At 40.2% G+C, this 288,358-nt stretch overlaps 5 protein-coding genes, 1 long non-coding RNA gene and 2 pseudogenes across 19 annotated transcripts; 4 read left to right on the top strand and 4 right to left on the bottom strand.

The window, feature by feature from the left end:
* Positions 1 to 4,542: 4,542 nt before the first annotated feature.
* Positions 4,543 to 58,823, top strand: RIMKLB (ribosomal modification protein rimK like family member B). 10 transcript variants are annotated; one of them, XR_014295358.1, is made up of 10 exons: positions 14,200 to 14,437; positions 25,721 to 25,956; positions 42,361 to 42,591; positions 44,286 to 44,372; positions 45,525 to 45,728; positions 48,536 to 48,681; positions 52,870 to 53,083; positions 55,265 to 55,341; positions 55,777 to 55,939; positions 58,681 to 58,823. XR_014295358.1 is itself a non-coding variant. In XM_082636543.1 (6 exons), the coding sequence occupies exons 2-6, from the start codon at positions 25,782 to 25,784 to the stop codon at positions 48,997 to 48,999; spliced, it is 1,161 nt and encodes a 386-aa protein (XP_082492669.1). In that variant the 5' UTR covers positions 4,543 to 4,564; positions 25,721 to 25,781; the 3' UTR covers positions 49,000 to 52,857. The 10 variants fall into 10 exon arrangements, 4 of the variants coding, with proteins under 4 accessions (XP_082492669.1, XP_082492670.1, XP_082492668.1 ...); XR_014295360.1 differs by adding an exon at positions 57,319 to 57,494 and having other exon boundaries at positions 55,265 to 55,939; positions 58,345 to 58,823; XR_014295356.1 differs by having other exon boundaries at positions 52,879 to 53,083; positions 55,265 to 55,939.
* A 35,085-nt stretch (positions 58,824 to 93,908) lies between these two features.
* On the top strand, positions 93,909 to 136,400 carry A2ML1 (alpha-2-macroglobulin like 1; the record flags this gene model as incomplete). The annotated part of the gene is made up of 36 exons (XM_082635620.1): positions 93,909 to 93,973; positions 94,463 to 94,646; positions 94,957 to 95,119; positions 95,844 to 95,896; positions 103,319 to 103,339; positions 104,060 to 104,219; positions 104,852 to 104,936; positions 105,429 to 105,555; positions 106,040 to 106,154; positions 106,489 to 106,598; positions 107,599 to 107,766; positions 109,292 to 109,519; positions 111,907 to 111,967; positions 112,215 to 112,360; positions 112,821 to 112,970; positions 113,580 to 113,774; positions 115,047 to 115,144; positions 115,784 to 115,888; positions 116,504 to 116,732; positions 116,900 to 117,026; positions 118,172 to 118,293; positions 118,860 to 118,911; positions 119,274 to 119,357; positions 120,987 to 121,163; positions 121,326 to 121,407; positions 121,767 to 121,923; positions 124,758 to 124,832; positions 125,014 to 125,176; positions 126,762 to 126,976; positions 129,578 to 129,793; positions 130,176 to 130,303; positions 130,493 to 130,583; positions 130,887 to 130,955; positions 135,050 to 135,152; positions 135,581 to 135,622; positions 136,136 to 136,400. 35 exons carry the CDS (start codon positions 93,909 to 93,911, stop codon positions 135,619 to 135,621), a joined length of 4,365 nt encoding a protein of 1,454 aa, XP_082491746.1. The 3' UTR covers position 135,622; positions 136,136 to 136,400.
* A 19,279-nt stretch (positions 136,401 to 155,679) lies between these two features.
* On the top strand, positions 155,680 to 177,579 carry PHC1 (polyhomeotic homolog 1). 3 transcript variants are annotated; one of them, XM_082636235.1, is made up of 15 exons: positions 155,680 to 156,039; positions 158,837 to 158,994; positions 160,100 to 160,210; positions 161,014 to 161,094; positions 161,569 to 161,718; positions 162,447 to 162,602; positions 168,507 to 168,996; positions 170,389 to 171,149; positions 171,719 to 171,866; positions 172,110 to 172,321; positions 172,918 to 173,032; positions 173,872 to 173,980; positions 174,188 to 174,338; positions 174,800 to 175,031; positions 176,139 to 177,579. In XM_082636235.1, the coding sequence occupies exons 2-15, from the start codon at positions 158,881 to 158,883 to the stop codon at positions 176,291 to 176,293; spliced, it is 2,985 nt and encodes a 994-aa protein (XP_082492361.1). In that variant the 5' UTR covers positions 155,680 to 156,039; positions 158,837 to 158,880; the 3' UTR covers positions 176,294 to 177,579. The 3 variants fall into 3 exon arrangements, with proteins under 3 accessions (XP_082492361.1, XP_082492359.1, XP_082492360.1); XM_082636233.1 differs by having other exon boundaries at positions 155,942 to 156,039; positions 162,471 to 162,602; XM_082636234.1 differs by lacking the exon at positions 162,447 to 162,602 and having other exon boundaries at positions 155,942 to 156,039.
* Positions 177,580 to 178,579: 1,000 nt separating this feature from the next.
* M6PR (mannose-6-phosphate receptor, cation dependent) lies at positions 178,580 to 188,541 on the bottom strand. Its single transcript, XM_082636236.1, has 7 exons — positions 188,310 to 188,541; positions 182,871 to 183,047; positions 181,870 to 182,036; positions 180,724 to 180,833; positions 180,318 to 180,448; positions 179,330 to 179,456; positions 178,580 to 178,858 (listed from the first exon to the last, which is right to left on the bottom strand). The coding sequence occupies exons 2-7, from the start codon at positions 183,044 to 183,046 to the stop codon at positions 178,736 to 178,738; spliced, it is 834 nt and encodes a 277-aa protein (XP_082492362.1). The 5' UTR covers position 183,047; positions 188,310 to 188,541; the 3' UTR covers positions 178,580 to 178,735.
* On the bottom strand, positions 183,768 to 188,293 carry LOC309812444 (small ribosomal subunit protein eS6-like; annotated as a pseudogene). Its single transcript has one exon. The product of its transcript is annotated as a small ribosomal subunit protein eS6-like (transcript).
* A 2,821-nt stretch (positions 188,542 to 191,362) lies between the features above and the next one.
* On the top strand, positions 191,363 to 229,918 carry LOC309811676. Its single transcript, XR_014295225.1, has 3 exons — positions 191,363 to 191,420; positions 193,632 to 193,792; positions 229,855 to 229,918. It is a non-coding gene; the product is annotated as an uncharacterized lncRNA (long non-coding RNA).
* A 3,256-nt stretch (positions 229,919 to 233,174) lies between these two features.
* LOC309811672 (alpha-2-macroglobulin-like) lies at positions 233,175 to 274,554 on the bottom strand. The gene is made up of 36 exons (XM_082634671.1): positions 274,397 to 274,554; positions 271,994 to 272,177; positions 269,241 to 269,400; positions 269,027 to 269,079; positions 267,107 to 267,127; positions 266,674 to 266,842; positions 266,145 to 266,229; positions 264,691 to 264,811; positions 263,584 to 263,698; positions 263,328 to 263,437; positions 260,908 to 261,069; positions 259,285 to 259,512; positions 258,979 to 259,042; positions 257,712 to 257,854; positions 256,282 to 256,431; positions 254,210 to 254,377; positions 253,172 to 253,280; positions 251,472 to 251,592; positions 248,167 to 248,395; positions 247,309 to 247,435; positions 246,835 to 246,956; positions 246,385 to 246,436; positions 244,354 to 244,437; positions 243,906 to 244,082; positions 243,496 to 243,583; positions 242,366 to 242,522; positions 241,503 to 241,577; positions 240,876 to 241,056; positions 239,382 to 239,605; positions 237,544 to 237,762; positions 237,257 to 237,384; positions 236,281 to 236,371; positions 235,107 to 235,175; positions 234,132 to 234,234; positions 233,651 to 233,692; positions 233,175 to 233,310 (listed from the first exon to the last, which is right to left on the bottom strand). Exons 1-36 carry the CDS (start codon positions 274,480 to 274,482, stop codon positions 233,294 to 233,296), a joined length of 4,434 nt encoding a protein of 1,477 aa, XP_082490797.1. The 5' UTR covers positions 274,483 to 274,554; the 3' UTR covers positions 233,175 to 233,293.
* LOC309811675 (non-histone chromosomal protein HMG-14-like) lies at positions 269,467 to 271,986 on the bottom strand (annotated as a pseudogene). Its single transcript has one exon. The product of its transcript is annotated as a non-histone chromosomal protein HMG-14-like (transcript).
* Positions 274,555 to 288,358: the final 13,804 nt, after the last annotated feature.

Raw genomic sequence — 288,358 nt, 5'->3', positions numbered from 1 at the left:
AAGTACTCTGTGCTCTGCCTATCCATTCCTCCTTCCCCTCTAATCCCTGACAACAACTGACCTTTTTACTGCCCCGTAGTTTTATCTTTTTCCAAAATACATATGGTCGGAATCATACAGTATGTGATTTTTTTCAGATTGGCTTCTTTCACTTAGCAATAATGCATTTAAGTTTCCTCCATGCCTTTTCATGGCTTGGTAGTTAGCTCATTTCTTTTTAGGGCTGAAAAACAGTTAAGTTATGTACACCTACTGAAAAACATCTTGATTGTTTCTGTTGGGGCTATTACAAAGCTGTGATAAGCCTCCGTGTGCAGTTTTTGGTATTTCCTTTTGGTAAATACCAAGGAGCATGATTGATAGATCATATGGTAAGGGTATGTTTAGTTTTATAGGAAACCCTAAACTGTCTTCCAAAGCGGTCATACCATTTTGGACTCTCAGCAATGAATGAGACTTCCTCACTGTTGTTTCATGTTATCAGGATTCTGGATTTTAGCCATTTTAATAGGCTTGTAGTGATATCTCCTTTTTTTTTTTTTTTTTTTTTGGTACGCGGGCCTCTCACTGTTGTGGCCTCTCCCGCTGTGGAGCACAGGCTCCAGACACGCAGGCTCAGCGGCCATGGCTCACGGGCACAGCCGCTCCGCGGCATGTGGGATCTTCCCGGACCGGGGCACAAACCCGTGTCCCCTGCATCGGCAGGTGGACTCTCAACCACTGTGCCACCAGGGAAGCCCTACCCCATTGTTTTTAATTCTTATTTCTCTAATGACATAAGATGTGGAGCGTTTTTTCATATGTTTATTTGGCACCTTATATTTTTGTTGGTGAGGTGTATGTTTCAGGTCTTTTGCCCATTTTAAAGTCAGGTTGTTTATGTTCTTATTGTTGAGTTTTAAGAGTTGCTTGTATATTTTGGATAACTGGTCTTTATCAGATATGTATTTTGCAAATGTTTTCTTCCAGTCTGTGGCTTGTGTTCTTATTCTCTTGACACGGTGTTTTGCTGAGCAGAAGTTTGGAATTTTAATGAAGTTCAGCTTATTAATGACGTAGTGACTTTGTATTTAAAAAGTTGTCACCATACCCAAGGTCATCTATGTTATCTTTCAGAAATTTTATATCTTTTCATTTTACATTAGGTCTATGACACATTTTGAGCTAATTTTTTTGAGAAGGGCATAAGGTCTGTGTCTAGGTTCTTTTTTTAATTTTTGCGTGTGGATGTCCAGTTTCTTGCATGTTTCTTGTTTAGTACATGCATGCAGTGACAAATCTGCCTCTACACACTGCTTTTGCTGCTCCCCACAAATTTTGATAAATTGTACTTTCATTTCCCGCTGACTTTTAAAAAGTTAATGTGATGCAGTGTGACATGCACATATAAATACATAAAATAGCGGAGTTCAACACATTAAAGATAAATTGAGGCATGTTAAATATTCTGAGTTTGAGCAAAAATTGATGTGAGGGCTTCCCTGGTGGTGCAGTGGTTGAGAACCCACCTGCCAATGCAGGGGACACGGGTTCGAGCCCTGGTCTGGGAAGATCCCACATGCCGCGGAGCAACTAGCCCCGTGAGCCACAATTACTAAGCCTGCACGTCTGGACCCTGTGCTCCGCAACAAGAGAGGCCGCGATAGTGAGAGGCCTGCGCACCGCGATGAGGAGTGGACCCCACCTGCCGCAACTAGAGAAAGCCCTTGCACAGAAACGAAGATCCAACACAGCCGTAAATAAATAAATAAAAATTTAAAAAGATAAATTGATGTGAACCTGGTAGCGCCAAACTGGAAGTGGTTAGGTGTATTCCACCAACAGGATCTTGGAGTGAGACTTGTAGAGAAAAGGCAGAAGCAAAGCAAGAGAATTATGGCTTGGCTATAGCTTAAGGCCTCTTGGGCTACCCTTAGGTTTCAATATTGCAACCCTGAGGTATTTTCAGGCTTAGATTTTGGTTTGCTTATATAGGCCACCTTGGAATTAGAGCCACCTCAGTCTAATGGCCCCCTGCTTAATGAACTTAATGATTTCTCTCTTTTGACCATCATCTTGTACGTGATTCACCAAAAATTTGGTATTAGCGGCACTCTGTCACCATCAGAGTTGAGTTGCTCTTGTCTCCTTGTGAAACTGATTATGATGTCAGGTTCATAGAAGAATTTGTTTTGGGGGAATTCCCTGGCAGGGTAGTGGTTAGGACTCCAAGCTCTCACCGCCGAGGGCCTGGGTTCAATCCCCGGTGGGGGAACTAAGATCCCACAAGCCATACAGCATAGCCCCCCAAAATTTGTTTTTGTTTTTGTTATTCATCTCTTTTCTGTTCTGCAAGCACAGCGAGACCATCTGATGTACTGCTGATGGCTGTGAATATGCATTTAAGGCCTTTGGACAACACAGTGCACCAAGGAAACAACCATGATTAGGAGGGTAATACCAAGAGTGAAGTATATTCCTTAATCAGGACCTCCCAGTTGTTCTCAAATAAATCAGAGAATGTACCTGAAGGGTTATCAACCCCTGGCTATTAATAAATAGCCAAGTGGCTATTTATTAATCTCTTGTATTTGGTAAAATACCAGTTGCGTTGATCCAGCTGCAACAGGAGACATTCTGCTATGGCACACATTTCTCCTTGTTCAGCTGATAAGTAACGTTAAGCAATTCTATTATCTAAAACCATCCTAGCAAGAAAGTCTAGGGACTCTTGTTGTGCAACTATGGCCTTAGTGATAGATTCAGAGGTGATTGCCAGAGTTAAAGGCCTTCCAGGAAGTGACCTCCTTATTCACCTGGAAAGGCTGCAGGAATCCTGCAAACAGGGTAGCAGGCCAGTTTTTCCCAAGGGGCTTTATTGACTCCACAAAGTCAACCTTAGTTTTACTCTGGGCATTAAATTGCTTTTAGAGCTGCACTTCTGTTCTTGTAAGGACTCAAGTTATAAGGCAAGTACAAAGTACAGTTGTTTTTAATTCCACAAAGAATAGTGTTGCAACCTGAAGGAGATCAAGAGGCTGACCCACCCACCCAAATACATTATCTTCAATGAGTTTCTTCATATTAGGGAGATTTCCAACTAAGAGGGAAAGATTCCCATGTTCTAGATTTAGAGCCCTGTGTCTTTGGAATATTTTCGTAAATGCTTCCACAATGACCTCAGAATGTTTTTCTTTCCCTCTGGATACATAGTTTCATTTTAGCTTAGGAGAGAACGCCTAAAAAAAGGTTTTGAAATCAGCTTCCAATGAGGCCAACTTCTGACCACAGGCCTATTTTTAAAAATATATATCCTCCCTCCCCCACACCCCCCCAATATCTTGTCGGGTTTCAGCTGGGACAAACAGTAAATGCCTGGTAGTTTTGACCAATCCCATGGATGCAAGAGGTGTCTCCAAAGAGGGTGCAAAAGATACTACCTTCCCAAAATCCGGAGCCACTTCCAAAAATAGCCCAAAGAGAGAGCTAGCAACAATCAGTAGAATCCTAGCCACAAATTGAATACAGCCCACGTTTCTGTCCGGCTGTATTTTTGTGCCCCCAACCTGAGGACTGAGGTTCCCGCATATGCACATAAGAACCAACAACCTGAGTGCCCCAGGCAGGCAGAGAGCCAAGCCATGTCCTCAAGACACAAGTTGAGACAAGAAGGCAATCGCTGCCTCTAGGAGAGAAGCGAAGGATAACAAGTGGGTACCCCCAAATCAACTTCAAACCCTGAACTTGGTAAGGAAGGGACAACTGAAACTTTACCTTCCTCTCTTGACCAGGTGCCACAGACAGAGATCTGGGAGCATTGACTTTTTAAGAACTCTTACCCTTGGTGCACTTCTGCCAGTTTCCCTGAGATCCGGTCTGCAGGGTGTCCCAGTGGGTCTTTTTTTAAAAATATATTTATTTATTTTTGGCTACATTGGGTCTTCGTTGCTGTGCGCGGGCTTTCTCTAGTTGCGGCGAGCAGGGGCTGCTCTTTGTTGCGGTGCGCAGTATTCTCATTGCAGTGGCTTCTCTTGTTGTGGAGCATGGGCTCTAGGTGCACGGGCTTCAGTAGTTGTGGCACACAGGCTTAGTTGCTCCGTGGCATGTGGGATCTTCCCAGACCAGAGCTCGAACCCATGTCCCCTGCATTGGCAGGCAGATTCTTAACCACTGCGCCACCAGGGAAATCCACCCAGCAGCTCGTATTCTGGTAACTAGAAACTGTAGAGGAGGAAAAGTAATTTTCTTTCTACTTTTTATAGTGAGAGAAGTGCCCTTGTGCTCTAGGGCACCTCTTGACTGGATCTAGGTTAAAAGTTCCCCACTGTGTCCACTGTAATTCAAGATTGTCTGTGGTGAGATTAATAGACTTGTTCAGTCTTAAAATTTTACTCACCTGAAGCCTCACACTGGACCTAGTCCAGTTTAGGTCAGACCCAGTCCAATCCCCGACCCAGTCCGGTTTTTAAGTTGGACTCTGGCTGGTTTCCGGACCCAGTCTGGAAAAACTCAGATAAAGTCTGACAGCTCATAACACGAGGATCCAAGAGGGACTTGGACACAGAGAAGCAGACACAGAGAAGCAGTGAGTTAAAGGGGCTACATGGATACGTCCACCTGGTTCCTCATTTCTCCTGGGAGGGGTCCCTGGGGGGCTCCTTTGGGTCCTTCTTCTGACAACAGAACAGTTGAAAAGAGGCATATTAAAACTTTAAGTAAGAGTTTATGTGAACTAAAATCAGTTCTAACTGGGCAGCTTTCCACCGATGGGAGCTGGGGAGAGACTTTCATAGGGAAAAGGGAGAAACAAGGAAATTATTGATGGGTGGATTAAAATTATGGATGTAGCTTAAAGCCTATTTAGTGGCCATTCAGTCTAATGGCCCCCTGGTTTAATTAACTGAACAACATTTATTAAGATTTAGGGAGGGTTCCATGAAAGAATTGTGAGGAAATCAGTGATTATCAAACTTCAGTGCATCAAAATAAACCAATGTATATCATCACAATGAAGATTCTTCAGCTTCTTAGGGATTTCAGTTTGGTATGATTGTGGGGTAGGGATAAGAATCTGCAAACACCTCCAGGTGTTCTTACTAAAGGTAGGCCTTCTTACTTCTTACCAGTATTTCTCAAACTTGAGCGTGAGTCAGAATCCTCTGAGAATATAATTGCCAGATAAAATGTGGGATGGTCAAATAAATTTGAATTTCACATTTTTAGTATAAGCATATCTCAAAAATTGGGGATTCCCTGGTGGCGCAGTGGTTGGGAGTCCGCCTGCCGATGCAGGGGACACAGGTTCGTGCCCCGGTCCGGGAGGATCCCACGTGCCGCGGAGTGGCTGGGCCCGTGAGCCGTGGCCGCTGAGCCTGTGCGTCCGGAGCAACGGGAGAGGCCACGACAGTGAGAGGCCCGCGTACCGCAAAAAAAAAAAAAAAAAAATTGAGACATCATCTGTTGTTTTAACTAAAATTCAAATGTGCTTTCTTTCCAAGTGTCACTAAATCCTTCAAAATAGCAGTTTAAATTTTCCTTGTGGCAGATATTTGTGATTGTTGTCTGTTTTGTCTTTTTTCAGAAATTTCAAATGATGCAGTTTCATCAGGAGATTATTCTCTTTATCTCTGATTCACCTATTGACCTTTTTATAAGAATCTTCTGTCCTACTTCTACAGTCACCTTGGTAATGTAGTGGGTAACAAAAAGCTCAATAAACTGTTATACCAAATCTTTCATACTTTTATCTTTTTTCTTAGTTTCTCCGTTTACTTTCACACCTCCGTTTTGTCTCTCCACTGCTTTCCCGTCCTAAATCTGTTTCTCTGCTTTTGTTCAAGTCGTCTTCGTTGAAATGTCTCCCGGGACTTTCTCTTTCCTTTCCTTTTCTTTCTTTCTGTTTTCTTTCTCCTGTTTTTCCTTCTCCTGAAGCCTTCCATGACAAAATTAAAATCTGTAGAAACAAGTTAGCGCACTAGGGACCAGGCCACGGTATCGTGTTCCAGAAGGAGGTTCTGTTCTGACAGTCCTTTTGCAAGACCAAATTCCCAGTCAGGGGAAAAGAGAGCTTCAAGAAACAATTGCTTTGCCCGAGGATCTGTTGGGAGAGTGATGGATGGCACTGCACTGAGAACTGCCGGAAAAGGAGGGGAGACCTTGCCAGGCAGCGTGAGGGGAGGAGGCAGCTGGGAGAAAGAGCCAGTCAGGAAGAGCTAGGAAAGGGGCGGAGAATGGGCTGCCTGTATATGCTGCCTGCAAGACCTTTCTGCAGATGTTGTGTCTTTGTGAGCTGACTGCAGAGGCCATGTGCATGCAGACTGTATGTGAATGTATTCGTTGCTTATTTCAGATCGTGGGTCTATGAACCGCTGACTGCAAGAAACAGGAATGTATTGTTGAAAGGATTTTGCAGTCAGAGTGCTTGTTTGTGGTTGTGTGGTATGTGTGACTGACTTTTTGCCAAATGCGCTGTTCTGATGCCAACTCTGAGAGTTTAGTGGAAGTCTGGCCGACTAAGCTAAGACACCACAAAGTCAGAAGGAAATATGGGGGCAACTTGAGATGGAAATAGAGAAGCTGTTGCAACGAGAGAAAAAAAAAAGACTTGGAGAAAGGGGAAATGAATGAGAAAACAGAAAATAAGCAATAAAAATTCCTTCCTTAGAAAAGGAAGAAATTTGAAAGGAAGAAAAAGAAAAGCAACATTCTTCCAGATGCAGGCACTATACATACATATATATATCCCTACATCTTCTGGTGCCTTGGTGAAATATTTCTTAGCTTTTCTCCCTTATTTCTTTCTAGACGCAGTTCATCGTGGCATATTTATTACACGTATATTTTGGTTACACCAGGGGATATTTTAAAACTTAACAGTTATCCAGAAAGGAACATTAGTAGCTCTTAAATGAGAAAGGATTTTTGGTTGCTATTGTTAGACAGGAGCGCTATTGGACATAATGGAAAGACATTCAGTTTTGATCAGAGATTAATTGAATTTTAATTCTTTAAAATGTTTAAGTGATTAAAACAGTACGTGAAGTGCATGACATTTCAAAAGCAGGGGTGTTGAAATACAGTTTCCACATTCCAAAGGTGGTTATTGTTGCTACTATGATTATTAACAATTTAACAGGCACTACCTACACCTGCAATGAGATATTTAAATTAGTCACGAGAACTTCTAGATCTCGACTGACCAATAAACACAGAGGCAGCATAACTTTGAACTTGGATGTGGACTGGGGAGGGAAGTCCTAGTTGGGACCATCCCAGTTTCGCTTTGTTGCAAACACACTACATATTTTAGAGGGTTTCAAACTGCAACCATTATGGTGTCTTCCTCAGCTCTTTGCTTGCTTCATTTTTAAAACCTTGGAAGTTATTATAATTGTATTTCCAGTATACTAATTTTGCTCCATGCGCTAATATGTTTTTTGGTTCATTCAGCCATCTTTTCCTCCCTTTCCACTATTGTTTTCATCTGCCCCTCTCCTTTTATTTTCTTCTTTCATCATGTTTTCCTGGTTTTGATTAAAATTCACTTCACTTCTCTCCTCACCACTCTCTCCTTTATGGAAATTATTCCTTTTCAGGCCTTGTCTTTTTCCTCATTCCCTTCTCTGGTGTCTTTGTCTCCAGCAGAGGGGTCTGATGTTGATATGAGGTAGGGAATGAGGCCTGGGAGAAAGCAGCCTGGGAAGAGGGAAGAGGGCGGAGGAAGCGGTGCTTCAGCTGTTTCTGCCATTAGCCTATAAAAGGCTGCCTGAAGTCTGCCTCTGTAAATTCCTCCCCTCCCATCCCCACAGTCCCCCCTGCAAAGGGTCTCTCCACTTCCCCACCTTAAATCCCACCTCCCCTACCCCCCACCCCACTACTTGGGTGACATCACTCTCTACCAGCTGTGACTGCCAGGGACACTGACCTACTTTTGCCCTCTCGGTCAGGCACTAAACCCTGGTTTGTCTTTTAAACCCTGACTTTCTGCTAAACCCTTTTTGCCCCAACATATCAGTGGGTCCCTTTTTGAGCCGCCAAACATTTCAGTTCCCCACAAAAATAGTAGTTTTTATTTTTAGTAACGGAAGTTGGAGAAAACGCTTAATGATAAAAAGCTTCTACGACTTTAGCAAATCCATCTATGACTTAAGTGGATTTGTACTTTGTTGATTAAAATGGAATCTATATGTATTTGGAGAATAACATTAGTAATAATTTTTTGGTTGACTCTTTATATGTATGGTTGAGGAATGGACTATGAGATCCTTTGTGACAAATTCCAAATATATATATATTCCATATATATATATATATATATATATATATAACCATTATTTATCAAATGTTTGTATATGATGTTAGAGACATAAGCCAAAATAGCAGGCATCAATATCCAAATAAAACTTTACATACTAAGTAGTGGGAAGAAACTGCCAACAAAATCAATTGTGTAGCCTTTGAGGGATTATAAAGAGTTGGTTAAGAGTATGTACTTTGATGCTTGGATCCAAATCACGGTTTTGGCACTTGCTAGCTGTGTGAGGTTGAAAAAGTTACTCAACGTCTCTGTTCCTCAGTTTGCTCATTTGTAAAAAGGAGATAACTCAAGCGCAGTAGGGTTATTAGGAGGATTAAACATGTTCTAAGACATATTAGGTTTATTATGAGACTGGGGACAGATATAGAACTATATGTGTTTCAAATATTTCTGTGGCAATTTCCTCATTCACCATTTATTTACTAAGCAAGCCAGTGTTAATAGGTCCTCTATCTTGGTCTCCATTGTCTGCCCTAGTTGTCCAGAAAAGTTTTGGGAAAGTAGCCAGAAGGTTTGGAACTTGTATATTTCGAGAGATTTGCCTAGTCATTCCACTGTGTCACTCATTTTTTTCTTTCTCTTCACTGTCTCCTCATGCTCCTAGGATGAATCCCAAACTGAAAGGCACTGAGAGAGAGAGAGACCAAAAAATCAAGGAAACAGTTAGTTTGGGGGAGTCAGGTGGAGTCGATGGACGAAGGGTTAAATAGAAGAGCAAGGAAGATTAAACAAATCTAGCTTGATGATCAAAATGGCTTTGTAACCCAAGAGAGCAAAAATGATTTAAAAACAAAATGTAGAAATAGGGTAGATAAGGATTTGGACACAACAGATATAAATTGTTCTGTTTCTTTGCATCAAGGATAACTGCATGAACTTAGATTAATGAACAGAACTCCCTAGTCTAACTTTTTCGATGTGCAGAAGATAGCAAACTGGACCAGGACAATCATGGTTGTGGCAGATCATTAGGATGATCCCAGAACGCATTCATTCATTCATCCATTCAATCTGTAAATGTTTGTTAATCATTCAAGGTGCTGCTGGTGACAGAGGTGTGTGGCAGATCCTACAGCCCATGCGTGGTTCGATACCATCATTTCTATGGTTGAAATGTCAACAAATTCAATCCGGTGTCTCCCTGCACCTAGTGGAGGGTTCTTGTTTTCTTTTTTTCCCCTATTATTTGAGGCTTCCTCTGTTCTTTAAAAGAGAGCATGCTGCTGCCTTTCCACCTTTGCTTAGTCCATCCTCTCTTCTTCTATTCTTCCCAGACTGAGATACTTTTATGATACTCCAGTGGATAGGGAATCAGGAGACTCGGAATTGCCACCAATGATTTTATCTCATTGCCTTGATTTTCCCTTCTGTCAGAAGAGACTAACAATATTTACTCAACATTTCAAGGTTGCTTGAGGCTTACATCGAGTTTATAAATGCTGAGTGCTTTAAATTGAGAACATTTTACAAATGGTTATCTCTTTAAGACACGATTCTCAAGCTGTCATGTATCTAAGATTCAACTTGGTAAGCTTGTTAAATTTGCAGACTATTGGCTGATTCCATACGTTTTTTGTTTGGCTCAAAAAAATGCAGATACCCGGGCTCATTCAGAAGGTCGGGGTGAAGGCCAAGGAATCTGCATTTTAAACATCCTGGTTTATTCCTGTGTAATACAGAAAAAGAAATAGTAGCCAGATGCAATTAAAGGAAGGGGAAAAACCTACATCACCTCTTTTTCTAGGGGGAAAAACCTACATCACCTCTCTTTCTAAGTCATTTTTTTCCTTTACACTTTTTCTTTCTCTGATGCAGCCAATCTGAACGGTCTTTCCTCCCTTTCCCCATCCCACCCTCCTTTGTGTCTGGCATCTGTATTTTCTTAGCATAGTTAGAGAGGTGCTCAGCTTACTGTGCACAAATGGAGTGGAGGGAAAGGAGGAGGGATGTGGGTGGAGAAAGGCTAGATCAGGGTTTAGCTATTCTAACTGAAGACTGTTGCCGCCAGGCTGGTTCTAGCCGGCTGGTTCTAGCCGGCTGGCTCTGGGAGAGGAAGCACAGGGAGAGCTATATCCCCTGCAGCTGCTGCTACTGTTCTTATTTGCTAGTGTACGTTCTGATATAGGACACCCACTACCTTTTCTCCACCCACATGAATCACATTAGATACCCAGTGATGTACACTATTTTAGGTACTGAGAATAATTCTGGATTCATTCCTGTTTACAGTTTTCCTCTTCACTACTTTAGGCCTTAGTTTTGATCAAACCCCAGCTTGTTTGTTTGTTTTTAACCCCAGGAGAGAAAGATTTGCACCAGATGGTGTCTATGGGGTACTTAAAGTTTTTGCTTGACCCGCAGTCTAGATAATAGGTGAGTTATGCTTTCTGGCTGATATAGATATACACCAATGCAACTCAAGTTGAATCAGAGAACCTGGGCAACTTTGTTGGGGGAGATTTTGTTTTCATCAAATCCTCTGTTTTATGTGCCTCTCCCACTATCTTCATATTGTCCACCAAGAACATTTCAATAAGGCGATACATGGATAATTCCAGCACCTCTTGTCTAATCCTCAGTCCCTTCAGCTTGGGTGAACATCAGTCTTGTGTAATAATAGCTAATATTTATTGCACGCTTCATATGTAGTGCATTATATTTAAGTTACCTCATTAATCCTTATAGTTCATTGAAATAGTTAATCTTCATTTTGTTGATGAGAAAACTGAGGCTCATAGAGGCAACAATCCCATGACACCAGCAAATAAAGCTGGGATTTCAAATCAGATAAATCAGATTTATCTGACTCCAGAGATGTGAGGTTACTTATAATATGTCTTCTCAAGGGATTCAACCCACCCCCTCCTGAAGAGTATCAATTTATGGGTTAAAAATGAGTGGCGCATGATTAAACCAAGATAAGTTACATGGCCACCAAAAGGAGACGTGAGTCCATACCTGACCAGACATAACTACCATGAAAACACAAAGATTATGGTTGAATCTAAGAAACTGAGCCTTTCCGGAAATGCTAAAAACAATTTCTGCTCCCTCATTACTTCACACAAAAATAGGAAGTATCAATTTAATCATTATTCATGTAAAGATTATCTTATAGAGTGACATATCATTGGTTTTGTTTTTAAAAATATACTTATGGGTTTTATTTCCCTGACTAGATTAAGTGAAAAGCAAAGTTGTTGTGTGTGTTATGAATTTCTTAGGATGTGTCTGGCACATAGTGACAGTATATTGAATGACAGCATTTGTTTTCTTTTTTCTTTTTTTTTTTTGCGGTACGCGGGCCTCTCACTGTTGTGGCCTCTCCCGTTGCGGAGCACAGGCTCCGGACGCGCAGGCTCAGCGGCCATGGCTCACGGGCCCAGCTGCTCCATGGCATGTGGGATCATCCCGGACCGGGGCATGAACCTGCGTCCCCTGCATCGGCAACATTGGCAGGTGGACTCTCAACCACTGTGCCACCAGGGAAGCCCAATAACAGCATTTTTTAAAGAGACAAGTGGCCTGTTAGTTAATAGTCTCATACCCCCTATCCACAGTTTCACCTATACAACCTGGTTTTCTTGGGCAGTGCATGGTTACTGTGAATGGGGATCCTCTGCTGGGCATGCCCGCGACCTTTTCTCTGTGCCAATTTCCCTATGTATTTGGTGTCAGATTCTCATTGTGTTCCTATCTCTGTGATCAAGCTTTCTTTGATCACAAAATGATTCTCTTCTTTTCCTCTTTAGATTGAAGGGAAGTACTTCATGTTCCAGGAGATAATATCAGAGTGGAGTAAATAGCAACATTTTAGTTCTGTAGACTTTTCCCCCCTTTCTTCTGAAGGTAGTATATCATATAACACTTTTGTACCTCTAAATGTATCTTTCGTGAAAATAGTTCACCATCCTAGGTTACCCTGTGTCAAAACGTGCAGTAAACACTTAGTTAACACCCTAACTACATTTCTCAGTCACGGTACTCTCAAGTCCCCCTGAGGTAAATCAGCAAAACAAAAAACAAAAAAACAAAGCAGACCCTAAAGATTGGGAAAGGAATGCTGAAAAGAATTTGTTGGCTGAGGGGACTGAGAAGGGGTTGTGATCTGCAAGAAGGCAAACGTGTTAGGACATACTCTCTCACATGTGGGCTATCTGGTGTAATAAATGACTAAGGTTATTTGGAAATGAATCTTCCATATAAAGTATGGCTTATCACAGGATATTGAATACAGTTCCTTGTGCAATACAGTAGGACCTTGTTGTTTGGATATTCTATTATATACAATGCACCTGCTAATCTCAAACTCCCACTCCATCCCTCCCCCAACCCCCCTCCCTGAACTCTGTTCTCTGTCTGTGAGTCTGTTTCTTTTCTGTAGATAAGTTAGTTCATTTGTGTCGTATTTTAGATTCCACATACGACATCACTTGGTATTTGTCTTTCTCTGTCTGGCTTAACTTTACTTAGTATGGATAATCTCTAGGGCCATCCATGTTGCTACAAAAGCATCATTTCATTCTTCTTTATGGCTGAGTAATATTCCATTGTATATACATACCACATCTTTACCCGTTCATTTGTGGATGGATATTTAGGTTGTTTCCGACCTATTCATATTCTTACCCTCCTTTATGGAGTTTTTCGACCTTCCTCACTAGAGGGAAATTACCAGCAACATCTTAAAAAATCTACCCCTTCTCAGCCATACTGCAAAGAAACACACTAAAGTGTAAATGAAAAAAAGTGTAAAACATTCATTTTACACAGTTTGGAAATTTACAAAATGCTTGTAAGTCTATTATCACATTTCATTCACACAGCAACCTTGGAATATACTCTTTTCATAACAAAGGATCAGAGGAAGTTAAATAACTAGGTTAATTAACAAGTAACAAGGTTTACACTGGTTTCTAAGCGGCAGAGCTGGCTATACCACGGTGCCCCGCCTGTATCTTAAAACCTGCCTAAAGCCTGGCGAATACATGATGTTTAAAAATTGGCCTCACTATATACAGAGGCATTGTCCTTACTCTGTACAGGGACAAGGACTTTATGGGTGTTTACGGTCTTTGTCCCCCAAACCTTTGCCTCCGGAGGGAAGACCGCGGTTTGAGGGGACTCGAGGGGGAGGCGGTCCTCAGGGCGGTGCGGGAGGTGGGCGGGGACGGGCGGGAGGGGTGGAGGCGCGGACACGCACTCCGCACACTGCGGCTGGGAGACTCGGTGGGCTCGCATCAGGGTTCAGAGTGTGGGTGAATGGGGCTGGAGGAGGGACGGTGAGGGCGGGGAGGGTGTACAAAGGAAGGGATTCACCACGCGGTTTCGAGTTGGGAACAAACCTCGCCCCTCCACCCGTTTCCCTTTCTCAGTGAGGACGGTTTGGCGGCGGGTGGGGAAAGCGCGTCCTCGAAGCGCTCTCGCGCTCCCCTTTTCCTCCCGGCGCGCACGCGCGCCCCATCGCCTCTCCTCGACCCCAGAGGCCGCGAGGGTTGCGTGTGAAGACGGGACGCCTGGGGGTCGGGTCCTGACGCAGGTGTCAGATCCGCTTGGCCAGGCTTGGCCGGCTGGCTGGCCCTGCCCCTCGCTCGGCCGGCGGCTCGCCGCGCCGCCGCGCCGCCGCGCCTGGAGGGCGGGGCCGGGGCCGGGGCCGGGGCGCTCACGGGTTCTCGGCGCGCACGGGTCCTGGGCACGCGGGCGGACGGCGCGCTTCGCCTAGGTCTGGGGGAGTGCGGGGCGGTCTCCGCCGGCGTCGCGCGCGCTGTGTGAGAGCGGGGTCGCGCGCGCGCACGCCAGGCGAGTGAGGGAGTGTGAGGGAGTGTGAGGGAGTGAGGGGCAGTCGGGTGTGCGTGTGGGGGTGTGTGTGTGGGGGGGGTGAGTGTGAGTGTGTGTGTGGGGTGAGGGAGAGCCAGACCGACCGCGCGGCTGTGAGAAAGGGGGCGAGTGGGCGAGGGCGCCGGGCCAGGCTGTGGGAGCCGTGGCGGCGGCGGCGGAGAAAGGAGGCGGCTCCCGGCCTCCCGACCCCCTCCCCCTCCTCTCCTCGGACTTACTGCCCGCCCGGCCGCCCGCCCGCGCAGCCCTCGGAGGCCCCAGCCGGGCGCCGCCGGCCGAGAGCCAGGGAGGAGTCGCCCCAGCCAGGTGAGCGGGACCCTTCGCGTTCCCTCCCCGGGGGTCGTGGCGAGAGGCGGAGGCGCGCCCGACCCCCGCCGCCCGCGGCGGCCGAGTTGGGCAGAACGGGCTCCTGACGAGAGGGGCCGGGCCCGGGAGAGGACGGGGCCGTGCGCGGCTGGGGCCCAGGGCTTGGGGAGGCCGGTGGTCGCCTCAGAGCCGGGGGCGGCGGGGCGCTCGGCGGACCCCGGCCTGGGCGTCTGCGCCGGGAGGGGCTGAGGATGCCGGTGGGTGCGGGAGGCTGGAGGGAGGCGGCGGCCTCGGGCGGGGAGCAGTGTGGTCTCTCCTCGGCGAGGGGGTGTGGTGACCCTGGGGATGCGCGTCGGAGCCACACACGCGTGGCGCTAACCTGTGCTCGGCAGCGTGATGATCTCTGCCTCCATTGCTGCCATCAGACAGATTCCTGTGGTGTGTGACCGAGGCGGGAGGGGCTGGTACTGGTCCCTCAATTATTCTGTTTTAATTCCACGCTTTCCTCCTTACGTGTACATTTTTAGAAGAGTGACAGCCATTCCTCTTTTTCTTTTGAAAGCCCTCTGAATAAGATGGGTGACAGTAATTGCTTGTCTCGTTTGATTTTTTTTAACAGCATTTGACCGTGATGCAGATCCCCCCCCCACCGCCATAAATCCAAAGTAGTTAGGGGATAATTACTTCAGATTTGCCTTACTAATTTTTCCTTATCGCTGATAGCAGATTTGTCATCCCCTGTATTTTCTCCCATTTGTGTTTACGGATAGAGATGGGGCGTTAATTCTCTTCTGTGAGTGGGATTATTATAGTAACCGTGTTGAATGTAACCTCGATGTAAATTCTTTGCTTGTGCCGTTTTCTCATTAATTACAGGAATTGTTCCCACATCTTTGTGGAGTTGGGTTAAATTTAAAGTCTGTATGGAAACTGCATGGGCAGCCTAATATGGAAGGTTTTCCTTTTGTGGGCTTGATATTTTGATTATTTATGGATGATTTAATTTTTAACTGTAACCATTAAAATGTAAATGTTATTTATTTTAGATCTCATTTCAGAGCATCGGATAGTTCTAAGGTCTTTTTAAAAAGAAAAAAAAGGATTTCTTAAACAATTGACTGTCCAAATACTTTAACATATTCACTTGAAATAAAACACTCTCTGAAATTTTCGTCATGGAGAGTCACCATAACTTCTGGAATGAAAAGCTCTAATAGAGTCATAATATAGTTCGATTTCTTTTATAATGGTTACTGGATTTAGTTAGTGTGTCAAAGGGGAGGAGGCCTATTTTGTTTTGACGTAATCTTTTGTTTATTCCAGTCTACCTTGGTTAGGTATTCGTTTCCTTCGTTCACGTCATAGACTTAGTTGTTAGTTTGGCAACATGGCTGTTGATGTTTTTTCTCTTTCTCTGTCTCCCTTGTTTTCTCTCTTGTCTTCTCTTACCCCCGCCAGGTGCTGGAGTCTGCTTGTCAGGCAGGGAGGCAGTCTGTGGGATTCTGAAAACAGAGCCAAGAAGGGGAACCGCAAATTGAGTCACATTCAGCCCTCTCCTCAGTGAAGAGCCACTTTTCTCTTCCTGCCTTTCCCCCTGTAGGGGGTAAGGAGCTGTATATCTAACCTTCAGACTTTTGGCTATGAGCTACAATTCCACTTATCTTAGTTTCTAGTTGGATAGCTTTAAATTTTTTTTTTCATGTTTCCTATTGAAGATGATAGCATCTGGGGGTGCAGGGGAGAGTGACAAGAAGAAATTATCCTTTTTTTTTCTTTTCCCTTCTCATTCAGTCCCCTCTTCCTCACCAGAGGGAAATACCAGCAATATCTTGTATATCTTCTACCACTTCTTAGCCATACTGTAAAGAAAGTTCTAAAATGAACATTCTTTTTTTTCTCTAAACACCAACCAAACTTCATGCGTTACTTTGTTGGGGCACAGGATGAAACATACCTTTTACATTATCTCCCAATTCTTTCTTTCCCCAGTTGGTATTCCCATGGGGTTTGCTACTGGGGTAAGTCACTAGATGGATCAGTCTCTCAAATCCTCTCCCCTCCCAATGAGCTAAAAGACTGAGCACCGTGAACCCTGGAACAGATTAGGGGAATGGGACACAGTAGAGTGAGTTGTTCCACACGTTGGGACATAGCTTTTATCGTCTTCTTCTGGGGAGCAGGCATAGAGACCTAAACACAGAAAATGGGTGGAGGAAGAACTCCTGTACCCACAAACAGGCCATGAAGAGTGAGAAAACCAAACATAAAGTAAGGAGGGTGAGTTCTTGTATGTTGCTTGCTGACAACTGTTTTTTGGGGGTGGATTTGTAGGAGATTTCATGGCTGATTAGTTTACAAAGAATATTCTCTGCAAGTGGGATTAAGCCATAAGCATTTGAGAAAAGAGCCTTTAGAATTGTTCTCGTTACGCTATTGAGGGGTAGGTAGATAGTGATAAGAACAATGAAGAAAGTAGTATGTTTAGATGTTAGCTGTACTGGCATGTGCAGTTGTTTCAAGAGAGGTTGAATCGGGAGGTTAGGTACAGGTGTTGGGTAAATTGTCCTGCATTACTTGGGAATTTTCCTGCTTGTCATATTAAGTGTTGTGAAGAAATAATGTAGTACCTCCAAAAATATCTGTACATAATATATTTTACATTTATGTGCCATATGTATCTGTGTAAATGTTTGGTTTGCAGAAAAGGACTGATTTTCTGGCTTCATGGTAACTGATGCCATGGTGTCATTTTCCGTGTTTTCTTTTCCAATGTTTTTTCCCTTTCAAAATTGGCTTGGAGGACAAAAGTCACAGGGCTAGCCAGATCTACTCCCTGAGAGCCTGGTCTGCACGGAACCCATCTGCTTATGTCTTTTTCCCTCTCCTTACTGCCCCAACCCCAGGCCTCACTTTAATTGTTAACAAAGGTTGTATAGTGATGATAGAAAGTAGCAGTAGCTTTGGGTTGTTTGTTTTTTATGCGAAACTGAAAAAATAAAATTTTAAATTTTAAACAGCTACGTTTAGATATTATGTTGTACAATTTGCCTGGTGTTTGATTTTGAAAATAGCTCTGGTTTTTTGATACCCCTTTGTAATTCAGCATAACACAGTCCTTTAAAGTAACTCCTAACCCTTAACCATGTCCTTTTGAGGTTCTATGCTGCCCACTGGGGATAATAGTAAAGAATACAACAGATGGGGATTCTGTCCTCATAGAGTTTACTGTCTAATTTCATTGGTCCTCTTGTTTCAAGAGAGGTTGAATGGAGGGCGGGGGCAGGGGGCAGATTAGGTACAGATGTTGGGTAAATTGTCTTTCATTACTTGGAAACTTTACTGTTTGGTCCTTTCCCCTGTCAATCACTTCTCCCGGCAATGTCTGGAGGAGTCTACTGGATTGTGAATTGATGAATTAGCAGAACAAATTTGTGTACATGTTGATATGCCAAGTTTTTTTTTTTTTTTTTTTACTACCTTTCTTTCAAAAGTGGCAACACACCACCAAGTTGTGATCAAAAAAATAATCCAAACCTACCTCTTAAATGTGTTTGCTCTGTTCAGTTCCTTAACGGTCCCCTTTTTGTTTCCCTCTCTCCATCTCTCTCTCTTTTAACCACTTCTAATACTAGCTCTTAGCTTCATGTTCTTAGAAATATAGAAATAAGGTCTCCGGGCTTCCCTGGTGGCGCAGTGGTTGAGAGTCCGCCTGCTGATGCAGGGGACACGGGTTCGTGCCCCGGTCCGGGAGGATCCCACGTGCCGCGGAGCGGCTGGGCCCGTGGGCCATGGCCGCTGAGCCTGCGCGTCTGGAGCCTGTGCTCCGCAACGGGAGAAGCCGCAACAGTGAGAGGCCCGCATACCGCAAAAAAAAAAAAAGAAAAAGAAATAAGGTCTCCAAGATAGAGCATGGATTTGCTATAAAAGATCAGACCGGTTCTGTCTTACTGCTCTGCTGTCCCGTATTTGGCAGTATTTCAGACTTTGATGCTTTATCAGAAAACTACATCTTGAAAATTCATGCAGGTTTGCCCAAATACAGCAAGCTTGGAATTCTTCCCTGACGCTTTGGAGTTCTCAGTTGTTAGCTTATTCCTTTGACATGTGATGTAGTTAGCCATATCTGCAAAGCCTTCTTGAATATGTTAACAGCTTCCCAACCCTTTTTACAGCATAGTGTCCGGAAAGAAAATTTCGAAGGAAGGCCTGACATTTAACATGTTAAATGTGATGAACTTTGAGCTGTACTGTGCATTGCATCTCAGGAACATTTTTTAAATTTTGTGCCACGTTCCAGAGATACTTTGATGTAACATTTCTCTGTTAAGTGAAATCATTAGAAATGTTATTTGGATTCCAGAGAAAACTTAGGTTTTGTTTATACCACAGACTATTTTAGGAATTTTAGTAACAAAGCTACAGGTTATTTAAGTAAAGGTAACATATTTTTTTGACCCTTTAGTTGGGAATGTGTAAACATTTGCATGTTAATTTGCTCGTGACAGTTTTTTTCCTTTTCCAGTTTTCTTTTTATTGTAAAATACACACAAAATTTCCATCTTAACAGATTAGTGGTATTAAGTACATTCATATTGTGCAGCCATCACCATATGCATCTTCAGACTCTTTCATCCTGCATAACCGAAACCCTATACCCATAAAACAATAACTCCCTAATCTTTAAATGCCCCAGCCATTAATGACCATCATTCTACTTTCTGTGAATTTGAGTACTTTAGGTTGTGGGGCATAATGTCGTCAAGGTTCATTCACGTTGTAAGCATCTATCAGCATCTAATGCCTTTTTAAGTCATTAGATGCTGATACATGCATTTTGCTTATTATTCATCTGTCAAATGTACACGTGGGTTGCGTCCACCTTTTAGTTATTGTGAATAATGCTGCTCTGAACATGTGTGTACAGATACCTCTTTGTGACTCAGCTTTCAGTTCTTTTGGGTATATACCTAAAAGTGGAATTGCTGGATTGTATGGTGATTCCATTTTTAATTTTTTGAGGAACTGCCATACTGTTTTCGGCAGCAGCTGCACCATTTAACATTCCCACCGGCAGTTGGCAGGGCTTCCAGTTTCTCCACGTACTCCCCAAAACTTGTTATTTTCTGTTTTTTTTTTCTTTCTTTTTTTTATTGTAACCATCCTGTGAGGTAGTTTTGTGTTTTTATTTACATTTCTTAGTGCTTAGTGATGTTGAGCATTTTTTCTTATTCATGACATTTTAACATCAGATCATTTTTAGTTCTGTTGGGGCTGGGGGTTTGTCTCTTTTGTTTACCAGGGTATCTTTAGGGAGAGTGCGTAGTAGGCACTCAAATATTAATTGAATGTATTATGCAGTTGAATGCTTAGTTTTGTGTACTTAGTAGTTTATCTTTTTTGGTTATAATAAAGAATCCCCAAATATCATTGAGTTGGAAGTTTATTTCTCATGAAAAAGAGATAGTAAGCAGTCTAAGGCCACAGCACCGCGCAGTTGTCAGGGATTCGAGTTCTTCTAACACTTAGCTGCGCTTTTCTTAGGGTTGACTCTTGTCCTCTGTCCAGATGGTTGTTGGAGGTGTAGCCATGACACCCACATTCCAGGTAGCAGAATGGAGGAAGGGCCAAGGAAGAGTACATCTCTTTAGCATGCTTCCTGGAAGTTGGAGTGCAGTACTTTGGCTCAGCACTCTGCGACCATATCTAGTTGCAAGAAAGCCTACGGAATACAAATGCAGTCTCTTAGTCATACGGCATTGTGCTCAGGTAAATATCAGATCTGTTATTACAGAGGAGTAAGTGGAAAGTGGATATTGGTAGGCAGGTGGCAGTCTCTGCCATAGAGTGTGTGGAATTTGAAGTGACTCTGGGCTCTTCTACCAGTTTCTAATTTAGACAAATGACCTCTCTGCTAGTGCAGCCTCACCTGCCCAATGAGGGCAATAATGTGTCACAGGGATGATTGTGAGGATTCAGTGAGAAGATACAAGTAAACTGTCTAACACAGTATTTGGTACATATAATTACTCAAAAGTGAATTTATCCAAATTCCCTTCGATATCTTTAGATATAGTAGAAAAGAGTACAAGGGACCATATTGAGTATGTATAGGAAAATGGTTATCCTCTCATTTTTCATGCAAAATCTTGTATATAGTTTTTTTAAGAAAAGGTATTATGATAGTGCTGTAAGGAGAGAGTATGAGTGAATGTGTCACGTAAAGTTTGGAAAATTAGATATTTGCTCTGTTTTTGAGGTATACTCTTTCAAGAATAAGTAGGGGACTGTCATCCATTTCTGTCACTGTAAAGTCAACTTTGATTGATTCCTAACCTGCTTCTGCTTTCACAGCCATACAGTCTAACTTCAAGTTAATGTGCTAAGGAAAATGGCACCCAGACAGTGATATTTTTAAAGTGGCATCTTAGCTAAAGGATGAGATTGTGGAGGAACTATCGAAGTTTCTAAGGGACATTCTTTTAGTGGATGATGGGGTAACAGGTTTAGCACTATTACTCGGTTGTCTCTGAGATTTTCATTTTATCATTCATTTTCTGTACCCCTTTAATAAGTATACCCCCCCCACACACAATGGGGTGTTCCTACCTTTCTCCCATCTTTCTTCTTAATGCTTTTGCCCCTCTGCCTCTTACTCCCATTCATTCTCATTTCGAGCAGAAATTCAGATCCACCTCCTAAAGAGACACTGGATAAGACAAGGAAAGGAAAGAGGGTAAAATTTCAAATGTATCCCAGATTGTGTTTTGTTGTGTTTTGGATTTTTTGGGGAGGCGGAGAAGCATTAGAACTTACTGAGATGGAGAGAAAAGCCTTGATAAACAGATCCTTGGTTTAAAACCTTAAGCATAACAAAGTAGGTGTTAAAAGGTACAATTAAAGTCAACATAGGCACGTAGTATGATTTGGAGGGAGACTGTTGGGATTTAGAAAATCTCTGGAAATACAAGCTATGCCGCTTAGTATTACTTAGTTAAAAAAATTTATTTTAGGTGCATTTCTTAACTCTCTTAACCTTCATTTCTTAATCTGTAAAATGGTTACTATTAATACCCGAGGTTTAATTTGAAATAGTGTTCATTCAACTTTTAGTTTTAAAATAGCCCAGTATTTGGAGTTTGATAAGACATGTCATTCAACATCTTTAAACATTATGCTTCTGTTATGGCATTTATTATGTGTGTGTGTGTATATATTTATTTATCATATGTATGTATATTATCACACACACAGAGTTGACCCTTGAACAACGTGGGTTGGAACTGTGCAAGTCCACTGGTTTGTGGAATCTTTTTCAATAAATATGTACTGCAGTACTTTACTTGCTTAACCGAGGCAATAGTGGGTGGCATTTAGTTAAGGCATATTGAATATGCCCGTTTAGGCATATTGAAACAAGATCTGAAATTCAGTTGAACTCTTGGTTGGAAAAATATATTTAGTAGGTCAGTGATAGTAGTTGAAACTGGACTGAGAATGACTTTTCTAGAGAAAGGAAAGAAGGGTTTAAGAACGAATCCCTGGGCATTATGTACAGGGGGAAAGCTGTCAGGAGAAAACAGTTACAGGAAATAATAGTGAAAGAGTGCCTATTCGCACATTTGTTATTTTTCTGTACAAACCTAATCCACATCCAGGACAGAACGATGTCATTGAAAGTACAGCTGTAGTTATTGCCAAGTTGAGTAAATTCTAGTTTTTATATTTAAGTATGTATATATTCTTTCCTCCAACATATTTTCTTTTTCAGTCTTTTGATTCTAAGTTCATTTGGTATATCTTATCTGGAATAAAGAATTTTTCTAGTAGTAAGAGATGCCCTTAATATCATCAGATGGTAGATTGTGATTTTGTTTTTTCTTTACCAGAATAATTACCACTGGGAAGGGGGCCTCACAAGAAATCACCTTGTTTATGATTCTCATTTAATTAGCCTTGCCTGGAGTATTTGAAGATGACAGTCATAAAAATTGGTGTGCTTATCCAGAAGTTTTCACAGGAAAACTATCTCTAATATAAAATTAAATTTTATAGATTTCTCTTTATTTCAAAAAGGCTAGTTTAGGGCTTCCCTGGTGGCGCAGTGGTTGAGAGTCCGCCTGCCGATGCAGGGGACACTGGTTCGTGCCCCGGTCCGGGAGGATCCCACATGCCGCGGAGCGGCTGGGCCCATGAGCCATGGCCCCTGAGACTGCGCGCCCGGAGCCTGTGCTCCGCAACGGGAAAGGCCGCAACAGTGAGAGGCCTGCATATCGCAAAAAAAAAAAAAAAAAAGGCTAGTTTAGCATTTATTTATTATCGGATGTTTATATATTATTTGGTTCTTTTGGAGAAATAAGAAAATAGAGAATTAGTAGATCTGATTTTTTTTTTATATTCTAAGAGGAAAAATCAACAGTGTATATGTGGACGTTTGCAAATGCCCTATTGATCTTACACTGTTGGAGAATAAACTTTTTTCCTACAGATATGTTATTGGGTAGCCAAACCTACTACTTTAAATGTCAGGGGGAAAAAGGGGAACCATTTTACCTTACAGGGGACTCTTTCCTGTCATTGATTGATTGATTGCTGTGTGGCTTGCGGGATCTTAGTTCCATGACCAGGGATCAAACGCATGCCTCCTGCAGTGGAAGCACAGAGTCCCAACCACTGGACCACCAGGGAAGTCCCTCCTGTCTTTTAAAACTGTGGATATGATATGAACTTCAGTACTAACCTTTCATTGGCATACTTTGTGCTCCTAGGCGGTGTAGGTTTACTGTTATGCTTCTGACTTTTTATCAGCTTTTTTGTTTTGTCTTTTTCCTTGATGTTAACAGATGGGGGAAAAAAAAGAGAAAAGTAGATGTTTTAAAATCATAGTCAGGGAGGAGATACCAACCTGTTCGTCTCTGCCTGGCCTATAGGAATGCATTGGTGACCTTGCAGGCTAGGAGGGCTGTTGGAGATGCAGAGCCTCTGCTTTGCGGCTGGCGTCTTTACCTGTTTCCTGGGTACTGTTAAATGTGAATCCCAACGGAACAGTCTGAAAAAGGAGCAGCCACTACAGCAGCATCCCTGGGCACCAAGGACGGTCAGCCGCTTATCCTCCCGTGGAAACTGGGGGGACCACTGGGCAGAGAAGAGGTCGTGCCCTTTCACTCCCTGGCAATAAACTGGTCTCTGGAGATGACTAAAATTATAGTAGATAAAAAATCTAGACAGGTCTTACTTGAAGATACCAACACCAGTCAGCTGAGGGTTGTTAAGCACACTTTGCCTTTTAGAAACTGGTGATGTCATTCACTTGTACAGGAAGACTGAGTTGGAATACAGTGTCGCATACCTCTACAAATCTTTACAGGAAAACCAGGGCATAACACAAAAATCTCTTGAAGGTGATCAAATGCATTCTACGTGATCAAACTGAAGATACCTCAGTTCAGGACAAGGTGACAGCCCCCATGGGGGTACCACTTCTTCTGCAGGGTGAGAGCATTCCTCCAGTTACAGATTAGGGGGTGTGGGCATCCCCCCTGTAAGAATGTGGTCCAGTTGCGGCCAATGATGCTCTCTCTACCTTTGCTTCATGTCTTCCAGACAGAGAGGGGAATCATTTTCTTTCTTAGAAACCTAGGTTCATGAGGATTTCGAGCCCTTTCATTAAAAAGAAAATGAAAGGCGATGGGGAGCCTAATATGAGCTTGTTGTTAGTTGTTGGTTGCACACCAGTGTAGAAACACCCAAACTTTACATGAGGATATCAGGGCTGTGGCCATGAAGCCAGCCAGACAAGATGGATATGCCCATTGGCATCATCTCTTAGGAGTTGCTGCATGACTGTGAGATTGCAGCCCTGGAGTGTTTTTATTGTCTGGTTATAGAATCACTGAAAACACCATGTTGTGTTACGGTTGTGGCCTGGGCATTTTCCTGAAAGCTGACATGCCATAACTGCTTCCCAGTTGCCAGTGGCTATAACATCCCATCCTGATTTCTACTGGGTCCACAACTGCCCTAGTAATGCAGTGCAATTTCATGCAATGAAGTCGATCATAGAACAGACAGTGGTCAAGAACTAAGGGTCAGGGGAGGCACAGACGTGGCTTCGGAATATTGGAGGTCAATGACAGGTTGTTTCAAAACCTACCCATTGTAAACATTTTAAGGGCATTTTTATAGTTCCCCTCTCAAGGGAAACTGGACATCTCTACAATAGATGCTCTGGTGTGACTTGTGGAGCTTTTCCTTCTGAGTGAGACCCTTTCCATTCACCTGGAAGGCCACATCCCATGTTCCTCGTGTGTAAATTGAGCCCCAGTCCCCTGATGCCTTTGAGACGGTGGGTCCCCAGGCAGGTGGGTGAGTGTGGTAGGCAGGACAGGTCGAGGTCTTGAGGGAGGGGGTGGTGTGTGTGTGTGCGTGTGTATGTGTATGTGTGTGGTAGTGCCTCTGTCCCATGATGTTCTGCTCTTACTGTGTGCATCTGTGGAGCAGCCCCTTCTGGCTGAGACTGTGGAAAGCACGTGAACGGTGCGTAAGGGACCAGTCTGGCTGCTGTGATGCTGGAAGCCATCCACCTGTATGGCCATTGCTTCCTCTATTCCTTGCCCTTGTCCTGTCCTTCTGTGTTAGGTTTCCCATGTCATCTGGGATAATACTAGAAATCACCTATTATGCTTGTTAGTAAAACTTGTAACTTTTTTCTTCTTTTCATGAAAATGATTTTCAGTTGTCTTGCTCATGATATAAACTCTGAGAAGCAGCACTGTCTTTTTTTGTTGGTGGCATTCTAATAAACAAGCTATGTTTGTTTAAGAAAAATTCTGTTTAAAAATAGAATAAAAACAGTGAGTAAGAGCATGCTGTCTCCTGACTGAAAAACAAATTTTAGTGAATGAACTTTGGCATTTATTTAAATAACTTTGGCAGTTATTTAAATTATTTTCCCCACATTCTCAAATTACTTATTTTGACTAAAGTTGCTATGTGAATGACATCATTGTTGATACTCATCTAGTAATATGTGCTACCATCTGATTTTTAAACATACCTATAAATATGTTTATAAGAAACTTATACATATATGAAATAAAGGAAGATAATTGAACAATAGCTATAGATACATGAATATACATAATTTGTTCAAGTTTGTAGTGACGGAAAAGATGGGGTATAGTTCCTGTTTTTCATGGCTAGTATATAATCATGGTGTGATTTGTGTGAAAGCAAAAAATTGAGTAGGTTTCTCGATTTACTTTGTGTGTATATCTTCTTTTCCAGCTAGAAGGAGTCTATATTCAGGAGGAAGTAATCCCAGAAAAGGAAGAACAGGCAGAGCAAGATGTGTAGCTCTGTGGCCGCCAAGTTGTGGTTTTTGACAGATCGTCGAATCAGGGAAGACTATCCCCAAAAAGAGATCTTACGAGCATTAAAGGCCAAATGTTGTGAGGAGGAACTGGACTTTAGGGCTGTGGTGATGGATGAGGTGGTGCTAACAGTCGAGCAAGGAAACCTGGGTAAGTCTACATTTAAGTAATTTCTTTGCATTTTTACTTAGAATTTGGTGACTCTGCATGTTTTAGGAATAATTAGGGCAAAGGATTTGTTAATAGCCTTATTATTACTAAGTGTCATCTAATCTAAAAATCTAGTATATTTTATGGAAGAAATGGCAACACCGGTATTTGTTAAATCCCTTATTGTATTATTTAGGAAATAGTTGGGAGGGAAATTAAAGATAACCTACTAGTTTTCTTCCATTATTGTTTTCTATTTTTAAAATGCCTTCTTTATAAGGTGCCTCTAAGGGAATTTGTACCCCATCAGGGTCCTTCTAGCTAATTGATAAAAATCCATGTGTAATTCTCATTTTCTTTTTTCTTTATAAGATACTTTATATGTATGGTGTTAAATACAGCTTTTCTTTCTGGATAAAAGTGTCCAAATGATTTGACTTAATTTGTGATAAGTATTTTTAATATTTTCAGTAGTTCATATTGTTTTCAGATTACTAGGGGAAGAGATTTTGGAAATGTGTAGAAATTCTTTAGGACTGACTTGCAGGAATCTTTAAGCTTTGTAAAAGGATTTGTTACAGCTAAATTGATCCTTTCTATTAGGGAGAGGTGGTTATTGTGAGAATTAATAATGCAGAGTACAGATCTGCTTTTAAGGTAATTTCACCCATGGGCTTATTTCAGTTTTTCTGTCTCTGTCTCTTTTGACCTAATTCATCCTTAAGAGCCATTTATGCCACAAAATTCTGTTGCTTTTTTTCCCCCAAGCCACAGCTATTCTGACTTCTACTTTTTACTGTCCTGGGTCAGGATCTTAAGGCCCCAAATTTTAATGCTGCAGCAGCCCTCTATGTCTTTTTCAAAAGTCTTTCCTTTCTAGCCCTTTCTCATTCATTAGACACTACTTTTATCATCTTAACATGATAAAACCTTCAGAAACTCTCTACTTCCCTATAACATTAAATCTAATCTTATTTTAAAGACTTTCACTGATGCATGTGCCATAAATCCAGGAGTTTCTACGTTTGGTTTTTTTGTTTACATTTTGCATACTTTGAATTATTTAAACCTCATACCATCTTGTAAGGAAGGTAATATTATCATTTTACAGGTGAGGAAACAGACTCTTGAACAATTAAGTGGGTAAATTAGAATAAAATCCCTCTTCTCACATATTGTTAACTCTGCTGTAAATGCTGCAGATAGACCATTTGTCCAACCTTGTCTCTTATTAGTCTGTATTGTTTGCCTTGGATCAGTATGTTCAGTATGAGAGCTCAATGTCATTTATGCTCATTGCTGTTTCTTTGTCTTTGCTCATATATTTCAGTACACCTTAATATTTCTGGACCACAGTTAACTGTGGTAACTGTGGATAAGGGGACTGCTGCATTCTCCTATAATATTTTTTATTTCTGTAGAATCGGTAGTAATGTTCCCCCTTTCATTTCTGAGTTTAGTAACTTGAGTCTTCCCTCTTTTTCTTAGTCCATCTAGGTAAAGTTTTGCCGATTTTATTGATGTCTCCTGTATTAGTATCTTTTGTGTTTAGTTGCCATTTTTGTAGAAACCTTTACATTTCCTTTTATTTCCTTTTGTGTATATTTCATTTGCTTTTTGCGTTTACCATGGGGATTACATTTAACATCCTTATGTTGTACTACTCTAATTTGAATTTATACCACCCGAACTTCAGTAACATGCAAAAACTCTGCTCCTTTACCACTCTGTCTCCAGCCCTTTCATTTGTTGATGTCACAAGATTACACCTTTATTCATTTAGTGGCCAAAAACATAAACTGATAATCCTTTTAAATGCACGAGTCTCTTAAGTTATGTAGAAAACAAGAGTTGGAGTTACAAACGAAAGCTATGGCAATACTAGCTTTTATACTAATGGTTGTTTATTTTGTCTTGAATTCTATTAGTCTCTAAATTGTGAAGTACAGTTGCAAACTACTGTTGCAGTAATGTTAGCTTTTCTAATTGCCCATTTATTTACCTTTATTGAGATATTTATTTTTCCATACGACTTTGAGTTACTGGCAGATGTCCTTTCATTTCACCTTACAGGTTCACCAACTCCCTCAACTTTTGCTTTTCTGTGAATGTCTTAAATTCTCCCTCTTTTTTTTTTAACATCTTTATTGGAGTATAATTGCTTTACAACGGTGTGTTAGTTTCTGCAAAGTGAATCAGTTATACACATACATATGTTCCCATATCTCTTCCCTCTTGTGTCTCCCTCCCTCCCACCCTCCCTATCCCACCCCTCTAGGTGGTCACACAGCACTGAGCTGATCTCCCTGTGCTATGCGGCTGCTTCCCACCAGCTATCTATTTTACGTTTGGTAGTGTATATATGTCCATGCCACTCCCTCACTTTGTCCCAGCTTACCCTTCCCCTCCCCATATCCTCAAGTCCATTCTCTAGTAGGTCTGTGTCTTTATTCCCGTCTTGCCCCTAGGTTCTTCCTGACCATTGTTTTTTCTTAGATTCCATACATATGTGTTAGCATACGGTATTTGTTTTTCTCTTTCTGACTTACTTCACTCAGTATGACAGACTCTAGGTCCATCCACCTCACTACAAATAACTCAATTTCATTTCTTTTTATGGCTGAGTAATATTCCATTGTGTATATGTGCCACATCTTTATCCATTCATCTGTTGATGGACACTTAGGTTGCTTCCATGTCCTGGCTATTGTAAATAAAGCTGCAATGAACATTTTGCTACATGTCTCTTTTTGAATTATGGTTTTCTCGGGGTATGTGGCCAGTAGTGGGATTGCTGGGTCGTATGGTAGTTCTATTTTTAGTTTTTTAAGGAACCTCCATACTGTTCTCCATAGTGGCTGTATCAATTTACATTCCCACCAACAGTGCAAGAGGGTTCCCTTTTCTCCACACTCTCTCCAGCATTTATTGTTTGTAGATTTTTTGCAGTACGCGGGCCTCTCACTGTTGTGGCCTCTCCCGTTGCAGAGCACAGGCTCCGGATGCGCAGGCTCAGCGGCCGTGGCTCGTGGGCCCAGCCACTCCGCGGCATGTGGGATCTTCCCGGACCGGGGCACGAACCCATGTCCCCTGCATCGGCAGGCGGACTCTCAACCACTGCGCCACCAGGGAAGCCCCTGTTTGTAGATTTTTTGATGATGGCCATTCTGACCGGTGTGAGATGGTATCTCATTGTAGTTTTGGTTTGCATTTCTGTAATGATTAATGATGTTGAGCATTCTTTCACGTGCTTGTTGGCAGTCTGTATATCTTCTTTGGAGAAATGTCTATTTAGGTCTTCTGCCCATTTTTGGATTGGGTTGTTTGTTTTTTTGTTATTGAGCTGCATGAGCTGCTTATAAATTTTGGAGATTAATCCTTTGTCAGTTGCTTCATTTGCAAATATTTTCTCCCATTCTGAGGGTTGTCTTTTGGTCTTGTTTATGGTTTCCTTTGCTGTGCAAAAGCTTTGAAGTTTCATTAGGTCCCATGTGTTTATTTTTGTCTTTATTTCCATTTCTCTAGGAGGTGGGTCAAAAAGGATCTTGCTGTGATGTATGCCATAGAGTGTTCTTCCTATGTTTTCCTCTAAGAGTTTGATAGTTTCTGGCCTTACATTTAGGTCTTTAATCCATTTTGAGTCTATTTTTGTGTATGGTGTTAGGGAGTGATCTAATCTCATACTTTTACATGTAGCTGTCCAGTTTTCCCAGCACCACTTATTGAAGAGACTGTTCTTTCTCCACTGTATATTCTTGCCTCCTTTATCAAAGATAAGGTGACCATATGTGCCTGGGTTTATCTCTGGGCTTTCTATCCTGTTCCATTGATCTATATTTCTGTTTTTGTGCCAGTACCATACTGTCTTAATTACTGTAGCTTTGTAGTATATAGTCTGAAGTCAGGGAGCCTGATTCCTCCAGGTCCATTTTTCTTTCTCAAGATTCCTTTGGCTATTCGGGGTCTTTTGTGTTTCCATACAAATTGTGAAATTTTTTGTTCTAGTTCTGTGAAAAATGCCAGTGGTAGTTTCTACCTCTTTTTTGAATTAGAGTTTTGCTGGATGTAGGAGTTTTGGTTGGCAGTTTTTCTTTTAGCACTTTGAATGTATTAGACCCCTGTCTTCTGGCCTCCAAAGTTTCTGATGAGAAATCTGCTGATAATTTTATTGAGGATCCATAGAATGTGATGATTTGCTTCTGTCTTGCTTTTTTCAAAATTCTCTCTTTGTCCTGGGTTTTGAAAGTTTAAGTATAGTGTATCAACATGTGTCTGTTTGAGTTCATAAGGTGGAGACTGTTGAGCTTCTTAGATGTTTATATTCATGTCTTTCATCACATTTGGGAAGTTTTCAGCCACTATTTCATCAAATATTATCTCTGCACAATGCCCCCCCCCCAGCCTCCCCGCCCCAGTCTTCCTGGGACTCCCACAATGTATAAGTTCACTGATTCTTCTGTCTGCTCAGATCTGCTCTGAATCCCTCTAAGTGAATTCTCATTTCTTTTATTGTACCTTTCAGCTCCAGAATTACTTATTGGTTTCTTTTTTATGTTTTCTGTCTACTGGTATTAACATTTTGTTCACACATTGTTTCTTTGACTTTTTTCTCATCTTTCTTTAGTTCTTTGAGCATCTTTAAGGTAGTTTCTTTTAATGTCTTTGTCTAATCTCTCTGCCATTAATTAGGACTTCAGGAATGGTATCTGTTGATGTATTTCATTCCTTTTAGTGGCCATACTTTCTTGGTTTTCTGTATGCCTTGTGGGTTTTTGTTGAATTCTGCACATTTGAATCTAATGTGGAAACTCTGGAAATCAGTGTCCCCCTTCCCCAGGGTTTGCTGTTTTTTGTTTACTGTTTTTGTTGTTTTGATTGTCATAGACTGTCTCTGTACCTCAGATCAGCCTAAGGTGCAATCTTAATGTCTTCTAAGGTCTTTTCTGAACCTTTGCCTGGGCACTTGCAGTCACTTTTTAAATTTTCCCCATATATGCAGTAGAATGTCCTAGTGTTTAGTGTATGGCTTCTGAGAGGGGAAAAATGACAAGGGAGAAAGGGGCAAAGAGGATATTTGAAGAAATAAATAAGTCCCCTGGAAGTGACTTCATCTGGAAGGGGAGGGGCTTGTAAAAGTGGGAGGAGTGGCACAACAAAAATGGCTACTGGCCTCTTTGTCTGCACCTCTGATCAGAAGCTGCATCCAGCCATCAGAGCAGAGATGCCGGATATTTGGAGGGCAGCATCCTTATAGACTACCCTGACTCCTGCAAGGCATGTCAGCTGCTCCAGAACCAAGTGCAGTATTGCTAAAGAATGGGGGATGGGTAGTTGCCACTTTTCTAGAGCTGAAATTGATGAAAATTAACTGCACTTACCATGCCAGTCTTTTCCTTCATTATCCTTCAACAGATTGACCATGCATTTGTTGTTTAGGTGGCAAGACAGAGTCCTGATGCTCCCTACTCCTCCATCTTCCCGGAATCCTCTCTGTACTCTTATTTATTTATTTATTTATTTATTTATTTATTTATTTATTTATTTATTTATTTATTTTTTAATTAATTAATTTATTTTTGGCTGTGCCGGGTCTTCGTTTCTGTGCGAGGGCTTTCTCTAGTTGTGGCAAGCGGGGGCCACTCTTCATCGCGGTGCGCGGGCCTCTCACTGTTGCGGCCTCTCTTGTTGCGGAGCACAGGCTCCAGACGCGCAGGCTCAGTAGTTGTGGCTCACGGGCCCAGTTGCTCTGCGGCATGTGGGATCCTCCCAGACCAGGGCTCGAACCCGTATCCCCTGCATTAGCAGGCAGATTCTCAACCACTGCACCACCAGGGAAGCCCTCTTTTTTTTTTTTATTTTTTGCGGTACGGGGGCCTCTCACTGTTGTGGCCTCTCCCATTGCGGAGCACAGGCTCCGGACGCGCAGGCTCAGCGGCCATGGCTCACAGGCACAGACGCTCTGCGGCATGTGGGATCTTCCCGGACCGGGGCATGAACCGTGTCCCCTGCATCGGGAGGCGGACTCTCTACCACTGTGCCACCAGGGAAGCCCCTGTACTCATTTTTAATTGGTGTGTGTCTCTTTTTGTTTTGTAGTCTTATATTATATTCTGGGGAAAAGTCTCTTACTGGATACATGTACTGTGAATATCTTCTCTCACTCTGTGGCTTGCCTTTTTCACTCTGTTAATGGCATCTTCTGGTCAGTGAAAGTTTTTAAATTTAATTAAATATGGTTTATTTTTTCTTATTTTTTGATTATTGCTTCTTGTGTCCCAGTTAAGAAAATGTATGTGCCCGAGTCCTTATTTTGAGATACATGCTGAAAACCTACTTCATCAAATACAACATTGTTAAGTGAAATTATTGTTAGGAAAAGGGCGTATACTATTTTCTAAGGGGAGGATGGGTATGTGACTGTAACTTTTGCTGGTTTAAAAAATAGTTAATAGAAGGATAAATCATAATTTTCCAAGTGTGGTTACCTTTAGGGAAAAGAAAGGGTTCAAGAGGACAGGGATGAGCTAGACTACTCTGACTCTAACAAGGTTGGCCATGTATTGATAATTGAAAGTAGGTGATAGTACATTGGATTCATTATAGTATTTTTATTTTCTGTTTAGGAGTTTTCTTAATAAAATTAAAATAAATGGAGAGAACATTTCAACTGATGAAAATTTTTGACTCAAGGATAGAAGGAGAAAGTTTGGAATTTAATCATTTTTGGTATGGCACTTTGATGAGATTATAGGTTGTTTCTTGCTCAAGTTAACTAGAGATATTTTAATTGCTTACAAATCAAATAACCTTCCCCATTACAGAAATTAATTCCAGAGAGCATATTGCCAAAAATAGATGCTCAGAGACTTGGTTACTTGGCATAGATAGGGCAGAAATCAATTAATACTACGTTCCTTATTTCAGAGTGGGAATCTCATAACCCATGGTACACAGTGGTGAAACTGGTAATTAAGTAATTACTTTTATTCACTTGGAATCATGGTCTTTTTGAAGATAAAGCCTTGGAATCTGTTAGGTACTGCCACAGGAAACTTTTTTTAAAGAGTATGAGGGATTTGGAAACATGAGATTGAATAGCCTTCTGAAGGCATTGGGGAACTTAAATTAAAGGAATGATGAGGAGCTCAGATCTCTAAATTCTTCCTTCCAGGCAAATAACAAAATTCAGGGGCTTTCCAGTATTTAGGATTATAGGTCTAACCTAACCATTAGAGCATATTCTTGTTGAAAGGAGTCTTCCAGCTGTCATGCTGCTAGGGCTTTGGAGGGAATTCATGTGATATAATGAAAAGAGCTTCTGCTTTAGAACTAGTTAGATCTAGCTATCCTGGCTGATTTAGTTTTTAAACTAAACTGTTTTGCAGTTGGTCAGACTGGTTGTCTTGATACTGCTAAATTAAGTCTGCTGGTAAATTCTCTCCTTGACAAGTAGAGAAATTTCTAGATATCATGTAGTTAGGTCACCTGCTCTTAATTGCCAAAAGGAGGTTAGAACAGACTGATATAAGTATTTGTCTTTAACCTGGAGCCACTGTTAAAAAGTTTACTCTTTTTCAAAGAGGGACTTGACATTTAAAGGACATCACAAAGATACTTTGCTTACACTCTCCCCTTTTTTACATTAGTCTGTTGCTGGGAGACTGCTGTAAATTTTTATGGCTGGCTTCATTAATAGCGACCTAAATGATACATTTCCCCACTTTTCTTCTATATAGTTTTCTTTTAAACTATTTCAGTATAGATTGCTATCTTATGGGGGAATAAAATGTAATTTTGGTTAGATATAACATTTCATATTTGGATAATAGAAAAAATTCATAAAGTTTTCATGTTAAGTTAGAAAAATAGAAATATGTTTTCTTGCTTCTAATACTGAGACCTTATGCATCAGATATCAAATAAATCAAGTTTGCTTGGGAGTTGAGGAAAAAAAAGGAGATGAAGAATCAACAGCTACCACATGTGCCGTCAGCCTACCCCAATTGACTATTGTAAACTAAGAGTAATTGATAGCCACTAACAATTATTAACTACGTACTATGTGCCAATCTTTATCAAATACTTAACATGCACTTTCCCCCATCATCCTCCTCAAAACTGTTTAAGTGGGGCTAGGACTTTATCCCAAGGCTCAGAGTATCTTAAAATAGATCCTCAATGTTTTTGAATGAATAAAAGAAGGAGTGGTTAAGTGGATGAGTCCTTTAAGGGTATTTTATCTTTTTATCACTTTCATGAAGTATTTTCTTCTGAGCCATTTTTTTCTATCTATAGAAAAGGTAAAGAGAATGTACTCAAACATGCAGAGCTTGAATGCCAGCATTTATAAAATTAAGATTAATTAGAGTTATTTAGCTAGTGGCATCACATTTCTCTACATTTCATATGTCCTACCTGCTTTTTGGGGTAGGGTCGGTTGTCTTGACCCCCAGATTCTGTATTTTTTAAAGGTACTTAGAGCAGAAGCTAGCCAGTCATTACCTTCAGTAAAAGATGTTTTTAAAACAGACGTCATAATCTGACTTTCCTCATCTCTTTCTCCTTTTCTCTCTCTTTTTTTCAAACACATGATGGTCAGCTGCAAAGCGGCAGTGCTCAGTGATAATGAGGCACACTGTTATAGTAGACTTCCTTTTGTTTCTTTCAGTACCACTGATGGACCTGGGAAAGGAATTTTATTGGTTCCTTATCATTCCCCAAAGAGCATACCATTGAAGAGAAAAATTTTCTTGCTACCTGGGATTAATAGTGAGATAAGGCTTGGAAACAAATTGGACAGGATAAGGATTGCTGAGGATGTTAAACAGGGGTAGTTTGATAGGAAACATAAAATGTATCTTCGTAGGAAGCACGTAAGCAGAAAGAAAAGGCATGTATATTCTCAAAAGAATGGATTGTTTTATTCTTGTTTTTGATATTTGATAATTTAGATGTATGAGTACTAACCCAGCCTTAATAAAGACTTTTTAGTGTTGTATATAACTCTTGAGAATTATCTGACCCTTAGTACTGTAAATTTCCATTACCAGTTGTCCTGTTCTCTTCAAAATTTGGGTAATTACTTTTCATCCTACATTTTTGGGACCTGGTGGAAACTAGCCAGTGATTTTTTTAAGGTGATAATTTTTTAAATATTCATTTATTTATCCCCCCCGCCTGCATCGGGTCTTAGTTGTGGCACATGGGATCTTCGTTGAGGCATGCGGGATCTTGCCTTATGGCACGCAGGCTCTTCTTCGCAGTGTGTGGGCTTCTCTCTAGTTGTGACATGTGCGCTCCGGAGCGCATGGGCTCTGTAGTTTGCGGCACTTGGACTTTCTTGTTGAAATGCGAGAGCTCAATAGTTGGGGCGCGCAGGCTTAGTTGCTGCGCGGCATGTGGGATCTTAGTTTCCCCACCATGGATCGAACCTGCGTCCCGTGCATTGCAAGGCCGAGTCTTTACCACTGGACCGCCAGGGAAGTCCCAAGCCAGGTTTTTTTTTTTTTTTTGCGGTACGCGGGCCTCTCACTGCTGTGGCCTCTCCCGTTGCGGAGCACAGGCTCCGGACGCGCAGGCTCAGCGGCCGTGGCTCACGGGCCCAGCCTCTCCGCGGCGTGTGGGATCTTCCCGGACCGGGGCACGAACCCATGTCCCCTGCATCGGCAGGCGGACTCTCAACCACTGCGCCACCAGGGAAGCCCCAAGCCAGTGATTTTTTTTAAGAAAAGCTTAGGAGGACAATTCTCATGAGAGGATAGTTTTGCATTTATAGTAGGCACCAGTTCTGTGTGACCTAAGCCCTCTTGCTGCAATCTTTTTTTAATGTCCTAAAGTAGATTAATTGATAAATAGATTTATAGTGAGTTGAGTATTTTAAAACGTTCAGAATTATCTCACCTTTTTTGTTAATGTAGCTCCTTTTATTTTACATGTGGTGGTGAATTTAATAGCTTTGTCAGTTAAGTAATGGATTAGCATTCTGGATTATTGACCTAAACAACTAAAGTTTGTTATGTGAATTTAGCTGGAAGTAGGGAGCTCAGAAGTTATAAATCTCTTACCCTGACTCCTTGCTTTTTCTAAGTAGAACTCAGCCTGAGAAAGAACAGGTTAGATTTCTTGTCCTAAATTTGGTTTTGACTGCCTTTAGCAAGTCACTGTAGCTTTCAGCTAGTCTTCCCTCCTCCGCCTTCCAAGATGAACTAATAGAAAGTTTTTACTTCAGTAGTAGCACTTGAAACATAAATGGCAAGGGAGATGGGTCACTGGCAGAATAGTAAATGGGCTTTTGGTGAGAGAACGGATGAGAAAGCATTAAAAAAAAAAAAAAGTGAAAAGCTGAGCAGCAAAACCCAGAGATTTTGAAACTGGAATGCCCAGCGTCAGTTCTCTTTAGAGAATACTTAAGAATTTGATATGTCTTGGGTTCTCCCCTCCAAATCGGGTTTTCATTAAGAATTTTAAACGAAGAGAAAAGTTGAAAGACTAGAATTATGAACAGGTATATTCTTGCTACCTGGATTGAGTGTTCAGTAGTAACCCCCTGTCACAGTTCTTTAATATCTCTTTCTCCTAGTACGTATAAACATTATGTACATTACACACAGCTTTTTGAGAGCGTCATTATCTTTTGAATACAAGTAGCTATCTTAATGTTCACCCCTGAATATTTCAGTAACTGAGGCCAAAAACTAAGGATATTGTTCCCTATCAGCCAACACAATTAGCACGCCTAAGAAAAGTAAACTCTTTAATATCATCTCATATATACTCTAGAATCAGATTGTCGCAGTTGATTCCAAAATACCTTTTTCAGTTATTTTCAAATCAGGCTCTATAAGGTTCATGCATTGTATTTGGATATAATGTCTACTTAGTCTTTCTAACTCTAGACATTCTTCCCATCTTTATTTCTAAAGTGACATCAACTTTTTGAAGTGATCAGAACAATGTCTCATATCCTGGATTTGTGTGATAGTTTTCTTGTGATGTCTGCTTCCTGAAGCTTCCTGTGAGTTGGCATGATTAGATAGAGTTCATGTGTTTTGTGCACACAGTTACCTTTTAGTTGACCATGGATACTTCATAGTGCGTCCTTCCAGGAGGCCCAAAATGATAGTCTGTGCCACTGTCCAGGATAAGTTTGATCACTGGGACAGGTAGAGTCTGCATGGTCTGTTAGAAAAATCTATTTTTATCTTTTGCCTAGCAATTCTTTGATATTTTGGCACTATACAGATATCCCATCCACTTTTCCTTATAATGATATTTTGATATTTCATTGGGATTTGCAAAATGGTGATTTTTCTAATTTTGCTATGCCTTCCATATTAATTGGCATTCTTCTCTAAAGAAGAGCTTTTCCTACTGGTGATAAATAGCTCCTTCTGAAATGGGGGCATAAATGTAATTTTTCCTCATTATTTACCAGTTTTTATTTCTTTATTTTTTAATAAATTTATTTATTTTTGGCTGCATTGGGTCTTTGTTGCTGCGTGTGGGCTTTCTCTAGTTGCGGAGAGCGTGGGCTTCTTACTGCGGTAGCTTTTCTTGTTGCAGAGCACGGGCTCTAGGCGCGCAGGCTTCAGTAGTTGTGGCACGTGGGCTCAGTAGTGGTGGCACGCAGATCTTAGTTTCCTGACCAGGGTTCGAACCCACGTCCCCTGCATTGGCAGGCGGATTCTTAACCATTGCGCCACCAGGGAAGTCCCTACCAGTTTTTAGAATACAGATTTATGTAATAGTTCCTCAAGTGATAGCAAATGAGCCCCCCTTCTCCATTATCATTATAGATTAATGAGCTTTTTTTTGCATTGTTAGTAGTTCTTTTTTTCTTTGAAATTTGGCTAAATTGAAAGCTCTTTCAGGCTGTCTCCTGTGTTCTAGTAACTCATCTGTCTTAATTTTTGAGTGCGTCCTTGATTTTTGGCACAGAGACTGTGTCACTTTTTAATTGTGTACAAATAGCTCCTTCACTGGAAACTTCCAGTTTAAATTCTTAAAATTTGTTAGCTTTAAAGTGATTCCAGAGGTCCTGGTAAGTCCTCTGGAATACTAAAGGATGGAAGAAAAAGAAATGCCAGTCAGCAGATAAGCCTAGCCTTATTTCCTGAGGATGAAAACACCTAGTACTTATCATGTAGCCAAACTAGTTTCAAAACGCACGGGTGTAGAGCAGGCTACATGAGAGATTTCCCACTTAATTACTGGCAAGGAGATTATTAATATCCCAAAGGAATCTTTCAACTTGGGAGAACAATCCGCCCTCAGCACCTTCTCACTCTGCCTTGACAACAGTAGCAGCCTTTTAATACATAATACATTTTTTTTTTTTTTTTTTTTTTGCGGTACGTGGGCCTCTCACTGTTGTGGCCTCTCCCGTTGCGGAGCACAGGCTCCGGACGCGCAGGCTCAGCGGCCATGGCTCACGGGCCCAGCCGCTCCGTGGCACGTGGGATCTTCCCAGACCGGGGCACGAACCCGTGTCCCCTGCATCGGCAGGCGGACTCTCAACCACTGCACCACCAGGGAAGCCCCCATAATACATTTTTATCTAAAAAATGTAGGAATAAAAATTGTTACCAACCCCATTGCTATTCTAAGGTTAACTCATTATTTATTGGCTTTAAATTTTTTTTTTTTAAGATTTTGGGTGTAGGAGTTTATTAATTAGTTTATTTAATTTTGCTGTGTTGGGTCTTCGTTTCTGTGCGAGGTCTTTCTCTAGTTGTGGCAAGCGGGGGCCACTCTTCATCGCGTTGTGCAGGCCTCTCACTATCGCGGCCTCTCTTGTTGCGGAGCACAGGCTCCAGACGCACAGGCTCAGCGGCCATGGCTCACGGGCCTAGTTGCTCTGCGGCATGTGGGATCCTCCCAGACCAGGGCTCGAACCCGTGTCCCCTGCATTAGCAGGCAGATTCTCAACCACCGCGCCACCAGGGAAGCCTGGCTTTTAATGTTTAATCATACACAATTCAAAACTTACCCAAAATATTTATATTGAAATCTCTATCCCAGTATGAAACAAAACTAGATGAATAGTTTCATAAGTTGCTGTTTAAGATGATGAGCAAAAAAGACAGTATACGCTTGAGGAAGTGGAATTGAAAGCAAAGCTGACTGGTAGCACATTCGGTTGGAATAGCTGTTTTCACAATGAGTAGAGTGGAATTGTGCATGTGTATAATGAATAACAGGGATCTAAGGAAAAGAGTCATTCTCCCTATATTTCAGTTTTATAAGCTCCGCATCAAAGATGAGTGGTATTTACTAAGAGTACTCAAGAGGTCAGTAATACTTTGCCTTTTTTTTTTGACTCACATTCATCTGTACCTGCCCTTCTTTCTGGGCAGCCTCGGATCACCTTCTGCTTGTCTAGGATAATAAAGTGTCTGTTTCTGTTGCAGGAGGCATTGAATTTCTTTCCATCCTCAATAATGCCCATATAGTGTACTATGCAGATCTGACTGTGCTTTGGATAAAGTACTCCCATATTCCCAATTTCCGTTGGCAGCAGACCGAGAGTGGAACACATTGCCTTCTCTATCCCCTTTCTTAAAAGGAGCAAAAAGTGTGTCCATTTTAGGGAAATGAGAAGATAATGTCATAATGGATGAATTTTCTCTTGACAGTTGACAGTGTCTCTTTTCCTGATCACTCAAGTTCTCCCAAACTCAGTCTTTGTTTTACCTCTGTTTCATTTAATGAATTTGATTATTCTCTCCAGGTAACACTGACTTTTCTTATTTTTCATATTACGACTTAAGACTAGATTTTCCTGTTTTTTTTTTTACTCCTTTTTCCTCAGGTTTTTGTTTCCTTCTCGTGTCCCTTAACTGAGATTCATCAAATCCAGTCCTAGGAATTTCCATTTTTTCTTTTTCTTTTTTCAGCCTATACATCCCCATTTCTTTAGGTATTAAGTCTTGGGCTGATTCCTTCTGTAAGCACACACACACCCCACACTACCAGATATGAATTATTTTACACACCTGTAATACACATGTGTATTGTATATACACATCTGTATAGTTCCCATCCGTACTTCAACTATTACAGAATAGTTCTACTTTGATGTTATCACCAGAATCTTTCATATCTACATCCAGAAGCAGCATCTTTTGCTGTAAACTGGGTTCCCTTTTTACCTTTCCCATTCTCCATGTCCCCTTTTAACTCCCAATTTGGTCACTAGGCTTTTTTCTGATTTCAAGTAAAATGCTGTTTAGATTTTCCTGTTGAGGCAAGTCAGCACAAAAGCCCAGGAAATGAGAAAATGTAGGATTGCAGAAATCTGCTGCTACTGATCTCAGGATGCCTGTAGCAGCATGGTCAGTGAACGACTGCAAGGACAATGCCTGAAGCCTTTGGCAAAAAACCTCACATCTGCTGATGATCACAGCGCTACCTGTAGCTGCCCCTGGAGAATAATGACTTCTACTTCTCTTTTTTTTTGCGGGCCCGTAAGCCATGGCCGCTGGGCCTGCGCGTCCGGAGCCTGTGCTCCACAACGGGAGAAGCCGCAGCAGTGAGAGGCCCGCGTACCACAAAAAAAAAAAAAAAAAAAAAAAAAAAAAAGAGGTCCCAAATAATAAAGGAACAAGGTGCTTGTTGCTCCTTACAACCTGCTTTCATGAAAAAACTGCATATACTTATTTAAGTAACATTCAAATACAAAAATATAACACATTTACCTCCCATCCAACATCCTACATACTTAGTGTTAATAGTATATATTAACTATTAGTTAATAGTTAACTAATAGTATGTTAATAGTATTTTCCCCACCATTATCTAATTATAGAAAAATATATAGATAATTTTTAGACAAATGAGATACTTTGTTTACATCATTTTATGTCACTTTCTCTCATCACTTAAAATTATACCAGACATCTAAGTCAGTGCACATATAACTGTATTGGGCTCAATAGAATTATATTTAAAGATACACCATATGATCAATCCCTTACTCATGGACATTCATTCATTGAATAAACATTAAGTAATTACTATGTGTCACATTCTTTTCTAAAAGTTGGAAATAGATTGGTAAATAAGGCAGGTAAGGTCCTTGACTAGTCACTGTACTCTATATACATTTACATACCCAGGACTTTTAGAGTGAGTGAGTGAGCGTGTGTGTGTGTGTGTGCGTGTGTACGTGTACACCGTATTCTTTATACATTCATCTGTCAATGGACACTTAGTTTGCTTCCACCCTGTAACTATTATAAATAAAGCTGCTATGAACATGGGGGTACGGGTAAATCCTCAAGATAGTGATTTCATTTCCTTGAGGTAATATACAGAAGCAGAATTGCTGGATCCACAATTCTGAGCCAAAGAGATTTTATCTGTTCTGATTAAGGGAACTGAGGTTATGTGCTTGATATTACCTGTTGATACTTCACACCTTCCCCATCTTTTACTCCCTCCCTGTATGGCAGGGACTAGAAGCACTTCCTACTCTCCCTTGCCAGCAGGATTCCATTTTGAGAATCCACCAACGAGAGACAATTACACAAAATTTTAAAGGTCAAAGAGAAGTAGAAGGGGCTTCCCTGGTGGCCCAGTGGTTAAGAATCCGCCTGCCAATGCAGGAGACACGGGTTCGTGCCCTGGTCCGGGAAGATCCCACATGCCGCCTAGCAGCTAAGCCCGTGAGCCACAACTACTGAGCCTGCGCTCTAGAGCCTTCGAGCCACAGCTACTGAAGCCCACGAGCTGAGAGCCCACGCTCCGCAACAGAAGAAGACACCTTAGTGAGAAGCCTGTGCACCGCAATGAAGAGTGGCCCCCGCTTGCCACAACGAGAGAAAGTCCGCGCGCAGCAACGAAGACCCAACGCAGCCAAAAATAAATAAATAAATAAATTTACTTTAAAAAATAAAGCAGAAACTAATTTAAAAAAAGAAGAAAAAAAAGCATATATCCTCACTTAAAAGAGATAGAGAATTGCATGGAGCAAAATGTTTTAAAGTTCCTCATTCTGCCTTTCTCTTCCTGCCTTACCACCCACACATACTCAGAGAAAGCCGTTTTTATATATTTTCTGTACATATGTAAACACAAAAGTTATTTGCTCTTTAAAAAACTTAACCTTATGCATCTGGACATTCTTTCCATCTTCAGAGATTTATGACATTCTTTTTAATGGATGTGTAATACTTCATTGTATTGACATGTACTGTAATTTATTTACCCAGGTATACATTCTTATTGCATCCTCTTTGTTCTTTCAAAAGAAAATTATTTAAGGAGGAATGTCTCTCTGTCCCAGTGAAATGTTAGCAAAATAGTACATTTAGTTTTGAGACCTAAGCTTTGGTATATATCTATTTCTCTATTTTATTGTATATTCCCCTTTAATGGTTGTGGTTTCATTCCTGTATATTTCAGGTCTTCGTATCAATGGAGAGCTAATTACTGCCTACCCTCAGGTGGTGGTAGTGAGAGTACCAACCCCTTGGGTGCAAAGTGATAGTGACATCACTGTATTGCGTCATCTAGAGAAGATGGGATGCAGGTTGATGAACCGACCTCAAGCCATCCTGAACTGTGTTAATAAGTTCTGGACGTTTCAAGAGTTGGCAGGTCATGGTGTTCCTCTGCCAGATACTTTCTCTTATGGTGAGTTAACTAATAAGAATTTATAGCCTAAATTTTAGAGCACCAGTAAGTTTTGAAAGCCCTACTAAACTAATAGGGTTATGTGATATAAGGAAATTTGTGAACAAGGAAGAACTCTTAGAAGCAATTTTCAGTTTTAACAAACTGGGCAGGAGAATTATGAATCTGTGTATGGTATGGGTAGAATGGGCTGACCAAAGTTTCTGTAATGGGCCAAATAGTAAACATTTGGGGCTTGCCAGGCTATAAGTTCTCTCTTGTGACCCTCAGTAAAGCTGTTGTACTGAGAAACGTGCTGTGGACAAAGCTTAAACAATGAGTGTGGCTGTTTTCTAGTAAAACTTAATTACAAAAAAGGGCTGTATGCCACATCAGTCCTTAGCGTGGCAACCCCTGAGGTAAAAGCATCTATCATCTCTATAATTTCTGATTATCTTCATTACCATTTTCATGATAATGGTTCATCAATATTTTCATATTTTTAAAGAAAGTTACACTATACTAGGTGTGCTTTAAACCAGTGCTTCTAAAATCATCTGTGGTAGAGGACTATTTCTTTTTTAAGACCCATTTGCTGTGGATAAGTACACATGAAGTACCGTAAGAATAGCAGAGCAATGCCAACTTGCCTTCTTGTGCTTACTCTTTTCGTATGTATCTGGACACGTATCAGTAGCACAGAAGTCACAAACAGGCGGGGGTTACTGGACCACACGTGGAGTAGGACTGCTGTACACAGTATCATGCTAGTACATTCCCTGCCTTTCCAGTTTGTCTAGTTTGGAAAGAATCAGACAGCGTACCTTTTCATAAAAATATTTCTTAAAATGTCCAGCAGAATGCTTGGAGAGTTAACGAGGCTTTAAAAAGAAACTCCTGTCCTGTTACCGTTTGAGAGTTCTTTTGAGATACTATATAGTTTATTTCATCGTTCTGCAATTCTGATTTTAAGAGAATGGAAAGGAGAAAAGTATATTAACCAAATTAAGGAATATTACTTGTCCTCTCACGTTTAAGGTTTAAAATTTGGAGACTAGGTCATCTTAATATCTCTAACCTGCAAAGTTATGATATCACAGTTGTTTAATGAACCTTTTCTTGGTCTGATTATTCTGTCATGCTGATGTTTTACAACTACAATCCATTTTTGCTGTAGCTTTGCTTCTGTATCGTTTGTTCCTAGGAATATAAACAGAAAGAACAAGACGTAACCCATGGGTACTGAATGGCAGCTCAGTGTAGAAAGAACTCTGATTTATAATAGAGATAAGAAATATTAATTTGTGTATTTGACGAGAGAGAGAACCGTGCCTGCGCATGCAGCATCTTTTCAACTTTGGATAAGTCTCCCCAACTGCCTCACTCTTCTGTTTCTTAATCCAAGTAGAATTCCATATACTAAAGTAGATCTTGGCTTCTATTATTTGTGTGGTAGAGAAATAAGGGCTAAAACTATGAAAAATGTTATAGAGTCAGGGAACTTTGTTTTAATTTCTTTGAGTTGTATATTAGAATATTTATAGTTTAAGATAGTTTTTATCCATTTTAAAAGGAGTGGTTGTTTAACTGAAGACAAAATTTAGCCATCAGGTTCTTACCTTATACCTCCCTTGTCTTGCTGACTTTAGTATAGATAAAATTGATCACAAAACACCTCTGTTGCTGTTCTTAAATTTCTTTTTTGCTCAAACCAGGTGGTCATGAAAATTTTGCTAAAATGATTGATGAAGCAGAAGTACTGGAGTTCCCAATGGTAGTGAAGAATACACGGGGTCATAGAGGTGTGTATGAGTTATGGCTACCACACATAATATTGAAATTACTTTTGAGAATTAATAAGTGATTATACAAAACAGATTTTTTAAGGCTTAAATTAGATCTGCCTTGTATTTGCTCATGGTTATTGACTAGACAGTAGTCTTGTCAATTGAAGTTTATAGCTTTTGAAACAGAGCTTCTGAAGAATTACTCTAGGGAAATTGCTAGGTGCATGGTACCTCAGACTTACAGAAGGCGCTTTTGTGAGTTGTTCTGCTAGGCTGGAACAACAACAACTCACATTTCTGTTCGTTTAGTGGTTATCCTAGAGATTTTAAGATGCATACTTTAATGTAGGCTGAGTCTTAATATCTTTATCTTCCTTTTCAACAATGCAGGGATTCTAGATCACCAACTCCATCATCCCCATCCCAATCTATATAGTTTGAAGACAGTGTATAAAATATCTTAATAACTTCAGATTAAGTAACTGTTTCTTAAGGCATAAAATGATTCATAGATCCAAGTACTTCACAAGGTTTAGTGCTTTGACAGAGATAGCTGGGTCAGGGTTCAGCTGGGACTTTTGACTGCACTGTTTCTACTTGGCTTCTCCAGTATGGCAGCCAAGAAGTCTCAGGGCTCCTGCAGTGAATGCTCCAGTGAACAAAGAATCTGTGTGACCTTTTACAATTTAGCGTCAGAAGTCAGATAGAATTGCCTATTCTGTATTTTTCTGAAACAATTACGTCCCCTCCTAGATTCAAGGGATAGGATATAGATTCCTCCTCCTCTTGATGGGAAGAATGTCAAAGGATTTATAACCATGTTTTAAAAGCAGACACTTCTGTTGGCATAGAAGTAGTAACATACTGCTATTTTACTATATGCAAACATGGCATCTTAATATTGTGTAATATATAAAACATACGTTTTAACTCAGAAAAATGTTTTGTTGATAAGTGGGGCTAGTATTATTGGCTAACCTGGAGGAATACAAATCTTAAGAACCCAAATATTTACTTTGTCTTTATATACATTTTACCATAATGCTGTTACTTTGGTTAAAAAGCAGTTGGTTCTGAAAAAGTAGACTGGGACACAAGAAAATGCAGGTAATGATACCAACTGCTCATAGTTTGTTGACTTACATTTTTTATTCTTTTCGATCACAGGCAAAGCAGTTTTCTTGGCTCGTGATAAGCACCATTTGGCTGATCTAAGCCATCTTATTCGCCATGAAGCTCCATACCTGTTTCAGAAGTATGTTAAAGAGTCTCATGGAAGGGATGTACGTGTCATTGTCGTGGGAGGCCGTGTGGTTGGCACCATGTTACGCTGTTCAACGGATGGGAGGATGCAAAGCAACTGCTCACTAGGTAAAAGCAATGCAAGTGTCTTTCTAGGATATAAAGTAATATTATTAAAGCTTATTCAGTGAGTATTTGTATATAACTTAGATCTTTTTATTTAATATGTTGAAAAACGTATCTTTCACATGTAAATATGATTCATAGATTTACCACTAATATAATAAATGTATAGAATTGTTTTTCTAGTAATGAAGTTGGATTTTTCTGAATCATAAATTTGCTTTCACCCAGGCTCAATTTGTACCCCAATTCGCACATGTGTGAAATGTCTAACAAATTCCCTCTTTGGTCATATTATTTCATTTAAGCTGTGTCCTAACCCATTTTACCCATTAGTCCAAAGAATGTTGCTGATTTTGATTTGCTTAAGTGTGTATCTTCTGAGATTTCTTACTGTTGAAGCGCCTCAGAACGTAGTCTGGGTTTTTTCTTCTTCTCTGTTTATTTTATGTTCCTAGTAATCTTACCTAGCTCATGGCTTTAGATGCTATCTATGTTATTATTTTCAAATTTATCTCTCCAGTTTAGGCTTTCTTCCTGAACTCCAGGCCCATGTAAATCACTGCCTCTCAATATCTCCATGTAGATGTCTGTTAGACGTTTTAGTCTTAACATGTCCAAAACTGAACTCCTCATCCTAACTCCTCCTCCCAATATGTCCCATCCACAGTTTTCTCCTTATTGTTTTTTGGCAACTGTATCTTTCTAGTTTAGACCAAAATTCTTGGAGTCATTCTTGATCTCCTCTCTAGTCTAACACCTCAGATCCAAACTCCTTGAAATCTCTACTCTCAAAATGCATCACCTCTTGTTCCCTCTCTTTTCCCATGAGAGGATTAGAACAGTTTTACTTCCCTTCCTACTCCTCCCTCTTGATTCATTCATTCACTGAACAAATATTTTTGAGTACCTCCTAAGTATCAAGTACTGTTATAGCAGTATTTTGTATATAGCAGTGAACAAAACAGACAAAAATTTCTGCTTCCCTGGGCTTTGTATTCCAGTGTTTTACTGATGAAACCATTTAATAGTTTTAGTTCAAGTCTATAATAGAATTTCTTTTATTGTGTGTCTCTTCTGTTTCAAGAATCCTTATGTAGCACTTACTTTATCCATTCCCAGGCAGTCTTTATCTGTTTAGAGTTAATTACACCTGTATTGCAAGAATTACACTACTCGTCACTGTTTACTCCCCATCTGCATCTTCCCATATCTTGAGTTTTCTGTCCTTAGTCATTTACTGCTATGTTAGTATCTTTTCTTGATTATTTTCCCTGGATGGTGTACGTGAGTGATAGATACCTCATAGCTTGCTTGCTTTCTCAAACGAGAATGATATATTGGCTGAGATAGGATTCTTAAATTGTGTGAGTCTTGCTTCTGTTCTACTGCTTTACAGTTTACACTTTTGCAATTGAATGTCCAAATCTACTCTGAGTTTGGGAGGGGGATAGGTAATTTATATTCTTTGTAAGTTTGTTTTTTGTTTTGTTCTCTTATTTTTGGTTGTTTTGTTTTATTTGAAATGCTAAACAGTTTTGTCAGGATATTTTCAGATATGTGTCTCTTCTCAGTCAGTCCAACCTGGATTTTAGTAAGCTGTTTCTGTCAGATTCAGTTTTTCCAAGCTTCAGGAAAATTTCTTCTCTCCTTCTGGGGGTTAGGGTTTTTCTGATTCAGTTATCCAAATTTTTTATCCTTCTTTTGTGACTTCACCTCAGGTTTTTTGTATGTGCTTCAAAATATTTCTTACAGTAGATTTTCCAAGTTATAAGTTAGACCCACAAAAGCAACTCTCCTTCAGTTCCTCTGTTGAAAGTTTTAAGTTGGGTAATCATGTTTTTGTTTTAGTTCAGAGAGTCTTTTTGTGCTAAACTTGAATTTGTGCTCTTATTTCTTTCATTCAAGTCATAGACAGCTTGTTATTTGTTCTTGTTATTGTCACATCACATCAGAGGTCTGCTCTGGTTATTTGGAGCATTCCAGATGGCCTCAGTACTATGGATGCTGAGAAGCAGTGTCATTTAATTCATTGGCTAGTGTGCCAGTCCCCTCCTTCCTGCACTCCCCTCCCCTACTCTTCCAGCCACAGTGGTAAGGGGGACTCTGGTCATATGTGCATTTACCTTTGGTCTCTTTGGGTCAGGCATACTTACATAGTACTGATGTCAGCTTTCCTCCTGTTGAGCTCCTTAAGCCAAGATTTTGTCAAAATTCTTTTGCTTTCTAGTCCTTATCTAGTCCTTTCTAGTCTTGAAGCGTGTCTCCAACTAGTTCTAATTCTTTTCTCTCAGATACCAGCGAAGACTTCACGCACACTCCTCCAGCTACCTGAAACCCCAGAATGCTTTTGGCTTAGGAACAGCAAAGAGATTAGAATTGGGACTGTGGAGGAAGAGGAGCATGTTCCTAGATTCTGTCCTCTCTCCCTCTTATGCATCTCTATTTTTACAAATCAAAATCTGAAACTGATAAAAACCAATAACAACATTAAGTGGTTTAACTGTATTTATGCAAAAGTTCCATGTTATTGCAAGTAAGATAGGCTTCAGTGAAAGTTGAATGTCTTCAGAAAAAAATAGCATATGGAAAAAGTACTAAGTCATGAATTTGTTGAGAGACTGTGTTGGAAGGGGATTCCCTAATGAAAGAATCTTAGACTTCAGTGTCCCAGTTTTACACCAGAATAACACTTTTGCTATTCTACTGATTCAGAAGAGAGGTTTAGCCTTAGAGGCTAACTTTAAGGTCAGCTTTAGTTTTACTCCAAAATTTTATCATTTTGGTAACTTATCTTATTTCTCTTTTGCCAGGTGGTGTCGGGATGATGTGCTCATTGAGTGAACAAGGGAAACAGCTAGCTATCCAGGTGTCTAATATCCTGGGAATGGATGTGTGTGGCATTGACCTGTTGACGAAAGACGATGGCTCCTTCTGTGTCTGCGAGGCCAATGCAAATGTAGGTTTCATAGCCTTTGATAAGGCTTGTAATCTAGATGTAGCTGGTATCATAGCGGACTATGCCGCCTCCCTTCTGCCCTCTGGCCGGCTCACCCGGCGTATGTCCCTGCTCTCCGTGGTGTCCACGGCCAGTGAGACTAGTGAGCCGGAGCTGGGTCCCCCAGCCAACACTGCTGTCGACAACATGAGCGCAAGTTCCAGCTCTGTTGACAGCGACCCTGAAACCACGGAGCGAGAGCTGCTCACCAAGCTCCCGGGGGGCCTATTCAACATGAACCAACTGCTAGCCAATGAAATCAAACTCCTGGTGGAGTGATTCCACCAGTAAATAATTAACCAACAAAACCCTTGTAAAACTTTCTTTTTCTTCTTTCCTTTTTTTTCTTTCTTTTTTCTTTTTCTTTTTTTTTTTTTAAACCAACTTGCAATGCTGTTCATGGAAAATGCTCAGAAAGATGAGAGAAAATTGAGTAGGATTAGTTAGGAGGGAAGAATGGGGGAGATAGACGAGACCTTTGCTACTAAGATGTTACTGACTTTGATTTACAAATCCTACAGATAGAGAGGCAGAAGAGGTGAGATACAGAAAAATGTCAGGCTCTCATAGTTTTACATTACTCAGAAATGTGTAGGCTCTCAGGCCATGAAGAACATAATATTTTCATGGTCTCTTGCTTTTGTTTTTGTACAGTTGGTACAAATTTCAGAGTAGTGTACTTAACATTGTGTTGTAATCCGTGAGGAAGACATCTACCTAAATTATAATTTTTTTATACAAATCTGAAAATTCAGCCTATACACTATTATCTAGGCGCTTTATGTTCATAGTTATGAAATCTTGAGGAGCTCTGTTATTGACTTTTCCCCCTTAGTTTGGGTGGGAGGGCAACGTGAATGTGACCCAATAAAGATTTTTTTTTAATGATAAAGTTGGCATGTTTGCATGATAAAAGGGAAATGAACAGTATTGCAATGTCTGGCACACAAAATAACATTTACTCCATTGTAGATAAAATTGCACTAGTTAAAAATATGTGCATTGACTTGTATTTGTTAGTGTTTTAGCCTTTTTTGAAAGATATATGCTCTGTTAATGTTGCTTTTTTTTTTTTTAAATACATGCTAGTCTTAACATTCCCTGATCTATGCCTGCATCTTTAACAATGGCCAAAGTGAAGAAAATGCTACCTTTTTTGTTAACAAGACACTGACTTGAAACATGTGCATTTAAAGCCTTTTATTTTTTTCCTTTTTTCTTTTGGTGGTTGGGCATTTAAAGAATAAGGACAAGGAAAAATATTTTTGGGGGGCAAATCAAGGGTCTATAAGTTCCTAAGTATAAAGTTGAAGTGATTTCTAATACCAGCGTTATATATCTGCATTTTTCACATTTTAGGAGGATGTGTGTGTGCGCGTGCGTGTGTGTGCACGCATGTGCACGCTTGCATGTTTATGTGCTTTGCTTTTTGTTTACACCAACCAATCAAAAAGGAAAGATTCTAGAAAATGGAGCATGATGGGAAACAGTTTTTTACTTTAAAAAAAAAACAACTGAGTTGTTTTCATAACTATAATCTACTGGTAGAGGTACTCACCTAAAGACATGAGGAGAATAGCTGCTGCTTAGGCTTTTGTGTATATGTATGTTGTTTGCTTTTTTTCTTTGGTTCTAGACTGTTCAGTGTATGATTTATTCCAGGCTACATGCTTTTCCTCTGCTTCTTGCTGTGCATTTTCTCCTATTACACATAGGTTTTGGGTTGGGGTGGACTGACCGTTTTTGTTTGGGGACTTATTTAGCAGTATTGAGTCTCTTATAGCCCTACTCTGAAGCCTTCAATATTCTACTCTTTATATTACTTTATTTCTGAATTTATAAAAGCCCCCAAACTGCATATAATATGAGCCTTTAAACATGGGTAAAACTATCCCAGTGAATGGTTTGGAAGGTGTGTTAAGAAATGGAGATGCACCCGAGCTCAACGTAATTTTTTTAAGCGGCAAGTTCCATCTCCCTACAATCCTCTGAAGCTTTTTACTCGAGTCCTTTCTTGCTTCTCCGGTGCTTTTTTCCTTCAGATGGACATTAAACATAATTTCTTGGACACTACTAGAGAGACTTCGAGGCAATAAGATCAGTATTAACCAGCTCTAACAGAGGTTTGATCATGCTTACTTGTACAGTTTTTCCCCCATTTTAAAAAAGGAATGTAATAAAACTTGTTTTTTTCCATAGAATTAAATAATATTAAAATGGAGTGAAAGGTTGATTGTTGACAAATAGAATAGTACCTCTGATCTGTGCAGTGTCTCATTTCACCTTAGAAAAAGATACATAAGAAGACTTCCTAATTTATTTTAGGATATTCTCATCTCATCTAAAAGAATTTGACTTGTACAGGGTTATTGTGCGACATATTGTGGAATATATAAGTACCTCTGGCTCACATGGTACTTCTTTTACTAAATGACCACACTTTGGAAGATGCACACTATTCGGGATAGAGAAATAAACAAGGGAGAAGGAATCGCTTAATTAAATCATCATTCATATGTGTGTAGAGACCATCTGGTTGCCACATAGATTATGATACACATATTTTGAATAGTTACATATCACATGTATATAGATTAGTGAATTCTAAAACAAATAGAACACCCTGTCTATTTGATGAAAACTCAAGGTTTCTGTTGGGTGGGATAAGGCACCAGGAAAAATGCAGATAGCCTTTTTAAAAAATTATCAAATTAACCAAGTACATTAGAAGAAATATCTGAGATGATTTCACTGTTAGTTTTACTCACTGCCCATCTTTTGTGCATTCACACTATGTTAAAACATAGCCTTACCAACCTATTTCTGGATCGTACACTGAATGGACAGGAATGGACATCTTAGAGTTTAAAAACATGAATATCCTCTTGAATTCTTTCAAAAAGTAAGGTAAAGAATATGAGCAAACCATACTGGAAGAACCCAAATAAAACAGCCCAGATATTTAAGTGAAAGTTAAATATATTTTCATATTGTTGAGTAACTTCCTTAAAATCTTTATTGCTATTATGAGAGGTAAAAATGTGTATTTATCAAATATGTATAGTTGTTATTTTATCATGCAAAAATCTGAATTATTGTAAAACTATTGTACATTGTTAAAATTGTAATTCTGAATTGTATTTAAAAGTAATTCTTTCTGATACTGTTTTTATGTCACCCATGATGAAAAGTGGACTATGTGTATACATAAACACACAAATATGAACTATTCCATTTAAAATTTTTAATAGTTATTTTCTTTTCATTGGTCATTTCTGTTGGCTTTAACTCCACTGAACTTTGAAATATTTCTGTATATGCTATCAAATAAGAAAATACCCTGGAACATTAGAAAAATCCATCAAGAGACTTGCTTTCATCAAGCGCTTTATCAGACTTTTGAAAAGGTATCAAAGGCATTGAAAGAAGTAATTGACTTTCAAGATCATCTCTTCTTTTTCTCAAGAAGAAAACAAAGGAAAAAGAAATTCTCTTCATTCAGTGAGTCCCCAGTTTGGGGTCTGGGGCGCTTAGAGACATTGTGAAATCAAATCTTGTGTTACATTTTTCTCCTGGCTCACTCTTTTTGAGAAGGTTTATGGGCTATATGGCTGGTGAGACACGATCCCCTCCTAAGAAAATGTAGGTGCTCAGACAGGTAACCTCTGCTGCTACTGTTTTTATTTGTTTGTTTGTTTGTTTAATTTCTTTTATAATTTGTTTTTGTCGTACTAGGATATTTTTAAATGTAATATATTGCAGGATTTATAACCAGGTTCACTGCTTTCTTTCTTTTTTTTTTCTTAAACAAAACAAAACAAAATTTAATTTAAGATACATTTAGGCGCCTTTGAAGCTTGGATTTTGGAATGTTTCAGTAGTGGACAGAAATCTGCTGTTGGAATCTTCTAGTCTTCCAGGTTTAATTTGAAATGTTTTTAGTTTTGTTTTGGATTTTTGTGTGGTATTTTATTTCCTTTATACCAGTGCCTTTTTGCCATGCTGTTTTGGGGTGGCTGCCTAACTCTAGTGAAAATTCTTTCTATATTAACGAAAATGTGGTGTTTTAAATTCCTTAATGTTTTGCATTTTTAAAATTGTTTTTAAAGAAATATTCTAACTGCTTGCACTATTACTGTTCTTTGTCAGCCTTTTCAGGAGACAAAAAAAACAAAAACAAACAAACAAACAAATACCCAGAGAAAAAACTTTCCTTCTTCCCCCTTCCTGATGATGAGTGAGAAGTATTGAGAACTTTCGGGGTCAGTGCCCTTCTAAACTCCCCTTCCCCCAATAATGCAGCTGTAGAATGAATGGTAAATGCAGCGGTTTGGATTCAGGCACAGCCCCAGCCTGCTGGCAGGTAATTTGATTCTTTCTCCTTTTTTTCATCACAAGGCTAACTTTACTTTCTTTTTAAAATTTCCTTTCTTTTATGTACTTTGAAGGCACCAATGGGTTTGTAATATAACTTGGATTTCAAAAAAACAATATAAACATATCTAGCAAATAATTTGGTTATAGAAAAAGTTCTGGGGGTAAAGTTTGAATTGGTTGGGATGAACCCAGGACTTTCTTTGGGGATTTGTTTTAGCCATTTAGATATCTCCATTCCTTGCATATATGTCTATAATTATTTCAGAGTGTGACTTTTTTAGCTTTGTTTTTGTTTTGGGTTTGTATGTTTCTTCCATTGTGCTACTCTGGCTTAAGCTTTTTCAGGGGTTGGTGTTCCGAATACACAGTGAGCTCACAGTATAAAGACATCAATTAGGAGTTGACAGGTATGGAAAACTAGAGTTTTGAAAGGTAAAATTAGGTTCTAGGTTATATATATGGTAAAAACTCAACATAGCCTTCAGTTGACCTTAGTGCTTCTCCTTCTGTGACTTCATTATAAAAGTGAAAGATAATGAGACAAAAGGTAATAGCATTTCAGGAGCAGCGTGATTTCAGAATTAATGATTTTAGCATTTCTGATACCCTAATTCTAACAAAGAGATAGATGTCAGCCATTCGAGATTATCATTAAATAATGGTTTAAATATTCAAAAGTTACAGGTTTGAACAGATTGGAGGGCATTTCTGAAGCACAAGATCTTGAAGCAGATTAATCAAGCCCATAAAACAAAGTTAATCACAGGAACAGGAATATAACTTATCCATTTTAATAGCCTTCCTGTTAATATTACTGTCCCTTCCTGTCTACCCCAGTCCCCCTACCCTTTTCCTCCTCTTTCCTGTCCTTCCCAAAGTTTTAGCTCTAATATGAGTTATTATCATTATGGGAGATAATCCTCTTTCTGATAGGTAGAATTTCAGTGTCAGTAGTCAGGACCTTTTCAAGATATATTTCTATTTGGATGTCCTATCCAAGGAGGCTGTAAGTCTAGTAACTCACTAGTTAGGGAATAGGAAATCCTGGCTCGTAATGCTGTTTCTACAGCTGAAGGCATAAAATAAGTCATACACTTGTTTTGTGCTTCAGTTCACTCATATGAGGTAGGGACAGTGATTCCCCTAAGCATCTTAAGATGCTTAAGATAAAAATATTTATGTCTTGAACTGAAATTTACCAACAAAGGAATCCTGGCTTCACTCCTGCAGTAATTTATGACGTATGGAAGGATCTTGTTCTCTTGCTGATGAGAATGGCTAGCATTAGCATGTGTGCACTCTGTGATTGCACGGGATGTGGAGGATTTGTGAACCTCCATTCCGCTGCCCCCCCCGCCCCCCAAGATCACTGCCATGTTAAAAATGATCTTGCTTTCAGATTTCACCATATTCAAACTATATTAGATGGTCCTTATATAGCATATATACCTGGCTGCTACTGTGGGGTTTGGGAACATGAGGGGTGGGGTGAATTGTTGTTGTTTTAGGTTTCAGTCAGACAGCCATCCCTGTGCCCCAGTTCCCAGAAGCACAGCAGGCCTCTAGGAGCATCCGTGGGAACGGCGCAGTCCTGACATCACCAACTCTCCTGCTCAGGCTCATCCCATATACAGAGGTCAAAGGGTGGGGCTTGAGATGGGGGAAGGAATGAGAAAGTAGAAACAATGTCACGGCAGTGCCACTGTTGACTAGCCTTTGGTGCTTATGTCAGTGTTTGTTTTATTTTTTAAGTTCACAAAGTAAGTTTTTATTTTGGGGTAAAGGTAGTGGGAGGGTGGAACAAAAGCCATTATTACTAGTTCATCATTATCACTAGCTCATTCTTGCATATTGTTCTTTAGTAGCGAATAAAGAATAAATTTGAAAGCTAGACCTCAATAATAAAGAGACTGGGAATAGAAATGAATCGCAGGATATTAAAAAACAAAACATTTATGTGGTATTAATTTCCAGTCTACAACCACTATTAATTATCTTTGTCACTCTCCCTTTTTTGCCCTAATTCTTTTATGTATGTATACAGTTTGAGGAAATGTGCATTTGTGGTCAGTCCTTTTAAAAGGACCTAATGAAATTACTACTCTTTTGCAAAAAATATACCCATTGCTTATATGGGCATACAAATGCTACCCTATTTTAAATGTAGGTGGCGTATGTGTTCGTGTTTTAATGTATTCAGAGCCATTGGGCAATAAGCAGTCCAGAACATGAAAACTCAAGCAGGTAAAGCACCTAACACCCTTAGTTTCTAGAATTACTTTTAAAAACTCCTTTATTGCTGCATCTTCCACAAGTCTTTTGGTAGTCTCTGAACTTAAAATTTGGAGGAGTTGACTACCTAGTTAAAATTTTAAGTTATGCGTTTATTATTTGTAGGGACAGGTGAAGAAGGAAAGTAACAGAAAAGGAATGGCTCCTTGAGATGGCAACTGCTGAGTTTCTAAATCTTTCTAGCTCCCCCCTCCTCCAGCTTAGCATGAACATTGATCATACGTGTTTTGATCTTCTGTGATTGGGATATTTGTTGTTTTAACTTGGAGGGGAGGTTTCGGGGAAACAGGAACTTCATACACGTGTGAAAATATGAAATGTTAAGGAATTTTTCTGTTTAATATGAATAGTAAGCAAGAACTTTTTCTATATACTCTTCTGCTGCAGCAGAGAAATAAACTGGTAGGTGGCAGCAGAAGAAAGAATTCTTCAGATTGATGGCTACTGACAAACTCTGCATAGGAGAAGAGATAGAGCATGACATACCACGACAAGCAAAGGGGGCAAAAATGGAAACAGGACTACGATCCCTGATCTTGACTCTTAAATGGTAAGTTAATTTCAAGAATGTGTTTTCAATATACCAGTGTCCCATAAGTCACTGTGGTGTGTAATCATGAATGCCTGTAAATTCTTGACATAGGGTGAATTTGTCCTAACTGGGGTACTATCATTCTTTAATTTGGAAAAAAATTAGCAATATGTAAAATTAGGGATTTCCAGTATATGGATACATGTGAAACCTTTTTTTCTCCCCAGCTTTATTGAGGTATAACAGATAAAATTGTAAGATGATGATTTGATATACATTGTGAAAGGATTCCCCCCCATCGAGTTATTATCATATCCAATATGTAGACCTTAATGATGGCAAAAATTATGCTATCTCACAGTAAATGTGATTTTTAAAAAAAATCTGCAAGATAAATGAAATATGCATTGTTAATCATTTTGTAAAATTGAAAGTGTCCCCTTTTTAGTGTGAGCACTGGGGGGATAACTACAGAAGTATGTAACTTGACAATATTTTGTGGTAAAAATGACCTTGTCTTCTGGCTATCTCATTCCTTTCTGGTCCCATTTCCTTGTCACTGTACCTGCCCATCAGTTCCGTTCTGCATATTCACCTTTCTGTCTTGCTTATCTGTCTCTGCCCTTCTTCTCCTACTCTTTCTTCAGTTGTGCTTCTGCTTTCCTGGTTTGGTATCTCTCTCTTTAGTCATTCAGTCCCTCGGGATTTTATTTTTCCAATGTTGTCATTTTTTGTCTCTGCCTACCTGTTTCTCTGTGTGTGTGTGTCCCCATTTTCATTTGTGTTCTCTCTGGTAAATAGGTCTATTTCCTTTCCATCAACAGCTGCCTTCAGACATGTGCATCAGTACCAGTATTGTGATTTTCTACATTTTAGAATTTGATGAGGCTGAATAAAATAAATGAAGTGATATTTTGAAGTCCCTAGATTTAAAGACTGTAATTTTCCATTCTTTTAATAAGTTGCAGACCTGTTTATTCACTCAACTACTTGTTTTACTATAGTATCTGTAGTAACAGATTAAACTACTGGCCTACAGAGGCCTACCATAGAAGTTTAGAATTTTTAAGTGGAAAGCTTAGAGGTCATATACTGTAATCTTGGATTTACTGGTAAAGAAACTAACGTTCAGAGAAGTTAGTAACTTAACCAGGATTACAGAGCCAGGACTACATCTGAAGTGTCCTAACTGCCAATACGGTGCTCTTTGCATTATGTGGCGTGCATTCTTCAAAATCTGCTGTAGTCCTGAATAAGTGAAGGGCTCTGCAATGAGACCGCTGAGAGTTAGAAAGAAAGTTGTCACTGTTTGGGCTTGTGGTTAGGATACTAAGGCAATCTGTGGGCAGCCATTTTAGGTGGTTTGTATGTAGAATTAATGAGTACATCATTTACAGGGTTTGAGAATAAAAAAGTGTCCCTTGTTAAGAGAAGATGCAAAGAGGTTCTTTGCAATTTCTGGTCAAGAGAGAAGAGAAGTGGATCTCTTAGATCTATTATACCACTAATCCTCTACCTCTCCTCTGGCCTACCTTTATTTCTGTTCTGGATAATGAATCAATCTGCAACAAAGGTAAAACATTATACTCTGATTTTTTTTTTTTCTGACAGATTTTTAGGTTAGCAACGGGAAGTAGATAGTTAAATGGCCTTACTGTGTATACTTGGAATAAAGGATTTATAGTAACATGAAGCTAGAGTAACTGATATTATTGTTTAAATACATGGTGAATTCTTTTGTTTTTTAAATAGTATAAAAAGAAGTCACCTTCTATTTAAAAATTGTTTAATGCTAAATACAGTTTTACATATATTAGTATGGAACACAAGAAAATACATGCTTCAGTTAATATGGTTAGAATTTCTAAACTTAAAAAGAGTTTTGTCACAAATTTTGGTTATTATATGGAGATGTCAGTGCTTTAGAACTGAAAGAAGCTTGAATCTTAATCTGAACCAAAATTTATTGCTCATTATATAATTTATTGAAAATGTAGTCTTGAGCACTAGAGTAAGAGCATTTAAGTTTAATTTTGTTTGTTCAGGAATTTTGCTACAATAACTTTCTGTGATGTTTTAGAAAAAATGTTCTTACCTCAATTTTTTCCTCTTGGTGCTAAAATAAAACACAATTGTCTATATTATAGGGTTGTCAAGGAGTAATTGCTGACACATCTTTTATATGATTGTATTTTTTAATGTGAAATTCAGTGTCTAAAATTGGGTTGATTTTTGTAAAATATAAATTATCTCTATAGTACAGTTTAAATCAATCACTAGGAAAATATGCTTACCTGGATGTCTAACTGAAATAAGTCTCACAAAACTCCAGTGATAAAGACCAAAGTTTTGGCTTTTGTGTTGGCAGCATCTTGAAAAAGTAGATAAAATAATGGACCTATAAATTGAATTATTGATTCTAGAGAGAAGAAATTTCAGGAAATAAGAATAGTTTCTCCTGAAGAAGACTCAAGTAAATCTGGGAAGTAAGCTTGCTCTTTTAAACCTGTTACAGGTTTAAGCTTTTAATTTTTAATGAATGATGATATACCTTAGTATACCTTTGTCAGCTGAGATCACCAAGATGAAATGTGGTAATTACAAAAAGGGTTATGATTCTTTTTAGCAATCTAGACAATTTGTATTTTTTTACTGTCACATTAGTTAATTTTCTTATTTTCCTTTTCTTTTTTCTCATCCTAATTATAAAGACTGTTTAAAACTGTGATTTAAGTGAGCTCTGTGTGTTTCCCCCCTAGGTTCTTTTGATCTCGCAGAATGGATGAAGACTGTATGTTTTTTCAAATGGAGGATAGAAGTACACAGAACAAGGAAGCAATAGCTCTAACCTGTTTAATTCAATGTGCTTTCTAAAATAAAAACACCGGAACTGGAAATGAAATGGCATGGAGTATGGTTTGTTCTTTTGTCAGTTATTTCTGCTCACTCCATTTTGTATGGGTTCACTTCAGTCTGCATATCTAGACCTGATGTCTAGCTCCACATGTGTCATTCTCTTTTTTTTCTTCACTTTTTGCAAGATTAAACTCCTTGGTTCTTGACAGACTGATCTCTCTATAAAATATTCTGATGTGATTACTCCTTTTGGCACAAAGATAGGCACTAAAATGTGTATTATGTGGATTTTCTCCTGTCCCTTTCATCTCAGTTTGTCTGACCATGTTGAATAATTATTGCTATGTTTTTATCTCTGAAGAAATGCGGCCTTTTTTCTGTTTCACTCTGACAAGACTCTAGCACACACTTGTCATAGCATTGCTCACTACATTTTAATCTTGTGACTGGAGACCATGTCTGACCTACTTTATTTGAACTGTAGGGGATCTAATAATATACATGTGTATACAGAGGCAGCCCTAGTACTTTTGACAAAATAGCCTTTGTAAGCTTTGACAAAATGGGCTTTGTAAGCAGATACTGATAACAAATTCTGATTTCATTACTTACTGTTTAAATGGTCTTTGGACAAGTCACCTGCAAGCCATAAAGGAGTGTTTGTAAAAAAATGGGAAGAATCGTACCTACTTTGCTAGTCTAATGTGTAAGTATTAGCTAAGCTATAATACGTGTATAATCCTTAGCACATAGTTGAGCATTTAATAAATACTGTCTTTTAATTCTGTAAACTTTGGTTATTGAAATCCTATTCAAGAGCTACCAAATCTTTTTTCATCTCAGAATGGAAGTCTGTAAGGTTTTCTTTCTTGATTTTCTTTTTTAAAAAAATTAATTTGTTCATTTATTTTTGGTACATTGGTTCTTTGTTGCTGTGCGGGCTTTCTCTAGTTGTGGTGAGCGGGGGCTACTCTTCATTGCGGTGCGCAGGCTTCTCATTGTGGTGACTTCTTCTTGTGGAGCACAGCCTCTAGGTGCACAGGCTTCAGTAGTTGTGGCACTCAGGCTCAGTAGTTGTGGCTTGCGGGCTCTAGAGAGCAGGCTCAGTAGTTGTGGTGCACAGGCTTAGTTGCTCTGAGGCATGTGGGATCTTCCCGGACCAGGGATCAAACCCAGGTCCCCTGCATTGGCAGGTGGATTCTTAACCACTGCACCACCAGGGAAGTCCATGATTTCCTTTCAGTTTTCTTATTTAAGCTCCTTTTAAACTCTTTTGGTTGGATCATTTGTGTGTGTGTGTGTGTGTGTGTGTGTGAGTGTGTGTGTGAGTGTGAGATTTCTCCTAATATAGATGGATTATTCCTCATTCCCACATTTCATTGGCTGAGGAATTTTATATTTCTTTAAAAAACCTTTTATCTCATTTTTTTCCAGGTTTTTCCCCCCGTCAGCTCATAACATAAATATTCTTTTCTTGCTCCTAAACCGAGAGAATTAAGTAAGGAAAATGCATACCATGTACCATAAGGAATAGTTTAGGATAGTATGACTTGTTTTCCCAAAAATGATTTGAGGAGACTTAATATAAATGTATTAAAACAAACAGAAGATTGGGATGAAGCCAAAATAGAGAAAAAAATAAGGTGAAAAGAAGGGTTAAAATGCATATGCATGCCATCAGGTCCTGTACATTTGCTCTGATAGAGGTGGACAGAATTGACAAAGAGTTGAATAAAATTAGAAAATTCATGGTAACCTTAAGATAGAAGCAGATATATTGTACAGGAAAAGCAATGTTTCCTGATCATGAGATGTCCCACAGTGCAGATCAATATGACACTAAAATTTAGTCCACTAAAGTCAGTCCAGTAAGAAGTCTTTTTGATGGTCTGAGCTGATCCCATGATTAAATTTTCTCGAAGTGTTCTTAGAACCACCTATATCATGATCACATGGATTATTTGTTAGGCTCCAGGGTCCTAAACCTGAATTTTTGGGTTGCCAGGAGTCTGCTTTTTGACAAACTGCTCAAGTGACTTATTCGTAGTAATGTTTGAGAATCACTGCCCTAAATCTTGTCAGTGATGGTGCCTTTAAGAAACACTGCTCTTTGGAACAGGGATTTTACTCTCTTAAAGGACAAATTCTAAGTATTTTAGGCTTTGCCGTCCACATACAGTCTCTTGCTTAAAAAAAAATAACCCTTTAAAAATGTAAAAACCATTCTTAGCTCAGTTTGTACAAAACAGGCTGATCCTTACTCTAGAGGAATGGGTGGGTGGATTGAATATACCTTAGGCAATGATCCATGAATTTTACTTCTCTAAATTGAGGCTTTGTTAGCAGAGTTTGAGGTTATTTGCTGTGATAGGAAAACAGATGTGTTGAAATTCTTTGTAATGAACCAAGAATGGTGCTTTGGTAGTTATGGAAGGTGGAAAAGTTGATATTCTCGTTAAAGTTAGCATAAGTAGAAATATCAGGACAGAAGGGTGTACGTTTCTAAAAATATTAAGACACCGAATCCTTCAAAGTTTTTCAGACTTGAAAGCTCAGTAAATAAGGATTTCAGTACTACAAACAGATGGGCTTAGTGGGTTGTTTACTTTTTTAGTTCTGTACTCAGCTACAGGAAGAATCCTTTAAAGGTGAGGGCTTCGTGAAGCAGGCTTCTAGAGGTTGCCTGAGTACTCAGCTATTCCATGATCTCTAAAATGGTACATGGTATAAATTTGAGAGACAGTATGGATTAAGCCATTGAAATCTATGTTACTGAACGTTGTGTAGAAAGAGATATGGATGGTTTTGGATAATCTCTCCCTCTTGTTTAATGATCGTTGTAATTTTAAAGGTTTATTGTTAGAGCTGGAGGCTGTTTGCTTCAGGTTTTCTTTTTTCCCAGCTTAATTGAGATATAATTGGCAAATCACATTGTATTAAAGTGTATAACAATGATTTGATGTGTGTAAGTATTGCAAGATATTTACCACAAGTTTAACATCCATCATCTCACATAGTTACAATTTTTTTTCTTGTAATAAGAACTTTTAACATCTACTATTAGTAAATTTCAAATATACAATACAGTATTGTTAAGTATAGTCACCATGTTGTACGTTACGTCCCCAGGACTTTTGCATCTTACAACTGGAGGTTTATACCTTTTGACCACTTTCACCCATTTCCCCCCATCCCCCAACCCCCAGTCTCTGGCAACCACAAATCTGATCTCTTCCTATGAGGTGTTTTTTTTTTTTTCTTTGAGATAGTCATTTTGTTTCCTTCAGGTGTATACCCAGAAGTGGAATTGCTGGATCATATGGCAGTTCTATTTTTTAACTTTCTGAGGAAACTCCATACCATTTTCCATAGTGGTTGCACCAGTTTACATTCCCACCAGCAGGCACAAAGCTTCCCTTTTCTCCACATCCTCACTAGCATTCATCTACCTTTTTTTTTTTTTTTTTTTAGAAGGTAGCCATTCTAACAAGTGTGAGATGACCTTCACTGGAGTTTTGATTTGCATTTGCCTGATGATTAGTGATGTGTTGAACACCTTTTCACGTATCTGTTGGCCGCTTGTATGTCTTTGGAAGAATGTCTAATCAATTCCTCTGATCATTTGTGTTGTTTTTGCTATTGAGTTGTATTTATATTTTTTCAGTATTAACCCCTTGTCAGATATTTGATTTGCACATATTCTGTTCAGTATGTTGCCTTTTCATTTTGTTGATGGCTTCCTTTGCTGTGCAGAACGTTTTTAGTTGGATGTAGTCCCACTTGTTTATTTTTGCTTTTGGTGTCTAATCCGAAAAATTATTGCCAAGACCAATGGCAAGGAGCTTACTACCTATTAGTTAACGCCTAGAAAACTCTTCTAGGAGTTTTATGTTTTCAACTCTTAAGTCTTTAATCCATTTTGAGTTAATATTTCTATATGGTATATGTGTATAGTTTAAGGTAGGGGTTCAGTTTCAGTCTTTTTGCATGTGGCTGTCTAGTTTTCCCAACACCATTTATTGAAGAGACTGTCCTTTTCTCATTGTCTGTTCTTGTATCCTGCATTGTAAATTAATTGACTGTATATGTACGGATTTATTTCTAGGCTCTCTATTCTGTTCCATTGGTTTATGTGTCTGTTCTTATGCCAACACCATACGGTTGTTTACTAAACTTTTGTGACATGGTTAGAAATCAGGAAGTGTGCCTCCGGCTTTATTTTTTTCACATCAGGTTTTCTTGAAGAGATCTGAGTGGCACACCTGTGGCAACCACATTCCACCTCTAATATATGCTGCACAGATCTCTTCGCACATACGTTTGGGGAACAGCTTCTCCACAGTTCCATGAGCCTCTGACAAAAATGGCTGCATTGCATCATTTTCTACCAATGGTACCTAGAATACCATAAGGTCCACCAGATTATATGGCCCAACTTGGCAGGGCTTCTTGCATCACAGCCTGAATCTTCTACAAAGCCCTTTCTTGCTCCAGACCCTACTCAAACTAAGTTGCTTTTCATACCATCCAGTATATAGGCTGGGATAGTGTTTCTAGGCAAAATGTGTTGCCTCCATAATCTAGAGAGATCCACCGGGCATTGTGTGTGTTTCCATGTAGCAGGTGATGTAAATGTAACAAGTTGTGTTTTACTTTGTAGGGGATGTTCCAGATGCCTCTTGGTACAGGTCATCTAAAAACTTTATAGGAATGGCAGATCTCCAAATCTCTGTAGAGTTTATTTCCCACCCTCTGGAACACGTATCTCAGCAAGGCCTCTGGTATGCTAAGCTTCCTTTTGCTCATTTGTCCGATAAGCATGATGTCATTGATGTAATGCATTTATGTGATGTTCTGTGGAATGTCCAGATGGCCTATAATTTAGATTATATCATATGCTTGGAGCAAAACTGAATGAATATTATCCATTCCATGTGGATGCAAACTATTTCTAGTCTTCTTTCCTGATGGAGGTAGTGGGGGAAATTCACTTACCATACCAGTGGTTGTATATTATGTCCCTGAGCCCTAGTATCCCTGCTGTGTGCAGTCATTGGCTAGGAGTAAACCAGGAAGAGAGTGGCCTTGGAGCAGGATACGGAGGTGGATTCAAAACAATGTCAGCTGGAGGCTGGCAAGCCAACAACATTTTTCACAGCGAGTTATAGGAGAGGTCTGATTGGCAAACGTATGACTGCCACAGTGCTCTTGGTAGATAAATAGTTCTCAAGAAGAGAATAAACTGAAGAGGAAAATCTACGTAAACCTCTCCCACTCCTCCTGACTTTATTCTCTAGAGGGAATCACTGTTAATATTTTCTTGCATATCCTCCCAGAATTTCTGAATTTATTTTATAAGCATGTCTCTTTTTCTTAGCCCAATAGAATTATGATATAACCGTGTTCCATAACTTTACAATATATTATATTGTATAATGTTATATATTATATTGAATATCTTGCCATACAAGATACAAGTAGTAAACTACTACCTCAGTTTTTTTAAACAGCTACATAAAATGCTATTATTTGCTCCTACCATAATTTAATTCCTTGGCTTAGTTACCTGAAATATCCCAGTATTCTTCCAATAGATTTTTGCTCTTTGTTTAAATTGTTACATGCAACCAGAGAGTTCTAATACAGGAAAGGAGACTGAGAACATGAAAATAAACTTTGACAGATTTTTCTTAGGATAACACTGAAAACAAATTGAACACAAATTGAGTGTTGCTAGAACACCTAATCTTTGGGGGGGAAATATATGTATACTAATGGTAAAAAATAGTACCTGGGAAAACTACAGCGAAGTTTTCCATGGTTATATTCAAAGTGAATCCCACGATTTGGTCATGTGCTTAATTACCAAAGGATGGGAAGAAAAGACGTGAGTTGATTTTTAAAAAGTAATGGCTTGGTTCCAGAAACCAGGCAGAGTCTTGGATTGGCCTGAGTGACACTAGATCTAATGGAGGACAGCTGGCCCATAATAGGGATGTGGCAGGATTAAAGAATTGCCAAGTCTAATTAACATCCAGGGACTATAAAGTGCCAACAAGAATAGTGAAGTCATTTGTACCAGTTCAATAAAATCAATTGAGTATTTAAACACCCACTCGGAATATTTTCAAAATCCATATTTGGCATAATTAGGGTATCATAATAAAAGCAGAAAAAAAGGCTGCCAACCAATTCAATAATTTGAAAATAGTTTTATGACTTTATTTCAGTATATATTCCACTCCATCTCCAGGAAAACCCATTTTGAGTGAAAACACATGCCAACATTAGAAACATTTAATATATTTGCTGACATATGTAATAAACATTTTATAAGTTCAATTTATGTGTAAGATGAATTAACATAATTCCAGACCACTTTATGTAGGGCATCTCTGCCAAAGAGCCTGAAATATACTGGGTCTAGTATACATTGGACCAGACCTGACTTTGGATAACATGAATATATTATACTTGGAGTAGATCTATACAGATTGCCCAGTTCAAGGAATTTGCAATGAAGTAAACTAATGAGACCAGTCAAGCCTATGATTTGTCCAATAGTCTAATAACCCTAGCCTAATCACTTGACAAGTATTGTCAAAGTCAAGTTAGAACTGAGTCTAAATTTCAGCTTTGCCACATGCTAGTTCTGTGATTGTGTGGAAGTTAAGTTCTCTTTGCACCAATTTTTCTATGGCAAAAATGATCAATGATAGGTTTTAATTTGATTTAAAAGTAAACCTAATAGCATTTGGAACATAGTTGATGTTAAATAAATAGCTCACCTAGAATTTCTCCCCTTTGCACTGAAGGATAATGAAAGAACTATAAACGATAATCTGTCTTCCACTAGCCTGTAATTCAGCTGGTAGATGGAGAGAAGAAAAAATACTTGTGAACAATTAAAAACAAATTTGCATAATATCAACAGTAAAACAGTAATCCATAGAATGGGGGGAAATATTTACAAACATGTCTGATAAGGAATTAATATCTAGAATTGAGAATTTCTAAATTGCAACAACAGAAAAATAATTTTAAAATGGGCAAAGGGCTTGAAAAGACATTCTCTGAAGAACATGAAGTGGCCAGTAAACACATGGAAAGATGCTAACTAACATCACTAATCATGAGGGAAGTGCAAAACAAAACTACACTGAGATACCACTTCAAATCCATTAGGATGGCTAATACATTTTGGCGAGCTAGATCAGCCCCTCCTAATACATGATAGAGCGACTTTCCCACAAAAATAAGAGGGAGGGTAGGGCAGTTTTCTTCCCTAAAAAGATAGAAGAGACAATGAATAGAATGAAAGTGGGGAGTATTAATATAGAGACTATTACCTTGTTTTACTGGAGACAGTATTTGAAAGATTAAGACATAGCTTTAGAGGATTTAAGTGGCCTTCCAATGGTTACATAGTAACAAAGCCAAAATGTTAAAAAAAAAGGTACCCTTAGGTTAACTCTTAGTCTCTGTTCTCAGAGTGGGGATTTCAAGCACTTTGGTCTGTTTTATGATGATCTGGTAAAGGGAAATTAATTGCAATAGGTCTGGATGCTCAGGAAGTGAGAAGAATGATACATCTTCCATTAAGCCCCCAAGATTCCTATCCTCTGGTATACATGCTCTATCTCCCTTTAAATGGGACCTCTGAGTATGATGAACTATCATCTTGTGATTAGGTTATGTTATATGACAAAGGTACAGGGATTTTGCAACTCTTAAAACCTCTAATCAGTTGGCTTTAAATTAATCAAATGGGAGATTGTCCTTGGTGGGCTCAACCCAATCAGTTGGGCTGGTTAAAAGAAGCTCTAGAGGACAGAGAGGAGAAATTGGATTTGGAACAGCAGAGACACCCCTGGTGGCCTTGAAACAAACTGCCATGTGGAGGGGAGAAGAGAGGGCGAGGAAGAGAGTCACAAGGAACTGAATTCTACCAAGAATTTGCAAGAGGAGCCTGAGACTCAGATGAGATTGCGGCCTCCTGACACCCTGAGAAGACCTGTGCCCAGACTCCCTACCCGTGACAATTGTGAGATAATAAATGTGAGTTCTTTTAAATCCCTAAATTTGTGGTAGTGAGTTATACAGCAATAGAAACCTAATACAAGTATCTTTATAGTAAAAATATGTATGTAAAATAAATATATACTTACTATAAATATATATTTACATGTAATATATTTTCAATATAAATAATGTTTTAATCTAATGTATAAATATATTTTATTCTATATAAATATTTATAGTATATAGGTGCTGTGGCAGATTTGTGCTGCCTTTCTGATGGTGGGATAACATGTACTGGGCATAGCTTATAGCTTCACAGGCACAGGGGTCTAGTACATTGAATGATTTAGGGCAGTAGCATTGTGTAATGGAAAGAGCAGTGGATTGAGAGACAGGAAATAGTATTCCGTGCTGCCTCAGCCATTGACTAATTGAGTAACCCTAGATAAATCACTTACTTTTGAGAAGCTTCAGTTTCCTCATCTGGAAAGGGAAGGAATTAGACTGGGTTAATTCTGATGTCCCTTCTGGCTCTAAGCTATATTAAATGTGTCAGTTATATTGTACGTAGGATGTAGTTAAACCTGGAAGGGAGGATAAGCTTTCCAAAGTGGTGACACAAAAATATTCAGGAACAAAAATGTCCTGTGTGTGTACAAAGACCAGGATCGAAAAGGGAAGCAGCAGGGACAAATTTATGAGAATGATGAGGGATGAGGACAGGGAGATTTGGGGGTGGGGGGAGGGATGGAAAGAGAGAATCTATAGGAGGTGAGTGTGAAAATAAGGGAAGAAATGAGTTTCTCCATGCAGCTGAGATGTGAGTTGTGAGAAATTGGAACTTGACAATTTATGGCCACTCAAAGGATGACAGGCAATAAATATTGTGTACCTTCTGTAATTCTCTGGCCTAAATGGGAACACCAAGATAATTACTACCTTGGAAAGCAAAAAGCATGTTTTAGAACTGCTGTGGGTACTATGTGCTGCTCTATCTTGAGCAGATGGAGACCTCAGCCCACAAACTGCTGCCAGCTTCAAATGAGGTGGCCCACCGCGTAGAACTCCACCCTTCTCAAGGCCGGGAGAATTGGTATTGGCAGATATCACAGAATGGAAGAATGGAGGAACCGCCAAGCAGTCTTCCTAGTAAGGTATATTTGAAGGAAAGATCAGATCTGACGTTATGGAAGAGGATTGAGTCTAGGACACATGTTTTTCTTCTTAGACAAAGAGACCTGTAAGTCTTTCTGCTTCAAAGACAGAACACAAGATGTGGTTGAATCACACAAAGAATTAGGAGGTCCTCTGGGCTTTATTCATGTTTTCTCCTGCTTTTACTTATACTGTATAACTAATCTCTTCAGGATATTGAAGGAAGAAGTTTCTTTTTAAGTCAACAATTATATAGGTGGATAAATACTTTTAGAAAAAATTTTTGTTACACTTTTTTTGTTGTTTTCATTTAAGAATGGTGGTATTGAGGGAGTTTCCTGGCAGTCCAATGGTTAGGACTCAGTGCTTTCACATCCGAGGGCCCGGGTTCAATCCTTGGTCAGGGAACTAAGATCCCACAAGCCCTGCGATGCAGCCAAAAAATTAAAAAAAAAAAAAAAAAAAAAGGTTATATTGAAACAGTTCTGGAGATGGATGGTGGTGATGGTTTTACAGCAACGTGAATGCACTTAATACCACTGAACCGTACCCTTTAAAATGGTCAGAAGGGTAAATTTTACGTTACGTACAATTTACCACTATTTTTTAAAAATTGAAAAGTTTGCAACACAGTTCTACCGTTAGTTTCTAAGGTCCCATTTCACATCTTCATCAGCATTAAAAATCTTGACAAATCGGTTTTTAAAGAAGAATGGTGGTCTTAAATAACAAGTCTTCAGATAATTCTAGTAGGAATAATATTTTCCAAGTACACATCCAAGCTCCTCCTGAAGTTCTGCTATTAGACATTTTTGCCCTTTGAAGTCATGTTTTTGAGGTATTTCAGGCTGAGCTTAATATCAGGTCCTGCTTCCCACAGTTTGCGTCACTGTATCCCCATCTCAGCCCAATCTCTAGGTTAAATTCTGCTCTTCAGTAAAACACATTAAATATCTCTCATCCAACAATAACACTTCGCATCAAATGATCTTTGTTACTGGCAAGACTCTGATATTATACTCCATTTTTGATAATTGGATTTCTTTTTTGTCTCCTGTGGCTGAGTGCCTGTTTTGTAACTTTCCTAATACCCTAAATGCTCTATGATTGGGCTCAGAGTTTCATCCAACAAATATCTAAGGGATCTACTATGTGCCACACACTATTTTAGATGTTTGGGTTAAATCCTTGCCATCACTTGCTTTATGGTACAGTAGGGGAAACAGATAGTAAACAGTAAATGTTCTTAGCTGGAAGTGTGCCTGGAATGTTTGAGGAACAGCAATGAGGTCAGTATGGATGGAGCACAGAGAGCAATAGTAGAAGAAAGGTATTTAAGGACCAGATTAAACGGGCCTTAAGATAACTGCAGAGACGTTGTTTTATTTTGAGAGAAATTGAGAAGCACTGGACAGTTTTGAACAAAGAAGTAATATGATCTAACTTACATTTTTAAAGGATCATTTTAACTCCATTGTTGATAAAAGACTCTGGACAGGTAGAAACAGGAAGACAACTGCAGTAATACTGGCAAGAGGACTTCAGCTTCTGGCCAAGATGAAGTACCAGAGACTGAATTTACCCTGCCATCTGAAACAACTAAAAAATAGGACATAGTCTATATAACAGTGGTTTTCAAGCACTGGACATCAGTTAGCCCATGGTAATGATCCCTTAGAGATGGAAAACAACTCGGGTGAGCCCTGTGATTGCTCCATCTTACTACATGGGGAGTTTTCAGGTCACAGTGCAGGGGAAGGCAATCTTAAAGGAGCTTAGTGGTCCCACTGAGTTGAAGAAATGGAGTTGAGGGTTAGAGGGCCAGCCTGCTGGAATTCTCAGGGCAGAGTACCAGAGAGGAAAGATGATCACAGAGAGAATACAGAGATTTGCAGAGGGTCTTGCTGAGTTTTTCAGATGAGTCTTACCAGCATATGCATGTGAAGAAACTACCCAAGGGCATCAAAAGAACCACCTGAAATTAGTAGGAATGGTCCCTGGGGCTAACAAAAGGACTGGAATAGTTTGTATTCCCACCAGCCACAGTGGAAAACCCAAATATATCATGGGACAAAAAGTAGAGAACTCAGAAGGGTATTGCATCAGGAGTGGGAAAAAATTGCCACAGACTAAAAGCCATTCAGGAACTTCCCCGATGGTCCAGTGGGTAAGACTCCACGCTCCCAGTGCAAGGGGGCCTGGGTTCGATCCTTGGTTGGGGAACTAGATCCTGCATGCATGCCGCAACTAAGAAGTCTGCATGCTACAGCTAAAAGATCCCGCATGCCACAACGAAGATCCTGTGTGCCGCAGCTAAGACTCGATGCAGCCAAATACGTACATACATACATAAATAAACAAATAAATAAAAGCCATTCAATCACACAACAAAGCTTAAAACCAAGCCTTAACAACAAGGACCTACTGTATAGCAAAGGGAACTCTACTCAATATTCTGTGATAACCTATATGAGAAAAGAATCTAAAAAAGAATGAATATATGTATATGTATAATTGAATCACTTTGCTGTACACCTGAAACTAACACAACATTGTAAATCAACTATACTCCAATAAAATTCAAATATTAAAAAGACAAAAAAAGAAGCAAGCCTTGATCACAGCTGGGGCAAACAACAGATTAACCAAAAAGCTTAAAGGGGAAAAAGCTGAAGGGGCTTCCCTGGTGGCGCAGTGGTTGAGAGTCCGCCTGCCGATGCAGGGGACACGGGTTCATACCCCGGTCCGGGAAGATCCCACATGCCGCGGAGCGGCTGGGCCCGTGAGCCATGGCCAATGAGCCTGCGCGTCCGGAGCCTGTGCTCCGCAACGGGAGAGGCCACAACAGTGAGAGGGCTGCGTACCGGAAAAAAGAAAGGAAAAACTGAAGAATGAATTGACCATAGGGGCTTTGAAAGCTTCAACATATTCCTAGAATCTAGGAGGCCATGTGCATGAGTCAGGCTGTGCACATGCTCAGGAAGGACTGTAAGGAAAAAAAAGAAAAGAAAAGAAAAAGGGAATTCCCTGGTGGTCCAGTGATTAGGATTTGGCACTTTCACTATTGTGGTCCTGGATTCAATCCCTGGTCAAGGAACTAAGATTCTGCAAGCCACACCCCACGACAAAAAAAAAAAAAAAAAAAAAAAGGAAAGAACTGAGAAGGCCCTAAGCTCTCGCCTGTGACTGACCTTGAGACTCTGCGCAAGCAGGAAGTGAAGACTAAGATACTGTTGCAAACTGCCTGGCTAAATCTGAAGATATGCTCCAATATAACCACAGAGCTCCTCAGCAAGACTGAGAGATTTATTGGTTTAAGGACATTTTTTGCCTTAAAGAAATCTCTCTCCAGTTATTAGTTGACCACTAAGCTAACTGAGTACGGACTTTGGTGGCGGCACACAAAAAAGAATATAGACTTTACAGAATCAGTACAGAAGAGTCACTAAACCATCAACAATTACAAGAAGAAGAAACAACAATGAACTGGGAAGAGGAGAGACTCTGACTGCCAGAGTTGCTACATTATATTACTTGAACTGCCCAGTTTCTGACAAAATGTTAGGACACATTAAATCAGCTATTTAAAATATTTCAAAGAAGTAAATGAAAACTTTGTCTGAAGAACTAAAGTTTGAGAACAATATCTCATCAAATAGAGAATACCAATAAAGAAATAAAAATTATAAAAGGAGCCAAACAGGAACTCTGGAGTTGAAAAATATAACACCTGAAGGGAAACAAGCACTAAAGGAAATCTGAGCAGGAATAAGAATCAGCAAACTTGAAGATAGGTCAATTGAGATTATACAGCATAAAGGTAGGAGGGAGTGGAGCTATGTAAGAGCAAAGTTTTTGTGAACTGTTGCAATTTATATTAATCCAAGTTAGATTGCTACCAATTAAGGTGTTAATAGTAATCCACAGAGCAACCACTAAAGACATAATTTAAATATATGCTGGGACATAGAGAGTAGCGTTGACATATACACTACCAAATGTAAAATAGATAGCTAGTGGGAAGCAGCTGCATAGCACAGGGAGATCAGCTCGGTGCCTTGTGATGACTTAGAGGGGTGGGATAGGGAGGGTGGGAGGGAGACACAAGAGGGAGGGGATATGGGGATATATGTATATGTACAGCTGATTCACTTTGTTATACAGCAGAAACTAACACAACATTGTAAAGCAATTATACTCCAATAAAGAAAAAAAACATGTAGTAAAGAAACAAGGAAATTTAGTGATATCTACAACAAAAAGGAATGCAGTAATGGAGGAATTGAGGAACAAAAAGACGTATAATAAGCAAATGGCAAAATGGCAGACATAAATCCTAACATGCTTTTTCTTTTCCTTTTAGCTTGTTTATTTTTAAATTTTTTCTTTTTTTTGAATTTTATTTATTTTTTTATACAGCAGGTTCTTATTAGTTATCCATTTTATACATATTAGTGTATATATGTCAATACCAATCTCCCAATTCATCACACAACACCCCTCCACCCCCACCCCCGCCGCTTTCCCCCCTTGGTGTCCATACATTTGTTCTCTACGTCTGTGTCTCAATTTCTGCCCTGCAAACTGGTTCATCTGTACTATTTTTCTAGGTTCCACATATATGTGTTAATATGATACTTGCTTTCCGCTTTCTGACTTACTTCACTCTATATGACAGTCTCTAGATTCATCCACGTCTCTACAAATGACCCGATTTCGTTCCTTTTTATGGCTGAGTAATATTCCATTGTATGTATGTACCACATCTTCTTTATCCATTTGTCTGTCAATGGGCATTTAGGTTGCTTCCGTGACATGGCTATTGTAAATAGTGCTGCAGTGAACATTGGGGTGCATGTGTCTTTTTGAATTATGATTTTCTCTGGGTATATGCCCAGTAGTGGGATTGCTGGGTCATATGGTAATTCTATTTTTAGTTTTTTAAGGAACCTCCATACTGTTCTCCATAGTGGCTGTATCAATTTACATTCCCACCAACAGTGCAAGAGGGTTCCCTTTTCTCCACACCCTCTCCAGCATTTGTTGTTTGTAGATTTTCTGATGATGCCCATTCTAAATGGTGTGAGGTGATACCTCATTGTAGTTTTGATTTGCATTTCTCTAATAATTAGTGATGTTGAGCATCTTTTCATGTGCCTCTTGGCCATCTGTATGTCTTCTTTGGAGAAATGTCTATTTAGGTCTTCTGCCCATTTTTGGATTGGGTTGTTTGTTTTTTTAATATTGAGCTGCATGAGATGTTTATATATTTTGGAGATTAATCCTTTGTCCATTGATTCTTTTGCAAATATTTTCTCCCATTCTGAGGGTTGTCTTTTCATCTTGTTTGTAGTTTCCTTTGCTTTGCAAAAGATTTTAAGTTTCATTAGGTCCCATTTGTTTATTTTTCTTTTTATTTCCGTTACTCTAGAAGGTGGATCCAAAAAGATCTTGCTGTGATTTATGTCAAAGAGATTTCTTCCTATGTTTTCCTCTAAGAGTTTTATACTGTCCAGTCTTACATTTAGGTCTCTAATCCATTTTGAGTTTATTTTTGTGTATGGTGTTAGGGAGTGTTCTAATTTCATTTTTACCTGTAGCTGTCCAGTTTTCCCAACACCACTTATTGAGAGACGGTCTTTTCCCCATTGTATATCCTTGCCTCCTTTGTCATAGATTAGTTGACCATAGATGCATGGGTTTATCTCTGGGCTTTCTATGCTGTTCCATTGATCTGTGTTTCTGTTTTTGTGCCAGAACCATATTGTCTTGATTACTGTAGGTTTGTAGTATAGTCTGAGATGAGGGAGTCTGATTCCTCCAGCTCCGTTTTTTTCCCTCAAGACTGCTTTTGCTATTTGGGGTTTTTGTGTCTCCATACAAATTTTAAGATTTTTTTGTTCTAGTTCTGTAAAAAATGCCATTGGTAATTTGATAGGGATTGCATTGAATCTGTAGATTGCTTTGGGTAGTATAGTCATTTTTACAATATTGGTTCTTCCAATCTAGGAACATGGTATATCTCTCCATCTGTTTGTATCATCTTTAATTTCTTTCATCAGTGTCTTTGAGTTTCCAGCATACAGGTCTTTTTTCTCCCTATGTAGTTTTATTCCTAGGTATTTTATTCTTTTAGTTGCAATGGTAAATGGGAGTGTTTCCTTAATTTCTCTTTCAGATTTTTCATCATTAATGTAAGGAATGCAAGAGATTTCTGTGCATTAATTTTGTATCCTGCCACTTTACCAAATTCATTGATTGGCTCTAGTAGTTTTCTGGTGGCATCTTTAGGATTCTCTATGTATAGTATCATGTCACCTGCAAACAGTGACAGTTTTACTTCTTTTTTTCCAATTTGTATTTCTTTTATTTCTTTTTCTTCTCTGATTGCCATTGCTAGGACTTCCTAAACTATGTTGAATAATAGTGGTGAGAGTGGACATCCTTGTCTTGTTCCTGATCTTAGAGGAAATGCTTTCAGGTTTTCACCATTGAGAATGATGCTTGCTATGGGTTTGTCATATATGGCCTTTATTGTGTTAAGATAGGTTCCCTCTTTGCTCACTTTCTGGTGAGTTTTTATCATAAATGGGTGTTGAATTTTGTCAAAAGCTTTTTCTGCCTCTATTGAGTCGATCATGGTGTATGATCCTTTTAATCTGTTGTTGGATGCTGTTTGCTGGTATTTTGTTGAGGATTTTTGCATCTATATTCATCAATGATATTGGTCCGTAATTTTCTTTTTTTGTAGTATCTTTGTCTGTTTTTGGTATCAGGGTGATGGTGGCCTCATAGAATGAGTTTGGGAGTGTTCCTGCCTCTGCAATTTTTGGAAGAGTTTGAGAAGGATGGGTGTAAGCTCTTCTCTAAATGTTTGATAGAATTCACCTGTGAAGCCATCTGGTCTTGGACTTTTGTTTGTTGGAAGATTTTTAATCACAGTTTCAATTTCATTACTTGTGATTGGTCTGTTTATATTTTCTATTTCTTCCTGGTTCAGTCTTGGAAGGTTATACCTTTCTAAGAATTTGTCCATTTCTTCCAGGTTGTCCATTTTATTGGCATAGAGTTGCTTGTAGTAGTCTCTTAGGATGCTTTGTATTTCTGCGGTGTCTGTTGTAACTTCTCCTTTTTCATTTCTAATTTTATTGATTTGAGTCCTCTCCCTCTTTTTCTTGATGAGTCTGGCTAAAGGTTTATCAATTTTGTTTATCTTCTCAAAGAACCAGCTTTTACTTTTATTGATCTTTGCTATTGTTTTCCTTGTCTCTATTTCATTTATTTCTGCTCTGATCTTTATGATTTCTTTCCTTCTGCTAACTTTGGGTTTTGTTTATTCTTCTTTCTCTAGTTCCTTCAGGTGTAAGGTTAGATTGTTTCTTTGAGATTTTTCTTGTTTCTTGAGGTAGGCTTGTATTGCTATAAACTTCCCTCTTAGAACTGCTTTTGCTGCATCCCATAGGTTTTGGATTGTCGTGTTTTCATTGTCATTTGTCTCTAGGTATTTTCTGATTTCCTCTTCGATTTCTTCAGTGATCTCTTGGTTATTTAGTAACGTATTGTTTAGCCTCCATGTGTTTGTGTTTTTTATGTTTTTTTCCCTGTAATTGATTTCTAATCTCATAGCGTTGTGGTCAGAAAAGATGCTTGATATGATTTCAATTTTCTTAAATTCACTGAGGCTTGATTTGTGACCCAAGATGTAATCTGTTCTGGAGAATGTTCCATGTACACTTGAGAAGAAAGTGTAATCTGCTATTTTGGGATGGAATGTCCTACAAATATCAATTAAATCTATCTGGCCTATTGTGTCATTTAAAGCTTATGTTTTCTTATTAATTTTCTGTCTGGATGATCTGTCCATTGGTGTAAGTGAGGTGTTAAAGTCCCCCACTATTATTGTGCTACTGTCGATTTCCTCTTTTATAGCTGTTAGCAGTTGTCTTATGTATTGAGGTGCTCCTGTGTTGGGTACATATATATTTATACTTGTTATATCTTCTTCTTGGATTTATCCCTTGAGCATTATGTAGTGTCCTTCCTTGTCTCTTGTAACGTTCTTTATTTTAAAGTCTATTTTATCTGATATGAGTATTGCTACACCAGCTTTCTTTTCATTTCCATTTGCATGGAATATCTTTTTCCATCCCCTCACTTTCAGTGTGTATGTGTCCCTAGGTCTGAAGTGGGTCTCTTGTAGACAGCATATATATGGGCCTTGTTTTCGTATCCATTCAGCGAGCCTGTATCTTTTGGTTGGAGCATTTAATCCATTCATGTTTAAGGTAATTATTGATATGCATGTTCCTATTACCATGTTCTTAATTGTTTTAGGTTTGTTTTTGTTGGTCCTTTTCTTCTCTTGTGTTTCCCACTTAGAGAAGTTCCTTTAGCATTGTTGTAGAGATCGTTTAGTGGTGCTGAATTCAATTAGCTTTTGCTTGTCTGTAAAGCTTTTGATTTCTCCATCATATCTGAATGAGATCCTTGCCCAGTAGAGTAATCTTGGTTGTAGGTTCTTCCCTTTCATCACTTTAAATATACTGTGCCACTCCCTTCTGGCTTGTAGAGTTTCTGCTGAGGAATCAGCTGTTAACCTTATGGGAGTTCCCTTGTATGTTATTCATCATTTTTCCCTTGCTGCTTTCAATAATTTTTCTTTGTCTTTAATTTTTGCCAATTTGATTACTATGTATCTTGGTGTGTTTCTCCTTGGGTTTATCCTGTATGAGACTCTCTGTGCTTCCTAGAGTTGGGTGGCTATTTCCTTTCCCATGTTAGGGAAGTTTTTGACTATAATCTCTTCAAATATTTTCTCGTGTCCTTTCTCTCTCTCTTCTTCTGGGACCCCTATAATGTGAATGTTGTTGTGTTTAATGTTGTCGCAGAGGTCTCTTAGGCTGTCTTCATTTCTCTTCATTCTTTTTTCTTTATTCTGTTACGCAGTAGTGAATTCCACCATTCTATCTTCCAAGTCAGTTATCCCTTCTTCTGCCTCAGTTATTCTGCTATTGATTCCTTCTAGTGTATTTTTCATTTCAGTTATTGTATTGTTTATCTCTGTTTGTTTGTTTTTTAATTCTTCTAGACCTTTGTTAAACATTTCTTGCATCTTCTTAATCTTTGCCTCCATTCTTTTTCCGAGGTCCTGGATCATCTTCACTATCATTATTCTGAATTCTTTTTCTGGAAGGTTGCCTATCTCCACTTCATTTAGTTGTTTTTATTGGGTTTTACCTTGTTCCTTCATCTGGTACATAGCCCTCTGCCTTTTCATTTTGTCTGTCTTTCTGTGAATGTGGTTTTTGTTCCACAGGTTGCAGGATTGTAGTTCTTCTTGCTTTTGCTGTCTGCCCTCTGGTGGATGAGGCTATCTAAGAGGCTTGTGGAAGTTTCCTGATGGGAGGAACTGGTGGTGGGTAGAGCTGGGTGTTGCTCTGGTGGGCAGAGCTCAGTAAAACTTTAATCCCCTTGTCTGCTGATGGGTGGGGCTGGGTTCCCTCCCTGTTGGATGTTTGGTCTGAGGCGACCCAACACTGGAGCCTATCTGGGCTCTTTGGTGGGGCTAATGGTGGACTCTGGGAGGACTCACGCCAAGGAGCACTTCCCAAAACTTCTGCTGCCAGTGTCCTTGTCCTTACAGTGAGACACAGCCACCCCCCACCTCTGCAGGAGACCCTCCAACACCAGCAGGTAGGTCTGGTTCAGTCTCCTATGTGGTCACTGCTCCTTCCCCTGGGTCCCGATGCACACACTACTCTGTATGTGCCCTCCAAGAGTGGAGTCTCTGTTTCCCCCAGTCCCGTCGAAGTCCTGCAATCAAATCCCGCTAGCCTTCAAAGTCTGATTCTCTAGGAATTCCTCCTCCCGTTGCCCCACCCCCAGGTTGGGAAGCCTGACGTGGGGCTCAGAACCTTCACTCCAGTGGGTGGACTTCTGTGGTGTAAGTGTTCTCCACTTTGTGAGTCACCCACCCAGCAGTTATGGGATTTGATTTTATCGTGATTGTGCCCTTCCTACCATCTCATTGTGGCTTCTCCTTTGTCTTTGGATGTGGGGTATCTCTTTTGGTGAGTTCCAGTGTCTTCCTGTCGATGATTGTTCAGCAGTTAGTTGTGATTCTGGTATTCTCACAACAGGGAGTGACCTAACTTATCCTTTAATACATTAAATGTAAGTAGATTAAATTATCAAAAGGCTGAAATTGGCATACAGCTATATAAAAGGAAAAAAGTGATCCAATGATACGTTGTCATTTTTGATTCAAAGATGCAAGTAGGCTCGAAGTGAAAGGACAGAAAAAGATATGCCATGAAACAGTAACCAAAAGAGAGCTAGAGTAACTATACTAATATTAGACAATACAGACTTTCAGAGAAAAATTGTTACTAGAGACCAAAAAAAGGACATAATGACAAAAGGTCAATCTATGAAGAAGAAATAACAATTATAAATATATGCACCTAATAACAGGTCTGAAAAACAAGCAAAAAATGCACATAATTGAAGGAAGAAATAGACAATTCAACAATAATAGCTGTAGAATTTTATATTCCACTTTCAATAATAGATAGAACAACCACAAGGAAAATCAACAAGGAAATAGACTTGAACAACAGTACATCTAGCAGACATCCATGGAACACTTCAACACCCAACAGCAGCAAAATACATTTTCTCTAGTGCATGTAAAACACTTTTCAGGATAGAACATATGCTTTACAACTTCAGAATCTCTATTTAGGTCCTTTAAAAACTTTCTATCTCTTTATTGATATTCTCTATTTGATGAGACATCATTCCCATACATTCTTCAGCTCTTTAGACATGATTTCTGTTAGCTCTTTGATCATATTTAAAATAATTGACCCAAAGTCTATCTAGTAAGTACAACATCTGGGCTTCCTCAGGGACTCCTTTCTTTCTTTCCTTTCTTTCTTTCTTTCTTTCTTTCTTTCTTTCTTTCTTTCTTTCTTTCTTTCTTTCTTTCTCTTTCTTTCTGGCTGTGTTGGGTCTTCGTTGCTGCATGCAGGCTTTCTCTAGTTGCAGTGAGCCAGGGGCTACTCTTTGTTGCAGTGAGTGGGCTTCTCATTTCTCATTGCGGTGGTGGCTTCTCTTGTTGTGGAGCATGGGCTCTAGCCACACGGGCTTCAGTAGTTGTGGCACACGGGCTTAGTAGTTGTGGCTCGCGGGCTCTAGAGTGCAGGCTCAGTAGTTTTGGCACACGGGCTTAGTTGCTCTGTGGCATGTGGGATCTTCCCGGACAAGAGCTCGAACCCATGTCCCCTGCACTGGCAGGCAGATTCTTAACCACTGCACCACTAGGGAAATCCCAGAGACTATTTCTATTGATTGTTTTTTTTCCCCTGTGTATAGGTGATACTTTCTTGTTTCTCATAATTTTTTTTTATTAAACATCTCAAGTAATAATATGTGGCAGCTCGGGAAAGCAGATTCTCCTGCCTCCTCAGGGTTTATCATTTTGCAGCTTTTTAGACTAGTTATTTGTTTGTTCAGTGACTTTTTCAAATAATTCCAAAGAATTTATCAGTGTCAGAGTTTTTCAAAGTCCCTATGGATATCTCACACCTCAGCTTTTCTTGTTAAGCTTTCTGGTTAGTCTACTGTGTGTGTCAACATCTCAGGCAGCTGTGATGTTGAAACATTCCGGAAAAGCTCTTCCCTCCCTCCCTAAGGTGGTTAGTATCAGGCAAGTTTGTGTGAAGTTGAATAAAGAGCCTTTCCAGTGGTCTTCCAGGGAACCCCTAGCAGATAGATCAAATAATGACATTTCTTTGGGAATGAGATCCTTTCTGCTCCCTGCCAGTATTAGAAGTGCAGGCTGTTATTTTAAGGCTGCCATGGAACTGGGGGGATGGGACTAAGGTAAGTTAAAATGCCACAAACCTCATTGCTGTTACCAGGGTTCAGCTCTTTTTCTTAACTAAATGTTCCTTGGATCACTGAAAGCCTTAGGTTAATTTTGAATTCTAGAGCTGATTCTGACCATTCTTGCCAGGCTTTTTTGGTTGCTTTTATGGAGGGACAAACTTTTGGAGGTTCTTACTGTATGGTTTTTGCTGAAATCACCTTAATTAGGCCTTTTTGCTCTCATTATTTTTTTCATTCTTTCCTATTTATTAAATGCCTACCACAGCCAGACACTGTTCTAAGAGGCCTGAGGATACAGTGTGTTCTTCCCTGGGGCTCACATGTTATATAACCACAGTAATAAAATAGTGGCTGGTGGTATAATGTAATTTTATCCAGTATCTTGCTGTGAAGAATTTGTGTCCTGTTGGTTAAGTAGTCAACAAAAACGTATTGAATGCTTACTATGTGCCCAGCATTGCTGACTTTCCAGGAAAACTTTTGTTCCACTCTCACGTCAATCCCTTATGGTCTACTTCTCCAGAAGGAAGGTTATACTTCACAGGAAGCACTTACATCTGTTCTGCTACCTCTCCCCCTCCTCCCCACTCCCCCAAATAGTCCAGTCAGATTCAAAAAGAGTGGCTTAGTATGGATAAGACAGTGCCTCAGTCAAAATAATATGGTTAGGCCTGAGGAGGAAGGTCCTGACTTTCAGAAAAGAAGATTTTCTTTTATTGAGGCGGGGGGGTGGGGGGTGGGGGGTAAAGGATTTAAAGTTAAAAAGTAAGAGCGATAAAGGCATAATGAAAACCTGTATGAAAGAGGTTCCCTGAAACTTCTCAATTACACACTGTACTCCTTTGAACTTTTCCTTATAACTCTAACCCAGCCTACAGGTCTGTCTTCTAAATGAGTAATACCTGTAGCATGCTTTAGGTACTAAATCATATGCTATTCAAGGCATTTCTTTAGTATTTTTCTTATTTGTTATTAGACTTTTTGTGTGTATCTTATGTTATGAAATATTTTCTTTGAAGTCAAAGAAAAGGTCTTCAAATATTTCCCCTATTATGTCTGACATGCTGAAGGTGTTTTATATATATAAATCAAATACACACACACACACACACACATACCATTTATAACTGGCTCGTGATTTTGGAGACATGTCCAAAATCTGCAGGGTCAGCTGGCAGACTGGACACTAGCTACAAACACAGTCACACTCTGAGGTACTGATTGGGGTTAGGGCTTCAACATATAAATTTTGAGGGGACACAATCCATTCTATAACATTGATCAATAGATATTTGTTGGAAAAAAGTCCTTTTCCCAAGTATAATCTGAGCACGTGATCTCTCTGTTTCTCCTTTGCCTCTTTTATTAGGAACTTTCAGTTTTCTTTCATTTCTTGCTTAGGAAACTAAATGCTGGCTCAGGTACTGTCGAAGCTTGGGTGGGGTTGGGTGGCAACTGCATTTGCCCTGATGCATTCATATTTGAACATTGACATATTGCATAGTTCACTTGAATGGGTTTGGAAAAGAAAGAATTGAGCCTATAATTAGTAGGGAAGGGTGGAGGAGACCCAGAGGTAAGCAAGGAGTGGCCCCAGCTTCGGGTGGTTTTCCCCTTCCATTTCCTCAATAGTATGACTTGCTTTGGTTACTTCCTGCTCTCCAGAGGTGTAGTCTCAGATCAGCAGACCTACAGTGGGACAGAAACAGGCTTTCTCTGCTGGCTTCCTCTGGAATGAGGAGAGCAAAAAGCTGGCTTGCTGAGAATATCATAGTACTAATGTGTATCCTAGGAGACTACCAAGTAAAGAGAGCTACTCACATTTTGGACAGCAAAGTATTCAAAGAAAATGTTAGCAGATGGAAGACCAAAGAATATGTGTGAAAAAGTGGAAATAATCTGGAAATGAGAAAATAACATCCTGGAGCAGAAGGGTGTGGGACAAAATATAAAATATATAGAAAAGGATCAGGAAAGCTTGGATGAAATAAAGAAAAAAATTCCAAACACACCAGAACAAATTTTTTCCTTAGTTGTACTGAGTACTTATTACCACTATTTTTTTTTGTTTTTTTTTTTTTTTTGAGGATGAATAGGAAATTTTTATGAGTACCCCTTAGTTATGCCTAAGATAATACATAGAATACTATAATAAGCTATTAGGATAAGATAATAAGATAATCTATAATTATATGATATACTATTGATATAATTCTTACTCCAGAAATACTTTTATTGTTTACAGTAAAAGGTCCGTGGACAAGAACTCTTTCAGATAATATATTATGACATCTATTTAGGCTAGCAATCTCAAGTCAGGATTCTAATACCCAAACAAAACCAAGTGAGCTAACTCTTTTTAAAATACCCTTTAACACAGCTACTTTTTCTGTTTGTACCACATGATAGGCCAACCACAAGACTTTATGCAGCCTAACTTTTGGAGATTTTTACACCCTAGACATTTTCCCCCGCCAAATTCCAGGCATATTATCAGGCTGTTAACTACATTTACATAGATTTTAAAATGGATCAGAAAAGAAAAAAATAATTGGTGGGCCAATTTGACTGACAAGAGTGGTAAAAGAAAATAAACAACTTCCAATGGAAGATCAGTTAGGCTTCTACAGAGGAGCTGGTATTACTGGAGCTGGGCGATTCTCCTTACACAGAAAGCAGAGACAGAGTGATGGACAAAGGAGAGACAGAACTTGCCAAAATCAAGCTTCAATCATGTTCCTATCACATGCCAGTGTTACCGGCAAACCACATTCATGGGGACTTCAGGGAGTGTTTATGCTCTGGAGTTTATTCAAATTCAGCTGCAGTTTGATTGAAATTGAGAGCAGAAATGGAGAGGTTTCCTGATTTTAACTCAAAGTAGTGTATTTGGGCTATATTAGTATTAATATAATACTTAACTAGTGAAGCATGTTTGAAGTTTCTTTTTCTCCCCAACCTTACTGATATATAATGGATAAATAACAGTGTGTATGATGAAGGCATATAATGTGACGATTTGATAAATGTATATGTTGGTAAATGGTTACCACAATAAGGTGAGTTACCACATCCATCACCTCACATAATTATCATTTTGTGTGTATAAGGTGAGAATATTTAAGATCTGTTCTCTTTGCAAATTTCAAATAGACAATACTGTATTGCTAACTATAGTCATCATGCTGTACATTACATCCCCAGAACTTATTCATCTTATAACTGAAAATTCGTACCCTTTGGCCAACATCTCCCCATTTCTCCCACTCCCCAGCTCCTGGCAACCACCATTTCACTCTGTGTCTATGAGTTTGAGTTTTTCAGATTCCACACATAATTGAGATAACACAGTATTTGTCTCTCTCCGTGTGTCATTTCACTTAGTGTAATGCCCTCAAGGTACATCCATGACATCTCAAATGGCAGGTTTTCCTTTTTATGGCTGAAAGTATTCCATTGTGTGTATATATATATATATATATATATATATATATATATATATATATACCACATTTTCTACATCCATTCATCCACTGATGGGCACTTAGGTTGTTTCCATGTCTTGGCTGTTGTGAGTAATGCTGTGCTGAACATAGGGGTCCAGATGAACCTTAGCGATAGTGATTTCATTTCCATTTGATATATGTGATATATAAGTGGGATTGATGGATCATATTGTAGTTCTACTTTTAATTTTTTGAGGAACCTCCATACTGTTTTCTATAGTGGCTGCACCAATTTACATTCCCATCAACAGTGAACAAGGGTTCCCATTTTTCCACATTTTTGCCAACACTTGTTAATGTCTTTTTGGTAATAGCCATCCTAACAGGTGTGAGACAATATCTCATTGCAGTTTTGATTTGCATTTCGCTGAAGATTTGTGATGTTGAACACCTTTTCATGTACCTGTTGGCCATTTCTATGTCTTTGGGAAAATGTCTATTCAGGTCCTTTGCCCATTTTTTTTTTTTTTTTTGGCCGCACTGCACAGCTTGTGAGATCTTAGTTCCCTGACCAGGGATCAAACCTGTACCCCCTGCAGTGGAAGCGTGGAGTCCTAACCACTGGACCACCAAGGAATTCTCTCTTTTGCCCATTTTTTAAATTGAATTGGTTTTGCTATTTTGCTAGTTGTATAAGTTCCTATATATAGTGGATATTCACTCCTATCAGTGTGCAGATATTTTCTCCCATTCCATAGGTTGCCTTTTTATTTTGTTGATTATTTCTTTTGCTGCGAAGAAACTATTTCATTTGATGTATTATTTATTTTTGCTTTTCTTACTTATGCTTTGGGTGTCATATCCAAAAAATTATTGCTAAGACCAAAGTCAACGAGCTTTCCCCCTATGTTTTCTTATAGGAATTTATGGCTTCAGATCTTACATTTAAGTCTTTAATTAATTTTAATTTTTGTGAGTGTCATAAGATAGTATTCCAATTTCATTCTTTTGCATGTGAATATCCAGTTTTCCCAACACCATTTGAAAAGACTATACCTTTCCCAATGAGTATTCTTGGACCCCTTGCCAAATATTATTTGACTGTATATGCATGGGCTTATTTCTGGGCTCTCAATTCAGTTTCATTGGTCTATGTTTCTGTTTTTATGTTAGTACTATACTGTTTTGTTTACTATAGCTTTGTAATGTAGTTTAAAAATCAGAAAGTGTGATGCCTCCAGCTTCGTTCTTCTTTCTCAAGATTGCTTTGGCTGTTTGGGGTCTTCTGTGGTTTCATATGAACTTTAGGAGTGTTTGTTCTATTGCTATAAAAGTGCCATTGGAACTTTGCTAAAGATCACATCGAATCTACAGATTGCTTTGGATAGTGTGGGCATTTTGACAATATTAATAATTCTGATCCATGTATATGAGCTATCTTTCCATTTATTTGTGTCTTCTTCAATTTCTTTCATTAATGTCTTATAGTTTTCAGTGTACAGAACTTTCACCTCCTTAGTTAAATTTATTGCTATGTATTTTATTGTTTTAGATGCTGTTGTAAATGGGATTGTTTCATTTTTTTTTAGATAATTTGTTTTTTGAAATTTCTAAAGTCACGACTGGCCCTATCAGCAGTTAAAAAAGCTATCTGATACTACCCTTCATGGTCACCTCAGGGAGGGGTAGATAGAAAAGGAAAAGGTTGGTTTAGGATAGAAGCATATACTTAAAAGGAAGTAGTTATTAATAATAGAAAAAAGATGAAATACAGTTCAGGATATCTCAGAATTCTGATTTCATGTTTCTCTAAATTGGTATTCATTTTCATATAAACTTTCTGTAGACTATGATTGTATTTGTAATAAAACTGATTATTTACTTAAGAATTTATTTAATGTAGAATAAAATGTAAATTGGATGTACTGGTTTTCCCTTCTGTCCACATCAGTCAGAGCCTGCAAGAATCAACCACAAAATGTTCCATACCTAACAAAAAGCTTTGGCATGTGCATGTATGTGTGTGCCTATTGTGTGTATTTGTCCTAGGATCCCACAAGCCACGCAGTGGCATGGCCCAGGGAAAAAAAACAAAAAACAAAAACCAGCAACAAATACAAAATTGCAACTGAGAAAAGTGTTACAAAAAACTTGTAAGAGATTTTATTAAAGGAATTTGCACAAGTAAATGGGTGTCAGAGGAGGTCTTTGTGAGCAGAACTTCCCTCAGACCCTGGGAAGTGGGCTCCTGCCCAAGTTCTATGCCTCAGTAGACCCAAACTTTGGAATGCTTTCCTCAAAAATTTACAAGTCCCATTCTGATGCCTGGGACAAGCTGAGGCTCTAGGAATGAGGGGAACATGGACAGATTATTTTAGACTGTAGATAGGAGTTCCCTAGTGCATTCCTAACAAGGATCTGATGGGATATTTATGGACGATCCAATCATGATCTCATCAATGCCCACCAGTATTGACTGATTAACTGAAGGTTCCTAGGTGCCAGGTACTATATTAAATGTGGGAGATACAATAATTAGCAAAACAAAGTCCCTGCCCTCACAGCTTATATAGTCTGACTGTGCACACTGGAGAGGTTTCCAAATGAATTTAGATGTGACTCTTACATTCTGGGCCTTCAAATGCTAACTACTCCAGGGTGTAGCTTTAAGTTAATGTTCACTGTTTTCCTTATGCATCATTGCTTATATGGATATATCTTAAAGAAAATAGTAGACAATAAAGCACAGAGGCAGCCCTTCATATTTTTCTGAGCAATTCTCCTTTCCCATCAAGGGAGAGTTCATTTGGATTCATTTCACAAAGACCTCACTAATGTTGGCATCTTATTTCTTCTATCCCATATGGTTACTATTTTTATTTTATTCCAGGTAGCAGAGTACCAAACTAAAGAAGTCCTAGGAGGACCAAACTAAAGAAGTCCTGGGAGGACCAAACTACAAGAGACAGAGGATGAAGAGAGAAGGAAGACAGTTTCATGGCCTCTTTCTTTTTTAAAAAAATTTTTATTTTTAAATTTTTTATTGAGGTATAGTTGATTTACAATGTTGAGTTAATTTATGCTGTACAGCAAAGTGATTCAGATATATATCTATATATATCTATATATAGATATATATCTTCTTTTTTAAAAATATTCTTTTCCATTATGGTTTATCTATCATAGGATATTGAATATGGTTCTCTGTGCTATACAGTAAGACCTTGTTGTTTATCCATTCTATATATAATAGCTTACATCTGCTAATCTCAGCCTCCCACTCCATCTCTCCATCCCTCCCCCAATCCCCTCCCCCTGGAGTCTCTTGGCCTCTTTCTATTGGGCTTTGGTGGGAGCAGTGCAGAAGAGAGGTTGACATTCTGTGCCTTTATTATCAGAACTTTGCTCTAAACTCCAGGAAGCCTTTCTGACTAAACTGCTCTTAGAGCCAACATTACAGCGCAGTTCTCAAAGTGTGGTCCCTGGACCAGCAGCATCAGCATCACCTGAGAACTTGTTCAAAATGCAAATTCTCAAGCCCAGCTACAGACCGATGAATCAAAAACTCTGGGACTGGGGCCCAGCAAGATGTATTTCAACAAACATTTTTTTGTGTCCCCCTTATTAATAAATCAATTAAAACAAAAGATGGGTTCTTCTCCCTATAGTATATGAAGTATGTGAAGTTACCTATAAGAAAGAATAATTACTTAATAATGCCACAAATCATAAAGTCATACCAAACAAGAGCCCCAAAGAGGGAAGGACCATTGAAAGGGTTTGGGAGAGCAGGAACCAAGTGAATTATTTTGAAGGTAATGAAGAGATGGATAGGATGAGGCATAATTTTTGCCCTTTACTCCTCATTTATGTGTTTATACTGAGTACCCCGGCTAGGAGAAGGAAGACGGATAAGCTTTAATTCTCACTCTAAAGAGTTTGACAGTATGGGTGGGGAAAAGAGGCATGTAAGTAAGTGACAAGACAAGGTAGATAGTGCTGTGGTCAATTCACTAGGTACTGAAGTTTGGGGCAGAGAAGAAAGGAATTAGTTCTATCTGGAACAGTGGAGTATATGAGGTGGATTAGAAATGCCTTCATAGAGGTATTAGTTGAATCTGCAAGGACAATGAGAAATTCTCCCAGTAGAGAAGAAAAGGCAATTCAGGCAAAGGGAATGGTATGGTCAAAAGCATAGGTATGAAGAAGCAGTCTTTCAGGTTTTTTCCATCTGCTTTGCTGTGTCACTCTGTGCCTTCTGCTGATCATGTGGAACCCTCAATGCCCCAAACAGAAGTAAATATCTTTCTACAAATCTTTTTCTTTTTAATGAAAGTTGCAAGTTTTTTAATTTAAGAAATACTAGAACTAATTTAATTTGTCCTATTTTTTCCGACCTCCAGGTCTTTATTGATTATCAATTATTATATATTTTTTAATTGCATTAAAATACATAATATAAAATATACCCTTGGGCTTCCCTGGTGGCGCAGTGGTTGAGAGTCTTCGCCTGCCAATGCAGGGGACACAGGTTCGTGCCCTGGTCCGGGAGGATCCCACATGCCGTGGAGCGGCTGGGCCCGTGAGCCATGGCCGCTGAGCCTGCGCGTCCGGAGCCTGTGCTCCGCAATGGGAGAGGCCACAACAGTGAGAGCCCCGTGTACTGCAAAAAAAAAAAAAAAAATGTACCCTCTTCACCATTTCTAAGTGTACACAGTTTGGTGTATTCACATTGTTATGTCACAAGTCCACAGAGCTTGCCTTATTTTACTCTTCAAAATGTTAATTGCTTGAAAGTTGCTAACCCTATGAAAGGGTGCTCCATCATAATTTTTAATAACACTAAAGCAAAATTTGCAAAAAGCTTACTATGTGCCAGACACTGTGCTAGGCACTTTCCATTCATCAGGTCATTTGATTTTTATACCAACTCTATAATATAGGTGCTATTATTGTTCTCATTTTATAGATGAGGAAACAAAAGCATAGAGAGGTTAACAACTTGTCATGGGTCACACAACTAATAAATGGCATCCTCTGTACAGATTCTTTGCACAATTATCTTTCTTCTGCAAGCTTGGTGTCTTATGGTTGCTGGAGCAGTAAATAGGTGTTTTAAATCTCCCTTAGCAGTGAAGTTAACTTCCTAGGTATCCAAGTTAAATACATGTAATGTAAATAAGCACCCCTCCCTAGCTTAGGTATTACTATTTTTTCATTGCATAGCTAATATATTATTGGACGTGCATAGCTGGAACCACACCTGTCTCCATTCTCACTTCTCTTTTAGATCCACATGGTTGGAAAATGTTCAGCAGAATCCCAAAGTTAAAAAATCTTATAAACTAAAATCAAAGGGCCAGGGTAAAAGAAGATTCTTGGCTGAAGAGAATGAAGGTGTATTTCTGTGATTTTAGAAAAGCTGTGAGAAGTAGACGTGTAGTGGTGGGCCCTGAACATGTTACAAAGGGAAGAGGGGAAAAATTTTAAATCAGAAAATTCAAAGTAGGAGGAGAGACGGAAAAGGTGCCAAAGGAAGTATGCTAAGCAGGTTCTACAAACTTTCTTTCTTCATTTTTCAGTTCCTTTGTTTTGACATGTGAAACATTACATCTACATTGCAGCTCAGAATGAATTATATTTTTGCCTTAGGCAGTCATTTATCTTTTAGAGTGATTAAAATTGATCTAAATGCCTTTTATATTTTATTTGATATAATTTCCAGAGATCTTCATTTATTTGTGCAGTTTCTGTATGGTGTCTTATTCCAGGGGTCGGCATTTACTTTTTTCTGTAGATAATCAGATAGTAAATAATGCAGGCTTTGCATACCACATAGTTTCTAATAATTCCGCAAATCTACTATAGCACAAAATAGACACTGATAATATGTAAACAAATGAATATTACTGTGCTCCAATAAAACTTTATTTACAAAACCCGTGAAAGGCTGGATATGACCAACAGGCCATAGTTTGTCAACCCCTGTTTTATCTTCTGACTTAATTAAGAACTCCCTTTAATATTGCTTGTAGCATAGATCTGCTGGCAATAAATTCTCTCAGCTTTTGTTTGTCTGAAAAACACTTTATCCCCTTCGTTATTGAAAGATACTTTTGCTGGGTACAGAATGCTGATTTCCATTTATTTTCCCCTCCTTTTAGTACTTTAAAGATGTCAATCCACTGTCTTCTGGATAATATTGTTTTTCATGAGGAGTTTGCTGTAATTCTTTTTTTTCTTGTGTGTGTGTGTGTAATGTGTCTTTTTTTTCTCTGGCCACCTCCAAGACTCCCTATTTATCTCTGGTTTAGAGAAGTTTGAACATGATGGATTAGGTGTGTTTTATTTTAGCATTTATCCTGCTTGGACTTCTCTATGATTCCTGGATCTATTGTTTGATGTTTTTCATTACTTTTGGAAAACTCTCATGTGTTATCTCTTCAAACATTTCTTCTGCTTGTTGTTTCTCTCTTCTTCTAGGATTCCAATAACTTGTACATTAAACAATTTGATATTGTCCCACAGCTCTTGGATACTCTGTTCTATTTGTTTCTCCTCTTTTCTCTTGATGTTTCAGTTTGGGTAATTCCTAATGACCTATCTTCAAGGTAGATATTGGTTTATTATTTCCTCAGCTGTGTCAGGTTTACTAATGAGCCTTTAGGAGGAGCTGCTCATCTCTGATACCATAGTTTTTATTTTCAGCATTTTTTTTTGCGGTACGTGGGCCTCTCACTGTTGTGGCCTCTCCCGTTGCAGAGCACAGGTTCCGGACGCGCAGGCCCAGCAGCCATGGCTCATGGGCCCAGCCGCTCCGCGGCATGTGGGATCTTCCCAGACTGGGGCACGAACCCGTGTCTCCTGCATCGGCAGGCGGACTCTCAACCACTGCGCCACCAGGGAAGCCCTATTTTCAGCATTTTTATCTGACTTTATCACGTATGTCTTTATTCTCAAATTCCCTATCTGTTCATGGATGTTGTCCACTTTTTTCATTAGATCTTTTATAAGATTGCTCCCAGCCATTTTAAAGTCCTTCTTTGATACTATTAACATGTAGATCATCTGTGAACCTGGTTCTGTTAATTGCTTTGTATTTTGAAGACAGGTGGTTGTCTTCTTTGTTATTTTTCTTTTGGTAGATTATATAATTTTTGATTGAATGCCAGACATCTTGTGTAGAATAGGAGTAAACACTATTTGTGCCTCTTCTCAGGCAGTTTAGCATGGTGGATAGAGTCAATCTAGTTAAAAGGTGAGGTGGAGTTAGGTTTTGCTTTGCCAAGATTACTTCCAGTGCACCATAAGCTTCAAATTCCTCTTAAGGTATCTTAGGCGTAGGGTGGGGTCTGGAATGCTGGAAAGATCTCTCAGTGTTTGTTCTCCACCCTCAACTCTCAACCTTCTTTATACACCTTGTAGGAGTATACAGAGGTAGTTTCTCTCCAAGTTCTTGCTCCTCTGCCAGTGGCAGACTGCTACTACTAGTTACTTGGTGTTTGCTAGGGTAGTGGTGAGGGGTAGGGTGGTTCTCTGTGGTCCTCTTCATTTTCAGGCTTAGGTAGTTTTTATATACCTGGACATTGGAGAATGAGATTTCTCAGGATTCCTGCCTCTACTCCCTGCCTACCTCTGCTGTGTATCTGTGGCGGGTCTTGTGTGGGAAAGATTTTCCTGCCCCTCCTTCAGTTTTAGGAGACCTCTGAAAGTACTGGCCTAGAACTCTTGGCTGAGGACTGTTTCTTTTCCCTCCCCCAGGGTAGATTTTTTTCCCCTATATCCTTTTCTTGGCAACAGTGGGTTTTTACCTGTGCAACAATGGGGGCAACAGTATTTGCTGCTCCTCCCCAGAGGCTTAAGACTTTTGAGAGAAGAGTATGGGCATCTGGGCCCTTTCCTGCAGTGATAGATAATATTGTCCACTCTACCTGTACTACTAAGAGAGGCTTAATTTAGTCTGTCATCCTCTCCTAGTCTTTCTTGTGAGCACCTGGTCAAGGTCTTGGAAAAGAACCTGTGAGTAACAACAAACTTCCCTTGCTTCTGTTGCACACAGAGGTTTTTTTGGTAGTTACTCAAGCCCACATAGGCCTTTAGTAGTTCATTAAAACTTTAGCTGTATTTTTCTCACTTGCTTCTATGATGGCCCCAATACTTCCCATGTTCTGGCACAGATGAGACAGTCCACACATCCAGTCTCTGCTCTGGAGGAACTGTGTCTCCTTAGATTTCAGGGTACTTAGTTGAGCTGCAGCCTTGACTCAGCTCTCAGATTCAACTTTTTGGTTCAAGAAAAGTTGTGATTTTGCAGTTTGTCTGGCTTTTCCTCACTGCCAGGGAGAGAGCAATGTTCTCTCCAGTTTTTTTACATCTATAAAGGAAGTAGAAATTCTGAAAAATTGTTTTGTATCATATTTTCTCCCCCACCACTTCAGTTAGTATTACAAACAATTCCTTTTGTCCTGAAAACATTATTTTAAATGGCTGAATAGAATTGCTTTGTATTAATATGGCAATTTATTCAACCAACCTCATATTATTGGGCATTGTAATAGACTTAAAGTTTTATTTTCCCAGCATCTTTACCCCAACTCACTTTTTTCTTCCTTTTTTTATAAACTGTGATTTTCTTCCTCCCTCCCTTCCTTTCTCCCTCCCTCCCTGCCTCTCTCCCTCCTTCCTTCCTTCCTTCCTTCCTTCTGGCTGTACCTGGTCTTAGTTGTGGCACACAGGATCTTTTAGTTGCAGCATTCGAACTCTTAGTTGTGGCATGCATGTGGGATCTAGTTCCCCGACCAGGGATTGAACCCAGGCCCCCTGCAATGGGAGCGTGGAGTCTTACCCACTGGACCACCAGGGAAGTCCACAACCCACTTCTTTCTTTAGAGAATTTCTCCTCCCCAATTCCATGTAGCTCTATGGGGCTGTCAATCACAGTAGCCTATCACTCAGGCCTCAGAATGTCCCAGGAACTCCCAGTCATAGTAGCCTGGCTACAATGATTGATTCAGAAGTGAGCATGTGAAAGGAGGAACAAAATCTTCAGAAATTTCTATAACTTAGATGAAAATTTTTATCTACCGGGATCCTAGAGCTGGAGATTCTGGATTGAGGACTCACAGCTGCCATCTTTCCCACCACTTGAAGGAAATCCTATGTGCGGCAGGAGATGAGCAAATAAGACAGAAAGATTGGGGGGTGGGAGATGAGTCCTGGCAGGATCAAGTCTCTAATTCCAGGTCATAAAGTTTTCAGAGTTTCTCTGGTTCAGTTCTTTCTTTATGTCTGATCCTCCCCAGTTATTCAAAACTCTTTTTTGTTTAAGTTGGCTTGATTTGGGTTGGTCATTGGTCCTAGAAAGTATCCTCACTAATTTATATTTTAGGTGGCTTTCAGGTCTTGCCATTATAAAGAACACTGGGAAGAAACTCAGAGTGGACACATTTTCTGCATACGTGCCTGCCCTCATTCCCCATAAAAATACGTTCCCAGAATAGGAGTCAGAGAATATGCAAATCTGAAAGGCTCTTGATGTGTATTGTGAAATTGCCCTTTAAGATTGTCCACTTTGTATTTCTTCTATGAGTTTATATGTTCCTATTTCCATACAGTCACAATAATACTTATTATTAATTTTAAAAATTCCCAATTAGAGAAATGTATACGACTTTTGTATTCATACTGCTCCCATTCCTGTGCTCCCAAATATGTCTTTTTTCTTTTTTTTTAAGTGAGTGAGTTTTTTCTTTTTAATTTATTTTTGGCTGTGTTGGGTCTTCGTTTCTGTGCGAGGGCTTTCTCTAGTTGCGGCGGGCGGGGGCCACTGTTCATCGCGGTGCGCGGGCCTCTCACTGTCGCGGCCTCTCTCGTTGCGGAACACAGGCTCCAGACGCGCAGGCTCAGTAGTTGTGGCTCACGGGCCCAGTTGCTCCGCGGCATGTGGGATCCTCCCAGACCAGGGCTTGAACCCGTGTCCCCCGCATTGGCAGGCAGACTCCTAATCACTGCACAACCAGGGAAGTCCCCCAAATAAGTCTTAATAGAATAATAAAAAGAGAAAAAAAGATCCAATGGGGATGGGAATTTGGAATAAAGCCAGAAAAAAAGGAAGGATCGGGCCTCCCTGGTGGCGCAGTGGTTGAGAGTCCGCCTGCCGATGCAGGGGATACGGGTTCGTGCCCCGGTCTGGGAGGATCCCATGTGCCGCGGAGCGGCTGGGCCCGTGAGCCATGGCCGCTGGGCCTGCGCGTCCGGAGCCTGTGCTCCGCAACGGGAGAGGCCACAACAGTGAGAGGCCCGCATACCGCAAAAAAAAAAAAAAAAAAAAAAAAAAGGAAGGATCTAAAACTTGTTCTTAGAGCTTTACCGCTATGAATACTCAGCACGTTTTTTTTCCCCCCAAACAGGTTTTATAGACTGGCTGAGCCAGTGTGAATGTTTCAGGGAGAAATAAATTTGAGGAAGTGAATAGAAGCCCTACCTTGGTATACCACCTCTGCCTGAGGCCCCAAAAGGTGATTGGCTGCGGCATCAGCCATAGCTCCATATATATGCTACAGTGGGTGAGCAGACCTCTGGTTCCTGGGCCTGAGGAATCTGTCCCACCCACAGAGATGTGGGCTCAACTCCTTTTAGGAATATTGGCCTTATTGCCAGCCATGGCAGAAAAACAACCCCTGTAAGTGACTGGTGTCAGCGTTGATTTAGGGCAGGCGGCTTCTTCGTCTATCCTTCTCAAATATAATTATGGGGAACAGGAGATAACCTCTGGTTTATTTTAATTTCCTTCTCATCTTTTCCCTTCTTTGGTTTCACTTTTCCTTTACCCAGAGAGAAAAGGTAAGATGACAGGAAGAAACTTAACAAAAAAAAAAAGATATTAAAATATAGTAGCCTCCCAGTACCCTGTTCTCTGTAAGAGAACTAATTTCCTCCGTGGTACCCTAGGTCCAGGTTCTCAATGATGGTCTACTGGTGGGAGGTTTAAGGCTGTACACTGAGTTATTTGTTACTTTTCTGCTTCTCCCTTATAGAAAATAAGGTTCATAAAGACAGGGGCTTGGTCTGTTTAATTCATTGCTATAGGCTGAGTGCTCAGGAGAGGGATTAATTTTGTATTAAATAGATGAATCATTACTGCCCTGAAATCCTTTTGCTTCTTCAATAGAAACTACCTGGTGACGTTACCAGCTTTGCTTAAGTTCCCTTCTACTCAGAAGGTTTGTTTGGATCTGAGCCCTGGGTACGATGATGTAAAATTTACTATTACTTTGGAGACCAAGGGCAAGACCCACACCTTGCTAGCACATTCTGGATCGAAGACGAAGCTCTTACATTGCAAGTCCTTTTCGGTAAGTACAGGCTTAGCCCAACTGTAGTCCTCAACTTTCCTATTCTCCTCCCTGGGTATTCACCATAATTCCTCTTTAAGTATGTTTTCTGTAATTTTACTTTTGCCATGGCCTTTAAACCTATCTCTCCTAAACTTTAATTCCTGGACATAACTTCTGATATTATTCTCTGGCCACTTTTAAATGGCTCTACCCTTGCTACCCCCATCTAACTCATTTCTTTCCTTTGATTCTCCTTCTTGGGTTGAGACGGGTTGATTCTGTTCCCCCAATCTCCTACACCTCCCCTGAGCTCCCTTGTCTTGGCCAGGTACCAATTCCTTCGGGTGGTACAGAAGAAGTAGCCACGGTCCGGGTGAGAGGAACTGGAAATAAAATCAACATTGAGGAAAAGAAAAAGGTTCTAATTCAGAGGCAGCAGAATGGCATCTTTATACAAACTGACAAACCTGTCTATAACCCAGGGCATGAAGGTAAGAGGCACACAGGTGGGATGAGACAAGAGCCTGGGAACAGCTGCACCCATCGGTAGAGGGGCTTTGCAGGTTGGTGGCAGGCCGATGGACCAAGGAAGAGAGGGGGGTCTGGAGGGATGAAGGGTTATGGGTGTTGAATACATGCAGTACTACAAACGCAAAAGACTGGTTGGTGGAGTTGCTACTGTGTGTGTGTATCTAAAACAAAATACAGGGAATTCCCCTGGTGGTCCAGTGATTAGGACTCGGTGCTTTCACTGCCTTGGGCCTGGGTTTGATCCCTGGTCGGGGAACTAAGATTCCACAAGCCGAGTGGTGCAGCCAAAAACACAAATAAGTCAATAAATAAAATAAAACAAAATACACATTTCTCTTGGAATGGAATTTGGCAGGTGTAACTAGATCCCTGGTTCTCACAGCAAGCTGCTTGTGTGCAAATCAGAAAACATCATCAAGGGCATTTGGCTGGAGCCCTGCGATTCGTATTTGTTCCTTCTGCCTTAGAAGGGGATTCCATTCTGAGGTTTCAAAGTCAGGAGCCATGAAGAAAAACTGTTGGGGGCGTGAGCTCTCTCTCAGACTAGGTTTTATTACAAAAGTAAAACCTGATGGGATTTTGCTGACTAAGAAGTATGTGTGCGGAAGCAGAAAGGGTGGAAGAAAGAAACATTCTGAGAGGGGAAAAAAATCCCCTTTGCTAATAATGCCTGTTTCCTTCTAGTGCATTTTCGCATCGTCACCCTCACCAGCAACTTTGTTCCAGTGAATGACCAGGTGAGAATTTAGTTGGGAAGAGGGACAGGGAAAGGGAAAGGGGTAGGGCTGACTGAGAGAGAACAGGGAAGAGGAGAAGAGATTCTTTCCAGGGGGGGAGGCCTTCTAGGTGCAGAACGCTTGTGGGAACTGGAGTTCTAGACTCCGAGCACACATCCAAATCGTCCCCGCCCTTGTCTGCCTGAAAACATGCAGAGGCATCTAGCTGCCATGTTTGATAGCTGAGAACATCAATTAGGTTAACATTCCTGAGAGATGGTTCCAGTTGCTGCTGTTTTTTGAGTTTCTTGCAAACTTCAAGACTTTCCCTCCAGGAGTGACACCTAGTGGCTCTGCAGTTCAAATACTAAGAAATAATTCAGGAGTGTATTTAACAGAAGGAAGAAATAAGAATATCCACCCCCACCATCTTTTCTTTTTTTGCTATGAGGCAAGGTAATTTATAGAGCAGACAATTCTTTTAAGGTAAAGTTCTGTTGCCAAAGGTAAAAACGTGGTAACATTTGGTGAATACTTAAATTTTCCTTGAACTACTTGGTCGCTAGAATCATTAGCCTTATGATAGGTTTGCTCTCAATTTTTTTTTTCTTTTGTCATTTCTAAGTGCTTTTGAAAGACCTCTCAGACACTCCTGGCTGTCTTCTTTTTCCTTCAGTTACAGCCCATGTATTCAAATGAAAATTTTAAAGATAATTTTGGAGAAAGCATTACTTATATTTCCATCTCCATGTTTTCAGAACTGCTGTTTCCTTTCCCAGTTCACAGGGAAGCTATAAGCTTATTATTAATTGGTAACCTCCTGCAACCACTACTTTCTTTCCTGATTTAGAATTCTTTTCAGTTTCTTCTTCCTATCAGCTGTATTCTTTATCAGTTGGGTGTAATATTAAGTACTTACTTCTTAAACAGAGTGTTGATTTCAGAGCTGAAAAGAGGGTATGCAAGGGTTAAAGTGTAGCCACAGCCAGTTATTTTAGACTCTACTGCCCCCTGGAGGTTGATCTCATTAGCTACCCCTCTTACATTATCTTTCCTCTGCTCAAATTGAGCCGAATTGCTGAGAGGTGCTCTGATTTCCATAGCTATGCTCTATTTCTGTTGTCAAATTACTCCTTCCTCCTCATACCATTTCTTTAGTCAGCCCCCGCTCCAAGTTCCAACTTGAAATACTGAAAATTTGAAACACTGAATTTGAAACTCCAAATGAATCACTGAAAGTAACTAAACATTTTTTTACTAGGTAACAGAGTGGCAAAAATTGTGAGTTTACAAAGCTCAAGATTTTATCCTCAAGCAACTGAAGGATACATGACACTAACTGATTCTATCTAGCTTGGTTGCTGTACCCATTTATTCAGAAGCCTCAGGCAGCTTCCAGTGCAAATGCTATCTTCCTAGTTGAACACTTGTTTCCTTCCAGAGACTGCTTCTGCCTGACTGGTGTCCAAATCTGCTTCTTGACTCCCTATGTGAGAAAAGTACTTTGCTATCTGAGGAACTGGGTTTTTTTGTTTGTTGTGGTTTTTTTGTAGAATTTATAGCAATCCACAGTAATCTCAGTGATACTTGCCTCCTTAATGTGTAAAGAGCCCGGTTTGTACATGTCCTATTCTTCCTTTCAGGAAGGAGGGCAGAATATTCTCCCCACCCCTTAACTGCCACCCCAAATGTGCCACTTTGGCATGTGGATTATTTTGAGCTGAAGGCAATCAAGGTCCCAAAGAGTCAGGAGAAACTTTTACTTCTTTCTTAAATGCCTAAAAGAATGTAGATGGGGGTGGGGGGGGGTGTATGGGTGGGATTGGGCCAGAAAGAGAGCTATTACCTGAGATAACTTTTTTTTACTTTCCAGTTTTATTGAGATATAATTGGCATACAGTACTGTGTAAGTTTAAGGTGTACGATATAATGATTTGACTTACATCATGAAACAATTATTACAATAAGGTTAGTGAACATCTATCATCTCATATAGATACAAAATTAAGGAAGTAGAAAAAAATTTTCCTTGCGATGAGAACTCTTAGGATTTAATCTCTTAGCAATTTCCATATATAACATGCAGCAGTGTGAATTATATTTATCAGGTTATATATTACATCCCTAGTACTTATGTTTCGTGTAACTGGAAGTTTGTACCTTTTTTTTTTTTTTTTGTGGTACATGGGCCTCTCACTGTTCTGGCCTCTGCTGTTACGGAGCACAGGCTCCGGACGCTCAGGCTCAGCGGCCATGGCTCACGGGCCCAGCCGCTCCGCGGCATGTGGGATCTTCCCGGACCGGCGCACGAACCCGTGTCCCCTGCATTGGCAGGCGGACTCCCAACCACTGCGCCACCAGGGAAGCCCGGGAGTTTGTACCTTTTGACCATCTTCATCCAATTCCCCATTCCCCCATCCCCTGACTTGGTAGCAAAAAAATCTGATCTTTTTCTTTGCCATGCCTCATGGCTTGCAGTATCTCAGTTCCCTGACCAAGGATTGAACCTGGGCCTTCGGCAGTGAAAGCGCCGAGTCCTAATCATGTACCGCAGGGAATTCCCAAATCTGATCTTTTTCTATGAGTTTGTTTGTTTTTTAAGTATAATTGACCTACAACACTATGTTAGTACCTGTTACATCACATAATGATTTGATATTGCTAAACATTTCAAACTGATCTCCATAAGTCCAGTTGTCATCTGTCACCCTACAAAAATATTACATAGATTTGGGCTATACTCCCCACACTGTACATTTCATACCCATGACTCATTTATTTTGCAGCTGGAAATTTGCACCTCTTAATCACCCTCAACTATTTCTTTCCTTTCTGCACCCCACACCCATCTGACAACCACCAGTTTGTTCTCTGTATCTATGACTCTGTTTCTGTTTTGTTATGCTTGTTCATTTGTTTTGTTTTTTAGATTTCACATATATGTGAAATCATACAGTATTTGTCTTTCTCTGTCTGGCTTATTTCACTTAGCATAATGCCCTCTAGGTCCATCCATGTTGTTGCAAATGGCAAGATTTCATTCTTTTTTATGGCTGAGTAATATTCCATTATATATATATATATATATATATATATATATATATATATATATATATATATATACATACATATATATATTACATCTTCTTTTTAAAATTTTTTGGTTGCATTGGGTCTTCATTGCTGCATGGGCTTTCTCTAGTTGTGGCGAACGGGCTACTCTTTGTTGCGCTGCACGGGCTTCTCATTGCGGTGGCTTCTCTTGTTGTGGAGCATGGGCTCTAGGCATGCAGGCTTCAGTAGTTGCAGTGCGTGGACTCAGTAGTTGTGGCTCGCAGGCTCTAGAGCACAGGCTCAGTAGTTGTGGCACATGGGCTTAGTTGCTCTGTGACATGTTGAATCTTCCTGGACCAGGGCTTGAATCCGTGTCCCCTGCATTGGCAGGTGGATTCTTAACCACTGTGCCACCAGGGAAGTCCTGCCCATTTTTTTTTTATTGGGTTGCTTTTTTTGATGTTGAGTTGTATGAAATCTTTGTATATTTTGGATATTATCCCTTAATCAGATATATCATTTGTAAATATCTTCTCCCATTCAGTAGGCTGCCTTTTCATTTTGTTGATAGTTTCCTTCACTGTGAAAAAGCTTTTTAGTTTGATGTAGTGCCATTAAAAAATTTTTGCTTTTTCTTCCCTTACCTGAGGAGACATATCCAAAAAATAATTACTAAGACCAATGTCAAAGAGTTTACTGCCTATGTTTTCTTCTAGAATATTTATGGTTTCAGGTTTAACATTTAAGTCTTTAATCCATTTTGAATTTATTTTTGTGTATGGTGTGAGAGAGTAGACCACTTTGATTCTTTTGCATGTAGCTGTCCAGCTTTCCCAGTGCTATTTATTGAAGAGGATGTCTTTTCCCCATTATATATTCTTACCTCCTTTGTTGTAGATTAATTGCCCATATATGTGTGAGCTCATTTCTGGGCTTTCTATTCTATTCCATTGATCTATGTATCTGGTTTTGTGCCAGTATGATACCATTTTGATTACTATAGGTTTGTAGTATAGTTTGAAATCAGGGAGCATGATGACTGCAGCTTTGTTCTTCTTTCTCAAGATTGTTTTGGCTATTTGGCATCTATTGTGTTTCCATACAAATTTTAGAATTATTTATTCTGGTTCTGTGAAAAATGCCATTGGTATTTTGATAGGGATTGCATTGAGTCTGTAGATTGCCTTGGGTAGTATAGTCATTTTAACAATATTAATTCTTCCAATCCATGAACATGTTATATATTTCCATTGTTTGTATCATCTTCAATTTCTTTCATCAGTGTCTTATAGTTTTCTGAGTAGGTCTTTTACTTCCTCAGATTTATTCCTAGGTATTTTATTCTTTTTGATGTGATTGTAATTGGGATCATTTTCTTAATTTCTCTTTCTGATAATGTGTAGAAATGAAACAGATTTCTGTATATTAATTTTGTATCTGTAACCTTACCAAATTTATTGGTGAGTTTTAGTTATTTTTTGGTGGCATCTTTAGGATTTTCTATGTATAGTATCATGCTGTCTATAAACAATGACAGTTTTACTTCTTTGGGAATCAATGTCTTGCTCCTGATCTTAGAGGAAGTGCTTTCAGCTTTTCACTATGGAGTATGATGTCAGCTGCGGGCTTGTCATACATGGCCTTTATTATGTTGAGGTATGTTCCCTCTATACCCACTTTGTTGAGAGTTTTTTTTTCAATTATAAATGGATGTTTAATCTTGTCAAAAGCTTTTTATGTATCTATTGAGATGGTCACATGATTTTTATTCTTCAATTTGTTTGGTGTTTCACATTGATTGATTTGTGGGTATTGAACCATCCTTCCATCCTTAGGATAAATTCCACTTGATCATGTTGTATGATCCATTTAATGTACTGTTGGATTTGGTTTGCTAACATTTTATTGAAGATTTTTACATCCATGTTCATCAGTGATATTGGCCTTTAATTTTCTTTTTTTGTGATATCTTTGTCTGGTTTTGGTATCAGGGTGATGCTGACCTCATAGAATAATTTGTAAAGCATTCCTTCCTCTGAAATTTTTTGGAATAGTTTGAGAACTTTTCTCTAAATATTTGATAGAAGTCATCTATGAAGCCATCTGGTCCTGGACTTCTGTGTGTTGGGAGTTTTTAAAAAATTACTGATTCAATTTTATTAATGATAATTGGTCTGTTCATATTTTCTATTTCTTCCAGTTTAGTCTTGGGAGATTGTACATTTCTAGAAATTTGTCCATTTTTTCTAGGTTGTCCTAGAAGGGTGATGGGTGATTATTCATGGTAATCTCTTACAAGCCTTTGTATTTCTGAGGTGTTGATTGTCACTTCTCCTTTTTCATTTTTGGTTTTATTAATTTGAGCCCTCTCTTTTTTTTCTTGATGAGTCTGGCTAAAGGCTTATGAGTTTGTTTATCTTTTCTGAGGAATCAGCTCTTAGTTTCATTGATCTTTTCTTTTTTTTTTTTTTTGCCTCTATTTCATTTATTTCTGCTCTGATCTTTATAATTTCCTTCCACCAACTTTGGGTTCTGTTTGTTCTTCTTTTCTAGTTCCTTTAGATGTAAGGTTAGGTTGTGGGGTTTTTTTGAGCTTTTTCTTATTTCCTGAGGTAGGCTTGTATTTACTATAAACTTCCCTCTTAGAATTGCTTTTGCTGCATTCCATAGATTTTGTATCATTGTGTTTTTGTTTCTGTTGTCTCCAAGTATTTTATTTTTTGATTTTTTTTCAGTGATCCATTGGTTGTCTAATAACATGTTGGTTAGCCTCCATGGGTTTATGTTTTTTGCTGTTTTTATCTTGTAGTTGATTTTTAGTCTCATAGTGTCATGGTTGAAAAAGATACTTGTTATGACTTCAGTTTTCTTAAATTTATTGAGATTCTTTTTGTGTCCTATCATGTGTCTATCATGCTATAATGTTCAATGTACACTTGAAAAGAATGTGCATTTGGCTGCTTTTGGATAGAATGTTCTATATTATATTATATATATAAATATATCTATGTATATGTTCATATTTATGTGAACATATATATGTTCATTTGGTCTAATAAGTCATTTAAAGCCAGTGTTTCCCTACTGAGTTTCTTTCTGGATGACCTGTCCATTGATGTACATGGGGTGTTAAAGTCCCCTACTATTATTGTGTTACTGTCAATTCCTTCCTTTATGTCTGTTAATATTTGCTTTATTTATTTAGGTGCCTGCATCTTTTAAAAGTGTATCTTAAATAATCATCATATTATTATAACACCTTAGAAAATTAACAATAATTATTTAATATCATTTAATGTTCGGTTCTAATTTTTCCAAAAACTGAGGTTTTTTTTCCAAATATGATCTGATCAAATTCATGCATTACATTTGATTGTTACATTTTAAAAATTTCTCTTAATCTAAACAAATCCCCCTTATTTTCTTATTAGATTGACTATTTTTTGTGAGAGAGAGATCAGGCTAGATGACTTATAGAATGTCCACATTCTGGAATACGATATTGACTTTTGAGGAAGCCTAGTTGTCTTATGGAATATTTGATATTCTTGATTTGCCTGATTATTTCCTTACTTTGTAATATAACTTGTTCCTTTATCTTCTGGAAGTAGCTCTGAAGTCTTAATTAGGTTTAAGCTAAACTTTCGGTAAAAATACTTGGTGAAAGAAAAATAGGTAATGCTGTGAACCTCAAATACATCTCTGGAGGCACATAATGTCAGGTTGTCCCGTTATTAGTGATGGTGAGTTTGATTACTTAGTTAAGGTGATGACAGCCTAATTTCTCCAATGATAAGGTGTGTCCTTTTTTTGAAATTAGCAAGTAATTTTGGGGTGACACTTTGACAACTAACACAATGACTCATTCTCCAATTAAACTTAGTGGTTTTAATATCCATTTGCTTGAGGAAATGGTACATGATCCTTTGATGGAGCTCTTTTAAACATTTTTTTTAAAGAAATTATTTTGCAATGCTTGAAAGGTTCCTGCCCACTGGCATTCAGAAAGTGGTGGAGGAGGCCAGGAGAGCATCAGCTACCAAGAAGAGGTTTAAACATGGTGGAGCCTCCAGATACTAATATTTTCTCTTAGGGCATGTTGTGGAAGAGCTCAGTCACAGAGCACTGACCGATGCTGAGGGTCTGAAGTTCCATTTCTTCAAATTTTTTGGAGACTGGAAATCCCTTTAGGAAAGCTCTTCTTTCTCCTCCCCCAGCCAATAAGCCTTTGCCTCACTGTTACTCTTACCAGGGCACAAAAGAGACATTTAGAAAGGAAGGAGTGGGCAACAGAGAAAGAGAGAGGCCTTTGTGAACTTTTTGCTTTCAGCAAGCCTATCCTTATCGGTAGTTCTTCTTTAACCCATATTATCTGGTTTTCCTTTTCAGTACTCCATTGTGGAACTGCAAGTAAGTAGAAGTTTCTTTTTCTTTTCTGTCATTTGTGGAGAAGGTGGTTGGTGCTAAAGCTTGAAGTCAGCAACGACTCTGAGATCTTGGCCCAGAGCCTGAGACTCTGCACCAGCACAAAGTACCTGCAATCCCACCTAAGCTGTGCCTGTTCTCTAGCCTCTGCCTACCCTGCCCCTCTCAGTGTTAAACCTCTGTAAATAAGGACACCAACCTCTATAGTGATGAACCTTCCTACTCTGACGCCTGTACCTTCTCTGCACTGTATCAATCCAACGAGGGTTTGTTCTGTACTCTTAGTCTTTGGGTTGGCTACTATCACAGACACTCAACCATTGAACATGACAAGAATACCTGTGAGAAGTATTAAGAAGGCGAAATTCCTCACAGCTTCCCCTCCATTTTTCTGTCAAATTACCTATCATTCAGGTATCTTACAATCAGTCCCCTCAGCATTGCCCCACTAAAGGGACCAAGAATAATCACTCTTTGTAAAGGGCACCCTAAAGCCCACTTTCTGAAACATGATAACATTTTAAAGGACTCAGTCTGATTGTTTGAATCCACAAGGGCCCTTTTCTTCCTGGACACAGACCATGGGGGTCACGAGCAATGAGTGGGATTCTTTAGGTTCTTTTTGCTTCTTTACCTGCTTTCTGCAGTGCAGGGTGGGAATCAAAGAGGCAGGCACGTCATGGGATTTCTTTTTAATGGACACAGGATCCAAACAACAATAGGATTGCACAGTGGCTGAATGTGGTGCCCGAGGAAGGCATTGTAGACCTGTCCTTCCAACTGGCACCAGAGGCGACGCTGGGCACCTACGTTTTGGCTGTGGCAGACGGCAAGACCTTTGGCACCTTCAGTGTGGAAGAATATGGTAGGTGGGAGAATTAGTAGGTCAAAGTGTTGGACATAATCTTGTGTCAAAATCAGCAAAGGTCAAGTAAAATCTACTGTGGAACTAGGTCCAAGATGGTGGAAGATTTGACTTCCAGTGGAACTTGAGCCTCATTATATGCTCATTGTAATACATTAGCATAAGCTAAGTGGCACACCCACCAGAGCCATGACAGTTCCCAGGCCGACCATCAAAGATCAAAAAGTGGACAGTGGCCCAATTACTGGAAATCTCTGCCCCGTCCCCAAAATAGTTGGAATAATCCTCCCACTCATTAGCCTTTGAAATTACCCAGCCCATAAAAACTAACTGCCCCATGTTCTTGGGCCTCTCGCCTTCTGAAATGGCCCACACTCTATCTGTGGAGTGTGTTTCTCTCTAAATAAATCCACTTCTTACCTAAAAACAAAAAAAACCCAGAGGTATTATTTATTCCTTTTAGTGCTAAACCGGCTAATAACTTCAGGAGCATTTTACCTTAATAATGCGCTGTTAATTTAATTAGCTAATTAATTATCACTGCTTTATACCCCTCTACTTTAAACTACCTCTTTTTAACCACTACCTGTATGGTAAAACCTTCTTCGTCTTCGTTTTCCATCTCTCTCCAGTGCTGCCTAAGTTTAAGTTGGAAGTGGTGGAACCCAAACAGTTATCAACGGTACAAGACTCTTTCTTAGTGAAAATTTGCTGTAGGTAAGAATAAAGCTCTGGATCCAGTGAGGATTAAAGCTATATTGAGAGATGTTGTCAGGGAGTGTTATGGAAAGAGGGATTGTGGAGGTAGTAGCTAAACCTTGGGATGCTTTATGTAGTCCAGAGTCACGAGGTCTGCAAGAACACATGTTCTAATTGTGCTTCTGTCCTTACTTTCCACTGCTCTCTCAGCCAGCATTATTGATTTAGTGTCTCCTGTGTACAGAGCACAATATTGAATCCCATGGGGAAATAGGAGTAAGGAAAAAGAAAGACACTGTTGTTGTCCTTTGGATGGTATTTATGTGAAATGGCAATACTCTAAGGCTTTGAGCAAAGCAGGGATGTGAATGAGAGCTGGAGAAGGCTAGGACTGTCAGAGTACTTCCAGAGGTGGGAATGTGAGAGAGAAGGAAAAGTGGTGTTTTGGGGAGGAGGGTTGGATCGTAAGTAGAATTGCCCAACTCTGACTCTCATGCTTTTCTGGGTTAGGTACACTTATGGAAAGCCCGTGCTAGGGACAGTGCATGTATCAGTGTGTCAAAAGGTATATACTTACCGGCTTCCAGAGCCAGAAGGGGAACACCTATCTGACAGATGCAAGAATATCTCTGGAAAGGTGAGTAAATGGGATGTAGAAAAGGAACCTTAATTCCTATGTCCTAAAGAGTAAATAAGTAAGCACCAATACAGAAAAGTGGTTAAAAACAAACAAACAAAAACCCAAAGTAGAAAGCATTTCACGTGGTTATTATCCCAGTTCCAAAGAACAAGGCAGTCTTTTTTATCCCCACAAAAGATAAAGCCTTTTAGAATCTGCCTTGGAATCAAGAAATTAACCTAAACCCTTGGGAAATAAAATTTTCCTGTTCTGAAGTGGGTTCTTTTCTCCTCATATCTTGGAATTTCCAAGTTGCTTTATGATTATATATGTGTGGGTGTATACTTCATGTTATGTGATGGGGTTTCTATCTTAAAAATGGAGAAGTGAAAGTATAGAGATGAGAAATTATTTTCTTCTACAGGACATCATGACATGGAAGTAAAGATTAGGTTATTCATCCTCTCTCTCCCTCTCTCTCTCTCTCTGATTGTGTCACTAGACTGACAAAGCAGGATGCATCTCATCTTCTGTGGCCATGTCTATCTTCAACCTCACTGGGCGTTCTTACAGTGACGAAATCAATATCGTGGCTACTATGGTGGAGGAAGGGACAGGTAAGTGAGATGCTCCTTGGTTCATTAAGAAAAGAGAAAGGAAAAGAGCTGTCCCAGAGACAGACCTACTCAGAGGACTCAAGACCCACCCTCATCGCTGTTTGGAAGGAACTCTGTTCCTAGTTCACAGTCAAAGGGAAATGCCAGATTCCCTCTGCCATCCACTCCCTGTTTCTCCAAAAGTTTGGGGAGGAGGAGTTGGTTTGGATCTTTGGCCAGAAATATATTCAACTTCCTACTTCCAGTGGCACCATCCTTTCAGGGATTTTATGTTAAACATGAAGGTGAGGATATCAGGTTTTTAGATCATCATACATCTGGTTTCCCTCTGCAGGAGTGGAGACCAATACCACTCGGTATATCTACATTTCTCCACAAGAGGGATCAACGACCTTTGAAGACACCAATTATTATTATTACCCTAATTTCCCCTTCAGCGGAAAGGTATGTTAAAACTTGTCTCTGAACAGACAAAAAAATGCTTAACCATCCACTGTCACCTCCTTCCTGTACACATATAATAATAGCTAACTTAGCATTGTTTGAAGTACTTTATGTGTATTCACTTCTTTAATCTTTACAACAATCCTGAGTTAGGCACTATTATTGGCCCCACTTTACAGATAAGGAGGCTGAGGCACAGAGGTGAAGTGGTTTTCCCAGGGTCATAAGCTCGTAAGTGTTAACTGTGATCAAAGCCAGGCAGCCTGCCTCTCGACTATGTGCTTAACTCCTTGCACTGTGTGTCCTTAATCTCATATGACATGTGCCTTGTATATTAATGTGACTTCAGTGCCGTTCCTAATGCCAGGGGTTCACATCCTCATGTTTAAATCTTTGAATTTTAGAGCTGCAAGTTATCTGGAGAGATCATCTAGTCTGAGCTTCTGCATCTAGGCAAGGTTAATATCAAGCTTCCTGTGACAGAGAGCCATTTATAGCTCCTTAAGCATTGTTTTTAGAGATTTAAAAATTGGTAGTGTTTTCTTGCTGATTCCTATCAATCTACCCCTCTCTCCAGCTTAGCTTTCTTCACTTCCCAAACAACTGCTGAACATAAGAATGTTGTACATATTTAGATCCATTTATTCCTTAGTCATCTTTTCTCTAGACCAAGAGTAGATCCGGACTTTCTTAGAGCCTAAGGATTATGCAATTTAGGAGTGGAAGGGGTCTCTCTGTAGGAAAATGAAAGCAAAAATGTACAGAGCCTTGGCAGGGGTGTATGCAAATGAAGGGCCCTGACGCTTCATAACCCATGTGGCAAATCTACTTCTGCTCCAGGCCAAGCTACTTCTGTGTGTTTCTCAGTTCTTCATAGATCCTACTTTCCAACCCCTGAATCACATTTACCTTTCTCTGGACTCTTTCCTGAAATGTATTCTTACAGTTTCAAACTTACACTAAACCTGACTCTAATGCCTTAATGACCTTCACCCCTCAGATAAGAGCTAGGGACCATGATGACTCCCCCCTCAAGCATCATTCAGTGTTTCTGTTGATTCACGGCGAAAAAGGAACCATGAAGCAGACCCTAACTACTGACAACGAAGGTCTTGCTCCCTTCAAGCTGGACACGGTTAATTGGGACAGTAAAGGCATTTCTCTGGAGGTAAGCACTGGGAGGTCCAGCTTTCCAGGAAGGAAGGCCTCCCTGAAGGAAAACGTCAAAATTTTCCTTTTCCACCCACTACACCACCACCCACCACCCCTGGGGAATTCCATCTCCCCCATTCACCAGTCCTGCCCTTCAGCTGACAAAAAGTTTTTCTTAGATCCCATTTTTAATACCAATCAAATAAATGACCTTCAGATAAAAATTGCCATTTCTACTAATTCATTTTATAACTTAACTCCATCTCTATCTGATCCTTTATTTGAAATCAGATTAGGGAGGAAAAAGTGGTTCAGAGTCATCTTCTTCCTCCTATTCCCCCTTTCCCTCTTTCGGTTACTCATTAAAATAACAAAGAAGAGAATTCTAGGTTTTGCATAACTTATAGGGAAGGTTACTTGTAGCAGTTATCAATTGCCACACACTACTGCTTAGCAGACAACTACAGAACTTTAGTGTACACAACAGGAAGTGTTTATTGCTCCCGTAGCTGGGTAGACAGAAGAGCAGCTCTACCCATCTTGGTGGACTTCCTTATGTCTGTGGGTCAGCTGACTGGAGGCTGGCGCTCCACACGTCTTACGATCCACCGAGCTAGCCCAGGTGTATTCCCATGGCAGTGAAGAGATGCAAGAGCAAAAGCAGACGTGCAAGGGCTTCTCTAAGCCTCTACTTATCTTGTGTATGCTAACACCCATTCCCAAAAACAAGTCACATGGTAGGTCCACAGTCAGACTAAAAGGGCACACTTGGTAAAGTGGACTTCCCTGGTGGTGCAGCGGTTCAGACTCTGTGCTCCCAACGCAGGGAGCCTGGGTTCGACCCCTGGTCATGGAACTAGATCCCACATGCACGCTTCAACTAAGAGTTCAAATGCCACAACTAAGGAGCCCACCGGCCGCAACTAAGGAGAACGCGTGCCTCAACTAAAGGATCTGGCAAGCCGCAACTAAGGAGCCTGCTTGCCCCAACTAAGACCTGGTGCAACCAAATAAAATAAACAAAATTAAGAAAAAAAACTATAAAAAAGGATGTTGCTATGGGGAGGGATGAAGAATTGAAGCCTTTAATGCAATCATCCAGCTACACTACTCAAGCAAATACATGTTATTTCTGCTGTGGCTAATTTATGTATTTCTGTACTCTAGGCATCATTCAATCACTCCACTTAGAAATGATTATTATCCTCTATACCTATTTTTCTTACCTCTGAGATATATCCTTTAATTTCTTAGTCATAGTTATCTCTTCCCTGCTTCAGTCTGTGAAGGTATATCATCCACAATTTCCTACTTCCTGACAACTATAATTCAGCCCTTATTTTACTCCCCTTTGTACCAACATGCTGCTGCATATAACCACTATTATGGACTCCTGAAATATTCTTGGTTGAACCTCTAGTGAAATATCTACATGCCACTCTTAGGCAGTACAGATTTGAGAGTCATAACAAGTCCATGGGGTCAATACGGTTGGGGTACATGAATTTTAAGGCCTTTTTTTCTCTCTCTCTCTTTCTCAGGGGAGGTTCCAATTGGAAGAAATGCCATATGATCCAGAAAGAGTGCCTCGTTACCACAACAATGCCTACATGTACCTGGAGCCCTTCTACAACACAACTCACAGCTTCCTTGCCCTCCAGGGGCCAAATGGCATCTTGGAATGTGGCCGGCCCCATGAAGTGCTGGTGGATTATTACATCGATCCAGCTGACGTGGAACCTGACCGGGAAGTCATCTTCACCTACTATGTGAGACTGGGAAATGGGGATGGGTGAGAGTGTGTTGGGAAGGAAAAGGAATAAAGACAGTGAGCTAGACGGGGTGAACAGACAGTCTGGATAGAGATATAATGCAAGCCACGTAGATAATTTCTAAATTTTTAGAAGCCACATTAAAAAAATTAGAAGAAAAGAGGAAACTAACTTTTAAAATATATTTTGTCTAACCTAGTATATCCAACATATGATCATTTCCACATGAAGTCAACATAAAAAATTATTAATAGATATTTTACATTCTGTGTTTCAGCTGCATTGCAAATCTTTGAAACTCAAAGTATGTATTTTATACTTAAAGGAGTTTGGACTAGTTACATTTCACAGGCTCCAGTAGTCACATGTGGCCAGTGGCCACTGTGTTTATATAGGTATAAAAGATGGGGGGAAATGGGGAATAAAGAAATTTTGAACAGGAGTCCAGGGAAGTTGTGTGGGGAAATAAAACTAGGAATAAATGAGACAACGTTGCTGACCAGGGCTGAAAGGGAGCTGGGTGGATGGGTAGGAGGGAGGATGAGGAGGGGATGGTGACTCAGAATAAATTTCATTGGTCAGTATTTTTAAATAGATGACATAAGGTTAAAAATTAACATTGAGGGCTTCCCTGTGGCGTAGTGGTTGAGAGTCCGCCTGCCGATGCAGGGGACACGGGTTCGTGCCCTGGTCCAGGAAGATCCCACATACTACGGAGTGGCTGGGCCCATGAGTCATGGCCGCTGAGCCTGCGGGTCCGGAGCCTGTGCTCCGCAACGGTAGAGGCCACAACAGTGAGAGGCCCGCGTACCACAAAAAAAAAAAAAAAAAAAAAAGAAAGAAAATTAACATTGATAGCAGCTCTGCTGGGGAAATAAAGTCACAACTTGTAGACTGAAAGAAATATAAAGGCTAGCAGTTTTACTGGTCATCTTGATGATTGTGAGGAACTTAGACTCATGTGAACCTTGGGTTTGATGGTCCAGAGTCTCTTTATTCCCTTATCATCTCCTTAAAGTCTCTGAGAGAATTTCTCCCCCTGAATCATTCCAGTGTCTTCATCAAGTTAAAACAATCATCCTAAATAACAGAATGAGGAGAGGTAGGTGGGAAATAATAAGGCAGAGTGATAATACATGTACTGTCTTCGGGACAGAAGTGTGGCGAGGCCTAGGAGAAAAGTGGAGTTGGGGCTGATCAGTGTGGAAGATAGTCTGAGAAACTGGCCATAGAGCCCTTGACTGGAGCCTGAGATGCCTGCCTGCTTAGAAGGCATCTCAGTGAATTCAGTTTCAAGGGAGAGTGAAGAGGAAGGGAGAGTTAAAAAGAGATTTCTCCTCCAGAGAGTCAAATGTCAGAAGGACTCAAGACAATTTCAAGGTATACTCATTTCCACTGAATTTTTTAAAAAAAATTTTTATTGATGTATAGTTGATTTACAGTGTTGTGTTAGTTTCAGGTGTACAGCAAAGTGATTCAGTTATATATATATAATTTATATATATATATTTAATTTGTATATATATAAATTCTTTTTCAGATTCTTTTCCCTTATAGGTTATTACAAAATATGTATAGTTCTCTGTGCTATGCAATATGTCCTTGTTGGTTATTTATTTTATATATAGTAGTGTGTATATGTTGGTCCCAAACTCCTAATTTATCCCCAACCCCTTTACCCTCCACCGAATTTTCAATTGAGTGATAATTTTTAAAAGGTTGTAAGAAACAGAAACAGACTCACAGATATAGAGATCAGACTTGTGGTTGCCAAGGGGAGGGGGGAGGGAGAGGGATGGACTGGGAGTTTGGGGTTCGTAGATGCTAACTATAACATTTAGAATGGATAAACAACAAGGTCCTACTGTAGAGCACAGGGAACTATATCTAATCTCCTGCGATGAACCATAATGGAAAAGAATATAAAAAAAGAATGTCTGTATAACTGAGTCACTTTGCTACACAGCAGAGATTGGCACGTCATAGTAAATCAACTACACTTCAATAAAAATAAATTTTTTTAAATAAAAGGTTGTAAGGATGGATTTTAGTAGACTTTATGTTACAAGGATTATAAAAGAATAAAACTTAGAGATCTTTAAGAAAAGGTGTCAGCTATCTATTCTCTCTGGCTCCGTGGCAGTGGTGGCCTTTGTCTCCTCCCACCCACCCCATGGTTCTCGCAGACCTCCAACTGGAGGAAGAGTCATCAGGGCTCTTGGTACCATCCAACATTTGACAAGCTGAAGGACGCTCCATGAAGTACTGACCTGGGCTCGAGAACTACGAAAGGAGCCTCTCCTTATGGAGAGATGCAGGGATTGGGCCAAGGCTAAACTCCTCTAACTTCTATGTTGTTGATGACTTCTTTTTCTCTTCCTTAGTTAATAGGGAAAGGGAATTTGCAGATGGAGTGGCAGAAACGCGTGACGTCTAAGAGAAAAGGTGAGTGTTCATGCATCTCTTGGAATACTTAAACTTTAAATTTCCAAGAAATAGTTCTTATACTAGAAGCAAGAGTAAGAGCAATGAGAACAGACCATAACAGTAACCACAGAAGAATAGGATAGTGTGAAGCAACCTGCACCATGAGACCTGCAGCTGGCTCAGGAAGAAATGCAAACACAGGGTTGGATGTCATTGGTAGGTGAGTGTGTACTCCCATTCCTGAATATCCCCTCTTCCCTTTCAGGACTGAAAGGTTCCTTCTCTCTCTCATTGACCTTCAACTCCAGACTAGCCCCTGATCCTTCCCTGGTGATGTATGCCATTTTTCCCGGTGGAGGTGTTATAGCAGACAAACTTCAGTTCTCAGTGGAGATGTGCTTTGACAATCAGGTAAAATGGCAGTTGAAGAGGGTGAAGGAAATGTCTGGACGTAGAGAGAGAGCCTGTGTATGCTGGGGTTGGAGATAAGGCAGGGGCGGGGAAAGAAGGAGTTAATATTGAAGCTGGATATCATGTTCTCTATCTTTCGCACGGTCTGTTGAACTCTCCCGCTCTCCCACTTCTTTTAAAAGGTCATGCTGGGAAGTCATATGTTCTGTATAGCTATTCCACAAATTCTCTTTCTTTCTACTTTCTGTCTTTGAAACTTTCTACATTATTCTACCGTGCTGCTTAGTTTTTCCAATTGTATTACAAGACACTGTTTCTAAAGGGCAATACTTTACAAAGAAAAATCAGTATAAAAATGAAGGAGTGAGCTGGGGACCATACTTAGGGCATGTGGGTGATGCCTGTTTCTCCTCCTCTCCAGGCTGACCTGAGCCCCACATTATCCTTTTCTCTTCTCTAGGTTTCCCTTGGCTTCTCACCTTCCCAGCAGCTTCCAGGAGCAGATGTGGACCTGCAGCTCCAGGCAGCTCCCCAGTCCCTGTGTGCGATCCGGGCCGTGGATGAGAGTGTCTTGCTGCTTAGACCAGAGAGTGAGCTGAGCAACCGCTCCGTGAGTGGTCTGCTGACGTGGTGGCAAGAGGGAGTCAACAGAGAAGACAGGCTGACCGCATCAGAATTAAGAGAATTAAGAGATGGATTCCAGGCAGTGGGAAAGAGAGTCTCAGGGAAATATTGCATCTCCACAAGGTGGTAGCAAAGCTACTGTAAGAACGCCCAGTGAGGTTGAAGATAGACATGGCCACAGAAATGATGATATGGGGACTTCCCTGGCAGTCCAGTGTGCTTTCACTGCTGTGGGCCCAGGTTCAATCCCTGGTCAGGGAACTAAGATCCCGCAAGCCATGCGGCATGGCCAAAGGAAAAAAAAAAAAAAAAGAAAGAAATGATGGTATGAGAAGGACACGGTTAATACGGTCACAGTGATCAGTATCAGGAAAGATGAAATAGGAGATAAGGGTGACAGATTATGAAAAAAGATGAACTAGAGGAAGGGGTTATGATGGAAGAAATTGTGGAATAATGAAGAGAAATAATACAAGAGCAGTAAACTGTGCCACCAGAATGAGAATCTGAGAGAAGTTTCTCAAGTGATTTTACTATGTCAATATTTTACTTTCTTAAGAAAAAAAATTTTATTTCCTTTTCTGTCTTTTCTCAGGTCTATGGAATGTTCCCATTCTGGTACGGTAACTACCCCTATCAAGTGGATGAATATGATGAGTGTCCAGGGCTTCGCCCATGGGAGTTTTCCCAGCCCCGCATTGATGCAGTGCCTGAGGAGCGTTGGGGCAGGCTTTCTTACATGTGGAGGCCTTGGTACTATGAAGGCGTAGCTCTTTTCAATTTTTTCAAGGTAAATGTTCTTACCCATTTTGTTCTCATAGAAACAATTGTGGTGGGAGGGGCAAAGGAAAGCCCACATCTAATAAAACGGGCAGAGTCATATGGGCACTGGCAGGGGCAAAATCTTGAAAGAAACTCCTGACGGGTAAGGCAGCCTCACTTGGTCCTCATGCTTGTAGAAGTCACCTACTGACTGAGGCTATACACTAGTCCTCTCTCTGGGGTCTCCCAACATTGAATTCCATGGGATCAGCCAAGAAGGAAAAAAATGAAGAAAGGTAGACCAGAAGTCTCTATTATGAAAGCTACTGCCCCTATTTTATCTACAGAAGTTTGGGATGCTTTGGCCCACATCTGACCAGGAGGTCTCCGAGGTCAGGTAGTGGGTCTTGTTCATCTTTGTATTCTCTATCATGCCTGATCCTTCATAATGCTCAATATATTTTTGTTGAATTGATTGAGCTGATACGGTCTCTGCCCTTAGAAATTTCAGTCCAAGTCAAATAATCAGGATACAGTTACTAATATTTGGAAGAAGTATTAAACATATTGAACGATGAAATAAGTGGAATACTACTATTCAGCCAAAAAAAGAATGAAATCTTGCCATTTGCAACAACCTGGATGGGCCTTGAGGGCATTATGCTAAGTGAAATGCGTCAGACAGAGAAGGACAAATATCGATTGATGTCCCTTGTGTGTGGAATCCAACAACAGCAGCAACAGCAACGAAACAAGCTCATGGGTACAGAGAGCAGATCGGTAGTTGCCAGAGGTGGGAGGTGGAGGGGGGCAAAGTGGGCGAAGGTAGGCAGAAGGTGCAAACCTCAGTTATAAAAGACATCAGTCTTGGGAATGTCATGAACAGCAAAGTGACTACGGTTAGTGATACTGTAGAGCACATTTGAAAGCTGCTAGAGAAGAGATCGTAAAAGTCCTCATCACAAGAAACAAATGTTTTGTAATTATACATGGTAATGGATGTTAACTAGACTGGTTGTGGTGGTCATTTTGCAAAAACGTATGTATATGTGTGTATATACATACATCTATCTATCTCTCTCTATATATAAACACAATGAAATAAGTTTAATTGAAAAGCTTTCACACGAGCTGGAATAGAAGTGAACCAATCTTGGTGGCTGAGTATTTGTCTCACAATGAATAGGCAAAGAATGTGTTGGTTTAACCCTTTGAGGGTGAAATTTGAGGCAGTAGCCCTTGTAGTAAGGGAGAGGACCTCCTTAACTCTTTATTCTCTGATCCCTTTGGTGCCTATCAGGAAGTGGGCCTGAAAATACTGTCCAACGCCAGAATCAGGAAGCCAGTAGATTGCAGTTACCGAACTTCAGGAGACAGCGCTGCAGGTAAGCTGCCTCTGTGGCTTGCAGATTCACTGAGATATTTAGCATCATGGAACTCTGAAAGCTCCCTCTTTGCCTCCTATTCTTGCACTGAGCCAGTAGCCAGAATGATAATGGATTGTGGGTTATAGATGAAGGCAGTTTCCCTAGGATCTCTCTCTCTGTCTCTGGGGAGGGCTTTTGAAGCCTGAAGCCCTTATCTACTCATTTCCTGGCCAGACGTCCGTGTCTATCATTTCCCCTGATAGCCTCATGACCAGTCAGTTCCTCAGTGGTCCTTCCTCCTCATCTCTCTCTCTCTCTTTTTTTTGAAACTAATTAATTAATTTATCTTTTTATTTTTGGCTGCGTTGGGTCTTCATTGCTGCTCATGGGCTTTCTCTATTTGCGGCGAGCGGGGGCTACTCTTCATGGAGGTGGCTTCTCTTGTTGCGGAGCATGGGCTCTAGGCGTGCGGGCTTCATTAGTTGTGGCATGAGGGCTCAGTAGTTGTGGCTCTCGGGCTCTAGAGCGCAGGCTCACTAGTTGTCCTCATCTCAGACTGGATGTTCTCTGCTTCCCTCTGAATTTCTTGCTGGTTTTCTCTCCACCTCAGTTTATCACATGACATAAGTCTTCTGCTTTTTCCCTTGTTCTTGGTCTCCTTAGAAACCAGTGAACGTCCTCCAGGAACTTTAAGGATACCACCAGTTCAGTCAGAGGATTCTCAGGTTCGCCAGTACTTCCCGGAGACTTGGCTCTGGGATCTGTTTCGTGTTGGGTAAGTGATGCCTAAAAGGTATAACAAAATTATATATACAGTGTAGATTCAGCAGAGAACTGACTCAGATAATTTCTAATGAACCTAAGTCTCAAGCCAAGAAGGTTTAATGGGGATATGAGAACATGTTTCTTTCCCTGAATTCTTACACAGTTATATACAATCACTCAAAACAAATTTACACGTCTTCACATTTGCACAGTGCAGACAGTGCATTCTCACTGCAGGGCCACACAAACGGAAAGGCACATTTGATATTAGTTTGGTTCTTGCCCACTGCTTACCACCTCATTTTGACAAACCCTAAGAAGGCATATTCTCACCGATTCAGAGGGCACTGGGCTCTCTTACAGATATGTTTGCACACAGATGCTCACCCACATGTGCTCCCCCTCCTCACATCCTCAGACAACCCCCCTTCTCCCATACTTGTACATCCTCTCTTGAAGATTCACACTCTGAGATTCATGTGGGCCACCATTTCGGTTGCCTTTTTGCTTTTTCCCCCATGCACAACAGCAACGAAATATTCACTTCTGCAGACAAATTTGTAGCTTAATTCCCAAATGCCTTTCTCCTGCTGTCTGCTTCACCTGGGTTCTTGTATTCTCACAGTAACTCAGGGAAGACGTCTGTCCCCGTCACAGTTCCTGATACCATCACCACATGGAAGGCCATGACTTTCTGCACTTCCCAGTCCAGAGGCTTTGGTCTTTCACCCACTGTTGGACTGACTGCCTTCAAGCCATTCTTTGTTGATCTGACTCTCCCTTACTCGGTAGTTCGCGGAGAATCCTTTCGTCTTACTGCCACCATCTTCAATTATCTGAAGGAGTGCATCAGGGTAAGAGCTGGGGATGCAAGAAGCAGGTGTCATTCCCTAAACTGGAAGCATACCAATTTTCCCTGAGAAAGAAATGAGATGTCAGTGTCTCTGCGCCCATATTTTCCTAAACCTCTGTGTATTGTCTCCTTTACTCCGACCCTTTATCACTCAAATATCTTCTTCAGGTTCAGACTAACCTGGCTAAATCAGAGGAGTACCAGGTGGAACCAGGGACAGACTCTCAGGCCTCCAGCTGTCTCTGTGCTGATGAATCAAAATCCTATCACTGGAATATCACAGCTGTCAAACTGGGTAAGAGAAGGAAGTGGCAGATGGGCAAGGAAAGCACAGAGACTGAGAACTCTACCCTTTCCTCTACTGTATTTGCTTTGTTTTCTCTTTCCTCTTCTTTGTATTTGCCTCTATTTTTCTCCCTCCCAAGTCTATGTTATAAAAAAAATAAGCGAATATTCTTTGGTAGATGACCAAAACATTATCCACACTGGACTATTTTGAGAGTGAAAGAGGGAGATTTTAATATTTACGCCAGGACAAGAGATATGTTACTAGTCAAATACTTACTATGGGCCAGGCACTGTCCTAACTGTTTTACATGAATTAACTCATTTAATCATCACAATAATCCGATGAGATGTCATTTGCTCTTGGATTAAGTCCTTGCAACTCAAAGTACAGTCTTTGGGTGTATTAGTTATCTACTGCTGCTTAACAAATTACCCTAAAATTTAGCAGCTTAAAAGAACAAACATTTATTATCACACAGTTTCTGTGGGTCAGTAATTTGTGCAGTTTAGCTGGGTGCCTCTTGCCCAAGGTCTCTCATGAAGTTCAGCCAGGGCTGTGTTCTCATCCAAAGACTTGCCCAGGAGAGAACCCACGTCCAAGCTCATTCCAAAGCCTTTGATCCTCATGGACTGTTAGACTGAAGGCTGCAGTTCTTGGCCTCAGGTGTTGGCTAGTGGCCTCCTTCAGTTTCCCATCACATGAATCTCCCCACTGGGCTGCCTCATGACACGACAGCTGGCTTCCTCCAGAGGTCATGGCTTGAGAGGAAGAGTGCACCTGAGACAGAAGCTGCAGTCTTTTTTATAACATAAGCTCAGCCGTGACATCTCATTGCTTCTGCCCTATCCTCTCCATTAGAAGTGAATCACAAAATCCAGGCCACAGACAAGGAGAGGGGATTACACAACAGTGTAAATATCAGGAGGCAGGGATCACTGGGGTCCCTTAGAGGCCACCTACCGCAGAATGCGGGCCCCACCCTAGATCTACGGAAATAGAGTTTGTATTGTAACAGACAAGAGCCGCAGGTGATTTGTATGCCGTTAGGTTTTGCCGTTAAGTTTAAGAAGCACTAGTCTAGAGGGGAAGAGACCTCATTGGTACCTCTGCCAATAGGGCTGATGTCTCCCTTTTGCCCTCTTTCTTCTCAGGTCATGTAAACTTCACCATCAGCACTAATATTCTGGACAGCAATGAACTCTGTGGGGACAAGAAGGGGTTTGTTCCAGAAAAGGGCCAGAGTGACACACTCATCAAACCAGTTCTGGTCAAGGTGAGTTTTCTGCAGGCCTAGCTTCAGAGGTAGAGGCAGCAACCAAGCCAGGGATGTCCAGTGTGTGTCTAACCATGTCAGTTAGTCTCTTGCAGCAGTCTTACTCCAACTCCAATCAGGCAGCTCATCTTTATCCTTCCCTGACCCCCTTCTGCCCTTAACTACTTGCATAACCCATACTGATGGTCTATGGAAGTACCATACAGTACCTGTTACTTTGTAGACACTCAATGAATGTTAGTTTCTCTTAAGAAAATCCCTAATGTCATCATTCGCTGCTTCCTGTCATCATGAACCCCATTGTCAATCCTGTCTCTTAGAAGTTTCCTAAACTTATCCTTAGCTCTAGCCCAGAAAGAATTTTACTGAGAGGCCCCTCCCTGGTTTGAAATGGAATCCTTCTGAATGTCAAAGAGAAGCTCTGTTCTCTCCAGTTCTGAGTGAAGCCCTGGAGCACAGGCAGGGCCTCTTCTCCCCATTTCCCTTCCCCTTCCTATTCCTTCAGTGCCACCTGCCCTGATACTCATCTATGTTTTTTCACCCATCCTTGTCTCTCTCCATGGCAGCCGGAAGGAGTCCCTGTGGAGATGACACACAGCTCGCTGTTGTGCGCCAAAGGTGGGTGAACACAGAGAGGGGTTGGTGTGAGAATTCCCTTAGCAACAGGAGATCTTCTTAGGCAAAAGGAGGAATATACAGGACAAGAAGAAATAGGAGAGTCTAGGGGTGCCATTCCCAATGGGGCCAAGTAGCTGAAAGGCAGGATGAAGAAGAGAAAATGTACAGCACAATTATGTCTCTCACTGGAATTTATTTTCAGCAAAGACCACTGTGAATAGGGTAAAAAAATCTACCTCCAACCTACGGAAAGCACTGGGTACAGAAAACCCTGGATTATGGCAAGTTTCTCTGTGGTTTGGGCGTGAGAACCCCCACTATTTACACCTTTTATTGTTTTACCTTTTCTCTGCCCCTCATAGGAAAAGTGGCTTCAGAATCCATCTCCCTGGAGGTCCCTGTGGATGTTGTTCCTGATTCAGCCAAGGCTTATATTACTGTTCTGGGTAAGCAACCAGAGATTCTTGGCTCAAAAAGGAAAAATGGGGCCAGAGGCTGCCAAGGTGTGGCATGGGTTGAGGCCTATGGCCCTACCTGGAGGAAGGTATGGTAGATTAGAAGTGATGAAGGAAGAAGAGCTTATTTTACAAAGTGGGCAAATACAGCCTGTGCAGTGCAGATGGGATTAAACAGACATATACTCTGGTTAAAAACAGAAAAGAGTCTGGGCAGGAGGAAGTTAAAGTTCGCTGAAGCTTGATATGTATTTAGGTTTAGGTCTATAAATTGGGTGGAGGGGAGATGAAATGTTTGCAGGAACCATTTAAAAATGAGGACTTTACATATTTGAATACAGTTTTGGGAAGATTCAACCATATTTACATAGGACATGCCACTTCTTTAGGCAAGGAGAGGGAGCAAATAGAAAAACATGAGCTTGAAAGTTGTATCAAACTGGCTTAGGATCCCAGTTCCGCCATTTAATAGCCATGTGACCTTGGATAAGTTAATGAACAATTTCGGGGCTTCCCTGGTGGCGTAGTGGTTGAGAGTCCGCCTGCCGATGCAGGGGACATGGGTTCGTGCCCCGGTCCGGGAAGATCCCACATGCTGTGGAGTGGCTGGGCCCGTGAGCCATGGCCGCTGAGCCTGCGCGTCCGGAGCCTGTGCTCCGCAACAGGAGAGGCCACAACAGTGAGAGGCCCGCATACCGCAAAAAAAAAAAAAAACAACAAACAAACAAAAACAATTTCGATCCCTCTTTTCCCTTCTGTAAGACAGTGATAATAACCTACCTTTCAGGATTGGTGTAAAGATTAAATATAATAAATTTCCCAGCACAATATCTAGCACATAGTAGAAGGCCTATACATGTTAGGTTCTTTCTGTACTCTAACCCCCTACCCAGATCCCTTCCAGGTTAAAGTGTCTCCGTTTTGGCTGTATTTGATTTATACCTCTGGTACAGCACTCACCTCACTGTATTATAGCTCACTGTCTCTGTCTGTCTTCCACACTGCTTTGAGCAATCCTTGAGGACAAGGGCCATGTCTTTTTCATGTTTGTTCTTAGTACAGTTCCTACAGTTGACTTTCAGTACATATTTGCACATTTGAATTGCACTCAATGACTAAAATGCAGATGTTCATGAGTCACAAGCTTACTGGCTTGTGACGTATATGGAGTGGTCAAGAGACATAACGAGGAAAAGCGTATCAGGAGTGTGTGTGTGTTTGGGAGAGACTTGGTGGTTTGGAGGGTGATGTATTTATATGCAGTGGAGGCACTTAGAGATTGAGACTAAGCATTGCAGGTTTTGTTACAAACCTCATCAGCTTCTTAAAAGCCATGAATGCCCTCAGGTGGCCTACATACCTCTCTGTGTACTCCAGCACCTTGTACATACCCGATATTATATATGTTATACTTGCTTATAATAAATTAGCATTGCAATGTATTGTAATTGTTTGCCCCCCTGACTATGGGCTCTTCGAGGTGGAGACTGTTGCCCCCAAGGTCACAGAGTAGGGACTCACTAAATGATAGTGAATACGTGTTTGTTAAATGTATGATAATAACTCATAAGGGTTCCTTCTTCTGCCACCACCTTCCTTTCCTCTCCTTTTGGATCCCAGGGGACATCATGGGCACAGCCCTGAAGAACCTAGACAGTCTGGTGCAGATGCCAAGGGGCTGTGGGGAGCAGAACATGATCTTGTTCGCTCCCATCATTTACGTCTTGCAGTACCTGGACAAGACAGGGATGCTGACTAAGGAAATCAAGTCTCAAGCAATGGATTTCCTGAGGCTAGGTGAGTTGGTTCACTCTTTCTTCTTGGACACCTTGTCTAGCGCCTATGATCGGTGATAAGACTCAGGGAAGTTCAGCCCCTGAAGTGTCCCTCATCCTTGAAAGCCATGGGGGTGTTTTTTGAAGTTATCACTGTCATCTAAAACCACATCTGTCTTCCCAGGGTACCAGAGGGAGCTGATGTACAAACACAGCAACGGCTCCTACAGTGCCTTTGGGGAGCAGGATGAAAATGGAAACACATGGTAATGTTGCCCAGTTCCCCATGAGTTCTGTACCCCAGAGCATAATTCCTGAACCCTCTGGAATTATTCCTCTACCTCTCCCCTTAACCCCATTCCTTCTTGCTTTCTATCCTCTACCACTTTAATACTGTTTATTTCAGCTTCATGTATGGTCAAGCCCCTCACTCTTCTCTCTGACCTTATACCTCCCAGTTCTTGCCCCCATGAATGCCAATTAATGCCTCCCTTTTCCAAGCTTCCTATGGCATTATGTTTCCTCAACTCCCCTCCTGGGACCATTCAACAGAATAAATTGTAGAACTATTGCACCCTCCCCTGGAAATCCACCCTTATGCCACATTTCCCTTTAACCCATACAGGCTGACTGCCTTTGTCACAAAATGCTTGGGCCAGGCTCAGAGATTCATCTTCATTGATGAGATGAACATCCAGGATGCTCTCAGGTGGATGGCGGGAAACCAGCTCTCCAATGGCTGCTATGCCAACGTGGGAGAGCTCTTTCACACAACTATGAAGGTGCGGACCTGCCCAGGGGCCCACAGCCCACTACTGTGTCTGGGAGGAACTTGTACCTCTGAGTGAGCAGAATCAAGAGAGCACCGGCCTGAGAGTCAGTTCTTCAGGTCTCAGGCCTGGCTCTGGGTGACCTTGGTCAATATTCTTAACCAGTCTGAGCATTCAGCTTCCACATCTGTAAAATGAGAATATGTACTAGAATATGGTTCTCAAAGTATGGTCCCCAGATCAGCAGCATCGGCACCACCTGAGAACTTGTTTGAAATGCAAATTCCAGGGACTTCCCTGGTGGTCCAAGTGTTTAAGACTTCGCCTTCCAGTGCAGCGGGTATGGGTTCTATCCCTGGTCAGGGATCTAAGATCCCAAATGCCTTGCGGCTAAAAAAGCAAAACATAAAACAGAAACAATATTGTAACAAATTCAATAAAGACTTTAAAAATCTTTTTTAAAAAATCAAAAAAATCTTAAAAAAAAAAAATACAAATTCCAGCTCTCACCCCAGACCTACTCTGAGGAACTCTGAGAGTAAGGGCAGCAGTTGTGTTTTCACAAGCCCTCTGGGTGACCCTGATACTTGCTAAAGTTTGAGAACCACTGGACTAGAAGATCTCTGAGCCTTTTACTATTTCCCTAAGTCTGAAGTAAAGCCATTTCCTCTGGTGGGGACTCCTAGACAGCCCAGTGTCTTTTGTAAGGGGTTTACTCTCTGGCAGGCACTAAGTACTCTATCTGATATTCATATTTAATGTTTACAACAAATCAACATGCTAAGCACTGGCATATCATTATTAATTCCATTTTACAGATGAAGAAACTAGGTGCAGGGGTTAAGTAAATTGCCTGAGGTGAATGCTAGTGGGCGGCAGGACTGTAATTTGAACCACAGCACTTGGATTCCAGGGGCACTGTTCTCGCCCATTCACTGCACTGCCTGACCTTTCCCAACACAGCAAGGTGTCAGGGTGCGGGCAGCTTGTTCAATTCAGAGCAGACCGAGTGAGAGAAAGACGTACCAACTTTCCTAGAGGAATCATTATTGCTATTCCAGGACCTAGATTAAAAATCTTGAGCGCCGGGACTTCCCTGGAGGTCCAGTGGTTAGGACTCTGCTCTTCCACTGCAGGGGGCATGGGTTCAATCCCTGGTCTGGGAACTAAGATCCTGCATGCCGTGTGTTGCAGCCGAAAAAAAAAAAATTAATTAAAAAAAAATCTTGAGCATTGAAAACCAAATCTCTATATGATTCATTAGTGTTCCTTATGCAGGATCTTCCCAGTGTCCCCCATATGGAGGAGTAGTACAAGCCAGGACGTGACTAGAACAAGATCTTAGAGGTTTCTCTTCCTCCTGTCTTACCAGAGCCAGCCAGTCTCTCAAGAAACCCATCATTTATGTTGTCAAGCTTGGTGGCTCGGTCCTTACCGGGAGCTCCAGAGTTAAACCCACTGGGTTCAAATCCCAGTCCTTCAGCTTATTAGTTGTGTATTTTTTAATATAAATTTATTTATTTTATTATTTTATTTTGTTGGCTGCTTTGGGTCTTTGTTGCTGCGCGCAGGCTTAATTGTGGCGAGTGGGGGCTACTCTTCGTTGTGGTGCGCAGGCTTCTCACTGCGGTGGCTTCTCTTGTTGCAGAGCACAGGCTCTAGGCGCGCGGGCTTCAGTAGCTGTGGCTCGCGGGCTCTAGAGTGCAGGCTCAGTAGTTGTGGTGCACGGGCTTAGTTGCTCTGCGACACGTGGGATCTTCCCGGACTAGGAATTGAACCCGTGTCCCCTGCATTGACAGGCAGATTCTTAACCACTGTGCCACCAGGGAAGCCCACAGTTGTGTATTCTTGAACAAACTATTTAACCATGTTAAGTGTTTGTACTCTTATCTATAGAACAAAGATAGTAATTTAGATTACATATATATTTTTAAAATTTGCTAATATCCTTCTGTGAAAGGCATTAATCAAGGAAGGTGTTACTGGGCTTCCCTGGTGGCTCAGTGGTTGAGAGTCCTCCTGCCGATGCAGGGGACACGGGTTCGTGCCCTGGTCCGGGATGATCCCACATGCCGCGGAGCAGCTGGGCCCGCGAGCCATGGCCGCTGAGCCTGCGTGTCCGGAGCCTGTGCTCCGCTACGGGAGAGGCCACAGCAGTGAGAGGCCCGCGTACCGCAAAAAAAAAAAAAAAAAAAAAAGGAAGGTGTTACCTATTCTCCCCTGGAGAAGAAGCTGGGCTTTATGCCACTTGAGGGGAACGTCCATTTGGGGGAAGCTCAGATTCAGTAAAAAATCTGAGAATAAGAGATTTTCTCCTTATCCCCCCAACGACCCCGTTTTTTTAAACCTGTTATCCTTCCTAACACCTTATCTTGGGTTTCCTAAATACCCTCTCAGAGCTGAAGACCTCATGTTACTTCTTGCAGGTTACCATATAAGGCTGTGCAGTTATTGAAGTCCAGCCAGTTCTCCCCTCCACTGCGTGTCCTGGAGGCTTGGGGCTGCGGTCAGCCTGTGGAAAGGAGCGCTTTTTTTTTTTTTTAATATTTATTTATTTATTTGCCTGTGCCAGGTCTTAGTTACGGCACTCAGGATCTTTGTTGCCGCGTGCGGCATCTTTAGTTGAGGCATGAGGGATCCAGTTCCCTGATCAGGGATGGAACCTGGGCCCTCTGCGTTGGGAGCTCAGAGTCTTAACCACTGGACCACCAGGGAAGTCCCAGGAGCGCTTTTTAAAAAAAAAAAATAATAATTCATCCGTTCAGAGGGGACACCTTTTTGCAATGTGCATGCAATTCTTCGTGTGCTGGCTGCTGCCCTGACTTCCTGTCTCCATTTCCATCCAGGGTGGAGTTGATGACAAGGTCTCCTTGACTGCCTACATCACGGCTGCGTTGCTGGAGATGGGAAAGACCGTAGATGTGAGTTTCTCTAGCTCCTCCCCTTGACACTCTCCTGATCATGCCTGTTTCCTAGAGAAAGTCACCTATTTTTGTCCCTAGCCAGCCTTTTAAACTCAAAAGAGGATATGATGATTTCCTTATCACTGCCTCTTTTAAAAGGAATGCCTTATAAATTCAGTTCTTCATCTTCACTTTTTAGAACCCGATGGTGAGTCAGGGTCTGCAGTGTCTCAAGCCTTCTGTCTCCTCCACCACCAACCCCTACACACAGGCCCTACTAGCTTATACTTTTACTCTGGCTGGGGATATGGACATCAGAAACATTCTTCTTGAAAAGCTAGATCAACAGGCTATCATCTCAGGTATGTTGGCCATGTTAGGAATTTTTTGCTTTCTTGTTTTTATTTTATTTATTTATTTTTGGCCATGCTATGTGGCTTGCGGGATTGAACCTGGGCCCACCACAGTGAAAACGCTGAGTCCTAACCACTGGACCGCCAGGGAAATCCCAGGAGTTTTTTGAAATTGTGAAAATATGTGAAAAATTTCTCTAGTCTCCATAGTCCCACATATATTCAATTCTAGGATTCATTTTAGTAAAAGTTAAGTCATAAAATCATTGTTAACAGTTTTGCGGGAAAGCCCCTGAAAGTCCTCAAAGGCATGTTATATTTTTAACATGAAGAGAAAATAGATGGTAGAAGCTAGTCAGAGAACGTATTGGCGTTGGAGAACCACCCTTTTGTAGATATTTAACAATTCTTTGGTGTAAAATCATGGAGTTTGATGGGGTACGACTTGAACTTGGAGATTTCTCAAGGTCCTTTTCAAACTTTTGGATGTATTTAGAATAATATTTGATATTCTGGGAATTCCCTGGCGGTCCAGGGGTTAGGACTCGGCGCTTTCATTGCTGAGGGCAGAGGTTCAGTCTCCAGCCGGAGAACTAAGATCCCGCAAGTGACGTGGTATGGCCAAAAAAAAATTCGATATTCTAACAGATCTTGTAAATACAATATTAATGAATTTTATTTACCTAGCTGTTTATTTAAAATTATACTTCCAGGCAGAAACTTAATCTCAGCTTTCATTTATACGATTGTCGTTGTCAAGTTGTCCTCTCATATGGCCTCTGGGTAGTTTTTTGGCCTGTGTATAAGCAACTCTAGTCGTGGAATGGGGATCTCAGACAGTGGGTGGAGTGATATCTGCGCAGGTGTATATTAGTTTAATGTGATTAACTCTTCTCCATTACCTTGCATTGCAGGCTCACATGTTTTCTTTTGTTCTTCCACTTAGATTGCCTCCTGTGGGCTATGTATTTATTATCTCTAACCTTATATGTAGTTAGACTTCTAGCTTCCACTCTTCTCATTTCTACTTGCTGTTCTTTGTCTTCAAGTTACCTGCCATTGTGGCTGTCACAGAGTCGGGATTTGGTCTCATATTTTATTTGCTCACCCTCATTAGCGTTTCTTCTATGGTTTCTCAGAGTTCTTATGCATGTTCTGCCATTTTTATTCTTAAAATGTTAGACCTTTGATTAAGGAAAATAAATGCTGAAAATTAAAAAAATTTTGTAAGCCAAAAAAAAAAAGACCCCAAACACATAAAATTCTTAAAAGAAGTTTCTACTTACATATCCCCATTAACATAAGAATTTATAAATTAACAAGGGAGGTTTTGATATCATTGCTGGAGGCATTTATTGATGCTCCCAGGTTTACCCTGGGGAATTATGTGTGGGTGTACACACACACACACAGACACACATCCTTGCATATACATTGTGGCCAATAAATCAGAAGATTTGAGAAATCTTTTTTTCTAACTCACAATTAATTTTTGGTTGGTACTTTCTCTGATTTAAGGTGTAGCATTTACAAAGTGAATATGGGAAAGTCATTTCCTTCTAAGACTTTCCTAATTATGTGTTTTTCTCCATAGGAACGTCCATTCACTGGAGCCACAAACCTACTCCATCATCGGATGCCAGCCCTTGGTCTGAGCCTGAGGCTGTAGATGTGGAACTTACGGCATATGTATTGTTGACCTGGCTTAGCAAAGCCAACTTGACTCCAAATGAGATAAACAAGGCCACTGGCATAGTGGCTTGGTTGACCAAGCAGCAAAATGCATATGGAGGGTTCTCTTCCACTCAGGTAAATAGCCTGCTCTCCTGCCACTTATCAGGTAGGATTAGATCCCATGTGGAGAGAGAGGAAAAACTATCGCCCTTGCCCTCTAGGTCCAGGGACTAATCATTCTGTAGAAAGGGAGAAAATCATGCGAAAAATATATAGACGGGTTCATAAAATTAGGTCATTTGAGCACATAAATAGTACTATATGCATTTAAGTCTCTTTCTTTGTAGAGTATGAAACATCATGAGATCTATGTTCTACATGAAAAGAGGACATGTATAATTATGGCTAGATTTACATAGTCACAAATTAGAAAGCCAATTATGGGGTCTGTAAGCTTTTGCAAGATTTTACGGGTATACCTCCTATTTCAGGTATTGGAAAGCTGGTAAGATATAGTCTTTAAAAAGTTTACAATCTAGAAAGAAAACTAGGAAAAGTTGTATATATTACATAGCAGGATCTGGTTACAGAACAAAGATACAAAAGGTACAAAATATTGAATTTCAAGAGGGAGAGAGACCTCATATCAGCTTGAGGGATAAGAAAAGTCTTCACAGGGGAATGGCATTTGAGGGAGATCTAAAGGGACATGTGAAAATTTTAGGCAACTATTGAAAGGAAGGGGGAATAGTCTGAGTAGAGACACCCATTTGCAAAACCGTAGAATGGCTGTTGGGAAAACTGGTTTAGCTGAAGCATAAAGGGACTTAGTTGAAAAGGTAGGGTAGCTTCATATTATGAAGGGCCTTGCATGTCAGACTCAGTTTCTGCCTAATTCTGAGGAGCCATTAATTTTTTTAAACTTTGTTTCAGAAAGATTAATCTGCCCCTTGGACATGGGATGATTTAGAGGAGAGAGACACTGGATTTGAAGAGATCAGGAGACTATTTCATTTGTCTAGGTTAGGGGTAAAGAGGAATCGAATTGGTGGGGTGGCAGTAGGGAAAAGAGGAGGTAGAATTGTGTGATAAATTCAAATAATGTCATAAAAATCATCTTTGATGATCACAAAGAGAATAGCCATTAATTCATTTGTTCTGTAAATAGTATTAAATCCCTACTCTTTCCATGTCACTGATGATACAGAGGTAAACAAGAAAACACATTTTTTGTTCTCATAGTGATTATAGTATGACTTGTTGAAATTAGGGCCAGTTTCACTGAGGATGTAACGTGTAAAGTAGACCTGGAAGAATGAACAGATTTTAATAGATGGAGTGTCTGGTGTAGATGTTAAGAGTTGATGTTAAGACCTTGCATATGGTAATGACTTAATTGGAATTTTAAAAAGTTGTATGGTACTATGTTTCCTTATTTCAGGGAAATTCTTGGCCAAAGATCAGGAAGGATTTCCTTCTCCTTGCTGAGCCCTAAATAATTATATAATTTTAGAAAGCAGAGGATGGAATGTTTAGAATTCTCAGTGACAGATATATGCCAGAGTTGCTTTTCAATAAAATCCTTGGCTATTACAAGAAGTCACATATCATCCACTTTGGTTTTTAGGTGATGGTGAGGTCCCATTCCTTGAATTGTCTCCACATGTCCAAGGAATAAAGCCTTCCTGGGCTCCAGGTCACAGAGCACAGACAAAAAGTTGTTTGTAGAGGGCCAAGCTGCACAGATATAACTTGTTCACAGCTTCCCCTGGGTTGATACCTGTCTTCCTATCTTTATATGACAGTGTGATGTCTAAATATGACTATTCTTTTTTGTTTGGGATAGGGAGAAGTGGGGTTCCTTTATTCTGCAGTAGATATTTGACAGTTTTGAGCATACAGAAATTCTCATAACACAGAGTGAGATATGACAATTTTGCAGAATATCTCATTCTTTTTTTCTTTCCTCCAGTTGTAATTTATATAAATCATGTTTTCAGAAAGGAAAGGCTCACACTTTTTATGTGATGCCATGCTCTTTTAGAAACAGTTTATCTGTCTTTTTCCCAGATGAAGAAAAGATTGTCACATGTCATAATAGCTAAGAAGCTTTGTCCTTCAAGGAGGGGTTTTCCAAGGATCCCCTGATACCCTGTGCCACAGAAGATCATTATGCAATTAAATAACTTTGAAGAGCATGCAATTTTTAGGGTTATCAAGTGACTGCTGTTTCTTCCCCAAATAAGGAAATTGTAAAATATATATTGAGCAGTGATCCACTCACTTCTTTATTTTTTTAGTTTTTTTTACCAATTAAAAAAAAATTGGAGTATAGTTGCTTTACAATGTTGCATTAGTTTCTGCTGTACAGCAAAGTGAATCAGTTATACGTATAGATATGTATACTCTTTTTTGGATTTCCTTCAATCCACTTACTTCTAACAATAGCCCGTTCTGAAGCTAGGTTTCATTGCTGAATATAAATATATGAAATTAGCCTAATGACCCATGAATGTTCAAGAATGACTTGATGGTGATTTTCTATGCAGGTAAGATATTATGATTTCTATGTCAGCTTCCCCAGCATTGGTGAATGTGGTTCTTAGATACTTAGAGGAGGTATCATCCAAGCTAGCGAACAACAATCAGGTGTGTAGGTTACAGGGTTGTTGGAGGTTAGTTCCAATGGCCCACAAAACAGTAAGCATATGCCTGATGCCTGACTGTTTTCCTCAGGATACTGTAGTTGCTCTCCAAGCTCTTGCCAAGTATGCCACTATTGTCTATGCGCCGTCTGAGGAAGTCAACCTGGCTATAAAATCTGCTCAGAATTTCCAGCACACTTTCAACGTTCAAGCTGCCAACCGGTTGGTGCTTCAGCAGAAGACTCTGCCCGATTTCCCCGGGGTGTACACCTTGGAGACTTCAGGCAAGGGCTGTGTCTATGTGCAGGTAAGCAGGGCTCCAGGAGGACTAGTGTGCGTTGGGAAGGAGAGTCTGAGGACATCTCTGCCTCTAGTAGAACTTTCTCTCATCTACCTTATTTGCAAGGAAAGTCGTTCGAACCGTACCCTCTTTTTATTTTTTATTTCTTTTTTATTGGAGTAAAGTTGCTTTACAATGTTGTGTTACTTTCTGCTGTACAGCAAAGTGAATCAGCCACATGTACACATCTATCCCCTCTTCCTTGGATTTCCTTCCCATTTAGGTCATCACAGAGCACTGAGTAGTGTTTCCTGTGCTGTACGGTCAGTTCTCATTAGTTATCTATCAAACAGAACAAGCTTTAAAATCCTTCCCAACTCTGATCTGGTTATCTGTTTCCTCCAACTAGGTGGTGCTGAGATATAATATTCCCCTTCCTCAAAGTGTGGATGCCTTTAGTCTTAGTGTGGACATAACAAAAGCTCAGTGTGAGCCAAGTATTTCACCTCGATCCTTGGCTCTGACCATCCGTACCAGGTGAGGACAGCGGAGGTGCGGTGGGGGGCACCTAGACCGTGGAAGCTGAGCTGGAGAGAGTGAGAGAGAGAGAGAGAGAGAGAGAGAGAGAGAGAGAGAGAGAGAGCGTGTGTGTGTGTGTGGCAGATGCACAGTGTGCCGAGAGGGAAGATAATGGACTCACACAGGTTTTCTTCTTTCTGCCCTCAGTTATGCGGGGAGTCGCAGCTCTTCCAATATGGTTATTTTGGAAGTAAAGATGCTTTCCGGGTTCAGTCCAGTGGAAGGCACCAATCAGTTAGTAAGTTGCTTCTGTTTTCTGTCTCTGAAGGGGGCTTATTATTATAGCTTTTAATTATCATTAAAAAGCTGGTGAAATGGGCATCATGGTTTATACATACAACTCATGATTTTATTATCTAAATGGGCTACAAAGGTGCACCGGATATATGATGTGGAACCTGTTATAGTCTTGGTTCCTTTTTCTTACCTTTTCCACAGTATATATTGTTTCTGCAACCATGGCAGAGTTTTGGAAGATTACTCTAGGGGATAGGGAAGGCTCTGGCTCTCAGTCTCCTTTTTTTTCTCCTTTCTTATTCAGCTTCTCCAGCAACCACTGGTGAAGAAGGTTGAATCTGGACCTGACACAGTCACCATCTACTTGGAAAAGGTAGGGATCAGGAACCGAACCAAAGAGCTTGATCACTTAGGTGTCTTTTCAGCTTCCCTTCTAATGTACATGTCCTACTGTCACATACACGAGGACGAGGAACCTGGGAGACGGAGTTCACAGCCACAAGATGAACTCCACTGGTGTACTATAAAATACCCCTTTGCATCTCCAGGACACACTATCTAACAGATACAGAATGGGAGCCATCTGTGTTATTTAAAAATTTCTAGTAGCCACATTTAAAAAATTAAAGAGAAACAGATAAAATTAATTTAATTATATATTTTATTCAATTTTATATACCCAAAATGTTTTTTTATTTCACCATGTAATTAATATACAAAAGTGTGAATGAGGTCTCTACATTTTTTTTTTTTTCTTACTACCTCTTTGAAATCCAGTACGTGTTTTACACTGACAGCACGTCTCACTTCTGACTGGCTACATTTCAAGTGCTTAATACCCACATGCAACATGACAGCTCTGGAGAATAACAGAGTGGTTAGTAGCTGAGGCTCTGATGCCAGAGTGCTTGGGTTAAAATCCTGTTTCGGACATTGGCTGCAATTGTTGAATGATTGTTTCCTCATCTGTAGAATGAGGGTGGGTAGTGGTAAAAATAGTTACCTATCTCATAAAGTGGTTGAAAGAATTAAGTGATTTAAGACATGAAAAAATATTTGGAATTGTACCTGGTATGGAGTAAACCCTCAATAAACATTAGCAATTATTATTATTATTTTATAATGTAATGTTAATGTTAATTAATTTTCATTAGACATTGTATGTAACTTTTCATTTCAACCGAATAAGGAGTTCTCAAGGACTAGCAGTGTTCTAAAAACTGTTACGATGCTTATTTCATCATACTCTATTTAGCACAAGGAAGAAAGGTGGCATTATTATATAACTGACAGACAAGACTATCTCCAATTAAAATTTACTGTTGTTAGTAATGTTTTCTGCTCCCACACCAACTAATTCATCTAACTGTGGTTTATCTGCCAGGGGGTGGCTCTTTAGGGTAAGTCCTGTATAGTTTCTTTTGAGACAACTCTGGCTAGTGTATCGGGAAAAACCCTGAAATCATGATATTGTAGTTGTTTTAACATTTTGCAAAGTTTATGATGCTTTCATACACACCTTCTTTGAGTCTCACATGGCACCCCTCCTTCTATGTAAGGAGGCTGAGGCTGAATTGATAGAGTGAGTGTGCTTGTCAAGTCATCCTGTTTGTCAGTGTTCAAGCTGGGAGTAGCACCTGGGGATTCTAATTTCCATGACACCATTCCTGAGACTGCAATGGCAGGCCGGTCAGTGTAACCAGCCAGCTTTGTCAGCTTCTAATCTGAGACATCAAGTCTAATGGTCTAAAAGCCAATCGTCATGATTATATCTGTGACTATTTCCTTTTCCTATGTATCTTCTCCCCTTTTCTCTTGATCAGCATCACCAGAGGACACCCTGATTCACATTTAACAAGTTATTCTTGGTTTTATTCCTCTTCTCTGTTGTTTTTTGTTATTTGCTTGCTTGGTTTGGGGGGGTCTGTTTCATTAATTTCTTCATTATTTCTTTTCTTTATTTTGGGCTGAAGGGAAGGGGAAAGGACATTTTTTGTTATTCTTTGTCTAACTTCTTAAGTTGAATGCCGATTTGTTTATTTTTAGTCTTTCTTATTTTCTGATGAATATGAACTATAAATTTCCCTCTAAGTATACTCTGTCTTTGTCCCACAATTTTTGACAAGCATTGTTTTTATTACCATTTAGTTCTATATCTTAATTTTTGGGGAAATTCATGGGATATTTAAAGCCATATTTTTGTTACTAATTTCTAATTTTATTGCATTATGGTCTGAGATCATGATAGTGAGCCTCTGAAATGCATAGAAGTTTCTTTTGTGACCTAATATATGATCTTTTTTGGAAATATTCATTGTGTGCTCCAAAAGAATGTCCATTCCCTTTCTTTTGGGTATGGATTTGATCTAGATCTAAAAGTCCAAGACGATTATTTCTGTTGTTCATGTCTTTGTTATCTCTGCTTATTTTTCTGCTCAATCTATCAGTTTTGGAAAAGGGCTTGTTAGAATTTCTAATTACAATTATTGATTTGTCCTTTACCCATTTATCTATGCAATTCTGTCAGTTGTTTCTTGATATATTTTTCAACTATATAATTAGGTATGTATATGTTATAAACATATCTTTTTCAGTTTTCCTTTTATTAGTATACACTGTGCTTCTTTTACACTAATTATATGTGTGTGTGTGTGTGTATATATATATATATATATTTCTCTACTTTAGATTTCTACGTACACATGCACTTTTTTTTTTTTCCTTAGATTCTATTTGGTCAGATATTAAGGCTGCTATCCCAGCTTTCTTTTGGTTTATATTAGTCATTTACTTTAGATCTTTATGGTAACTAAATGTTCAACGAGAACAGTGGTTCTGAAGATTTTTTTCCAGGACCCCTCTCTACTCGTAAATGACCTCAAAGAGCTTGTGGTGATGTGGGTTACATCTATTGACATTTAACTTATTAGAAATTAAAACTGAGAAAAATATTAAAATATTTATTGTCATTTAAAAACAACAAAAATAAACTCACTACATTTTAATATAACATTTTATGAAAAATGTATTTCCCAAAACAAACAAAATAAGAATAGCAGATTGTTTTATGTTTTTGCTTTAATATTTAGCTTAATCAAAGAGAGTGAAATTCTCCTGTCTGCTTCTGCATTCAATCTGTTGCAATATCACACATCAGGTAGCCCCCTTACACTAGTATAGTGAAAGAGAATGAGAGTGAAAAAGGCAAATAATGTCTTAGTATTATTCCAAAAAGAATTCTGATCTCACAGGCTGCCAGATACAGTCTTAAGGATCCCTGAGAGTTCCTGGACCATGCTTTTAGAAGCACTATATCTAAAGAAATCTCTTTGGAAATATCTTCCAATTAGGTGTTTCTAACTTCCTATCTAAATTTACAACATAGGGACTTCCCTGGCAGTCCAGTGGTTAGGACTCCACTGCTCCACTGCAGGGGTCACAGGTTTGATCCCTGGTTGGGAAACTAAGATCCTGCAAGCCACGCTGTGCAGCAAAAATAAAAAAGTAAATAAATACATAAATTTACAACATAAATCTTATTTTCTTTTTATATTAGATTAATTTATGCAATTGTTTTGAACTCTCCATTTATTCACTTATTCAACAAATACTTATTGAGCCACCAATATATGCCAGATACTCTTCGACGTGATAGAGATGCAGCAGTAAAAACAGTAGACATGACCCCTGCCTTCATGTGTTTGATATTCTAATGGAGAGACAAGCAATATGCAAATTTTAAAAGTACACATATATGTGCACACACTCACACACACACACATTCAGGAATAATTTTAGTAGTAATCAGTACTATGCAGGAGTGTGGTGGGGGTAGGCCAGGATGTGATTGTTTTAAAGTAACGTGGTCAGGGGACTTCCCTGACGGCCCAGTGGTTAAGACTCTGCCTTCCAATGCAGGGGGTGCGGGTTCCATCCCTGGTCGGGGGAGCTAAGATCCAACATGCCATGGCCAAAAAACCAAAACAGAAATAAACCCAGAAGCAATATTGTAACAAATTCAATAAAGACTTTAAAACTGGTCCATGTCAAAAAAATCTTAAAAACATAAATAGATAAAGTAAGGTGGTCAGGAAAGGCCTCTCTGAGGAGACGTCATTTGATCAGAGACCTGAATGAAGAGAGAAAGGCTATCGGGAACATACAGGTGTTGGAGTGAAGTGGAAGCCTCCATTCCTTTGGCCACTTCACTTAATTTAGTGGAGGAGCCACGGGTTAGAGTAGACCAGGAACAGACCCATTTTACAGAAGGACCAGGAAGCGGTAAGATGCTAAGAAGAAAAAGCCAGGAAGACAGCAGGAGGCAATATTAGGAGGAGTGGCATAGAGCGGAGGTAGAAGGGCTTCAGGAAATCTGTGTGAAGACAGCAAGAGTCTTTTAACCTCCACCTGACAGAGATGGTATTTTCACTTTTGTTTTAATGTGATGTTTGTCTGTCTTCCCCACAGCTTATTAAGGAGACTCAGACCTATACCTTCACCATCAGCCAAAGCCTGTTGGTCACCAACCTCAAACCAGCAACCATCAAAGTCTATGACTACTACCTACCAGGTGATGGCCAAGACTTATCTGCATCTTGCAACATACTTCTACTTCATTCTTCATGATATCTTTCTTAATTTTACAGATACTCCTTTCCAAGCCAAGTGCACATAATTATATTATCTCCTAAAGCATTTTAATTCAATTATATGCCACTTAAAAAAGTCTTCTGCACTAGACATATTTTATACAACGTGGTCCATAGACTGAAAGAACGATGTTCTCTAAAGACTAACTATTCTTAATATTTTTGCTGCAATGACTAATTTACTACAAGTGTGCAAATATTAGTCACTGGAAACTTGCTGTAATTCTGAATGTGCTCATAACCTGTAGAAATCTTTTGAAGAGGGTTAAAGCAGTAACTTTTATGTAGTATTTTCTCTCTGAATGTATTAGGCCTGCAATATAATAATATATGTCATTTAATTTTACAGATGAACAGGCAACAATTCAATATTTGGATCCCTGTGAATGAGGTAAGCCCAGAAGAAAGAAGGCTGGGCTTTTGGGTTAGGGTGGCAGAAGTTAAGGAGACGTTCTTCTGAGTTAAGGGTATTATCTTTTGGAAGCTTATTTTTGATAAAGTGGCCTTTCCTTTTTTGTCCTGAACTCTTTTATTAAAAAAAACTGAGGTATAGTTGTTGTACAATATGTCCTAAACTCTTGAAGAGAGAATAATCATCTCCATAGTTCACATCAGAAAAAGTTAATAGTGGCATTTGTGTGAGGGGTTCTATGTGATTTTTAAAAACAGTATTTTCTTTTTTTGGCTGAAAATTTTCCTAATTATTACATTATATATCTTTTTATATAAAAATACTAAGACAAAAGTAAAGATTACCTGATTCTACTTCCCTGAGATAATACTCTAATAATCCCATCGTGTGTTTTGTGAGATTTTTTTTTTTCTAGTCAGGAAAAAACTCCTCTATAATTGTGAAGACTTTCTGTGTATCATAATGTCTTCTGTCTTTGTTTTTTCCCTCCAGGGTAGAAGATGGAAAGAGACTAAATGAATTCTCCACGACATTACTGGACAGCATTCTTCAGTCTCTTAAAGCAGAACCCGTTCGATCAAACAATTTGGTTTCCCTTGTTAAAAAACAAAATGCAGGACTTCCCTGGCAGTCCAGTGGTTAAGACTCCATGCTTCCACTGCAGGGGGTTTGTGTTCAATCCCTGGTTATGGAAATAAGATCCCACATGCTACGTGGTATGGCCAAAAAATTAAAAAAAAAAAAAAAGCAACCAAATAAAATTGAAGATTGAATGGCCTCTATTAGGTGATTTATGAATTGAGCAGCATTTCGTCTAGCAACCAGAAGGGTGCTCCAAGGGGTTGTACAAAATTGAAGATTTTTATATAAAGAAGGGTAGGGCAAAGGAGCTATTAGCAAAAGAAAAGAAAGACTTTTTTTTTAGGCCACGACATCTTTTTTGGGGGACTGAGGGGGAGGGAATGGCAAGGGTTTTACGGCATAGATTGCCTCTTCTTCCTCTGGGGGATGGAGAAGGCCCACGTGGCAGATGACCTTGTTGGTGCTGACTGGAAAACTCCAGACTAGTTGATTAGGATTACATTCCTGGGGAAGGTGGAAATGGCAGTTAGGTCAGGTATTAAATCTAGGTTTGGTATCGGGGGCTTTAGCACAAGTGACACCATTTTGGGCCTGTGGTTTTTCTCTTTAACACTCTGATTGACTAGTGAGTGGGTAACAGATGGGTAGGCCTGAACCTCAGCTACTTTCTATGACTTCACAGATGCACAGGTGCCAGAATAAAGGGCTGGGGAGGATGGGCTAGGAATCATCACACAAAGGAGGAATTATATGGGAAAGCTCCTTGGGGTAGGGTCATTGGTTTAACCATTCTGTTGAGCCATTTAGGAGACTCTCCAGAGAGGAGATGGTGGTAGAGGGTGTTCCAGGGAAGATAAAAATGTCTTCCTGGAGGTTAAATCTAAGGGAAGATGTAATTTAGGTCTTTGGGAATAGACTAAAAAGATTTTTTTCTTTTCTTTGAAAAGAAAATCTGTGTGCTCGACTCTGTGCATATTTCTGTGGTTACCAAAGGTTCTGTTTAAAGATATGGTTATTCTTTAACAAAAACTCACGACTTGGCTTCTTCCTTAAACCTTTTGACCCAGACTTCGCAAAGAATCGAGTCAAGTATTCAGAGAGAGGTCCAAAGAGAATCCTAATTAAGGGGCTGTGTTCAGCCAGTCTGTCACTGCGGGGCAAGCAGTGATTGATAACAAGAAAAGTGGCTGGCCACAATTCCCTATCATCTCTACTTTTCTCCGGCCTGATCCCCCCAGCCTTTTCCCACTTGGGATACCTATCATGGTGTAAACTCTTCCTTGGGGCAATGTTTTTGTTTTGGAAACAAGTTTGGAGGCAATGGGGTGGGGGTTGGGGAGCGAATAGTGATATTTAAACAGAGTCGATTCTCTAGGTAATTACACCCTTTTACCTTGGATGTCCACACACTGATCTTGCTCCTCTTAGATCAGAAACTCTGACCAAAAGAGTCAGGGAGAAGTAAGTCCATGATGTAGATATTTCCCTAAACCCAAGGCCACACTTGCATAAACTATTTGTTCCTTACCTCCTCCACCCTAGACTTTGCCCTGCTCCTCTTAGGAGTTCCCAAAGTGAGAGAAGATGGGGAACATACCCAAAGGAGGTCATCCCTAAGCCTGCCTTACCCTTCGGTATGATGGGAAGAGAACAGAGAACTCTAGAGAAAAGAGAGCAGTCATGAATGCTCCTCCCACACAGTGAAAGCCCCACCCCTCTGTACTTTTGGGTCTGTAGCTCCTGCCAAAACTTCCCATTTTTTTTGCAATGGAAGGAGGTGGTGGTCCTCAAGATTTAAGAAGTTATATCTGGCCAAAAAAACATATCAGATGATTACAAAAACTATTCTTGTGTCTTTGGGGTTGAAAGAATATTTTATGATTTAATATTATCAACTACACTGAAAAAAGGAATGTTCATGAGAAAATTTACATTCTTCAACTTACTGAAATATAAACATTTGTGCATATTTGAGAAGCAAGGTGATTTTAAGGTTTAAGTAGTGTTTAGCATTAAAGTGACAGTGTTCTAATATTTATAGTTAAGTATTCAATACAGGCATTCATTATATGCCAGGTACTTTGCCAGGCCTCGGAATACAGAGATAAATAAAGTAAGGTTTCTGGGACTTCCCTGGTGGCACAGTGGTTAAGAATCTGCCTGCCAATGCAGGGGACATGGGTTCGAGCCCTGGTCCCGGAAGATCCCACGTGCCGTGGAGCAGCTAAACCTGCGAGCCACAACTACTGAGCCCGTGTGCCACAACTACTGAAGCCTGCGCGCCTAGAGCCCATGCTCCGCAACAAGAGAAGCCACCGCAATGAGAAGCCCGCGCACCACAACGAAGAGTAGCCCCCACTCACCTCAACTAGAGAAAGCCCGCGCGCAACAACGAAGACCCAATGCAGCCAAAAATAAATAAATAAAATAAATACATTTATTTTTTTAAAAAAGTAAGGTTTCTATCTTCAAGGAGCTCACAGACTATTGGAGTGAGAAAAAAAAAACAAATCAACAGTCATGATATAGTGAGACAAAAAAATAATGATAGAAAAATGTACATAAAGCTATGGGAGTACCTAGGAGAGGCACCTTCCCAGACTGAGGCGGCGGGGTGATCAGAAAAGGCTTCTCCATGTTGGTCCCTGAGCTGGATGAGTGGCAACCAGAAAACAAGGGAGCAAGTTTGGGCAGAGTGAGCTATGTGTGAAAGGCCAAGCGGTGGAAGAAGGCTGGTATTTCCCCAGAGTAGTTCAATGTACTCCTGGATGATGATGATGATGATGATGTGTGTATGTGTGTGTGTGTGTGTGTGTGTGTGTGTCTGTGCGTAAGTAGAGAGAAGTTAGGTCACGAATTGCTTTTTAGAAAGATTATTCTAGGGACTTCCCTGGTGGTCCCGTGGTTAAGATTCTGCACTCTCAATGCGGGGGGCCCAGGCTTGATCCCTGGTCAGGGAACTAGATTCCGCATGCTGCAATTAAACGATCCCGTGTGCCGCAACTAAGACCCAGCGCAACCAAATAAATAAATATATTTTTTAAAAAAAGATCATTCTAGCAACAGAGTGAAGAATGGAGTAGAGAAGAGTAAAGCTGAAGTCCTGAAGTGCAGGAGGCACTGCAACAGTCCAAGTAAGAGCTGGTGGACTGGCAGTGGGGGTGAAGAGGAGGGGGCATGTTCAGAATTACTCACTGAGGAGACAGCCTCAGGAAGACACAATGATATCAAAGACAAAATGCACCAAAGAATTAAGCAGATGGTTTTATTCAGGCTGTTGCAATAGAGAACATGTTCATTAATGAAGAGCATCTCATGGAAAGGAAAAGGGATCTGAGGTTTTACAGAGGTAGGAAAACTTAAGGAGTCATGACTGGATCTTACTGGAGTCATGAGCAAGGGCGGACATGAGTCTTTTCATGGAATATATAAGAGCAGTGCGATCCTTTACAGTTAGCTGTTTTCCCTGACACAAAAGGTATGGGGGCTTGGAAAACAAAAGGATGGTGGGATTTCCTAACCAGCCTGTCTTCCAGGAGGGCAGGGCTCAGATAAAGCTCACTCCTGTCAATGACTGATTGGATGTAAAACAAGAGAGTCAGGGAAGAGTCTGGGAAACTGTCAGGATTCTAGACTGTGGTCTGTAGACTGTAAGAGAGGAAAATCTTTTCCCCTACCTATGTAGATTCAGTGACTGGGGCCTGAGAATTAAGTTGGCAAAAGACAGATTAACAGGAGAAAAGGCTTATCTCCTGTGCACATCACTGCTTCACAGGAAAAAAGGGAAAACCCAAAGAAGCAGTCAAGCCTAATTTGAGAGAAATGGCAAAACAAAAGAGGAGGGCTTTGGGCTTCTAGGGGTTGTCAATTGTGGGAAGGTAAATATATGGGCAAAAGGAATAGGAGATGAGGGTTATTTTAAGATTTGTTTAGGCAGATACAAGTCATTGCCACTTTCTATCTCCTGTGATATGTTGTTTTCCTCCTGGTGTGGGAGAGGGGAGGAGAGGCAGCTCTGAATGGGAAATTTATGCCCTGCTTTTAGGCAGAAAGGGGGAGGGCAGAGAGTTCCTCCTGAATCTGCAGCTTCTTAATGGCCTTCAGCTCAAAACAATCCTTATGCCAAAGTGGCATATTTGGGGGTGGCATGTTCTGCATCTCATCAACTATGTGGGTGGTTCCATCCATTCAGGCAGAGATATAGAAGGACGGAAAATTGTGTGTTCAGTTTCATACATTGACTTCGAGGATTTGTGAGGCCCGTGGGATATAAAGGCTCAAGTCAATAGCTGAAGAAAAAGACCGGATTAGCCAGGGAACTGAAAAGAGAAGGGGAGAGAAGGAAAGGGAGTGTCAACATTTAACCGACAGAGGAAGGGAAAAGAATTCAGAACCCAGGATTCGCCAACATTTCTTCTCTTAACAATAATTAATTGAGGGGACTTCCCTGGTGGCACAGTCCTTAAGAATCCACCTGCCAATGCAGGGGACATGGGTTCGAGCCCTGGTCCCAGGAAGATCCCACATGCCGCAGAGCAACTAAGCCCGTGCACCACAACTACTGAGCCTGTACTCTAGAGCCCACGCACCTAGAGTCCGTGCTCCACAGCAAGAGAAGCCACCGCAATGAGAAGCCCGCGCATTGCAACGAAGAGTAGCCCCCGCTCGGCACAACAAGAGAAAGCCCGTGCGGAGCAACAAAGACCCAATGCAGCCAAAAATAAATAAATTTATTAAAAAAAACAGTAGTTAATTGAGGGGCTTCCTTGGTGGCACAGTGGTTAAGAATCCCCCTGCCAATGCAGGGGACACGGGTTTGAGCCCTGGTCCAGGAAGATCCCACATGTTACAGAGCAACTAAGCCCGTGCGCCACAACTACTGAGCCTGAGCTCTAGAGCCTGTGAGCCACAACTACTGAAGCCCACGTGCCTAGAGCCTGTGTTGCTCAACAAGAGGAGCCACCACAATGAGAAATTATAAGCCCACACACCACAAGGAAGAGTAGCCCTGGCTCGCTGCAACTAGACAAAGCCCGCGTGCAGCAACGAAGACCCAACAGAGCCAAAAATAAATATAAATTTTAAAAATTAAAAAAAAAGGTTAATTGAGACGGCTTTCCCTTCTCCCTTAAGTCCCATTCTTCATCATGGATTTAGTGGGAAACAGGATTGAGGGAGGGAAGCAGTATCAGGAAAGAGCCCTACCTAATAAACAAAATATACAAGAGGCGAATTTAGAGCACACAGAACTTTTCATCCCTCTTCCTGAAGCCCTGACTCAAATTTGTATCACATCATCCAGACTGTTGGAAAAAACCCTGTTCCTGCTCCCCCATCTCGGAACATTCCTCCACCACTAAGTGTATTATTACATATTGTATATTCTCTGTACACATGGCTGTCCCTGTTCATTCAACTAACACGTCTGAGTGTCTAATTGTTTCAGGTGATGTGCTTCCAGAAATATCTATTTAAAATCCTAATCTGACTATGTCTTTCCCTCACTTAAAATCCTTTAGGGACTCCTAGGAATAAAGTTCTACTTCATTTTTGTGGCACAGGAGGCTTTCCCTTTCTGCCCCTCTAGCTCCAATTTTGGCCTTCCAACTTAATACTTCCTTCTTCAGGAATACCAGACAACTTTTAGTTCCCTAACTACGCTCTCTGATAATTTTGATATGTGCTTTTTATCCTGCTGTTGGAAAGCCTTTCTATCTCTTCTGCCTGGAGAACTTCCACTAGTCCTGCAGGTTGTGGCCTTCAAGTTGTGTTTTCTATTCTAATCAGTAAATCGCCCCTAAGGAATCTCTGTTCCTATAGCGCTTGTACCTTCCACATCTTCTTTATTCATTCATCCACCGATGGATGATAGCAAAATTAGGTTGCTTCCATATCTTGGTTATTTTAAATAATGCTGCAATGAACATAGGGGTGCGTATATCTTTTCTAGTTAACCATTATTCTACTTTCTGTCTCCATAGATTTTCTTATTCTGAACTTTCATATGAATGTAATCACATAATATGTGGACTTTTGTGACTGGCTTTTTTCACTTAGCATAATGTTTTCAAGGTTCATCCAAGTCATAACATCTGTACCGTACCAGGCATCAAGAAGTGGAAATAGTATTTACAAACGCAGTGGAATTGGATGGCTTTTGATGAGGAGCAACGATGTTTTGGAGAGAGATAATTGCATGTTAAGCGTGATTAATAAGCAATTAAATGCCAAGTATGAAGTCAGAAGGCCTCTTGGCAAGATATAAAAATTTTCAGCCCAAGGGCAGGAAAATCTGAATATGGGCTTTGTCATAAGAGGAAGGTTGAACAGCTCCACAGATGGTTGAAACTCTCAGCCATTGCAGGTCTGGTATGCCAAGGTCAAAGCACTGTTTGGGAAGGACTGGGACCCTGAGACATTGGGATGGGGATATCACAATTGATGCCCTCAAAAATTTTCAATTTCTAGATGCCCCTGAATTCTCAGGGCCTGAAAATTTCCATCTCCTCTCTGTTAAATGCTATCATTTCTCCCTTGCTTAAAGAGGAGACAGAGGCGTCTACCTTTTGAGACAGCACGTGGTCCTCTCAGCCTGTGTCCCTTATTTCTCTCCTGCCCAATAACTAGGGTTAAGTCACATAACAGTCTGACTGGGGAAGTGCTGGGCCTGCTAATGGAAGAACAAGATTATACCCAGAAGAAGCTGTAGGATCTTAAACCAGCAGAAGCCAGGAGAGTGCACATGAGATAAATTCTGAGGTGCTGAATCAAGGGATCTAGAACATAGGTCGAATAAAGGAGAGTCTATCAATATGGGGGTACTTTCTGACGATACAGGATTTTATACCCAGGTAAGGATATCAGGAGATGGTACAAAAAATACCACCAGGATGGCGGTGGAGGACAGTGATGCCCACAGTAAGAGGAGCAGAAATGACAGAACTGCCATGGTAGATAGTTGAAGAAGGGATCAGCTAGTTCAGAGAAGTGGTCCATGGGGAGATACGGAGCACCTTTTGTTTACCAAAGTACTAGGAGTGCTTTGTTGAGTGAGGCACCCGAGTCATGGAGGAGCTAAGTGGTGGCTGCAGTTGCAGGCATGGGCTGAAGATTGGAGGTGCCGTTAAAAACTGGATCCTCTGACGGCACTCAGAACGATAAGTTCCTGAAAGGATAGAAGCCAGGTGTTGGCGTGTCACACTCAGAAGCAAGGTGAGTACATTTGTCATAAAGAACAGCCAGTCAGGGACTTCCCTGGTGGTCCGGTGGTTAAGACTCCGCGCTCCCCATGCAGGGGGCTGGGGTTTCATCCCTGGTCAGGGAGCTAGATCTTGCATGCTGCACCTAAGAGTTCACATGCCGCAACGAAGGAGCCCACCTGCCGCAACTAAGACCCGGCACAACCAAATAAATAAATATTAAAAAAATAAATAGATAAATATTTGTTGAATAAACTCAACTGACACAATCAAGGTCATTCAGCGGTGGAGGTCACCCAACTTTCCTCCACTGCATCTTAAAATTTTGTCTATGGCCTTCTTTTTCCCAAAACCCAACTGAGGAGCCACCTCTTCCGGGGTATCCTTGAGCTTTAGCACTACAGGTATTCCCTTAGGCTACCCTAGCACTTCAGCCACACCTTTGGCATTGCTCATGTCTCTCGTACTTTTGTGTTTGTCTTCATGATGTTTCCTACTAGACTATAAACCCTTCAGGACAGGAACCATGTCAGATTTATTTATCTTTGACCCCTCAGTGCCTGACAAGTTTCTACCACATAGTACGTGCTCAAGAATATTTACTTAATAAATGAAATGTGTACCACATATTAACCAAGGTCAGATATGAACAGCCAGCACTGGGAACTCTTGTGTTTTTGAGATGAGAGGTACCAAAATATATGTTCTACAGTAACTATGATATAAATAATAGGAAATGGCCATTAAACACCAACCTAATCTCTCTGGATTTTATCCAGTTTTCCACTCTACCACTTCACACTTAAATCTGAAGTGGTTATTTGAGGTGTCCATTCAGATAGTCATGATTTAAGAAGACTTTCCATTAAGGAGAAAATGAATAGAAGGGAAAATAAGTTGAGGTGGGAGGGAAATGAGAAAATAGGGAAGGAAAATGAAGCCCTCCCACCCCCCACCACCCCCGCAAGAAGCTATGGGACTACTCTAATGTGTATTCAAGGTAGAAGCACGTGACTTAGACTATAAGAGCCTTAGGCAGTTAGTGCAATAAATCACAGATAAGAATAATGTCAGTCTATGTGTGTAACAGTACTGCCTTCTATCAAGAAACAGCCATGGGGTTTCCCTGGTGGCGCAGTGGTTGGGAGTCCGCCTGCCGATGCAGGGGACACGGGTTCGTGCCCCGGTCTGGGAAGATCCCATATGCCGCGGAGCGGCTGGGCCCGTGTGCCATGGCCACTGAGCCTGCGCGTCCGGAGCCCGTGCTCCGCAATGGGAGAGGCCACAACAGTGAGAGGCCCGCGTAAAAGAAACAGCCATGGTTGGTCTATCTTCATCTATTCTGCTACTTTGATACTTCTTTGTCCTCTCTTAAGTTCCCTGATGGAATAGGTGAGAAAGGAAAAGTAGGTGGGATAAAGGAAATACAAGAAAAAAGAGAAGTACAAAAAAAAAAAAAAAGAGGGATGAAAAGCATAAAGGATAAATAAGAAAATACATTAAAGAATGGAAGAAAAGACATTAGGGAGAGGAGAATTTTCATCAAGATGTTCTCTTTCCTTCTCTACCCCAGACCCCTTTCTTGGTAATGTTGAAGGATTACTCGATTTCATGAACTTCCTCTCCTCGATAATACTGAAGAGCTCCTTCTCAGTTCCACTGAACTACCACTGTGTAAGCCAATACTTTTCTTTTTTCTTTTTTTTTTTTTGCGGTACGCGGGCCTCACTGCTGTGGCCTCTCCCACTGCGCCACCAGGGAAGCCCTTTTTTTAAAGTTTTTATTGGAATATAGTTGTTTTACAATGCTGTGTTGGTTTCTACTGTACAGCAAAGTGAATCAGCTATACGTATATATATACCCACTCTTTTTTGGATTTCCTTCTCATTTAGGTCACCACAGAGCACTGAGTAGAGTTCCCTGTGCTATACAGTAGGTTCTCATTAGTTATCTATTTTATACATAGTAGTGTATACATGTCAATCCCAATCTCCCAATTCATGCCCTTAACCACAGACTTAATATATATACCTGACTTTGTTTCCTAACTATTAAGTTGCTTGAAATGAATGAATCTTCTTGTTCATCTTAGTACATCCATAATGCCTAGTAAAATACCTTGAACAGAGTAAAATAATTAAATCACAGGAAATATTTACTAATTCTCTAAAGGGTGTTATTTGTGCAAAGAATTATAGATTCAGGTATATGGATTCAGGTTTTATAAGTGCTGCATCTGAAAGTTATTAACATATGCCACTACAGGGAATTCCCTGGTGGTTCAGTGGTTAGGACTCAGTGCTTTCACCGTTGTGGTCCAGTCTCAATCCCTGGTCAGGGAACTAAGATCCCTCAAGCCGCATGGAGTGGCCAAAAAAAAAAAAAAAAGAATATGTCACTACAAAATATGCCACTTTGATATAAGGATTGTTTCCAGCTGAAGGCAATTGAGAAACCACAGATGTAAGAAAAGCTCTCCACACTCTCCTTATCTGTCTAAAATCAGGGCATAAATGTCCCTTTGTGAAGGCATCCCACTTCCTCTCCCATACCAGGAAGAAGAGAACAACTCTCAATCACTAGAGACAATAAGAGAAAGATGGTATCAAGATGGGTCTACACAAACATATCTTACTAAAGTAACCCTTATTGGGAATTCCCTGGCGGTCCAGTGGTTAGGACTCTGCACTTTCACTGCAGAGGGCCCGGGTTCAATCCCTGGTTGGAGAACTAAGATCTCGCAAGCCTCGTGGCAGGGCCAAACCAATAAATAAATAAAGTAACCCTTATTTTCCATTGGTTTCCTCAATATATTTACCTTCTTACAATTTACCGCCCCTAGAAGCCCAAACCTTTTTTTCTTTGTCTTATTTCTCTACAAATCTATTGTCCTTTGTTAAAATGGTATATAAGCTACCAGACCTAACTGCTTTTTGGGATTTTTCAATTCTTTTCCGTGAGCCCTTCCGGTCATGTGCATATGAAACAAACATTTTCTCCTGTTAATCTGTCTTTGTCAGCCTAATTTACAGGTTCCAGTTACAGAACTTAAGAGGGTAGAGGGAAGTTTTTTCTCCCCTACATATTCAAATTAAGAAATCAGACTACCTATATGACACTCAGACAGTAAAATAATCACCTTTAGCAGGACCACCAAGCCATTAGGCTACAGAAGCCATACCCTGCCTAGGATCAATGTTGTTGCTTTCTCTACTTGGGTCATCATTACACATTGTTCTCAGTACAAAAATGAGACATACTGACCATTCATGTGATATTACAGTTAGTGGCTTCAAAAATCTAAACTTCTCTTCATCCATATGTCAACTTTGACCTTATTGGGCAAATGGTTGAATCTGTTGTAAAGTATTTATTTTTATGTAGTATTTAGAATTACTAAAGCTGAGCATACCCAGATAGCTCCTGGAAGCAATACTCTCAAATTTCCCGCTACTACTAATGATGCCAGAATCCATTTGGGCTTGCCTTTTCATTTAGCAATTTTGGTTTATGTGCAGGTTTATGGGCAGAAAACTCATTCATGGTCAAATAATATACTTCTAACCCTAACCAGCATCTTGTAAATGTATCATGTTGGTTCAAGAAAAACAAAAGGCTCAGCATAAATTTATTACTATAAACAAAACTATCAAGGAGGGACTTCCCTGGTGGTCCAGTGGCTAAGACTCCAAGCTCCTAATGCAGGGGGCCCAGCTTCAATCCCTGGTCAAGGAACTAGATCCCACATGCCACAGTGAAGATCAGGAGCAGCCAAATAAATAAATAAATATTGGGGGAAAAAAAAACTATCAAGGAATTCCCCAGCGGTCCAGTGGTTAGGACTCCGTGGTTCCACGGCCAGGGGCCCAGGTTCGATCCCTGGTTGGGGAGCTAAGATCTCACAAGCTGCGTGATGTGGCCAAAAAAAAAAAAAAAAAAAAAAAACTATCAAAAGTGTGTATTCTAAAAAAAAAAAAAAAGTGTGTATTCTATTGACAACACATCATCTTTTTGTAGGAGGTATAGCTTAACTTTAGTTAACAAGTGTCCACAGGAGACATGTTTTCTGTGTGTGTGTGGAGGTGAGTGGATTGGTGGGAGTGTGCATGGAGGGTTAGAAAGGCAGAGAGAAAGAGAAAAAAGTTAAAAAGATAGAAAAAGACAACTATAAAATTACAAGGCTTAGATAAGAAGTCATCTAAAACTGAGGTTTTTAAATCGTTTTTCTACTATACCATGAATGAGATGACATCTTCACCTGCCATCCTTGCCCTGACTCATCTCTATAAGGAGATCCAGGATTATCTCTAATTCTGGCTTCCAGCATTAATTTACCCATTTAACAAAATATAAGAGTACAACATCTATGAACAGCAATTTTGCAATAGTTACTGAAATATAACACGTGCACATATTTTGACCTAACAATTACACTTTAAGGAATTCATTTTATAGTTATGCTTGCATCTATGTGTATTGATACATGTTTAAGAATATTGTGGCTGTAAAATATTACAAATAACAAAAATGTTTATCAATGTATCTATATTATATAACAAAGATGCCCATTCAACATAGTTACACAAGGGAATACTATGCAATTGTTAAAGACGAATATGGCAGCTCTACGCAGCCTCTTATAGAATAACCTCTAAGGTCTATTCTTAGGCCCCAATCCTTGGAGGTACCTTTGTTTTCTTTCTTTTTCTCGCATCCCACATCCATTACGTCAGTAAATCCTATTGGCCCTAGCTTCAAAATATATCCAGTACCTGACCACTTCTCACCTCTTTCACTGTTATCACTCCACTCTACTGCAGATGCTTCCTGACTGGTCCCCATCCCTGTCTCTCATGCCTGTTCTTATCACGGCAGCCAGAGCCATCCTGTTAAAAATTGTAAATCAGATCCTATTACTCCTCTACTCAAATCCTCCCAACATTTCTCAGCCAGAGTAAAAGCTGATGTCAGGTTTTACAATCATTATTTGCTTCCTCCCTCCCTCCTCCAGTCCTCCCCTGGCACTCCCACACTTCTTTACACCTCTGACCTCACTCCCTCTCCTCTCTTCCTGTCTCACTATGGTCCAGACACACTGCGCTTGCTCTTCCTGTAGGGGAGGGAAGAGTTTCCTTGATCCTTTTGAGGTTCCTGGCTGGGTCTGAAAGTTAAACTGACAGATTAACAGAAGAAAAGCATACACGTTTATTTAATATAATTTTGATGTGACTAGGGAGCCTTCATAAGGAAATGAAGACCTGTAGAAATGGTTAACCCCACATTTTTTTTTTTTTTTTTTTTTCCTGTACGTGGGCCTCTCACCGTTGTGGCCTCTCCCGTTGCAGAGCACAGGCTCGGGACGCGCAGGCTCAGCGGCCATGGCTCACGGGCCCAGCCGCTCCGCAGCATGTGGGATCTTCCTGGACCGGGGCACGAACCCGTGTCCCCTGCATCGACAGGCGGACTCTCAACCACTGCGCCACCAAAGAAGCCCAAACCCACATATTTTTATGCTAGGTTTGATGAAGAGTGGACAGTCTAGGAGAAATCCGACAGGTCAAAGGGTATGTGGGAAATGTCGAAAACTGGGAGGAACTCAGAAAGACCTGTTTGTTCGGCCCCTTCTTGGCATCCCTGGCTTCAGAGGTAAGGATGTTCCTTTCCTCCAGGTACAGTACAGGGAGAGTGCTTCTCAAATGAGGGTTTATAACCTGTTTCAAGGGAGAAGGGCAGGGAGAAGTTCACTCTGACCTGCTTGTTTCCGCCTTCAGCTTAAAATATTCAATATGCCGAGATATATTTTGGAGTATTGTTCCCTGACCCGCATGGTTCCTCTAACGCACTGGCACATGATCCCTCTGCCTGGAGCAAATATACACATGGCTGCCTCTCTTCCCTTCATCTCTCTTCTTAAGTGCTGTCTTCTCTGTGAGGTCTTCCCTGACAACCGTATTTAAATTCTAGCCCTATACCCAAATTCCCCCAAACGTTTTCCATTTAAAAATTTTCCTCTATTGCACTTGCAATCATTAACATTCCATAGATTTTAGATTTTATTTGTTTACTGTTCTTCTCCCCCACTAGAACGCAAGCTCCACGAAGGTAAGAATTCTTGCCTGTTTTGTCTACTGATGGACATGCATGAGAGAAGAAAGTGACTGTGTTATAGTAGGTCCTCAAACTATTTTTTGTTGAATACTCGGTATATGGAGGACTTAGATGTAGGGTATAAACTACAGAAAGGAGTTAAGGATGATTCCAACATGTCTTCGTCTTGACATCTGGGACTGCCATTTTCTAAGCTGAGGAAGTCTGGGGGAAGAACAGGTTTGCTGCAATTGCTGGTGGTCTGCCATCTATGTCTCTAGAATGCAGTCAGGAAGGGAAACTCAGGCAGGGAGCTTGGATGGGGAGATCTGTTCTCCCTAACTTTGCCAACACTGACAGTTTCTTTACTCGGATTTATAGTTGACAAAAAAATGATCCAAAAATTAGAAATAGAGGGAAGAGGTTCCTAGGTGTTCTTTCAGTTTAGTGCTGGGCTTGGGCCTTGCACTGATTTCCTGTTGACTGAGTTATTTTACAACCCTGAAGAGACAGAGGTTAACTCAAACCTGCAAATAGCTCCTGTCCAGCAGTGGAAGACATAATCCTTATTTAGGTTATGGTTCATGGTCGAATATGACATTAACCAATTTTCTATTCAACTCAGCAATCTTCTCTAACATACCTTTATTAAATTGCCTCTAAACATCCAGCTTCTCGAATGGACTTTTAACTGATTTTAGGATCTCACTGGTTCTTTCATTAATTAACAAGTTATATGAAATCTTTGACACATGTTCTTTTTATTTTTGTATGAGAGTTATGATTCTACCTTTTTGAAAATTACACTTGAATGGTGTTTTCACAGAACTGAAAAGCTGCCACTCAAAATGAGTCCTGAGTACTTTCTCATTGATTAGCCCAAGCATGTGATACAATAACTTCTCCAGTTGTTAGCAAACAAAGGAGTAAAGAAGTTGGCAGCTGGCTGGACTTTAGGCAGCAGAAAAGGTATAAGATTAGCTTCTGTTTTTTGAAATACCGGTAAGCTTCTGTGTTCACTTTCTATTGCTGCTGGAACAATGTGCCACAAGCTTAGTGGTTGAAAACAACACAAATTTACTATCTTACAGTTCTGTAGATCAGAAGTCTGACATGCATCTCACTGGGTGAAAACCAAGGGGCTATCAAGAGGCTTTTGTGGATGCGCTAGTGAAGAATCCTTTTCCTTGTTTGTTGGTTTGTTTCCAGCTTCTAGAGGCTTCCTGCACTGCTCAGCATATGGTCCCCTTTCACCTCCAAAGCCAGAAATGGCAGGATGCGTCCTTCTCCCATCACATCTCTCAACCTGTCTCTTCTGCCTCCCCATTAACACTTTAAAGGGCTCTTATAATTACATTGGGCTCATCCAGATAATCTAGGATAATCTTCCTATGTTAAGGTCAGGTGATTAGCAACTGTCAACCAATAAAATAATGTAGGAGGCTGCAAATAAGAGTTTATTTGGGATCTTAAGAATTGCAATTCAGGAGACACAGGTTATTCTGGTAGTCCCGAAAGGATGTTCCAAGGAAGAGAAAGAGTCAGGGGCTTTTAAAGACAAAAAGTCATGAGATTGTTAAAAGTTGCCTGGAGAGAATTGTGATGGGCTCTGATGCGAGTCAGAAAATCATTGTCCTTTAGGAATCATGAGTTGTTTTAGGGTGAGGGTCCCATAAGCATCTTGAGTTTCTAGCAGGTGTTTTGGATGACTTCATCAGGTCAAAAGGTCAAATTCCATCCAGGAGGAGATGTGCATAAGTCACACTTCTTTAATGACTTCCCAGTTCCATTTTAGAGAGCTCTCTTAGCAATAGCAACCCCATTTTGATTTTCCTTTCACACTGCGTTATATCCATCTGCAGCTTTAATTTCCCTTTGTCATACTGTAGCACAGTCATAGGCTTCATGGACGAGGACATCTTTTGGGGCCATTACCTGCTTATCATAGTTTATAAGCCGATAAGAGAGAAAACAGAGAATTTAGGAAAGTGATATATACGTCTCTCTTCTTTATTTTTTGCTTTGACATCTACCCAGTATCTATGTAGACTGATCGCCAGAGTTATTTCCCTTGTTAACAAAGGCAGGTGGGCCTTCCATTAAGGGTATTTATGATGGCAAACACCAAACATCTTTGTTCAAATGTTTATGTGTGTGCTAAGCATTTTAAATAGATCTTTTGCACTATTCTATTTTTCACACTGAAAGATGTGATATAGTTGAGCTTTGGAGTCAGACAGACCTGAATTTAAATTCTGACTCAATTACTTACAACTCCCATGAACTTTGAGCAATTTACCTGAACTTCCTAGCTTTAAAGTAAGGATAAACTGTAAATTAAGGATTAACAATAGCTACCAGAAAAGGTTATGGAGAGGGCAGGAGCAGTTCCATCTTGGGCCTAGAAGTTTATTTCAAAAGATTTATTTAGTATAATTCTGATGTGACATGGGAGACTTCATAAAGAGATGAAGACTCAAAGAAACAGACCAGTATATTTTTAGGCCAGGTTTGATGAAGCTGCGACAGGCATGGAGGGATAACATAGGTTAAAGAGGACGAGGTAATTGTAGTGACTGGGTGAAATTCAGCAAGGCCTGTTTGTTAGGATTCTTCTTTGTGTCCTTTTGTCTTCAGAGATAAGGATTCTCCTTCCCTCCCAGGGCACCTCTCACATGAGGGTTTTATGACCTGTTTTAAGGAAGAAGAGAGAGGAAAGAAGGAGATGAGACTGACTTTCCTGCTTCTGCCATTTTCTCAAATTCCTTCAGCTTAAGATACTCAATATGCCAAGATGCTATATTTTGGGGTAGTGTGTCCTGAACACCACTATGGGTATTAGTGATGAGAAGTGAGAGGTATTCTTTTTCTTTTTTGCTTAACAACAAACGTTTATTTCTCAAGGTTCTGAAGGCTGGAAGTCCAAGATCAAGATGCCGACATACTCAGTGTCTGGTGAGACCCCTCTTCCTGGTTCCTAAGACAGTGTCTTCTCACTGTGTGAGAGGTATTCTTATATCTTTTAATTCCACATATTGTTTTGCAGTTGAGAGAAGGGCAAGCACCTAGAAAATTAATTCAGTTAATCAATATTTATTGGACACCTTTTATTTGCCAGGGATTATGAAATGCCCCTCTTCTATATGCATCTTTTAGCCTTCAATTTTTTCCACTTAAAATTGAGGGGCTTGCATACTTTTAAAGTTTTTTTTTTGCTTTCAAAATATTAGCGTCTATGAATTTTCTTAATCTTCATTTTCTCCCAACTAGACCTAGAAGTGGCATACAGAATTGTGGTGGGATAGGGGTGGGATGTGTATGGAGGTTCACATCCACAATTTGTTAAAGTTTGATTGTTTTTCCTACTTCCTCCCATCCACATTTGCATAAAAATGAGATCACACATGTTTACTTACTTGGTTATTTGTAAATACATGACAGTAACACCTCTCTTCCTTCACAATTCATTGCACATTGCTGGGCTTGGAAGAGAAGCTTGAAGAATGCTTATTCAATGTTCAGTTGATGTGCAAAATTATATTACTTTCTATTTGTTTTAGTTGCTGCCAAACAGTTGATTTCCTTCAAGTCCTGATCTTTATTCAGATAAGTTTGCAGGGGGAGGGCTTCCATTTCTACACACCAGATAGAATGCATTTCCTTTTCACCTATTTAGGCTAATGGCTTTTCAGTGTTATGCAGAGTAAAGAAATTATTTGGCTTCTATTCAGAAGACAATTTGGTGTGAAAAAGAAAAGGCTAATTCCAGCATAATCATTAAATGAAAATGAGAAAGGTTAGCACAAATTAAAAAAAAAAAAAAACAAAGAAAGAAAGAAAGGAAGAAAAGTCAGTTGAAGATTTTCTAGGAATCACAAATTGTTCTGCTCTGTTTAGGTTTAGATAAGCTTTTCAGTATTTCCCAAGCTGATAGAGTCTTTGACAAGGATTTTCTTCTGGGTGGAGGTTTTCCTAATACTTCACTTTGCTGTTAATAAATTTCTTTTTTAAGCTGAATTTGTCTTTGGAAAATTGGGTAGACTTATGACCCTGGAAGTCTGGTCTGTCTTGGAGAGAGAAATGAACTTGAAAAGAATTACTGTGAAGTGAGGGGTACAAGCCTTTAAATGAAAATTAAGATAATGGCCCGTAATCAATACAGCATGCTTTGTGACAGAATATCTGTAGACTAGATTTATATCAGAAATTCAACAAAATTACACATCATCACTACCTTATCCCCTAACATCATCTAAATGTATAACTTTTAGTAGACGTAGGGGTCCATGACCCAGGAAATTAAACAAAAAACTTTAGAGATGGAATGAAATTATATGCAATAGTAGTGATTCTGTTCCACTTCTAATGGGGCTGAAGTGGCCATGTACCCTCCAGGTACGAAACCCCATAGGCTATTAGAAAAATGAGTGCATACTGTCTGGCATCTGGATTCCTTCTCCTTGGGATATATTACAGGCCTTCTTTAAACACTTCACAGTGATAACTCTCCCATAGAAACATGAATAATGTTTCTTGACCTGAATGTCATATAATCTAAAAATTGTCTATAGATAGAACTTTTTCACTGGTGCCAGGAAATCAGCTTAGGCTCACTATATCCATCCATTCTAAGCCTCCGAAAGAGAGCTTTAAACTTCTTTGGCATGCCAAAAATCTAGGTTTGAATTAAATGACTAATGCTTTGCCTAGTTTTTACCACGACTTCTCTCTGCCAGAATCTTTTCAATTCATCCTCAGCCAAAGCTGTCATCCATCCTGGCAATGTACCTTTTCACCTCCCCACACCTCATGTCTGCTTTTCCAGTCCTTTGGCTGCCCTCCTGTTTCTTCCCTCACATACTTGTCTGACTGGTTCCTAGAAGCTTGGCTGAGATTTTTCTCTGCCATAAATCTGGCTACCACAAATTAAGGGCCCGGTGCCCAAACACACCTCTCTCAATGAAAATCTAAAGAGATCTAATATATAAACAAAAAGAATACTTCTATTTTCCTTCTAAAAATAAATCATGCCATGGCTTTTAAAGGAGAGAATGAAGAGCAGGTTGACAGAGAAAATAACTGGTTAGAACAGAGGTTAGGAAAAGACTTGAGGTAAGAGTAGTTACTCAACCATGATAATATCAGAAAAAGCAACAACCTTATTTATCCACAAGGCAGTCCCTCGCCCCATCCGCCCCATCCGTAAAGGCTAATGAGGGCAGTTATCTTTGTTCTGTGCACTGATGTAATCTAAGCCTTCAGAACCGGGGCTGCACATAGTAGGTGCTCTAGAAATATTTGCCGAATGTTCAAAGACTAAGAGAATTAAAAACTGATAAAAAATGACAAAGGCCACAGCTTCACCAAATGTTTAGCCTTCCCAAACACATCCCCATTGTTCTATTCTCTTTATACCCCTAGCCTTCTCCCTTGTTTCTGTCGTTCTCTTCTACATACATATTTAAATCTAAGCGCACACACACACACACACACACACACACACACACACACCCAAATCCCTGAAATAACAGACTGAAATGTGTTATTCAAAGCAAGTTATATTGGGCTGTTGCTTTTAAAGGAATGTCAACTCCTAACGGGTTTACTGTTTCTGTACAGCTTTCCCGCCTTCTCCGAGTGGATGCGAGGGATGAGGAATGAAACAATCAACATTCTCTCTCCTTTTCCTCAATCTTTTTCTGTCCTTTTCTCTCCTCTCCTCGGCTTTATCTCCTTTCCCCGTCTGCCGTTTCTCTAGGGTCGTTGCTTGGTTTTCTCCCTCTCAGCCTGTTGGTCTCTTTGATCCTTTCTTTCTATCCCTTATTCCCAGAAGCTCCAGAAAAATACCTTCTTTTTTCCCCTTTTCCACGTCACTTCCCTCCCTTCTCCCATCTCCCTCTCCTTCTCTGTGAGAGGTGAGTTCCCCGCTAGAGGCCAGCACTTTCTCCGTTTCGTCCCTCCCACCGGCGAGCAGAACTCGGAGAGAAAGAAGGGGAAAAAAGAGGAGAAAGAGCAAGAGAGGGGAAAAAAAACACAAAAAACCCCGGGGCCTAAGCGCGGAGGCCTGGCAGCAGCGTCGTCATGGCAACGGGCGCCGGCAGGAAACGAGGGACTCGCGGGAGGGAGGGGGGAGGGCGCCGAGGGGAGGGGGAGGGACGGGGGAGGGGTCCGGCTGCCCCGGAAGCACCTCCCCGCCAGCCCCCTCCTCCAGCCCGGCCAGCAGCCCCCGGCCTGCAGCCCCCACCCTCTCGGCCCGGCAGGAAGTGACAGGCCCCGAGCGAGCCCCGGAGGCCTGGCGGAGCCGCGGCCGGCCCGCACCCGGAGCGGCGGGAGGGGCGGGGAGCCGCGGCCGCGCCGGGCGCCTCCCACCTCGCTCTCGGCTCCCCCGCCCCTCCAGGAAGGGGAGGAGGCGAGGGGAGCCCGCCGCGGAGGCCGAGCGAGCCCCCCGCCCAGCCCGGCGCCGGGGGACCCCGGCACGTGAGGTGGACGCCCCCCCGAGAGCGCTCGGGTGCAGAGCCAGGCGCGGAGGTAAGCGGGCGGCCGCGGGCCGGGCAGGGGCAGGACCTCCGGGGGCTTGGCTGCGCGGGGATGTTTCTTCCGCCACCTCGGGCTGTGGAACGCCCCAGGTACCTCCCCCGGCGTCTTTCCCTGCCTACCTCTGGCGCTCGCTCTGCGGTCCTTCCCTCTGCCTGTCCAGCCTCCCGCTCTTCTGTTCATTTCGCTGTGCTCACTGCTGTCCGTCCGTCACCCTAGTTGCTTGTGACCGCTCATTCTCTCATTCATTTTCCCGTCTCTGACTTTGGCTTTCCCATCCAAGCATGCTGTCTAGTTATCTCCCTGCTTTTTCTGGTCCGCTGGGTTCCTCAGTCTCCAGTTCCTCGACTTCTGTCTGTCTCCCCGCTCTCAGTAAGCACATTTCTCCGCTCACTTGGGTCGGCTCACTGCTGGCACCGCTCAGTCGACCCCCGTCCCGCGGTGAGATTGATTGCTCTTGCGAACGTCGTTCTCATCCAGGTTCTAGGTACAACAAGGACCCCTGGGGCGTCTCCTCTCCCTCTTCTTCACATGGCTTCCATTTCTTTGGCACAGCCTTCCCCGGACCACCCCCCTCCTCCCGCCCCTCTTCCTATGCCCCATCCTTTCTACGAGACAGTTTTGTGCTTTGGGGAAATTGATTGCCTCCAACTCTTGGCTCGGTAGGCCCAGTACCAGGTCCACTTCAATATCCTCTTCCAGCTCCTTGCCAAAGGTCTGCTCCGACCCAACCACACACGCCCAAAGGCTGCCTTTCAGGATGACCGTGGTTTAGTTACTTTGGGGACCTCTATGGGTCAGCTTCTCTTTCTCTTCCAGTTAAATTCTGAAAATTTAAACTCACTGTGCTTCCCAAACTTTTTGTTATCTTCACTTTCTGTATTTAATTTTACAGTCCCAACACTGATCACTAATGAATAGATTTATGTGCCTGGGATCCAGGAATCCTGGTTTTGATGACAGTTTCTCCTGATTTTATTAAAAACTTTAAGCTGGTCCCTTTCCACCTCTTCTCTGTTTCTCACTCTGAAAAATTAATAAGACTTCCATTTTGGGGGGGAGATGAGGGATCATACGTTTTATTAGCATTTTCACCCATGAAGGGAATTAATGTCCCCTCCAGCTAGTAAAGGGGTCTCCTCCTGTCTCTGAGTCCAGTGAACTAAGTCCGGTGATCTATCTATACAGCTATGCCGTGCTGCCTCTAACCCTTACCCACTTTTTTTCTTCACATGCTGATAATGAGGATTCATGGGTCTGTATCTGTTTAGTGCTTTAATATTTTGGCAAAAGATGTGGGGAGAAGATAGACTAGACTTGAAGCCAGTGTGATTTCTCCTGTGTACTTCTTGGGTTATATCCATGTTTGCAGTAACATTTGCTATTCCTGTGCAACTGAATTCTTGGGGGATAACGATGCAATCAGATGATACTGGGAATGGAATCATAAAAAATCTCCCCAACTTTATTTGCAAGCCCAAGCGTTCTGATTTTGTTTACTTTGTTTGTTTTGAATGCAGTCATTAAAATAGGTCCACCCTCATTAAACTGTCGACACCCCTTAGCAGAAATTCTGGTTTGATGTTTACATTCCAAAGCCAAATTGTGCTCTGCTGATCCGATATCTATAGTGGCTCCACGCCTCAAAAGTAGATAATATAGTATTTAGGTTTAACAGAAGACGGGAAAAAAAAGAATGAACAAAAAAACCTTATTGTCATTTAGTGCTGCTTCGAAGGCATGTTTCTTCCTACTTCTCATCTGTCTCTTTGCTTGGTTCTTAGCAATGTTTTCATGTCTTTTTGCAAATTTTAGTATAGACCCCAGAGGGTAAATTCTGACTACTTTAGTGGACTCAAAAGCTGAATCTTATTTTCTTGAAGATTTTCATGGTTGTCTTTACTATGTTTAATACCTGTAAGTCATTTGTTAAAATGATGTATTACACTTATTTGTGAAGCCTTCCTTGCAAACAGGGAAACTGAGGTTATAAGAAGGGAAAGTGACATGTCCAAGGTGTTACAAGTAGCCTGAGTGGGAACCAGGCAGCTCTTCGGGCGATATGGGCTGTAGGCTAGTTCTTCTGTCTCCTAGTTTTATGCCTTTCTATGATGCATTCGATGTATTGATATCTGTATCTTAAGCCCCTCCTTTAAAATGATGACTGGTGCGTACTCAAAGTGAGTGACGCTGCCTTAATCACAGATTGTTTTTGGTTTGAAGAAGCATGTCCTAGTGTAAAGATCTGATACTTAACTAGGACAACTTTAACTTCAGAAAACCTCAATTCCACAATTGTAAAGTGGGGATAATTATATTTACTGTAAAGCAGTGAGAGATAATGGAGGTGAAGAGCCTCGCCCAGTGAGAGGAGGCACCTATCGGCCTCTCAGTCAGTGGCGACCATTGTTAATAAGATGATGCTGAGAATGGTGTTGCACGTGCTGAGAGAGATGAGATAACAGTGAATTTTAAATGGGACTATTTAAAAGTGTTATGGGGATATAAGGTGGCCTTACTGTGATAAGGAACCGCCTCACATTCTGGCCATTTTATATTTAATGGCATGAGGGAACAGGTAAAAGTTGTTTATTTTGCGACCCTGCTTAGCTTCAAAAGATGGTGTGGGGAAGTTATGGTTATAAGAGTATATTGAAGATTTGGTAGTTATTAAACTGGAGAAATCATGGTTTATGGAAGAAGAGGAAGGTTCTTAGATAACTTGAATAATAACATGAAAGAGTCGTTTGAGATCAGGTGTAAATTTGAATCCTTTGCTGCTTCCATCTAGGTCTTGAGTCAGAGCGCCAGCCTCGGGCTCCCTGGACCTCTATCATGGAGACTGAGAGTGAGCAGAGCTCCAATTCCACCAATGGGAGTTCCGGCTCTGGGGGCAGCTCTCGGCCCCAGATAGCTCAGATGTCACTGTACGAACGGCAAGCAGTGCAGGTGAGGCTCAGCTCTGAGGGGCTGTGATCTGTGAGCATTGGCTTGGGGCGGGCAAGGATGCAGGAAGATAATTGCCCTTGGTTCCTTTCCAGCAAACGCGGGGAGTCGGATTAGGTGACAACTAAGGTCCCTTCCAGTTCTGAGAATCTTAGGAGTTCACAAGTTTGAGCAAGGAGGCAGAATGAGATTCAGTCTTTAAGGTTTTTATACCATTCAGTTCATGTTGCTAGATTCTAACCAACCATTTCTCTTTATGGATTGTCAGGTTTTTAATTTTTGGTCTTTCTTGAAAATCACCCTGAGTAATGGAAGTTAAGAACTTTTACTTAAAATATTTTAGCTACTAGAATAACTATGCACATCCTAGACTGGTTCTAGTTATTAAAAAGAATAAAGTAATTTCCCGAAGTTAATGTTAAAACTGAATTACCAGTATCATCTTGATAAACACCCATTAGTATTATGCTGTAGATGTTTGAAAATGGCAGTTACTTGAAAATTTTACCTGATACAGTCCTTCGTAAGTGACCATTTACTCTATTTTTCATCATATCCAACCCCTTAGGATTCTGTCACCTTTATTGTATCCTTAGAATATGGTCTTTTATTTTCTTCTTCTCTTTACATTAATCAACATCCCATTTATTTTCACACCAGTTTAGTCCTAATTCTTTGTTATATCGTATATTTTACAGATTCCGTTTTGGGAAATAAGAGTTCATGTGAGTTATACTGCTTTACTTTTCAAGAATAGAGCACAGCAGAATTAACTGCTTGTCTACTTTTTAAGGACTTACTGGTTCTGATATAAAAATGGACAAATCAGATTACTTGACAATTTAACCAGATACCCATCTTCCTTTGTTTCCCTCCTTCCCATATGTCCCTTTCAGAGGATCACAGTGATTTCCATAGAATAGGAGTTAGGAGTGATTCTTCTTTTTTTCCTGGCCACACTGTGCGGCATGTGGGATGTTAGTTCCCCGACCAGGGATCGAACCCGTGCCCCCTGCATTGGGAGCACGGAGTCTTAACCACTGGACCGCCAGGCAAGTCCCAGGAGTGATTCATTCTAAGTGGATTGATCCCCGCTCTTTCTTCCTAGGCTCTGCAGGCACTGCAGCGTCAGCCCAACGCAGCTCAGTATTTCCACCAGTTCATGCTCCAGCAGCAGCTCAGCAATGCCCAGCTGCATAGCCTGGCTGCCGTCCAGCAGGTGAGAGGTCAGCAGCTAGCTGGCCCAGGAGGGAGGGAACAGGCATTACAGGTGGGTCGGGCCACTCTTCCTCCTCCGCTGAGCCAGGGTAGAAACAGTCTCCTCTGCCTCCTGTCCTCCTGCAGGAGGATGAAGGGACCTTAGTGTCTGGGCTCTCAGTAAGAACTGTGGGGAAACTACCTTTTAGAGGTAGCATGGCTTTGTGCTAGACCTGTCCTGTCCAGTATGGTAGCTGTTAGCCACAGGTAGCTATTGAGCACTTAAAATATGGCTAGTGCAAACGGAGGTGTGCGAAGAGATTTTGGATTTCAGAGACTTAGTATGAAAAAAGAATTTCAATAGTTTATGTTGGTTACATGTTGAAATGAGACAGATCAGCTTGAATAAAGTAAATTATTAAAGTTTACTTCTCCTGTTTCTTTTCACTTTTCGAAAAATGTTCACACTAGTTTATATATGTGGCTCATATTATATTTGTATTGATTGGGCAGCACTGGGCTGGACTTAGCAGTGACTCATGACATGACCTGACCAAAGTTTCTTGCAGCTAAAAGAAAGTGGGAGGAAGAGGACGGGTTGCCTGCCTGCCCCGGGTGGGTCATGTGGGAGTTATTGGGTTAGCATATGTGACAACATGAGGGGAATTGGGATTGCGAAGATACTCGTCCTTGCTCCACAGTAGAGGCTCTCAGTTCTTACCTGAGATCTCTATTATATTTTGTGCCTGTGATCTATTACTGGCAGATTCAGAGCCTTTTCCTTCATTGTCTCTGCTCTTTCTTGTCTTCTTTCCCCTCTAACAGGCCACCATTGCTGCCAGTCGGCAGGCCAGCTCCCCAAACACCAGCCCCGCCCAGCAGCAGACCACCACCACCCAGGCCTCCGTGAGTACTGCCCCTCCCCTCCGAGGGGCTTTCCTCTCTGGGTTAAACTACTTTGTGCTGCTGGTCTGAGAGTGTTTATCGAGCCATCAATGGTATTTACTGCCCTTATGTAGAGAATATTAGTAAAATGGAAAGTAACCAGCTTGGATCTGTATAGGAGTCTTAATGAGGAGGTCTAAGAAAGGAGGAGGAAAATCCTACGTAGGCGGTAGCAAAGCCTTGAATGAGAAGTAAGATCGGTTCCGTTTCGTTCCTTTGCCTTCTCAACTGTTACGCTGGTGGTTAGGGACTGGTTTGGTGATACCCTCCAGTAGCTGGATGATAGTCATGGATAGCAAGGTATTATTCATTTCCTCCTGACTATGAAAGTGAGATACTCTGTTCTTGACCGCGTCACTCTGAATTTGTCAGTCGTGTATACTTCCTTTTACCTCTCCCCAATCCTGAGTCCTGGTTCCTCTCTGTACCACACAGATCAATCTGGCCACCACGTCGGCCGCCCAGCTCATCAGCCGATCCCAGAGTGTGAGCTCTCCCAGTGCTACCACTTTGACCCAATCTGTGCTACTGGGGAACACCACCTCCCCACCCCTCAACCAGTCCCAGGCCCAGATGTATCTACGGGTAAGCCAAAGCCACAGCTGCTGTTGCCCCAGGGGCATAAACGTCCTGTGACTTATTGAGTGAAAGCTTTTTTTTTTTTTTTTTTGGCTGCACCACGCAGCTTATGGGATGTTAGCTCCCCGACTAGGGATTGAATCCGGGCCTGCAGTAGTGAAAGCACTGAGTCCTAACCACTGGACCACCAGGGAATGCCCAGAGTGAAAGCTGTTTTATTTAATCATGGTTACCCAGATGTTTTAAGACAAGCCGATCTGCCTCCTCTGCCTTACTTAACCTCTAGAAGTGATGCTTAGTGTTTACAGGTAGCCTGCAGATTACTGAGATCCTAAGTTAGAAGATGTTCACCTTAGTATTTGAGAAATTTGCATCAGATAATAGTCTTATCTTTAAACCTATGACTCAAGTACACGAATCCTGAGTGTCATCTCTTGGCCTATCTACTTACTATATATAGACACTTGCTCCACAATCCTCATTGTCTCAACTTCTTTGACGTTTGATTCTTTGCTATCAGTGTATAGTTTTATACACGTTCTAGGTTTTCTTCGGATGATTCATCGCACGTGGAGAATAAGGGTCTCCTGGGTTGGTGTGGAAAGGGGCAGGGCTTAGCTGTTTCGTATCTTCTGTTTATTTTGTCTTGTGGTCCTTCCCTTCCGTCTCTTCTGTCTCTCTTCTTTTCCTCTTGCTCTCCTCCCTCTGCTCGTCCTCTTCCTCCTCCTTGCCAGCCACAGCTGGGAAACCTGTTGCAGGTAAACCGGACCCTGGGCCGGAACGTGCCTCTAGCCTCCCAGCTCATCCTGATGCCCAACGGGGCGGTGGCCGCGGTCCAGCAGGAGGCGCCGTCTGCTCAGCCTCCGGGAGTTCACGCAGATGCTGATCAGGTCAGTGGCGACCACTTGACCTGCGGACGGACTCTGGGGAGGGCGAGGGGAAAGGCCTCGGACCAGGGCCCACCCTTCCACCCCATTACCGCTTTTCAGAATCCTTTTTTTAAAAAAACTTTCTGTAGAACTTGAATACCTTACACCTTTTTAGTTCTTTGAGTTAGGAAGGGAAGTAGGCTTGACTGAAAACAGCCCTGTGGATGTGGGAAGCCTTATTCTTAATACAGGACAGATGTCCTTACCCTTCTTTTAGCCCTCCATGGCTCAGTTTCATTCAGGAAGTCTTAGTTCTCTCTTCCTGTGGTACCGTCTCTGTAAGATAAGGGATGGTTGAGGGAATTCTAGTTAGACACACGTGAAGCGGACCTGGCTGAGTTGCTGGCCGAGCACTTGATTCCTTGTCTTTATGAGTCACTGTAGCTCTCAACCTTCAGCAGTCTGTCTCTGCTCACTGTGTTCCCAGTAAAGTCTTCCTCACCAGTGCTTCCCATGCCTTATCTCCAATATATATGTGTGTGTGTGTGTGTGTGTGTGTTTATACATATATAGAGAGCCTGCATGTTTTAGCTTCTTATGGGTGGGATGCAAACTGGGATCTCATAGTACTCGTTTCATTCTTTTAGTTTATCAGTCAGCAAGTAAATATTGAGCTCTTTCTGTTGATGTGCTCAGGAATATACTAGAAACTGGGGGATTGAAAAATGAGTCAAGTCTTCAAAGAGCTTAGAGAAGAAAGAAGTGCAAGAGTAAACAGTACCAACTTTGAGTGATGCAGGAGTTTAGGGAAGAGTTGCCTGCATTTCTTTTCAGTGACTTTTAGGAACATGAGCAGATTCTTAAAGGACGGGTAGGATTTGATTTGGAGTAAGAAGAACACAGGAGAGAGAACAGTGTGTGTAAAGGCCTGTCTCATGTACCTGAAGATGATTTGGGGATGAGTGAATAAAGTGGAGACGGCAGGCCTGTGGCTGGAGAGGTCGTTGTCAGGGAGAAGTCTGAAAGCCAGGTAACTTCACACATAGCAGTGGTACTGCTGGCTTGAACAGCAGATTGATGGGGTCAGGAGACTCCTTGAGAAAGAATCATTTAGGAACACGTGCCTGGAGAAGAAAGAGAAATGAGGGAACCTGCTAAGAAACTGTTGAGGTCATTTAGTTACAAGGTAAGGCCTTTGGTTTAGACTACAGTGATAGCCGTGGAATCAGAGGATGAGGTGGAGCCTGCTTCCATAGCAGTTCTTTCATTTATCCATCTATGTATTCATCAGATATTTGTGTGTCAGTGTGTGGAGGGACAGAGTAGTGGTTGAAAGTGGGAATCTGATGATTGGGTCGGATTCCAACTCCATGACTTAGTGTGACCCCTGCAAATGGCCTAACATTTTTAGCCACAATTTCTTCATCTATTAAATAGCTGTTATAAAATACCTACCTCAGAGTGTGTTGTGAGGACCAAGGGAGTTGATGTGTGTAAGCGTTTGAAGAGTGCCTGGACACAGCATAGTGAGTGTTTAAGAGTTTAGCCCTCGTTAGATCAGATATCAGACATTCCTTGGCCTTGAATGTCCAAGGTCATGATCACTGGACTGATGGAGATGACACATCATCAAAGCACACTGAACAGATAATCACCTGAATAGTTTAATGATTGCTTCATTAGAAAGTACAGAGTGCTGGGACTTCCCTGGCGGTGCAGTGGTTAAGAATCCGCCTGCCAATGCAGGGGATACAGGTTCGAGCCCTGGGCCGGGAAGATCCCACATGCCGCGGAGCAACTAAGCCCGTGCGCCACAACTACTGAGCCTGCTGTCTAGAGCCCGCAAGCCACAACTACTGAGCCCATGTGCTGCAACTACTGAAGCCCGCCTGCCTAGAGCCCGTGCTCCACAACAAGAGAAGCCACCACAATGAGAAGCCCTCGTACCGCAACGAAGAGTAGCCCTCTCTCGCCGCAACTAGAGAAAGCCTGCGCGCAGCAACGAAGACCCAACACAGCCAAAAATAAATAAATAAATTTATTTTTTTAAAAAAAAGTACAGAGTGCTCTGAAAACATAGAAAGGGGGGCTTCCCTGGTGGCGCAGTGGTTGAGAGTCCGCCTGCCGATGCAGGGGACACAGGTTCGTGCCCTGGTCCAGGAGGATCCCACATGCCGCAGAGCGGCTGGGCCCATGAGCCATGGCTGCTGAGCCTGCGCGTCCGGAGCCTGTGCTCCGCAATGAGAGAGGCCACAACAGTGAGAGGCCCGCGTACCGCAAAAAAAAAAAAACAAAAACAAAAACAAAACCATAGAAAGGGACTTAATTTAGCCTTGGGATGGGGGTAGATGTCAAGAAGGCGTTCCCGAGGAGATGGCAGTTAAATGGGGGCCTGTAGAAATCTTCAGGGGAAGACATGGAATGAGAGTGAAGGCAGGGTCCCCCCAACGTCCAGAGACCTGAGGAGGGAAGGGACTTTGTATATTTGAGGCACTAAAAGAATACCCGTGTTCCTGGAGCCTGGTGCTGGGGGATGGAGATGGCACTGGGGAGGTGGGAGAAACTAATCTTACAGGGCCTTGGGGACTGTGTTTAGGATTTGGGGCTCTATGTGAAGGCCAGTGGGAAACGGCAGTGACTTGGAGACTTGAGGGTTTAAAAAAATTTTTTTTTAGTTTAAGGACTATGTTGGCTCCTCTGGAGAATAAATGGAAATGGTGTGAGTGTGAATATAAGGAGAAAAACAGTGTTGTAAGAGTTTAGGGGAAAGACGGTGTTCGGATTAGGTGGTAGCAATGTAGATGGACAGAAATGAGTAGATTGGAGAAAAACTTAGAAGATCATTGGAAAGGGAGGTCTGACCCAGTGGATGGGGGAGTGGGGGAGGTGCCAGAGCTGGGATCTGACACGGCCGTGAGGGGCCAGGAGCGCTGTGAATGCAGTGAAGAATGCCGGGGAAGTGGACGCAGGGTGAAGTTCACTTGAGGATGTGCCGACCTAGCAGTGTTTGTGAGGCGCCCACGAGGAGGTCCTGGGTCAGCAGTCTGATGTACACAGTGCTCAGCTCGGAGGAGAGGTCTGACTGAGCTGGAGATGAACAGACAGGAGTAGTGTGCGTGGAGATGATAAGAGAAGTCAAGCACCGGAAATCGCTTGGGGGAGCTGGTACGGATTGAGAAAAGCCTTCAAGCTGGAGCCCCGAGGTTTAGAACGAGCCCTTAGAAAACAGAGCAGCTCCAGGTGGAGTAGAGGGTGGTGGGCTGGCAGAGGGGAATAGGCAAGAGTGGCAGAGACGAGATCTGGATTGTGCAGTGTCACGAAGACGGGAGCCGCATGTTACGGAAGTGGAGGGGGTCCTCTGTCCAGCTCAGTGGAGAGGGCGGGAGAGCTGGACTTAGGTCTGTGGGTGGAGAGCCCTTCCCGGGGAGTCGGGGGCTGAAGCCAGAGGAGCAGTGTGACTTGAGGAACGACTGGGTGGTGGGAATCGGTGCGGTGGTTGTAAACAATTATTAAGAGATTAGCAGGAACAGGAGAGGAGGGTGAGGCTGGGCTTGGGAATGGGGTTCCGGCTTGGTGATGGCAGGGAGCCAGTAGAGGAGAGGTTGAAGAGAAGGAGAGATTTGAGAAGGAGGAGGGGATGGGACCCTCAGCCTGGAGAAGGACGGCCCTTGGAGAGGAGGAAGGAGAGGAGGAGAGGGGGTGGTAAGTGACGGGGGCAGGTGCAGGGGCACGTTTGGTGGAACTGCTGAAGCATCGAGCCCATCTAGTGGTTTTAGTGTCTGCTGGAGTGAACAGTGACAAGGGAAAGAGGAAGTGGTTCTGAGGTACAAGGAAAGGAAAGTTTTCAATAGCCATTATGGAAAGGAAGCCGGTTAGAAAAAAACAATATAATTGCCAGGTAGTATATAAGCGCCCCAGCACCCAATCCTGATGATTCTTGTAAATCTCTCTCAAAAGCTATTACTCTTGTTCTTTATTACTGTTGTCTGAATTCGGGTTCTTTTTGTTTTTCACCTGAATTACTGTACTAGTTTCCTAACTGGTCTCTTGACTTCAGCCATCTCTACTTCTAATCCTCTCCCACATTACTATCAGAATAAGTTTTTTAACAGGAAGATATATGTTGTTACTAACATTATTTTTAATTGTACCTCTGGTGTACCGAATTTGATAAATCATAATCCTTGGCTCATGGCCTCCTCTCATCAATGGTCCACTTTTTAAAAATATTTACTCAGTAAGTTTTAATCATGTAATAAGCTATCCCCAGTTCCACCCACTGCCTCCCCTTACCCGTGATTCCTAGGGTCATCCTTCCCTGTGTCCCTTTTTATGTAGTTTTATTGCCTTTATGTATATTTCTAAAATGTACTTTTATTATGGGACATTTCAGACATAAACAAAAATATAAAGAAATATGAATCTCCATGTACTTAACCATCCAGCTTCAACATTTATAAACATGTGGCCAATCTCTCCAAACCCCTTCCCTTCACCTGTGGATTATTTAGAAGCAAATTCCAGATACCATATCATTTATATATATATATATACACACACACACACATATGTATAATTTATATTTACCTTTATAAGGTACTTGTGTTGTACTTGTGTGCAGTCTTTTGGGGAATGATTTCTTAACAGCTTCTTGTCCAAATCCATCTGTACTGTTGTATGTCATTGTACTTTACTCATTTTGATTTCTATGTAATATTCCATTGTGTAAATATACCACACATCGTCATTCATCTTCTCTTCCGATTACGGCCATTTGGTTGGTTTCCAGGCTTTTATTATTATGACTGGTGCTGCTGTGACCATTCTCAACACAAGCCACCCATTGTATGCGGCGAGCATTTCTCTTACGGGATTCCTGGGTTATTAGAGTGTGTGTGAATATTCACCTTTAGGATATGATGCCAAACTGTTTTCCAAAGTGGTTGTACTGATTTCTACTTTCATCAGCAGTGTTTGAAAGAATAGTTTCAGCTATAGATTTGATCACGATGGTTCTGATGCATATTCTTCAGTGGCTTCCTGTAATCCATTAAGTGCTCATCATTCCTTCTCTCCATTCATACCTTGGAGCACTTACTATCTGTCAGGCGCTGTGCTAGGTGCTGGGGATATAACAACGAAGAAGATGGAGAAACTCTCTTTCCACAGTAAAGTTCAGGCTCTCTTTGTTTTAACACACCAGGCCCTTGGAGACCTGTCCTCTTTCTAGCCTCAGCCTACCTTCCTAGCTTCACTTCTTGCCATTCCCTCTAGTTCACCCCAAACATAATGAAATATTTATAATTTCCAAAAATGCTGTGCTCTTTCTTGGCTCAGTGGTCTTGCCGTGTTGTCACCTATGTTTTCAAACCCCTGCCTTCACTATTACCTGTTGGTTCTCAGCTCAGACCTCACCTGTTTTAGGACGTCTTCACTAATCTCCCTAGTCGGAGTTAATCTCCTCTCTGTGCTCGTGTAGCACTGTGCGCCTATCTGTGCATAGTGTGATTTGGTTTTCTTGTCTTTTTTAGTAGAAAGTACTCATTGAAAGCAGGGGCTCGTGTCTTTCATCTCTGCATTCCCAGTATCCAGTGTGGTACCTGAAGCATAGTAGATGTTTTGTAGATGTTGAATGAATGAATGGAGAGGAAAGGGAAAATCGGAGACATTTTGAAGGAATACAATAACCAGACTAGATGATGGATTTGATAGTGAGTGAAGGAGCCTGAAAAATCAAATATGACTTGAGTCCCTCCCTGGGAAGGCCTTCACGGTGTACGTTTGTACAGGAGGGGGTACGAGTTGAGGGGGGCTGTGGAATACCTGTAGCTGTCATCACTGCTTCGGAATCAGTCACAGAAATCTTTGCCCTGAGTGCCCCCTGTTCCCCTTTTCTCAGTCTGTCTTTTGCTTCTTATCTTTCAGGTGCAGAACTTGGCAGTCAGGAACCAACAGGCCTCAGCCCAAGGACCCCAAATGCAAGGCTCTGCTCAGAAGGCCATTCCTCCTGGAGCCTCCCCTGTCTCCAGCCTCTCCCAGGCCTCTAGCCAGGCCCTCGCTGTGGCTCAGGCGTCCTCTGGGGCCTCAGGCCAGTCCCTCAACCTTAGTCAAGCTGGTGGAGGCAGTGGGAATAGCATCCCAGGGTCCATGGGTCCAGGTGGCCAGACACCTGGGGGCTTGGGTCAGTTGCCTTCCTCAGGAATGGGTGGTGGTGGGAGCTGTCCCAGGAAGGGCACAGGAGTGGTGCAGCCCTTGCCTGCAGCCCAGGCAGTGACTGTGAGTCAGGGCAGCCAGACAGAAGCAGAAAGTGCAGCGGCCAAGAAGGCAGAAGCAGATGGGACTGGTCAGCAGAGCGTGGGCATGAACCTGACACGGACAGCCACACCTGCTCCCAGCCAGACCCTTATTAGCTCAGGTAAGCTGTCACCTCTCATAATGTCATTGTTCTCTCGGGACTTGTTTGAAATCGTCAGAGTACATATCTTTGCCTTTTTTCCTGCTTGTCTTGGTCCTGGACTAGTGGAAGGAAAGAGAATCACATCAACCTTGATCATATTAGTCCAGGGAGACAGGACGACAGGTAACAGAGATGGATCTTGTCTGTTTCCACCAGGCAGCAGTCAGTTTACAAGTTGCCTTGTCCTCTCTGTCTTGGGTCCTGAGTTCTTCAGTTTACTCACTTGATCCATTCATGCACTTGGTTCTTTTTGAATTGCCTGCTGTGTTCTAGGAGGTGCTGGGACACATCTTTGAAAAACAGACCCCTCTGCTCACGGAGCTTACAGTTTAGCATAAGGGATGCGTTTAATGTTGGTTAGTTGGCCCAGTGTAGAGCAGAGACTGTAGAGGTGCCTTAGAGCACTTAGGATGAGCAAATAGAGCCATGGTTTAATACAGTCAACTTGTGATCATCTATATCAATGATAAGGATAAAAAAGAATAAATAATAACCCAAAATAGTTCTTGATTTCAGGCTGTGTGTAGAGTTAGATGTGTGCACCTTACTTGGTAATGTTTATTTTTGCCTTCCTTGTTTCTAGTTCTTTAGTTGTTGCTATATTTGAATAAGGTATTCACAAAATGTAACAGTTAATTATCAGTTTAATGCCTAGTATTTACCCACTGTAGCACTTCTGTTACCGAAGTGCTTTCATTTCACATATATCCTCTGGACAGTCTGGTAGGGTATGGAGCGGGGAGATCCCACCTCTAGTTTACAGTGGAGGAAACTGGGTAAAGTCCGAGCTCGCAGCTGCTGCTGACTCGTAAGACTTCTTCTCATAGGCGGTGACCCAAACTGATAAATCTTGGAGACCGAGGCATTCACAGGAAGATGTTGGTATCTTTACCTCTGTGGACGTTTATTGTTTCAGTGACTGCTAAGTGTTTCTCATGTGTCAGGCCCTGGGCTGGGTTCTAGGGGTGTAAAAATGAAACATGGCCTCAGTGCTTGAGCTGAGTCTAATCATGGAGAGGATGGGCCCGCCATTGTCCTTGCTGAGTGCAAAGTAACAGGATTTAAGTAGAGCACAAAAATAAACGTTAGATAAACGCAAGAAGTTACCGAGGACTGTTAACTGCTCGAGCAAGAGTGGTCTCTTGCGGAAACCTTTAAGACTGGAGGTAGCTGGTACTGTCCGACTCGGAGGAAGGAGTGTGATCCAAGCCGCCGGCCGGGCCCCTCCAGGCTCGCCTTCCATTCGCCGTCTGGGTCCGCCTTGGAAGGTTGCTCCGGCTTCCCATTCCTGGCGCTGCTGCTGATTGTCTGCCCCCCTCCCTCTTTGTCGCTTCTGGGCCGTCCCCGCAGCCACCTACACGCAGATCCAGCCCCACTCCCTGATCCAGCAGCAGCAGCAGATCCACCTGCAGCAGAAGCAGGTGGTGATCCAGCAGCAGATCGCCATCCACCACCAGCAGCAGTTCCCGCACCGCCAGGCGCAGCTGCTGCACACGGCCACCCACCTCCAGCTGGCCCAGCAGCAGCAGCAGCAGCAGCAGGCCGCGCCCCTCCCTGCCCCCCCGCCCCCGCAGGGCCCCCCCGCCCAGCAGGCCCCGCCTTCGCAGTCCCAGCAGCCAGCCCAGACTCTGGTTGTCCAGCCCATGCTGCAGTCTTCGCCCTTGTCGCTCCCTCCTGACCCAGCCCCCAAGCCTCCCGTCCCCATCCAGTCCAAGCCACCTGTGGCCCCTGTCAAGCCTCCTCAGCTGGGGGCTGCTAAGATGTCAGCCACCCAGCAACCTCCGCCCCACATCCCCGTGCAAGTCGTGGGCACCCGACAGCCAGGTACAGCCCAGGCCCAGGCTTTGGGGCTGGCCCAGCTGGCAGCTGCCGTGCCTGCTTCCCGGGGGATGCCAGGCACCGTGCAGCCCGGCCAGGCCCACTTGGCCTCCTCGCCGCCTTCATCCCAGGCCCCTGGTGCGCTGCAGGAGTGCCCGCCCGCTTTGGCCTCGGGGATGACCCTGGCTCCTGTGCAGGGGACGGCACACGTGGTGAAGGGGGCGGCTACCGCCTCCTCACCTGTTGTGGCCCAGGTCCCTGCCGCCTTCTACATGCAGTCTGTGCACCTGCCGGTGAGTGATGCCTGATGGCTTTGAGGGCACCATCATCCTTGAGAGGACCTGAGCTTAATTTAGGAGGGGAATAAGGAGTTAGGAAGGTTAAGATACTGGTATCGATCACTGCTTCTTTTGTAAGAGAGAGACATGTTCATGGAAGGTTAAGATCCTGCCATTTATTTCTTCCTTTTGTAAGAGGGAGACATTGGTGTAGATAATATCTGAAGTTCATACTCGTAAATTTGCCACTGAAATTCTGTGTTTTTGGATGTGTACTAAGTTATATCAAGATATAGCCTTAACCACCAAAATTGATTTTTAGAAAAACAACAGTTCGTGGTTGGGCTGTCGATGAACCCAGGGTCTCCACGTCTATGTGAGGACCTGGAGAAAATGTTGTATTTTTTGTCTTGATGTAGAAGTTACACTTCTTGGGAATGACCAGAAATTTTACTGTACTGTGGGAAGTATACAAATTGGGGAATCTAGAACTAAGAAAATTTTCTCTGACAGTATGGGAATAATTGTGTTTTCTTGTTATCCTTCACTCATAAATCTTTTCTTTCCTGTTCTTCACTTTATAGGGCAAGCCCCAGACATTGCCCGTAAAACGCAAGGCTGAGTCAGAGGAGGAGAGAGACGATATCTCCACGTTGAGTTCAATGCTTCCTGCGAAGGCGTCTCCGGTAGTAGACAGCCCGAAGGCCATGGAGGAGAAGGGCGGTCTCGGAGGTGAGTAACTGGCTTCTGCAGTGCTGCTGGAGTGCATGGAAATTAGAGGAAGGTTCTGAGTGAGCTGAAAGATCACTCTGCCTCAGCAGGCTTGGTGGAGTACATCCAGACACAGGGCATCCAGGGTGAATGATCCAAAGGGAACATGTATTAATTACTGTGGAAGATCAGGCTGACATGGCTCATAGATGGATCAGCTGGGTCTTCCCCTACCTGTTCCTCAATCTTGTGTTTATTTTCCAGACAAAGCTGAACCAGTGACCACTGTGAATGCTGGTACCCCGAGCAGTGACGTAGTAGCCTTGGCTCCTGCCCCGTCAGCACCGCCTCCCACGCTGGCCATGGTGTCCAGACAGATGGGTGACTCCAAGCCCCCACAGGCCATTGTGAAGCCCCAGATTCTCACCCACATCATCGAAGGCTTCGTTATCCAGGAAGGAGCAGAACCTTTTCCGGTGAGGGCAGGGCCAGAAGGTGGGGCTTGGTCTGATTGTTGTCTTTTCAAACTCCACGAAGTCAAAAGGCTCAGAACTATTTAATTATTAGAGAATGGTTCAATTCTGTTGTTTGTATGGTTAGTTGTAAAGAAGGAAGTGAAGAGAAGAAACAGTATGTAGACTCGAAAGTGAAAATGTTGGGAAGAGGAGAAGAAAAGGAAAAAAGTGACCTCTAAAGCTGTCATGTTTAGTTAGACAAATTAGGTTGTTTTATAGTGAAGAAAATTGTGGTAGAGAAGAGACTTTTCTGGATACCATGAGTTGCAGAACCAGGACCTAGAACACAAGTATCTTGACTCCTAGTATGTTCCCTACAATTTAGGAAGGAAAAGGACGAAATAGGGAGCCCAGGTAGGAACTTGTTCTCCAGTGGCTTATCTGAAAAAAGCCAGTTAGAGGCTCTTGATTGCTATATTGAAAATGGTTTTCTCTGCATCGGACTTGGTCGTTAACTCAGAAATCTGGGCAAAGACATGGTGGTGAAAAATGGTGGGGAAAGCTATAGGGAAGCAGAAAGGAATTAGGCTAACTTAACTAACCTTTTTCTGGGACAGGTGGGTTGTTCTCAGTTACTGAAAGAGTCTGAGAAGCCACTGCAGACTGGCCTCGTGACAGGGCTGAATGAGAATCAGTCGGGTGGCCCCTTAGGTGGGGACAGCCCATCTGCTGGTAAGTATTTATTTAGAGACCCATCTGGGGAAGGAGGCTGATGGAGATGTGTTTGAGGACTTAGTGTAAAATAGGAATTATCTATTTCAAGTGGGAATTACGTGAAGTCCATCCACGCTGAGAAACCAGAAACCACATCATATAACAGAACACGCAGACTCACACAAAAGTTGTTCCATAGGATAGAACGAAGGGGAATTTTATCAGGCGAGAGTAATCTGTTGAATTATTTACTATAAGGATATATTTTTCAAAAGACGATCTAAAATAGGCTATTTCTGGGAATTCCCTGGCGGCTCAGTGGTTAGGACTCCGCGCTTCCACTGCAGGGAGCACGGGTTTGGTCCCTGGTCGGGGAACTAAGATCCTGCCTGTTGCAGGGTGCGGCCAAAAAAAAAAAATACAGGCTATATCTTAATTTCCAGTTCTCCTTATTCTAGATTCTGTACTACATGTTAAGGAGTCCTGTTCACATTTCCCCCCCCTGCTTTTGGAAACTTCTGTGGGAGAGAGGTCTTATGTCTTTCCAGGCATTAAGTAATCTTTTCCTCTCTCCTGTTCAGAAATGCAGTCTTGTCTGAAATCTGAGATTGTGAGTCAGGATAAAATTAGTCATTTAAGGTGGAAATCGTCTGGCTTAAGGTTAGGAAGACTGTGATGTTCTTGAGGGACAGTTCTTTATGGTTTTGGATCTTGAACTTTGTTTTAGGGATTCTCAATTAGGTTGAGTAGGTCTTTGGGGGGAACCCTGAGAGTAATTAGAGTCCAGCGCTGGGCCTGACGGGGGCCTGAGTGGCAGCAGAAACCGATGCAGCCCTCCCGCGCTGCCTTGTTTTCAGAGCTAGATAAGAAGGCGAACCTCCTGAAGTGCGAGTACTGTGGGAAGTACGCCCCTGCAGAGCAGTTCCGCGGCTCCAAGAGATTCTGCTCCATGACTTGTGCCAAGAGGTACTGTAGGCACCCCGCCTCACCCCCCTCCATCTAACCTTACACCCCTTCCCTAGGATCTGCTCAGGGCTCATAGTTAATGTCTCCTCTGCTTTCATTCCCTTCCCCAAATCGGCCCTTAAAATCCCAATTCACATTTAGTGCAGGGGAGCAAGGTGGTCTTCTCTGGCAGCACTCATGACCTCCTGCACGTGCCCTGACCCGTAGGTATAATGTGAGCTGTAGCCACCAATTCCGGCTGAAGAGGAAAAAGATGAAAGAGTTTCAAGAAGCCAACTACGCCCGCGTTCGCCGGCGCGGACCCCGCCGCAGCTCCTCCGACATCGCCCGTGCCAAGATCCAGGGCAAGCGTCACCGGGTGAGCTGCCGGTGCGGGGCGCACTACCTCAGCAATGGGCCATTTTCCTTCCTCTTCCCCACAGGGCAGTTCCTTTGCCCAGCTAAGAAGAGTATGAGACCAGAACTCCGGTTTTGTGTTGATTGCCTTCCTCCAAATTCCAAGAGATCCCGACCTCTTTGTCCCTTCTCACCTTACTGGTTGCCTGTCCCTTAATCCTTCCGCTGTGTTTGAGGAGGGAGAATCTCGGGCAGTCGTTGGTAGAAGGGGAGAACTGAGGGATACAGTTCAGACTTGAAAGGCACTCGAGAGCGGACTGGTGACTTCGGGCATTTGCACGTGAAGTACAGATTATTTCACTTGTGCTAAGATGAGTTTTTCCTCTGTGCCCGATAGTAATCCAAACCCAGGGTGGCTGGGGAGAGGAGAGGGAAACCTCATGACACTGTTACTTGTGACCTGTTTTGTGGTTTTTTCTGTAGGGTCAAGAGGACTCTAGCCGGGGTTCAGATAATTCCAGTTACGATGAAGCACTCTCTCCAACATCTCCTGGGCCTTTATCCGTGCGAGCGGGGCATGGAGAACGTGACCTGGGGAACTCCAATACAGCTCCGCCTACACCAGAATTACATGGCATCAACCCTGTGTTCCTGTCCAGTAATCCTAGCCGTTGGAGCGTAGAGGAGGTGTATGAGTTTATTGCTTCTCTACAAGGTATCGCGGGCCTGTCCACCAGAACCCGGGTCACCTGTATTGCTTCATTTTCCTACAGTTTTCTTTAGGTCATCCCACAGGGGCTTTTGTAACTGGAAATGTAACGGACTTAAGCAGTAGAGGCTTAAGTATGGTATGACGAAGCCTCTACTCTTGGTATTTATTCCAGTTACTTGTCCACAGCCTGGTTTCCCAGTTTTCCTGGGTTGACTGTCCTCTGCTATGTCATTAATTTTGCAACAGTTGATTTTCATCTATGATTCTTAACCAATAATTTTTATTTTTTATTTTTTTCTTTTTGCGGTATGCGGGCCTCTCACTGTTGTGGCCTCTCCCGTTGCGGAGCACAGGCTCCGGATGCGCAGGCCCAGCGGCCATGGCTCACGGGCCCAGCCGCTCCGCGGCATATGGGATCCTCCCAGACCGGGGCACGAACCCGTATCCCCTGCATCGGCAGGCGGACTCTCAACCACTGCGCCACCAGGGAGGCCCCAATAATTTTTAGATAAAGTATTTTTTTATGTGTTTAATTGGGATACCCACCATGGATAAAAGACTTTTCTCAGTGGAGAAGGGGATTAGGAAATAATGAGCCATTGTTGCCCTGCTCTCTTCAAGGCAGGATTATTTATAAGCTATTCTTTTTTTAAAAAAAATAAATTTATTTATTTATTTATAATTTTTGGCTGCGTTGGGTCTTCGTTGCTGTGTGCGGGCTTTCTCTAGTTGCGGTGAGCGGGGGCCGCTCCTCACCGTGGTGCACGGGTTTCTCATTGCAGCGGCTTCTCTTGTTGCGGAGCATGGGCTGCTCTAGGTGTGTGGGCTCAGTAGTTGTGGCGCACAGGCTTAGTTGCTTTGCGGCATGTGGGATCTTCCCGGATCAGGGATCGAACCCACGTCCCCTGCATTGGCGGGCGGATTCTTAACCACTGCGCCACCAGGGAAGTCCCTGTCTTGGTTCTTTTTGTTTTTATAAATAGCCAGTTGCTCTGATTTCATTTTGCTTCCAAAGCTTGCCATCTCAGACCACTGTATTACTGAATTTAGGACAAGTACTTTGGTACTACCGTGTAGTTTCTCATACATATTCCCATCATTTCCTTCTAGGCTGCCAAGAGATTGCAGAGGAGTTTCGTTCCCAGGAGATTGATGGACAGGCCCTTTTATTACTTAAAGAGGAACATCTTATGAGTGCCATGAACATCAAGCTGGGCCCTGCCCTCAAGATCTGCGCCAAGATAAACGTCCTCAAGGAGACCTAAGGTGGCCCTCTTGCACAAACCAGCCTAAGGCAGACACTCCCCACTGTCCAGGTTATAACCTGGTGCCAGCAGAGACTTCACAGGGAAGACAGAGCTGTTCCAATTATGTATGTCTTCTGTAGAGGGGATTACTGAGACAGGGAAGACAAGTGCAAGAATTGGTTGCTGGTGCTACATGGTGGCAGCTTTGACATTTCTCTGGGTTCTACTTTATTTTTTAAATCTTTACGATTCTCACCTACCCTAATCCAATCTTTATAAAAGAGGCAGTCTAGAGAACTAGGACTGCTCGGCCTTATCCCGGAGCGGAGTGTCTAGCCAGGGTCAGAATTCTCCTAGAGGAGGAATGTACAGTATGGTGAGGCGAGGAAATGGGTGGAATGTAGGTGTGCCTCAGCAATGGGGGAGCTAGGGTTTTCTAGCTTGTGTGACACAAGTAGCAAAATCTGGCACTCCCTCTTCCCTCTGGATCGTCTGACTGTAGCTGTGGCCCAGAGTTTTGTTGTCACTCCCTTAGTATTGGATATTTTCTCCTGCATCCACGGCAGGGTCACCAGCCAGGGTAGAGACTGGGTTGGCATCATTCTGATTTGCTGCAGGGACTAAAAGTTTTGGGCACACACGTGGCTGTTGTCTTTCTTTCCGCATCCCCCTGCTCCTTTCCAGTTTTATCTGTTGTCTCCTACCCCACCTTTCTTTTCCATTCCAACTCTGCTCTGTCCTATAGCTTTATAAAGCAGGAGCGCGTGGGACTGAGGTCAGGAATAGAAGTACCTGCCTTAGGCGCTATACCTTATACAACAAAAATATTAAATATTTTTTTTCCTCCTCAGTAAAAGGATGAAAATTGGTCTCAGTTGTCTCTTACTCCATCATTCCAGTGTATCTACCCTCTTCTTTCACACAAATGACTAGGCCAACTGTGTGGTTTTTTTTTAAATCTTTTAAGTGTTTTTGTACAAAAAAATGTATACATATATTTTTTGCATTTTTAAAACACCAGAGTGTGGGGGAGGGATGCAAACAAATAACAAAAAAGATGCTTTTATAACATTATTTTCCCTGTTTAGAAAGAAGAAAAAAAAATCATTCCAATAGTATTTAAAAGTCCAAAGATGAAATCATTTCATTTCCTTCTCTAAAGGCTAAGAAAGGCCCCTGCCTATTGATTCCATCCTCCTGTGTCCAGTGGAGCCATGTTACTCTTCAGTGGCCCAGGCTCGCTATCACACAAAGATCAGGCCAGGTTTCTGGGCACACGGCCTGAACAGAAAGGTGGAAGCATCAGAAGATTAAGACCGTCTCCCCACAGAAGTAATGTCGTGGGCAAGAAGACACGTCCCTGAGCCAGAAAAAGGGACAAGTGCTGCAGCCGCCGCAGCCAGGGCGGAAGGTGGCAGGGCCCTGGATGTCCCACTTCTGCCTCCATTCCCTTTCCAGAAGACTGGGGGCAAAAAAAAAAAAAAAAAAAAAAAAAGTCAAAATGACATGCCTACGAAGGAAAGTGCAACATGTTTAGAAATACTGCTAGAGGGAATGTTTTAGGAGTAAGAAAAGCTTTGCCAGCTTTGACCGCAAGTGGGAGAAGCAAGTCATCAAGGAGATCCCACTACAAGGTAAACAGACTTCCCTTTTCTGGAACACCGGCAGCATAGGAGGTCAATTTCAATGTCCCTTTCCAATGGACTGGACTCCTGGATTAGGCATTTTGGCTGCCGATGGACCAATAACCTAAGACTACAATCCAGGTCCTAGCTCCAGCGATAAAGTCACTCCAATGCCAGCAAATGATGTATGGTACCTTGTAATCCTCTAACTGGGAAATTTCAAATTTTCCCATCCTAATCCCAGAGGTGGGAGAATTAAGTCTATGACATCACCAGGCTCAAACCAAATGGCAGTACTTGGACTACAACCAAGTAATCACTGCAAAATTGTTCCAAGCAGCAAGAAATTACATCCAGATTCTCACGGAGACTACTACTGGAGGGTACAGAGTAACGGCATGAAAGCAATCAAACCTTGTATAAATAATGTTTCTTTGCTTTTTTTTTTTTTTTTAAATTAAAGAAATCCAGTGTCTCAAAAACTTGTGAAAATGTGTTTAAAAAAGGAAGGGTCAGGGAGCCTGCCGTACCCTTTTGCTCATGATAACTCCCCTACTTGTACTTTCTGATACCAAGAGACAGTGCAACGGCCTCTGCTGTCATTGGCCCTATTATATTATCTCTGTCCTACAACTGTACCTCTCAGGAGGGAAAACAAATAGGGAACAAAGGGAAGGCATTTCTGCTACTGACAAGTGGATGCAAACCGAAAGCAAACCGGAAAGCAAGAGCAATATTAAGGGTGAGATGAGAGACTGGAGCGGAGGCTGCTTAAGAAACCTGGCTGAGGATGCTTTGGTTTGGGGGCTGAAGAAGCCGGACATTTAAAGTGCAATCACATTGGTAATAAATGATCATCCCTTTCTTCTGACTCCTCCCCCAGCTGGTCATCCCCCACACCACGATATGCAGCAGGCACATTTCGGGGTTTAGATCGGCACACAAAGTCACAACCATCCTGTAGGGGGAAAGGAAAGGAAGGAAACGATCATTTGAAATCAGCAGCTTTCAGGTGGGCAGAGTATGTTTATGGTCTAAGAATGTGGCAGGAACTGGTTTTCTCCAGGGATAACGAAGAGAAAACCCCAAAGCTCCAAGGATCAGCCTGAATCAAATGTGGGGAAGAACAGACAGGTTCTAACTTGGCCTCACCCTTTCCTCACCTAGGCCCCTTAAGAGCTGTATCAGGTTCCCAAATCTCAGCAAAAGGACTGCTCCTCCAGCCAAGCCTTAGCCAGGCCGGACACTAAGATGCTATGTTGCTTACCTGTACTAGGGCAACCAACTGTCTTGGTTTGCTGGGACTTTTGTGGTTTTAGCACCCAATGTCCTGTGTCTCGGGAAACCCCTCAGTCTGGGCAAACCAGGATGGCTGGTCATTGAACCTTGTCTGTAGGCCACGGACTCAGCCAGCTGCCCTGTTACTTACTGCTACCAGGTTGCCAAGGTCCTGCCAGAAGGCCAAGTGGGGAAACTGCTCCATTCCTTTGGCTCCCACCACCAGTCGCTGGTACAGGAACCCCCCGATGATATAGACAGCGATCAGCGATGCAAACCTGTTGAGGGAGAAAGACATCTATACTCAAAAACCAAGAAATAGTAAGACTCAGATACTAAAGATAATCTCTATATTCATTGCTACCTGTTTCCTAAGCTGTGTTCCATAAAAATGAAAGGAAAAACAAAAGGGGTAGTCAGTTGAATGAACAAGGGGGCTGGTAGGTCCTTAGAAAACCAATTAGAGTGTCAGTCTGAGAAAACCAGAATGATCAGAATAAAATAAGAGTTTGTGACTCTGACTTAGGGCTGAGAACAGTCACCATTAGATATACAACTCCATTTCCTTAAAAGTTCTAATAATCTAGGGCTTCCCTGGTGGCGCAGTGGTTAGGAATCCGCCTGCCAAAGCAGGGGACACGGGTTCGAGCCCTGGTCCGGGAAGATCCCACATGCCGCGGAGCAACTAAGCCCATGCACCACGATTACTGAGCCTGCGCTCTAGAGCCCACGAGCCACAACTACTGAAGCCCGTGCACCTAGAGCCCGAGCTGCACAACCAAGAGTAGCCCCCGCTTGATGCAACTAGGGAAAGCCGTGCGCAGCAACAAAGACCCAATGCAGCCAAAGATAAAAATAATAAATAAATTTATTAAAAAAAAAAAGTTCTAATAATCTAATGGCAGCATATTAAAAACTGTCCAGCCCTCCAGTAGGGGAAAAACCCTACATCCAAATGCAAATATTTATTGGCGATAAAACATTAAGTCATTTTTAAAAACCTGCACAGAGTTTAAAGAGGATTTTTACAAATTACAGTATAACATATGCATGCACACAAACTATTTGTACCTATAGACCTCCAAGTAATTGTGGAGTTAAAAAAAAAAGTTTGGACTGATAAAGGAAAAAGTACTCACGTGACAAGTAAGATAGAACCCACACTGAGGTGGGAGATCTCTGGGGAACAGGCCAGGCTGCTGTCTATCTCAAAGAGGTAGAAACAATCTTGGACTTTGCCTCGCTCCTCAAACACAGGGTTAAAATTGTCCTGATGACAAGACGACAGAACACAACATTTATGTTGCGTCTCACACCTGTCTGAAAAAAGCACAAACCCACAAAACCCCCAAAACATGTGTTTTCTCCTGGTTGAAAACCTCCTCTTCCATGTATGATGGAACACGGGTGCCTATGACTCAGGAAAAGCTGAACTTCTTGTTTTATCTCCTCCCTCCCAATTATCTTGTTCCCTCTGGACAGTCTCTCCCACCTCAGGCCAGTCCTTTCATTTCCTCTAGGCTCCTAGGCCCCAGGGTGCCTCACCGCTAGGGTGTGTCGATTGCAGGAGATCATCACCACTGCCCGACGCTGCTCCTTGCCGCAGTGATTGTCATATTCATCACCCCCTTTATAGATCAGCATGATCCAATTACCTGAGGAGGGACAAGGAAAATGGAGCTTTGGGGTGCGGGAAAAGCAGAGGCAGACCTGGGCACTGTGGTAGAGTGGAAGTGAGTTCAATGAAATGGGCTGTAATTAAAATAACCCTTTCAGGATGAGCTCTGTATACCAGAAACAGCAGCTAAACCTTGCTCCTTTATAACAGCTATGTGTTCCCTTATTAAGACGACTAGGAATCAGACAGTCATACAAGAATAACCTTAATTTTCCACAAAAATTAAGGCAACTGATAGTGCAAATACAATTATGATCCATACCTTAATCATGACTCATTTTCCGAATACCTGCTAACATCAAAAGGAGGGGTTCCATACAATTACTTGGTGGCAAGGGAAAGCCTAAGATCATAAAGTCGCCACAGATAAATTCAAAGTGGATGATTTTGAAGACTGAGGGGCATTTTTCCCTCTTTAGTATTTACTGTGTTCAAATTTCTTTCGCAAAGTATCATCTGATCAATAATCACGTGAGGTGAATCAGGTAAGGACTGCTTCCAATTTTGCATATGAGAAAACAAAAAGGTGAAATAATTTTTCAAAGTCACAGGACAAATAAATAAGAGCTGGATCAAAAATCCAGTCTGACCCCTAGCCCCAAACTCTTGACATTGTTTTTTATTATGTTATTTATAGGAGCAACAATGTGCAATGAATAAATTTATCTATCTGCTTAAGGGAGGAAAACAGACCATAGTTGCTCACAGAGTCCTTTCCAGCAATATGATTTTATGACTTTTGAGAAATATTATCAACATAACTCAAGATGGTGGGGAAATTTCTGTAGACTGACTGGTTTGCAAAAAAGCTTGATCTCACTTTAAAACAAACACATAAATGTCCTGAGCCTTGGCTGTGGAGGAGCTGTGGAACTAGGTATCCTGTGGTTTGCAGGTGTCTCAGGTGAGCTGAACCACACATACCGTATGGTACACTGAAGAGCCTGGGAAGGGCTGAGACATACAGGATTAACAGCGGGCTTCAGTTAACTGATCAACAGGGAGAAGCTTACTTCCGTTGAAGATCTGAGTCTCATTGAGTCTCCCGACGACTGTCTCCTTCCCATTACTTTTGCTGATCTGCACCAGGCCTGCCCCAGAGGTGTGGTTGCCAGCTTCTCGGCACACCCGGAACATGTAGATATACGTGTCTGAGCCCTGGCCCACGGTGCTCTCAAAGCTGTGAGGAGAAGAGAGGAGAAGGAAGAGGACAGTTACAGCTGTCGGCCTTAGGAAGAGCAGTTTTCCTTTTTAACAACAACAATGGTGCACTCAACTTATTTATCTGATGTCACGGCTAAACGTCCCAGTGAATAATATCTGTTGCATCATGAGATATCCATGACCCAGACAGAACACCCTAACTGTCGATGATGACTGATTAAAATACGGAATCCAAGACAGCTAGTATTCTAGATATTTCTAGAATAATTGCTCTAGACTATGCTAAAACATTAGCTACTACTTCCCCTTGAGTGAGGGTCTATGTTCATGAGATTCCTTAAAGATTACCTTCCTTCCTTGAAGGAAGGACCTTAAAGGACCCTCCTTCCTTAAAGATTATCTTCAGATTTATATACCAGAAGATTCCTGACACTTATGATGATGAAGTAGGCCTAAATATGTGATTCTGATACTTCTAAGTATCCAGGCATCAAATAATGCTTTTTAGTTCCTATGAGCTGGTTTCTTGGATCCAGTCTTGGAAACCGCTACTCTTCTGCATAAGGTACCTGCACACGGCTGCTGAACACTGGGCTGAGCATGTGCTCTATATCATGAAGGAAAGCAAGATAGCATGGCCAAATAAGACTAATATTGCTAAAGTTCAGATTAGAACCGTCTCTCAGAGGAGGTTATGATACATGTATCCCCCCTATGTTGGGGGGGGAATAAAATCAGTACTACATACTAAATACTAGTAAATAAAATACTAAAATAAAATCAGTAAGAGGAGGAAGAGATTCTTTAATAAAGTTGTCTCCTCAAGCCCTTTAAGATTCTTCTCATTTACCTTTTGTTAAACAGCGGCGTCAGCCTCTTCAGTAGAGCCAACTCTTTCTCTGACTCTTTATCCTTTTCTCCTACCAGGTCGCATGTTTTTTCTTCGGTCTGCCAGGATTCTCTTACTGCCACAGCCAGCAGCAGCAGCAGCAGGCCAGTCCTCCAGGAGCTGTAGAGGGGGAACATCCTTTTGGGAGAGGGAGTGTGTGTGTTAGGGAAAGAGGGAGAGGATCGGGAGAGAAGGGAAAGAAATAAAGCATATGAATGTGTCATAAATGAATGGTATTTTTTTAACCTTTTAATCTTCCACCCACCACCTATTATTTTACACTAGCCAGTTTTCTTCATTATTATGATGTTGGGCTTTATTTTCTTGTCTCCATTTCAAGTTCTGTTTTCCCCATTATTTAATATTCAGAATTGGAATCTTAAGTCTCCAGGTTTCTCTTTTTCTTTTTAAAACTTATGTCAAAAGCGTCTTCCTAGCTGACTCCCTTGCCTGACACCACTGGTCACCTCCTGTCCTTCTCGTGCCCCTTTCATGTGCATTCAACAAAGAGGACAGCAGTGGCCTTGGTGAAGAGTTAGTGTCTACAGATTGTTGTTGAGATTTCTGCAAGGTGTGCACAAAAAAAGAATGTCTAGACTTATAAGCTGTATTGGGAGAAAAACACATTTTTGGTCCTAGAAACTGTCAGAAGAACCAATCAGTGGCCTAGAGAATACTTAAGTGTGACTAATGAACAGTATTTTGATTACGCAGAAACTATAAGATTCTTTGGCATATTACTTTTTTTTTTTTTTTGCGGTATGCGGGCCTCTCACTGTTGTGGCCTCTCCTGCTGCGGAGCACAGGCTCCGGATGCAGCAGCCATGGCTCACGGGCCCAGCCGCTCCGCGGCATGTGGGATCTTCCCAGACCGGGGCACGAACCCGTGTCCCCTGCATCAGCAGGCGGACTCTCAACCACTGTGCCACCAGGGAAGCCCAACAAATATTACCTTTTAATATCTCTGTGCCAAGAGCACCTGTGTTAGGAAACCCATATACAGATATACATATACATACGTATATACACACATGCACATATATATCTATCACCTGTGTCGGGAAACTCTATATATCAGTCACTTTCAGTCTAATTCATAGGTAAGTCCTTCAGAACAAACCATGGGGCTGAGAAGAGGGAAAGGAAAGAACAAAAAGCATTAAATTATGACAGCCTGGTGGAGACATCCTTGCCTCTTTACCATCTGGTGAGAAATTACATTAAGATGTCTCATTATTTAGAGTTCAATACTGGTTCATAAATACTGCTTAAACCAGTGGCCCTCCATAAGATAATACTCGAATTACAATTGACACTTGATAAGGGCTAGTTGGAAGTTATTAAGAAAGATGTAAAATAGAGAAAAAGACTTGAATACTTTGGAACCTAAGTCCTCATTTTAATATTCAGGAGCATCTAACAGTCTTTGTTCATATTCACCATAAGAATGATGAACAGAGATAAACACAGCCACAGCACCTAAAACTCGACATCTACCTGTTCTGATGTCTACCCTCTGGAAAAATCATTCAATCATTTAAATGACAGGAAGAACAAAATTCACTAGGTTCAAATGAGTGGTTTGAATAAGCATTCCAAAACCCACCTCAGGCTCCACAAGTCATGAACCTCAAGAGTTTCTAGCTTCCAATTGCTGATAACTCTTGGGATTCATCACGTCACTTTACAATTTAGCATATCCAATTAATCTGATGCTTGTACTGCTTTAGGAATGGAAACATGATCCCAAACTCATTTTCTTTTCTCTAATTCCATCTTTACACCCAGGATACACTGATTTACCCTTTCAAAAGAATTCACTTTGGTATCCATTAATGATCCCTTAGGCCATCACTACTGGTTAATTTTATAACAGTATCACCAATTTTTCTGATACAAAGATTCAATTCTTCCAAACTTTTCTCACTTATGATAAAATGCTTCCATACTACAAGTCTGGACTTCGGTTTGAATACTCTTTTAAAGTCCTTTAATTCTTTGTCATGCTGGTCCACCGACTCCACTGCATTTTTAGCACATAAAACTTAAAACAGGCAGAATTTAATGGGTACTAATAGGTACCTGAATAAATTTTCTCCACTCTCCTCAACAAACTTACGTTTTTTTTTTTTTGGATATCTGATCTCATTTATTTGTTACTCTTAGAACATCTCGTTTTTGACTGGACTCAGACTTAGAGGTAGAAGCTCTCAGAGGACAGCCTCCGTCTCTTGGCAATCTGTTCCTGGTGTTTTTCTTTGGCCTCCTTCATTCACTTGGCCCAGAGTTTAGCATATTCTGCAGCCTCTTCCTTATTTTCTTAGTACGCTGTTTCTTCAGAGCAATATGCTGACGTTTGTGTTGCAGAACACATGGAGTAACAAGACGCTGAGTCTCGTGTGCTTTGGTCCTAGGTTTCTTACCTTCTTTGTTTAGGGGTTTTCTCTCACAATATACTGGCGGACATAGAGAGAGACTGAAAAGTCTGTGGATTCTGCTAGCTCTTTTGGGGCCCAGCAAACGAGGCGAAGTTGTGAGTCCAGGAATATGCTTCTCCCCTTTTTCCATTATGACCAAATTGAGAACACTCAGATTGGCATCCACAATGCAACCCCGTACAGATTTGTGCTTTCTTTCTCCAGTCCTCCTTGGTCTGTAACAGGAATGCCCCTTACTCAGTAGCGAGTAGACTCTACCATGGGTCCAGACACCTGCTTCATGGGGAAAACCTTGTTTGTTGTTCCCACCGATTCAGACCACATAACCCTTCCATTCTTCACCCAGAGCATCAGCAGCAACTTCTGTGGCCATATGCTTCTTACAAAAGGTATGAAGTTTTTGTTCATCGTCCACTTCAATGAGTTTCTGGCAGCCACTGGCTGGGTAAGAGATGTTCAACTTCATCCTGAAGTGGCCAACCGCCTCTGAGGCACCATGATAAAGAGCTAAACGAACTTACATTTGACATTCTTTTTAAAAAATTTTATTTATTTATTTATTTTTGGCTGTGTTGGGTCTGCATCACTGTGTGCGGGCTTTCTCTAGTTGCGGCGAGCGGGGGCTACTCTTTGTTGCGGTGCGCGGGCTTCTCATTGCGGTGGCTTCTCTTGTTGTGGAGCACGGGCTCTAGGCGCGTGGGCTTCAGTAGTTGTGGCGCACGGGCTTAGTTGCTCCGCGGCATGTGGGATCTTCCCGGACCAGGGATCAACACGTGTCCCCTGCATTGGCAGGCGGGCTCTTAACCACTGCGCCACCAGGGAAGTCCCACATTTGACACTCCGTTTCCCACATTCCACTAGGGCAACCAATACTTGGGAAGTCATCTCCCCGACTTGGTGTACTCCAAACATCAATTCATCGTAGTAATATTAATAAGGTGTTTCCATAGAATAAGTATAGCCAGCCACAAAGTCTGAGGCTCCCATAAACACATACAAAGCATCAACAGGAAACACTTAATAGAGTGCTTGCCTTTTGCTAGGCATTTAACATACATTAACCAGTTAAGCCTTACAAAAACCCTATGCAGTAAATATAATGACTGTCCTTATTTTACAGAGGAGAAAACTAGACACAGCTAGTGGAGTGAACCAGATAGTGCAGCTCTGAGCTCATGGTCTACACTTAACCATTCCTTTCACATTAAGTTTTTGGGGGATCAGAGTAGGCAGTCAAAGTCTTGCTTTCATTTTGACAAAGCAAGAAGGGGAAGTGACCCCTCACACGGTTCACTAAATAGGAGGCGGAATAAAGAACCCAGACCTCAAACTCCTACCTTCTCTAAATTCACTCACTGTTCCACACAACTTGACCAGCTGACGAAAATAAGAGGCTCCTTTTAGTAGACTGATTAAGCATGACATTTTCTTTATATACTAGCAGGACCCAATTTGAAATTTCAACTTTCTGTGCTTTCAATATTCTTTTATCCAGGACCATTTTCTGGAGGGATGCTCACACAGAAGGCTGTGTTCTTTGGCTTCAAAGTTAGTTCCTTATCTGTTAACAGTTGATGATTTCTTTCCCCAAATTAGAACAAAGACTCTCACAAAACTGGGAAAGGATGAAGGGCTGAACACCCTGCAGTCAGCATTAGTTGAGTTGAACTAGCTTTCATTTAATTATTGGTTCAAAAAGATAGGAGATAAAAAGAGATATATTCTTCTCTTTCCTGCTTAAGGTTTGGCTACGTTTGAGCTGCTTCTCTTTGATTCAGTAGCATATGCTCTAAGTGCTTTATCTAGATGATGTTCGTCAATCTTCACAACCCAGAAAAGTAGGTATAATTTCTCCCATTTTACAGATGAGGAAACTGATTCCTACAGAGCTTAAGTTACTTGCCTTAGGTTAAGTTACTTGCCTTAGGTTATACAAGTATTAAACATGTATGAAGTTATTAGTAAGGCAACTTGAATGAATCATGGTATAAAGCTATTTTCTGATAAATAAAGGAGTGAAAAAATGTATTGGTAAGAGTATGAAATCCAAGGGCTGGATAGTCCCTTTTTACATCTAATTGTGCTACAATTAGATTCTCAAGGTGCAACACTTTGTCCTACATACTCTGGAAACAAGCGGCAGGACTTAAAGATTTTGAAAAATCCCTTTCAATTTTCTTCTTCTACGATAGATCCATACAGTTAAGGCTAAAAACTTCTCCTCCGATGGGATGACCAATGACTAAGCCAGGAATTCGGAAACACTTTACATCACTGGGCCTCTGTACCACTCACTTCCCCCAGACTAGCCATGACCATTTTCTGTTTTTCGGTGGAATTTCTACTTTCTTCTCTCTGGCTCATTTCTGATGGCGACAGCCCTTATCTCCTGTCTCCAGCAGCCCACACTTTCAGAAGTGCAGCCCTAACTAGCTGAACCGCCCAAGGCTGAAAAGCCTTAAGAAAGCAGCTCTATGGCCCAAGGGCGGAAGCCCCCTCCAAAGAGGAACGCAAACCCCTCTATTGGCGACTCTTCGTACCATACACTCATCTCCCTCAAACTTCTTCCAGGCTTCCAGACATTCGCGTCCCGTCTAGTCTCCCGACTTTCCAAATGCTTAGAGCCATACCCTCTACAAATGATGCCACCTGACCTCCCTCTACGATGCGGGCCAAAATCCCGTCTACGGGTATCCAGTAACACCTCGAACGGACTCCAGACTTAGCGACCTTCCTTTCCCTGCCTTCCAAACTCTGGTCTTGGAGATCCTTTCTCCCTCACTCCTTTGGCGACTCTGTAACTCCCCAACCTTACGCCTCCGCCTTTCTACCCTCAGGCTCCTTAGCTGGATTTTTGGGCTAGAACCCGGGCCAAGGGAGACTCAGCGATCCCGGCCCCCGTCACAGCCACGAGGGGTGAGCGCGCTCCAGCCCACTCCTCCTCCACGCCCCTCGTACTCACGTGTCACGGGCAAAGGGAGCAGCCACAGCTCAGAATCCCCGGCCGAGTACCTGCTCGCGGGTGGGAGACAGAACCAGCGAGGGGCCGGCCGCAGACCCCGGTTCCAGAGCTCGCGGCAGAGCCAGCGACCCCACGAGCGCCTCGCTGGGCTCCACTCCGAGAACCGGAAACAGGAAGTGCCGGGCAGCCGCTGGGCAACTGCTCCTCCCACTAGACCCCGCGGCATGTCACGGTAGAACCATTTCGCCCCTTTCCCCTTCCCGGCCTCTCAGATCATCCCGGACGCTGATTGGCCAGGACCGTGGGGGTTAGGCTCCGCCCTCGCGGCATCAACTCCAATCCCTATCGAGATTTGCAAGTTTAGTTCCACCTTTGCGGGTCGCCTTTCTACTGACTGGGATCCCAGACTCCCACCTCCTGGCCTCTCGGCTCGGGCCCTTGTCACGCGGGGTCACGCGGGGGTCACGCGCGGTCAGGCGCCAGGCTCGCTCCCTGGTAGGTCGGACCGGAGGGCGGCGGAAGTGGAAATGCGGGGCGGTGCCAGGTCCCCAGGCCGCGGCGGGAGCTGTAGTTATCGTGCCGGTTGCTGCCTCAGAACGTTTGCCGCCTGAGGGGGACGCTGGTTCGCTGTGTGCTGGCCCCGAGTCGCGTTGTCCCTGGAGGATAGTGGAGAGAGACCGGGTTGTGGTCCTCCTGGCTTTCTTACCGTCACTTTTGTTCCTTACGTCCTGCCTCCGGTTTAGCACCTTGAGGTGCGGCAGGGGTTACTATTCCAGTTAGCCTTATCGTCCCTCCGGCATTTTGTGTGATAAACACTTTGCAGCCACTTCTGCTGACCGAGACAAGTCAATTTGTGGTCTTTGCGCCTTTGCTAAGATCCTTTGCGGTGTCTCTCACGTGTGGCGTCTTAGCCGCATGTGGAAGCCCTACCCGTTCATAGAACTCGGTTCATAGGCTCCTGTGACTCCTGGACTCACCCTCTTCAGCTGGAACCGTTCCGTCCTCCCAGTGCCCGCTGGCTGCTCGCACCTGGCTTTAGTCTGGTTTCTTTCTGCTTTGATTCCTCCGTTGCATTTGCGTGTGCCTCCCAACGTCTCCTCGGATGGGGACTGGATTTTGATTCCTCTTTGTGCTCACCAGAGCTAGAACAGCGTTTTGAATCGAATAATAATAGAAGCTCACACTGTGAGAACCCCGGCACTGTTGTACGTGCTTTAAACGAGTATCAATTCACTTCACCTTCACGACCAGCTTACTGAGGAAGTATGTTATCCCCATTTTACAGATGAATAAATTAAAGGCGACAGAGGCTAAGTGACTTTTTTTTTTTTTTTTTTTTACTTACCCTGGGCCCCACAGCTACTAAGTTATGGAGTCAGTATTCCGGCTCCATCATTTAGGGATAAGTTAGTTATATAGGTTGTGTTTACAGTCCAGAGTTCATGCTCTCGACACTGCGTTATACTGACTATAGGAAACTGCATTTGTTTATTAACTGGTACATTCAATTCAGGCTAGGTGGTATATCTGGGTTGGGTTTGGATGTGTCTTCAAGTAAAAAATACGAAAATTGAAAGATGAGTAGCTTTCTAATAATAAAAGTAATTTGTCTATTGACACATACACACTACTATGTATAGATTAGATAACTAATAAGAATCTACTGAATGGCACAGGGAACTCTATTCAATACTCTGTAATGATCTATATGGGAAAAGAATCTAAAAACAGAGCGGATATACGTGTGTCTATAACTGACTCACTTTGCTGTACAGCAGAAACTAACACATTGTAAATCAACTATACTCCAATAAAAATATTAAGAAAGCGCTTCTAGGAGGTTCCTAAAAGCAAATGTTGAGGCTGCCTCCTCTTTAGTATGTGCAGAAAAGGGAAGGGTGCTTGAAAGAGCTAGGTATTCTGATGCTTGCTTCAATTCATGGCTTTGAAAATTGTCCCAGACCTGCTCTTTTGTCGACTCTGAGGTGGGAGCTCTGCTGGGAATTCCTTTTTTAACCTCTCAAGAGCTTTGTCCTGTGTGAGTTTTTTGTTACAGGTTTTGCTGTGGTTTCACTGTCAAATACACTCTACCTGCTCACGTTTTCTGATCTGCTTAGCAATCTTTTGATATTTGTTTGGTAGTTTCTCAGTCCCATTATGCATGTATTCAGTTTGCCATCTTGAACCAGATTTCAATTTTGAACTTTTATTGATGCCCTCCTTTAAAAAATGATCATATTTAACATATTTCAAGGGCTAAATATATTTTTGTTTTTGGTAATTTTCAATTTTAATGTATCAATAAATTAAACATTTTAGAAAAGATGCAAGAAGAGTACAAAGAACTCTTGTATACACTCTACCTAGATTTGCCAAGTATTTACATGTTGCCCCATTTGCTTTATTGGTCTCTCCCCCCCCCCCATCCTCCCTACACACACACACACACACACACACGCACACACACACTTTTATTTTGAACAATCTGAGGGTAAGTTCCCCATTACCACTAAGTACGTCATTGTGTATTTTCTAAGAATAATGACATTCTTAATTACCACAGTATAATTATCAAAATGAGGAACTAAAGCACTTTTTTACCCTTTCCCAACCACAGAAGCAAAGCCAGAGTCACACACTGCAATTAGTTGTCATTTTTCTTTACCTTATTTGACCTTGAAATTTGGAAAAGTACAGGTCACTTATTTTGTAGAATGTCTCTCATTTTGGTTTGGTCTGATGTTGCCTCCTGATTTAGGTATGCATTTCTTGATAGGACTAAGAGGGAAATAATGATCCTGTATCACTCAGCATCCAATCAGAAGACAGATACCACATGAGTCACTTTAAGGAAAAATTTAGTATAAATCATCGTTTTCTAGTAAAAAATAATTACTAAAAGGGATAAGAGAGGACTGTAAGTTACACACAAATCTTACAGAAGTAGGAACTACAAAATGCAGCTACTACCTTGAGGACTGAAGATGGGTTAAAAAGGAAGCAACTTAGAAACTTAAAGGAAGTGCTACCTTTCCACCCACAGGGGAGAGATTCAGACCTCTGAAGAAAGGGTGTGGTTCCTGCCACAGGAACATGCAGCCCACTCATGAGGTGAGAGAAAAATTGCTGGGGGCTGTGGGTCACTGGGTCACTGTTGAACTGTCAGTGGGAGCCTCTTTATGGTGGCTTCTTTGTCTTTTGGACTTGTCCCCATCATTTTTTGAGCAGTTCTTTACTTTTGGGCACATAGATGTTCCATGCGGATCTTGAACTTTTCTTACCCTAGAATCAGTCATATCTTGAAGGCGGCCTGGTTCCTTTTCGTGGAGAAGGGTACTGAGAAACCAAGATCTGATTACAGTGTGTGTTTATTGCTACTTGTGTGTCCTTGCTTTGGTCCCTCTCAGCAGACAGTTAGGATATCTATATATCTTTCCAAGAGTGGGAAATCAGCTCCCATTATATTCAACATATTTATATGTTTGTTCACACATGAGAAAACACAGGAAGTAATTTTATAACTGGTAAAGCAAGCCTACTAATTAGAGTTCAATGTTTGTTTAAAGTTTTATTTTTTTGTTATTGAGGTAAAATGTATAAATCATGAAATTCACAATGCTTTTTAAAATTTATTTATTTATTTATGGCTGTGTTGGGTCTTCGTTTCTGCATGCGGGCCTTCTCTAGTTGTGACGAATGGGGGCTACTCTTCCCTGTGGTGCGTGGGTTTCTTATTGCCATGGCTTCTCTTGTTGCGGAGCACGGGCTCCAGGCACGCAGGCCTCAGTAGTTGTGGCACATGGGCTCAGTGCTTGTGGCTCGTGGGCTCTAGAGTGCAGGCTCAGTAATTGTGGCGCACAGGCTTAGTTGCTCTGCGGCATGTGGGATCTTCCTGGACCAGGGCTCGAACCCGTGTCCCCTGCATTGGCAGGCGGATTCTTGACCACTGCACCACCAGGGAAGTCCCACAACTCTTAAGTATAGAATTCAGTGAATCTTGACAAATGCATCATAACTGTAACCCCCCTCTAATCAAGACTTAGCAGATTTTCATCACCCAAGAAAATTACCTCATGCCCTTTTCCAGTCATTCTCCTAGGCCTAGAGGCAACTATTGCTCTGAAATTTTTACCATAGATTAATTTTGTCTCTTCCAGAATTTCATATAAAATTGAATCATATACTATGTTTGGTTTCTTTCACTCAATATGATGTCTGTGAGGTTCTGTTGTTACATATATCAGTAGCAGGGTTTTTCTCTTTTTTTGGCTAGATAGTATTATATTGTATGAATATTTCACAACTTGTTGGTCTATTCTTTTGATGGGTATTAGGTTGTATCTATGTTTTCTTCCAAGAAGCTTTATAGTTTTAGCTTTTATGTTTGTATCTGTAATCAGTTTTTTAAAGTTTTTTTAAAAATGTTTATTTTGTTTATTTATTTGGTTGCGCTGGGTCTTAGTCGTAGCAGCTGGGCTCCTTAGTTGTGGCTCGCGGGCTCCTTAGTTGTGGCATGCGAACTCTTAGTTGCAGCATGCATGTGGGATCTAGTTCCCTGACCAGGGATCAAACCTGGGCCCCCTGCATTGGGAGCACAGAGTCTTAACCTCTGTGCCACCAGGGAAGTCCCTGTAAGCAATTTTGAATTAATTTTTTTGTATTGTTGAGGTAGGGTCGAGGTCAGTTTTTTTCCCACATGGATGTATAGGTCTTCCAGTAACGTTTGTTCACTTTTCTTTTTCCCTTAAGTTGCTTTGGAACTTTGTTGAAAATCAGTTGACTATATACATGTGATTCTGTTTCTGGACTTAATTCTGTTCCATTGATCTCTTTGTTCATTATTATGACAACAACACCCTGTCTTGCTTCTTCCAGCTTTATAAGTCTTGAAGTAAGTTAGTATAAATCTTCCTTGTTTTTTCAAGATTGTTTTGGCATTTCCATAAGTATGTTTAGAATCAACCTGTCAATTTCTATTTAAAAAATCTTGCTGGAATTATAATTGGGATTAATGTGAATCTAAAGGTAAATTTGAGGAAAATTGACATTTTAACAATGTTGAATTTTACAATCCATGGATAGGATATTTATTTAGGTCTTATCTAATTTCTTTCAGCCATGTTTTATAGTTTTCAGTGTGGAGGTCTTACATGTCATTTGTTACATTTATTCCCAAGTACTCATATTTTGATGCTTTTATAACTGAAAATATTGTGAAAGTTTTTTTTAAATGAATGTTTGCTAGTAGTGTATAAAAATACAGTTGATTTTTGTATTTTGACCTATATCCTGTAACCTTACTAAATTTACTTATTTTGGCAGTTGCTTCTTTCTTTTGAACTTCTGGCCATTATGGTGTAACTGGGACTGGATTTATTTTCTCATCTGAAACAACTGGAAAACGAAAATATATGAAACAGTGGTTTTCAGGTACTGGACAACAGGCAGTACAGGACAGTAATTCCTGAGAGAAGGAAAATAAGGTGAGCCCCTGCTTATCCTTGCTTACAGTTGCCTCTGCTTACTAATTCTTGTCAAAAAGTAAGCCTCAAAAGTATCAAACTGGTACCAAGTAACTGTGTCCGATAATAAAAGCCAAAAATTTTGAAAAGAGCTCAAGACAATTTGGCACCAACAGCATAAACTTCACAGTGTCTGGAATCCAGCAAAAGATTATCAGGCATGCAAAGGAGGCAAATATAACCCATAACCAGGAGAAAAATCAGTCATTAGAAACTGAACCAGAAATGACAAAGATGAAAGAATTTGTAGAAAGGATGTTAGAATAGCTATTATAAATACACTTCATATGTTCAGTAGATAAGAGGAACATTGAACATTATAAAGAGAAAAAGGCAAGGTATTTTAAAAATAAACCAAATTATGCTTCCACAGATGAGAAATACAATATCTGAAATGATGCAATGAAAATATACTGAATGGAATCAACAGTAGACTAGAAACTACAGAAGGAAAGGTTAATTTTTTAAAATATTTATTTATTTATTTTTGCTGTATCGGGTCTTAGTTCTGGCATGCAGGATCTTCACTGGGTCTTAACGGAATCTTTCGTTGCGGCACATGGGCTTCTCTCTAGTTGTGGCGAGTGGGCTCCAGAGTGTGTGGACTCTGTAGTTGCAGCGTGCGGGCTCTCAAGTTGTGGCACATGAGCTTAGTTGCCCCGTGACATGTGGGGTCTTAGTTCCCCGAAGAGGGATTGAACCTGTGTCCCCTGCATTGGAAGGCAGATTCTTAACCACTGGACCACCAGGGAAGTCCCAGGAAAGTTAATTAACTTGAAGACATATCATTAGAAAATATCCAAAATAAACACAGGAGGATAAAAGACCCTCCCCCTCCAAAAAAATCCCCCAAAACCCAGAACTTCAGTTACTTATGGTACAATATCAAGCAATCAAATATATTTAAAATTAAAGCTTCAGAAAGAGGACAGAAAATATATTGGCCAAAATTTTTCAGAATTTGATGAAAACTATAAATTTACAAATCAGAGATATTCAATGAATATCAAGCAGAAGAAACATGAAGACACATTATTATCAAGCTGTTGAAAAGCTGTGATAAATAGAACATCCTAAAAGCAGCCAGAGGGGAAAAAACACAGTGGCATAATTCACATCAGAAACTATGCAAGTCAGACAAAATTAGACACCTGTAAAGTACTTTTGTGGGGGAGGAGAACCCTGTCAACCTAGAATTGTATACATACAAAAATACCTTTAAAAAAATGAAGGCAGGGGTTTCACTGACAGCACAGTGGTTAAGAATCTGCCTGCCAATGCAGGGGACACGGGTTCAAGCCTTGGTCCAGGAAGATCCCACATGCTGCGGAGCAACTAGGCCTGTGCGCCACAACTACTGAGCCTGCGCTCTACAGCCCATGAGCCACAACTACTGAGCCCATGTGCCACAACTACTGAAGCCTGCGTGCCTAGAGCCAATGCTTCATAACAAGAGAAGCCACCATAGTGAGAAGCCCATGCACTGCAACGAAGAGTAACCCTTGCTCACTGCAACTAGAGAAAGCCCACGTGCAGCAATGAAGACCCAACACAGCCAAAAATAAAAATAAATAAATTTTAAAAAATGAAGGCAAATTAAAATTTTTTTCAGATGAACAAAAGATGAGGAATTCATTGCAAACAGACCACTAAAATACATATTAAAGGAAGTTCTTCTTCCAGAAGGAAAGTTATACCACATGGGAATTTAGAATTATGTAAGGAAATGAAGAACTTTAGCAATGATAAATATAACTATAAAACACTTTTGTTCTAATTTTAAAAGATACCATTAAAAGATTAATGCCTGATTAAAAGAAAAATATTAACAATCTATTGCGGAATTTATAACGTAGGTAGAAGTAAAATGTTTGACAATGGCCAGGGAGAGGGAGAGAAAGTATACTATTGTAAGGTTCATTTGATATACATGAAGTGGTATAATATTATTTGGAGGAAGAATGTGATTAAAGATATAATGGAGACTCTAGAGCATTCAAAAAAAGAAAAAGAAAAAAGAAAAAAAAAGAAAAGGGAGTTCCCTGGTGGCCTAGTGGTTAAGATTCTGGGCTTTCACTGCCATGGCCCGAGTTCAATCCCTCATCAGGGAACTGAGATCCTGCAAGCCACGTGGAGCAGCCAAAAAAATTTAAAAAGGAAAGAAGGAATGAAGGAAGAAGGAAAAGAGGAAACAAGGAAAGAGAAAGGTATAACTGATATACCAATAAGGGAGATAAAATGGAATCATAAAAGACATTCAATTTTATAAAAAAGATCAGGAAAATAGGGAAAAAATGAACAAAGAATAAACCAAACACATAAATAGCAAGATAGTAGATATAAGGCTACCTATAATGATAATCACATGATCTAAAATGGCCTAAATACTCCAATTAAAAGGCAGAGATTAGGGCTTCCCTGGTGGCGCAGGGGTTGAGAGTCCGCCTGCCGATGCAGGGGACACAGGTTCGTGCCCCGGTCTGGGAAGATCCCACATGCCACGGAGCGGCTGGGCCCGTGAGCCATGGCCGCTGAGCCTGCACGTCCAGAGCCTGCGTGTCCGGAGCCTGTGCTCTGCAATGGGAGAGGCCACAACAGTGAGAGGGCCGTGTACCGCAAAAAAAAAAAAAAAAAAGGCTCATAAGGATAAAAGAATCAGATCATCAAGAGGACATACATTTGTAGCTAATAACAGCTTTAAAATATGTGAAGCAAAATCTGAGAGAATTTGAGAGAAAAAGACAAATTGACAATATAGTTGGAGATTTCAATATCCTCTTCTCATAATTAACATAGACAGAAAATCTGCAGTGATATAGGAGACTTGAACAACACCATCAACTAACTTGACTAATTGACATTAATTCACTTGCCACCCCTTTTGTGAATAAAGTTTTATTGGAACACAGACACACATACTTGTTTATATTTATCCGTGTCTGTTTTTGTACTATAATGGCTGAGTTGAGTAGTTGTGAGAAGACCATATTGCCAGAAAAGCCTGAGATATTTACTATGTGGCCTTTTACAGAAAATGTTTGCTCACTCCTGACTTAGATGAAAAGAACAGATTTATTGAAAGACACAAACTACTGAGGTTAACTCAAGAAAAAATACATAACTTGAATATCTCACTATCCATTAAATTGAATTTATAGTTAAAAGCTTCCCATAAAGAAAACTTTAGGCACAGATGGCTTCACTGGTAAATTCTACTATCTTTTGATCTTCTATTTATTATTCTTGTCTAGTTCTTTCTGTACAGTGTTGAATAGAAATGGTAAAATTAGACATTCTTGCTTTGTTCTTGGAATAAACCACACTTTGTCATGATGAATTACCTCTTTTATGTTCTTCTGGATTTGATTTGCTGATAGTTTTTTTTTTTTTTTAAGATTTTGATGTCTGTATTTATGAGGGTTGGGGTCTGTAATTTACATACTTGAAATTTTTTCTCAGGGTCATGATGGCCTCCTAAAATAAGTTGGAGGGTGTACTTTCATTTTCTGTTTTCTGAAGGGATTGTGTTATTTATTCCTTAAAGTTTGATGTAATATGCTATTTGAAGTCATCTGAACATGAAGCTTTCTTTTTCTTTCTTTTTTTTTTAATTGAAGTATAGTTGATTTACAATGTTGTGCCAGTCTCTGCTGTGCAGCAAAGTGACTACAAAACAGAAGCTTTGTTTTTTTTTAAATTAAATTTAAATTTTTATATTATTTTTTAATTAATTTTTTTATTGGAGTAGAGTTGATTTACACTGTTGTGTTAGTTTCTGTTATACAGCAGAGTGGGTCAGTTATACATATATCAACTCTTTTTTTAGATTCTCTTCCCATATAGGTCATTACAGAGTATTGAATAGAGTTCCCTGTGCTATACAGTAGGTCTTTTTAGTTATCTATTTTATATATAGTAGTGTGTATATGTCAATCTCAATATCCCAGTTTATACCCCCCCTTCCCCCTTGGTAAACAGAAGCTTTCTTTTTTTTCTTTTTTTTTTTGCGGTACCCGGGCCTCTCACTGCTGGGGCCTCTCCCATTGTGGAGCACAGGCTCCGGATGCGCAGGCCCAGCGGCCATGGCCCATGGGCCCAGCCGCTCCGTGGCATGTGGGATCTTCCCGGACCGGGGCACGAACCCATGTCCCCTGCATCGGCAGGCAGACTCTCAACCACTGTGCCACCAGGGAAGCCCCAGAAGCTTTCTTAATGGGAAGGTTTGTACTAACGAATTCAATTTTTTGAGTGAAAAGAGAGTTATTCAAAAATTTCTTCTTGTGTCAGTTTGGTAAATTGTGTTTTCCAAGGAATTTTTCAATTTTATCTACATGGTTAAAAATATTGGTATATAGATATAATATTCCTTTATTATCCTTTTAATGTCTTTAAAATCTATAGAGGTATACTCTCTTTATTCTTGATATTCATAATTTGAGCCCTCTCTGTTTCTTGATCAGTCTTGTTAAAAGTTTATCAATCAGTAATCTTATCAAAGAACCAAATTTTGGCTTTGTTAATTTTTCTATTGCTTGGTTTTTAAAAATTTTATTGATTTCAGATTTTAAAATTCTGATCTGCTCACTTTGGTTTTAATTTGCTCTTCTTTTTCTATCTTCTTAAACTTGATTGTTTATTTAAAATCTCTCTACTTTTGTATTCATTTAAAGCTATGACATTCCCTCCAAGCCTCTGTTTTAGCTGTGTTCTACAAATTTTTCTATTGTGTTTTTATAATAATTTAGTTTGATATGTTTTCTAATTTTCACCCATGTATTATTTAGAAATGTGTGTATTTTTTTAGATGTACAAAAGTCATCTTAATTCTTCTAAGAGAACTTAATTTTCTTTGTTTTTTTCCCCCTTTTAAATTATTTTTATTATTATATCAATGGAAAAGTCTCAGGTTAAAAATAGTGGATTTTTAACACTTCTCTCTAACATTTTAATTTTTTATATTTATTTTTTTGAGATATAATTGACATATAACAATTGTATTAGTTTTGGGTGCACAGTGTATGATTTGATACATATATACAATTTGAAATGATTACCACAATAAGTTTACTTAACATTCATTACCACACAGTTACAATTTTTTTTTCTTGTAATGAGAACTTTTACAATTTACTCTCTAACAACTTGTAAGTATATAATACAATATTGTTAACTATAGTCACCATGCTGTATATTACATCTGCAGGACTTCCTTGTAACTGGTAGACTGTACCTTTTGACTACCTTCACTTATTTCCCCCATCTCTACTCCCCACCTCTGGCAATCACCAACCTGTTCTCTGTATCCATGAGTTCGGGTTTCTTTTTTCTTTAGATACCACATGTTAAGTGAGATCATACAGTATTTGTCTTTCTGTGTCTGACTTGTTTTACTTAGCATAATGCTCTCAAGTTTCATCCATGTTGTCACAAATGGCAGGTTTCCTTTTTTAATGGCTGAATGATATTCCATTATATATATAAAATCACATTTTCTTTATCCATCCATCTATCAGTGGACACTTAGGTTGTTTCCATACGTTGGCTATTATGAATAAAGCTGCAATAAATGGGGGTACAGATATTTTTTTCAAGATAGTGATTTTGCCTTTTTTGGATAAATATCTAGAAGTGGAATTGCTGGATCACATGGTAATTCAATTTTTAATTTTTGAGGTGCCTCCATACTGTTTTCCATAGTGGTTGCTCCAATTTTTGTTCCCACCGACAGTTCACAAGAGTTCCTTTTCTCCACATTCTCTCCAACACTTCTCATTTCTTGTCTTTTTGATGTTAACCATTCTAACAAATATGAGGTGATATGTCATTGTAGTTTTGATCTGTATTTCCCTGATGATTATAATTTCCAAATACTTAGGAATGTTTTAATTTCTAAATATTTAAGAATTTTCTAGACTTTTTGTAATTGATTCCACTGTGGTCATAGAACATATCTGTAGTACTTCAATATATTGAAATTTATTAAAACATTATTACTCAATATATAATTTACTTGATGAACATTCCATTTACACTTGAAAGTCATGGGTATTTTGTAGTTGTTTGATATTATTTTGTTGGGTAAATTTCAATTAGGTCAAGGTGGTTGACAGTATTGTTTAGATCTTTTATATTTTTAACTGATTTTTTTTGTCTAATTATTTTATCAGTTACTGAGAAAGGGATGTTTATATCTCCAAATGTGATTATGGATTTGTTTATTTCTCCCTTTAATTCAGTCAGTTTTGCTTCCTATGTTTGGAAGTTTTATTCAGTATTATTAGGTGCATGCTCATTTATAGTTGTGTATGCTTAATGCTGTGATTCATATAATTATGAAATGTACTTCTTCATACTTGTCAATTTTGTCTTGTAATATAACCAATTGTGGTAGGCTGAATAATGTCCCCCTCTGCCATCCCCCAAAAGATGTCCAAGTCTTATTCCCTAGAATCTGTGAATATGTTACCCTATATGGCAAAAGAAACTTTGTAGATATTAAATTAATAATCTTGCAAGAGAGATTATGTTGGATTATCCAGATGGGTCCAATGTAATCACAGAGATACTTATAAGAGGGAGGTAGTAGTGTTAAAGTCAGAAAAAGGAGATGAAGCAGTGGAAACAGAGATTGGGGTGATGCCCTTTGAAGACGGAGAAAGGGGCCATAAGCTAAGGAATTTGGGCAGCCTCTAGAAGCAGGAAAAATCAAGGAAATGGATTCATTTTACACTTCTGACACACAGAACGGTGAGAGAATAAATATACATCATTTTAAGCTGCAGTATTTGTGGTAATTTATTACAGCAACAAGAAGAAACTAATATATCACTCCAGGTTTCTTGTTTACTGTTGCATGGTATATCTTTTCCAATATATTCCTTAAACCTCTTTGTGTAATTACATTTAAACTGTGTGTATTAATATAGAACATATAGTTGGTTCTTGCTTTTTCATTTAGTGTTACAGTCTCATTGTCATTTATTTGATGTATTTAGTCTATTTATTCATTTATTTAAAAGAGTAGTTCACTGTTCACTTTGTTTGTTTGTTTTAATATTTATTTATTTACTTATTTATTTGGTTGCACTGGGTCTTAGTTGTGGCACGTGGGATCTTCGTTGCTGCGTGCAGGATCTTTGTTGCAGCATGTGGGATCTTTGTTGCAGCATATGGAATCTTTTAGTTGTGGCATGCAGGATCTTTTAGTTGCGGCATGCAGAATCTTTAGTTGTGGCACACCGGATCTAGTTCCCTGACTAGGGATTGAACATGGGCCCCCTGCATTGGGAGCGTGGAGTCTTAACTATTGGACCAACAGGGAAGTCCTACTATGCCCTTTGTTTATTTATTTATTTACTTTTATTATTATTATTATTATTTTGGCTGGGTCCTGCGGCTTGCAGGATCCTTGTTCCCTGACCAGGTATCAAACCTAGTGCCCTGGCAGTGAGAGCGCTGAGTTCTAACCACTGGACAGCCAGGGAATTCTCTGTTTAGTCTATTTATGATGAATTCAATTATTGATACGGTTGGCTTTAGGTCTTTCCCTTTGCTATTTGTGTACAATTTATCTTATCTATTTTGCTTTTTTTCCTTTCTTTTAAAGAAATTAAGGGGAGGAAAAAAACTGCAATCTTTTATATGTATGTAAATATTTACCATTTCTTCTTGTCTTCAGTCTTGTAGATTTAAACTTTCATCTTGTGACACGTTCAGTATGAAGAAGTTTCTTTAGTATTTCTAGTAGTGCTGGACTGCTCATGACAAATTATCTGTTTTCTTTACTATGAAAATGATTTTTTTTTTTCCTCTTCATTTTGCTGGATGTTTTTACTGGATATAGAATTCTGGATTGGGAGTATTATTCTCCTCCCGACCCCTACTCCAGCTTTATTGAGATACAATTGATGTATAACATTGTGTAAATTTAAGGTGTACAACCTGATTATTTGATACATGTATATATTGTGAAATGATTACCACAGTAAGGTTAGTTACCACAGCCATCAGCTCACATACTTACCCTTTTTTTTGTAGTGATAACATTTAAGATTTACTCTCAGCAAATTTCAAGAATACAATACAGTATTGTTAGGTATAGCCACTATGCTGTACATTAAATCTCTAGAATTTATTCATCTTATAACTGGAAGTTTGTACCATTTGACCAGCGTCTTTCCATTTCCTCTGTGCCCTTGTCCCCGGCAACCACCGTTCTACTTTCTGTTTCTATGAGTTCAGGGTCTACCAATGTTGTCACAAATGGCAGGATTTGCTTCTCTTTTATGGCTGAAATATATATATATATATATATATATATATATATATATATATGTCTCACATTTACTGTATCCATTCATTAATCAATGGACACTTCGGCTATTTCCATGTCTTGGCTATTGTAAATAATGCTGCAGTAAACATGGAGGCACAGATACCTCTTTGAGACTTTATTTCCTTCAGATACATGCCCAGAAGTGGAATTGCTGGATAGTAGTATTTTTATTTATTTATTTATTTATTTTAACATCTTTTCTATTTTTTAAAATTAATTAATTTTTGGCTGCGTTGGGTCTTTGTTGCCATGCATGGCTTTCTCTAGTTGCTGCGGGTGGGGGCTACTCTTCGTTGCAGTGCATGGGCTTCTCATTGCAGTGGCTTCTCTTGTTGCAGAGCACAGGCTCTAGGCGTGTAGCCTTCAGTAGTTGTGGCACGTGGGCTCAGTAGTTGTGGCTCACAGGCTCTAGAGCACAGGCTCAGTAGTTGTGGCACACGGGCTTAACTGCTCCGTGGCATGTGGGATCTTCCCGGACCAGGGCTCAAACCCGTGTCCCCTGCATTGGCAGGCGGATTCTTAACCACTGTGCCACCAGGGAAGTCCCTAATGTCAACATCTTATATAATCACGGTACATTTGTCAAAGCCAAGAAATAAACACTGCTACATTATTATTAACTAACTCCAGGTTTTCTTGAATTTCACCAGTTTTCCATTAATTTTCTTTTTCCTGTTCCAGGATGTAACCCAGGATACCACCGTGCATTTAGTTTTCAAATTTTCTTAGTCTTCTCTGGTCTGTAATAGTTCCTCAGTATTTTCTTACTTTTTATGACCTTGATGAATTTGAAGGGTACTGGTCAGATATTTACAGGTCTCAATTTGGAGTTATCTGATTATTTTTCATGTTTAGACTGAGGTTATGGGTTTTGGTGAAATATACTTTAGTGATTAGGTGCCTTTCTCATTGCATCATGTTGGGGGTGCATGATACCAACAAGACTTATCACTGGTTGTTCACACATTTAACCCTGTTCATGGGTGAGGTTGTGTTTGCCAGGTTTCTCCACTGTAAAATTACTGTTTTCCCCATCAATACATTATTCTTTGGAAGTGAGTTGCTAAGTATTGCCAACACTCAAGGGGAGGAGGATTAAATTGCACATCATGAGGCAGGAGTATCTCCATATATTATCCGGAATCTGTGTAAGGAAAATTTTAACTTCTCCCCCATTTATTTATTCAGTCATTTATTTATAAATCAGTACAGATTCAGAGGAGTGACATCAGTGATGGCAGAGTAGGAGACTCCAGCCTCTGATCCCACAAAGAACAACAATTAGACAGCTATCTACTAACAAAAATAGCTCTGGGAGACCACGGGAGTTCACTTAAGAAACATCAGCAACACAGTGGAGCCAAAAACTTGAGAATAACCACACAAAAATGGTAGGAAGAATAGTTTCATTTTGCCTGCATCATCCCTTCCCCAAGTATATACTAATTTCTGACAAAGGGACCGAGACTATGCAATGGGGAAAGGATAGTCTCTTAAATAAATGATATTGGGAAAACATTTCCACATGCAAAAGAATGACAAAACAACTCAAATTGGATTAAAAAATTCAAAGTAAGACCTGAAACCATAAAACTCCTAGTAGAAAACATAGGGGAAAACCTCCTTGACATTGGTCTTGGCAGTGACCTTTTGGAAGGTACACCAAAAGCACAGGCAACAAAGCAAAAATAAATGAGTGGGACTACATCAAATTAAATAGTTTCTGCAGAGCAAAGGAAACACCAGAATGAATGGAAATGTAAATTGGTACACTCACTATGGAAAGCAGTATTGAGGCTCCTCAAAAAGTTAAAAATAGAACCACCATATGATGCACTAATCCTACTTCTGTGTATATATCCAAAGGAAATAAAATCACTATTTCAGAGGTATCTGCATTGCTATGTTCATTGCAGCATTATTCATAATGACTATGATATGGAAATAGCCTTAGTGTCTGTTGATTGATGAATGGATTAAAAAATGTGAGATATATATATATATATATATATATATATATATATATATATATAAATAGAAAGTTATTCAGCCTTAAAAAAGAAGGGAATTCTGCCATTTGCAATAATAGAAATGAACCCAGAGGACATTATCTAAGTGAATCCATGCACAGAAAGACAAATTTCACATGATCTCACTATTTGGAATCTAAAAATAAGTTGAACTTATAGTAACAAAGAGTAGAGAGGTTACCAGGAATTGGTGGGTGGAGGGAAATGGGAGATATTGATCAAAGGGTATAAACTTTCAGTTGTAAGGTAAATAAATTCTGGAGATGTAATGTACAGCATGGTGACTATACCTAATAATAATGTATATATACCTGAAATTTTCTAAGAGAGTAGACTTCAAGTATTACCACCATACACACACACACACACACACACACACACACAAATGGTAACTATTGGAGGTAATGGATATGTTAATTAATTTGATTGTGGTAATCATTTCATAATATATACTTATATCAAAACTTCTACATTGTATATCTTAAATATATATTATAATTTTTATTTGTCAAGAATGAATAAATAAAAATAAGTCAGTGTGGATTCATAGATTCATTTTTTTTATTCCTGCATTATAACCAATACATCCAATACTTACACTATAATCCAATTTATTTTATTGCTCTAATTGTTTCATTTTGGACATCAGGAGCTCTTCCGGGTTGATTCTTGAGTCCTTCTGACGTGCCTTCATATTTTTTTGTTTTGTTTTGTTTTGTTTTGTTTTTGAGTACTCCCTTTTATTCTAGCACTAAAAGACTAAAAGATGCTCCAGGCTCATCCTGTGTGTTTTCTGTCCTGGCCCTAGTCATTTCTTCAAGGACCCCTGGTTCCTATGTTGCCTTCCTTTTCTCTTTTTTCTTTTTCAAAAACCATCTTAACTATTTCAAAGTGTGTAGTTCAGTATTGTTATGGACTGAATATTCGTGTCCCCTCTCACCCCCAAATTCATATGTTGAAAGCCTAACCTCCATTGTGGCTCTACTTGAGAAGGGCCTATAAGGAAGTAATTAAGGTTAAATGAGGTCATAATGATGGGGTCCTGATGTGATCAGATTAGTGTCCTTATCAGAAGAGATAGCAGAGAGCTCGCTAGCTCTCTTTTGCATGCCTGCACAGAGCAAAGGCCATGTGAGACCATAGTGAGAAGGTGGGTGCTGCGACCCAAGGGGGCGTCTCACCAGACACCAACTCTGCAGGCCCCTTAATCGTGGACTTCCAGTGTCCAGAACTGGGAGAAAATAAATTTCTATTGTTTAAGCCACCTAGTCTATGGCATTTTGCCATGGCAACCTAAGCAGACTAATACAAGTATATTCACATTGTTGTGTAGTTGATCTCCGGAAGTTTTTCATCTTGCAAAACTGAAACTCTGTAACCATTAAACAACTCCCCATTTCTCCCTCTCCCCGGTTCCTGGCAACCACCAATCTATTTTCTGGTTGTATGAATTTGACTACTTTAGATACTTCATATAAGTGGAATCACAGAGTATTTGTCTTTTGTGATCAGTGTATTTTATTTAGCATAATGTCTTCAAGGTTTATCCATGTTGTAGGATGTGATAGTATTTCCTTCCTTTTAAAGACTGAATATTATTTCATTGTATGTGTTGGGGCCCAGGTTAGGCCACCCCCAAATGTGCCACAGTGGCACATTGATTATTCTGAATTAAAGTTACTTAAGAAACAGCCAATGCAAGAGGGACACTGTGACCTTCCTCTCTGTGTCCCTGAAAACAGGAAATAAGTGTGAAAAGCGCACTCCCTGCATCTAGAGGTAGAAGTCCACCCTTATCGCCAAAGACAGGGAATTTGGGGCTGAGAAGCTTGTATAAACAAACTTTGTTACTTCTTTAATTTACTACCCCAGTCCCAAACTGTCTAGATTCTTCACTGATTGGTCACCCAAAACCTGAGTTTCTTTGTCCTGTCAGTTCCTCACAAATTTATTGTTTCTTTGTCTGCAAAGTATAAAACCTGCCTGCTTTGGCCATTTCTTAGGTCCCATTTCTATGAACCCTCCATGTGCATTAATTAAAATTTGTTTCTTTTTCTTCTGTTAATCTGTCTTGTGTCCAGCCGCAAGAACTCTGTAAGGGTAGTTGGGGAAATTTCCCCCTCCCTGACATATATATATAGACCACATTTTGTTTATGTTGTCTTCCTTTTAAGGGCGTCAACATTTATTCTCATAGGCAGCTAAATTATTGGTGGATCATTTTTGGTTCTGTCAGGCTGTGTTGTTTCTTTGTTCACACTGGTCAGCACTGAACCACCACTGGTCTCACTATTCAGCTGTCGGCTGTGCAGGAGGCCATCTCTGCAGGGACCACAGAGTCTTGTCCTCTGTCTGTGCACCTAGCTGTTAGCCAGGGACCTAGGATGAGCTCCCACCACATCTTCTGGACACCTCTTTCTGTGACGCTCTCTTTTGTCAGTCACCCTGATCTGCAAATTCCAAGCATGTAAGCAGCTCAAAACTTGGATCACTGCCTCCTCAGCTTCGTGAGACTCCTGCTCTGTTTAGGATTCATTTTCCTGCTATGGGCCAGAAAGTGGCCCTAGGCAGAATACCAGGGTGACCATAGCGCTCACCTTTGTGCGTTATATTCTCTCAAAGGTCACAGTGCTGCCTGTTCCGTCCCTGAAAACAGTTGCCTCACCTATTTTGTCATATATAGTATTTTGGCTGAAGGTCAAGTCCTGTATCACTCTGTCATGGCTGGAAATAAAACTATATTAGTTTTTAATTAGTATGCTCTCCCTGTTTCTCTTCTCTTTCCTCTCTTCTGTCTTTATACATTCTATCTTGGTGACCTTATCCTTGGAATTTCAATTCCTTTTCTAAATATTTTCTTTAACTTTTTATTAAGATTTCACCTATTAGAAATAAATTACTAACACTGTAGTATGTATTTATTTAATTTATTCCTCTTTATGGTTGGCTCTGCATATAAAAATAAGAGAACAAGGAGAGAAAATTTAATGGAATTCCTTACTCTGTGAAGGGTAAAGATTAGAGCACAACTGGGAGAATGTTTTGGGGAACACAGGTGTATAGCACATTCACAAAACATGTCAGAGGGAATTGTGGGGTCAATGGGTACTTTCAAATGGGACCACCAGTTTAAAGTCTCCAGCAATGTATGAATTAAAGGGCCTATTTCTCTATACCCTCATCAAGCAAAGGTGAAGTGAACCACAGGATCCTCAAGATCATGATGACTTTTCACTCCCGGCTGTATCCTGGAAAGGTGATGAGTTTTTACTTAGGAGAAGGTCTTTCATCTTCTTCACGTTAGAACATCTATAAGACAAATCTTTTCCTTGCTAGTAATGGTCTTCTCTCATAGCAAAACTTCGATGATAATAAGGTCTTTATTTCAATATTAGTACTGAGATGGGGAAGGAAATGAAGGGGAGGGGAGAAAACTCCTGTGCTGGCCTACAGGAGAGAGTGTGAAAGAGATGTGATAAAAGCTAAGCAAGGAGTGATTTTCAAGGTGGAGGGAGCATTCAAAGTATAAAGTGCTAAAGAGATGTAAGGTAACATAATGAGAGGAGACTATTCAATGAAATTGACAGTGTGGAGGTCATTGTTCACATCCTTCATTGGTGTGTTGGTGAAAGATGTGAAATTTCAGTGAGCTGACTAATAAGTAGAAGGTAAGGAAGTGGAAACAATGAGTTTAGAAGTCTCTTTTAAGAAGTTTTGTGACGGCAGGAAGGAAGGCGATGTTATCTAAATAAAGGGTTATATGTAAGGCCAATATATTTTTACATATCGATAGGAGAGAGTAGCGCACGTTTACAGCTTGAGGTGAAAATTTCAGTTGAATGGGCGAGACTAAAAACACATGCAAGACAAATCCTTGAGGCAGTCGATGAATATGAGACCCAACGCACAACTGGAAGAAATGACCTTGGGTGGAAAGGGTGCCCCCTTTTCTCAGGGAAGTGGGGAGGATGGGTGAGGATGTTGACAGGGTTTGAGCAAGGGGTAGGGAAGAAAATGTAGACTGTTCTTGTCTGGTGAATTCCATCTTCTCAGTGAGATAAAAGACAAGGTCCTAAAGCTAAGAATGAGGGAGGTAGTGAGAAGTCTGAGATCTGTGGAAGGCTGCGTTTTAGAATAATCACAAAGGGAAAAGACAGACATCCGCTTAGAGACACAGCATTTGCTGGTCTGCACCAAGCACTCTGGTGAAGCAAGAGGCCACACATTTTCAGGGATTTCAGTCTGCATTATTACATGATTATTGGCAACAGCCCATGTCAGACTAGTTGTAATAACAGAGAAGTCAAATGGTAGGAATGATGAAGGGTGGGGATTTTACAGGGTGGTTTCAGGGGAGAAAAAATGTGTCAGAAAATAGAAGTCGCCAGAAGTAGACAAGAAACTTAAAGAATAGGGACCCCAAAGTAATGAACATACTGGGTGGGAAAAGATTTGGGAGTAATAGTAGAGAAGATGAAATAAATAGTACAGTGAACATTTTTGTACATATATCCTATTTCTCTACCGTAGATTCATAAAGGTGACACGAATCATGGGCCAAAATGTATAGCAAGTTTAAACTTTTATAGATATTACCAGATTACAAAAAGACTGAGGCAATTTTACTCCCATTAGCAATGGATGAGAGTACTGGTCCTCCACCCTTCTCAGCTCTGCATATTCTCAATGTTTTAAATTTTGGCTAGTATTATCATTAGTGTGAATGTGTGGGCTGGGGGAGCGGTGTAGGAATGGTATATCCCTGTTTTAGTTTGTGTTTTCCTAACTGCTAGTGTCTTTGAGAATCTTCTTATATTAATCTGTTATTTGTATTTCCTCTGAATTACCTGTTTATATCCCTTGGCCATTTATGCTATCATTCTTTTTTTTTTTTTGTCTTTTTCTTATCAATCTGTAGGCACTCTTTGTATATTAGGGATAACCTTTTGCCAGTCACATGTCTTGTGATTATTTTCCTCCTGTCTGTTATTTGTGTTTTTAAACATTATGGAGATTTTTCTTTCTATTGATGCATTTTAAGTTTTAATAAAGTCAAGCCTCTCATTTTTCCCTCATTGTGGATTCTGGTTTTCCATCTAGAATCTCCTACCTGGGATTATACATACATTTTTCCAAAATGTTTTCAAATACACTTATATAATTATTATTATTGTTATTTTGTTTTACATTTTAATCATGAATACATTTTTTTGCTGTTCTGAGTAGAGGTCTAACTTGGAACTGAGAGGATGACTGAGTTCTGGGCCTAAGTCCTGGATCATTGTGAGGGAGGGAACAGGTTTGAGAATGCTGGTGACAAGAAGGAGTTGAGTATGAGGTGGGCATATGGCATGGGCGTTAAAGGAGCCATTTTTATACACTGTAGTAGGGACTTCCCTGGTGGGCCAATGGTTAAGAATCCGCCTTCCAGTGCAGGGGACGTGGGTTTTGATCCCTGGTTGCAGAACGAAGATCCCTCATGCTGTGGGGCAACTAAGCCCACGCACTGCAACGAAAGATCCCACGTGCCACAACTAAGACCTGACGCAGCCAAATAAAATAAATAAATAAATAAAATATTTAAAAACATAAAAAATTGTAGTAAAATATTTAAAACATAAAATTTACCATTTTAAATATTTTTAGCTGTACAATTCAGTGGCATTAATTTTGTTCACGATGTTGTGTAACCATCTGCCACTATCTATTCAAGGAGCCATTTTTATATGATTAAGAAATAATGGTCTGGAATCAGCAAAGGGAACAATCACACAACAACAGTAAAATGCAGACTTTCCTCTTCTGGCCACTTGTACTCCCCTTCCAACTCTGGGAAATTTAGCAGACTCATCATGAGAGGACATGATTTTTTAAAAAAACAGTTTAAACAGGGTTGCAGTTAAGGCAAAGAAGCGTGGGAATATTCTGCATAAAGGATCATAATACAGGGTAATCTGTTTTCGATGTCCAAGGGTTATAGTGAGCACACCAGATAGGGTTTACGGACAGGGGCAGTGAGAGGATGGTCAAACTGTGTGGGACCCAGATCAGGATGGGGACAAGGGCGTGGGCAAGTACCAAGGACAGGCATGAGCCTTTCCCATAGGCTCAGACTAGACACTAATGGTATCTCATACCACGTTACTCTTCCTGCTTTTGGCCTGGTCAGTGTGTAGACGTGTTACACTGCTAACAATAGATTCTAAAAAATTTTTTGTACAAATGCACAAAGATTTATGTACGAAGAATTTTATTATACTTCTACAGTAGGGAAAATTAGAAACAGTTCAAAAATCTATCAATATCAAAATGATTAAATAAATAACCTTTTTTGCTTTCTTTTTTCTTCTGGAGAGCAAACCTTTTAAAATGAGAATGTTTTTATCTTTTAACTGTGCAACTAGAAAACAGTAGTAATCAAGACAAAACGAAACCAGTCTGCACCCTCTAACCCCACTGTCAAGCTCTTATGTTGGTGAGGTAGCTTGGCCTTGACAGTGTGTTAGGCTGTTCTCTGGGGCTTCTCTGAGCTCGTCCCAGGCAGAGGACTAGTTTGGTTCTATTGTTCTGGGGATGGAGGTTTAGACTGTAATTGTGCTGCTCCATTTGTGCTTTGGATTACTGCTTAATGCACCTTCTCCTTTCTCCCCCGCTTTTAAATCTACTCGCAAAAGTTGCATTTTCTTTCTTTGTCCCCTCAGAACAGGTCCCGCCTGTCTTGAAAAGGGCCACATCCTTGGTCACATGGACATAGGGTCAGTGACCTCACTGCACACATTCCAAATTTTGTCATGGATGCTGGGACTGCTCTTAGGTTTTGGCTTGTCTTAGCTACAGTGATGTCCCAAACTGTTATATATGTGATGTCTCTGCACAGATTGGCTAGAATGTGCTCTGTAGATCCCCAGTAAAGAGCTAGCGGGTTTCTTCCCCTTAGTTCTTCCTATATTTTGCTTAAGTAATGTTCATGACTTGCAAGGCCCTGCATGACTTGTAACCAACTATTTGCATCTAAATGCTGCTGGCTGTGACAGGTATAGAATGCTCAAATGCTTTCCTGAAAATTGTTAGTTACACTGGTTCTTTGGCCATATATTTTTCCTTAGAAAATGCCTGTCCCCTCTTGAGAGCAGTGGGAACATAGTAGGAAGATCACTGATGCTGGAGTCAATAAGACCAACCTTTACTCAAATCCTTTTTCTAATAATTGCTGTGTGACTTTAGGCAAAATGCTTAATTTCTCTGAGCCTACATTGAGCCATACTGTATGATTGTTCTATCCAAAATAGCTAATCTCCTAACTCTCTGCAACATCCACTTGTCTAGTTTCTTCAAAGCTCTTGTCACAGTTTGTGATTCTCTTCTTTATGTGTTACTTCTTTCAAATTATTATTTACCATGTTTTGAAGATGTGCATGCTCACAGTATAAAATTCAAAAGTTACAAGGGATACATAGTCATGAAAAAAGAGTCTCTGTTCCACCTCTGATTACCAGCTCACCAGTTCCTTTCCCTGGAGAAAAATACTGTCGACTTCTTATGTTCTTTACCAAATATAACCTATTCATAAGCATTTATGTACACGAGTGCACACACACACACACACAAATACACACAAGTTGTAGCATAGTATACACACTGTTCTGAACTTTACTCCCCATCCCCAATTAACAGTATATCTTGACTCTTTCTATGTTTATACTCATTAGTACTGCCTTATTCTGAATTCTATTTTATGGATTTAACAATTTATTTAGCTAGTCTCCTATTAATGGAAGTGTAGATCATTTCCTCTCTTTTGCCTTTACAAACAATGCTACAATGACCATATTTCTACAGATGTAATTTTGTGCTTTTTGAGTGTAGACAGGCCAAATTGCTCTACATAAATCTGCAGATTTACACTCCCACCAGCAATGATAGTTTCATTTTCCACTATGACTTCACCGATGCAGTGTTTCATGAAATGTTTTGATCTTTGCTAACAATTAGAGAGATGAAAAACGGTTTCTCATTGTGTTTTTAAAAATTAATTAATTAATTTAGTTTTGGCTGCGTAGGGTCTTTGTTGCTGCGGGAGGGCTTCTCATTTCTCATTGCGGTGGCTTCTCTTGTTGCAGAGCAAGGCTCTAGCCGTACGGGCTTCAGTTGTTGTGGCTCGTGGGCTAAGAGTGCTGGCTCAGTAGTTGTGGCACACAGGCTTAGTTGCTCCACGGCATGTGGGATCTTACTGGACCAGGGATCAAACCCGTGTCCCCTGCACTGGCAGGCAGATTCTTAACCACTGTGCCACCAGGGAAGTCCCACTCAGTGTGGTTTTAATTTGTATTTCTCTTATTAAGAATTATAGCGAGCATCTTTTCACATGCTTATGAGCCATTTGTATTTCCTTTTCTGTGAACGGACAGTTTATAGCCTTTATCCTTTTTTTTTTTTTTTTTTTGTGGTACGCGGGCCTCTCACTGTTGTGGCCTCTCCCGTTGCGGAGCACAGGCTCCAGACGTGCAGGCTCAGAAGCCATGGCTCACGGGCCCAGCCGCTCCACAGCATGTGGGAGCTTCCCGGACCGGGGCACGAACCTGTGTCCCCTGCATCGGCAGGCGGACCGTCAACCACTGCGCCACCAGGGAAGTCCTATCCTTTTTTAAAAAGAAATTGGGTGATAGATCTTTTCCTAAATAATTAGTGAGGAAATGTTTTTTATATACTAAATAAATGAGCCAACTGTGTGTGATACAGGTGAAAATATTTTGTCCTGGTTTGTAATTTTTCTCTTTATATCATTTGAAATCCTTCATTCTCTGTTCTAAGATTAACTTAGTTAAGGGAAAGTATAAGACAACTGACCTCTAGTGAAGAGCATAATTATAGAAGCACCAGGAACCAACTGGATTTAGTATTGTTGTGTCAAAAAGGATGGAAAATTGGTGCATTTGCTAGTGAAACACTGAAATGAGCACAGTGATTACATTTATGAAGGCTCATCCAGGAGACTTTAAGAGTCTGTAGTGTATAGCATTCACTGACAGACTCGGGGACTCATCAAATATCCCTAGACTCAGAACAGAGCCACTAGTGGAAAATGTTGTTGAGAGACTAGAGCAGCCTGGGAATATTCTTTAAAGATATAAAATTCCGGATAGGAGCTCACCTATGAATAATCAATTTTTGTGAGAGTGCAAAAACTTCCCCCGTGATGAGAGAGACTTTTTTTCTGTGGTCTCAAAATTTTGGTTGAAATCTAAACCTATGTTCCAAAGAGAGTCTTTAGACACACCCCATAGGACTTTCCAAACTCATCTGGGGACAGTTACCAACAGCTCATATAATGAAAAGTTCAAGACTAATTACAGAGGCAAATTCTTTGAAGGAATTTGTGGATGATGAGATTGCTGGCCTGTTTCCCCTCCTTCTGCCCAGGCCAAGTGGGAGAGGAACTGGAGGGCCCCTGCTTGCTGGAGGTGGACACAGTCTTACTCCCCAGTCTGTGTTGCTCAGCTATGGAAACTTGTAGATCCAAGGCTGACTGGAGAACAAGAGAGTGCTTGGAAGAATTTGACCTGAGTACCCTGTTGGGGATGGCAGAGAAACTTCTGGCTGAATGTTGCTTGGAGAGGTCTGGTGGTGGGAAGCTAGCTGAAATTGCCCCTAATGCCAGGGTAGATGCAGTGGATGCACATCACAATTTCACCATTTGTTCAGTGGGTATAGGAGGAAGCAAAGAAGGTAATGGGGTTTGAGTTGTCTACAAAGGGCTTTATTCTCAAGGGGACCCCAGAAGAAAGAGGTCCTGTGGAATGTTTCACCATAAGTTGAGAGTTAAGGTAAAGTTAAGAGGCCTTCCAGAGAGCATATCACCTGTATCAGGAAATGGTGCAGTGCAGAAATTCCTCAAGGGTGTATGTATCTGGATGGGATCTCCTAAAACCCACAGAAGTGCCCCACGAGAGATAACTAGTATCTGGGTATCGTATCAGTCTGGGTTCAACAAGAGAAGCAGAACCAGTAGGGGATATATTTTAAAATTTTTATTGCATGGAATTGGTTCATGCCACTGTGGAGCCAACTAGGCAAGTCCAAAGCTCAAAGGGCAGGCTGTCAGGAAGGGCGGACTAGAGCTCTTCAGCAGGGGCTGGCACTGCTGTCCACAGGAGGAATTTCTTCTTTGTCAGGGAAGCTTCACCTCTGCTCTTAAGGCCTTTCAACTGATTGAACCCATCCCACCCAGATTAAGAAAATCTCCCTCGTTTACAGTCAACTGGTTATAGACTTTACTTACATCTAAAAAATACCTTCAAAACAACATCTAGACTAGTGTTTGATTGAATGACTAGGGACTGTTGCCTGGCTGAGTGACACATCAAACGACCATCGCAAGTATCCTCCACGCAAAGCGAGGCCAGATAACAGAGTACCAGTAAGAGAGAATTTGCCTCTTTCTTCCAATCCGCATCTCCTGAGGCTAGAGGGATGCCTCACTTCCCCACTGCTGGTCTGTGGAAACAAGAATCAGACCTGAGACGGGGGACTTCCCTCATGGTCCAGTGGGTAAGACTCCGCACTCCCAACGCAGGGGGCCCGGGTTCCATCCCTGGTAGGGCAACAAGATCTCACATGCATGCCGCAACTAAGAATCCTGCATGCCGCAACAAAGATCCTGCATGTCACAACTAAGACCCGGCGCAGCCAAAATTAATAGATAAATAAATAAATATTAAGAACTGAGAGGAACGTAGGCAGAAATGTTGAATTGGTTATAAGATTGACATTTTGTTTTAGACTGGATTAAAGTTTTCAGGTATCAATTTGTATACACACAAATTGAGGATTGACAGAATGGTCTTATTTGGTTTCTGCACATGTATAAATTTAGGGTTTTTTTTCAATTAAAAATTCATTTTCTCCTATCACAGTACCTTGTCCTTCATTCCTTCTCTTTCCCCAAGTCATCCACTTTAAAAACATGCGTGATAATCTCTTGTGATTTTAATTGCCCTCTTGTGGTCAAAGTCGATGATTGCAGTGATCTAAGAGTTGCTAAAGCATTCATTCAGTTCAAGGCAATTTCAGAGGGTACTGAGTTAAAGACCATTATTTCAGGTTTTTGTTTGTTTGTTTGTTTTGTTTTTAAATGGCCAATCATGGGTAGAATCTGTTATATCCAATCACTAGAGGAAGGAACATTTTCTTATTACCGTGATTCTAGAAAAATTCTTGCGTTGACTTTACTCAGATACGAAGAGTTCATTTGTGGCGAATCACTCCCTTTGTCACTGTACATTTTCAAAATAGAAATCTAGGATCATTTGATTAACAAGATTGCTTGTACCCTGTTCAGGTCACTGCCAGTTAGAGACACTAGTCCTAGAATGACAGTGAGCGAATAAGAACAAAAAAACATGATTACATTAAGTAGCAAGGAAAGTGGAAGGATCAGTAAAAAGTATCAGTAGTGAAGAAAAGAACAGAAGAGGATAAAACAGAAACACATCATGTTTTTAATAAAAAGATGACATTTGATTATAGAAAATGAAGCTTTCTGAAAAGTAGGAGAGAAAGGAGAAGTAGGGTAGAATTAAGTGCTAATCTTGTTATCATTTTGGAATAGTTCATAGTCACATATACATAATTCTAGTATATGGCACAGAATCATCACAGAGCCGCAGACACAGTGCTAGGTCCCCAGGCCTTTTCTGTCCTTAAGGAGTAAAATGTAATTTAACCCCCTACCCCATTTTGAAAGACAAAAGCCATGCTATCCATTTTTCTGTTTGTTTAAGTGCCTTTTATGTTGGGTTATCCAAATCAGGAAATCTTTCCTTAGTGTTCTGTAGAAAGCACTTGGCTGGAAATCAGGAGCTCTTTCACTATTTGGGTGATACATAGCAATGACATATTTGGAATGTCAGCTACCTTTTCTGTTCTGTGCCTCCCTCCCATACCTACATCTGGCATTCAGTGTTCCTAAAACTTATTTTCATTTAGAGTGCATTTCTTCTGAATCACTTTTCTACTCCATGTTCTTCTATACAATATTGTGTTCTGTGTCATCACACGCTGCTGGTAATGCAAGATTTCCTCAAAGAGGGCCTCACTATTGTCTCTGAGATTGTTTGCCAAGCTGACAACCATTCAGTAGGTCTTCATGCTAACACTGTTTTGACCTTACTAGAAGATGTCAAGGGAGCGTTTCAAACAACAATCAGAATTCCAGTTCCTTTTTCAGATGACTCGTTAAACCATTGAGAGATTAAAGTCATTTAATGGGAAGGTCAATGGGAAAACAACCAAGTTCATACATGAACATGGAATGATGACCACCTGACAGCTACTGTGTAAAATACTGTGGCAGATTGTGTTTCCAAAGGTGGCTGCATGTCTTCCATCAAACATGCTCTTTAAAAACAAACAAACAGATGCCTTTATTGGGGTATAAATGATGTACCATAAGCTACACATATTTGAAGTGTACAAACTAATGAGCCACAAGCTCTTTGCACTGTGTCCTTGCCACATCAAGAAGTAGAGCACGTTTTCCCTACACTTCATTCTAGATTGAATACTTGTTGCACTTACCCTTTCTTTGTCTCACTATCGTTTACTGAGTTTTCGTGTAGGGCAGATGTCTTGTAAGTTCAGATTTCTTCAGGAACTAGGGAATTCCCTGGCCATCCAGTGGTTAAGACTCCGGTGCTTTCACTGCCAGGGCCCAGGTTTGCTCCCTGATTGGGGAACTGAGATCCCACAAGTCATGTGGTGAGGCCAAAAAAACACACAAAAAACAAATTTCTTCAGGAACTATACTTGAGGAGTACTACCTAAGGAACTTCACCCCCAAAGCGCATTCACACCTGATTTAGATGGTGAGATCCTAGAGCATCCATAATAGGATGAGATTTTCTGGGGAGAGGCTAAGTGTATTTTGTATGTGGGGGAGAGATGTGATTTTGTAGTCAAATGGCAGATTTACCAAATCGTGTTTCCAAAAGTGGCTACAACAATACCTGCAACTACATGCTCTCTTGTAATGTGATCTTGCTTCTTCTCCCTCAAGACACGGAGTCTGTTTCACTTTCATTTGAACATAAGCTGGCCTTGTGATGCTTTTGATCAATCAAATGTGGTAGAAGTGATTCTACATGACTTCTGGGCTACTTCATAAGTAATATTTCAGCTTCTGCCTTTGTTTCTTGGAACTCTTACTCTTGGGAGCACTGAAATGCCATGTAACAAGTCCAGGTACCCTGTTGGAGAAGCTACAAGGAGAAGCCCTGAGGCTACATGGAGAGGGGGAGAGGCCAAGCTGTCCAAGAATCCCAGTGGAGCCTTCAGATGATTGCAGTCCCAACTGCTATCAGCCTGCAATTTCATGAGAGACCCCTGGCAAGACCATCAGAAGAATCACCTGGATAAGGCCAGTCAATCCATGAAACTGTGAAATGTAATAAAATTTTTTTTGTTTTATTAACTTATTGAATTTTGGGGTGGTTTGTTATGCAGCAACAGATAAATGAAATAGATGTTATCCACTGTCGGATGTGTCCCAATTTCAGGGATGTTAAGGTGTGAAGAATATGCAATTTAGAATTGATGAAATACAAAAATAGAAACATATGCAAATTACATGAATAAGTACTTTGGAGAAGAAGAAATGTTAATGGCTCATATGAAGAGATGCTCCACCTCTCTAGTAATCAGAGAAGTAAAAATTAAAGCAATCAAGAAATAAGACTTTTTATTTAAAAAAGTGCAAAAGTTAGAAAGTTAGTTAAATGTTGGCAAGAATATAATGGAAATGGGAATCCTTTATGTACTATTGGCGGGAGTATAGATTGGTTGCAGCCATTTTAGAATACTTTCTTGCTGAATTCTGAAATTAAGTTTGTATATATCCTTTCACCCAACAATTTCAATCCTAGCTCTATATTTGAGAGAAATTATCACACAGGTCAATAAACTGGCATGTATCAGGGTATTCAAAACACTTGTCAACAGAATTGAAAATTTCCCAAACTGAAGGTCAAAGAAAAAAAGGTTTAAAAAAATAGAGCAGTAAATCAACTGTACTTCAAAGAAAAGAAAATAGAACAGAATATCTAAGAACTGTGGGACAGTTACAAAAGGTGTAACATACAGGTAATGGGAATACCAGAAGGAGAAGAAAAAGAGAAAGGAATAATTGATCTGCTAAGAGATGAGGGAAAATGGAATCATAAAAAATGATCACTTAAAATCGGAGAAGGCAAAAAAGAGTGGATGATAAAGGATAAATAACAAGGGCAATAAATAGAAAACAGTTTAAATATTTTAGAGATTAACGATATGAAAAATCAACTTAAATGTGAATGGTCTAAATACATCAACTAAAAGATGCTACTACAGAGGATAAAAAAAACAAGACCCAACTATATGTTGTCTACAACAAACCCACTTTAAGTATGAAAACACAGATAGATTAAAAGTAAAGGTTGGATAAAGATATGCCATGCTAACATTAATTTTTTAAAAGCCTGAAGCAGCTATATTAATTTCAGATAAAGTATATTTCAGAGCAAGGAAAACAGTCAAGGATAAAGAGGGGCATTCCATAATGCCAAAGGGGACAATTCTCCCAGAAGATTGATAATTTGAATAGGTCTATATCTATTAAATGAATTGAATCAATAATTAACAGTCTTTTGAAACAGAAACACCAGGCCCAAATGGTTTCACTGGTGAATTCTACCAAACATTTAAAGAAGAAATAATACCAATTTTCTACAATCTCTTCCAGAAAATAGAGTTAGAGGGAAGACTTCCTAACACCATAACCAGGGCAAGACATTACAGGGAAGGAAAACTACAGACTCTCTCATGAACAAAAATGCAAAAGTCCTCAACAAAATATTAGCAAATTGTACCCAACAATGTGTAAAAATAATTCTCTACATCATGAAAAGTGAAATTTATTCTAGGTATGCAAGGCTAGTTCAACATTTGAAAATCGTTGAATGTAATCCACCACATTAACAGGCTAAAGAAGAAAAATCATATGCTCATAGCAATACATACAGAAAAAGCGTTTGACAAAACCCAACACCCATTTGTGATAAAAATTCTCACCAAACTACAAATACAGGGCAACTTCCCCAACTTGATAAAAATAAAATCACCAAAACCCCACATTTAATTATATTAATGCTGAGAGACTAGATGCTTTCCCCTAAAATTTGGAACAAGAGAGAGGTGTCCCCTCTAACCAGTTCTCTTCAACATTGTCCCAAAAGTTCTAGCTAATGCAACAAGACAAGAAAAGGAAATAAAAGCTATACAGATTAGTAAGGAAGAAATAAAAGTGTTTTTGTTTACAGATTATATGATTGTCTATGTAGAAAATTTGAAAGAGTTGAACCTCAAGGGAGGTTTGGGGCAGGGTTTCCTGTCTTTTGATTTTAAAAGAATAAACAGGGGAATAACAATTTAAGAAGGAAGAAAGCCAATTAAGAGACTAAGGTTTCTAACTAGAATGACTAAATGCTTTAAACATTTCCCCAGACCAAAACAATTCTTTCAGCCTGGGCAGAGAGGTCAGTAGTTTCCTTGGGAGAATAACAGAGAAGGTTTGCATGGAGCACCTGGAAGGCTGGATCCCAGGCCCAGCCACTTGTTCTTTGTCAAATATTCCTATCCCTTTGAACAACAGGGAGGCCACAGGGTGGTGGATCTAAAACAGTCATGTAAACTAAAGACAGATGACTGCTGTGGGGTGGGATGCAATACCTTGACCCTGTATTAGATCACCAGGTAGGAAGAACCCCAGAATATTTTAGATAACTTTCCTGTAGTCTAATGGGGCTGGGGTTTAGAGTCACATTTCATTCACAGAAGACAAAGAAATGTAATATTTCATGTAGAATATACTGATTCTAAGAAAACCAACCAACCTCCCTCCCCTCCCCTCCGCCATACACACATACACACACAAACAAAATCACTATTCCCAGAATGCAATTCTGTGGACCAGTAAGGACAATTTGTGTGCTAGTTACCTTATTTTGTTGTCTTCTTACTATAGGTTTCCATGATTATTTTATTCCTCTCCTCTCTTCTCTTTGCCTAACTTTTTTTTACAAAGTTTTTTTACAGTTAATAAAGCAGCAGTACTCATATTTTTTAACCTTTGCTGCCACCCTGTGGCTATCTTTCATTACTGTACGTGAAGAGGGGGCATCTAAGAACTGCTAAGGTATCAGATCAGGGACAAGCATAAGGGACACACATTAAAAAAAAAAAAAAAATTGGCAGAACATCCGAGATGGTCTTTCACTATAATGCTCAGAATCTGAGGCATGAATCTAGTATATGCTATATTTGTCTCTTATGTGTCAGTTTTTGTCCTTTAAAATCCTTTTAGTTTATGTCTAACCTTATCTTAGTAGTCCCCCATTCCTCCTCTTAGTTCAAACTAAGATGCATAATTAATCACATTAATTGTTGATCCTAACTTGCCATTAGTGTCAATTATGGCTCTTACTGGACTCGGAAAAAAACTGCATAGGAACCTGAACCTATTTACAGTAGGCCCACATATTAAAATTTCTTTGTAGACTTTCATTTTGGTCTAGAACTTGTCATATTAATGCGAAGCATTCTGGCTTTCTCTAAGTGTTAAAAATGAAAGAATCAGTTTTAAGAAGTAGAATATATTCACAGCCCATTTTCCACACACATTTTTCCTGAGAAATAAGGGCTACTGTAATTGTCTCCTTACCACCTGTCTCTACCACTCTAGCCCCTTTCTGCTTCTTGTTACCATCTTAAATCAAATATGATCATGCCACTATCCTGTTTTTAAAAGATTCCATTGGCTTCCTATTACTTATAGGATAAAACATAGACTTCTTTGAACACCCTTGATAAATCAGTCTCAACTGATCTGTCAAGACTCTCTCTCTTTTTTTTTTTTTTGCAGTATACGGGCCTCTCACTGTTGTGGCCTCTCCCGTTGCAGAGCACAGGCTCCGGACGCGCAGGCTCAGCGGCCATGGCCCACGGGATGTGAAAGAGAAGAAAGTAAACAGGATGATTTAGGGCTTGACAGGGGTGAATATAATTCTAGTTGGATATGAATGACAGGGCTTACTAAAGGAAACCAAACTGGCTGTGGTTGAGATTGGGATCCATCAAATATCCACCCTACAATCAATACAGACTCTTCTTTTTTTTTTTTTTTTAAATAAATTTTATTTATTTATTTTTGGCTGCGTTGGGTCTTCGTTGCTGCGCGGGCTTTCTCTAGTTGTGGCGAGTGGGGGCTATTCTTCGCTGAGGTGCGTGGGCTTCTCATTGCAGTGGCTTCTCTTGTTGCGGAGCACGGGCTCTAGGCGGGTGGGCTTCAGTAGCTGTGGCTCGCGGGCTCTAGAGTGCAGGCTCAGTAGTTGTGGTGCACAGGCTTTGTTGCTCCACGGCATGTGGGATCTTCCCAGACCAGGGCTCGAACCCGTGTCCCCTGCATTGGCAGGCGGATTCCCAACCACTGCGCCCCCAGGGAAGCCCAATACAGACTCTTCTGATAAAGGAATTAGAAATAAATCTTTCAGAGAGTTAGTACTCTTCTCCCAAGCTGTATATTACTGTGTTATTATGCGGTGTGAGGAATCTGAGATCAACTACAAAAAGATGTAGATGATTTTGTATTTAGCAGGACTGGCTTTAAGAGCAAAATAAAGGCTTGACACATGGAACACAGACGGCTTATCTGTGTTGCAGGGGGCACTGTACTCAGCCAAATCTGCTTCATCTGAAAGACACGATGGGGGAAAACCTTGAGAATGGGAGCTTCAGTGGGACAGGGTTTCACGGAGAGGTTTTGACATATCAGGACTGCACACTTCACTGAATCAGGAACTGCATCATTGCAGAAATGTCGGCTTGCTGGGGAAGTAGACAAGAGTGGTCTTGGGATTTCCACTCTTGGTACCATTGACATAATCCCCTTCTCTGTGAGAGAAATGAAGGGCTGACCACACTGCGGTTGTTCAAGCAAAGTATAAGGGAGATAACTGTAGGTGTGTGTCCTTTCAGTTCTGCTTTGATATTTGCTTCTTTCCCCCTTCATGATATTTTCTTATCGTTTTCTCCTAGTCTGCGACATTCAGCATGTTCCTCTCCACCAATCAGAATAACACCTACGTTTTATCTTACAACTCAGATTTTATTTCCTTTGTTTGGTCTTAGTTGACCATTCAAGGGATTGTTCTCTTCCTATCTCTAATTTCCTCCCCTAATTATCTGTATAATTCTCCAGGCTCTTATTTATTACTTTGCATTGTTATAGCATTTTTTTTTTTTTTTTTTTTTTTTTTGCGGTACGCGGACCTCTCACTGTTGTGGCCTCTCCCGCTGCGGAGAACAGGCTCCGGAAGCGCAGGCTCAGCGGCCATGGCTCGCGGGCCCAGCCGCTCCGCGGCATGTGGGATCTTCCCAGACCGGGGCACGAACCCGTGTCCCCTGCATCGGCAGGCAGACTTTCAACCACTGAGCCACCAGGGAAGCCCTGTTATAGCATCTTTTAAAGGAGATTTATATATCTCTTTATCTGTATATATTTCTTTGTAAAACTCTTAGTCCCTTGGAAATTTTTGCATGATTGGCAGACTTATGTTGTAGGTAGTTTTTGTAGTAGTTTTATAGGCCAAGGCAGCAGGAATAAGGTAACAGAATATGTTGAAAACAGGGCTTACTTACAAATGTCTGTCACACTCTAATTCCTTTATTATGGATTGAGGTTACTTAGGGTTCTTAGTCCTCTGTTACTCACCAGTCTCATAGTAGGCATAGACTTTCACAATACCAGGTTGCAGCTCTCTTACAGGGATGTCTTGCAGAACTGAGAAGGAAAAGCTCAGTGTCTGATTGGTTACCTGAAAAAAGAAAGGGAGAATAATCCAGAATCAGAGAGACCTCACCTTTTTTCCTTTGGCACCATTCAATCTTCATTCTTTGAGGAACAGTTCTTAGTTGGCTGACAGAGTTCAATCTCAAACCAGCTGTGCTCCCTAACTTCCCACCTAGGAGGATGGCGATAAAGATTTTAGAGTAGGAACCTGAGGAGCTAGAGAAGAGCTCCTTAGAGTAATGAAAATTTACCAGATTTTTAACCAATTAAAACAATTCATATTCCTCCATAATGTCCCATACATGGCTCTGCTCATAGTGAGAGAAAAATTCTTTTCACTGGCAGACTGACTCTATCCATAGTAATGTTTCCAAATATTTAGAAAACAGACATTTTTCAAAGTATAAACATATATGTACAAAATCACAGTGGTTTCTTGTGTTGCTAATGAAATCAATTACATTATGATAAAACTGACTGTGATTAATACATCTAGACTGATAATATATCATCTATCTGTCTATATCTATCTATGTATCTATGTATCTACATATCTATATATCTAACTACCTACCTATCTACTTGTCTATCTGCCTATCTATCTACATCTAATTTTTTGTATATATTTATGTTAAGGTGAGGTTGACATAATCATTGGCCAACTCCTGGGAACACTTCCTACCCTTAATCAGCAACTTTTCAAGTAGGCTTCTAGATGATCAGGCCTGTTTGCGGGAAAGAGCGTCTACCTGAAGTAAGCAGAAATACTCATATTCCTATTTTAGTACAAACAAATCCATATCCTCTGGCCCCCCCAACCCCCATACTTCTGACGCTCCAAACTCCAGGGAAGCCTGCAATGAGGAAAGAGAATTTAAAATATTATCTAATGGAACAGAAAGGATGTGATTTTCAAAAAGGCTTTCCTCGTGATTGCTCTTCTCATACCATGCACCTCCTAGGTGAAGAGACCCGTCTGAAAGGACTATCCACCTGGATGTGTCTAGCAACGCTGCAGGGCCCTTACCTGTTCCAGGTAAATCAAGACATTGTTGTTGCTCACTTCTGTCCTGCTCATGTGGCGTGATAGTTCAAGCTGAGGGAAATGAGAGAAATCACCAGTGTTACTGAATAAATGCAGCCCTTGGGGTACTAAGAGACAAGCGGACTATGGGACTGAAGTATGTACAAAGAGGAAGCTGGGATTAAATTCCTTGAAATGAGGTTTGCAGATACTCATCCAGTAGAATGGAAACATATATAGAAAATTGTGAATACCAATACATCAGATGTAAGACTGAATATTCATATGACTCAGTAACAGGTGTCCTTGGCTTCAGTTTGAAGGTAAGGGAGAAGTAGCCTCAAGTAAGATAACTACTCATCTGAGATTATTTGTGAAGGTATCTTTTTTTTTCTAAAGTTACAACTAATAATAATAGTTTACATTAATTCAAACACAGCTCTAAGCATTCATTGTGTCTTTATCTCATTCAGTCCTCCCCGCAACCCTATGAGACAGGCACTTGTTATGCCCTTTTTACAGAAGAGGGGACTGAGGCATAGCAAAGTGAAGTGACTTGCCCTAAGTCACACAGTAAATAGCCAAACCAGGACTTGAACCCAGGAAGTCTGGCCCCAGAGCTTGTGTTCTTAGCTGCTAGGCTGCCCTGCTCTCTGCACGGAAAACTTACTCATGGGTGTGGAGCTGAAGATATCTTTATCTATTCTAACTAACAGTGATCTCAATTTTTTCTGAATTCTCACAGTATTTGAAGACTATACCAATAGTTTTGGTACTTAATTACATCTTGTCCCAAAATGTTATTTGACGGTTTCAGTTACCCATTTCTAAATATTCTTAACTAGAATGTAGGCTCAATTAATTCAGACATCTTTCTTCTATTTCTTGTATTGGTACTTAGCACAATGCTAAACATATGCTGGGTACCAAATAAATTCAGTTTCTTTAATTAGGACCAATGTTGTTTTGACAAGTTGACCTTATGAGGATGCTGTTGGTATGGTTGTACGCTGGGGATACAGAAAATTCAAATACCTAGGATCTACTTACCATTTTCACTGTTGGTTTCAGGGGAATGAAACCAGATATCATCTTTACATCAACAATCACCGTGTTGGAGACCGGATGGTTCCCTGTGTATCTACAGATACAAGGAAGGGAAGAAACAGGCCCCTCTATATTTGAATCTTGCCCTCCTTTAAGGTCCAACATAAGCCCTAGCGTCTTCAAGTAGTTTTCCTAATGATTGCCTTTTCCTCAGTGATCTTTTCATACCCAGAAATATATAACCTTTATAGTCAATATGAGTGGTTCTAAAAACTGACTGTATGGCAGAATCAGCTGCAGAATTCATTTAAAAAGTGGATACCTGAGCACAGCTCCAGAAATACTGAATTAAATCACTGAGGGTGGGACCTGACAATATGCATTTTTAAACAAATTCTGCAAAGGACAATAATCAGATTTTAGAATCTCTGGTATATGCTACATCTTTGTAACTCATACATTTTAGATTAATGATTATCTTTTTTTTATTTGAAAATTATCTTCACAACTAGACTATAAGATTCCTTTAAGTAAGAGACCCAGTCTGTATTTATATTCACTGTAGCTACTTGAGTGTATTTTTTATTTTTGCTTAGTTAACATATCTTGCTTTTTTTTTTTCTTTACATCTTTATTGGAGTATAACTGCTTTACAATGGTGTGTTAGTTTCTGCTTTATAACAAAGTGAATCAGTTATACATATACATATGTTCCCATATCTCTTCCCTCTTGTGTCTCCCTCCCTCCCACCCTCCCTATCCCACCCCTCTAGGTGGTAACAAAGCACCGAGCTGATCTTGCTGTGCTATGTGGCTGCTTCCCACTAGCTATCTATTTTACGTTTGGTAGTGTGTATATGTCCATGCCACTCTCTCACTTCGTCCCAGCTTACCCTTCCCCCTCCCTGTGTCCTCAAGTCCATTCTCTACGTCTGCGTCTTTATTCCTGTCCCGCCCCTAGGTTCCTCAGAACCATTTTTTTTTTTAGATTCCATATACATGTGTTAGCATACAGTGTATTTGTTTTTTTCTTTCTGACTTACTTCACTCTGTAGGACAGACTCTAAGTCCATCCACCTCACTACAAATAATTCAATTTCATTTCTTTTTATGGCTGAATGATACTCCATTGTATATATGTGCCACATCTTTATGCATTCATCTGTTGATGGACACTTAGGTTGCTTCCATGTCCTGGCTATTGTAAATAGAGCTGCAATGAACAATGTGGTACATGACTATTTTTGAATTACGGTTTTCTCAGGGTATATGCCCAGTAGTGGGATTGCTGGGTCGAATGGTAGTTCTATTTTTAGTTTTTTAAGGAACCTCCATACTGTTCTCCATAGTCGCTGTATCAATTTACATTCCCACCAACAGTGCAGGAGGTTCCCTTTTCTCCACACCCCCTCCAGCGTTTATTGTTTGTAGATTTTTTTTTTTTTTTTTTTTTTTTTTTTTGCAGTACGCGGGCCTCTCACTGTTGTGGCCTCTCCCGCTGCGGAGCACAGGCTCCGGACACGCAGGCTCAGCGGCCATGGCTCACGGGCCCAGCCGCTCTGCGGCATGCGTGATCTTCCCGGACCGGGGCACGAACCCATGTCCCCTGCATTGGCAGGCGGACTCTCAACCACTGTGCCACCAGGGAAGCCTTTACTAGTTTTAAATTAGAAACTAATAAGAATACACAAAGTGAAAAACATAATAAACACTTTTTAAACTATTGTTATCCATAAAATTATAATTCATTAATTTTTTTAGCTGAACTTGGTAATTAAGGTAATTTCATTCATTTCTAAAAATGACCTGAAAAATAAAGTACATCGGTAAGAGTGTCAACTTCTGGAAATCAAAATCTTATACCAAAAAGGACTCAAGGTCATTGTCCAGTGAAAATAATGGCTCATTTATTCCCCTGCTAAAGTTCTTTCTCTGCCACCCTGCATTTTTTTTAAGGATACATGAAGGACATCTTTTAAGACAGTCCACAAGCATAGAGTCATTGTAGAGGGATTAAAGAAAACAAAAAACCCAAAAAACTGGAATTCAAATCCAGGCTTTACTATTTTTTTAAACTGTTTCTTCTGAGTTTTAAGGCAAATTAAGCAAATTTGCTCATTGAACATTTCAAGTGAAAATCTTTTTTTTTTTTTTTTTTTTGCCTAAGGGATTATATAAACTTTCCATTGATTTTGCTGTGATTCTCTCCTTCCTTGATCCAGCTGGGTAAAAATTGCCATTTATGTGTAAAGGATTAAGAATTTTATCTAATGGAAGAAGAGTTTCTGAATGTTCTAATTCAGAGCCAGTTAATTCATTGTATCCGCTCTGTAGTATTACAGTGCACAATACTACATTTTATTTAGCCATTTTAATACTCAAACTGTGGTTTCTAGTTTTTCTTAGTAACAGTACTGTAATGAACATTCTTGTGTAGTCTCCTTATTTACACGTGGAATATTTCTTTATGGCAGATACTCAGAAGTGGAATTGTTACCAGTGTATGTATACTTTAGAATACTAACAAATTGCCCTTCGATGTATATAATCCCTTTCTGCAACCTTGCCAAATTAAAAAAATATAGTATTTATTTATTTATTTATTTATTTATTATTTTGGCTGTGCTGGGTCTTATTTGTGACACACGGGATCTTCGTTGCGGCATATGGACTCTTAGTTGTGGCATGCAGCCTTCTTAGTTGCAGTATTCGGACTTCTTAGTTGGGGCATGCAGACTCTTAGTTGCAGCATGTGGGATCTACTTCCCCAACCAGGGATCGAACCTGGGCCCCCTGCATTGGGAGCGCAGAGTCTTACCCACCAGGTCACCAGGGAAGTCCCAACCTTGCCAAATTTAATATTACCAAGCTTCAAAATTTTTCTTGATGTGATGTGTATAATGTTTTAATTTGCATGTTTCTGATTACTAATGAGGCCAGGTAACTCCTGTGTTTACCAACCACTTATATTTCCTTTAGGTGTGAACTGCTGTTTCATGTCCTTTGTCCATTTTTCTATTGATTTGTCTTATTCATGATGATTTATAGCCTTTAAAAGATATAGTGTAGACACTAATACTTTTTTTGTTGAGGTATAGTTGATTTACAATGTTGTAAAAAGCAAAGTGATTCAGTTATATATATATACATTCTTTTTTAGTATTCTTTTCCATTATGGTTTATCATAGGATATTGAATATAGTTCCGTGTGCTATACAGTAGGACCTTGTTGGTTATTCATTCTATATATAATAGCTTACATCTGCTAACCCCAAACTCCCACTCCATCCCTTCCCCGACCCCCTCCCCCTAAACAAGTCTGTTCTCTTTTAAACACTAACACTTTGTTTATTTGAATTAAAAATATCTTCTCCCAGTCTGTCTTTTGTTCATCTAAAAAAATTTTTTTGGACCCTTGTTTGTAAGTGATGATTTATCTGGGTATATATTTTTAGATTTGAAGTTATTTTCTCTCAATATTTTGAGTATATTATTTCACTATCTTCTGGCTTCAATTATTGCTTTTGAGTGGTCTGTTCATTCTAATGTATGTTCTCTTTGTTTTCAAAATTTTCACTCTGATATGCCTAGCACTGGATTTTTTTATTTTTGTGTTTTTATTATGGTGAAATATATAAAATATAAAAGTTGCCATTTCAACCATCATTTAAATGCACAGTTCAGTGGCTTTAATCATATATGCAATGTTGTATAACCATCACCACTATTTATCTGCAAAACTTTTCTGTCACTCTCACCACTATTTATCTGCAAAACTTTTCTGTCACTCTTAAGAGAAGCTTTGTACCTGCTAAGCAATAGCTCCCCAATCTTCCACCTGCCCCCAGTCTCTGATCTCCTCTAATCTACTTTCTGTTTCTATGAATTTTTGTATTCTAGCTATTTCACGTAAGTGGAATCATACAATATTTGTCCTTTTGTTTCTGGCTTATTTCACTTAGCATAATGTTTTCAAATTTCATCCATGCTGTAGAAATGTCAGAACTTTATCTTTTTTCATAGCCGAATAATTTTCCACTGTAGGTATATACCACATTTTATTTATCCATTCACCTGTTGTTGGACATTTGATTACCACCTTACTGTGACTAATGCTGCAATGAACAATGGTGTACCAGCAACTGGTTGAGTTCCCTTTTCCAATTATTTGGAGGTGTGTCCTTAGGACCGGAATTGTTGAATCGTATGATAATTTTATGTTTAACTTTTTGAGGTACCACCATACTTTTTCACAGTGGCTGCACCATTTTACATTCCCACCAGCTGTGGGAACAAGGGTTACAATTTTCTACATCCTAGGCAACACTCGTTAATTTTTAAAACAATTATGGCCATTTTTTAGGTATGAAGTGGTATCTCATTATGGTTTTGATTTGTGTTTCCCTAATGACTAATAGTGTTGAGCATCTTTCATGTACTTATATGCCATTTGTATAACTTCTTTGGAGAAATATCTATTCAAGTGCTTTGACAAGTTTTAACAAGTCTTCTAGGTAATTCTGATGCACACTAAACTTTGAAAACCAAATGACTAGAAACTAATGAACGAATAACCACAAATAACCTAATAACATAATTGGAACTGACTGGAGTAAAGGTGTTAGGTTTTTATTGTAAGACTATTTGATGGATCAGGGTGAACGTGTGCTGTTCAATTTTAAAGAACTTGTTTCTTGTCTTCTTAAGTAGACAAAGGCTGAGGAGAAATGGATAAACATTTGGGGAAAGGATGAGGAGAAATCAAAGACAAGGAGGAAAAAGTGAAGCAAGAGCAAGAAAATACTTTTCACAAAACAAGATATGAAGAGTATTTGGGATTTAAGACCAAATGAAGATTATGAGGTAAGATATCTTTAATTGTACTTTATAGAGTAAGTATTCTTTCTCCTTGTATAGATTGACAGGTACTGAATTCAATATTTCTTCTTAGACTTAAGCTTCTTATTCACTGGATTTTAGTTTACTTTTCAGAATAGTGAATATGTTCAAACAGTTCAATAGTCAAATAATTTTAAATGGTATTCTCTAAGTGGTCTCCTTCCCATCCTTGAAAACTTCCACTTACTTTATACTGTTTCTGTAGGAAGGTAAATACTTTTTTTTTTTTTTTTTTTTTTTTCTTTTTGCGGTACGCGGGCCTCTCACTGTTGTGGCCTCTCCCGTTGCGGAGCACAGGCTCCGGATGCGCAGGCCCAGCGGCCATGGCTCACGGGCCCAGCCGCTCCGCGGCATATGGGATCCTCCCAGACCGGGGCACGAACCCGTATCCCCTGCATCGGCAGGCGGACTCTCAACCACTGCGCCACCAGGGAGGCCCGTAAATACTTTTTTAGTAGCTTTTTTTTTTTTTCTGGTGGGTATCATTCTTGTCTTAGTTTATTTAATTCCAAAAAAAAAAGGACATGTCATTTCCTCTCCCACCCTTTTTTTATAATATGAGTCCATAATATGTATCCCGTTCTTAGCTCTACTGTTTTCTCTTAACAGTATAATCCTGGGATATTTCTTTAATGATACATAGAGTGCTTCCTCATTCTGTTTCCAGCCACATATTTTGCCATCATTTAGATGTTTCCTAACATATTCTGAATTCTTGTGACCTCTTTCATACAGTAAACTGTCATACTCTAATCTTCCAGGATTAACTTTTGATTTATCAGTGGGGTTTAAATAAATATAAAAGTCATTTATTCTTGCAAGGTGAATCAAGTATTCTATTTCTTTCTCTTTGAATTCCTGCCATAACCACCCAATTTCCCTGAGGCACGGGGTTGCCTCTGACCAACTCACTCAAGGTGGGGAAGGATGAGTTTGGTGATGAGGCAAATGTGAGAAAATGCAAGCATATAGGGCTTCCCTGGTGGCGCAGTGGTTGAGAGTCCGCCTGCCAATGCAGGGGACGCGGGTTCGTGCCCCGGTCCGGGATGATCCCACATGCCGCGGAGCGACTGAGCCCATGAGCCATGGCTGCTGAGCCTGCGCGTCCGGAGCCTGTGCTCTGCAACGGGAGAGGCCACAACAGTGAGAGGCCCGCGTACCAAAAAAAAAAAGAAGCAAGCATATAGCACCTTATTATTTTTAAAAATAAAATATAAAACTCTATATAAACTGACCCCTGAACATCTCTATCTCACTTACTGTCATGTCTCCACATCCTTTTACAGAAAGTAAATCTCAATTCACAAAATTCGATGTAGTCAAGATATGTCACTCTTTAAAATTCTACTCATACCAGTAGGCTGGTGGCAAATCCATTTTCAATTATAATTAGAGCTTTCCCCAGGGTAAAGAACACAATGTGAAAATTCATGGCTCAAGAGGATGCACGGGTCCAGGTCTTCCTGGTCACAAAAATAGTGTCCAAAATCTTACAATACAAATGAAAGAAAAATGAAGCAAATTATAAATGAATTCATAGAGAGTGCTTGATAATTACCAGAATATCAGAACTTGGATGTGGTACGTCAAAACTTGAGAAGGTCACTGTGCCTGGAGTCCGTCTTGGTAATAAATAGTTTGCAGTATTTATCATGTAGTATTATAATAAGCCAAATATGTATCTTTTTCATTTACTCTGCAGTGTAATTTCTCTAAGGAAGGAATCCCATTTTATTGAATTCTGTATCATAGCATGGAATATAGTGCCTGACATACAGGAAGTAATCAGTAAGTGTTTCTGGAATGAATCTTCTTGGTCCAAGGAGACACAATGATTGATTTGCAACAAGTGCACTCTTCAAGTACATTTGCAGTCATGATTTGCAATGAACAAAGAAAAAACGACTAGAACTGATAGAATTTATTTTAATCCTGTTATTTCCTTTTGTCATACCCCTAATTTTTTTATATTTCATGCCCCAGATGGATGCTTAATTGATACTAATTATAACATTTATTCAGCTCTGAAATATGTTTTTTTCTTGGCTTTCTTGTCTGAAGTGGGCTGGAGAGACAGCATGGTTTGAGGTTATGAGTGTGGACTTGGAAACCAGACTTCTTGGTATTGAATTCTGGTTCAGCCTTTTACTAGCTGAGTAGCTTAGGGCAAGTTACACCTCTCTGTGCCTCACTCTCCTCATTTGTTTTAAGAATACCTATTTCATAGAGTTGATATATTAATACCTATGAGGTGCTTAGAGTAGAATCTAGCACAAAGGTGATAACATTTATCTTTCACTTTTGCCTAGCCTGGAGACAGAGCTAAGGGTGCTTGAACGTCAAGTCCTTTAGAGTTCTTAGTTTATAGCATCCAGGCTTCTGTCAGACTCAACCAGATGAAGACTAGGACTCTAGGACTTTTCAGGGACCTTCTCTTCAAACTCCAGAAGCTTCTGCCCCTCCATCCACATAATGGATGATTTTAATACTTAATGCCTCTGAATACCTCCTTGAGTTTGTATCCATCCTTTGGTTCTGGCTCAAAGTTGCAGAAAAAAGATGCAACAGTCCTATTTGGGCTTTGAATCCTATATATTCTTTCTTCTAGGAAAACTCACTTCTACTTGAATCACCTCTTCAGCATTTTCAATCTGTCATCCTTTCTTGAATCTGAAACCCAAGGTTAACTGACTGATCACTTGTATTGGTCAATGGCAGATTTGGTTCTGAGGTCACGTAACTTCCAATTCAAATCAAGTCCCAATTAATTATGCTGCCTCCCAATGTTGGACATATCCAACTTTCTATTTCATATTTCCCTTTAATGTGGAAGGTCTTTCCTTGTCAAGTCAGCCTTTTATTCTCTCATAAATCCACTCTTTGGCTTTTTCTTAGGGTAATCCTATAACCAAACTCACTTTACATGCTCCTACTACATAATCCAATACTTTCTTCTTTTCCCTGCAACCTCTAAATGAAGCCTACTGTGACCACCACCTCTGTAATGTTTTTCATTTTTTGAAATCCTTTAGCCCTTGATTGCTGTGAATTTTTATCTCAGGAGTCTATTGGGAATCACATGGAAGTGTAATAAGTGTTTATTGAATAAATGAGTAAACAGTGATATGGGCTGACTAGAGAAAAAGGTTTATTCAACAAGCCTTCAGAGATATAAAAACTCTTTTCTCCCATGGAGACCTGAGTCTGTGGAACAGGGACTCCAGCAAAGCAGTTTTCATTGATGTGGTCTTTAAGCATTTCCAGTGTCTGTGATAGTGGAAAGAATAGAAAATTAAGATGGACTTGGGTTTCCAGAACAGTGAATATTCCTTCCTTTAGATCTGGGTAGCATGGTTCCTGAGGAAATCCAATTAGTATAGTGGGAAATGAGATCCATTACTTAAAATTATCTAATATGCAATTCTGTGAACTGTCTGAGGTCTGACTATCAGGGACCCTTTCCCAATAAATGTATTTTTCTATAATAAGTTGCACTGTGAACAGTATGATGTCTGTGAGAACTATTTAGCTAGCATTTTATGCAGGAGATTTGAGGGACAAGCCAAAGGGGTTCTGACTCCATCTGGAAGGAGTATGAATTGCTTACCTTTGCTGCAAGGAGCACTGTACTCAGCAACGGCAAACTCATCTGAATAAAAACAAAAGTAGTCAGGAGAAGTGAGAGGGAAAGCGAACATCTATGTTACAGGTCAGTGAAAGAATCTTTATTGTGGGAAGAATTGCATCAGAAACCTCAGCATCATTCATTTGATGTGCTGCTTTCTGTCTTATATTTTCAAATACTTTATGTTATGCTTTCCTTTACCTTAAACTCCTGAAGGGTAAGAGTACAGATGTTATACTTATTTAAATTTTGTATTGTCCTACAGTTGATTTTATCTGAAGAAAAGGGAACTAAATATCTTACAGGTGCTTTGTATTAGTAATAATATATTTATATCAGACTTGATAGAGACAAAATGAAGTGATGAGAGTGATTAGTGTAATGAATTGCCCCAACACATCCCTCAGATCTAAATTTCTGTGATCAGGTATTTAATTTCTGTGTGAACTTTGCTTTCACTCACCTGTCTCATAATAATCATAGACTTTCACTATGGCTGGTTTCAGATCCCTTACTGGGATGTCTTGAACAACCGTGAAGGACAAGCTCAGGGTCTGATTTGTCACCTATAAAGCAAAAGGGAATTAAATGACTCTCCAGGGAGCTTTCCTCTATCTTCTTTGAGTGAATTTAAGTATTCATCTATTTTGGGGAAAAACTTTTTGTCAACTAGCAGGGTACTTAAATTGGGCCAAAAGCTCTCAGAGTAGGTGAAAACTTCCCCAAATTGTTTCTTAAATAACTAAAACTATTCATATACTCCCATCAATGTGAGTGCATAGCTCTGTTCATAGGGGGTGAATGAGGCAGGCTTTTTATTGTTTGAATAGCTGTGTTTATTTTTAAGTATCAGAGATTCAGTACAGCTTCACTACTCTATCTTGTAGAAATACTTGTGTCGACTCAAAAAGGAATATAAAAGGTGGATCACTGCAGCCTATGTTTCATAAAATTTGTAAATTATAATATCCGTCAATATAGGAATGAATAAACTATGCAACAACACACAACTATAAAATCAGATTGGTTTATTGGTGCCCTGGTCTCATTGTTTTATGGTCTAAGTCCTTGCTGAGATTGATAGCATATTCCCCTTTTGTCTTTTTGATGTGCTATTGATATAATAATTGACTAAGCCCAATGGTTACTTCCTTATATGTATCTTCAAAATAACTTGTGCACCTAATGAGCACCTTTTGTGGAGAATTTCTTGCTTATGGGGTCCTAGAAATATTCATATCCCAATATTATAACAAGTCATTTCTTCCCATAGTCCCAGATGAAATATAAATAGAGAAGGAGAGGAGAATATTCACTGGACCTAATGTTAGAACTCTCAAATTTTTAGCATGGAGGTGATGTCTCCAAAATGCCTTCATTCACTTCCCAGGTAGCTCATTATCCATATTTTTTTTGGATAGAATGGCAGGGCTCTCACCTTATCCAGGTAAATCAAAACATGGTTGTTGCTGACTTCTGTTCGGCTCACGTGGTCAGATGTTTCAAGCTGAAGAAAATTAAGACATCACAAATGTTAATAAACAGAAGAAAACCCTGGGGAACCAGAGAAAAGAAGAATGTTTATTACCAAATTAAGCCTGCGGGTAAAATTTCTTCAAATGCTTTTTGTGAGCAAAGGCAATAATGTGGCAGAATTAAAAATGAAAGAAAATTGGGATGCAGGGTTTAACTTTAATACGACACAGGACCTATGTGTAAATTGATTTATTTGAAGAAGAGGGAACTAAATGTCCTAAACTTGGAAATTACCCATATTTCAAGGTTCAATTCACATTCCATTCCTTCATGAAGGAGGTTTTTGTTTTTTTACTTTTTTTTGCTTATTCTAACTTGTAGCAATCTCAGTTTCCTCTGTACTTCTGTAATAGTTCTAGTTCATGTCAATAAATCTTTCTCATTTTTTTCACTAGTTCACGTGCGTATGCTTTATCTTCTGAAGGTTCTATGCTCCATTAAAGCAGTAGCCTGCTGACAATTTTTTTCCCAGTAGATGTGGCTCCTAACAAAGTGCTGTTCATGACAAGAGATAGACCGTTGCTGTGGGTGTCCCTAAAGCAGTGGACAGGAAGGCTGCTGGAGCTGGCAAGGTCACCAGGTCTGCCCAGATAGTTCAGAAGGCTAAATGAATATGACCCCTAATACCTGCCACCCTAGTTTGATCAGTGGTGGAAGCCCAGTCTCAAAACCCTCTGAGCTGACCATTGAACTTAGTAGTGAAAGACTGGTTAATGATAACAGTGTATCATAAAACTAGAAGAAAAGGAGAATGTTTTATGGATCATTTGGTTTTCTGTGGGCGGCAGTTTTGAGTTATTAGTTTTTAAAATTAGTATTTTTATTAATACCTTAATGGAAACTTGACCAAAAATCCATCATAAAATTTTGAGACCCATTTAAACAAAGTTAAATGAGAAAACAAACAAACAAACCAACCCCCATATAAATGTGCTAAATTATATTTCTGCTTTTGGAGACAGTAATGTCTTTGATAGAAGTTAATTTAATAGTATTTTTATATTAATGTTGTCTTAGTCTAGAGCTACATAAAATATTAAATAAAATAGTGTCTCCTGGGCTTATAGTAAACCTACCATTTTCACTGTTGGTTTCAAGGGAATGAAGCCAGATACCATTTTCACGTCAGCAATCACCATGTTGGAGGCTGGACGGCTTCCGGTGTAACTAAAGATCCAAGGAAGAAAGGAATTAGGATTTTCTGTGTTATTAAATATTTTTTTCTATGTCCACAGTAAGCACTCAACAGCCCTGAAAAGTACCAGAAGTCTTCCAAAATTTCCTACCAAGTATCTTAAAAAACTGGCTGTGCATTAGAATCTTCAGGGGAGCCTGTTAAAGCCACAGAGACCAGGCCTATACTCTAGACCTGATGAATCAGAATTTCATGGGTGTGAACTCTGAGGATCTGCATTTTAAGAAAGCTCTGTAAGTGATGCTTAGCTGGGCATGAGACTTCTAATCTATCCCAGTTATTTGTTACATATACTTTGTCTTTTTTCCTGAATAGTATCCCCAACCAGGTTATAATATTCTTGAGGACAGATACAGATAGCCCTGTAGGTATTTGAATATGGCTGCTTATGTACGTTATTTTCCCCAAAATTGATTATTTTGTATATAATCTGAGATTTAATTATTACCAGTAGGAATTCTAACTAGAGAGTCACTACTTCCTTCTAGTCACGCTTTCAAGAAGTCTCCACCTCTGTCCCAGATAAAGCAAGAATAATATAGGATTTCATTACAATAGAATGAAATCAGGATGAATAATTACGTTAGAATAAAGTCAGGAATTCAGGTTAGAGGTTCTTTATTATTGAGGGGAATTAATAAGCTGTAAATAATGAGACTAGACACTAATAGATCCTGGAGTTGTGGGATGTACAATGTAAGCCCCATCACTGAGAAACTGTGTCAACACAAGAACACGTTGCTTTTTCAATAAAGGTAGAACAACATTCACTGTCACCCTGCTCTGCTTAATGCGGAGTTCCAGTAAGAAGATTGGTTGTTATACCCAGAACTGCATGATGCAGTCAGAGATCTTACCTGACTCTCAGTGAGATTTGGAAGCTGGTGTGAGCTTTGGGTCCATCACAAATTTGGGGCAGAGTCTGCACCTCCAAAGCAAATGGGAACTCTTCCTTTTTCAGGAGAATATTGTATTTCAAAGATGTCTGTGGAACAGACAAAAATCTGTGATTTTTCCCTTGCCCAGGATTCCTCCCAACTTCCTCAACTCTTTCTTTGATTTGCCCCATCATTTGCTGTGTTAGGCCTTCTCAGTGACAATGTTACTCTGGACCTTTTGTCCCCACCTGCCCCTGGAATCTTACCTGGAGGTAAACACATCCTTCTCCTGTCGTTGTCATGCTGTACTCTCCGGGCACCTCTGGCAATGAAACCTGCTGTAGTAACAGGAGGTTGCTGTTGTCCACTCGGAATTTTGTGGAAAATGTCCCTGAAGATTGGATGGTCACCTGTGCAGCCTTCCCAGTCCTGGTGAAAGTGGCTGCTCCATATTTGGACAAAGCATGGAGAGCCACCACAGTGTCCTGGAAGAGACAGGTGAGGGAACCCACTTAGGCATGATAACCCTTCGAAGACCCAAAGGCCCATGTTAGCTGCCACAAAAGGGGCTTTGATTTCCTATTTCCTGTTTCCCTCACTGCTTAAATATTGAGGTTCTCATTTCAAGATTGATTGTCATCCTTAGATAGATGACAGAACCATAACCTTGACATATCTGCCTTGTACTATATGCTTTAGAAATTTATTTCTCAGAAAATCCATTCTTTTCTCTCTATAAATATATGTGAGGTATGCAATGTGGAGAATATATATGAATGGGAATAATTTATTAGAATTAGCTATTTGCCTAAGATGTCTTTCTTGATAACTGTGGTCATATCTGTCACCACCCAACCAAAGTTTAGTTTGGCTCTCAGCCCAAGCTACACTCCGCTCTGCTGCTGAGGTCAGTGCCCTGAGAAAACCCAGGGTCCTTTGCAGCCATGATCAGGGTCATGCTTCAGTTTCTCCAGAGGAAATAAAAAATGAATAATTATAATTATATTCTGGATTTGTTGACATTTTTATTTGGTCCTCTCTTTTTCATCAGAAGTTTGGATCCCCCTCCACCGGGCAGGTCATATTCTCAATTCTCATCCACATTGAACCTGGCAGCCTTCAAATAATAATTTTCTAAGAAACGAATGATAACTTTTAACAAAATTATTTTCTCCATTTATATGGAAAAATAAGAGATTAAATACAGTGGAAAAAAGATGGAATGTCTTTCTGTCACATTCTGCTTCTCTTTTAGGGTGCATACACTAACCTCTGAATTCTCTGGAGATGAAACTCCCTGCTCTGTCTATATTGATGAATTTTTTAGATATAAGATTATATAGTTAGGCTCAGGAGGTTGGATGAATAAAGATAGTTCTTTATGCTCCCAATGAACAAATGTTTGTATATTAAGAGGTGGATAGAGGAAGCGTGAAATGTGTCAGCCTTAAAAGAAGCCAGTCAGGGCTTCCCTGGTGGCGCAGTGGTTGAGAGTCCGCCTGTCGATGCAGGGGACACGAGTTCGTGGCCCTGTCCGGGAAGATCCCACGTGCCGCGGAGTGGCTAGGCCCGTGAGCCATGGCCGCTGAGGCTGCGCGTCCAGAGCCTGTGCTCTGCAACAGGAGAGGCCACAACAGTGAGAGGCCCGCACACCACAAAAAAAAAAAGAAGCCAGTCAAAGTGGACCTAGAAATGGAGAGCTTTGCAAGGAGAGGTGATTGGTTTCTGAATAGTGTTTCTGGGAACAACTTGAAAGGACTCTTAGAACTTCCAGAAGAATGGTGGATTTTTAAATTCGTTCTGCTGTGGCCATTGTGTGTAGGGTCATGGTGCCCCACTATTGCTTTAGGGATGTAGAGTTGTTACTGGAAATAGGAGCCTGTGATAAAAATATGGGATGGGGGTGAGGCAGAATTGGCATTTTCTTTTCAGCCCTCTTTGACTCTCATTTTTTCTTATTTCTCACCATCCTTGAATACTAATAACATTCTTCTCATTTCAAGTTATTCTTATCTTCATTTCTTTTCTTCTTGTATGTGTTTGCATCTTGTTCAAAAATTTTTCTACCTGAAGGTAAAGTAAAAGGCTCTCGCTAACCACAGACCTGGGTGGAGGAGAAGCCCCCCTGGGAGTTCTGCTGCCTTGAGATCCACTTCACGATGCGCGTGGCAGGGTTTAGGTCCTCCGAGGGCAGGGGAGGCTGGGCAGTGAGGTAAGCGAGGAGCACATAGGCTGTCATCTCCACTTCAGCAGAGGGAGCCCGGGGTTGGTACAAACGCTCCACTCGTGCCTTGGGTTTCTGAGGTCGTGTCCAGTGGACAGAATTATCTGGAGGTGAGAAAAAGATTTGCAAGTGACCACATGTTCATATTTAACTTCAGGTAAAAGGACAAGGGCCAGTGCTGAAGTGCAGTTTGCCTTCCAGTGATAATCTCTTAAATCTCATCTGGCGGCTTCTCGCCTACAGACAGCTGAACGAGGCTTGTTTCATCTGGGCTAAGGAGTCAGAAGCTGTGCCATCTAGTTTTTCAAATGGTTGCGGTGTTTGCGTTGGTGGAAGAGAGAAATGGCAGAGCAAATTCTCTGACTGGTTGTGGTAATTTCCGACATCTGATGTTATCCAGACCCTATCTAGGGCTTGTTCAACTTTCTGTAAAGCCTGTCCTCCGAGGTTTCTTATGAAGATCATAGATCACATGAGATAATGGAGTTTACACTCATTAGATTAAAAAAAAATAGAGTAATCCTCAAAATAGCAAAGGCTGACAGGGTGTGAAATAACGGGAATGGATTTACACTGCTGTGGGAAGAAAACAGCTCTTTGGAGAGTAATCTGATGATATCCAGCAAAGGGGAAGATGTGTTTAGCCCGCTAATCAGCAGTTACGCTTTCTAAGTACAAGTTAGAGAAACTCACACACCCCCTCAAGGAGATGGGTGTATGAGTATTCATTGCAGCATGGTTTGCAATAGAAGTAAATAAGAAACAAGAAAAGATCCACGAGGAGAGACTCTCTAAGTAAATTATGGCCTTTTTAATATATTGGAATGTATCATGCAGCAGTGAAAATTAACATACCCATACAGGAGACTCCTATCAGCCTGCCTAATGTTGAACTTAAAAAACAAAAGGCAGATAGACAGACAAGGATCAAGCAGAAATACTCAGAAGGATGATACTTCTTATCTAAAGATGAAAAATGTAAACATTCTGAATATTATTTAGGGATACATATGCAGTAAAAAGATAAATCCATGGAGTTTGTAATGACAAATTCAGGTTAACGATTACTTTTGCAGGTAGGAATGGTACACAAGGGATTTTTCCAGCATTGGTAATATTTTGTTTCTTAAGCTGGAAGGGAAGTATTAAAGGTGTTTTCTTATTATTCTTTATGCCTTTTTTTGTATATATACAGTACATTGCCTCTTATCTTTGGATGTGTGACTTGAGTAAGAAATCCTTGAGTCCATAATGACATAGACAAAAGAAGAGAGGGGAAAGGGGTCCTGAGAGGTAGTCATGGGGGTATTTTTGATATGGAATCCTTGATCCAGAGACTGTGGGATGGGAGAAAGATCCCGGGTGTGCTCTCACCTTCCTTTACGGCTTCCTCATCAAGTGACTTGAGTACTTCTCTCCTCTTTTCCTGGTTACCTGCCAGGGCAAAGGCATAGGCCAACAGTGCCTTGGTGTAGACGTGGCTGCCTCGGGATCCTTCCTTGGCTGACTTCCAGGCTGACTCCAGGCAGAACAGGGCATTGCGGACGACAGGGTGCTGGGAAGGCAGAGCAAGAAGGGAGCGAGCTGTGTGAACAGGGGGGCTAGTGCTCCCGGGTAAACACAGACCACAGCACAGAGGTCAGGAAGTTGTTGGAAAGCATTTGTCTTTCTAGCCTCATTCTTACGGATAGGGAGAATAGTATTTTTTTTTAATCTGTTAGTCTCACATTCATAAGGCAGGAATATAGGCCATATCTTTAGAATTCATTCTGCATGTGTGGTGATGGTGGTGGTGGGGTTGCTAGGGGAAAAATAGACTAGGGTCGTCACTGGGGAAGTGTAAATCTTTCTTAATGGACTGACTAAATTCTCTACTGATCTGGGAAGCATTGACATTGCATAGAAGGAATGCCGACAACTGGTTTTTAGTGGGGTGTTGTTTCAGACATCAGGTCAGCAGTTTCATTGAATCTAGAACGAGGCTTCAGCAAGGGCACCTACAGTGACAGGGAGAGGAATCTCCAGAAGGGCAATGGTGATATAGGCAGAGAGGGTCACTTCATCGTCCACTCCACCCTGTAAATATGAGAGAGAGACAGATTTGAATAATTTGAGGGACATTTATAGCGATACAAGCTTACCTCGGGAAACCAGAAAAATCTCAAATAAACAACCTAACCTTATGCCTAAGGCAACTAGAGAAAGAAGAACAAACGAAACCCAAACTTAGTGGAAGGAAAGAAATCATAAAGATCAGAGAAGACATAAATAAAATAGAAACTTAAAAAAATAGAAAAGATCAGTGAAACTAAGAGCTGGTTCTTTGAAAAGATAAACAAAATTGATAAACCTTTAGCCAGACTCATCAAGAAAAAAAAGGGAGAGGGCTCAAATCAATAAAATCAGAAATGAAAAAAGAAGTTACAACTGACACCACAGAAATACAAAGGGTCATAAGAGACTACTACCAGCAACTATAGGCCAATAAAATAGACAATCTAGAAATGGACAAATCCTTAGAAAGGTATAATCTCCCAAGACTGGACCAGGAAGAAACAGAAAATATGAACAGATCAATTACCAGTACTGAAAATGAATCAGTAATTTTAAAACTCCCAATAACTTTTGAGAATGCTCTTAATCAGCTCCTTGTATTCTGCTGTCATGGAATTTGTCCTTACCCATATATGTCCCCATGAAGCAAAGTATCACAGTCACTCTAAGTTCCATCCCCTCTTTCTTGGTGCTATCCAGGTTTTATTTTCTTCTGATACCTTCCTTAAGGAATTATGTTATCACATCCTCTCCTCTTCCTTGTAGACAGTGTAATGGACAGATCAACACTAGCTCCGAGAACACTTCACCTTAATGGCATTGTTGAGCAGTGACCCAGAACTCCTGAAACAGCCACTGTCCCTCTGCTTTTGGGTGAGCCAGGTGAGAGCTTCGGTAATATGTGCTTCATCAATGAAGATATAGGTTCGAGCCTGGGCAAAACTCTTCAGTACAAAGGCTGTGAGCCTGAAGGGGAGGAAGTGATGATCACATTTATGTTGTTACAATGGTTTTATACCCACATCACAGCAACAGGCTTCATAGGACACTTCTCATACTGACGTGAGTCATCTAACAGGAATTCTTTACTTAGAGCTCCCATTGCCTTTACTTGATGAATCTGCTAGCTCTCGTACAGCTGACCCTTGAACGACATGGTTTGAACTGCATGGGTTCACTTACACATGGATTTTTGTTTTGCTAAATATTTACTACAATACTACATGATCCCCAGTTGGTTGAATCCGTGGATGCACAACTGGGGATACCGAGGGCCGACTGTAAAATGATATGTGAATTTGCTACTGCTGAAGGTCAGTGCCCCTAACCCCCATGTGTTTCAAGGGTCAACTGTACTAATGTTACTTATTTTTTTATTTTATTTGAGTAAGGCTTTAAATCTTTTCTTTAGCGATTTTCTTCTGTAGATGGCAGAATCTTCTCATACACAGCTCTTACATGCAGTAACTTCTGACATTGCTTTGCCTTAGGGATTTTAAAACAGTGTTTCATATCACTGGCTCCATCTCATTTCTTTCCTCCTAATATTGAATTCATTAGTGATTAAGATGAATATGATCTAAAAACATAAACTGAAGTGAACATGGTTTATCTAGAAGTTATATGATATGTTTGCTGGCTATCTCATTAAAAAAATCATGGTTATGGGGGCTATTTTAGAAAAAAATAATAGCGATTTCAGAAGGAATACCTTGGTGTATTATGAACAGGATGAATTCTGGGGACAAATCTAACATACGTGTATTTGAATCTCAGCTTTTTTGCTTGTTACCTTGCTAGTTTTGGTATACTTATCTAGTATAACCAACTATAGCCTTAATAATACATATCTGATAGGCTTCCTGGGAATATAATTTTGATAATATATGTAAAAGACCTGACACAAAAATAGGAGCTCAGAAAATTGTCTTTCCCTTACCAGGTATTACCCTCATTGTTGCCATGTTGCTCCCCAAAGGTGCTATAAGAGCCATGATAGTGCCTGTAGAGCAGCTGTCTCTGGTAACCTGGAATGGAAGGTTAATGAAGCAACATGACGGGTTGTACATTCTGTAGCCAGAGAAATAAACAAAATGCCTTGGCATCTTGTGAGTTCCTAAATTTTGCTGCAATATGTTAGATGGTTCTGAGTCCTAAACATTTTATTGGAGGTTGAACACTGGATAGGTACCATGAAATCAACTGTCGTAGTATTCTTAATATTGTAACTATCATTGTATGATAAATTTACATATCATAGAATTGATAAGTAACTCAAGCCTATTGGGGATTCCAACCTATTGTTAAAATTGCACTGTGAAATTTTCACTCCCTTATTCAGTGACTCACCAGTGTTGAGGTAGCGAATGGCCTTGGACTTGATCTCTGCAGTCAGTTGCTGTGTTTTATTTAGATAATCCAGAACGTAGATGTTAGGAGCAAAGAGGACCATATTCTGTTCTCCACAGCCATAGGGCATTTGGAGGAGATTTTGTGTATTTCGTATGGCAGAGCCTAATATGTCTCCTAGGAAATGGGAGAGATGGGAAGTCATAAAGCTTATAGATTATAATCTATCAGAATCATTAAGAAGAGATGAATAATTAGCTGAGGTAAAGAAATGAGGAATTTTAGGAAGGGTGTCTTCAAGGAACAGAAGTATGATTGGAAGCAATAAATAAGTCCAAAGAAGAAAGAAGTTAAAAGTATAGCTGTTATTTTGAGAAAGTATTTATGGAAAATATATAGTAGACATTGTCTAATATAGTACAGTAGTCCCCTAGGGCTGGAGACTCACCCAAAACTGAGAAGGAGGCTCGGGCAGATTCTTCTACCACATTTGGTGGCAGCTTCAGAGATAATTTTTCAGACACCTCAGCACCTAGAGAAAGAAACAAATCAGCCACAATGAAGATGATTTCTGCTGTATATCTTCCTGAAGAGTTCCAAGACCCAGAAGCCAGAACTATGCCTTGTACCTAAACTTCTTCTGGAAAGTTGTCCCTCTTTTAATATTCCAGTTTTAAAAAATACCTTCAACATATATGAATGGGATTCTGAGATTTCTAGAACTTTTCCTTCCCCAACCTCCTTGTATGTGGAGTTGCATTCCAAAAGAAGGCTACAAACTGACAAATACCTGTGATGTTGTGATTCTGTTGTAATCATCCTATGGCTAACACAAGATTGTTATCACAAGGTGATATATTTCATGTCCATTCCCAGCCTCCTTACACAACAGTTGTAGGCAAAAAACCCGCTATGTATATATAAGCAAAGGAAAAATCTTCAAAAAGTTCCTGAATTCTACCATAATGCTCGGTCTTTACCTCCATCAAATTTCACCAGATATGAAGACAGTATTTTTAATGGAAGCGCTAGACATGGGGCTACGGGTGAAGATGAACAGTATTTGACTCAGTGAAAATAAATTAATTGCTGCTGATAAGCATACATTTGCTGGCATTTTAATATTAGTGAATTACATGAAGAGGAAAAAAGAAAAATGTAGTATTTATCATTATACTGCATCCTGTCCTCATAAGATTAATAATAAAACTTTTGTGAAAGGGTACAAACTATCAGTTATGCAAGATGAATAAATTCAAGAGGTCTATTATAAAGCATAGTGCCTACAGTTAACAATACTGTATTGTAAATCTAAACATTTGCTAATAGGATAGATCATATATTACAAAAATATAATAATGAGAGAGTGGGAGGAAACTTTTGGAAGTGATGGATAGGCTTATGGTATAGATCGTGCTGACAGTTTCACAGGTGTATACTTATCTCCAAACTCATTAAGTTGTATACATTAATTATGGATTATCAATTATATTAATTACTGATAGTTATATAATTAAATTTAATCATGTAGTTAAATACATAATATAATTATGTGTTAAATACATACATAGTTATATTAATTATGTATGTATTATTTGTATGTCAAAAACTTCTCTTACCTTCAAAAAAAGTTTTGTAAGAAAACAGATGACATATATGGATTTGGTAGTAAGGACTAAATTCACTTAAATGTAGAAATAAGGCTAAATAATAAGGCAATTATGTTTTTAGAATACATTTTATATATTTTAAGTATTGACATGACAAAAAAGATAATAAACAGAAATTAGTAGGTACAGAAAGGTAAGGAACACATGATGTTGATTAGACATTGGTTTGAGATGAGAACACATTGTGTTGATAAATTTCTTAGTGTACTAAATTTCTATAAATGTTTTTGTTTAGGAAATTCTCCACAAAGATAAAGCTGTATCTTTTATTGTAAGCTTCTTTAGTCCCTTCCCAATGACTGGTAGGATACTAGGTATAGGATTGGCACCAAACAAATATTGACATGACAAATGGTAAAGGCTATGGCAACCTTTTCTTCTGGAAATAGCATAGTCTCATTATCCAGTGCGGTTAGCTATGCAAAACTCAGTGTTGAAGGGGCTTGAATTCAGCTACCCATGTGTGGTATTACTAAATATCCAAGGAAATATCCCCTTTGGCAGTATTCATTTTGAATCTACCCACTTTCTACCTATAACCACATCATACACTGGTCAGAAGGACAATTTGATGTTTGCACAGGTGCTTAAGAAATAAAGACTCAGAATTCCTGGGATACGGATATTCAGTTGATCAAATTACTTGGCCTCTCTAAAAACCAGTTTCCTCACTTACAAAATGGGTTGATGGTTCTTCAGGTCTTACTTACCTCATAGGGAAAGTGTAGGAATGGTATATATAAAATACATTGAACTTCAACTATTATATTCTAGTCAATGTTGTTTTAATTATGATGACTGAGTCTTACCTGATGGACAAAGCAGGGAGTTGAATGTTTCTTCCTTCTCTAGTCCTTCAGGCTTTAGGTGGAAAGAAAGAAAAGTTAGAAGTGAGAATGGACTGACTTTCAGGACATGTGTGTTAATAGGGGAACTACAGGTTTCTTGATGAAGAGAAGAATTGGAACTGATTTTCACACGTATTATAGAAGCAAATTCTATAAGTGTAAGTAATATGAAGGCGACAGGTTGATAGATGAGAAAGGGAGGAGAAAATTACAAAGTAAAATCAAGAGAGAGAGACAGAGAGACACACAGAGAGAGACTCATATTGTGAAATATCCCATGACCATATATATATTTCTTTTTTTCATATATCTATTTTTTAGCCCTTCTTACCTAAAAGTTGGAACCCCAGCTGGATTCACCATTGTTTTCCTTGACTCACTGTGACTTATCAAATGGGCAGGCTTACTTACTTCCACCAACAGGGGCTTGATGACCGTGTCTTTCCTTCCATGTTCAGGGACCATAGCCACCTCGGTCCCACACAGCCCTTGAGACTCCAGTGCCTCTGCACTCACTGTGAAATTCACATTCCCTGGAAAAAGGGGCCAGTAGAGATGAGCACCATCTCTCTCTTCCTCCATGCCTCCAAACCCCAAGATTTATAAATGTTTAATGCTTTGTGACCTTATTTTTTTGTTTTATAAAAACATAGGAGCAGGAATGGAAGCAGCATAGACTAGAGGCTAATGATACTGAGAATCCAAGGTGGAGCCGGAGGTGAGGGAAGGGGGTATATCCTTCTAGACATCCTAGAATGAAAGACAAAGAAAAAACTTCTACCATTTGGTGGGGGGTGGGGGCGTCTTTGCCTGGATATGAGGATCCCATAGACAGACACACACAGTCGTTGAGTAGAGAACTGCCTCTAGGAGGCTGTCTCTCACCTAATGACTTTGGGGTTACTGCCCAGGACACGGTTTGCCGGCCATTCCCACAGATGCACTGAGTCTCTTGTTCCTTCTCTCCTGGGACAGCTAGGAATGCAGGAGAGGCTTCTAGGTGCACATTGACCTGAAACCATGCACGAGACAAAGAGACAAATAGACCAGAGAGAAAGGGGGCCAAAGGAAGAATGGCTTGAAATAAAGCACATTGAGGGATTGGGTAGATTCCAGGTTGCCTAATATTGAAGATAATATAAATGAAGACTGAGCATCTTATAAGTGGATCTGACATCTAAACATTAGTATTTGGGGATCGTCTGTCCTTTCACGTGGTAGGAGCAGAGGAGAGGAGAAGTCATGATGGTATGTTTGTTGCCTGTGGAAGCTCCACTCCTTTGGCTTAGGATCTTGACCGTACCCTCAGCTCTCTCAGCAGAGTATACAAGATTTATAAACAATGATGGTAAGATGCACATAAATAACTTTAAAAGTTAAGTTTAATACAGTTCATCATATAAGAAAAGTTAAATATATGGGGATGTAGAGGTTGAAACCTTGGAGAGTATAAGACATGAGAATCAGCATACTGGTTTTTGTTGTTCATGTCAGAAACCTTCATGTTACACAGACTTCCTAACTTTAAAGGGTTATGATAAGGGTCAGAACCTTGTTTTAAGTTGTCATTTGGTATTTGGAGATATCAGCAACCATAGTCATCTAACATATGAGTATCTCTGACAGTATTATCTCCTGGTGAGCTCATCTTATACACAGGAGTTTGTCAGTATTCCCACGAATGCGGTTTTTAATTTACTTGACTGTTACCTTGTGTTCAGGTTAATAAAGAGAAGTCCTTACCCGGATGCATTTGGGAAGGTAGTTTAACACAGTGGCCTTGAGTGTGAAGGCTTCTCCGCGGATCACAGAGTAGGGCATCGTGAGATCCACAAAGAAGGGCTGGAAGGCTCGGAGAGAGGCAGTCGGAGAGAGACCAAGTCCAGTGTCACTGGACAAGCAGAGGGCCCCTGCCTTCCACTCAGTGATGGTATCGGGGACTATTACTCCTACTTCAGCCACACCCGAGGAGCTGGGGAGGATGGCAATGTGCAGAACAAAAAGTAAGCAGTTAAATACAGGCATGCCTCATTTTCTTGCACTTTGCTTTATTGTGCTTTACAGATACTGTGTTTTCTTTTTTAAACAAATTAAAGGTTTGTGGCAACACTGCGTCAAGCAAGCCTATTGGTGTCATTTTTCTAATAGCATTTGCTTGCCTTATCTCTCTGTGTCACATTTTGGTAATTCTCTCAATATTTCAAACTTTTAAATTATTATTATATTTGTTACGATGATCTGTGATCAGCAATCTTTGATGTTACTATTGTAATTGTGTTGGGGTGCCATGAACTGCACCCATATAAGATGGCAAACTTAATAGATAAATGTTGTGTGTGTTCTGACTGCTCCACCGACCAGCCATTCCCCTGTCCCTCTTCCTCTTCTTGAGCTTCCCTAGTCCCTGAGACACAACAATATTGAAATGAGGCCAGTTAACAACCCTACAATGGCGTCTAAGCATTCAAGTGGAAGGAAGAATTGCACACTTCTCACTTTAAATCAAAAGTTAGAAATTATTAAGCTTTGTGGTAAAGGCATGTTGAAAGCTGAGGTAGGCTGGAAGCTAGGCCTCTTGCACCAAACAGTTAGCCAAGTTATGAATGCAAAGGAAAGTTCTTGAAGGAAATTAAAAGTGATACCTGAGTAAACACTTGAATGATAAGATAGCATAACAGCCTCATTGCCGATATGGAGAAAATTTGAGTGGTCTGGATAGAAGATCAAACCAGCCACAATATCCGCTGAAGCCAAAGCCTAATCCAGAGCAAGGCCATAACTCTCTTCAATTCTGTGCAGGATGAGAGAGGTGAAGAAGCTGCAGAAAAAGAGTTTGAAGCTAGCAGAGAATGGTTCATAAGGCTTAGGGAAAGAAGCCATCTCTGTAACATAAAAGCTCAAGGTGAAGTAGTAAGTGCTGATGTAGAAGCTGCAGCAAATTATCCAGAAGATAATTAGTGAAGGTGACTGCACTAAATAACAGATGTTAAATGTAGATGAAACAGCCTTATATTGGAAGAAGATGCCATCTAGGACTTTCATAGCTGGAGAGGAGGAGTTAATGTCTGACTTCAAAGCTTCAAAGGACAGGCAGGCTATCTAGTTAGGGGCTAATGCAGCTGGTGACTTGAAGTTGAAGCCAGTGCTCATTTATCATTCTGAAAATCTTGGGGCCCTTCAGAATTATGCTAAATCTACTCTGCCTGTGCTCTATAAATGGAACAACAAAGCCTGTATGACAGCACATCTGTTTACAACATGGTTTACTGAATATTGTAAGCCCATTGTTGAGAACTACTGCTTAGGAAAAAAGATTCCTTTCAAAATACTGCTGCTCATTGACAATGCACCTGGTCTCCCGAGAGCTCTGATGGAGATGCACAATGAGATTGATGTCGTCTTCATGCCTACTAACACAATAGCCATTCTGAAGCTCATGGATCAAGGAGTAATTTTGACTTTCAAGTCTTATTCTTTAAGAAATACATTTTGTAAGGCTATAGCTGCTGTATATGGTCATTCCTCTGAAGGATCTGGGCAAAGTCAATTGAAAACCTTCTGGAAAGGATTCACCATTCTAGATGCCATTAAGAACATTCTTGATTCATAGGAAGAGGTCAGAATATTAACATTAACAGGAGTTTGAAAGAAGTAGATTCCAACCCTCATGGATGACTCTGAGGGGCTAAGACTTCAGTGGAGGAAGTAACCACAGATGTGGTGGAAACAGCAAGAGAACCAGAATTAGAAGTGGAGCCTGAAGATGTGACTGAATTGCTGCAATCTCCTGTTAAAACTTGAATGGATAAGGAGTTGCTTCTTATGGATGAGCAAAGAAAGTGGTTTCTTGAGATGGAAGCTACTCCTGTGGAAGATGCTGTGAAGGTTGTTGAAATGACAACAAAGGATTTAGAATATTACAAAAACTTCGTTGCCAAAGCAGTGGCAGAGTTTGAGAGGATTGCCTCCAATTCTGAAAGAAGTTCTACTGTGGGTAAAATGCTATCAAACACCACTGCATGTTACAGAGAAATCGTTTGTGAAAGGAAGAGTCAATTGACGTGGCACACTTCATTGCTGTCTTGTTTTAAGGAACAGCCCCATCCCAACCTTCAGCAGCCACCATCCTGATCAGTGAGCAGCCATCAACATCAAGTCAAGACCTTCCACCAGCAAAAAAATTATGACTTGCTGAAGGCTTAGATGAAGGTTAGCATTTTATAGCAATAAAGTATTTTTGATTAAAGTATATACATTTTTAAAGACATAATGCTATTATACACTTAATAGACTACAGAATAGTGTAAACATAACTTTTATATGCTCTGGGAAACCAAAAAATTCATGTGACTCACTTTATTGTGATATTCGCTTTATTGGAGTGTCTGGAACTGAACCTGTAATATCTCTGAGGTATGCCTGTAAATCCTTTCTAGGAAGAGTACCCCTATATAAATGATTCTATTGTCATGACTTGAATGCACTTAGTAGAAATACCAATAATGGAGAGTGTAATCAAGGCTTGAAATGGGAATGTGTAAGTCCCTTTTTTCCAACTCTGTTTTCAATTCTAGTCTATATCAGTCTCTCCTTAGACATGTAGTTGTAGTATAATCTGTTATAGACAATATAGTGATAAATATGTAGTTTTAGATTGTTATTAAATTTTTTTCTCTAAAATACTGTTCTACTGAGGGAAGGTTTATAATTTTAAATTCTACTACTACTGTGTAGAGCTGGCTTGACTGACACTGTGCTTAACTCAGGACTGCCGAGCAATGAAGGATCTCTTATAGGTGTTAATCTGTGCAGTGCTTGGTTATATTTAGTCCTTATGCTCATTTTCTGGAAATCTTAGAATGACATTTGTGCAAAATTTCTGATACAATTAGATTAGTGAGACGTCATAACAGAAGTATTATACTAAACCTCTCCTGAACACAGCAATGTGTCCAAAAGATATACTTGGATATTGAAAAACTAGCTAAAAATTGAAAATTGTGAGGAATCTATATTGTTGCATCTTATATATGAAAGAAGTTACTTACTCTACTGCCACCAAATCCCAGATCCATGTCTCAGGGAAGTACTTTCGCACAGTCTCTGTGGGAGGCTCTGAAATATGTATTATATGCATAAGTTCATGACTTCTTCCCATTTCAGCTACGACTGCGGAGGAGACAGAAACAATAAATGTAAAGATAAGGCTTATGAGAGATTGTAGTAAGTGCTACAAAAGAAATAGCGTGATAGGAACCAGGAGAGGACACTTGGGTATTAAGGGAAAGCTTCTTGGAAGAGGTGGTATTTTTAGATGAATTCTGAAGCATTACGGTAAGCTAGGAGTGAGCTGGGGGAAGAGAATCACAATCAGAGAACAGTGAGACCTAGAGGCAGAACGAGTCTTGGATTGCCTGTGAAAGAGACCTAGAGGCAGAAAGGAGGCTCTGCAGCTCCTGCGCACTGTACTAAGTGGTGAGTGCTGTGACTTGAGGTCAGCATTTGGTCTGCACTTCTGCGGGAGCAAAGAAAAACCGTACCCAGGCATTTTGACAGTGGCTTTGAGAAACCGTTTGTAGGAGTGAGAGAATCAAGAATTTAAAAAGCTCTTTATTCCCAAATGTGACCCTTTATTCCCAAATGTGTCAGAAGATAAGACACAAGAGATAAGATTTGTCACTGGGACAAATCTTGTGCATCTATACACTTGTTCATACATAAATTTACTACAAATCTTATTGATAAAGGATTAAAGGATATAATTTATAAATACTAATAAAAATATACAATGATCTTTATTTAAATTCCGTATAGCCATTTGATTCTCACTGAATGTTTACCTTGATTTTTGACAAACTCTTTTGTTTGTACTCAACCTATATTCAACCATGATTTGACAGTATCAGACCATAAATAAATAAATGATTGATTACTATATGATTCATCAAAGAAGTAGCCCATATCATTGACAAATGAGTGTGATTTCAATATGGATATTAGCTGATGTTTTGGGGAAGTTGAAGAGCTTCTTTTCTTGACTGGTGAGAATATAGTCCCAATTTGTGAACATTTCTGTTTCTGTTTACATTATCCTATGCCTGGAAACTTTCCCTTCCCTTTTAAAACTCACACATCTCCATTTACTAGAAGCAGATTCTATATAAATGACTTCTTGCTTCCTCAATCAGAATCAATCCTTTCTTTTATTCTTCATATCTGCACCTGTCTTATAACGCTTTTTACAGCCTGCCTTGTGTTCTTTCCAGCTGCATACGTGGGAGCTGGACACAAACAGAATTTTTTGATTTGTATCACTATGTGACCTTGAGCAAGAACCTTAATATATCTAAATCACGAGTTCTTTTTTTTAAAATTGAAGTAGAGTTGATTTACAATGTTGTGTTAATTTCTGCTGTACAGCAAAGTGACTCAGTTATACACATATATACATTCTTTTTTATATTCTTTTCCATTATGGTTTATCTCAGGAGATTGGATATAGTTTCCTGTGCTATACAGTAGGACCTTGTTGTTTATTCATTCTAAATGTAATAGTTTGCATCTACCAATCCCAAACTCCCAGTCCATCCCTTCCCCACTCTTCCCTCCCCCTTGGCAACCACAAGTCTGTTTTCTATGTCTGAAATCACAAGTCCTTTTTGATTAATTTCATCACATTTTATCTTTTTTAAGGAATTATTTTATTTGGTTCAATATATTAGGCAATTAATTTTTCTTAATTTCTTACCTGGAGAAGATAACTGTCTTTGAGATGAATGTATTTGATATTGTTGAGGCTGTGGACATATTTTGGGTTTATGAATTTTTGAGTTGGTGAATACCTTTAAGCCCATATCCTGTAAAGGAAATCATCACCTAATCAGTACACAAATATCATAAAATATGTATATACACATACTTCTTTTCATTGAATTTAACAAACAATCCAACTAGCTTAATATTAATCTTTTTTGTGCTTTTGGATTTGGAAGTTGTTTCTTTCAAACAGTGTCCCTGCCTCTTGTCACCCCAGCATTACCTGTAACTGTTACTCTAACACCCGTCTTTACTGTGCACTGAGGAAGCTCAGTCAGAGTCCAACTTTTGAGCCTCACCACTAGCATCCTTAAACATGGGAAGCTAGCGCCATAAGCCCTGGTGCTGAGTATGTGTGGTTTAAGCACATTTCAGAGTAGCTGAGGTCATTCTCTCCTGCAAAGACTTTTTTCTTTGGAATACAAAGGCTTGCATTGTTTCACTTGATGTGTAAATATTACAGTTTTTCAGCTGTCTAATGACTCTAATCAGGTAGAACCATATGAAATTACTGATATTTGACCATTTTTTAAAAACTTTAATTGGAGTATGGTTGCTTTGCAATGTTGTGTTAGCCTCCACTGCACAACAGAATGAATCAGCCATACACATACAGATATGCCCTCCCTAATATTAAACTTTTAATGTTCACATGAGTAGAAAGGAAATTGATATACTTATAGAGATAATTTCATTCTGTTTTTAAACCTTTTTCAACAGTAATTATTTTACACGTGTAATATTTATAAATGAAGAAAAAAAGAACTTGCTTAATAATCCCAAAAGTTCCAGTCCTGGCTCTGTTGTTATTAGTAGATCTGCTACTATTAGTGACCTTGGAGAAGTCACTTGACCTCTCTATGTCCCATTACCCTCAACTATAATATGGAAGCATTAAAATAAATATTTTTTCCATATGTAATATTTTGTGAACCTTAAGAACTGACCATCAGCAATATAATGGACTTACCTTTAGGAAGCTATACATATCTTTTTCATTTGTATTTGATACTGGGGAATACGTGATCCCATCGATATAGATATTTTGGTGACTGATGCAGTCTTCATTGTCTTCCTTCTGTTGATTTAAACGGTCAGGGAAACCGTTGAGGTCCTTTACTGGTAGCAGGTTATAAACCTGTACAAATGCAAAGGGCAAAAGGACAAACTTACTTGTGGCTTATTTTTCTCAAGTGCAGGGAGAAAAGAAAAGAATAATCACTACCAGACTTTCTTTGAGTGGCTCCATTGCCTAGATAATTTACAGAGAAGATGATTTTGAAAACGTTTAACAATTTTAGGGAAAAAAACAATTAAAACATTCCTATCTAAGTACTCAGGATCATAATCTTTTGTTACGCAATTCAGAGGCAAACCCTAGACTCTGCTGGAATGAAATAAAACTTAATTAAGAGAAATTGAGGTTTGCTATATTTGAGACATTGTGCAACGCTTCAGGATGACAGAATTAGGTAATAGTTTCGTCTCTATCTGGTGGTTAGCAACCAACTCAGTGTTTAACAAAGTAAATGGACAACATGTTCTAAACAGGCACATGGATAAGCATGTATCCTCTGTATAGGTCAGGACAGTATTTTCTTAGTATTACTCATGGGAACTAAATGCTCCATATCTTTATAAAATACATAAAACTTTAACTGTAGAACACTGAAAATGATACTTTCAAATTCACTTCAACGGGAAGAATAAGACAAACATAAAAATCCTGTAGGTGTTTTACATTTATAGGACTTCAAAATTGTTTGATAAGAATAGATTAGCAAAGTGAGTAGCACAATGAAATGAAGCACTTTCTCAAAGGCAGCTCCTTCTTAGCATTCTCCAGCTCCTCCCTCTGCTTTATTTTTCTCCAAAGCATATCACAGAATTATTGTCTGTCTCACCTATTAAGTTCCATGAGTGCACGGATTTTTTTCTTTCTAGTAGTTCACTATGAGATCCCCAGAATTTAGGGCACACCCAGAACACAGTAGGCGCTAAATAAATATGTGTTGAATGAGTGACTTATGCTACTAGGTGCAAGCGTTTCATTAGTGAAACATTATCAAAGACTGAGAGGAACCCTTGTTCTAACCCAGGTCTACTCCTAGATACATGAAAGCTTCTGCTTTATTATTAACAAACTAATAGAATTTTCTGCCTTATCTATCCACTAGGATTGTTATAATTGAAAAAAACTTTGAGAACTATAAAATTATGTTATACAAACATAAAACATTAATGTTATTGTACAACATATTCCCTTGCTTCCACTATGCACTTAATATCTCCTTTAGAAGTATTCTAATATTTTTAATTAAATACTATTGGAAGGACCAAAAAATAAGAGATCTTTTCTTATAAGTTTCTCTTGTAGGGAAGTAAAAACGTAACTTTCCCTTTATAAAATTTTGATAGTGACAAAAACTTCAGTAAGAGGTCATTCCAATTGGCCTCATTGAAAATTTGAAGTAATGGGCAAACTACCGTTAGGACACATTAAGTAGTTTCCCGTTGTTATACTAAGCATACCCTTTTGCTATTTTTCCTATTAATCCAGTATTTGAAAGGTTTCATTTATTAATGTCATTTATCACATAGTAATTAATTTTTCCTAATTTCTATTAATCAGAGACAATACAGATCTTCCTTCAGAAATTGTGTTCATCTTGGGCATGCAGTGTTTCAACTGATACAATTCTTATTAAAAGAAATTTGATATTTCACTTAGCCTGTGCAGTCTAAGTGCAGGTATATGTACCATTTCTGTTAGACTTTTTGAAATATTAAAACTAGTTTGAAAACTCCTATTATTGGTTTCATAAAGCTCTAGGATTTCAGGGATTTTGGATGGTGCATGATTTATACATTGATATTCATATGTAATATCTTCCTCACCAAAAAAAAGTGCACATGAAAGAGCTCAAAACTATTAACTCCTAGATAAGTATAACTGTAATAGATGCTATCCCACTCAGGGTTTTTCCTTGCTCTGGGTCCCTGATGTGACCCTTCCTGACCCCTGGGGCTGACGGAACTCACCGTGGCCACAGAGAGCTCAGCCTCGGGACTCATGAGCCGCACACTTTGGTCCACGGCGCAGAGGGCACAGAGGGACCGCGGGGAAGCGGTGACTTGCAGGCGAGCGTGGGAGGCTGGGAGACTCTGTGCTGGGCTGAAGTTCAAACCCACCTATGGAATTGGGGACAAAGTCAGAAAAACAAATTTCCTGATTTACGCACGCATTCACCAGCATTTCCTGGGTGCTCCGCAAATTCAATGCATAATCACTTCGTTTGACTTCGTTGATGTTTGGCACCATGTAAGCCTTGAGGCCTTTGGTTCCCGACTTTGTCACTCTGATTCTCATCAGTTGAGCTATTATAATGATATCTGTTTTTATAAGTTATTAAATTGGAGATGCCATTTTTTTTTTTTTTTTTTTTTTTTTTTTTTTTTTTTTTTGCGGTATGAGGGCCTCTCACTGTTGTGGCCTCCCCCGTTGCGGAGCACAGGCTCCGGATGCGCAGGCCCAGCGGCCATGGCTCACGGGCCCAGCCGCTCCGCGGCATATGGGATCCTCCCAGACCGGGGCACGAACCCGCATCCCCTGCATCGGCAGGCGGACTCTCAACCACTGCGCCACCAGGGAGGCCCCTGGAGATGCCATTTTTTACCTTTGATACACAGCGAGGTGTTCATTAACTAACTGTGGGTGGAATGCAAATGGTTCTAGACACTCTTGTATTTTTCTTTTGGCCCTTTTGTAGTCTTATAAACTTGGTTACATGTTTCCCAACATTTCGTCATAAGAGAAGGGAACAAGGTACTCTGAACTGTATCATATGGTAAGAGACAATGCATGAGAATTTTGCAGTAGGAGTCAAGTGACATGGGTGGCTTCTTTTTTTTTTTCTTAAATTGGGGTATAGTTGCTTTACAATGTTGTGTTAGTTTCCGCTGTACAACGAAGTGACTCGGCTATATGTATACATATATCTCCTCCCTCTTGAACCTCCCTCTTACGGGCCCCCCCCACCCATCCCACCCATCTAGGTCACCACAGAGCACGGAGCTGAGCTCCCTGTGCTATACAGCAGGTTCTCACCAGCTATCTGTTTTACACACGGTAGTGTTTATATGTCAATCCCAATCTCCCAGTTCATCCCACCCTCCCTTCCCCACTCCTTGTCCACATGTCTGTTCTCTATGTCTGTGTCCCTGTTCCTGCCCTCTATTCCCAAATAGGTTTATCTGTACCATATTTCTAGATTTCACATATATGTGTTAATATACGGTATTTATTTTTCTCTTGACATGGCTTCTTAGTGTGATCTGTCATTACCTTGCTGAAAATCTCTGGGGAATTCATTTAACCCTTTTGGCCCCAGTGCTTGCATGTAGAAAATAATTGATAGTGATAGTAACTTCTAGTTTTAAATGTTGAAAAATTTATGATATAAAACACCCACCTTGTTGGCCAGGCAGTTTTCGACCTCATATTTTGCAGAGTCCCCAACCACTTCCCCATCAGGTAAAATGGCATAGATGAGCAACCTAGCGACAGGAGCAATGTCTGACTCCACAGGGATTGACAGGGGAAAATGGCCTTTCACTGGAGCACAGAGAGAATGAAAGGAAGTGGTCATGGGTTAGACAGCTCAGGGCTGAAATAACACTTTTCTGCTGTACAATGTCATTTTAGGAGCCTGGTCTGGTTGATGACTCTATTAGTAGATGTAACAGATATAAGAAATAGTAGATGCAATAAATGGATGACTATCTCTAAGAATCCTGGCTTTAGAAGAAAAAAAAAACCTTATCATAGCCCCCTCTTCTCTCAAAATCACATAATGATTTCTCCGCAGTTTTAAGCTCGAGTTCATCTATACAAAGTTCTGATGCTATCTAAGGATGTGGAGACATCCATTTGGCTACCATTTGATCTAGACTTTACACTAGAGAAGGGAAATAGTACTTGAAGTTGCGAGATGTAATAGTAAGAGTTTAACACATTGTATTTACCCATATATCCTCTTTAACTTTGTATGAACCAAATATTCTATTCTTTCTTCCTAAGAGGAGTACTGAGCTCCTTTGCAACTTATTTTTTGATGCCTACACAGAATTGTTAGAAGTTGCATCGAACTTCTCTACTGTAGTGCTTCTATGTTGCTACAAAGTAGCAACAAAAGGGTAGTTCACTGATAATTTTCTTAAGGGAACTTTTAGACTCCCTTAGGATAGATGAAACCTTCAGAGGATTATATTGTTCCACATTTGTTCCTGGGGAGAGTCCAATTTACCTCTTCATAAAATCGTAACTATCTTCAAAAGGGATATATGATGTAAAGATATAAATGACTCAGCACAAGACCTAACATATAGAAGATACTCCAAAGTTTTACCTTCTCTCCATTGTCTAAAACAATTTTGACATGTCATTTTGAGAAGGAGGTCCATGACTATTTATGGTTTGAAAATTTGGAATAAGCATAAATTATGAAACAACTAAACACTTTAAATAATCTGAACAGAATAACCTGAAAGAAAAGGAAATAAATATTTGATAAAGGGTTTAAAAAAAGAAAGAAACATTATTGCATTCCCCTTTCAACTTCTTTATTGGGGTTAGATGAAAATTCTCTCTCTTTATTTGAAGGTATTCCTGGTATTTCTGCAGCGTAAGGTTGCATGTGACTGAGGAGGGCAGAAATGGGGAATTATGGAAATACTCACTGTCTCCCTGGTGCACGGGCAGTACGTGAGTCCCAGATCGGACAATGCTTCCCTTTGCCATTACCTGCAAAAAAGGAAATGAAAAGGGATTTAATTTGCCGGACAGAGATCTGACCCCAAGTCTTGCTCTCTAGGTGATATGCTTGTTACATTGAGCCCCTGCTGGCAATAATTAGCCCTGAGAGAAGTCAGACTTTCAAAAGGAACATAGATAAGAGGTCAAAGTAGTGATGCCTAAAGAGCTTCATAAATCCTTGCCCACACAGGAGTTTACAGAGGAGTCAAAGTAGTGGCCTTCCTTCTCACCAGGTAATAGAACACGAGCTCCTTCAGCTCCTGCAGGACCTGTCCATTCAGTACATAATGTGCTTGGACTGTCTGAGCTCGGCCGCAGGGCAGTTCACGAGGCAAGGGCTCAAGGTGGACAAAGCTCTTGCTTCGGGAGAACACAAGATTAGCGGTGTGATAAGCTTCTTCATATTCTTCTGACAGCCACTGGTAGCCATAACAGGAACTTTGGTCCTTGTGTTTGACCTAATGAATTAGAAAAACAATATTATCTTATAGATTATATGTCATAGAGAATCAGTGTGCTCACAGAATTGCATTCGTTTAGTATCCTACCTTAACTAGTATCTAGAAATCTTGTGCTCCACACTCAAAAGTGAGAGAGGAGGGTCCCTTATGGTATTTATCTGTATTGCAGGCCTTTAGAGGGCAGAGGCTCCTTGAGTTGGTATTGATTTTTACATTTGTGAAGAGCATAAAAGGAGGCATCCTTTGCTCTGATTAGCTTGGCTTGCATTTCTTTGGCCACTTTACAGACAGAGAATGAGAGGTAGAGACAGATAGAGACACTGGAGCTATGAAACCTCACTGAGGAGACTAATCCTCAGAAACGGAAGAATTGCATTTCAGAGAGTAGATGCCTCATTTATGATGGGTTTCAAATGGGTATTATGAATAAATGTAATATTGCAACCTTAGGGGTCTGAGAACACTTTCTGTAAATAGCATTGGTTCAAGAGTTGAGTTAGCGAAGTAGTTGAAGTCTATACTCAACTCTTAGTTATTTGCTCTTAATATAGAGTTCAGCCAGGATTTTAATCTAATTTATCTGATTCTGGAACCTACACTTAAAAAAATTGTGGTAAAAAACACAACATAAATTACCATCTTAACCATTTTAAAATGTACAGTTTGGTAGTGTTAAGTAATATGCAGCCCATCTCCAGAATTCTTTCATCTTGCAAAACTAAAACACCGTCCCCAGGAAATACCAACTCCTCATTTCTCCTTCTTCCCAACCCCTGGCAACCACCATTCTACTTTCTATTTCTATGGCTTTGCGTACTTTAGATACCTCATGCAAGTGGAGTCGTACACTATTTGTTTTTTGTGACTGGCTATTTCACTTAGCATAATGTCTTCATGGTTCGTCCACACTGTAGCCTGTGACAGGCTTTCCTTCCTTTTTAAGGCTGAATACTGTTCCATTGTACGTACATACCACATTCTGTTTATCTGTTGATGGATATTTGGGTTGCTTCCACCTCTTGGCTACTGTGAATAGTGCTGCTCTGAACAGGGCTGTGCAAGTATTCCTTTGAGATTCTGTTTTCAGTTCTTTTGAAGGTATACTCAGCAGTTAGAATACTGGATCATACGGTAGTTCTCATCTGGGGGGACTGCCACACTGCTTCCCACAGCGTTTGCACGATTCATGTCGCTACACGCGAGCCCCCACTTTAGCCACAACACTATACTGCCTCCTTTTAACAGACTTTTTCAAAATTGACCTTGAATTGGTTTTTAGTTTCTCATTTTTTCCCCCAAGACTAAACACAACTTGGAAATGCCATCACTTTCCGGTTGCAACCTTTCTTCCAAGACTACTTCACATCATTGGTAACTTCCCTCCAAACTTACCCTGACAGTGAGGTCGGTGCCCGTGATGCTGGTGGTGTTGATGGAGAACTGCACCAGGCCGTTCTCATCAGTGGTGGCATTGGAGTCATAGTGGGCTTCATCTGCTGTGATGAAGATGAGTTTATTTGGTATAGGGACACCTTTTCCATCCGTTAGGCGCACCTGAAGTTTAAAAGCTGCAGATCAGTTGCGTGGCTAATATCCAATAGACACCAAACATTCATTTTATTACAAATATTTATTGAGTGTGTCCAACACGTCAGACATGGTTCGAGGCATTGAGGCTACAGCAGTGAACAAAACAAAGTTCCTTCCATCATAGAGCATACGGTCCAGTAAAAGAGACAGCTGCCAAATAAATGCGTAATATATACTTATTTAGTGGTAATCAGTCCTAAGACGAAAAATAGTGTAAAGAGGTAGAGAATGATGGAGATAATAGAGGTGACCTGAGAAATGTATTCTGTGGATATTTTGGAAACTCTATATATTATATATAACTTTTGTAGAGTCACAGACCACAAGAGCCATAATGAAAATTTTTAATTGAGCCTCAAATACTTATTTTATGGCAGACCATTCCCTTTCTATGGATTAGTGTTCTGAGGTTTAATATTAGCAATTGCTAATATATTGTCCTGTGTGCTCCTCTAGTTTTATATATGATATTTGCTTCTTGACCTAGATTTGCAAACTTTTGGAAGGTAGGTAGATTTTATGAGGTACTTCCCATCTGAAAAATGTAAAATTGAAAAGAAGCATAGAATATTAAATAAGGGCCTCAAGTCAAATTACTGCTAATACTGAACCCAGAAGATGAGTAGTTCAGTTCAGATTTTAAAGATGGTGATTTTTTTTCTCAGTATAAGCTACTTTTGGTAGAAGGAAGCACAACCAGCAGACTTGGATTAGTATTTGTAATTGATTAACGAGATCTAAGTTTGCTAATGAAATGTCAGCTGTATGTAGGAAGACCAGGATAGGTACAAAATTCTGATTCTTTCACTTTTGGTGAGAGAGTCTTATGATAATAGGATAGTTATTTAGCAGGAATAAAATCTCAAAAAAGTACAGTATACTTCTGAGGAATTTAAAGAAGTGAACTTTCATTTTAGGAAGTGACCAAAGTTTCTGAACATGTTTGCTGTCATAACATAATCAAAACATTCTAAAATTTATTCCACTACTCTTTTGTGGAGCCTGGTCCCTCTGTCTTTTAACACTCTCCACAGCTGACATCTTATAATATTTCCATTAAAAACAGGATGCACAGTAATTACATGTGGAGGTGCAAACAACTGTCATCTCAGACTTCTGGAGTCCGAAAGCTCCATTAGCACATCTGCTTATAACAGTAAGCAGAAAAATAACAGTAGCAGATTTTTTTGTACATCTGAGAGAAAAAATTTATATCTTTAAAATCTGGGTATACTTTATTTATTTTTTTTGCGGTACGCGGGCCTCTCACTGTTGTGGCCTCTCCCGTTGCGGAGCACAGGCTCCAGACGTGCAGGCCCAGCGGCCATGGCTCACGGGCCCAGCCGCTCCTAGGCCTGTGGGATCCTCCCGGACCGGGCCACAAACCCGTGTCCCCTGCATCGGCAGGCGGACTCTCAACCACTGCGCCACCAGGGAAGCCCTGGGTATACTTTAAATAGCAGTATTTTACCCCTCTGTGTACTGTTTTTAAAATATACTTGCTAAAATAAAACAAATATATTTGAATAAGTATACTTGAATAAAATAAAATATACTTGAAAAAGTAATGTATATATAATATCCATTAAAGAAACACTACGTACAGTAGAATCTTTTATATTTCAAAATAAAAATGAAAGCCACCTACCCACCCATTTCCATACAAAGTTAATGTTAGAAGGATAATGTGATTGGCCATCAGGAATTTCGAGATGCTTGTGAAAAAATATTATAAAAATCTGAGACTGCCTGGTAAACCATGGGAAAGAGATTGAGTGACATCACGCAGTGCTGTTCCCAAAGCCTTCTAATTTTTTTTTTTTTTCGATACGCGGGCCTGTCACTGTTGTGGCCTCTCCCGTTGCGGAGCACATGCTCTGGACGTGCAGGCTCAGCGGCCATGGCTCACGGGCCCAGCCGCTCTGCGACATGTGGGATCTTCCCGGACCAGGGCACGAACCCGTGTCCCCTGCATCGGCAGGCGGACTCTCAACCACTGTGCCACCAGGGAAGCCCCAAAACCTTCTAATTTTGATAGTGCTTTAGAATGGTTTTATAGATTTGATGTACAGATTTACAGAGGAACAAACCTATTTTATGTGGTTTTATACCTTTGATTATATTAATCAACAGATAATATTAACCAGGTATAGTTTTAGCAGAATATGTTGTACGTATTAGGTAAGAGTACAGTTTGATTTGTGAATTGAAAAATACCTCACCTGCCCAAAGAAGGGAATCCCTCGTCTAGCGTCTGAGTCTATTTTCACAAATGAGAGTTTGGTTATGGTTCTTGTTATTTCAGTGGTCCCTTTTCCAGTTAATTCCACCTCTGAAAAAGAAGGAAAAAATAAGTTCTCTTTTGGAAGGATGCTCTCCCTGAACTTATACTACTTCCTCCCTTTCAGTTCACTGTTGGGCAAAGGAACTAAATCCATGTCCGTTGTTCTTTCTCCCATACCCATGAGGTATACACACCTGTTCCTTCTTCTTGAATCTTGGCCTCCACTTCAATTTTCATTTCAAACTCTTGTCTCTTCATTTGGAAGATCTTGGTCTTTACTTGCTGAGAGAAGCAGCCCTGGCTGTTTAGCTAGGAGGGGACGAAATAAAATACAAAAACATAAGACTGGACAAATCAGTGGTCAGTTAATCTGGTGGCATTTTTTTTTTTTTTGAGACAACATAACCTAGGAATTTTTTATGATAACACAATAAATATTCTCTAGGGATTAATTATAATTACATCTCACAACAGTTTCTGGCTTATAACTGACAGGTGTATTCCTTAGTACCTGGTCTTCTCCAGAGTGAATGAGGTGAAGAAATGAAGAAATGCCTTAAAAATTGGGGGGTAGGGCCTCCCTGGTGGCGCAGTGGTTGAGAGTCCGCCTGCCGATGCAGGGGATACGGGTTCGTGCCCCGGTCTGGGAGGATCCCATATGCCGCGGAGCGGCTGGGCCCGTGAGCCATGGCCGCTGAGCCTGCGCATCCGGAGCCTGTGCTCCGCAACGGGAGAGGCCACAACAGTGAGAGGCCCGCGTACGGAAAAAAAAAAAAAAAAAAAAAAAAAATTGGGGGGTAATCTTACTGTAGCAGGCAGCTAACCCTTCACCGAAGCCTGGCTTCCCTTCCATAGTTTACAGCTGTGGCTGGGAAGTGGCTGCTCAACTGGGCACTGTGTTTCCCAGCTCCCTGGCATCTAGGTGGGGCCTTGTGACAAGCTCTTGCTCATAGAAAGAGAGAAAAACTGACACCCTTCCCAGCCAAGGTGGTTAAGATTTGTATGTTTTCTTCTCCTTCCTTTACATAATTGGATGGATACTCAAGGCGGCTTTAGATACCAGGTACTGGAGATGGTTCAACTTCGATCATTCTGGGTGCTTGGTGCACCAAGAATACCCGCAATGGACAATTACAAGAAATAACTCCTATTGTGCTAAATCACTGATTTTTAAAAAACGACTATAGCTAGCATAGAATTCTCTTACAGATTGGTCTCTTCCTGAGTTACCACCGTGTTGTAACTCATTGCTCATCAACAGTGCCTGGGCTGTTAATCCCTAGGAGTAGTTTCCCACATACCTGCTGACTGAACTTCTCACAGACAGCATGTGATTCTCCACCAAAGCAGTTAGAAGGGTTACTGTACTTTCTGCACATGTTTATAGTCACACGTCCTGGGACAGGCTTCCCATATGTGTATCTGTCATAAGAACATTGCCAAATGGATCAAATCAGACATTTAACACCCCCATTTTCTACCTGTTTATATTTTCCCTTTAGCTATAGTATATTTTTAGACTCTGTACTTCCCTGTAATTTCTGCAGGGCTCATACAGTGTTGAGGGCAAGTAAACTAAGTAATGAACCTTCTCTTTTAGAAATTTCCTGTGCAACATGCTGGAATTTACTTCAGCCTTCTTTTACCATGTCTTTTTTTTTTTTTCTTAATCTCTAATTTTCAGTTTCATCTTTTAAAAAATACTTTTTCTTTTGCCAAAGCTACACCAGATCTTAAGAGAAAAAACAATACCAACAAAACAAAACAAAGACAAGAAATAAACACTCTCAATTCTACCTAGGAATATAAACTATTAATATGATGGTATCTCTCCTTCCATCATCCTCTTCCTATGTGTAGCCATCTCTGTTCATGTAGACTTTTACTTGTTTACTTTTTACAAAAATGGGATTGTGCCATAAATATATCATTGATAATTGCTGTGGTCTTGAGGGTATTTGTTTCCTTCCCTATTCAAAATACCCTCTATATCAATATTTGCAAGAGTACTGGTTCACCAGCTCTGTGGGATCAGGAGCTTGGTGACCTTACTCTGAGATAGTGCTGGGGCAGGGACCCAGCTGAAGGTCTTTAGGACTGGTTTCTTCACTCTGCCTGTTCTTTCTGTACTGCTACTGCTGGGCTACTGGAGATGGGAGCAATAAGATCCTAGAAACATGAATTTTCAAGGTTGGAAAAGACTGATTGTGAGATCATGTCTACTCTCATCAGTGAAAATGGCAGTTCAGAGAAGTATGTGACGTGCCTTAGGTAGACAGATGAGTTAGATGACATTTCTGCAATATGCCTATCTCTACAAATTCTGAATCTGAGCTATTTTTCCACTATGTATCCAAGGTCAAGTAAATGATCTGTTGATGATTGAATTTACTTTACAACCTGGTAAAGGGAAAGTCACTACCCTTCAACACTATCTCATTTGTGTGTGTACGTGTGTACGTGCACGCGCGAGTAGCTTTATTACTTTCAGAATCAATCCTACTAGCATAGCTTAGCTCTAGGAACGGTTGCCTGCCCCATGATAGTTATAATAATGTTGGAAAGGACGTGAAAGAAAGTAAGAAGGGAAATAGAAAAGCAACAGGAGAGGAAAGTTCTAGAGATGGGGATGCTCCCATGTATTTAAGGTATTTTTGCTGCACTGCTTCTAGACAAGCTAGTCAAAATATCCCAAAGGGTGAGTCTCCTTTAAATAATTCCCCTCGCCAAAGATTTTTTAAAAGTATAAACTCACAGGCCACACACTGACACAGTCATTTCTTCTTCCAAGATGGTGATTATCCTTGGCACTCTTACTTGCACTTCAAACTTAGGAAGCACTGTTGATTGGAGATAAAGGAAGTTGGTGATTGGTTTTCAACTTCTGGGGAATTGGTATTTCCAGGTTCTCATAACAATTCTCTAATCATATTTTAGGGCCCTGAAAAGGTAGCCCTCTTCTCCAATATATCCACCTTTCTCTCAAATGGAGATCCTGGTTGAAGGACTATGATGGATCAATGTAACCTTAATGAATTATGGGAGACTCCACTGGACTAAGAATGTTTTACTTTTTTTTTGAAGATTAAAAATTGCTACAAAAATGCTATATGACATCCTATTCACGAATCACTGATGGTCCTCATTGGATTAGAAGTAATTAGTTCCACTCCAAGCCTAATTTCACCCGTGGGAAATAGAAAGTAATTCCAAAGAAACTCAAATTCTAGACCCTAGAAGTTTAAATATGAAAAAACTGTTCCCTGATTTTGCATAATCCATACCAAATTCCTCCACGGTGAAGGGGTGTTCTGCCATTTCACCTGATTCCTTCTGTACCACCACCTTATAGGAGCCCTGAAAGGGCTCTGATGAGAGGGGAAAGGTCAACTGCTTGAGGCCACTCTCTACCTTGAGGTTCTGCCATTGCATGATGCGATTTCCTCTGGGGTCCTGTGGACACAGTAGTTGTAATTTACAAAAGAGCCCAGAGCATGAGAGACAATAAAGGAAATCTGTGGGGACTCCTATGTTATCCACAAAGAGGTGGGGAGGGGTGGGGAAGGGAGATGACTTGGAACCATCTAGTGTTACATGAGTTTGAAGGTTTCTCCCTTCAGGACAAGTTTCTGAAATATTGTAAGAATCTCTCAAATAAGAACCTTCTCCCTAAGTTTATTACTTGTTTCTAATTATGGAATGTTTCACGTTGCTTACCTCAATATATACTAGTGGAATCTGAAAGACAAAAGAGAGAGAAAGGAGTTTAGAATTGCTCTCAAATATTCTCAGTTCTGATTTATAAGCAAGACAGCTTTATGCAGAATGACTTTATCTGTAGTAAAACACAGAAAAATTCCAGATTAAGTTTTACAGAACTTTTGATTAATCCATTACAAGCAATTAATAAGTAATGTTAGGTACTTACCGGGTGTGAGCAACAAATGCATATGTGCCATTCATTAGGAATGGTATTTACTGCTATTACTTAAATGCTTATAGTATCCCAGTGAAGAACATTCCTTTGCTATGCTATTTTACAGATTGAGAAATCAACACTAATGGAATTATAAGTAACCATGTTCAGATCCAAATGTTAAGGTGGGTCACAGAATTCTTAGGTAGTTTTAAGAATAAGGACGACTGGGAATAGCTCCTCTACTATCAATGCTTATTCATTTTTAAAACTAATACTTATTAAGTGCCTAACATGTGCTGTGTATCATTCTAGGTGCTATGAATAGAGCAATGCACAAAAGAACAACAGATCTGCTTTCATAGAGCTTACATTCTAATAGGGATGGATACATGAGAAACACAGTCATATATGAAATATATATTTTTGATATATATACATATATATTTGAGATATATATGTTTGACATATATATTTGAGATACATATATTTGATATATATATTTGAGATATAGATAAATAGATTTGAGGTAGTGGTAAATGTCAAGAAATAAAAATAAAGCAGAGTTAAGCTGATAGAGTGAAGGGCTAGGTGTTTGATTTTAGATAGAGGAGTGTAAGTGGAAACCAGGAGACCAATTTCAAGGCTATTGTAATAGTCTTGTTTAGAGGTGATACTGGTCAGGACAAGGTCGTAGCAATTCATGTGGTAAAACATAGTCTGGATATATTTTAAACTAACATGATTTTCTGATGAAATGGATGTGGGTGAGACGGAGGAATATGCCTTAATCCTTTGCCTGAGGAGCTAGAAGAAAAAAGTTGCTTTTTTCCCTCCCATCCCTTTCCCTTCTTCACCCCCTAGCAAAGATGGGTTTGATCAGGATCAGCAGGGAATTGCAAACTCTATGACAAGGGAAAGAGAACACTTTTAAGAGGGGGAAAAGGAAGTTGGGGGCGGAGGGGCTATAGTCAACAGAGTCCCTGGGTTTTCATTGAAAATTGCCTCTTTCTGAGATAAGAAAATGTGGTTGAGGACTAGATCTAGGAGAGAAAAATTAAGACTTTGTTTTCTTGTCTACATTAAAATTGAGAGTGTTAGTCTTGAGGAACAAACATTGATTACACTCTCCTTCCTTTATAGGAGAGGTTTTGTGTTTAGAAAAAGTTTGAATCTTTGAGAAGTTGTTTAAACCTAAGTTTTTTGATGGTTTATTTATTATATAGTGTATCTTTCGGGCTTCCCTGGTGGCACAGTGGTTGAGAGTCTGCCTGCCAATGCAGGGACACGGGTTCGTGCCCCGGTCCAGGAAGATCCCACATGCTGCGGAGCGGCTGAGCCCGTGAGCCATGGCCACTGAGCCTGCGCATCCAGAGCCTGTGCTCCGCAATGAGAGAGGCCACAACAGTGAGAGGCCCGCGTACCGCAAAAAAAAAAAAAAAAAAAGAGATATAGTGTATCTTTCTAGTTTGGCTAATTGAGAATTTTCTAAAGAGTAAGTTTGTGTGACAACTGAGTAAGTATGAGTACCAAGAAAGAATCAGCTACTCTCTTGACCCAGAATACTGTTTAAATGAGGATATTGCACTATGGCAATGCCAGAAAGTACTGCTATCAGTACCAGATTCTTCCTCTCCCTGGTTCTCCCCCAACACCAAAAACAAACCCTCAGCCTGTTTACATAGATAATAAAAATTCTAGATCGATATTAGGACACTTACCAACTCATTCAGGGGGTGAAAATTGTCATCCAACAAGACGACACGAAATTTCACTGAAACAGAAATATTTTTCATGAGTCCCAGAAACCTGAAGCCAGGCCTATAGGCTAGTAAGACAGACCATAAAGGAACCAGGATTCCTTTGACTGGGGAATACACAGGGGAGGAAGATCTTTCTTTTTTGAAGTTGTCCTGACCATAGGCCTTTTTGTACCTGTCTGCTCTGGTTTGTAGATGGGTTTGTCTGTCTGGACAAAGACCAGACTCTCTTCATTTTTAACCAACACTGTGGTCCGCTTCTTGAATTCTTGGGTTGGTCCTTTCACTTGGATAGTGAGGAACATTACCTCCTCATTGGATGAAGATCTTGGGATCTGAAATACAGGAGAGATCCTGAGAACCCATTCATCTGCCAAGTTTCCTCCTCCAGTCCCTGTCCCAATTCTCCCTGGGGATCTTGTCCCTTTTGCTTAATTTCACTCTCTCATTCTCATCAGGGAAATTTGGCATGGACAGGAATTCACAGACAGAATGACTTCTGTCATTTACAAATGGGAAGACAGAACACAGGATGGAGGAAATTACAACAGTGAGAGAGGTCATAAATGATACTCACATCTCCTTACAGATCAGCCAATACAGGCTTTTGTAAAAATATTTTTGCTTTATTTATTTATTCATTTTTAAATTTTTATTTTATGTTGGAGTAGAGTTGATTAACACTGTTGTGTTAGTTTCGGGTGTACAGCAAGGTGATTCAGTTATACACATACATGTATCTATTCTTTTTCAAATTCTTTTCCCATTGAGGTTATTACAGGATATTGAGCAGAGTTCCCTGTGCTATACAGTGGGTCCTTGTTGGTTGTCTATTTTAAATATAGCCGTGTGTTCGTGTCAATCCCAAACTCAATCTATCCTCCTCCCCACCCTTCCCCCGATAACCATAAGTTTGTCTCTAAGTCTGTGAGTCTGTTTCTGTTTTGTAAATAAGTTCATTTGTATCCGTTTGTTTTTAGATTCTGCATATAAGCAATATCATATGATATTTGTCTTTCTCTGTCTGACTTACTTCACTTAGTATGATAATCTCCAGGTCCATCCAGGTTACTGCAGATCAGCTAATACAGTTTTTTTTTTCTTTCATAATTGAGATGTTTTATTGGTTGTTTTGAGGATCAGTACACAGACATTTCAATTTGTACACAATTCTTAACATACATACCAAAAATCTAAAAAATCACGTAGTTGTGATTCTTTTCTGAACAGTTATTCCAGTGACTTTCCAGCTTAAAATTTGGAGGCAAATTTTCCTTGACAGGCGATCAAGTACCAATATCTTCAAATATTGATATGCCGTTACATCGTAAGTCCCACTAATTCACAATTTAATATCATATACACTACATACCCAAACTGTCAATCGTTCACAGCACATTAACAAAGTTACTAGAAGAACTGGACTACCACGACCAAAGATGTTACAGAGTGCACAGAATTCTGACCAGGAGAGCCAAGATCAAGAGGTGAGTGGTTTGCTTTAGGAAATAATTCTACCAAAAACAACATGGGAAGAGAAGTAATTTAAAGTGTTCAGGGCATTAAATGCACAACTGACTCCAAACTGCCATTTAGTATGCTTTGTATTATAGGATATAAAATATCCCCCCATCTATGGAATGTTAAGCTGGCACCCAAGACAATGCCTGCCACATTCAATATCCCACTATTTTCTGGTTGTACCAAAAAATAAACAACCAGCAAATGATTTCACCTCTTAAAAAAAAGCATTTACACTTAAAAAATGGGATGAGGTAGGATTCCCTCCTTTTTAAAAATGTTTCTAAAGCTACTAAAAAACTTGCATTTACAAAATAGTTGATAAAAATATTCCTCTGTATTGTACAAGAAGGGAGACAGGGGCCCCTGATAGGACCAGGTGTGTGATACTAATCAGACTTGGCTTCTTTCTCTCCTGCTTCATCAGAGGCTGGGCTCTCCTCGTTTTTAGTTGCTCCGTTTTCTGCAGGTGAGTCTTCTTTAGTCTCTTGGTGAGCCACTTCGGCCTGTTTTCCCTTTGCTCCCCTTTTCCTTTTTGTTTGCACTTTTTTGTCTGAAGATTTATCCTTTCCTGCCGCTTTTTTGGCTTCGTTTCCACTTTTTCAGGAGCCGGTTTCGCTGACAGCCTTGCCAGTCTCCTCTTGGGCTCCTCCTTCGCCTCCCCGTCGGCGGAGCTGACCTTCCTCTTGGCCATGGTGGCGGCGGGGCCGGCGCGTGCTCGGGGCCTGCGAGCCGTGCACGCCGAGAGCCTTGGCGAAGCTGGGCTGCCTGGCCGCTGCCGGTCCTCCCGCCGCCGGAGCTCGCTAATACAGTTTTGATTCACTTATACACTGAACTTTACCAAACTGATGTTATGTGGTAAAAGGGCATGGTAGAAGCATCTCTTAAAGCTATGAGAAAGGAAACTGCAACATGTTATTGGCTGTACGCTGTAAGGATTCTATATATGGGCAACTGTGAAGAGCTATTGGATAGTCACCCATGGTAATTTCTACAAGTTCACTCTTAGAAAGAGTACGTATGGGGTGGTGTGTTCCTGTCAGCCCACTACTGGGGCTTATGTTAAACACTGGCCTAGTTTTCTTTGTTTGTATTTTTTCCATTTTAATTTTCAGGAGAACTCATATTTTCCCTTTGTCTAGTGCATACTGCTTTTTTTTTTTTTTCTGGCTAATAGGAATTTTCTCTAATCATTAAGTTGATTTTAATATCTCTATAAATATTGGTCTACCATTATTTATATTGGAAATTCATGCATTGCTTCTTAACTTCTACACTTAGTCGCTACGTTTAGATTCCTTCCTGAAGTCCATGCCAGCCTCTCAAAGTCTTATCTTGACTGAATTCTGGTTGCCTATGTTCCCAACCAATAGAAACAAGTATTTTAAGTCAAACAGCCGTACTCACAGTGAAGGAGACACAGTGGAATAAGTCTTTCTCTGCCACCACATCAGTAAAGAGGCTTCTGTTCTCTCTGAGGGACTCCAAGGAGGCGCTTACGGTCACCGTCTCATTCAGGTGGCTCAGAAGGAGGCAACCCTTCTGAGGGGTCCCAGTGTGGAGCAGGGAGGGGACCAACACCATGTAGTGCCTGGGGATGGGGGAATCCAGTTAGAGGAGAGTGTAGGAGGTGAGGCATTATTATCAGCAGCATTATCTTCTGCTGTAATTCTTGTTACTATCGTTAGTTCTATGCCAAGAGAAGACATGTTGATAAGCATGAAATTGATCTCTGCCGTTGGAGGGCATGCATGCGAATTACTCCCCTTTCCATCGTCAGTGCCATGGCAGTGAACATTTGACTTGAAGTGAGCCTTTAAGAGGTTAACATTTGCAGGTATACCTCACTTTAAGGAACCCAAATATCAGTCTGTGAGCATCTGAATTCAAATAAAAATATGCTAATTATATATATTTATGCTGTAAATCTATTTTACATTAGGGTTGCTGTAAAAAGCAAGCAAGTTCTCGTGTGGAACACTACAGAAACCAATCCACTTACAGAACTTATATATATTTATAAAACAAGCCTGTAAAAATGGAATGGCAAGTTCTTGCTTTCTACTCTGAGGCTTAAAGAGAGTCCTTAGTTTAAAGTCTCAGTGTGTTAAGCAACTAATGAAATCTTAGTGTGTTACCTAACCCTGGATGTTTGCATATTAAATATTTGCCTTTCAACTCAGGGTAGACAAAAATGGTCTACTCAAGAATGGTCTTCTAGAGATTGAATTTGGGGTCCTCATGAACAGAACAGAAACTTTCTCAATACTCTCATATATAATTTTATTGACACATGAGTTTTCAAACATTTTTGCTCCCAGAATTCCTAACTATTTTTAGACACTATGCCTTCCTTACATGTATTCAAGTAAACATCTATTTTTTTATCACAAGTTTAAACAATAGCAATATATATTATTTTTGATGACATTTTAAATTAAAACTTATGTTACTTTTTTGTACATCTCCCATCGAATCTTAAATATCATAGTGATAAGATATCCAGTATGATCTATTTAAAAAATACACCAAAATGTTCTTTTTGTAATGATCAGAAATTTAGCATCTTTCCCCCTTTTCCTCCGTGAACTTGAATTTTCATGCCATTTACCACACAGAAGTTTGTCCTAACATTTCTATGCTTCAAAATATTTTATGGATCACTCTTCCTTCTTTGTTTATATATATATATGTGTGTGTGTATATATATATATATACACACATGCATATGTATATATATACATATATATGAAATATTATATGTGGGTATATGCATTTAACTCTTCTTTTAAATTTAATGTGACCTTAAAGTTGTAAATGTTAAACATTTTCTTCTGGATTGAATTGTTTTCAGAAGTCTTACTAGTATACAACTGATCAAAACAAAATAAATATATTACAAATTATGATTCATATTTATTATATATAAAATCAAAATACTTTTGAAGTACATTTTTAATGAAAATGATGAGTTGTTCTTATGTATCCATGGATGGATATTCCTTATTGCAAGAATTAAATAAGGTCTAACATTAACTCTGTTGCTGTTTTTGGTTTGTATAGATATAAGTGCCATGAAAAATTGTTCACATAAAAGTAAATAAATGACAGATGAAACAATTATATCATTTTTACCAGTTCTTGTAACTCCTTCTGCATTACATGCCAAAGATCACCCAGTGCCCTATTATCAAGAATTGCTTCTAATTATTTATCAGCTGGTATCTCCCTTAGATCTTCCTTCAATTTTGTTGAAACAAAGAATTCGCCACCACAAGATCTGCAAAAGGATTTTTTCTCCTGTCATTAGAGTCCTTTGCTTTCTCAACATCAACATCGGTATTTCAAATTGCTCCTTTATTTGGCACCCTAGAGATTTTTATACTCCAGGACAGTGTTCCACAGTAACATCTGATTGAGGGAGGTTTGTCTTTCTCTTTTAAAGTGAAAGATAGGAAATTAAGAAAGGGGAGGTAAGAAAGGATAAATAGCATGGTCTCAAGCAGATCAATATGAATGTGAGGATCTGAAAAGTGATTCCTTTAAAAGAATCACTTTCCAATGCCCTTTAGAAAGTCTTTGTATATCCCCAGAGAATTTAGAGATGCAGAGATTCAGAGATCCAGAGAGTTGGAGAAAAATGGTTAAGAATAAGTGAAGACTGAATAAACCAGATTTGTAAAATCTCATCATTGGAAGACACCTTAAAGATAAGAAGGTGACAGTTCCATAGGGAAGACAAGTGAATGATAAGGAGGATTTGGAATAAAGGAAAGGACTCTTCAAGTTTATGCTCTATGTGAAACTCACGGTATTCCAGAGACTGAGGCATCTGTAGGCAGGAAGACCAGAAGAAGGAGAGTAAGACTTGGATGGAGGAGTTTGTTCTTCCCCATGCTGCAGGGAGAAGGGACCAGAGGAGACCAGACTGTATTGTGCCTTTCTCCCTGCAATTGGTCTGGTCCCAAACATTCCTCAGAGCAACTAGGCTTTATGCTGTTCTCTGTGTAAACAGGAAGTTCCACCCACACAAGGTGTCTAAACAAAGTAGAGGTCTTTGAACATTCTCTGAAAGGGTCATTGCTCTCAGGGACTTAATTACAGTCAAGGTTAATTCCTGGTGGGCTAAATAGGATTCCTAGAGGGATAAAATCCACATTCCCATTAGTGCTCACTTTCCCTGGGTTTTACCGTAAAGCAGCTAATCGGCTTTTCAACCCCTTCTCTCTCTTACTCCCTCCTTCCCACTTCCCCATAGTGCCTTTTATGGCTTTCCTCACATCTCTTGCATGAATAGCTGGCAGGGGAAGCTATAATTTAAGCAACACAGGACAGGCTCAAAATAGGTATTTCACTACAAGTCAGTCTGCCTGCAAGTCTTCCATCAGATATGTCTACCTCAAATGTTGAAGCAGTTTCAGAATTTAGCAGTCCTCTATGCAAAAGACATTGGGCTAAAAGAATAGCTTTTTGACCTTGGGGATATTACTGGATTGCAGATAAAGAGCTAGGTTCTGGAAGAATGATAATAGAAATATTTTCCTGTATTAAGGAAGTGAAAAGATGAAAGGAGAAGTAGCAGGACCTCAGAAACAAGCTTTGACTTACTGTGCCTAACAAAGATACCAATTGCCTTTACCGTCTACTATACAAACACATTTTGTTACTGCCTTCTAAATGTGCAACTCCCCTTCAATCTTTAATCATATTAACTATTTTATTCATCCATCCATCTGTCCATCCATCCACTCATCCATTCATCCATTCATTCATCCAACTGTTTGATTGTTTTGTAAGTGTTTATTGAGCCTAGTTGGTCTAGGAATCATACAAAATCATGGAGATGGATGATCAAATATGAAGAAACAGATTGCACATTCTTGCAGGTGTAAAAGCAGACAATAAAAATACAGTAGCCAGACATTATTATTGGAGAAGTTCAGGATGCTCTGGTAGCACTGGACAGGGACACACAATGCAAACCTGGGCCTTGGAAAGGAAATCTAAGGTAAAACAAAATGTAAATCAAGTTCTAGAGTGTGGGTGGTGGTTAGCCAGAGGGAAGTAGGAGATGAAAAGTGCATTCTAAGCACATAAGGAATGACATAAACAAAGGCACAGGAGGTAAAAACCATCACGAAATCTTTGGTAAAATGAAAAGTGTTTGGTATGAAGAAAATGCCTGTACACTTAGAAAAGTGGTGAAGCAAGGTTGCTTCAAATAAAAAAGGAACTTGTTGGTACTACTAGGGTATCTGGGGAGTAATCAGTGAAGTGACTTCCCCAGATTTGTTTCTTGGAAAGATCACAATTACTGAAATTTGGAAGACTGATTGGAAGGAGGCAATCCAGGAGGCAAGGTAGGAGCTGCACAATTATATGGGTGAGAAATGAGGATATTTTGAGCTAAGGTGTTCATAATGAGATTGGATAGAGGTTGACAGATTTATGTCATATTTAAGAGGTAAAATTATAGTACACAGTGAATACATGGATGTGATGGGTAAACGAGAATGTGCTTTTCAGTTTTCCTGGTTGGTCACTGAGTGACTTGCATTGCCTTTAACTGGTTGAGTGAAACACAGAAAACAGGGTGGGAAGGAGAACAGAGGGCTGAGGGTTGGGAAGAGAAAGAGTCTAGTTTCAGAAAGCGCTTGTGGGATAGTCCAGTAATAATATCCGTAGGGAGTTTAACATTTGCACCTAGAGCTTAAGGCAGTGTGATCTAATAAAAATATAAGGTGAGCCTCCTATGTAATTTTACATTTTCCAGTAGCCACATTGAAAAACAAAAAGAAACAGATTAAATTAATTTTAATAATATAACTTACTTCCCTCAATATTGCCAAAACATTATCATTTCAACATTTAATCAATATAAAAATTGTTAATGAGCTACTTTAATTTCTTTTTTCATACTAAGTCTTTGAAATCTGGTGTGAATTCTACACTTACAACACATGTTAATTTAGACTAGCCACATTTCAATAGCCCATGTGGCTACTGGTTATCAGATTAGACATAGCAGGTTTAAAGCAATGTTTTTCAAATTGTGGGTCACCATCTATAGTGAGTTATAATGTCATGATCAGTGAGTCATGACCAAGAGTTTTAAAAATGTAATAGAATACAATAAAATAGAAAACACAGTGTATCAAACAGAATAAGTGAAACTATTGATTTTGGAAATACTCGTTTCAATGTTGTACAGCAGAAACTTTGGTTGTGTCCTATTACCCCTTCTCCAATTCTGTCTTTAATACTAGAACACCTGAGTTTTCTCTGGGCACAAACTGCCTCACTGAAAACTTTCATTTCCTAGCCTTCTCCTTTAAGGCTGGGCATGGTATATGGCTAAATTCTGGTGATTGAAATGTGAGTGCAAGTGATGTATGCAACTTTCAGTTCATGATTTAAAAAGGAAGGGCTAGGTTCTGTGCCTCCCTTTGCTCCCTACCACTGGCTGGAATGTGGACATGTGGACGGTTGTCCGATCTTCCATTGTAGGTAATAAGATGGAAGCCATGTGTCAAGGAAGGCAGAATAACAAGCAAGACATAGACTGAAGAGGGAGGGGATATGGCGATGTATGTATACGTAGAGCTGATTCACTTTGTTATACAGCAGCAACTAACACACCATTGTAAATCAACTATACTCCAACAAAGATGTTAAAAAAAAAAAAAAAGAAAAAAGGAGTCATAGACTGAATCCCTGAATCATCCAAAGGCCATTTTAGCTTGGACTTTCATGTAAGAGAAAAACACTTTCTCTTATTTAAAAGCCTTTGCATTTTGAGATATCTTTGTTTGAGCAGTAAAACTTGTATCCTAACTAATATAATTTTCTTTATTACTATCTCTATCATCTCTATCTTTAACTATGAGTGTCCTGAGTTACAATGTAAAGGTTACATTGTGAAAATGTGATTTCAGTGTTACATTGCAAACTGTCTGATGAAAATATACAAAATTCTTATTATAGGCTAAAGTTAAAGCAATCTGAACACCACCAGTTTACTGAGATCTGGCCTATTTGTACAGATTAGAGATTTATCAGCTTATAGGGAGAGCTGATGCCATGGAAATAGATAATACGGGATGAAAATGGAAAATAGTCCAGGACAGAGCTAGGCAAGGGCACCCAAATGGAACCCGAATGGCTAGACAGAGAGAGAGAAACACAGGAGAGTGTGGAATCTCTGAGTCCCAAAGAAGGGACATTTTAAGAAAATAGTCAAGAGAAGGTTTTTACTAGTCAGAGTGATTGGGGCTTTATGCCAACACATCAATGTTAATAGCATACAAAATTGAAAAAAATCATTTCAAAAGTTTGCATGATTTTATAATACATTGATTCAAAACATAACAGAAATTAAACGGTTTTTAAGAAACTAGAAATAACTAAACACTTATTTGCAAGGTTAATTACTTAAAGAAATAATTAATAGCATTCATTTGGTGCCTTATCAAAAATTACAAAGAGCATCTGTAAAGATTATTGCTGAATCCCTGGCTATTCATGTCAAATGCCACTGTGAAATCAAATAATAGATCGAATGATTTTTTTTTTTTTTTTTTTTTTGCTGAATTGAGGGACAAGAAGAATATGGGGACCCAGCTTTAAGGGTCTGTGTGGAGCAGAGCCTGACTGCAGCTCAAGAGGGAGTGAGAGGGAGGCTTCTGAGTTGATGTGAAGGGAAAGAGAATGATAGGGCAGTACTCAGCAGAGATGTCGGGCTGAGAGGGAGGCTTCCTTAAGGGGAGAGAGACCTGAACAAGTTTAAATGAAATGTTGCTTCTGTAAATGCTGACGATCAAATAAAAGGGAGAGGTTGAACACTGTGAGTGAGAAGTGATAGTCCCAAGAGAGAGAACTTTGAGGTTGCGTGAGGTGGACGTATTAAGTAAGTGGATGGCGGAATTATCCTCAGGAGAAGCGACACCACTTCAATATAAGCGCAGATAAAGAGGAACGTTTTATCTGAAATGCTCCCTTCACGAAGACAGAGCTTTCTCTTCTTGGGAAGACAGAAAATGAGCTTGAGGGGGGAAAAAAATGACTGGATCAGTTGTCAGGGTACCTGAGCCCTAGTTCTGACTCATTATAAGGTCCTGGGTAACTCATTTAACTGCTCTGAGCCTCAGCTTCCTCACAGATAAATATGGGGTTAATAATATCTGTCCTGTCAGCTCCAAGGGGTACTTTTACACAAGATGCTATATGGAACAGTTTTTAAAACTGTGAACCTTACTGCACCTGTCAGAATTAATATTTATATTTTGAATCTTAATGACTGAGAAAGAGGTCTATTTCATCTGTCTGCTGTGGGCTTTGATATAGGGCAGCATCCAAATAGAGAAAGTTAGGTTACCCGAATAACAAGTCCTTGACAGAAATGATAGCACACAACTTGGACAAGTTCTGTACAGTTTTGAAGCACTTAGCAAATAGTTACTGTTAGAAAGCTGAGGTAAAGGGTTAAGAGAAAAAAGAAGGTAAGGGAAAGAAGGAAGGCAGTTTATGGAAAAGAAAGTAAGGGAGCAAAATGCAGGGAAAAGCCATTTAAATAGAACAAGGAGAATCATTTGGGAATTGAGAAAAAAGATTAAGAGGTATTGGGCCTTAACAAAAATAAACAGAAAAAAATGTTTCCCCTGTATTGCTGTAGTGCTTGCTGGGTACTGAATGTAGTTTCTCTAATGGCACCACTGGTTACACATACACCACCCTAATAAGTGATAATGAAGGACATTTCAGCTGGTTACATATTAACCACTTTCAAAAATCAGAAAGCCCAGTTACTGGCATACCACATTCGCTCTATCAGACAGTACACTTGCTTTACCTTTCTGTAAATATCTAGGGCAAACTTGGAGTTAGGGCAACGTGTATCTACAGAGATGTTCTCAAAGATCAGAGTGTTTCTCATTTGTGGTATCTCAATGCTCCTTTCTAATTTTTAATGAGAAAAAATATTTGAATGTACAAAGATATAAAGCATAACAAATCCTCAGATCGTTTCTGAACAATGTACTTGCCATAGTTTCTCAAAATTATCAAAATTTTAGTGTGTTTTATTTTAAATGTTCTTGATCTTGTTTTGTTTTTTTAATTTATTTTAATTTATTATTTTTTAAGATTGATCTGATGACTCTCAAGTTTTATTTATCTATTTTGGCCATGCTGTGCAGCATGCGGGATCTTAGTTCCCTGACCAGGGATCGAACCTGTGCCCCCTACAATGGAAGCGTGGAGTCTTAACCACTGGACTGCCAGGGAAGTCCCTAGCGCGTTATCTTTTAAATTAAACTCCACTTGTTCCTTTCAGTTTCTAAAGAGTACTGATATTCACAAATCTAATCTTTATTACTAGACGCTACATTGTTATGCAAAGGAATTAGTGCCCGAATTAAAACAATTGATTACAAACAATAGAATTCAATGTCTGTCCTTATATATACATACTTTGGGGCATGTAGAAGTATTTTTGTATGATGAACCTGTGCTGTAAATTTTCTATGTCAAAGAGTATACACATTTAAAACTTTTATAGTACTGTTACATCCCCTTTCTGAAATGAATCTGCCAGAAATAGAGATACAGACATAGAGAACAAACATATGGACACCAAGGGGGGGAAGGGGGAGTGGGATGAATTGGGAGCTTGAGATTGACATATATACACTAATATGTATAAAATAGATAACTAATGAGAACCTACTGTATAGCACAAGGAACTCTACTTAATGCTCTGTGGTGACTTAAATGAGAAGGAAATCCAAAAAAGAGGGGATATATGTATACATAGAGCTGATTCACTTTGCAGTACAGCAGAAACTAACACAACATTGTAAAGCAACTATACCCCAATAAACAAATAAAATAAAATAAAATAAAATAACTCTGCCAGTTATCTTCTACCAACAATGTCTACAACTGCATTTTTCCCATGCCTTTAAAAAATTTCCCAATCTGATAGGGAGGGGTGCATGACATATATTTTTCTTTTTCAAGTTTATGATTACTAGTGATGTATTGTATCATTGTTACTTGTAGGAACTCTGTTCCTTGTATTTTAACTTTGTCTTGGGGTTTTATTTTCTGACTAGGAAGTCCTTTTGTACCCCCAAATTGTAAAACTATGCTACATGTTTTTCCTAATTTAAATATTTGTGCTTCATATTTTTATATCTAACTCTATACAGTTTATTTTTGAATATGAGACTAGGTAGGGAATATGTTTCAGGGTGAGTTTTCCTTTGGTGAATGGAAAATGTGTGTGTGAGTGTGTGTGCGTGTGCATGCAGACACGCATAGGGTTGTTTAATGACTCTTTACTTTGTGAACCCACTTTATTCTCTGTGACTCTCATGTTCACTCTGGAACTTTTCAGTGTCAGAACTTTTGTTTTAGAGAGTTATATTTAGTCTGGGAGCGAACAATGGAATCAGATTTTAATAGAAAAAGATAAAATTATTTGTCAAGTTTTATTTAATTACTTAGATGATAATGATGATATGGACGACAACAGTAATGATAGCTCATAATTACATAGTGCTTACTATTTATATGACTCTGCTGAGTAATGTTCTAAGAGCTTTAGATGCTCTAATTTATTTGATTTTTGTTATGCCCAAATGTTATTGAATTGCAGGTTCTTAAAATAACACACAATTTCTAGTAATATAAAATTTTGTAAGAAAAATTATGGAATATATATTGTAAGATACTATTAAAGCTGTTAAGTTTTAAATGGTATTGCTTTTTAAATTCATGTGTTTTCATAGCAAGTTATAAACACACAATCTCCTATTACTTCATTTGAAATAATCAAATATAATATGAGGTAAAATTGTTATTTATGAAGCAAAGGGTACAAAATCAGGGAGTGCGATACCTCTAGCTTTGTTCTTTTTTCTCGGATTGCTCTAGCTAGTCTGGGTCTTTTGTGGTTCCATATAAATTTTAGAATTTTTTTAGAATTTTAGAATTTTAGAATTCTATTTCTGTGAAAAATGTTCATGTGATTTTGATAAGGATTGCACTGGATCTGCAGGTTGCTTTAGATAATATGGACATTTTAACAATATTAAGTCTTCCAATCACGAGCATGGAATATCTTTGCATTTCTTTGTGTCTTCTTTAATTTCTTTTATCAACGTCATATAATTTTCAGTTTACAGGTATTTCACCTCCTGGATTTAATTTATTACTAGGTATTTTATTCTTTTTGTTGCAATTGTAAATGGGATTGTTTTCTTAATTTTCTGGATCATTTCTGCTAGCTCATTGTTATCATGTAGATATGCAACAGATATTTTTATGCTGATTTTGTACTCTTCAACTTTACTGTATTTATTATTTCTAATAGCTTTTTTTTGTGGAATCTTCAGGGTTTTCTGTATATAAAATCATGTCATCCTTAAATAGTGATAGTTTTATTCTTCTTTTCCAATTTGGATGCCTTTATTTCTTTTTCTTGCCTAATTGCTCTGTCTAGGACTTCCAATACTATGTTCCATAAGAGTGGCAAGGAGTCTTATAGTGTTCAAGGAGCAAGGTGTGATCAGCTGGTTGGCATTCTTCTGATTGGTTGGTGGTGAGGTAAATGGGAGTCAGTATCATCAATCTTCTGGTTCCAATCAGTCTGGAGTCTACGTGCTTTGTGGGCAGCACACAGTTAACTTCTTTCACCTGGTGGGGGTTTCAGTATCTGCAAAACAGCTCAAAGGACATGGCTCAGAATATTATCTATAGTCCTTGAGGAAGAACTGAAAGTCTTTGACTTTGTTTAATGGCTAAAGTATTATTAGTTTGTCTTGCTTGACTGTTTTCCTTTCTGCATTTTCTTATTTCTCTGATTAAATTTATTCTTTGACTAAAGTTTTTCTAGAGACAAAAGGCAAGTAGAGGACATGGGTGGGGGTCTATTCTGGGAAGGCCTCATAGGGTCCTGCTCAGTTACATGAATTGAATGAGTTAAAGAATGTGCAAGTTCTTGGTAAACTTAAAGCGCTACATAATGTTGATGTGAACTCCTTTTGTTGTAGATGGCAATTTACAGAGCTCCCCTCTTTCCATAGAAGTGGGTGCCTAAAAGTCATGACTGTACCTTGATCGTGTCTATCTGACCACAGTGTATCAGAGCAGGGGTGGACGCCTGACCCAAACAGGGCTATATGGATTCTCCATCTTGAAATTTGAATTTGGACTGAAAGATGACTGTTCTGGCCTTGCTGATCTAATGTAAGATATTAGAAACCTAGGAAGCTTTAGGGCAGCTGTCTTCTATTGGGTTGGCCAAAGAGTTCATTTCTTTTTTTTTCCGTAAGATGGCTCTAGTAGTGCTTAGTTGTCTTTAACTTCATTTGAAACGATTTTGTTAGATTGTATGTGACAGCTGTCATATCAGCGTGCATTTTAAAAAAAGCATCAAAATTGGTGAATTTTTGTGTCGCCATTTTAATATTGAAGATGGAAAAAAAAGCAACATTTTCGGCATATTATGCTTTATTATTTCAAGAAAGGTAAAAATGCAACTGAAATGCAAAAAAAGATTCGTTCAGTGTTCATGATTCAGTCTTGGTAGGTTGTATGTCTAGAAATTTCTCTGTTTCTTCTAGATTGTCCAATTTTTTGGTTTATAATTGCTCATAATAATATCTTATAATCTTTTTTATTTGTGAGAATAATTGTAATATCTTCTCTTTCATTTCTGATTGTGTGAATACTCTCTTTTTTCCTTAGTCTAGTTAAGGGTTTGTCAATTTTATCTTTTCAAAAACACAACTCTTAGTTTCATTGATTTTTAAAATTGTTTTTCTTTTCTCTATTTCAGTTATTCCTTCTCTAATTTTTATGATATTCTTCTTCTAATTATGGGTTTAGTTTATTCTTCATTTTCTGGTTCCTTGAAGTGTAAAGCTAGATTGTTTATTTGATGACTTTCTTCTTTTATATCATAGGCATTTATTCCCATAAATTTCTCTCTTAGTATGGCTATTGCAGCATCCCTTAAGTTTTGGTATGTTGCATTTCATTTTTGTTTGTCTTGAGATAGTTTTTAATTTCCCTTGGATTTCTTTTTTGACCCAACAGTTGTTAAAAAGTGTGTAGTTGGAACTTCCCTGGTGGCACAGTGGTTAAGAATCCACCTGCTAATGCAGGGGACACAGGTTCGAGCTCTGGTCCGGGAAGATGCCACATGCTGTGGAGCAACTAAGCCCGTGCGCCACAACTACTGAGGCTGTGCTCTAGAGTCCACAAGCCACAACTGCTGAGCCTGTGTGCTGCAACTATTGAAGCTCGCAAGCCTAGAGCCCATGCTCTGCAACAAGAGAAGCCACTGCAGTGAGAAGCCCGCTCACCGTAACAAAGAGTAGCCCCCGCTCGCTGCAACCAGAGAAAGCCCGTACGCGGCAACACAGACCCAACGCAGCCAACAAATAAATAAATAAATAAAATTTATTTTTAAAAAGTGTGTTGTTTTATTTCCATGTATTTGTGAATTTTTCCATTTTCTTTCTATTATTGATTTTTTTGTTTCATTCCATTGTGATTGGAAAAGGTACTTCTTAAATTTGTTGAGTTGTTTTGCAACCTAATATGAGATCTATCCTCCATCTTTGAGAATGTGCCATGTACACCTGAGAGGAATGAGTTGCATGGTGTATATTTTTTTTGCCCCGAGCACCCATGGCAGTTTTATTTATTTATTTAAATTTTTATTTTATATTGGAGTATAGTTGATTAACATGTTGTGTTAGTTTCAGGTGTACAGCAAAGAGATTCAGTTATACATATGCATTTATCTTCTGCATGTGTCTTTTAGGCCCAATTAGTCTATGGCATTGCTCAATTCTGCTGTTTCCCTGTTGATTTTCTATCTGGATGATCTGTCCATTTTAGGGGGTGGAGTATTGAATTATCCTGTTATTGTTGTATTGCTGTCTGTTTCTCTGTTTAGTTTTCTCAATGTTTGCTTTAAGTACTTAGGTTCTCTGATGTTGGGTGCACATATATTTTAATCATTATATCTTACTGTGAATTGACACTCGTCATTTTATAATGACCTTCTTTGTCTCTTAAGACAGTTTTTAGCTTAAAATCTATTTTGTCTGATATATAGCCACCTCTGTGGTTTTTGATTAGTATTTGCATTAAACTTCTTTGTCCACTCCTTAACTTTTAGCCTTTGTATGTCCTTAAATCTAAAGTGAGTCTTTTGTAGACAGTATACAGTTGGGTTTTGTTTTTTAATCTTTTCAACCACTCTATGACTTTTGACTGAAGAGTTTAGTCCATTTACATATAGAGTAGTTACTGATAAGTAAGGACTTGCTATTGCCATTTTGTTTATTCTTGTCTATTTTGTATTTCTCTTGTTCCTCTCTTGTTGTCTTTCTTTGTGGTTTGATGATTTTTTTGTGGTGGAATACTTTGATTCATTTCTCTTTAGCTTTTTATATACCTACTGTTTTTGTTGTTACTGTGAGGCTTGCATTAAATGTTTTATAAGTGTAGCAATCTGTTTTAAGATAATTAACAACTTAACTGCAATCACATAGTCTACACTTTAATCCCACTTACATGTTATGTAATTCATGTCAGATTTTACTTTTTTCTATATTGTGTTTCCATTAAGAAATCTGTGGTTATAGTTATTCCACTACAATAGTTACACTTTTAATGTATATACTAACATTAAAAGTGATTTCTGTGCCACCATTACAGTATTACAGTATTCTCTATTTGTCTTTATACATACCTTTAGTGATGAAATTTGTACTTTCATATGTTTTTATGTTGCTGTTGAGCACCTTTGTGTTTCAACTTGTAGAACTGCCTTTAGTAGTTTAAAGTGGGTCTAGTGATGATGAACTCCCTCAGGTTTTTTTTTTTTTTTTCCCCCAGTCTGGTAAAGTCTTTATTTCTCCTTTATTCTTAAATGACAGTTTTTCTAGGTAAAGTATTCTTGGCATTTTTTTTCCTTCAATACTTTGAATATGTCACCCTCCTCTCTACTGGTCTCCAAGGTTTCTGCTGAGAAATATGATGATAGTCTTATGAGTACTCCCAGGTATGTGACAAGTTGCTTTTTCCTTGCTGCTTTCAAGATTCACTCTTTGTCTTTGACTTTTGATGATTTAATTATAATGTGTGTCTATGTAGACTTCTTTGGATTCAACCTATTGGGAATTTGGGGGTTTCATGAATCTGGATGTTCTTTTACCTCCCTAGATTGGGGAAATTTTCTGTTATTATTTCTTATATGCCCCTTTATCTTTCTCTTCTCCTGGGACTCTCATCATGTGTATATTGTTTTACTTCAGGAGATCCCAAAACTCACATAGGCTTCCTTCACTCTTTTCTATTCTTTTTCTCTTTTTGTTCCTCTAACTAGGTAATTTCAAATGACTTGTCTTTGAGTTTGCTGATTCTTTCTTTTCCTTGATTGATTTTACCTTTGAAAGTCTTTTGAATTTTCAGTTCAGTCGTTGTATTCTTCAACTCCACAATTTCTGTTTGGTTCTTTTTTAATCGTTTCTATTTCTTTATTGAGTTTCTTATTTTGTTCATGTTTTGTTTTCCTAATTTCATTTAGATATCTATCCGTGTTCTTTTGTAGCTAATTGAGTTTGTTTAAGAAGATTATTTCAAATTCTTTGTCAAGCAATTCATGAATTTCCATTTTTTAAGGATTGGTTACTGGAGCTTTATTTGTTTCCTTTAGTAGTGTCATGTTTGTCTGATTCTTTGTGATCCTTGAAGACTTGAATTGGTGTCTCTGCATTTGAATGAGCAGTCACCTCTTCCAGTCTTTACAGAATAGTTTTAGCAGGTGAAGACCTTCTCCTACCAGGGTCCTGGACTGATGGGACTATCACTGAGGTCATGGTCAAGTGGGCTGGAGGCAGGTCTCAGGGATGCTTTGGATCTTCAGTTGACTCCAGGGTCACCAGACCTGTTACCATGGTGCACAGAGAGCTGTTGCTCCTCCAGAGTCCCTGGATGGACAGGAGTGCCTTTGGGGCTCTGGTTGAGTGGGGCTGAATCTGGATCACAGGGATGCTACCAGTTTCAGTCAGGTCCATGGTAGGTAGGCCTGTTACTGGAGTCACAGTTGGTCATAGTTCATTCTGGGACACATGAGTCTGGTAGCAGGACCATGGACAAGCAAGACTGGAGCTGAATCCACAGGGAGATAGGGCTACTACCAGATTACAGCCAGGTCTATGGTCAGTGGGTCTGCTCCCAGGGTATGAGCCTGCCTTCTCAAAGCAGCTTTCCTCAGTCTTTGGCTCCACTGGGGTGCTACAACTTTCTACCTGGATTCCAAAGCTCCCCCAAAGACATTTTTATTTGTGCATGGTTTCCAGATTGGTATTTCTGTGGGAAGATAAGGGCTGGGGACTTCCTGTTCTGCCATCTTGCTAATGCACTCACATATTTTATTTTTTATTAGAAAGTTTAAAAATGTTAATTTTTATTGGATGAAATAAGTTGATGATTTTTTGTTATTGGTATAAATATTTTATGATATAATTTTATAAATGGAGCTTAAATGACCTGATTAAATCTGCTGCACTATCTTGCATAAAGAGCATCTTAATACATTGACTACATTTCTAGTTTCAGGTTTTCTCTTGTTTGTGAATTAATTGGAGTTAAGAATCTTCCTGAATTCTTTACACTTTTCTTTAAAATTTATAGTTATTTCCTCTAGGTCTAATAAATGGTATTTTAAAATATTAATTTCCTTTGAGTCTTTCCAACAACTTCAACCCAATTTTTATGCAAAAACTGAGATTTTTTTCATATTTATACTCTATCAGTTTGTGTAATTTATTACTAAAATTTGTAATTGTAGTAATGCAGATTTGGCAATAAACCACAATGATTCTGAGTAAGCATGTACACTTGACTGTTAAGAGCAAAACTGTGTAGGTTTTGAGAGATTATTATTTGCCACAAGCCTTTAACATTTCACTGGTTTTGTTTTCTGAAATGAAGAATGTTATTTCATCTGGTGAGTCTCTTAAGTGAAGACTAAAGTTTTTACTATAATTCATTTAAATGTTACGTAAACATGATATTCCATTGAAACTTTATTTCAGAGGAGTAACAAGTGTTAAGATTTTATGTTTAGAACAAAATTTACTCTATGAAGCAGCTTTTCATGTGACATAGGACCTTTTGAGGGGAAAATTTGAGTTTTGTCTGCTGTTTCTCCTGTGGCTCATCTTTGTATTAACCTGGTCTTAACATAGACTCCTTAATTTTTACAGAAGGATGCATAATTTACCACAAAAATTCTTATAGTTCGTTAAGAATGCAATTAATTTCTAAGTCAAGAGACAGTTATTCTTCCACCGGTTTTCTTTGGCAGAAGCTGGGGTGGAGTGTTTGGAGTCAGAAGATAGTCCATCCTTTCAGTTACACTTTTAAAGGATGTTGAATCTATTCACTTCCCTATATATTTATGCTCTAACTTTTGTGAAACCAAACCACTGGAAAACTACACATCTGGACTATATTATCTTGGCTTGTTAACAGGATTTCATTAGGTGGCTTGCTATTTAATGTTATCAACTAGTCATAACCTCTTTTTTCTTCTCTTTCTTTTTTTCCTCTCTTATTTCATCAGAAGATGGTTGCAAAAAACAATAATATTTAGTTACTTAAAACCTACACAGTCTGGCTCATCATAGTCATTTAATAACAATAAATATTTATTAAATGAATAACCATATTAAATTTAATTATTAA

Source organism: Mesoplodon mirus, assembly GCF_964341445.2.
Source record: "Mesoplodon mirus genome assembly, chromosome: 11".
NCBI classification, from domain to species: Eukaryota; Metazoa; Chordata; class Mammalia; order Artiodactyla; family Ziphiidae; genus Mesoplodon; species Mesoplodon mirus.
Note: the sequence above shows the minus strand (reverse complement) of the source record. Positions and strands in the feature narration are given on the sequence as shown.

Excerpts from the sequence above, each read along its gene's own strand:
- RIMKLB (XM_082636543.1), top strand. The coding sequence starts at position 25,782 with ATGTGTAGCTCTGTGGCCGCCAAGTTGTGGTTTTTGACAGATCGTCGA. Across the intron at positions 25,957-42,360 it reads AGTCGAGCAAGGAAACCTGG|GTCTTCGTATCAATGGAGAG; the intron begins GTAAGTCTACAT and ends TGTATATTTCAG. Across the intron at positions 45,729-48,535 it reads GCAAAGCAACTGCTCACTAG|GTGGTGTCGGGATGATGTGC; the intron begins GTAAAAGCAATG and ends CTCTTTTGCCAG.
- PHC1 (XM_082636235.1), top strand. The coding sequence starts at position 158,881 with ATGGAGACTGAGAGTGAGCAGAGCTCCAATTCCACCAATGGGAGTTCC. Across the intron at positions 161,719-162,446 it reads AGGCCCAGATGTATCTACGG|CCACAGCTGGGAAACCTGTT; the intron begins GTAAGCCAAAGC and ends CCTCCTTGCCAG. Across the intron at positions 175,032-176,138 it reads GTTTATTGCTTCTCTACAAG|GCTGCCAAGAGATTGCAGAG; the intron begins GTATCGCGGGCC and ends ATTTCCTTCTAG.
- M6PR (XM_082636236.1), bottom strand. The coding sequence starts at position 183,046 with ATGTTCCCCCTCTACAGCTCCTGGAGGACTGGCCTGCTGCTGCTGCTG. Across the intron at positions 180,834-181,869 it reads GACTCAGATCTTCAACGGAA|GTAATTGGATCATGCTGATC; the intron begins GTAAGCTTCTCC and ends GTCCCTCCTCAG. Across the intron at positions 179,457-180,317 it reads GGTTCTATCTTACTTGTCAC|GTTTGCATCGCTGATCGCTG; the intron begins GTGAGTACTTTT and ends CTCCCTCAACAG.
- LOC309811672 (XM_082634671.1), bottom strand. The coding sequence starts at position 274,482 with ATGGGGAAGAACAAACTCCTCCATCCAAGTCTTACTCTCCTTCTTCTG. Across the intron at positions 269,401-271,993 it reads TCCACTGTGTCTCCTTCACT|ATCCCAAGATCTTCATCCAA; the intron begins GTGAGTACGGCT and ends CCTGTATTTCAG. Across the intron at positions 239,606-240,875 it reads TGAGGAAGCCGTAAAGGAAG|ATAATTCTGTCCACTGGACA; the intron begins GTGAGAGCACAC and ends TCTCACCTCCAG.